The following is a 243,793-nucleotide window of genomic DNA, read 5'->3' as shown; positions in this document are numbered from 1 at the left end:
AAAAAGTCAGCTTAAGAAAGAAAAATATTGCTTATCTGGGTAGAAAGGTACAAAGAGAAATGGCCAGGCTGGGATTTATAGTGTTTTGGTGGTGCTTGATTTGGAGAACAAGTTGAGAAGGGTCAAATAAGGAACTTGATTATTTTTCTTCTAGTAGTGATACATCAGTCATGTAGACCACCTCTCTAAATTAGAACCATGTTATGGTTTAGAATCTGCAGGTAAAGAGAATAGATAGCTTCCCTTTTTCTTTAACAAGAACCAAGACAAGCAGCTTAAGGGAGAAATTAGTCTCTGGGAAACGTACTTAAGACTGTCCCTTTGGGTCACTACAAATAGACATCCATGCCCAGGATGTGCGTAGGAGCTTGGGGGAGTTGTGGACATTTAACTGAGAACTGCTGAGTGGAGAAGCCTTCAAAGGCAAGGGGCAATGAGAGAGCCAGAAGCCAATCAGAGTGAAGGGAGGGAGAGGGGCATATAAAGACTAGGGGTTTGGGGTCTCTGTCTTTCTCTCCACTGTCTCTGTTCAAGCGGACTTCTGCCTACTGGGCAGGTATTCACAACTCCAAGAGGACAAGAGGGGTCAGGTGAGTGGGGATCAACTAGATAGCGATTGTTTGCATACAGTTTGTCTCTTTGCAGCTGCTCTGTGAGACAAATTCTAATCACAAGGACTAGTGTTCCCAATGTATTCTAGTTGTTTATGCTGCACCTGCTTAAGGAGCCTGCCATTGACATGTGAGCTCACAAATGCACACTTAAGAAACGCTGGGAATGTGTGGCTGTCAATTCAGGTCCACTGCTGTCTTATTCTGTCTGCATAGGGAGAGGCTGGTACTCTCGGCAATTAAGCGTCCATTTGTAAAACAGGGCAGCACTCTACACAGCCTTTTGGGTGTAGACACTGTGATCCTACATGAGACACTGCTTTTGGAGGTTTATCTTAGAAGAAGGGTGCATTAAGGAAGCAAGCTTTAAATACATTCTCTTTGGAACTATTTTCTTATGAAGATCATAAAATAGAATATTAGTCTATGAATGAAGAAATTCCAACTTCTGAAATACCTTTGTCTCAATTGTGAGCATTTTCTAATGCCTGGAGATGCATTGTCTCCTGGAGTAGTGCTTTGTTGGAATGATGAGACCAAACACAGCATTAGTGCAATATTGGAAATGCTTTTTAATGATCTGCTCTTACTCTTGGTTTCTAAGCCATTTGTGCAGAGACTTATTTCACATTATCATTTTAAAGAGACATGGGATAGGAAGACAGACCTCTTAAATGCCATTCTTTGCTAGTCCAAATGTTTTTCTAGTGATTACTTTACAAATTATAGTTTAACTATATAATTAAACTATATAATGAGAAAGTAGATGGCTATCAATACTTTTGTCCAATAAAATATAATCTGATGTATTCAGTGTTTGAGTGGAGATTCTTACTTTTGGCTGTTTTGGAATAATGACCAAGGGAATTGATAGATGATTTCAAAATAGAATTGTGTTGTCTGAGCCAATTAATCAAAGGTATATGTATTACTCTCCACCACAATGAAATCGACTTCTAGTTATATGTATATAGAAAATAATTTAGCTCACTTTAGGTTGTTTGGAACCTTAAGGAGAGATAAACTGTTCTCCTGATTGTCATCTTGTTCCTTACTATACTGATTAATGATGACCACTGAGAAAAAAATTTCCTAAGAATGTTGCTTGGAAGCGTCCCATTGACTTTAGGGGGCAATCATAAGGGAACTTGTATTCCACTATGGGAACTTGATGCCTCCCAGATGTTTCCGAAGACTCTGATGGGGCTGGCCCATAAACTTTATCACCCAAGGAACAGGAGGCAGGGGGATGGGAAAACCAGGTGGATAAATGTAGGTCATTGTCAAGATTCTAGCTTTTATTTGGAAAAATAAAAGCTAGGGAGTTCACAGGTGGTCAATATACTATTAGTAACCTGTTTTTATATTACTATAAAAGTCTTATTTTCTGCTTTGCTTCCAGCTGTCAGTGATGAACAGAGGGCTTCACTAAAAAGCACTTCTTAAATGTCATCTGCTTAGACTCTTTTGTGTTAGAGCTTTTCATTGCACCTTTGTGTTGCATGCTAATCTATAACTGTTACCTCAAGTCATTGTAGAAGAAACTAGAGCATAAATCCTAAATATTGAAAGTTTTTTATTTAGGTAATGTTTTTCTGCACACACCCCCACACACATACACAAATCACAAATATGTATATACATAAGTGTGTTCATATATACATCTATATATGTGTGTGTATCATCATACATAGGTATACACATATATAGGTTGCTTTATAGTATTAACAATGTTAGCTTTTACATACACATATATGCATTATTGTATCTTTATATAAAGCCTTTTATTCCCCTCCCCCGCCCAATTCCCCTAGATTGTCTTTCTGAACTTCATAATCACTCTACACAAAGGTTATATGACCTATCCAAATTCACACATAGTCGGTAGCAAAGCCAGGACCAGTAATGAAGTTTCCTGATTCCTAGCCAAGAGTTCTTTCCACTACAACAGCTGTCAGTTGTTACTGGGAAGGCCAGGAGAAGAAACTGATTTGGCTTCTCTGAAGTTGAGAATGATAGAGAGCGACTGAAATATCATCAGTGCTGTTGTTTCCAGGTCAACTGATCCAGGGCACTCCTACCTGTGGCTGAAATAGGTTTTATAAGTGACCATTTATGATAACTTGACATGTATTGTCTTTATTATGCTATTTTGCAGTATCATCTGGTGCTCTAGTTCTTTTAAATCATTTTATTGACTATTTTCAACTTCTAAAGGGTCTCATAGCTACATTAGTGATAAAAGTTCTAATGCAATATACTTTATCACTGCAGATATTCAGAACTAGAATCTCGAATCATATTTTCCCCAATTGCTAAGAGTGGCAAAACAATATAATAAAATTCTATTTTCAATATTTCTCATTAGTAAAAAAAAAACCCTTTAGATGGAAATGAATGTAGTAACAAAATTGACATTATTTTAAAGTTAAAACTTGGAAAGCCATTTCTTTTTCTAGACATTCTCTTTTGAGACCTTCATTTCTTTATTAAATTCATGGTTCAATAACAGAGATAAGGCAATTTTAAAGGTCCTTAGATTATTCACCCACAATTCACTTGGAAAGTAGTATAAGAAGTGAAAAATTACTATTTCATTACAGTGACAATGTAAACATAATCAACCCAACTGAGTGGACAATTAAGAATTTTATCTACTTAAAAATCAAACTACCATTACCAAATAAGGAACAAAAGAAAGGCGCTTGATGATAACCTCAATATGATGAGTACCTGGTAAGTCCAGGCTGACACATCAGACTGTGTCATTTGAAAATGTTTGTCCTGTAGGTTCTGGAGACAAATTCAACAATTGAAAGTTTTCTTTTTTTTAATTGAAAAATAAGGCAAACCCCCTGCATTCTGTGGGATACAGGGTAGGAGGTTAGTAGAGAAGCCCCCAAACATGAACTGTCTTCTCACATACACAGAAGTGTATTTCTCTCTCACATTAGCCTGGCCGGTCCAGGTGTCAAGTGAATCTACTCCTCTAGGTCTTTGAAGGACACAGGTTGCATTCTTAACCACTGCTCTGGCATTCCCTGAATGTCACGCTCATCAGCATTGCTGAGGCCAGTTCTCACTGTGTCTGTCACAGCCCATGAAAAAGGAATAGAAGAAAGTACAAGGCAGGTGTCTTTATGGAGAGGACTCAGAAATGGCATATGTCAATTCCTCTTCTTTTCCACGGACAGGAACATTATCTTAGCAACATACTTAGCTTCAAGGAACCCTGGGGAACGTAGCCTTGCTGGGAGGCCAGGTTCCTAAAGATGGGATGGGGAGAATATTGGAAATATTGGAGAGTGAAACCAGGTGGGCTCAATTACTCACAGAAAGAGGAGACAGTGTTACGGTTTCACGTGCTGACCCCCAAAAGCTCACGTGGGAAACAGTGCAAGAAGGTTTGGAGGAGAAATGATTGGGTCCTAACCTTAACCTAATCAGTGAATTAATTCCTGATGGGATTGAGCGGTAATTGGAGGCAGGTGTGGTGTGGCTGGAGGAGGTGGGGCATTGAGGGCGTCGCTTTGGGTTATATATGTGTATTTGACAAGTGGAGTCTGTCTCTGCTTCCTAATCAAGTGATCTGCTTCCCTTCACCACACGATTCCACCATGATATCCTGCCTCACATTGACCCAGAGGAATGGAGCCTGTTGTCTATGGATTGAGACCTCTGAAACTGTGAGCCCTCAAATGAACTTTTCCTCTTCTATAGTTGTGCTGGTCGGGTCTTTTAGTGGCAGCAGTAAAAAAGCTGCCTAAAACAGAAGGGATACAGGATGCAGGAGCAACTAGCAGTATCTATGACAACAGTGAAATACAAAGTGAATTGCATTTATTTAATCAGGAATAGTATTTATAGAAAATCATTAAAGATAAACAATTAGACAAACAATAAATTAATGCTGGCAGAACTTGAGTTCTTTAAAAATTGTGGCTCTCAAGTTTTCTATGTACTGTTTTCAGGTGTCTCTTTGGGATAAAAGACACACAGGGCACCTACACAGCATGAAGATTTAGTTGTGTACTTGTTTTTTTTTAATTTTCTCATGAGAAGATTTGAAAATAGCATGTAGTTTTGTGCAATATAAATAAATTAAAGATGAATGTCATTTTTAACACTGAAAAATGAACTTTTCTAAGTTGACTTTCTAAAAATGCAAGCTTACCATTTGACATTTCAATTTAAAAGAGCTATACCATCATCTTGTGTGTGTGTGTGTATGTGTGTGTGTGTATGTGTGTGTAATATTTACTAAAGTGAGTTATATATTTTTCTACCTCATTAAACTGGATATACTGAGTTCAGTTGAATTGATTTATTTTTTTCATTCAATGAATGTTGATTTGGTGCCTACTGTTTGCCAGTGTGCATAAGACTTTGCCTATGGACTTCAGGTTTAATCATCTCAGCAACCCAATGAAGCAGGTCAAATTTTCCCTATTTAATGAAGAAACCAAGTGTCAAGGAGTTTAAGTGATAACGTCTTCAGGGTTATATAACCAACTCTAGATTTGAGCTCCAGTCTCTAGTATTCATTCTATTTTTCTGTTTGCTTCTTTCAACAAGTACTTATCAAGCAACTTTGTTAGGTCAGGCTGCAGCTACAAGACATATTACTGGGGCTGGGGATGTGGCTCAAGCGGTAGCGCGCTCGCCTGGCATGCGTGCGGCCCGGGTTCGATCCTCAGCACCACATACCAACAAAGATGTTGTGTCCGCCGAGAACTGAAAATAAATATTAAAAATTCTCTCTCTCTCTCTCTCTCTCTCTCCTCTCTCACTCTCTCTTAAAAAAAAAGACATATTACTGTATGTCTTACTCTTTTTTTTCTGATACCAGGGATTGAACTCAGGGGCATTTAACCACTATGTCACATCCCAGCCCTATTTTATATATTATTTAGAGACAGGGTTGGACTGAGTTGCTTAGGGCTTCGTTAAGTTGCTGAGGCTGGCTTTGAACTCACAATCCTTCTGCCTCAGTCTCCTGAGCCCCTGGGATTACAGGCGTGCACCACCGTACCTGGCTGTAAGTCTTACTCTTGTTTAACCTCAGAACAATTCCATAGAGTAGATATTATTTCTCCATTGTACAGCTGGTGCAAACTTCTGAAGGATTTACAGGATAATTGTGGGAAAATGGGTGAAACAGGACTAAAGTCCAGAGCAGAGCTCTTTCCCTTAGAAACCAGCCTTTCATCTCACTGCTCCCACCTTGAAACACTGTACACTTGCTTCCCCTCCCTTGCCTCTCTACATTTCCATCAGTTCTACCAGAGAAACACCTTCCCAATCCACTTTCCATCCAAGGTGAGCCTATATCATTTTGGATATTGGACCATTACAATGGTTTCCTACTGGGCTTTTTGTTAATTGAACTATCTTTCTTTATTCTAATATTTACACCATCAAGAGATGGTCACTGCCACTGTGTAAAACATCCTATTTCAATTTTTCCATGATGAAAACTTCCCATTTGTTTTCTGATCTCCATGGAATAATATCTCATTTCATTAGTTGGACATACAAGACTCTTCTCAATTCAGCTGCAGAATCATCTCTCCTCATATAACTCCCACCCAACCCAACCCACATTCTATCCATGCCCAAGGCTTTCCTAATCTCTAAACCCATCACCTTTTTTACACCTGTGTACTATTATACATGATATCTTTGTGCCTAAGGTAGCTGTTCCCATTTTTTTCTGCCTGGAAAATTTCTACATGTATTTAAAGTTTCAATTGTAATTACAAAATTATAAAGTGGCTTCCCCAAATGAAATTGGTCTCTCATATATCTTAGTCAAGTGCAGTAAATGCTAATATAGTTACATGATTCACTATGGTCCTTGACTACCACAACCATCTGGGCCTTGCACAATCAGCACATATCTCACAAAGATTTTATTGGAGACAATGGATCAAAGACTTAGTTGCTAGAGATAGTGCAAAAGCAGTTGTGTTTTAGTTGTTATTTAGCAACGAAAGAAATCACTGACTGAACACTCTTGACAAATCCCTACACTTGGTACTATATAGGGATCAAAAAAAAAGAACAAAATAAATCTTCCCCTTAACTTCTTACCTTAGCTTAAAATTTAATTAAGTAGACTACTTTGGAAATTTGACCAATCATGTCCCTTCTTAATTTTTTTTTTAGTTTGTCCTTATTAGAATTTAAACTCATTGGGAATGCATTTTTCATTGTTTCTTTCATTCTTATTACTTTTTTCTGGTACATCTTTTTTCAAAGAGAGAATAACATTTTTCAAAAACACATAGAGTAATATGTTTAAAGTAAAAAATGAGTGATATAGCCTCTGTAGATATTATTAGAGATGAGATGAAATGTACATTCACTGAAAGAGGATTTGAATCAACCTAAGCAACAGGAAAAATTTAAGGAAATTAAGAAATTGATAATCTTGTCAAGAATATAGAAAAAAAATGAAAAAAAATGTATCTTAGAAATTAGCTAAATGTAACATAAATGCTACATAATAAACCACCCCCAAACTCAGTTCTTAAAACAGCAAACAATCATTTTCATACTTGTAGATCTGTTGATTTAGATTGGCTTAATCATGTGTGTCTATTTCAGGTTGCAGGTCCCTGAGTTGAGGTTGGATTCAGGTCTTTTCTATATATCTCCATCTTGTGGTTGGTGTGTTGGGGAGGAGCTAAGTGTTGGCATGGGAGGAACATAAACAATTGTAACCAGGAGGACAGGTATGGCAAATTGGTTATTTATTGTTCACAATTATTCATTGCCTCCTTTTGTTAGAATTGTGTATTCAAACTCTTGGTCATATAATTTTGCAAAAAGTTTCCATTAGACTAAATTGACTATATTTCTTAGTCTCACTGATGTTGGGATTAGCTAGCTGGTTTGTTTGGATAGTGGGATGTTAGGCAGAATCACAGTGTGCAATTTTCAGGAAAAGATCCAAGAGGCAATGTATTTTGGCAACAAGAAGGCTCTCACCTGATGTAACTCCCTCAATCTTGAACACTCAAGCCTCCAGAATTGTACAAAAAATTTATTTTCTTTATAAATTACCCAGCCTGTGGCATTCTGTTATAGCAACATAAAAGAGACTAAGATAGCTACCTACGTTTTCAAATCCATAGTACACTTCTGGAAATTTACCCTCAGAAATTCACTATGGTCCTTGACTACCACAACCATCTGGGCCTTGTACAATCAGTGCATATCTCACAAAGATTTTATTGGAAACAATGGACCAAAGACTTAGTTGCTAGAGATAGTGCAAAAGCAGTTGTGTTTTAGTTGTTATTTAGCCATAAAAGATGTTACTTACAAAGTTATTATTTGAAGAGCAAAAGATTGAAAATAGCCTAAATGTCTATTGGTTGAGGATGGGTAAATAAACATGGCATATCCATAAAATAAAATAATATGTACATATGAATATCAAATAATCCTTTATATAATAGTGTAGAAAATGTTAAGAAAAAAGCAAGGTGCATAAAATATGTAGGGTATATTCTGTTTTGTGTAAGTAAGGAGGAAATGTTTGTATCTGCAGAATAAAATTCTGAAGGCACATATAAAAAATGAATAAATGTGGTTACCTGGGGATGGAGAGGAGTAAGACAGATGGGAAAAAATTTCCAATGCATATTATTTTAACATATATTCCAAACTGTGCGAATATATTAAAACATAAAAACAAAGTGATTACCATTAGGTATACATTTTATTTATTGTAAGACGTAGGGTCTATGTTTAATGTTAAGTATTTGCATTTGGTCCTCTGTATCCACAGGTTCTGTATCTGTAGATTCAACCAACCACAGATCATGTACTGTATAGTTAGGGCTGTGATGGTGGTATCTATACTGAACATACAGACTTAATATTTTCTTGTCACATTCCCTGAACAACATAGCACAGCAACTATTTACATAGCATTTACATTGTATCAGATATTATAAGTAATCTTGAGATGATTTAAAGTATACTGGAGTTTATAGCAGCTCAATTCATAATAGGTAAACCATGGAACCAACCTAGGTGTCCTTCAATAGATAATGGGTAAAGAAAATGTGTTATATATATTCAATGGAATATTACTCTGTTTTAATGAGATTATGGCATTTGCCAATAAATCAATGGAGTTGGAGAATATCATACTAAGTGGAATAAAACAATCCTGAAAAACCAAAGGCTAATTTTTTTTTAATATGCAGATGCTAATTCACAATAAGGTGGGGGGCACTAGAGAAGAATAGCATTACCTTAGATTAGGTAGAGGGAAGTGAAGGGACCAGAGGGGAGGGGATGTGGGGATAGGAAAGATAGTAGAATGAAACAGACTATGTTTCAGTGTGCTATAGGATGTGTATTGATAATTTGCAAATATTGCACCATATGATATAAAGGGACTTAAGCACCCACAGACTTTCATACTCTTGGGCATCTTGGAACCAATATCCTGCAGAGACTGAGGATCAATTAAGACTCATCTTTGAATGAGATGATACTTGGAAAAAGCACTAGACTTAAACATCAGGTGTTTGGAATCCATGTCCCATGATTATTCATTGGTTTGGTCTCAAATCAGTCTCTTCTCTCTGGAATTCAGTTTTCTCTTTAGTAAAACTGGCTGAGCTTGATGGTTTCTCTTCTGGTTCTGAGTCACTTTTCTCTCCTTTAGCATATGATTGGAGAGTACAACACAGTCTTCATATTGCCCTTCAAATAACCTCATTTGGAAGATTGTTTCTTTAGTTTTAAGGAAATGAATCTGATGCTATTCAGCATAGGCACAGACTGGTTCACCGAGACAAAGGAGAGCTGGAAAACCCAAGATGGAATTTTTATTTCCTTCAAGGGCACCTCTATTGGATAACCCCTCCAACTGCCTTTTGACTGTGTATTTCAGATCAAGATTCAAAATCTCAGGATGGAAAAATAAACCTATATGAAGCTAAAAGAGCAGGGTTTTTGTCACTATAGCTCCTCCAGGACCTCATGTCATGAACGATGAATTGCTGTCTGGTGAATGGATGCCGAGCAAACAAAACAAGGTCTGTCCAGGAGAGCATCCTTCTTAACAGTGCTGCCCTTCAGTCCTATAGCTGATTGGAGCACATGGGCCTCATCTCAGACCTACATGTACAATTCAAGGTCATAGTATATGTGAAAACAGTTAAAATTAGGATAGTTTGTGTTATTGCTATAAGAAGAAATGGTGCTTCAAGATACCATTTTTGTAACCTCATGTTGAAGGAAGATTATTTTAGGGATTAGGATATATCTAACTAAAACTAACCATAAAATTTAAAGGCACTCAAAATAATGACTATGATATTCATCATTTTATATGAATTTCAGTAATACGTTATTGAAATTCATCACGGGTCACTTTTGCAAAGGACTAACATGCAACACGGAAGTTTTTATCTTGAAGTTGTCCATTTTTACAGCAGGTGAGGTTTTTCACTGGAGCTTGCACTGTTTGCTTCTTTATGATGTTCTTCCTTGGAGTGGTTACTGTACTAATTCTTACTGGAGGACCCTGTAGAATGGTTTTCTAAATTGGAAGCAATCTTTTTGATCAATCTACATGATCAAGGTCCCTCTGAGAAGATGAGTTTGAACTGAGAATCGAATAAACTGAGAACAGGGAGAAGAGCTTTCCAGGCAGAGGGAACAAAAATAATGGAGGCGTTAAACTGAGAAATAGTTGTTTGAGGAACAGAGAGAGAGAAGGCCATTGTGGCAGTCACATAGCAAGAGAGGATAAGACTAGGAAGAGGTAATGCTGGAGTAGCAGGAAGGGGGCAGATCATACAGGACGCTGTAAGCTTTGGTAATGATTTCAGATTTTATTCTAAGGGTCATCAGAGGACCCAAAATGGTTTTTAGCCAAGAAACCAAAGGAATTGAAATATTCTTCTCATTTTTGTGTAAGACTACCAGGGCAAGAATGGAAGCAAGAGGATCTGTTGGAGGCTACTCCTTTTTACTGGAGGCCTCTGCAGACAAAATACAGTTCTTTTATTTTGGTTTGCTTCCTTGTTCTTATTAAATCCAATAACATAAAAAACAACCCAAACCAAATTTCATAAGGATATTTATTATTTCACACATCTGAAGTCCAGTAGTAGAATATAGTCCAGAATTTGTGTCTTCAGCAATTCAGTGATGTCACCAAGAAGTGCCTTCAGCCACCTGTTGGTTTTACTTCATCCTCATCCTGGTAGCAAGATGACTGTTGCAGCTGTAACATTTATGTCCTCTAAGGACCAGTGCAGAAGTAGGAGAGAAATCGTCCTGTTATATGGCAATTTTTAGCAAGCATACTATGATTTATGTTTGCCCTATCCTTTCTTTTTTTTTTTTTAAAGAGAGAGTGAGAGAGGAGAGAGAGGGGAGAGAGAGAGAATTTTTAATATTTATTTTTTAGTTCTCGACGGACACAACATCTTTGTTGGTATGTGGTATGTGGTGCTGAGGATCGAACCCGGGCTGCAGGCATGCCAGGCGAGCGCGCTACCGCTTGAGCCACATCCCCAGCCCCTGCCCTATCCTTTCTTAACCAGAATTAGTTACTTCTGAACCTGTCACTGACAGGTTATCTCATTATTTCCTTGAGATAATCCTTTGGAGATGGAATGAATAATGGAAATAATGGAGAGTGAGTCCCTGACTACTGGAATCCAGAGAGAAATAAATATCCAATGCTTCACCTAATGTGTGCTACACAGCAGGACCTCAAACCTAAACCCAAACCATCTGACTAAAACATTTTTGGGGGACAGTTCAGAAATAATTTTCTGTTTCCAAGTAGGGTCATCCTGCCCATAACATAAAATGGAGATATTCAGCTAATGTTTCAAGCTTGCTTTAAAGAGAGTGGATATTATATACAAGACTGTCTCTTCTATGAAAGGCAATATTCTGGGAAGTTTACGCATGAGTACTGTTTTATAGCTCACAATCATCCTACGAAGTAGGTTGCTTTTATAAATCCATTTTGCAGAACAAAAATGCAAGGCCTAATTGACTTGATGAAGACCACACGGCAATTTTTGGCATTCTCCAATGGCCATATACATTCTTCTACAATTTTAAGAAGAAAATAAAAATGTATTCATGGCCATAGTTGGATTGTATACCTGAGCCTTTTTAAAACATTCTAAATAAATAGCTTCTCTGGATCTTGATACCCAGATCTCATTTTTAGCTTCCAAGGGCTCACAGGCAATATGAAAAGCAATAATCTTCAAGTTGAACAAATAAAGATCCGAAGTGATAAATTACCTCGAAGCAGACTCCAGAGGCAGAACTCTTCTATTTGACAACTCACAGGCAATAAAGACAGTGCCTAATTATTTTAAAAATACTTTTGGTGGGAGGAGAGTGTTGTTTTGTGGATATTGAGGTATTCATGTTTTTTGAGAGGGGTATTATAAAAGACAAAATCAACAAAATCGTAGGCTCTTTCACTTTGAGGCAAGTTATTTATTCCATTCAGTGTGGAGTTTTGTCTTTGTGTTTTTAACCTCTGCCTCGGTGTGTACTCTGCACTGTTATTGACCAAGCCATAGCTGCTGAGATGTGAAATTAGGTGATTTAAAGATTCACTTCTGATTCCCAAGATATGCTTCAGGGCATCCTGTGGTGTGCTTTAGGGCATAAAATGACCTCAAGCTGGGGCTAAAGGGTAAAAAAAATCTCCACAGTAACAATAAATATTGCACAGTAGCTAGGTGGTCAGACAGCAATGTTCTCAAAAATTTTCAAACTATACTTTCCATAAAATCTAGTGATACAGCAGGAAACTTAACTATGTCAATTGTTGGCTTATTATACGATGGAAGCCAAGTTGTTCAACATGGTGTAGTTTAAAGATTAAATTCACTTTTTTTTTCCCTCCCTCAGCTAATGATCAATGTGTGGAGCTAAACATAAACATAAAATCTTTGGGAGAGTTTGATCACATCCGGATTTTAATTTGTCCATGGTAATGAGGGGAAAAGGAGATGGTTATCCCTTGATTTGTCCACTTTTAAAGAAAGGAGTATTGGTGTCGAACACAAGATAATCTCACCAGGGCTTTCACAGATCTGTAATTTGCATAATCAGGAGTGAGGGGGTAGTCTTAGAATATAGTCTTCCAAATAACTTTTATATGTGTTACCAGAAAACAACGGAACATTGACTCAACACTTCCTGAGTGCGTTCATTTCTGTCCTCTGGCAGAGCTGCTATAAGCAAAACAATCAGAAAGTAGCAGAGGAAAGTAGGCAGAAAGAGAAACAAGGAATCTGGGTTAATTTCCAAACTGAATAATCAGCTTCCTACTAAAAAAAGAGAATTGGCAAGGCTGTATGGAAGGTTCCATGATTCCTCCATTCTCATTGTGGCAGCGGTATGTAAGCTGGCCAGAGGGACCCGCCAATACTATGGATAAACATAATCATTTCTCAAAGGCTTCCATTTAACTCACTATAATTTAAGATTACACAGCCCTACTTGCCCTGCATACATCTTCTTCTGTGTTGAGTCTACAAGTTTGCTTGAGAACCTAACAATCCTTGCTCTGAATGGTTTGTCAGCATGGAACGTTTTTATAGTTGGTGACACACTTGGGAATTTGCAAACTTGGCCTGGGAAAAAAAATCTGTCTTCCCTCCTTTAACCTTGGAAAAACTTTGGCCTGAAGTCCAGTGGCCCATATTCCCTGATTCTTTGCTCTGCTTTCTTTTTATGATTTTTAAGAAAAGAAGATAAATCCTGCTCATTTGTGTTGCTCCAGGTTGATACCAAGCAAAGCTCTCTGCAGAGACATCATGGGTTTCTGTTCCAAAGTAATGAACAATTGGTCTGGATTTTTTTTTCCTCCTTTGTACTTTCCTGGTTAAAATTATATTAAATGACCATACATGACTTTTAAAATTAATAAAAAGGAACAAAGAAAGAAAAAAAATAAGTTGCACTTTTTCACAGATATAGAAAATTGTTCCAAGATGGGGTGGGGGAAGGCTGTTTTAGAAGCAAAATATTCTTCAGGGTTCAAGTCATCTTCGTTACCACTGGGTCAGTTATTGTTGGTTTAAAGGATTCTGTTATAGCATGGTCAGTGTCACACAGTGACATTGTGATTTTCTTCCTCCTTGGTCTCTCCATCTGGGAGTAGATGTAATCCCTGACACCCATCCAGGAGAATGAGATGTTCCAATGAATAAAGAGATGTAAAAGTACTCCTACAGCTTAGGATAAAAGGCCCTATGAGTAGAGAATAGTGTTATAATTTGCAAGTCAGTACATGTTCAATAATTATTTGATTTATAGCCCACTAAGTTTTAAAACATCAAAAAGAAAAAGAGAAGAAAAACAAATAATTGCAATGTGCATCCACAGACCTTGGTGTATCATAATCGCGTGGTAAGCCTTATAGTCTGAGAAAAACCAGCATTGGTCTTTCTAATATAGATATGGAGCCACTTCTGATGTTTAGATCTCAAACCTGGGGCAAGAGAGGTATATATAGGTTCTTGAAATATAGAAATCTAAATTTTATATAATATCTTCAAGTATTTTATGTATAATATCATGTATATTATTTATATAAAATTTTAATGCAATCTACAGGTCTAGGAATTATGATGTATTAACCTGTGCTAGTTGGTTCACAAATATAATTTACTCTTACTCTTCACAACCATTGGTGTTATTATCTCTTCTTTTTTACAAATAAAGAAATGGAAGCTGATGGAAGTTAAATAAATTATTAAGTTTATTATACTAGTCTGGAGTCAAATTTAAAGATGCATTCTACACTGCTTCTTTATATACTTATTTTTATTAGTTCTTTTTAGTTATACATGACAGTAGAATCCATTTTGATATAATTATACAAGCATGGAATTATCTCTTGTTCTAATTAGGACCCCATTTTTGTGGTTGTACACAATGGTGGGTTCACTGTGGTATTTACATATATATACATAGGAAAATTATGCCAGATTCATTCTATTGTCTTTTCCTATCCTTCCTCCCTCCCTTTCATTCCTCTTTTTCTAATCTGCTGAATTTCTATTCTTTGCCCCCAATACACACCTTTTGATGGATTATCTTTCATGTATCAGCAACAACATTTAAACTTTGGCTTTTGGTGACTGACTTATTTCATTTAGCCTGATAGTCTCTAGATACATCGATTTCCTGGCAAATGACATAAAGTCATTTTTCTTAATGGCTGAGTAATATTTCATTGTGTAACATTTCTAGCAATTAGAAAAATGCAAATTAAAAACTACACTGAGATTTCATCTCACTTTAGTCAGAAAGGTAATGATCAAGAATACAGGTAACAATAAATGTTGGCAAAATATTGAATGTGGGAAAAATGGTGTACCCATACATTGCTGGTGAGACTGCAAATTGGTGCAAACACTCTGGAAAGCAGTATGGAAATTTATTAAAAAACTAGGAATTGGAACACCATTTGACCTTTTGCTATCCCACTCCTCTGTATATATCAAAAGGATTTAAAATCAGCATACCACAGTGATGCCGCTACATTAATGTTTGTAGCAGCTCAATTCACAAGAGCTAAACTATAGAGCCAAACCAGGTGCCCTTTATATACTTTTATATAAATTACTTTTAAAAATCACTGATATTTTGAAGCCCCTTTCAACTCCATGATTCTAGTTTTTTTTTTAATGGATTGTTTCAAACTACACTAAGATTTTATCTCACACCAGTCAGAATGACAGTCATCATGAATGCAAACAACAATAAATGCTGGAGAGCATGTGGAGAAAAAAAGAACACTTTTATACTATTGGTGGGGTTGTAAACTAGTGCAAACTCATGGAAATCAGTATAGGGTTCCTCAGAAGACTAGGCATGGAACCACCATATGACCCAGCTAACAACTCCTTAGTATTTATCCTAAAAAATTGCAGTCAGCGTACTCTAACAATACATGCATACCCATGTTTGTACCAGCACAATTCACAATAGTCTTAAAAATAGCCTTTACAAACTATGGAACCAGCCTAGGTGTCCATCAAAAGATAAATGGATAAAGAAAATGTGATATACATATACAATTCAGTCATAAAGAAAAATAAAATCATGTCATTTGCAGGAAAATGGATGGAACTTGATACTATTTTGTTAAGCAAAATAAGCCAAATTCAGAAGGTTAAGGGTTGTATGTTTTCTGTCATATGGAGAAGCTAGAGAGGAAAAAGGAAAAGAAAGTTAGGGGATGATCATATGAAAAGTAAAGGGAGATCATAGAATAGAGGAAAGGAACCATCAAGTGGAAGGGAGGGAGAGGGGGGAGAGCTAAGAAATGATACTGACCAAATTATATTGTTATATTGTGTGCATGTACAAATACCTAACAACAAACCCCATTATGTATAGCTATAATGCACCAATAAAAATGTGGAAAAAATACAGACTGTTCATCATTATAACATAAGAATAGCAGGAGTAGCAAATATTGGCTTCTATGAAATGGCTATTTGTTTTTAAGAATTTAACCTTTATTTATTTGTTGTTGTTTATTTATATTTATGTAGTGCTGAGGATCGAACCCAGGGCCTCACCTGTCCTAGGCAAGCGCTCTACCCCTGAGCCACAACCCCAGCCCTATGAAAGGCTATTTTTAAGAGTTTATTTGTGTTCTCTTTTATGCACTTTTTCTACCACCATACAATTGATCCAAATTATGTTAGTGAATGCAGTCTTTTGGATGGTGTCATTTTTTCTCCAAGATGCATTTCTCTTTTTGTTACAACACAGTCATTGTGGTAGGAATGAGGTTGTTTGGGATGGTGGGAACCAGAGTAATTTTCTCACATGCAAAGGTAATAGTATGTTTATGCACCATTTGAGAAGTAATAAAATAGTAAGGATTATTATTAATACTAAATAAACCGTTAAAATGTCATGAAAGAAAAAGATGCTCAAGAAAACATGTGTGATTTTCAGTTTCTTATTTTGATTGGAGCCCTGAGAAGTGAAGTTGAATCTGAGATCTGTGGGTTATGATGGAATCATCCAGGCACAGATCGAGGAAGGGGACCACCTAGCACAGAAGCAAGACAACAAGGCTCTGGATGCAACAAACAAGAGGAAGAAGAATGGTTCAAGTGGAAATTGGTAATGTGGCATTCTGTGTCGGACACTGACACTTATGCTGAGTAATATAGGAAGGAGAGTAGAATGAAACAGACTATTAATACCTATGCACATATATGACTGCATGACCAATGTGGTTCTACAACACGTACAATCAGAAAATTGATAAATTATGCCCCATTTGTGTATGATATATCAAAGTGCATAAATGCATTCTATTGTCATGTATAACTAATTAAAACAAATTTAAAAATTATTTTAAAAAATTATGCTGATCATAATAGGAAGCATAGTGAAGGTTTAATTAGAGGAGTGACATGATATGACTTGTATCTTAATAAGGTCACTCTGGTTGCATCTAGAGGAATCGACTAGAGGAAAAGAAAAAAAATATGAAAGCATTCATCTGATCCCATTGAGTCCTGATGGAGGCTTATAAAATAATGACAGTAAAGATGGAGTAAAGTTGATGTTTATGAGAGGCATCTAGAAGACAGAAGCAGTGCTGTCAGTTTCTGGGGACAGTTTTTATCCTCCTCTTTCCCTGCCCTCTGAGTTTGGGATAAATTAAAGTATATCCACGAAAGATCTCATTATTTGAGGGAAAGTTAAATGTACACCACTTCTTTTCTGTTGCCTCTTTCCAAGTCTAGAATGTGAAAGGATATATCTATGCATCATGGAAAGAGACATGAACTTCGGGATTTTCTCTGGAAGGGAATTCTGGGCTCTAAACCACTTGTGCATCCCCCAAGAGGTGGAAAAGCAGAATGCATCCACTCTTTAAAAAATATATTTGATGACCTATAATTTATATATTCCAGTAGGCATAATGGACTCTCAAATCTCAAAGATATCCACAATATAACCCTGGCATCTGTGAATGTGCTATTTCATGCTAAAAGGAACTCTGCATATGGGATCAAGGTTATAAGTTTTGAAATGGAGATAGTATCTTGGATAACCCAGGTGTGCCCAGTCTCATCACATGAGTTCTTAAAAAAGAGGAAAACCTTCTTTGCTTGGGTTAAGAAAGAAATAGCACTGTGGATGAAAGGTCAGAGAGATATGTGGCTCTACTGGGTTTGAAGATGGATAACAATGTACCACACAATTCACCTGTTTAAAGTGAGAACTTCAGTGCTGTGAACTTATATGCTATGATTATGTTCCTATAGATTTACCTGTTCTGCCCATTTTATATAAATGGAGTCCTATAACGTGTGGTCTTTTGTAACTAACTTCTTTCATATAGCCTAATGCTTTTGTCAGTCATGTTGTACCATGTGTTAGTATTTCATGGCTTTATATTGATGAATAAAATTCCTTTGTATAGATGTACCACATTTTGCTTATTCACCCATCAGTTGAGTTGTTTCTACTTTTTGACTATTATGGATAATGTTGTTCTGAGCATTCATGCACAAGTTTTTGAGTGAACTAAGCTTTCATTTCTCTTGGACATGTACCTAGGGATGGTATTTCTGGATCATATTGGAATGCTATGTTTAACATTTTGAGGAGTTGCCAAATTGTTTTCCAAAGTGGGTATAATATTTTATAATTCCACCAGCAGTTATAAAGAGATCTAGTTTCTCTGTAACCGCAAGAACACTTTATTGCGCCTCTCTCTCTCTCTCTGTCCCTTGTGGTGGGTGTAAAGTGGTATCTCATTGTGATGTTGCCTCGAGTTTCCCTGATGCAAATATTAACCATGTGTTCATGCGCCTATGTTTTCATGTGCTTATTGGATTTTTGTGTACTTTATCTGTAGAACTATTCAGATCCTTAGCCCATTTGTAAATTGGGTTGTTTATTTATTTATTTTTTAAGTATTGAGTTGTAAGGGGACCTTTTTATATGTTCTAGATAAATGTTCTTTATCATGTATTTGATTTGCAAATATATGCTGCCATTCTGTGGGTTGTTGTTTCATTTTTTGATGGTCACCTTTTGAAGCACAAATGTTTTTAATTTTGATAAAGTCTAATTCATCAAAATTTTCTTTCATTCTTACATTTTGGGAGTAATAGTAAATTAGTGCCTAAACAAAAGTTACAGAAGTTTATTCCTATGACTTCTTTTTAGAGTGTTATATTTTTAAAAACCATATTTTAGGCTACATATTACATATTTGACACTTTTTACATTTAGGTCTCTGATACACTTTGAATTGTTTTTATGTGATGTGAGGTAGGGATTCAACCTTATTCTTTTTCATGAGTATATCTAGTTGTCCCAGAACTATTTGTCAGAAGAACTACTCTTTCCTCCCCAAATTGAATTGTCTTGGCACCTGTGTTGAAAATCAATTGACCATAAATATGAGAATTTCTTTCTGAATTCTTAGTTCTATTCAGTTTATCTATCCATCTCTCCTTGTGCCAGTACCACACTGTCTTGATTACTGTAGCTCTTTATTAAATTTTGAAATTAGGAAGAATGACTCTTCCAACTTTCAATTTAAAACTGTGAACGCTAGTTCCTCTTTCTCAAGATTATTACCTCACTTGCATTTCCGTATAAATTTTAGTGTCAGCTTGTCATTTTCTACAGAGGTGCCAGCTTGGATTTCACAGGGCGTGCCATGAATCTGGAGATTAATCTTAGTAATATTAAACCTTCTGATCTGTGAAAATGAGATATCTTTCTCTCTATTTAGATCTTTTTTAGATTTTCCTCAACAATGTTTTATAGTTGACAATATAAGAATTTTGTTCTTTTTTGGGGGGTTAAGGTCCTTTCTATATGTTTTGGAAGGCACTCATTGTTAGAGGATGACCAGCAAAAAGATGCAAAACAGAATGATCTGGCTCTTTCCAAACTCCCCATTAAGGTAATTCATTCTTTCTCCCCTGAGGAGAAAAAAGAGAAGGGTAAGGAGAGGAAGAATTCAATGAGACTGGAAGTGTTCTTCTTACATAATTCTCTCTGAGGAGCAGAAGTTCCTTTTACATAACATGACTAAAGGAAAATGCAGATTCTTTCTACTAGAAAGAATGTGGAAGTTGATTGGATACAGCAGTTAAAGGAGGAGGACTGTCAAGAATAGTTCTCTAGTTTTTTGTGTGAGCAACTGGATATGTAGTAGTGGTTTTTGATGGTATATATTTAGAAGATCCATTTTGGTGGTGTTATAGAATGAGATTGTTTGGATAAGTCAGATTTAAGGATCCTTTGAAAAATATGGGTCAAGGTGAATATATAGTTAAAGATATGTAGTTATGGATCTCAAAGAAGTCTAGCAGCAAAGTCAATTTGGATTGGTTGGAAGATTTCTAGTAAACAAAGTTGTGTAGAACAGTTGGGGTCATCTAGGAAGAGTTTATGATTTGACCAGAGAACAGAGCCCAGAGCTAAGTTATGCATAGAGCAGGATGAGTCAAGGAACTTGAGAAGAGGTGGACATGTCTGTGGTAGGAGAAAACCAGGAACCTAGCTTCCTGAAACCGAGAACAGAGAACATTTCAGATAGGAACAGTGTGTTAATACCACAGAGAAGACAGGTCAGCAGAGCAAAGCCAACTAAATGTGGAAACCTAGAAGTCATTGGTGACTTGGCAACAGTTGTTTCAGGGGGATTGTAATGGAGTGGAGACAACATTCTGAAGGACCAAGGAAGCAGAGCGAGAAGGAAAAACAGAAATAGTGATGGTGAATTTTAAAATGTTGAGAGGCAGCTGACTGAGGAAATAAAGAGTTGAAGAATGTTTTCAAAATATGGACTTACTTGAGAATGTTTAAATATGGATGGCAAGGAGACCACAGAGAGAACAAAGTTGAACAGGAAATCATGAGATGGGGCCATCCATTGGGTTAGGGTAGGAGGAACACATGACTACAACAGGGTCTACAGCAGAGATGAGGTGTGATCTTTTGGAAAGACCACCCAACCCTTGTTGAGGAAGGTTGTTGGGAGGGTATTATTAGAAAGGCTTGGTTTTCTCTGTGAAGTATAAGGTCAGTTCACTGACTGAAGAAGTAAGAGTTGGGAGGAGACTATAGACAGTGTTGAGATAGTCCTTATGATGAAATGAAACATGAGTAAACAAAACATACAACACAGTATTGATGGATGCTATGGCAGATCTGTGTTTATGTGCATCAGAGAGCTATTACTGAAGGAGGGACAGGCAAGTGATGTGATGAATCCTAAATGCAGATGACCAGGGCAATAATATAAAGAGATAGTGGGTCTAGACTAAGGTCCTTCCCAGCTCTTTCTTGTATCCAAGAGGAGGCTACAATCAATAAAACCATCTTCCATATAATAGGTATTTGAGAAGGACTCGATGGCTATGTATGAGTGCCAACAGCCAAACTCTTGTCTTTATTTTCCCACAGGGCTAGACAGTGTTTCCAGTTCTGTTCTGCTACCCAGAGCCAAGGATGACTTTATAGAACAAGTATTCCTACCTCGGTTTCCTCTCCCAGCTGCCGGGTGCTAACAGCTTGGAGTATTTTCTTACAGTCATATGATTGGTAGCAACAATTCAGAATAAGACTCCAGACAGTAATTTGTGCCATCAAATTAGAAAAGGTCATTGCACTAATCCTGAACTGGAATGGAAGTGGAGAGACAGATGCAACTGGCAAGGCTAATTTTGTCATGTGGCGTGCAAGTGCATGTGACAAGCTAGTGGTCCCAACCTTATCTGAGATAAGAGCCTATAACCTTTGGATAGGATCAGATGTTGAGGAGAGAAGCCCTGACACTGTGAATTACATGGGTTGCCTGTGTACTCAAGAGCAAGCTTTCGTGCTTTCCCTAGCCATAAAGAATTCCAGAATGCCATAGGCAGCCTTTCTCTGTTCTCTCCTTTTCATCTCTGCCCGGTGAGACTTTTTGTGTGTGTGCCTTGGCAAGCTCACAGCTATGCTGTGAAGCAGGTTGCAGCGGGAACATTTATCACTTATTATGTGCTGAGGAAAATAAAAGAAATAAGAGTTGAACAAACTAAGCAAAGTAAAGCAGGGATTGTTGATCAAGGAGATCAAGGAGTCAAGTTGCTAACTCTCAGATAATGCCCATATGGTAAGCACATTTGTTACTGGATTAAAATACTAGGTGTGTTTCTCTATGGATTTGTTGTAAAGAAAATGAGTGGTTATTTTAATATGTTGTCAGGAAATAAGCTTAGTAATAGAGCATAAATGAACACTTTGGGTGGAAAATCAGAATGCATTTCAGCATTAATCCCCCTTGCTTCCTAAATATTCAGTATTTAGAAATGATGCAGGCTTATCTTTGATTATTAGGTTTGGAAACATTTTACCTTTCAGTAATTGACTCAGAGTAAATGGTTGAAAGTATTGTTGCTTGGTCATGATGATGATGATAATAATAATTATTATTATAGCTACTATTTGTTTTTTACTCTGTGCCAGGCACTCTGCTAAGCCCCTTGCATGCATTGTATCATGTAAGCCACACAACAACCTTGTGAGCTGGTACCTTTGTTTTATTTTAGGGATATCTTTTTAATCAGCAAGGAAACCTGGCACTACAAAGCAGCAGGGTCAAAATTCACACCACAGTCTATTTGTCTCTAGAGTCAGTTTGTACCTAGGCTCTTTTCTGTTCTGCCATTTAAATAACTCTGATTTGACTGTTTCCAAGTATGTTTCCTCTGTATGAAATCAGAATAAATAAGAGCATCATTGTCATCGGGATTTAAGGATAAAATGAGAAATCACATATAAAAACTCTGATATTAATGTTAAGTACGTAGAAAAACACTCCAGTAAATTATTTGCTATCATTTTTACAACCCTGGAGTGAATTATATGTTTTACTTCTTGTGTCCTCTTTCCAGATCTTTGGTCAACTTGCCTTTGAACTGATTTTCTTACAGAAGCTTGAACAAGGGCTGACCTACCCATCAATTCTTAATTGTGATCAAAAGCTCATATCAGCTAACTGGTGCACAGGGGTATGGTTTATGTCAAGGGTATAAAGGAAAGCCCATGCAGCCTCTGGGAAACTATATTCAAAGCTTCAGTTTTGCAGTTATATTCTCTGTTTAGCTAAATAGTCTGCAAAAGGGAAAGAGTATGAAGCCGCAAGTTCTTCAAAAACAATTTGGTTCATTCAAACCCTGTCTTTCTAAGGAGGGACAGTAAAATCACGACCACCCTAAAAAAATGCATGAAGGTCTGTTGGTGTGTAGGTTTCCAGGTCATCTCCCTGGTCTTTGTTTTTCCTATTTTCACCAGGTTGCCATTTTAAACCTCACTTGGGATTACTACCAGCAACCAAAGGAAAGAACTAGAGATACCTGTGATGTGTATTGAGTTTTAAAATAATTATATGCACTAAAAGAAGCCAGACAAAAGAGGACATTCTGCATAATTGAATTTATATTAAATTCTAGAAATATAAAAATCAATGGAAGTTGACACAAAGTAGATTAATGGTTGCCTAGAAACAGGATGGGGGAAGCATTCCAAAGAAGCATAAGGGGCTTTTGGAAGGAAATGGTTCCACAAGTGGACATGTGTCAGACCTTAGCAAATTGTACACTTGAAATACATACAGCTATTGCACTTTATACTTTAATAAAGCTGTTTTTAAAAATCTCCAAGAGCACTTTAGAAGATTTTCTTGTATAATTATAACTCATCATTTTCCTTAATCTTTTATTATTTTTCTTTAGGAGTGTTTTGGTTATTGTAATCCCCTGTCCTGGGGAAATTTGGATAAATCATAAGCCAGCATGCAATTAACCCACTTCCCACTGATGATTGGTAGCTCAATATTCAGATGAGCCCAAGAAATGGGCAAATTAATCCTCAAAGACAGTTTGGTGGTCACCTGGCAAAAGTCTACTCCTAATATCACTGACCTTATCACGCAGGATCCACCCCAAACAATAATGATGAAGAAAATCATTTAACTTAGGAATTGTTAATAATATCTAAAGTTATTATTTATATAAAAAGCAAAAGCAAAAAAGAGGTATCTTGGAGGTAGCAATTGCAGGAAGCAGAGGCCGCTCTTAGGCTTGGGGGAAGAATTTAGGTATTTTAAAACCTGGAAGCTGGAAGGAGAGTTCTGTGGTACTGAAGCTCAGAACAACCTGCTGAGGTGCCTCTGTTTAACAGGTAGGTATGGGTGATAAGGTTGGTTCTGCCAGAATCAGAAAAACTAAAAAGGGATTCCATTTTTATTCTGGAAAGGAACTGCTGTTAAAAAATGAAAAAGACTTGCTAGGGGATGCTCACAGGAATAGCAATGGGTAGGAAGTGAATGATCTGCAGTACTCTGGGACTCAGGCTTGTGTCAAATAAATCAGTGAGAGGATGATGTCAAAAATAGCACTTTTATTGTATATTGGCACATGTGGGGGTATAAAAGATGTAATTTTTTAAAAAGAATCTTATAAAATATGGTATAGCTTTTCAAGAGCTGTAATGGTAAAGAGTTGTTAAATGAATAGCTGTTATAGGACGTAAGTGTGCACTAGGGCACTGGGGTGGCTCCTGGGAAAGGAGAGCATGAAGTTCTCCATACTTTCAGGCCACATTGTCATTTATGTAGAAATCTTAAGAATAATTCTAAAACATTGCTGACTGGTAAGAATGTATCAAAGTTGCAGGATATGGTCACAATACATAAATAAATTATGTTCTTTATGTGAGTGACAAGCAATTAGTAATTTAGATGTTAAAGGTGTGGTTTATAATAGCATAAAAACACAGTATGTAGGGATGAATTTATGATTTATGTGCGAGACCTATATACTCGAAACTGTTACACTCTAGGAAAAAGTACTGGAGAATATCTAAATGAAGGGAGATAACACTGCCTCATGAAGATTATCATCACCAGAGGAATGTCAAATTCAAATACAACCAGAAACTAGAAAGAGTATACCTGCTAAAATAGAAAATACTGACAATAATGATTGTTGGTGAAGGCGTGGAATTACCAATACTCATACACTGCCGGTGAGAATGCAAATGGGATGGTCCCTTTGGCAAACAGTTTGACTCTTTCTTATAAAGTTAAATATACCTTTACCATATGATCCAGCAATGCCACTCCTGTGTGTCCAAAGAAATGAAAAAAATATGTTCACACATCAGAGAGCATAAGAACATTCATAGAAACTTCATCCATCATAACCCCAAACTGAAAACAAACAAAATGTCCTCAAACCCATGACACTAAATAAAAGAAACCAAGAAGCAGAAGACTATCACTGATTCCACTTATGGGAACGTCTAGAAAAGGGAAACTGATAGTTGTAGAAAACAGATATAAGGTTTTAGGATCAGAAATTTGGAGGAATGGGTTAATTGCAAAGGAGAGATAAAACTTTTAGATATGGTAGAAATATTCTGTATCATGCATGTGTGTTATTTATATAACTGTGTACTTTTATCTAAACTTGTCAAATTTCTCGTCTAAAACCGAGCGTTATAGTATAAAAATTACATCTCAAAACGTTGATTTTTAAAAATTGTATTTAAAAACCCCCAAATTATCTTTCATAAAAGAGAGTAATTTATACTTACTTCCACTAAGCATGTAGCCTAATGCCTCTGGTCTCTTTTTGAGGAGGCAAAGTGAGAGGACAAAATGAAAGAGAATAAAACTCAAGATTTCCTTTAGCTCAAGGAAACAGAATCATAAGATGTAGTTTATTTCTTTTTTCTTTTCCTTTCTTTCTTTTTTTAAACTGAGGATTTAACCCAGGGGCAATTTGCTACTGAGCCACATCCCCAGCTTTTTTTTTTTTTTAATTTTTTGAGACATGGTCTCACTAAGTTACTTAGGATCTTGCAAAATTGTGGAAGCTGGCCTTGAACCTGCGATCCTCCTGTCTCGGCCTCCTGAGCTATTGGGATTCCAGTTGTCTGCCACTGCTCCTGGCAAGACGTAGTTTCTTGTGCTCATTCACTGAGGGAGCAAGATTATCTCACAGCATTGTGTTGTTGTTTTTTTTTCTAACATGTCTCAGATACTTTATTAAAACCCTTTATTAAAACTAATCATTTTAGGTCTTGTTTTCACTGATATTTTGTAACTGGGGCGTCTAGGTTAATAGCATATATTAGTGAATATTCTGTGTGTGTATCATTGAGGGAAGATTATTCTCTAAAAAAGAAAAAAAATGCTTTGCGTTCTATTGCTTTAATATGCACATGTCAGAAATGATAAACGTACACCTTGTTTTATTTTGTTATCATTATGAATTTCGGCGAAGGCTTTAAATTTAGAATATGATCTTTGAGAGGAATGCCTACTTATTATAAAAGATAACTGGCATGCACTTAACTCTATGTATTATGCTTGAATTTTAAATTTATCACCCTGATTGACTGGAATTGAATCCTAGTCTTATTATCTAGGGAATAGGTATTATTCACCCCCTCCACCCCACTCCTTTTTTTCTTTTGGATGAGAAAACGAGACTAAGAATATCAGTGTCTTGTTCAAACTCACTGGGATATGAACGAAATCTGTGTATCTGGCTCCTTTTTTACTTTAGCAACACTGTCTCCAAAGCTAAGGACAGATGGGGAGAACTGAGTAATGATGTACTGCTCCGAGGGACAGTAAAAAATCTGTGAACTTTGGAACACCAATCTGTTCCTCAGATTTAGAAAAGCTAGGATGTCTGAGACTTGACTTCAGGAGAGTTCCCTTGAGTTCAGGAGAAGCCAGTGTTCATGCAGTGCAAATAAATCCAGTTCTCTGAGGATAGGATTGATATGATATATACATGTTTGCACATGTGTGTGGGTATGTGTATGTATGTTCCCACAGACCATGTTAAACTCATCAGGCTCTATAACATGCTATAATTTGGGTGACTTAAAACAACATGGAGTTGCTTCTCGCAGTTATAGAGGTTGGTAAATACAAGATCAAGGTGCCAGCAGATTCTGTTCTTGATGATAGCTCCTTTTTCTGGCCCATAAACAGCTACTTTTCCTCTGAATTCTCAGAAAGGAGAAAGAGAGCTCTGTTTTCTCTCTATCCTCATACAAGGATACGAATTCCATCATGGGGTTTCATTCTCATGACCTCAACTAAACTTAAATAGGCTTCACTTGCAAATATCATCACATTGGAGGACAGAACTTCAACATAGTTTTTTAAGGCACCCATTCAGCCCATAACACACACTCACACACACATGCATGCACACAAAATGGACAGGTGAGTTTTGAAAACCACTGCATTAGAACATGTACTCTCCAGTTTTAGTGTATTTCAGAATCATCTGGAGAACTTTTTTTTTTCTTTTTTTTTTTCATCTGGAGAACTAAGGGTTTTTAATAAACAATTTCAGAATCTTGGGCTCCAGAATTTGAATTTCTAACAAGTCCCCAGGTGATGCTTATGCCGCTGGCTCAAAGACCTCACTTTGAGACCTACTGTTGACATCTGATGTATACATCCTAGGCAAGACTTCAGTATGTAGAAGGAGAGATTATATGGGTCTGGCTTCAAGGAGACAGACAGTCTTAACACAAAGACCTAAGAATCAAGAGAATATTTGTAGTTACTAGGCACTCAACATATTTCTAAATTAAAAATGAAGAAAGCAATTGGACAAATGAGAACAACAAATAGCTCAAAAATGTCATCAGTAGAAGAGGAGGATGGGAGTCTCAGGAGGACCCTATAAGAAGCAATAGAAAATGCAGCCTTAGGAAGAAGATGACATACAAGAAACCTTAGGTAGAACCAATAATGTCTACTATTTTTGTAAAACTATGAAAGTAGATCCATGCTGCCTGGGTGATGTCTGTATTTCCCAGACCACAGAGGCATTCAAGAGCATAAAAGGAGGAATTCTTATCATTAAAGTCACAGGTGACATTCCAGTGCAAGGTGAAGGAAACATCACACTTGAATCCCATGTTACCTTTGATAAATTTCCTTTGAAAACTGGGGCCCAGATTGAAGAAGTTCCAGTGTCAGTTGAAGCTGTCATGCCAGTTGTGTAAAAAGAAAAAAAAAAGCTGGCTAATTTTAGTTTTTTTTTTTAAAGCTATGCATTCAGTTATTATGGACAGCTACAGTGATCTGTGAATTAAATGAATAAGTTAGAATAAAGGAACAAGGAAAGAAGAAGTATAATCGTTTTGGGACCAAGAGTTCCTGTTCCCCTGCCAGATTAGATAAAATAAAAACAACAAACTATCATAAGGGGTTCATGATCTATTTTACAAATTAACGTACAAACGTAATATTGCTTCATTTCATTTATTATGTCAAATTAAATTTGAAGCCAACTTTTACCACCAAAAGTAGTGGTAGATTTCCTCTGCATTATTGTCGAGACTCCTCTATTTTAAGTATCATGTAAGGAAACTGCAGCTGAGTAGACTTTTCTGAGATGTGAGCATCATTTTGGTTACTGCAAAGAAGCCCATGATCCTTTAAAGTACAAAGGAACTGTTGCTTTTTCCCAGGGCTTAAGAATCTCAGCCAAAGATAGATCTAACATTTACTTCATTGAAGTCCTGGAAGGAGAGGAAAAAAAGTATATCTGAAAAAGTCCCCAGGAAATAAATGACCGAAAATTTCCCAATTTTGACAAGAGACATAAACTTACAGATTTAAGAATTTGGGAAAATCTCAAACAAGAAAAAAAAAAAAAACCCTAAAGAAATGCTTGTATTCCAAGGTACATCATTATTAAACTTCTGAAGACCAAAATGTAAAGAGCAAATGTTGAAAACAGTAGAAAAGCAATGACACCTTACCTATAGGGAAAATAATTTGAATGACAGTGAATTTCTCATTAGAAACCAGGAAGGGCAGAAGACAGTGGTATGATATTTTCCAAATGCTAAAGGAAAAGAACTGTCAACTCTAAATCATATATCCTGAGAAAACCGACTTCAAGATTGAAGGAAGAAATCAAGGACTTTTCAGATGAAGGAAAACTAAGAATTTGTTGCCTATTGAACTACCCTAAGGTAATGAATTTAAAGAATTCTTAAAACAGAAAGAAAATGACCGAAGAGTTTGGATCATTAGGAAGAAGAAAGAACATGGAAAGAAAATCTATAGATAAATAAGGTAGGCTTTTCTTTGTTTCTTAGAGTTTTAAAAATTATTTTTGATGGTTGAAACAAAAATCATAGTGATGCCTGGCATAACTCTAAGTATACATAGAGAAAATATTATGGCAATTATAAGCAGGGGAGGAAAAAAGAGATAATAAGCAAGGTCAGGTCTTTGAACTTCAGTTAAACTGATAAAATGACCACACCAAGCAGACTACTAAACACACACACACACACACACACACACACACACACACACACACACCACTAAGAAAGCTAAATGAGAAGGTAAGCTAGAAAAAAATGCTACAGATAAATTAAAATTGTTTTCTAAAAGCTGTTAAAAACAATGGAAGACAAGAAAAAGAAAACAAAGGAAAAACAGAAAACAAAAAATAGGATGATAGATATACAATTTATCTACTTTATGTTGCTGCTCTTTTGCTTCTAGTGACATAATTATTAAGTAATTGCCTAATCCAAGGTCATGAAGATTTATACCTGTGATTTTCTCTAAGAGTTTCATAGTTCAGGCTCTTAAATTCAGGTCTTTGTTTCATTCTTTTTGAATATTTTTTTAGTTGTATTTGGAAACTATACCCTTATTTTATTTATTTATTTTTATGTGGTGCTGAAGATAGAACCCAGAACCTTACACACACTAGGCAAGCACTCTACTGCTGAGCCACAACCCCAGCCCCAGGTCTTTGTTTCCTTTTAAGTTAATTTTTATATATGGTGTGAGGTAGGGGGTCTGACCCTTAGCACACATATATGAAATCGTTGCCACAAATATAAAGACTTATTTTAGGACTTTCAATTCTATTCCACCTGCTGATAGGATTATCCTAATCCAGTATTGCATTGAATTGATTACTGAAGCTTTGTAAATTTTTAAATTGGGGAATATAGAACCTTTAATTTTGTCTCTTTTTCATGAGTATTTCAGCTATTCTGCATTCTTTATCTTTCAATTTGAATTATAGGATTAATTTGTCCATTTCTACAAATAAATCAGCTATTATTTTGATAGGTATTGAATTAAATTTGTAGATCAATTTGGAGAATATTTTCATTGTAACAAAATTAAATATTCTCAGCCATAAATTTATTTTCTTTTAATGCTGATTAGTATTCCATTGTGTATATATACCACAGTCTTTATCCATTCATCCATTGAAGGGCATCTAAGTTGGGTCCACAGTTTATCTATTGGGAATTGAGCTGCTATAAACATTGATGGGACTGTGTCACTATAGTATGCTGATTTTAAGTCCTTTGGATATAGACCGAGGAATGGGATAGCTGGGTCAAATGGTGAGTCCATTCTAAATTTTCTAAGGAATCTCAATACTGCTCTCCAGAGTAACTGCACCAATTTGCTGTGCCACCAACAATGCATAAGTGTACATTTTCCTACACATCCTCACCAACATTTATTGTTGCTTATATTCTTGATAATTGCCATTCTGACTGGAGTGAGATGAAATCTTAGAGTTGTTTTGATTTGCATTGCTCTAATTGCTAGAGATGTTGAATGTTTTCTCATATATTTGTTGATCAATTGTATTTCTTCTTATGAGAAGTGTCTGTTCAATTCCTTAGTCCATTTATTAATTGGGTTATTTTTGGTGTTAAGTTTTTTGAGTTCTTTATATATCCTGGAAATTAGTGCTCTATCTGATGTGCGTATAGTAAAGATGTTCTCTCACTCTGTGGGATCATGTTATTGATCATTTCCTTTGCTGAGAAGAAACTTTTTAGTTTGAATCCATCCTATTTATTGATTTATGATTTTTATTTCTTGCACTTTAGGAGTCTGGTTAAGGAAGTCAGGACCTAATCTGAATGATGAAGATTTGGGCCTACTTTTTTTTCTATTAGGCATGGTGACTCTGGTCTAATTCCTAGGTCCTTGATCCACTTTGAATTGAGTTTTGTGCCTGGTGATTTAATTTCATTTTTCTGCATATGGAGTTCCAGTTTTCCCAGCACCATTTGTTGAATAGGCTAACTTTTCTCCAATGTAGGTTTTCAGATAAATGGGTGGAGTTGTAGAATATCATGCTAAGTGCAGTAATCCAATCTCCAAAAATCAAAGGCCGAATATTCTCTCTGTTAAGTGGATGCTGATCCATAATGGGGGGAGGGGGCATGGGAAGAATGGAGTAATTTTGTATTGGGCAAAGGGGTGAGGAGAGTGGAGGGGGCACGGGGATAAGTAAGATGGTGGAATAAAATGAACATCACTACCTAGGTACCCTGTATGGTGGCACAATTGGTGCAACTCTACATTGTGTACAACAAGAGAAATGAAAAATTGTGCTCCATTTTTGCAATGAAATGTAATGCATTCTGCTGTCATGTATAGCTAATTAGAAAAAAATTTAAAAATTAAAAAAATAAAACATTCTGAGCTATGAACATGAAAAGCTTTTCTAATGATTTAAAGTTTTTAATTTCAATAATGCTTTTTGGTTTTTAGAGTATAAGTTTTATATTTCCTTTTAAAAATTTATAAGTATATTATCTTTTTTGATGCTATTTTAAATGGAATTATTTTATTAAATTCATTTTTGATTTGTAACTTGCTATTGTATAGAAATAATATTAATATTTATATTTTGATGTTGTATCTTGTAACCTTGCTGAATTTGTTGTTAGTCCTAGTTGTTTCTTAGTGGATTCCTAGAGGAATTCTGTATGTGCATGAATATGTCATCTACAAATAGAGATACTTTAACATCTTCTTTTCCAATTTGGATGCCACTTATTTAATTTTCTTGCCCAAGTGCTCTGGCTAAGACTTACAATATTGAATAGAAGAGGCAAGAGCAGACATCCCTGTCATATTTCTAATATTCTCCATTAAATATGATGTTAATTATGGATTTTATGTAGGTGGCCTTTTGTATATATTTTTAATACCCAGGAGAATCATACTAATTTTACTAATTTTTGGACTAATTCCCTGCCCAGTAAACCACAAACACTTCTCCGTGATATTAAATAATATTTTACACATAACTGCATGCCATTCTATTACATCTTTTGAAATTCTTTTTTGTTAAGTTTAGTAATTTTAAAAATATTCTATAAATCCATGTAGTTATATACATGATCATATAGGTTGCTATCCTAAAAGTAGCTTATCTGGGTCAAAAACCTATCAGTATGATTTTTCTAATTTACTTTTTATTCTCTTTACTCTCCCTGTGGAATCATCAGCTTCTTGAGGGCAGAAGCTAATTTTTTTTTTGGGGGGGGCGCATCTTGCATAGGACCCAGCACAGCCCAATCCACCTGAAGATGCTTAGAGAAAATATCTAAATGATTATATATCTCTTTGCAACAAATTATTTATTCTTAAAATTCTCCATTGAATCAAGGATATTTCAATTGTGTTTTTAAATGTTTTTATGATATAAATAACTATATATACATAAGGATGCCATGTGATAAGATTATCTTTTTATGTTCTGTTTATTCAATTTTATTTTATACTCATTACTCCCATGGAGACTGATTGTCAAAGATATTCCTGTTTTTTTTTCCCTTTGTATCTGAGGAAGAGGAAGGAGTATGAGGAACTTTGGCCTTTGCAGATATTGTTTAAATATTTTAGGGTTTGGTGAATAAATATACTTAGTAAAACTTTTAGCTTCCTAGACTGAAGGAATACCTTCAGCTTGTCTGAACAATCATCACAGGCAGTGATAATAAAATTTTGCAACTAGATACTACAAAAAAGTTGAGAAGTTAGGTGTGTCTAGACACTTTGCAGAGGCAGGAGACATAAGGACAAGGACGAAGCTGGTTCCAGAAGGGTTAGGGAGGAGCATGCAAAATAATATGAAAGGGGCCAAAAGAAAATTCATAAAAATCTGTGTTGGATGAGACAGGAAAAGATAATGCTTGTTAACTGTAGATAGTCTAAGCTTTTGTGCTATTAGAGTTTACTATGAGATGAATTGCTATTTAAGGATCACTAAATAACAAATGACATTTTGTTAAAAAAAAAAAGCAATAGAGATAAATGGTCCTCACACTGTACTGTGGTAGATTTAAATATATATATATATATATATATATATATATATATATATATATATATTCTTAGTTGTAGATAGACATTATACCTTTATTTTATTTATTTTTTAATGTGGTGCTGAGGATCAAACCCAGTGCCATGTACATACTAGGCAAGCTCTCCACCACTGAGCCACAGCCCTAGCTCCTAGACTGTACTTGATTTTAGAATTACTTTCCAAGGAACTCTGTAAGAGCAGTTTCTAAATGTGACATTTCAAAGTCAGAGACTTCATGTGTATATATAATTTATCTCTTAGCATGTATTATAGGGATAATACCTTTAATGAAATTTCACTCACTTTTTAGCAAAATCTATGCCTTTTAAAAATTCCAGAGTTTCTTGTCAAGGCATCTACACTGGTACCCCAAGTTCCTTAATAAGGAATGGAAACATGTAAAAGATTAGCTCCTTTGCTAATATTTATTGAATTTCAAAATGTCAGTGCTGTGCTGGACTTGGGAAGTTCTTGGGCTTGAAAATATTAGATTCCAATTAGTGAGATAAAAATGTAATAAAGCAAATTTATAGAGATATAGTATAAATATCTACTGTGCAACCTTATATAGCCAAACTGCTTAAGAACAAGATCAAACACAAACAAGATCAAAAAATGAATACTGATGTAATATGTGGAGTTATTTTAAATGGGCAGTATCTAGAGAAGTCAGGTAAAGTAAGAATGTATTCTGTTGTGCAAAGAACCAAATGTTCTGGGTGAGATGGGACCTTAAGATGTGTACTCTCCATAGCCCAATTGTGCTAGGCCACAGGGATAGGTTCCTGAAGAATCAAAACAAAAAACAAAAACAAAACAAAAAAAAACCAAACACCCAGAGATGGTGTGAGATATAAGGTTTATTGAAAAATGCTTATGGGGAAGATCCAGTGGCAACGGGCTAGACAGGTGTTTCTCCAGAAAGTCCAGTGGTGACAGGCTGGACAGGTGCGCCTCTGTTTCACATGATTCCTCTCACCAGAAAATAGCCCCTTCATCCCTCTTGACATTTTGTCCAGTGGCAGCCAACTGGACAAGTACTTCCCTCCCTCCAGGGCTCTGTTCCACACCAGTCACCACATGGAGGAGAGTTTTATAGCTTTGGTTACTAAGTTACAGAGACAGTGATATCATTAGTTTAGCTTGCTTTGACACATTGTGTGACCAGCACCCCCAGGAACTTGGCAGCAAGCAAGAAAGCATCTTTCTACAGATAACATTAACTTTTCTTAAATACAAGAGAGAAATCCATTGTCCTCCAAGATAATACTTATCTGGACCTTCTGGCCCAGACTTGTTCTCCCTGTTCCCTTAACTTGGCTAAGTTCTTGGGAAAGTAGAAGGTTTTCTCAGAGATATGGTGTTTTACTGTCCTCCTTTTCTCCAGGCATGACATGAAGAGAAAGCGTGATGTCACATATGGTTTCAGATATCCCCTCTTTCTCCCATCAAATCCTAAAGTAGGAAGCACATTCGTTTACTTATTTTGGAGGAAAGAGAAGAAGATTTTAGAAGATGACAGGTCTGTACGTATACTATGTGGGCAAACTGTTTTGTTTTTTAATGATGTGATCAATCAGGTGCAGCTTCAAGAGGAGACAGGAGAGGCTTAGGGGAACAAATTTTATTATATTCATAGTCCTTAAGACAAGAAGTATGACATGCCATGGGGGACCATTTGGGGAAGATGCCAGAAGGCAGAGGCAGAATGCAGGAGCAAGTGGATCCCTTAGGCCATGGCCTTCACTGAGTTTTCCCAGGGAAAGACAAGGCAAGGCAGGGCAGATTGAACAGTTTGGGATTGGTAGGTTTTAATATTCAGGGGGCTCTAAACTATCAGGGTGATTCCTGGGATGATCAGGGTAGACAAATATTGCTTTCCAGGGGTGGATCCACTAAATATAGAAGATGTAGCTTTGGATGACCAGCAAAGACATGTTGCCAGCTGAGCCCTTTATTATCTCTAAGGATTGCCTAGGTCAGGGAGAAGCACTCTGTCCATAGTAGGAAAGTTTTTCTTTTATATATTTTTTTTTAATTTGAGGCATCAAACATTATGATGTATATAAAACTAAAAATATGTACAATATAGGAACACAGTGAAAAAAAACCCACAAAGGTCAGAGTGCTATAGATCTGCAGGAGCAATATGACACTCAATGGAATTCTCCTCCTCCAGGGGAAGGGTGCTGTCTTTGTTGGGACCTGGGCAGTTTGTACACAAGGCTGGGTAGGATTGATGGTCTAGAAAGGGATCTGGGATTCTAAAAAAGATGCTGTTCAAGTAAAATCAGCTACTGGTGTGTAGCTTTCACTGTCACCTCAATTCCAATGTTCTCTTTATTCTCATGGTCAGCATGTTATGGGGAGTTTTGTCCACCTGTGTCTGGGCCACTATACTAGAGTCCTGTGGGGCATCTCTTAGAAGGGCTGCACTCCTCTTGCCAAGCCATTCTTTCTAATAATGATCAGTCTTTCTAGAACCTCATTCTCAGCATGTCTGGCTCCATTTATCTCAAGTTCCTGCTTAAAGTTCACACATTACTAACAATCTTGAAAACTCTTTCATTAACGGCTATGAGCCTTTTTTTTTTTTTTTTTTTGCACAGTTCTTTTAGCACATTTTTTGGCCTTGGCCTAGGCTAAGTCCAAAAGTTTCTCTTTGCTGCTGTGCTATTGCTCAGCTGTATTTTTGGCCTTAACTTTTCTTGGTTTAGATTCTACTGATCCCTCAAGGTCCAGTTTAAACTCTATTTCTGGTTTTAAATCTTGGGCTTCTCAGTTCAGCTCATGAATGTTCCTTTGTTTTCTTTTCTCTTTGCCAGTGGAGAAGAGAAAAAAGTAATTTTCTCTCTAATTTTCTCAAGTCCTAGTTGGGATGGACCCTGAAACAAAAGATAAATTTAACAAGAGAAAAACAAACATAAGTTTATCAGTAATGTATATAGCTCATGGATACACCTGAGATACTTAGGGAAAATGAGTAAATATCAGTGAGGAGTTGGGATTTAAAGGCCAGTCATCTTTAAAGGAGATGAAGAAGGATCCTGGGGAGCTTGGAGTTGGGTGGTGAACTTAGGAAAAGTGAGGTAACCAGGATAAAATTTGTATGCAAACTTCAGCCTTCTCTGTTGATATGGACTTTTGGGGATTTAGAATCATCCTTCTCTTCCTGGTACAGAATGGGAATGGGGAACATCTTTACAAAAGGAGATTTCCTTTATAAATGTCAGTTTTCTTTAGAAAAAGGGTCCCTTCTGTTCTGTTGTGAGAGCTTCTCTAGTGTCTTCAATTTTTTCAAATAATCATCTTTAAATAACCCTATTCCAAAAAGGCACATTTGGAGTCATATATTCTGGTCGTCTGCAGTCATATTTTAGCATGGCATAATCTTGTCCCCTACACTAGGGTACTGAGAAATTAATTACCTTGTTTAATGTTCTTTTGGCTTCAATAGGTTCATGTTTTGATTTTGCTCTTCTAACCATATCATAAACATTTTGACCATGGAAGACATTTTGAGAATCCTACAGGGTCCCATGCAGTGCTGGACACTGAGCAGTTAACACACAGTACATTCTGGTTGGCTGAGGGAGCCATATTAAATAAGATAAAATGTCATAAGGAGGCAAAGTATAGGGAAATGATCAAGAGTAGGATGGATGGCGATATAATTTTGAAACTTTTTTTTTGTTTCATCTTTCTCCAAAGACTTTGAATGGTAGGGATGGGAAAGAAAGAATCCAAATATTATATGTCCACTGTGTTGTTTGGTGCAAACACCCTAGGGAAACTGGAACCTGGAATATTGGATGGACCCTCCAACTATGGCATGCTAACCTGGAGCATGCTGTATTTTCTTTTATTCCTCAGAATCCCTGTAATTATTAATAGTGGAGATGATCCAAGGGCAAAGAATGTGTGGTCCTTTTGACCAAGAACCAGGTTCCATAAATAAAAGAGCTTACTAATTATCATTTATTCCATCTCCAGTTAATTTCTGCCACCCACAGCAATGAAGTACCCCATTAAAAATGCATTGCCATTTTATTCAAAATGCTGAATGAATTTAGCATTCCTTTTAATTTCCCAGGAGATTTTGAAGAGATTATGGAACTATCTGGATATGCCCAGAAATAGTGCTAATAATACCAGGAGAAACTGTCTCAGTCTTGGTGGCCCTTTCTTTGTCAAAAGTGATCTGAATAAGTTCATTGCCCTTACTGATTAGTCATAGTTCTTTATCTTCTTTTTCATCTGGTAAGAAGGGAGACAATGTAGCAGTTCATTTTATCTGCAGGGAATGTATTCTAAAACCCCTAATGGATGCCTGAAATCTCAGCTAGTACTGTTTTTCCCTACATTGTTTGTGATAAAGTTTAATTTATAGATTAGGCACAATAAGAGACTAACAACAGTAAAAATAAAATAGGATGTCTATAATAATGCTCTGTAATAAATTTATGTGAATGTCGTCTCTCAACTGCCACAGGGTAGGTAGCATATACTATGTGGATATGCTGGATAAAAAAGTGATTCACATCCTGGGCCAGACAAAAGGGTAGCATAAGAGTTTGTCACGTAACTCAGAATGTCAATTGAAAACGGATGAATTGTTTATTTCTAGAGTTTTCCCTTAATATTTTTTTGGATCAGGGTTGAATCTAAGTAATTGAAACCATAGAAAGAAAAACTAATGATAGAAGACATTCCTATAATTTTTTTCAAGACCCTTTTAGGACATAAGCAAACAATAAACTGTACTGAAGTATACAGTTTCTGTAGATTACTTAGTGGGTTTATCACTAATCAGAGTACATGAAAAAGTGAAGCTGATTCATCCTTAACTTATTTATACTTGGTGAAGCTTACGAATCACTTGTGTGCCAGTTATAAAGCTACCTTTTCTCAGTTCCAAGTCCACTCTTCCCAGCTCCTCTTTGTGATGCTGGAGCTGTGACTTGGTCAACAGCTTTTCCTCATGGCCAGCTGGCTCCCTGGTAGCCTATGCCAATAGGGGGCGCTAGATGGAGGGAGCCATGTTGAAGAGGGAGAAGGGAACTTCTCCCTGTTTCCTGCTTGTTTTTATGTGCACCTTAGGAGCAGCACTACCATTTCATAACAACTACTGGATTCATCTTACAGTTTTCCACAATTTTCAAGAACTGAGTTATCACACTACCTTCGGAAGCATCAACACCAGCTGGCATCCCCTCCTAAGAAGTCTGTGGTTCAGCACCACAGGGTCTTTTCTCTAGATTTCTAGCTTTTAAAACAGTCCCACCTCCTCCCTGTGTTTTCCCAGGCCCAGAAGCAAGGCTATCTCCTGTAATTTTTCCCTCCCGATGCCTCGATGCCATGACAGGCAAACTCATGTCTGATATCTGTGGCTGCTTTTGTTCTAGAACCAAAGAGTTTGGTACTTGAGGTCATGTGATTGTAAAGCCAATGATGTTTACCATCAGTACCTTCACACAAAAGGGTTGACTCAAGACTGACTCAGTGTTCTATTCCTGACTTTTTAGGTAGAAAATTTATATTGAACTAATTTTTAAAAATATTAAATTCCTTGTGTTCAAAAAAGAAATGTGCTTTTTTTTTTTTTTTTGTCTTCTGCTTAGACACTGACTAATACAGAAATTGGTTCCACAAGTGGTCTCAGATAACAGACATTCCACAATAAGATTTGGGCATTGGTTTGTCATGTTCTTGGGTTTGAACACAGTGCCGCAATTTAATACTAGTATTTCATGGCATGCAGTAACATCTCCTTTAATCAAATTGCTAACTATGAGAGTGATGAAGTCTCTACTAAAGCAAGTACTTAAGAAACTGCTGACCTTGACGGTAATGGCAGTGAGGAGGAGGACTACAAGGAGTTGGGTGTGGGATGAATTTTCTGATTAAACTCCAGGTCTTTGGAAAGGACAAACTCTGAGACTCCGAGTTCCCATGGATGCCCTAAAAGAATATTTTAGTTTTTGTAGCTACAGGGCTACCATTGCTTAAAATCAAAAACTAAACTAAACTATGTTTAATTTTTAAATACACAGTTACAAAAAAAGCTGAACTCATACTTTTCCAAATCTCTCATGTGTAGGTACACCCCTATTAGTCTGGTGAGATTTATAAACCTCTTCTGTAACTATTGCTTTTAGATGCATAAAATATAGAGAAATAAAAAAAATAAAAAAAGAAACTATTTGTATTGAAATATAATAAAATGTTAAAAATGGACATGTTATTTAAATTAATGGCTACAGAACAAGATGTAAGAGTAGGTCTTATAAATGCCATAATGATGAACACTTTCTTGAGATGCTTACATCAACTGCAATTTAACAAGAAATAGCTACAATTTCTATTTGACAAAGTCATGAGAAATAGTGATATTACTATAATTTTGTTAATATTTTTTTTAGTTTGTTGGATCTTTATTTTATTTATTTATTTACCATGTGGTGCTGAGAATTGAACCCAGTGCCTCACATATGCTTGGCAAGCTCTCTACCAGTGAACCCCAGCCTTCCTGTAGTTTTTTTTAAACTATGCTTTTATTATTGAAGGGAATGTTAACTTTTATTTAGAGGTTAATAAAAGTAAAATGTAATTGTTTTTTATTCTTAGAGTATACTAATCTTCAGAATTACATCCATGTACCCCAACTGAAGAAGGCCTATTTTAGCAGTCTAAGTATCCTTGAGAAGTTAGCTGACTCAGTCAAAATTAGAGAAGAGCAAATGTTTTAGGTTCTCAGAGTTTAGTTTTCTTTTATTTATTTATTTTTCTTTTATGTTATTGTATTTTTAATGCCTTTATTTTATTTATTTATTTTTATGTGGTGCTGAGGATCGAACCCAGTGCCCCAAACATGCTAGGCAAGTGCTCTACCACTGAGCCACAACAGCCCCTTAGTTTTCTGTCAACTCTTTCTACTTACAACTTATCTTCATATGTTCTGCACTTCTCACAACAGGAATCTCTTCCTCTATGAGACTGGGTGAGGTATGTCATCTAGGTGCATCTATATAGTTCTCAGGACTTGCTATCAAAACATGTTACTATTCTGTTACTTTATAGTACTGTACTTTCCCTGTCCAAGCACTATAATACAGCTTATTTGCCTTAATGTGTTTCCCCGCTAGATTATAAACTCTCTGATCTTAGATACCATGACTTTCTTGTTCTTATTGCATCTCTAGCTCAGGGCCTGACACCTTCTAGAGGCTCAATCTATTTTTGTGAATTAACAAGTAAATGAATGGATGAATTCCAAGTTGGAAATTATTTTTTTCTCTTATTCATAGCCAAAGATCTTGGCTAAATATTTTACCAATATGTTGCCAGGAGTGGAGATAGAAGAGAGAATCTGAAAGCAATTCACATATACCATATTGATGATGGTACAGTTGACATTTCACCTGTTGGGTAGACACCTTTGGTTGCCTACCCAGGATTTCTTCCACTTCTTTCCTTGCAAATAATACTACTATTTGTTTAACAGTATCAGTATGACATGGATATATATCAAAGGAGATTGGGTTCCCTCTTAGCTGCAGCACTGGGGATGAGTCATGTGAAGCTAACCTAGTCATCACAGATGTTTTTGAGAGTTTAGTTCAGGCACAGGCATGGGATATAATTATGGACAATGCAATGTGACAGCGATTCAGCTGAGGGGCTTTCAGGAAAGGATAAAAAGATGTTCATGGGAGCAACATTCCTTGAGGAGGTGACACCGGAGCTGATGTAACCACAGTGTGATAATGAGGAGGACAACTGGCATGTTGAGGATGGTGGTGTGGAAAAATGGAAAGAAAGTGGGTCACTGTTGATGTTGTTGAGATGCCGCATTAATCAACTGCTGTACTTGTTATACAACAACAAATGTGTTTGTCGTTTAAGTCATTTTTTGGAGGGCTTTTTTTTTTGTTTTTTGCTGCTTGCATCCCAAAGTCATAATTGCCTTACTTTCCTAAGTGAAGGATGGCTTCACTAACTCCCCCACACAGATGTGACAGGGAATCCATACTCCACGATGCTGGGAGTTACAGAAGTCTGCCATAAGATGCAGGAATCCTCAAAAATTCTATCAGACAAATTTAGACAGTGGATAAAGTGCCAGCCATTTAGGAAACTCGTCAAATGAGCACACTGAGGTCTGTTGATAGCATCTCTAGGTGAACTTAACCCCAAACACCCTTTTCCACCCCAAGTATGCTACGGTGAGCCATTCTTCTGTGGTGTATTATGTGTTACCCATGTTATGAAACTGGCTTTGACATTTGGATGTCTACCACTTGGTGAGTGGTTAATTATAAAATGCTATTGGTTCAACAGATTATGCTGCTGGAATAAAGCCTGGACTTCTGGGATCTTTTTAGTGGCGGGTTTATTTGTATTTCCAAGGCCATTTTTCCAATAAGCCAACACAATCAAATTACATGAAGCTTTGAAGACATTCTACCTTACAGTTTGACATTTTAATTATGACTTTAAAGAGATAATAATCACTGCCCACAACTTCCCTAATGTTACCTAGAAATGGGCCAGTTAATTAGGATCCCAGAAAAACCACCCCATACATTTCTTTTTAATTGTTTTTCCAAACTTCCATCACCACGTCTCTTGGCTTCAACTCAGACCAAATCAAACAAACAGCAGGGAAGGGTTCAATCTCTCCGACCTTCAGAAAAATCTAAGCGTGCAAATAAGGAAGTCAATTTGTGTCTGTCATCTACATGTATGTTTCACCAGCATAAGACCTTTCTCTTTCATTTCAAGATTGTTTTTCCAAGGAAAGCCATGCCAGCTAATTTCATTAGATCATTCTTAATGAAAGCCACCAGGATGCTGCTCACCTGATCCCTTTGACTTTTGAATCTATGCTTCATTTTTTTTCTTCATCTCTTCTAGGGTAGTATCATTAATGGGTGGTCCCACTAAGGAATTTGTAAATGCTCTCTGACTGCATTAGACTCCTTCTAAGTGGATTTTTACAAGGTGGAAGGGAAAAAAATGGGTCTGTCTATTATTAAGAAACAAAAGGACTGAGGGTGTGATAACACAAATGAGCTCTGTACTTCTGGGAGGATTACGTGTAAGTGGACGCTCCCTGTCTCACCAACCCTCACCCCTCCCGATCCCTGGGGTCAATATACAAGAATGGAAATCTGGTAAATGTCTGAGTTGTTTGTCTATTGCTCTGATGTGTTTTGACACATTCAGGAGGGAGAAGTGGTTGCTGTTTCCCAGAGGGGTTTATAGAGTGTTACAATATGCCACTCAGTCTTGTTGCCAGGCAAGTACCTTTAGACTCACTTTTGAACCCAATGACATGTGCCTCCATCTCTAGTTGGATGATTAGTTGTGACATGTGTCTTAGTTGTTCCTGAGATGCAACAGTTATAAAGTCCCCTGAAATGAAATAGGCTGTTGGGGTTAATTTGAAAGATATTCTCCACTTGTACCTTTGATGGTGACGTCATTTCTGATACCCTGCTAAACGTATGCCCTTCACTCTTGCTCATTGTCAGAGGCAGGTAGACCACGAAGCCACTGGAAAGCTTTGAGACCCCTTGCTTGCTTAAACTCTTTCCAAGTCTGTGGGAAGAGCTCTTTCCATGCATCCTCAGGATTATATATATATGTCTTTGTAAAATTTGAAAACACAAGATAACCTAACAACATTCAGTTACCACTGTATGTTTTCCTAACCAATTTTGTAATCACGATTATGTATTCTTGCTTGTTTTTTAAAAAAATATTTTTAGTTGTAGATGGACACAATATCTTTGTTTATTTATTTATTTATATGTAGTTCTGAGGGTCAAACCCAGTGCCCCACACACATTAGGCAAGTGCTCTACCACTGAGCCACAACCCCAGCCCACAATTATGCGTTCTTTTTTTCAAAGAGGAACTCCCAAATTGTATAACCTTTAAGACTGACAATCTCAGATCTGTCTTCACTCCTTATGAAAGTACTATATTTATGGTTGTAACTTCTAGATTAGAAAAATGTGACATGTCCAGATAGTCACAAGGTAGCTTTTCAAGGTAGTTGTCAATGCAATGGAGAGTCCCTGAATTAGGCAAAGTTTGTTTGGTGTGCTCTTATTTTCCTGCATCTTTGTTTACCTGAGAATACATTTATCCATTCTTAAGAGTTTAAATGAGTTAAGATATGTGCAGCACTTATCACATGTACATAGTAAGTCCTCAATTAATGCTCTCTACGACTATTATTGTATTCATTTCCTTTAAATTTCGAATTCTTGTATATCACTATCAGTTCAATCATTATAACTCCTGAGAACTGCTCCATTCCTCAGATGTATCATTTGATATTTTTCTGCTATTGAAAATATTTCTCTCATAATTTTCAAATGTCTTGAAGAGTAACCTAATAAAAATTTTCACAATGGTTCACTGAAAGGTAATGATGGCTTCTAAGAGTGCCCCAAGGTAAGAAAGTAGAAGAGCCTTGGATCTAAATGCTGGCTCCACGGCTTACTAGCTGGGTGACAACTTTACCATTACTTTCTTTATCTGAGAAAAAAAGCAAAGAATATCTTCTTTACAGAGACACATTGAAGACTATGGAGGTCAAGAACTTATCACAGTATCTAGAAAAGACTAGACAGTGATTGGTCATGGTTATTGCAATCCGGCCACCATGAAGATGGAGTATATGCACTCAAAGAAGACATCTTTACTGAGGAGACTCAGGTGGTTTTCTGTTAGTTGGGTGGAGATTCAGGGATGGTGAGTTGTCTAATGATTCTTAAATATGGTATGGTTAGTATGTCTCCTAAGATGTCCGATGGAGAACAATGAAAAGATGAACCTGGCCTACTTAGAAATCCAGATCTATTAACTCATAGCCTCACTTTTTAAGATTTCATAGTGCTTGGGTTAAAGTTCATTCTGAATGTAGCCAATGACCTTTGAGGCCTACTAGAATTTAATAAGGATATTTTCATAAATAAAATCTGAGGGGCTGGGGTTATGGCTCAGCGGTAGCGCCTCACAGTGCAAGGCCCTGGGTTCCATCCTCAGCACCACATAAAAATAAATAAATAAATAAATAAATAAATAAATAAATAAATAAATAAAATTTATTGTGTACAACTACAAAAAAATAAATATTTTTTAAAAATCTGAATTTATTTGTTTAATCAATTCAACTTTGTACTGGATTTATGTACAAATTTCAATTATGAAAATGTTTAGTAATGGTTAAGGATTAGTAGCAGAGTACTCATAGGCAAATATGGTTAAGCATTAATGAGAAATATACTTTTTTATATATTTTTTTATTGGTTGTTCAAAACATTACAAAGCTCATGATCTATCATCTGAGAAAGATACTTATAGGTAAAATTTCATTTGAATTTCATTCCAATTGTGTTTATAATTAGGTACTTGGACTGTTGATTTCTACTTTACCCAGAAAATTTAAGAAAATTAGCTATAACATTCCCTTTATTTGATTGAATAAACTGTTATTATTGTTTAATTTTAGTTTAGTTTTTTACATAAAATAAGTTGTCTCCTGATTTCTTTGTTTGATGGGTCCCAAACTGATGAAGCATTTTTTTTTTAAATTGGAGAAATCTATAATTTCTAAAAGGGCATTGGACTAAGTTGGGCATGTCTACCCAGACACACAAATTGACAATTGACAAAGTGGATGACTTGTTACCTAAAAGTACAAGTAGCCCTTTTGAAAATCAATTTGTACCAGATATAGAATATGTAGAATTGTACACTGTGATCTTTTTCTTAAGGGCAGTGTCTGCAGATATTCAATATAAATTTGTGAAATGTCATTTACAGACTTAATGGTATGGAGGGGAAAATGAGGTTCCCATGAAAACATCCCTATATGTTCTACCTTCAGGTAAATCATAAGAACAATTTATGAGATAATATTGAGAAAAATGAGTGCTATGTCATCGACAAGACTTCCTTTCTTCTGAGATTATTTGTGTTCATTCATAGTTATCAATTTCCTTCAAACTAACTCCCAAGGGCTGTCCAGAAGATTTTTATCATAAAGGAGACCAACTATATTGTGTATTGCCTGAAAAAAAAAATGAAATCATTGTTGAGAGGTTTGGGAATGTCAGGGCTTTCGAAGGCTTCCATTGCAATGAGGGTTGACATATATCATCTATATGATGAAAATTTAGAAGAAGGCAAAGAATGGAAAGTTCTATACAATTGACAAAACCTGAACCCAGGTGGCTCTAATGCCTATCAACCTCCATTTAAATTGAAAGGGAAAGCAAGGGAGCAAGACAAAAGGGCACCAGGCCGCTGAGCTGGAGAAACACTCCTCTAGAAGTTGAGCTTGACAGTGAGTGTCTGTGTGTGGCATAGTCCTGGTTCACGGACACCTGAGTTTTCCTTTGTTCCAGATATTTGGCTGCCTTAACTGCATGCAGAGCTACTTGCGTGGATCCAGGTCTAGGAAGCAACAAACAAGAAGGCTGACTGTGTACCACGTCAAATAACTGGTTGGCTTTTTAAGTCCCTTAGTATTAGCCTAACTTTTGAATTTCTTCCAGCTGCCCTCTGGGCTGATGCTCCCTAGAAGGGTTCTTTAGTAACAGTTTTGAGATCTGGAACAGCCTAAACTGGTTCCCTTTGCTTTAACAAGGTTAAAGTTCCCTTAACTTTGAAGGACAGAGCAATGTTCAGCACCAAAGCTTGGATTGATGCTCTGTAGAAGTAGAATGGGATCCCAGATTCAACTGCATTTTCTTAAAAAAAAAAAAAAGAACAATTTAGTCTATAGTCTATTCTTGGTGGTAAGTGGAATATGGTAGGGAAAGTTAATTTTAGGTGTGTCAAAAGCATTATTCGTGTTTTGCCAGCATGAGACTAGTACTAAAGGAGAGCTATGGCTACAGGTGGAAAATATTAAATTACTATTTTTGTAGTTTTATTCCTGGTGCCTTCAAAAGTTTTGGCAGTGATATGACTATAGACTGCTGCCCTTGTTTTAAAGAAAGAAAGAAAGAAAGAAAGAAAAGGGTAGAAAAGAGAAAGAAAGAAAACGATAACAATGAATTCTCAGGAGAAAACTGAATTTGAATCTGAACTTGTAGAGTTGGGCTTGGCTGGATAAAATTTAATTTTTCAGTGACATAATTTTTATGAGCTGGAACTCAATTGTTTAATGGCTCTGAAACTAACACCTCCGGTTGTCCTTTTAAAGGATCTTTTGCAATCTCTATTTGTAGGAGTACGATGAGGTTCATAATGATATTTGCAAACAATTAGGCCTATCAAAAAGAGAAAATTTGTTAGGATATTTCCAGTCTTTTAAAAATTTAATCTGGTACCATCTCCCATTATAAGGAAACAGTGAATAAACAAAATGTTTCTCAAAATGGCTAGTGTAACAACTCGGAGAGTTAGGACTTTTTGCCAAAACATCCATTTACTTTCTTAGCTTGGGGAACTGAACTAGCAAATGGATGTCACTTTATAGGCACAGAGTGCCTTTTGGGTCTAAGCTAAATAAAAGAGTTTAAAACACAGATAAAAACCTTCCATTTGCTTCTTGTTAATATCCCAGAGTTAAGAGTTGCTTGCAACATTTCAGGAGGTGAGGAAGGTAGAAAAATTTTTCTGGCATTTCACTTTAGCTTGGAAAAACCACACTAATTTTATGATTTTATTATACTACATTTTTCCTTTCCTGAATTTTGAATTCCCAACATTCCCTTTGACCCCTGACCTCTCTTAGAAGTTTCCCTAGATTTATGCAATAATTAGGAAGACTACACCATCTTAAGTTATTGTGTATTTCTTATCTGTATTTCATTTGCTGGTACAGACTTAGCCAGTCTATGATCAGGGGAAGATTATATTTTTCCAACCTCAAAGAATGTGTTTTATTAATTTCTTTTCAAATTCTCTTTACTCAGTAAACTATTCAGAAGGAAAATGCTGAAGTTCAGGTGCAGAGAGTCATACCAAATACTTGCCAGACCACGAAAACTTCAGCTGCTGGGACTTAAGGCTGATTTCAGTCACTTAAGAATTTGGGGATGAAAACACCATTTGTAATGAACTTGTGGAAAATCTGCAATGTCACAGGGATAAGGATCATGTCCATCATCCCCTCAGTTGAAGAACCACTTAAGAGTCAGTCCATCTTAATGACATTTTTTTAATCTCTTTAACATTGTTGTTTGGACTATTTAAACTCTCTAATTATTTACAGACTTTAGGATCAGTCTGCAAATGTCCCCCAAGACACCAACATTCTCTTTTGATAATCCTGCACAGGAGTAGTTGGTTTGCTCTGTTTGCTTTTCTCTTCCGAATGCTTGAATTTTCATACCCTATCTCAGTTGTGCTTTTGAGACATGAATGTGCACCAGATTTCCTGAAAAGTTTGGTTAAATTATGGATTGCTAAATTCTCCCAATAGGATTTATGATTAGGTCTGAGGTGAAGTCTGAGAATCTGATTCTCAAACTAGTTCCCACCTATGATTGCTATGAATGGTTTTAAGACCACTGATCCCTATCCCAGAATATTCTACTTTTCTTTTATCCACAGATAATTCATTTCTGAAGTTCTATTTTTCCCCTTTTACAACCGTTTTTTTTTTCCAATTCACTCGGTCATTATAGTGGTGCATCTACTTACCTAAGTGTGGCGTGACATCTCTAACTATCATGACCAAATTTCGAATCATGCAAACTGAAACAGTAAAGGCCAAATCGATGATTGTCATCCACTATGGTACTGGAATGTAAGCTGATGGGTGTCCCTTGATAGAGATTTTCACCCTAACGATATCATTTGCTCATTAATCCAACCTCTAGCTATCAGTAAAGGTTTTTCCTAAGGACTTATTTCAGAAAACAGAAGTTTTTGGGTTTCTATGTAGTTCTGTATTTATTGCTTTCAAAGTATTATGGCTAGGTTGTATTTATGGCTAGATTGTTTAGGAAATCTCAAAGTACATCATCCAAGTTGGCCATCACCATGGACAAGAAGCATCAATAAACCCATGCTAAGTGTAAAAATAAATGCCCAAAAGCAGTTCATCTTTGTCGAATTTCACCTAAGGCAAGCGGCACATGAGCTACAGACCTGTTCATTGTGGCCTGGGGTCATACTGGTACTTTGAAAATCCTGGCCCTGTTCCCTCCTGTGGGATAAGCTTGTGTGTGATTAGACAATTATAATGTGACTTGACATCGTGACTGTGAGAGGCGGACTCTTCTGCCTGCTCAGGATTAATTCCATGTATTTTTCTTGCCCTCTTCCGCAGGATTCCTCAGCTCCTTTGGTGACCAGCTACGTCATTTGGCAGCAAGCTAAAGTGCTCACAATTGCATGGAGCAAAGAACATGCAAAACCATGACATTTCAGTGTAAGAGGGCAGAGCGGCAAACAAAGGTAGGCTTTTATTTGGAGCAAGATCCTTTTAATTGCACAAAATCTCATGCCTGACCACATACTATTCACCGTAACTATGTTCACCAAGGTCTTTGGTCATCATTCCCTTATTTTTGAATCCTGCATTGGAGAACTTTATGTCAACAGCTTCTTTTGAGTTTCCCATTTCTTTTAACTCTCTTCATGATCCATTTGCCTCTTTGCTTCTCTTTTTCCCCCCTTTCATTTCTAATGTTTTTTTCTAAGATGATTAGTTTTGGCAGGTGGTTTGAGTCCTTGAGTATAATATTCAGTGCTTTCTTTTGACAGGAGAAAAGTCATGGTAATGCACTTTTACCCATAGTCCCAGAGTAAGCCCAGCCCTGCCTGTCCACAGTTCTAAGGGGAAAATAGTTGCTTACAGAGTGCTGGGAAATTTCTCCATTGCACCTGTCATGGTTGATAGCTGCATGTGTTTCAGTGACTGTTTGAAAATCATTCTTCCTCACCAAACATAAGCCACTATGTAGCCAGTGGCTACTGTTTTTCCCACAATTGGATCCCTAGTGGCTATCAGAGTGCCAGGTGTACAGTATGTGAACAGTAATCCTTGCAGGGAAGGAAAGAATACACATTTTGAGAGTACCAGTGAAGTCATGAGAAATCCTGATCTGTTCGTAACTAAACCTTAGTGATGATATACTGCCTTAGAAAAGATTGGGCAGAAAACCCAGGTTTCATTATTGAGGGTTTTTTTTTTTTTTTTAGTTTGAGACATTCAGTTTGTGGTGTATGTTGGGTAGAGATAAACAATGTAACACCCAATAAGGAGAAAGATTAGCTATAATGAATCACACACACATTCTTCTATTCTAGTTACTGGCTACGGGAATATATAGATTTCTAGAACTTTCCATTGTTTCTCAAAACTTTAGAACTATGGCCTGTATTGATTCGCTAGGGCTTCTAAAACAAAATACCACAAACTGGGTCACTTAAATAGCACACATTTTTTTTTCTTGTCTCATTGTTCTAAAGGTCAGAAGCCCAAGATCAAGGTGTGAGCAGGGTTGGTTCCTTCAGAGGTCTGCCAGGGAGACTCTCTTCCATGCCTCTCTCCTGGTTTCTGATGGTTCCTCACAATCTCTGGCCTTCACTGGCTTGTGGAAGCATCACCCACATCTCAGTTTTCATGTTCACATGGTGTTTTTCCTGTGTGCCTGCAACTTCTCATAAGAACACTGGTCATGTTTGATGGGGATCCATTTATTCAGTATGACCTCATTTGAACTAATTATATCTGCCAATAACCCCGTCCAAGAAAGGCCACTTTCTTCGGCACTGGGGGGTGGCACTTCAACATGTGAATATTAGGCAGGCAGCATCGAATCGGTAACGTGGTCCAGTAATATATAGCCCTTGAACGACGATGTGTCTGCTCTGGCAAAATGTTTGCACCTCACTGTACTCTGCCACTTTCTTTTAGTGGCCAGCTTTCATCCTTTCTCTATTGGACACAGCAGGGTCAAGATAGTTTGGACTTGGCAATTAACTACGATTTCCCTAGTTGAACCTGTTTTAGAGAGTTGGCCAGCTGGTGTAGTGCCAGCTGGCGTCCCTTTCTGTGCCATCCCTGGTGGCAGGTAGAGGCATGATGTAGAGGGCACTGCCCAAGACAGTGTGAAAAGACTTCTGATGTCCACAGAAGGTACAAGAAGTACTCTTTTCTGCTGGCACCTGTGAAGAGGTCCCTCTTGTTGCTCCCGTCTGTGAAGAAGGCAAGAGAAGCTTGTAAGTAGTTTCTTGAACTCTGACATCAGTTGATGAACAACATCGATCTGTTCGAATGAAGAGCTCCTATGCAGAGGAAGAGCCGGGATGATGAAATATACTGGAACTTTGTGCCACAAATATTTTATTTCACCATAGTAAAGGAGGAAGGCAATGTTTAACTTCTGGCTAAATGTTTATGAGAAAGACCAATATTTAATCTTGTCTCTGGCTTGTTATCAAGAGAACATGTTACATCACTTGCTTGTGGCTTCCAGGTGCTTAAAAAAGTAACTGGCCGAGAGACAAGGTCTCCCGAATTGTAAAATTCAGAGCAAGTCAGCTGTCCCCGTGCATGTGGCCTCTGCTCTGGGTTCCCTCCATCCGCAGGAGGTCATGGTCCCTCTTAAGAGATCAATGAGAGGCAGTTGGGAGGGACAGTGTGGCAAGGTGGGGTGGGGACCAGTGCAAACATTTTGTTCCATGATGAGTTCATAGCAGAGAAGAAAATGAATGTGATCTTTTGTCACATGGCTCAGGGTACCAATTTTTCTTTTAATGAGAATTTTCTTTTGATAAAGGAAGTGTGGGAAAAGGGTCAGGGACAAAATGAAATAGGAAACAAAAAAATGCAAGTGGTGCAGATAAGTGACACACCTGAGAATGGCTGACAAAATGTGGTCCTATTTCTGGTTTTAATTACTTATGGGATCCCAAGCAAGTTCCTTCAATACCTCGAGCCTTATTTTTCTCTCAGGTGGAAATTAGGGAAATGGACAACTCGGTTCTAAAGGATTTTTGGGATAAGATTTCCACAATACGATTACTTCAAGCCAATGTAGAGTCTGGGTTATCTGCATATTTAGCTACAGCTACATAATCTTAATTTTTTCCTTATCAATTTCCATCTAATTGGTTCTTGACCTTTTGTATTTAATATTTCCAATTTTCCTTTACTTTCATGGTTTTAGAGTGAAATTGCCATAAGATATACATTAAGACTATTTGATGCAAAAATCAAATCATCGAAGTTTAAACAATGGTCTTGTCATGTTTCTGAAGCTAAATATCTCCAAAGATAAATCTCAATGTCATAAAAGAAAATTGAACATTTTCCCCCAAAATAATAATGGCAACAAAATCAGTATGTTTTCAAGTGTACTTTAAATTCTGCTTTCAGTTCTTTAGTCTATAATTTTGAAGATGATAAGAAATAAATAAACATACAAAGATAGAGAAGGTTCCCCAGAAGATGGCATCAAGCCATATACTATGGATTTAGACTCCTAGGGTCACATCTGGAGGTTGAAATAGACTGCACATGCATATGTTGAACTCCTAACCCAAACGGTCATGGTGCTGGGAAACTGGACCTTCAGGAGGTTATTAAAGTCTGAGGGCAGAGCCCTTATGAATGGTGTTAGTGCCAGTATAAGAAAGCCCCCAGGGACCTAGTTCATGCCTTGTACCATGTGAGTGCACAGCAAGAAGGCACCGTCTGTGAATCAGAACACAGACTCTTGATGGTCACTGAGTCTTGATCTTCAACTTCCCAGTCCCCAGATCTGTGAGAAATAAACTTATTGTTTGTAAACCTCTCAGTCTATGTCATTTTGTTATAGCAGCACAGGTAGACTAAGCCACAACTTTCTGCCATGCTGTAAATTGATTCTATTGAGATGGTGGGAGGCCATGTTGGATAGAAGACAGGTTTTATAAGCCAATTGTTGCTCTCAAATACTCATTCCATCACTCACGACTATGTGACTTAGACAAATTATTTAAATTCCCCAAGTTTCAGTTTCCTTACCTATAACCTGGTGGTGGGTCTTGGCATATATTTCAATTTTCTTCTGTGTGTGAGGATTAAACAAGATAATTCATATAAAATATGAGAGTGTCACATAGTAAATGCTCAATAAAAATTAGGTAATTATTATTGTTATGATGTCCTCCCTTTTGGAAAAACTGACTCCATTATGAAAATGGATTTAGAATCTAATGACCTTCCAGGGTTGTGTAGCACTTCTTAATCTGTGAGTGATCATGAAGTTCCAAATATGCCCGACACTCACATCACCCTACAGATTTAGATCTGAAGAGAAAGAAAACATTCCCGATGTGATGCATGGGTGTGGCGGTACTGCTGTCTTAGGAGCACCCAGTTCATTACAAGTCTGAACATGATTCCCGCTGCAGGCAGAAAACACTAAGCACGGAAGTGTCTGTTTTGTAAGAAGACAATTCAGACTTGTTTTTCAGGGCATCCCATAATCCCAAACACCTCAGCTGCAGCAGGGAGAATAGAATCATTGAACATGGCACCCAAATACTGTGAGAAAATAACATTGAAAAAGAAAAAGTGGCTTGCAACTACAGGGTGAGTAAATAGGAACCTCTTAGGAAACGGACCCAGGAGCCGTGTGAAAGCAAATGTAAGTGAATATAAGGACATGCCCCTAGTTCTATGGAAATAATAGAAGTGACTTCAGAAGTCTGTTGCACTTGAATAGATGTTTGGCCCTCCATGACACCTCCCGTGGCAAGACACTCCCTGTCTTAGGCTTCCCACCTACTCTCTCTAGGAATTAACTGGATATAGCTTTGCAGAGGCAATGGTGTAGAGAAAAATGAAGTCTTTCTTTATTCTTACCCTGGTTTGGATCCTGGCTTCCTTGTTTGACATTCCTGAACTTTGGTGGTAACTTCAGGACAATGGGTAATGAGACATCATGATAGTCCTGACTTCATAGGGTTGTTCTAGGAGTTAAATGAAGTAACATTTATAACTCCAAGCCTGGCTCAGAGCTAATGCTCATTGAACTAATTAAGTGTTTGACTGGGTTTACTCTGTTTATTGAGCAGGACTGCCTGTATGCTAATCCTGGCTCCAACATTCTAATCCTGAGCAATTGACTTTATTTCTTTACCCTTCTACCATCTACTTGGAAAAATGGGGCTGCTTGTAGTAGCTATCTCATGAAGTTGTTGAGAGAATTCGATGAGTCGATACAGGTAATGCTCAGAGTAGCTCCCAGCACATAAAAGAAGCCCATTCAGTGTTAGTCATTGTTGATGAAGGGGTTCTTTTGACCTGTCGCTACTTCTTTTCTCTTTCTTCTTGTTTAAAGAGCACTTCTCAAAAGCCGAGCTCCTGTGCCCTTCCTGGTTCTTTCTCTTTTCTCCAGAATCATCTTAGAAGAGGAATCTAACTGAAGCCAGGATAGTAGGCTTCATCTCCCAGGATCCACCTGGGCTCCCCTTGCACGTGTGCCTCCCAGGAGTAAAGAGGGGATGAGGTGAAATCCATTTCCAGAACCAGAGAAGCAAACCACAGAAGAGGCCCCAGGGAAAGGTAGGTCAGTGGTTTCAGTGGTGTGGAGAGAACACGAAGTACTCTGAGAACTGGCAGCTTGGGATGACGGAAGAGACAACGACGGTTGTTTGGAAGCCAGGCAAGGTGGCAGACAATGCGATTGGCTCTAATATGGAGAGGATGCTGGGCCAGGTGCTGCTCTTTTGTAAGCATGAAATCCACTTAGGTATTATCTGGTACATAACTTCTGAATCCACAGCTTGTACTTTGCAAATTTTTGGCAAAATTGGTGTTCACCATTCACACCCATCCTATTCCATATTTATTTTGAGTGCACAGGACTAATGAGATAATCATCCCCTAGGGCTTAACTGGTTGAAATCTGTAAATCTCCTAAAAGTGTAATTACCTATTCATAATCCTTCTTTCCAATATTGCGTAAATCTCATTAGTACATATTTTTATATTATTCATGTTATGGAAAATATTGCTTTTTTTGCCATTGAAAGAACAGTTGGCAGGGAGAGAACCAGGTGTTTTGTTTGAACTATTTGGTTTAATCTCTGGGATCAAATTAAGGAATCTACCCATGAGTGAGAGAGATTCCCTTCGCAGTGGGTTCTACTCAGTTGTCTTCTCGTACGGCAGGGGCCCTCTCCGAAGATCTGCCGCCACTGGTGTGAGTTTGGAACACTACAAAGTGAGACTTTTCCAGTCTTGACTCTTGTCTAGGAATGGTTCCTAGAAAGATATGGATGGAGGCACCATCGTAGGAAGGGGAAACCCACAGTGCAGAGTTCTGACACAGCTCTAGAGACAGCCTCTCACCAGCCCTGTGCCTCATGGAGCTGTTTGTAGGGTGCAAAAACCAGTTAAGATTTCTCTTTTGGGTGGGGGTGGTAACTGGGGTTTGAACTCAGGGGGACTCAACCACTGAGCCACATCTCCAGCCCTATTTTGTATTTTATTTAGAGACAGGGTCTCACTGAATTGCTTAGGGCCTTACTAAATTGCTGTGGCTGGTTTTGAACTCGCAATCCTCCTGCCTCAGCCTCCGGAGACACTGGGGTTACAAGTGTGCACCACTATGCCCAGCCTGGATAAGATTTCTATGTTTGAACAATGAGAGTTGCCAGTGAATGGAGATTGTAGAATATCTTTTTTAGATTTTACTTGATTGATGTGTGTGTGTGTGTGTGTGTGTGTGTGTGTGTATGTGACTGGAGAATCAATGGGACTTTCATGACATTCCCAATTTATTCATTCAGTTGTTTGATCTATGACATATGGTGCAACATGATGCTGTCATTTTCTTTGGAGTTTCCAAATTAATTCCTTTGTAGGGTATGATTTACTTCCAAGTAAAAGTGCCTGAAACAGTGGACTCTAGATACTACGCAACTTGGGGCAGGGTGAGGTTTACCTATTCTGTGTGTGTCGGGGAGCAATGTGTATGCATGCATGCATCTATATGGTACTCTATACTGTTTCCCACATCTCTTCAATTTCAGGTAGTGTAATCCTCAGAAGCAAAGATCAGGATTTTCCCTCTGTCACTACCACTGTCACCAGTGTGTTACCGTGAGTGGACCGTTTCTTTGGGTCTCAGAAAAGAAGGCTATAGACTATACATCCTCCGACTCACACCTTATCTAGCTGAGCCTTCCACAGACCATGACTTCAGATTCTCCAGGACTCCTGGGGCAATCGCCTGTTTGGCAAAACAGTCAAGAAGCGGAGAAACAAGGTGATGGAGAGGGGACCATTCTAATGGGGTAAAGAAGTCACGTGGGGTATGGAGGTAGGATCTGTCCTTTGCTGTCTAAGTGTCATCATCACCATCAAGAGAGAGGACAAAGACCAGAGAAACTGACTTGGTCTCTCTCCTCCCTCACTCATCTTAGTTCCTCCAGGAAAGAGGGCAAGAAATGTCTCTCATTCCCTGTGTAGTTCACCCTTAGAAGGCACCACACTAAGGATTGTTCATGTTGAAGAACGAAATACATTCCTACGTTTTTCATTCATTATATCTTCATATATTACATATGTAGATATAAATGAGTTCCCCAATCTTTAAAACTGTGTATGTTCCCCAAAACTTGGAATACTGAAAGGTACATAACTGGGTGATAACCTAACATTTCACTTTTATTTTGAACATCTAAGTTTATAGACATGACCTTTTTAGACCCTGCCTTTAATTAGTCACACATTGGTAGAACATAACAAATCTCAGATGACCTTAAAAAAATTTTTTTTTCCCCTCTAATGCTTTATCTTTCTGTGTCTAATTGAGATTTGGACTTTCTACCTTAATGTAGTGTAACTACTAGATGAAGTGTACTGCTCTTCCTAGGAAGTGGGCAGGCAGCTTCTTTATTTTCCGTTTCTCTAATCGTTCTCTATTCTTTTCTAACCCATTGTCTCCCCATGCAGTCCTCTAGGGTAAAGGACCTTTTCAAAAGCTGTAGGACGACTGTTTGTCTTAAGCATTGGACCAAATGTACTCAGAAAGATTTCTGTGACCTTGTCTCTCCGTCAGTAGAATCAGTTTCTCTCAATTCAGTCCTTTGATCAGATGCTGCAGGCACTTTCTGCTAGCTTCTTGCCTGGAGACTTTTTGAGTATGGCTCTCATCAGATCCTGTATCCTCCACCAACTCTAGAGGGATCCCAGCCAAACTCCTCAAATGGTTCTCTTGAAATGTCTTTCACTTGGCAGGAAGTAAAGGAGGGAGTAACCCCCAACTTCTCCATTAGTGAAGTAGGGAGAAGTGGAGAGGAGAATGCATAGAATTCGAACTTATCCCTCCAAAGAAGTTCTTCCTCTCCTTTCTTCTTGAACCTCAAGTCTTTTACCCTCTTGAAGAGGTTGTTGGGCTAAGATTGCAAAATCAGTTTCCGCCCTTCTCCTTTGTAAGTGCTGTACAGCAGGCCTGACACCTTGATAGAGACATGTACTTTATTATCTGCTCTGCACTTCTGCAATCTCCTTAAGGATGGAGCCTTTTGTTATGCATATTTTGCTCCTTTTAATTCCTAACACAATGCCTCATATAGTAGGTGCTCAATATAAGTGTGATAAATGAATAAGTGAACGAGGGTAAGCCTCCTCACCACCTGCCTGCCCACATGAAGGAGAATGGCTAGTTCCTATTAAACTGTGTGCACTTTCAAGTTACCCTCCTGCATTCTGCTTCTCATGTAAGTACTGTTATTAAACTTGTAAATACTTAACAGAAGGCTGTTTTTTTTGGCAGTGAAAGAACTCCTTTTGTCTTCTGTCCCGTGAATATCCTAACCACTTTGTCACTTTGATCTAGGGGGCATTTCATCCTCAGAAATGCAAAGGAGTTGGCCACAGCACAAAATGTGGTCTATTTCCTCTTGCCGTAAAAATCCATTGCTCTTGAGCCTTTGCCCGCCCCCTTTCATGGTAATGTGTAAGCCACTAAATTGCAGTTACTGGCTGTGGCCATGGCCATCAAAAAAAATCGTGAATGCCATGTAGATGGGAGGCTTGCTCCACTAAAAAAAGTCCACAATGGCTTTACTGTAACTGGGTTAACTAGAACTTGGCAAACAGCTAGCCAAGGAGGGCGATACCAAGTCCCCTCCCCCCTTCCAGGATGCTGGCCTGATCTTCTTGTATTTGTGCAACTGGCCCATCCAGAGACCCAGTAAAGCTGGGGAGGGCCCCGGTGAGGGCAGCTCTCTCTGGGTCAGGTTGTCCTGTTGCAGCTCCCTTTTTACACAACTTCTCTTCCTGCAGTGTGAAGTAGGTTAGAGGATAGCTTGTTTTCTTTTGCTATTTGAAATACAGCATTTGGGGTCATGCTCTGAATAATTTGTGCTTGTTAGAAATGACTGTCGTCCTCTTGAAGCAATAACAAAGAACTACATTTAAATTAAATTCAGCCAAGCAAGAGCCTCTCCGCAAAATCAATAGAGCCAGGCATTTTTTGAAAGAGAGATTTTGATTTAAAAAAAAAATCCGTAATACTTCAGGGTATAAATCAGCCAAGGTATATCTCAGAACGGAAAAGGAACTGAGCCATTCTTCATAATGCTTTGAAAAGTATTTGTTAATATTTGGGATGGGAGCAAAAAGATAAGATAAAATATTAGATGCAATCATCTTTAATATCCCTTGTTTTTAATATTTGGAAAGCTTTATTCTTCCTCAGTTTCCTAGTGTAAAATTCCAAGTATTGATGTTTTTGAAATATAACTTCGTTTATTTTTTAAATCTATATGTCCTCAAGAGAACAAAGCCATGTCAAACACAAGTTTTCAAAGTTAATTTGCACAAATGTACTTCCATGTACATGCACTATGGTCTTCTTATCCAATGCGGCATTTAACAGTTGCAACTGGTAATAAGGTGCTTCAAGTGCCAAGTAGAGCACTTAATTCAATAAAAAGTTATATATCTGCTTTAAAATATTTTTATAGTGAGAATTAAATCCAACACCAGTACTCAAAGATTCCAATCTTTAATGCATGAAAGGAGTCACACTTTCTAGTTCTTTTAGACCAAAACCCTCCATTCTTTTCCCATTCTAGATGTGTAAATAATCCTCAGCTGCTGAACTTTTGTCTTTTAAAGTCAAATAAGGAAAGTTTCATCAGTTTTTTAAATAATTTGCCTTGTGGTTGCTCTGCTTCAATTAAGGACTAATCCTATCTAATAAACCTAGTGAACAGATTAATTATTAATACACACTGAAAAATTAAACTCCTCATATTCATTTACCTTGTCTATACGATAGAAATTATCATCGTGGCAGATACATGTACTTCACTACAGTTTCTGTTTTCAAAACAGGTAGGAGGTTTGTAAGTTTAATTAGTTTGATTACAAAGTCTACCTGGTTTCACTTCACCTAGAGTGGGATGTTTCCTTTGTGCTCGCTATTCTTGCAGGATTCTTTTGGGGTTTCTTTATGAATGATTTTACAAAAGCCAATACACACCCCTTAACTATTCACTTTGTGATCATAAGGACCTGTGTCTTACTTCCTATCAGTATTTCCCTCTTTGCCCCTCGTGCTCTCCCTGAACCACACTTTTCCAGCTAGTTTGCCCTTGAGGATTGTTGCTGTAAGTCAAGGGCCTTTTTTCTAGTACCGTGTACATTACTTCTTCAGGCTCTGAAGCTTGACAGGATATGACACATGCTGTTAACTGTTTCATCTCAGCTCAAACATCAGATTGTTCCTGAACTATTTCTCTCGGCTAAGCCTAATCACTTTATAACTTCACCTCTGGGGCTCCCTTCTGACCTTATAAAGTGTCTATTTTGAATACTTTCCAAACCTTAGTATTGTTAGATTCGGCCAGCTTTAATTTCTGAACCATAGCTACCCAAAATAGAGCCTTTCTGAACCCATCCCCAGAAATTCTGATTGGCTCAGTCAGCACTTGGGAGCCACTTCACAAGTGGGGTTCTTAAGTGGTCACAATTTGATAAACTCTGGTTCAGGTTATGGACTCGTTTCTGTCTGCCTTTCTGTGGCAAGGCCACGTTTGTTCCCTCCGCCTGGGTCAAGGGACACTCATTGCTGCTTCAGCAAAACTATGAAAGAGCAGGGGAGAGTGGATATGGGAGAGGAATTGAAAGACAAATGCTTTTTTTTTCTGACAAACATTTGGATCTTGGAGAACTTTCCCATTGTACCATCTCTCAGAAGGCGACTAAGTCGTTCCTTTTTATTAAAACAACAATTAATGATGAAATAGGCTGATTAGCTCAATCTAGAGTCACAGTTAAACCAGTCCCATCCCCCATTCTTTTAATATTCTATCCAGAGTGACATTAGGATGATAAGAGAGGATGTGATCTATGGACCTGTGTGTGTGTGTGTGTGCCATTTGCTGCCAAAATACCTCAACCCTGACCTCAAAGAACCCATCTCTGGTTCATGAGGCCACTGCTCCTGAATTATTACTCTTATATTTGTTCTTAGGTTCCTAAACTTAGGAATCATTTCTCTTTTGAACAAAGTAAAATTTGTTGACTATACTACCATATTTTGCATGCTTTAATGTTTAAATTTAACCCAATGAAATGATTAAAATATAATCATTCCTCTTATGTCACAATAGTAGAATGTTCTAACAACCATTTGTGTATATAGTGCCAAATTTATAGGGCAGATTGTTAAGAACTTTAAAAAAGGCCAGTGAATCAGTGATGCCATGTCCTGGGGAATCTTGAATTTAAAATGGTGACCCCATCTGGGATTCTGTCTGTGCTTATAAGTATGGGCTGCCTTCAAGAGGGAAGTTATGAGCTCAGGAAATAATCTTACAATCATACTGGGAGGGCTAGGTAGCAGGAGAATGTACTTCATTCAAATGTCAAAAACCCTTGACTTTTCCATTTGGGTTGACAGATGGAAGGGGTTGAGGGGTGGTATTTTAAACTATTTAAACATATAGGAAAGATGTTCAGCCAAGCAGGGGAGCTTGGTATTTGTAGAACATGAAGGCAATTCAACTGCCAGTCACTGTCAAAATGGTCAGCAAGGCAGAATCTTGCCAATAGCAATGGGGAGCCAGTAGAATAATGGGGAGGTAGTTAGCATGACTCCAGCCCTTGGAAGGGTTAGAACAATGGGGAAAAAAAGGATCTCATATTTAAAACGTTGCCTGGAAGATATGAGAGTGTGATTGTATCACAAAAAGTCAAGCTAGTTATACGGGTACAAGATGTGAATTTGGTGAAAGAAAAGGTCATGGATAAAATATGGGATATAAGGTCACAGAAGGACTAACTGGAAGGCTAAATTAGTGTTGAGTTTATGAGCCACTGAAGTAAAATTCTTTATAGTCCCCTAAAGATAGATTAGTCCTCGTCTCTGGACTTAAAAATCTTCCATGACTTTCCATTGCAAACTCAGTAACATGGCGGCTAATGCCCTCTGTGATCTGGCCCTAACAGTTTGACCTCAGCCCATTTCTCTTTCATCAGCTACAATGATTTATTTTTACTTTTTTTCTCTTCCTTAAACATGCTGAGAGCACTTGAGAACCAAGCCCTTTGCATTTTCAAGTCCCTCTAACTTCCTCAGGTCTTTAATTGACTTTATCCTTCTTGACATTCAAATATTGGCTTAAATAACTTTGTCAAAGTGGGCTTTGGCCACCCATTCTAAAGATGTACTTCTTTCCCAGTTATTTTCCACCTTATCATCTTTATATTTCCCATGTAGCACATACACTTCTCACACATTTAATAGATGTTTACCTTTATCTTATTTGTTTATTGTCTATTTTGTTCTTTTGAACGTAAATTCCTTGAGTATAGGTGACGTTTTTTGTTGTTGTTGAATGCTATCTCCCTGTGGGACCAACAATGCATAGCACTTGGTAGGTATCCAATAAAATTTGTTGAGTGATTGACTGAAAGTCTTCCAAACTTTAGGTGAGAAGAACTAGCGAGAAGTTATGTGTGGGGTTAGAAAAAAGGAATAAGGTTGAAGAAATCAGCTTGTGTTAAGTTTTCATTGCTGCAACCAAAATTCTTGACAAGAACAACTTAAAGGAAGAATAGTTTTGGGAGTTCAGTCCATGGTCAGCCAACCTTGCTCTGGGTCCAACGTGAGGCAGAACATCGTGGCAGGAAGGTATGGAGTAACAGGGCTGCTCTGTTCATGGTATCCAGGAAGCAGAGACAAAGAGGGGAAGGGCCTTCAGGGACGATGACCCTTCCATGGCATAACCACAGTGACCCACTTCCTCCAGTTACAATTCCAACTTTCTAGTTGGTCCATTCAAAACTAGGATGAACTGATTAGATTATAGCTCTCATGATCCAATCATTTTATCTCATATCACTGCCACATTGTCTCCTGAGCTTTGCGGGGGGACACCTCATATTTAAGCCATAACATGGCTCATTTACATTTTTAGCAATTCAGAATTATTAGCTATAAAATACATGTGGTACTACTGATCAATTTTGCAGGATTACACAGCATAACCATTAATTTTAAAATAAGTCCTTTGTGCAGAGCGGGGTAGCACACACTTGAAATGTCAGCTACAAAGGAGGCTGAGATTAGAGTATTGCAAATTTGAGGCCAGCCTGGACAACTTAGCAAGACCCTTTCCCAAAATAATATTGAAAAAAATGCTGAAGTGTATGTATGGTGTGAGTGAGGTCCTAAGTTCCAAAAAAAATGTACTTCATAAATTAAAAATTCATTAGTTGAGATTTGATAGTCCAAAAAAGTGATATTGGAGGAGATGATATTAAAGTTCAAAGCATCACCCAGAAAATGTATAACTGATAATCAAAAAGAAATTTAGGATTAGTTCAAGGGTGTGCTGTGTTATGGTTTGGATCGGAAGCGTCTCCCATAGGCTTATGTGTTGAAGGCTTAGTCTCCAGTGCAGCAATATTCTAAGGTGGGGCTTTTGGGAAGTGATTGGATCATGATGGTTCTAACCTCATCATTAGATTAATCCACTGATTTACTTCTCGATGGTATTATTGGGAGACAGCAGAAACTGTAGGAGGTGAGGCCTCATTGGAGGAAGTGGGTATGCCCTGAAATAAATATATATATATAAAATATTTATAATTTATATTTTGTCCCTGCCTCCTTCCTTGTTTTATCTCTGCTTCCTGGCACCAAGAGGGCAGAAGCTCTGCTCCACCACACCCTTTTGGCCACTCACCACAGGCCCACAGCAATGGAGCCAGCCAACCACAAACTGAAACCCTGAAACCTATAAAACTGGTCCAAGAATAAATCTTTCTTCTTTAAGTTGATTTTCTCAGGTATTTCTTCACAGCAATGACAAGTTGACTAACATATGCTGGTTTAATGTTCATTTCACTCTTGAGCACAAAATGATACATAACAGAAAATATCCACCTACACTTTTGTAGAATTTATACATTACCCCTTTGGCTTTCTTGGAGGGAAAAAAGGGCCAAAATTTTTGATTCAGTGGAGACCAGTGTTGCTATTTGTCTAGGGATCATTAGAAGTTAAAAAGAAAAGAAGAAAAAAAAATCAAAATTTTAATATCCCTTAGTTTGGTGATTGTAATTTTGTTCCTCCCCCCAAAAGGTTTCTATAATCATCACTATAGAGGTTTTCAACACAGTCTAGGTACTTCGGATTTCATAAATGAAGGATTGCTATTGCCAGATTTTATCTTTTGTATATTACTAGAACTTTTAAAATTGATTTTTAATTAAATTAAAATGTGCTACAATGTTTCTGAGCTCTGGTATTATTTTGATTTAAAAAAAAAAAGCAAGAAAGGATATGACAGTTTCCCTTCTCTCTCTCCCCTCACAGTTATTTTGATTTCCTCTATAGTCATGAATGCTTCATGAAAATTTTACTATATTATGAACGCACCCAGAGTATTACATAAAGCCTTACAGCCAATGCTGGCTGGTTTGTTCAAAGAAAAGTTGGCATCAGCATGATTCCACCTGAGAACATCTAGTTCCTTTCATTCTTGCTGTTCTTTGTGCTTACCAAGGGTGATTCATACACCTAAGCCTATGTGGATTTAATTCCTCATAATCTGATAGATGCCTTCCCAAACATCAGGCTAGGGATCAGTGCTGATCCATTACCATGAGAAAAAGATATAAGGGCAAGGAAATGAATTTTGTCTGATGATAATTTTTCCCCCAAATTGAGAAATCTCCTTTACCAGAAGATGGCATGACTGCTATTATTTTATGCCAACCATCCTTTTTATTTCTGTTTCCACAATTTTTCATTGGTGCATTATACTCGCATATAATGATGGGATTTGTTTTTACATATTTGTACATGTAAACATAACTGGGCCAGTATCACTCTCCAACAGCACATCCCCCCTCCTTCTCCTTTTCCCACACTCTCGTCCCTTCTACTGATCTCCCTTGGATTTTCATGAGATCTCCCTTCCTGACCTTTCTTTTCCTTCCTAGCTTCCATATATGAGAGAAAACACACAACTCTTGACCTTCTGAATTTGTTTTATTTCACTTAACATAAAGATCTCTAGTTACATCCATTTTCCTGCAAATGACATGATTTCATTTTTCTTTATGGCTGAATAAAACTCCATTGTGTATGTATTGCACATTTTCTTTATCTATTCATCTGTTGATGGACATCTGGGCTGGTTTCACAGTTTGACTACTGTGAATTGTGCTGCTATAAACATGGGTATGTGGTGTATCACTATAATATGAGGACTTTAATTCTTTAGGATGAATGAGGAGTGGGATAGCTGGGTCATATGGTGATTCCATGCCTAGTCTTTTGAGGAAACTTCATACTCATTTCTACAGTAGTTATACTAATTTACAATCCCTCTAACAGGGTAAAAGTTTTCCTTTTCTCTACATCCTCTCCAGCATTTATTATTTGTATTTTTGATGACTACCATTCTAACTGGTGTGAGATAAAGTCTTAGTATAGTTTTGATTTGCATTTACTGAATTGCTAATGGTGGTGGTCATTTTTTATGTATTTGTTCACCATTTGCATTTCTTTTGAGAAGTATGTGTTTAATTGATTTTCTCATTTATTAACTGGGTTATTTGATTTTTTGGTGTTAAGTTTTTAAACTTATTTATGTATTCTAGATATTAATCTTTTGTCAGAGAGTAGCTAGCAAACATTTTCTCCCCTTCTGTAGATTCTCTTTCACATTCTTAATTGTTTCTTTTGCTGTGCAGAAGCTTTTAAATTTGAAGCCATTCCATTTATTAACTCTTGGCCTTATTTCCTAAGAGTCTTATTGAGAAATTTATTGCCTGTGCCTATATCTTGGAGTCTTGGCCATACATTTTCCTCTAGGAATTGCATAGTATCTGGTACTTCCAAGGTCTTTTGAGTTGATTTTTGTGAAGGACAAGAGATAAGGGTCTGGTTTTATTTTACATATGTATAAACTGTTGTCCCAGCACCATTTGTTAAAGAGTTGTCTTTTCTCCAATGGATGTTTTGGCACCTTTGTCAAGGATCAAATGACTCTATCTGTGTGGGTTTGTTGCTGGGTCTTCAATTCTGTACCTCTGGTCTACGTGTCTGCTTTTATGGCAGAACCATGCGGTTTTTGTTATTATAGCTCTTCAGTATAATTTGAAGTCAGGGGTTGTGGTGCCTCCAGGGTTGATGCAAACCATTCTTTTATGAAGTAATGACAATAGATGACTTTAAAAATATATTTTTATGTGGAAACCCAAGATATTGACAATCCTGGGCATCATATATTAAAATTGTTTAGAACAAATTAAAAACAGAGTATAATGAACCAATATGTACTATTGGACACTACGTCCAATCCTATTTTTTCTGACTATGTCACTACCCATCCTTCCTCACCTGAATCTTTTTCTTTTTAGCAATTAAATTTATCTTTTTATCCATAAATATCTTAGAATTTAACTCTAGAAAAAAAGACATTATTTTCCTTAAATTTATTTTGAAATTTTAGTGGTTGTAAAATCTCAAGTAGAATTGAAACAAACTCCTACATTACTGGGGAGAAAATGAAATTCAAGGACAATGAAACACTTTAACCTCTTGTAAATTTTTATTCTAAGTCCAATTTTAATTCTAAGTCCATTGATTATTTATGATATCACATAAAGATAAATAAAAATATGTTACAGTGGACCCCTCCCTCAGGGAATATACAAAAATTAACTCAAAATAGATCAAAGATTCAAATGTAAGAGCTACAACTAAAAAGCCTTAGGAAAAAACAGATTTAAACATTCACTATTTTACATTAGGCAGTAATTTCTTAGATAAGAGGCCAAAAGACCAAATAATCAAAGGAGAAATAGATAAAATTGGACTTTATCAAAATTAAAAGCATTTGTGCATCAAAGTATATGATCGAGAAAGTGAAAAGATAATCCCAGAATGAGAGTGAATATTTAAAAATCGCCATATCTGATAAAGGTCTTTTTCCAGAATATATAAAGAACTATCAAGATTCAATGATAAAAAGAAAACTCAGAACAGAGGGATCGTCATGGTAGAGTACAAGCTGTCTGCATGTTTCAGCTTCTCTGTAGTTTGCAATAAGAACACTGGAGAACAGCTATGCAAGAAGATGGATGACTGAGGGAATACATTGAAGTTCAATATTAGACTGACCAAGACTCAAGAGACTCTGAGATTTTGTTTACTGGATCAGATAGTGAGAAAGAATTCATCAGATCTAACATGCGTCTGTGCTGCCAAGTTAGGATGGGCAGGAGGGGAGACACAAAGGGAGAGAAAGAGAAACATGCTTGAAAAGATTGCTTTGAAAACAGTGGTAGAAGAGAAAGTCAGACAGAATTTAGCTGATTCAGAAGTTGCATAGCAGGCTGGTGTGTGAAATGTGCTCAACTTTTCTCAACCTGTGAGTGGCAGGAAGCCATATTGAGAAGGTCATGTCTCAACTTGCACTTAGAGAAAGATGAATTTCTACATCGTCATCTTCTCTGGAGATAGCAAATATTATAATGGGGAAATGTCTTTGAAGCAAGCCATCTAATAATATATACAGTAAGATCATTATAAGCCAAAGGCTGCAGTGATCTGCAGCTGACTGGCTACAGGAGGGAGTCAAGCAGGGATATGCTCCACTGTTTCCGTGCACAGTGCTTCTTCACTGGGAGGAATCTGACTGCCAGGGTAAGGACAGTCCATCATTGTATACTCTGCTCTAACTGGAAGCTCTCTGTTGCCTGGGCCTACTGTGGACCTTTCAGGGCCATCTAAGCCATATGAGAGAAGGATGGGGTGAAGACTGTGTTAATAGCCCCTGGCACAAGATGCTTCTCTCCTGAGAACACAAAACCATCTCCCACACCAGGGAGAGACCATGGAAATACCAGAGACATTTCCTCTGTGCCTCCAGAGAACATACTGGTGCCTTGGCCCCTCTGGAGCTACCAAAGCCACATTGGTGTGTACCAAACTGGGCAGGTGAGGAATGCATAGAAAGTCTCTTGAGCCTTGAATTCTATAATGTTTTAAAACAAGATGCTGATCTAGACATGGGAAAACAATAAATATACAGTACCCACTGCAAGGCAGAGCCAATTAATTTGATTGCCACCTCTATACCCAGAGACGTTCATAGGCCACCCAAGGCTTGACCATTTCCTACACTCTCACACCTGGTGGATTCTGAAGGTTACAGGAAGAAGTCTGTCTATCTTAAAAACCTCAACAAGGAATAATTTTTGATTTTTTAATGTGAGTTTTTAATTTCTCAGGCATTGTCTTGTGTTGTTTTGATTTCCTTCATTATTTGTTATTGAATACTTTTAAGATTTTTAATTCATTAATTGGATTTCTTCTTTCTCATTTTATACTTTCTATTTTGTTTTTTTAATCTTGTCATGTTTTCCTTTTTATCTCCCCTTTTCCTTTTTATTTTTATGTTCTATATAGTTTAATATTAATTTCACATGCTTTATTGCCTTTCAACCTGTTCTGCATTATTATTATTCTACTTTTTTTCTTATTGAAGTTGAGAAGAATTTTAATTAATATTTATTATATGTTGTTATATGGCTTGCTATCAAGCTCTACTCTCGAAGTGGTGCTGGGGATTTAACATATGACTTTGAACATGTTGAATGGGTACTATGATGATGCTGTGATATACTTGCAACCTAGTGCAGCACACTAAAAAATTCTCACTACAACAATGGAGGAGATATCCATCTCAAGAGGTGCACAAATTTTAATATAGAAGCACAGAAACATGAGGAATCAATGTAACAATCAGCTCCATACGTTCATTACGTCCCAGTAACGGAATCCATATATATCAAAGTGGAGGAAATGCCAGACATAGAATTCAAAAAAGTTGAATGTTCAAATGATCAATGAATCTAAAGGAGAACTAAGAACTGAACTGAGGAAGACAATAAGGATAATAAAGAGCATTTCAATAAAGAGATAGAGATTCTGACAAAGAGACAGAAATATTGGAAATGAAAATTCAGTAGCTCAAATGGAAAATTCAGTGGAATCTCATCAATAGACTAAATAAAGCAGAAGAAAGAATATCAAGGCTCATAGACAAGCTTGATGTACTAGAATATTCAGATAGTAATCAAAAAAATGAATAAGAAACTACAAATAATATACAAGAGCTCTGGAATTACATTAAAAGACCAAATTTAAGACTCATAGGTCTTGAGAAAGGTGTGGAGATAGAGACTAATGGAATAGAAAATTATTCAGTGAAATAATAGTAGAAAATGTCCTTAATCTTGAGAATGAGATGGATATGCAGGTCTTGCATTTAGAACTCCACATATGCAGGACCTTAACGTATACTTACATGCCAAATATTCAAAACAAGGAATTTAAAAAGCCATCAAAGAGAGGAAGAAAGTCACTCATAAAGGCAAACCCAACAGGAAAACAAAAAATTTCTCAGCAGAAACTCTAAAGGCCAGGAAGGCATGGAATGATATATTTCAACTCCTAAAAGAAAATCACTGTCAACCTAGATTACTATATCCAGCAAAGCTATCCTTAAGAATCTAAGATGATGTAAAAACCTTCCAAGGTAAATATAAACTAAAGGAATTCATGAACATAAAGTGAGCACTGCAGAAGATTCTTAACTGAATCCCATACACAGAAGGAGGAGCTAGAAATAATTAAGAGAACATGGGAAAGAACTCATTTGAAGAGTAGATAAGCAAATGAGAATTAGGAACAAATCAAACATTAAAACCTAATGACAAGAAGCAAAATATACCTTTTCATAGTAACATGGAAGGAAAATGGTCTTAATTCTCTAGTTAAAAGACATAGACTGACATATTGGATTAATAAACAAAGTTCAATTTAATGTTGTCTCTAAGAAATACATCTTATAGGCAAAGATATTCATACTGAATGAGAAAGGATGGAAAATTATTTTCCATGTAATTGGAACCTGAAAGCAAGCAGGAGTTGCCATTCTAATATCAGGAAAAGCAGATTTCAAGCCAAAATTACTCAAGAGACAAAGGTGGTTATTACATATTGGTCCACTTTTCTATATAATTAATAAGTACCAATTAAAATAAAAGACAATGCAATTAAAAAATGGAAAAATATTCAAATAGGCAACATTCTTAAGAATATGTAGAAATTGCCAAGAACACAATAGCCATTAGGAAAATTCAAATCGAAATGAGATAGTACTTTATATTCACTAAGATTGTTATAGTCTAGATAGATAATAAGTACTAGCAAGAATATGGAAAAAATGGAACTCAATATATTGCTGATTATAATGCCAATGGCACAACCACTTTAAAAAACAGTTTGTTGGGCTGGGGATGTGGCTCAAGCGGTAATGTGCTCGCCTGGCATACGCCAGGTGCTGGGTTCAATCCTCAGCACCACATAAAAATAAAATAAAGATGTTGTGTCCACTGAAAACTAAAAAAATAAATATTAAAAAACTCTCTCTCTCTCTCTCTCTCTCTTTGAAAAAAACAACCAGTTTGTTAATTTCTCAAGAGGTCAAATAGAATTACCATACATCACAGCAATTCTACTCATAGGAATATACCTATAGACACTTATATCCTTGAGAAAGGAAAACATATGTTCACACAAAACTTGTATAAGACTATTTATACTAGCAGCATTGTTTATCGTTGTTAAAGAGTGGAAATAGCTCAAATTGTGCAGCAACTGATGAGTGGATTATGCAGAATGTGTTATATCAATACAAGATTACTAAGCCATAAAAGGAATAAAGTACTGACTCATAGTACATCATGGAAGAATATTGAAAACATTTTGTTAAGTGAAATAGGTTGAACACAAAAGCCCCAAATTGTATATTATTATTTTTATGAAATGTCCAGGGCATGCAAATCCATAGATATAGCAAGTAGATTAGTAGTTGTGGAGGCTATGGGTTTAGGGGTTCTCTTTAGGGTGATAATGATGTGCTGGAATGCTGGAATCAGAGGATGGTAATGGTTGTACATCTTTGTGAATATACCCAAAACAACAAACCCCAAACTTTAAAATTCTATGGCCTATAAGTTATGTTTCAGTATAATATATATAAGTAAGCTCACTTTTTTCCTTAAAAGTTATCACTATCTTCATTTGAGTTATTATTTCCCCTTTGCTAGTTTTTACCACTTTTTTTAAACTTATTTTTATTTGTTTATTTTTATGTGGTGCTGAGGACAGAACCCAGGGCCTCATGTGTGTGAAGCAAGGGCTCTACCACTGAGCTACCACCCCAGCCCTTTACCACTCTTTTTTTAAGGGAGATTCTGTAGTGGTAAACTAAAAGTCTTAGGCACACAAAATATTAAAATCATGAATAATTTTTGCTTTTTAATCATCAAAAGTCATCCTTTTTTTTAGAATAATTTTAGACGTATAGAAAACTTACAAAAATAGTATAGAGAAATTCTCTATGCTCTTCACTCAATTTCCTATAACGTTGGCATCTCTCTTAACCCTGGGACTAGAACTAAGAAGTTAGCATTAGTATGTAGTTATTAGATAAACCCCAGACTTCATTCAGATTTTTACCAATTTGTCACTCATGACCTTTTTCTGTTTCAAGATCTAACCCAGAATCCACTTAACATTTAATTGGCACATCCCTTTAGTTTTCTCTGATCTGTGACAGTTTTCTTATTTTTTTTTTCATGATCCTGAGAATTTTCAAGAGAAGTGTGCAGAGATTTTAAAGAATGTACCTTGATTTTTTTTTTTTTTTGCATTTTCCTCATGCTTATGTTGGGATTATGAGTTTTGGGTGTGTATCACAAAGGTCCACTTCTTATCAGGCGGGTACAATAGGTATCAAGATGACTTATCAGTGGGTATGTTAACCTTGACCATTGCTTTACTCCACAGAGTTCACTGTTTATTTTCCTTCATATTCTATTCTGTGCAAGTGAGTCACTAAATCCACCTTGCATTCAAAGCCAGATGGGTGCAGATTAAGCTTTCCCTTCTGTAGACTGATTATCTGCAACATTATTTGGAGTGTTTTTTTCCTGCATAAAAGATTTGTCTCTTATGCTTTGTGTATTTACTCAACCTTTTATTTATTTCAGTATTTATTTTATACTTTGTGTTATAACCCAGCTCAGTATTATTTCATTGTTTTAGAATCGCCACAGCTTTGGCCATTGTAGCTTTTTCCCGTTGGCTCCTTTGTTAATTATTTTATGGGATCTACCTATCTATCTATGTATATATGCATGATGTATGTATCCATCATCTATGGTGTCTATTTTTTTAAATACTTTTATTTCACTTATTTATTTTTATGTGATGCTGAGGATCGAACCCAGGTCTCGCAAGTGCAAGGTGATCGCTCTACCACTGAGCCACAACCCCAGCCCTCTATTTTTTTTTTTGTTGTTATTTTAGAACTTCCTTGTTTCTGGCACTACATAATGCTCTAGGCTTTTCTTGAATATCTTCTATCCCATGTTAGAATCAGCCCCAGCTCCCTTTTTGGAAAATGGCATTAGAAACCAAGATCTGTGTGCTGAATGTAAAACCAGTTATGTTTGTACAATGTAAATATTTCGGGTTGAAGGAAAGGATGTGATCAGCTGCTAATGAAAGAAAAAGAGAGAAGAAAGAACTAAGGAGATTGGTTAAACTGTCACTCAGGATTGAATGTTGGAGCTGGAGGTAAATGTGGCTCCTGCGGGTTACCCATTAAAACGCTGTGCGTTGAGTGTGCACAGCAGCTCAACCCTGGCATTTTAAACCAATGAAGAGTCACTGAGGAAAATTTACACCAAACTGGCTTCAAAATTGAATCTGATGTGCAATTCAAGTAGAAAAATTCAAACCAGAGCCTCCTTCATTTGGATCCTCAAAACAAAGTCTGTTTGATATTGTTATCTTTGCGCTGGGTTTTTTCCCTTTTCATGAAGTAAACTCACATAGACACTTAAAATAAATGAAGGTAATATTGGTAACAATAAGTAGAGAGTGTTGTTGTTGGGGATTCTGAAGCTCCTGTGTATGTTTAATCATTATGACTTATTCTTTTATTTTGTCCCAGGCAGAGAAAGACTAGATACCAGGCACATGAATAGCCATGGTGGAGAGACTGGAAGGGAGAGTGTGGAATTCACGGTACAGCAGGCAGAAAAGTGCTGCAATTCCCTTCTCTCTAAACCTAACTGCAGAGGCTGCCTCTGAGGGAGATTGTAAAGGGAAATCTGTTTAATAGGAGAGCAATGAGGTGGACAATCTTGCTATACTTATATTAACATATGTGCACCTCACAAAATACATTTGGAAAATGCTGGCAGGCACTTTTTTTTTTTAATAAAAACTGGAGAGTACGGATTTTTTAGCAGCTGAAGATTTTGAATTGTACTATAGATTCGCTAGAAGTTACAAAAGCCCTTCCTGAGTCAGCTAAATAGTAAAATGAAGTTTCCCAAAGTTGCTCTAGCACTCTGGGTAGCATAATAACTTAAAAACTGTTGATTCAATCCGTTTAGAGGTTAGGACACATGTTTTGATTCTACCTTCTTATTTGCCCACGGTACCTGAGGGCTTGCTGTAATTAATAATACATTGTTGTACTTGTAGAATCCCTTTTATCTCAGAAACCTATGATCCTGGAGGGAAAAGATGACACAGTTTGCCCCAAACAAAAGTGAATGAGATCTTCCATTTGATCTATAAATCGTTATTTTTCGGCTTGCCTCTCTGAGGAGGCAGCCTGTCTATGTCACAGGAGGCTCCGGCTGGGCTTATCCCACCTCTGCTATTTACATGCTGCATGATTGTCCGTGTTATTATACTTGCTATGGGCTAAGTTGTATGTTTCTACCCCTCTCCCCAAAGAACTTCATATATTGAAGTCCTGAACCCCAGGACCTTGAATGTAACTGTACTTTGAGATTGGTCTCAAAAGAGGTAATTAAATTGAAAGGATGTCACTAGGGTAGGCCTTTATCCAATCTGACGGATGTCCTTCTAAGGAAAGGAAATGTGGACTCAGGCTCATACAGTGGGAAAACAGATGCAAGAGACACAGGCAGAACATGCCCATTACAAATAGATTCAACTCATCAGGAACAGAACTTTCCTTCACTGGGCTTTGAACGAACCAAGCCTGCTGCCACCCAGTCTGTTGTACTTTATGATGGCAGCCCTAGTGAACCAATAGAGTACTAAGTGGAAAAATCATGGGAATATTTTGAGAAAAAAAGAGAAAATTAATATTTTTTTGAGAGTCGCGGTATAAGGAAGTTTCTTCTATCTTCGTAATCATCACAACTACCCATGAGACGGGCATTAACCTCACTATATTGACGAAGAGACTTGGAGACATTGGGTAATTTGTGTCAAACCTAAGAGCTGGTAGTGGAATTGATTTAAATTTGTGACTCATCCCTTGCTAGTCTTTGTCCTTTTTATTTTGTATCACTGAAAAAAAGGACAACAGGTGACCCCAAGATCAACCTTGAAGTGCTTCTACAATGACTTGAATAAAGATATATTTGTGTGCTTAGGAGTAAACTTTAATCTGAAGATAGTTCAAACCTCTTGTCCAGGATGACAACTATTTTAATAATCCGTGAGTCACTCTGGTCTCTCACTAGATGGTGCTAGAGCCTGTTTTTGTCATGAGGCAGTATGGTACTAGCATTTCAACCCATTACTGCTTGGGGGTCTTTGGTTATAACCTATTCTGTTTTGAAATTTCTTTCCCATTGTTCATGTTTTACTACTTAGAGTTGAGAAGAGACTTATTAAAAGCACCAGCGTGAGGGAGTCATCTACCATGTTGATATTGCAGGAAATATGCATGATTATGGAGTAATACCTTATCCAAGTGAGCAGTTGGTCCATGCAGAGGTCTTCAACATACTGATTCATGACTGAATGAATAAAGAACAAAGGACTTCAAATTCTCCTACCTTTAGTTCTTCTAGTGATTGATTCACCCTGGGGAGAGGCAAGAGCTGCTCTCTGCCCTAGTTTTCCCATTTATAAACTAGAAATAAAATGTGGGACACTTTACTTCAAAAGGAACTCAGAAGATGAATGAGGTAGTGTCTCTTAAAATACTCTGTGGTTCTTGGAGAAATAGAGCTTTATCCTTTTTGTAAATAGCACAAGAGTGATGAGGTCCACAACTTGACTTTGACCCATTGATGCTTCCTTGAATCTTTTAACCCCATTTGGTCACAGATTGTCCTCAAGTACTTTTACTGCTGTTTTCCTTAGTAAGATAAAAGGGCATCCACATGATGGAAACTACCATTTGGGGGATGAATTAATGGGTGTGTTTCAGTTTTGCCATGGAGAAATTTGTCCTGCCCTCCAGAAGTCATTTCATCTTGATTTTTCTCCAGGCTCCAGTGCTTTGCCATGGGTAACATTTGTGGCAAGGTTTCTGGATAGCCTATTCATAGTCAACAAGGAAGTTTTCCACCGTACTTTGTTTTCAACCTATTTTCCAGATGTGTTTAGAAAGGCACATTGGGTGGTTCTTTGGCAATGAAACACCATGGATATTTCAGGCTAAATCAGAATTTGGAATTTTGAAATATTCTGTGGATTGAATTATGTCCTCCAAAATTATATTCTTCCAAATTCTTACGTTCCAATGTGTCTGTATTTAGAGACTGGGCCTACAAGGAGGTAATGAAGTTAAATGAGGTCATGAGGGTGAGGCCCTGATTTGACAGGATTAGTGTCCTTCTAAGAAGCATGCTTAAGCTTGAGTTCCTGTTCCTATTCTCTCTCTTCCCCTCTCCCTCTCTCCCACCATCCCCCTCTCTCCCACCCTCCCACTCCTACATTGTGAGTCCATGCCAAAGGTGACTCCTATCTATCAATTCAGGAAGAGAGGCCTCACCAGACATCAACCATTCTGGTACCCTGATCTAGGACTTCTGTCATCCAGAGAATATAAATGTTTGTTGTTTGAAATACCCAGTTCAAGGCATTTTATTATCACAACTGAGCAGACAAGTACAAAATACCTCATAGTGCAAAGAAAGGATTGATATGCTTTTGCTATAAAGGATCATATAATAAGTATGTTGAGATTCTTCAGACATAAAGTCTCTGTTGCAGCTATTCAACCTCTACCATTCTGGTATAAAAGTTGTTATGGACCATATATTAAAAAAATGATCTGGGTTCCAAATAAAACTTTCCTTATAAAAAAAATAGATAATGGGCCATATCTGGTCACAAGCTATAGTTTGCTGACTCTTGGTCTAAGAAAATATTTAAATGTTTTACTCAAAACCAGTTTCCATTCTTATTAAACAAACAAAAAATGACAATCAATTTTTTTTACAGTTTTCAAAGTTCCACTGTTTGATTCTTATTACCACATTATTCTCACTACTTTTAGTGAGCCACCAAATGTCTAATGTAGTGAATTTTAGGCCAAAGGCACATAGACTAATGCTTATTTTTAGGGCTAAACCACATAAATTCTGAATCGCTTAATTTTTAATCTCTCCTAATTGAAAGAAATAATCTCTTTGACGTTATATATATTTTTTTCTTGCTCATGACAATCAAACCGATCACATTAAAAAAAAATGTCAGTGTCCTGTCTTCATTGTGTATGGTAAGTTTGTCCCCTTCCTTTGTGTCTGTGTCTTTCTTTGTGCCAATTCTGACAGTCACCTTTCTTCCCCTTTCTTTCCAGTGTTGCCAAGCACTTAGCTAGGTCTCTCCTTTTCCTCTCATGGGGTATAATTATTTGAAAATGTCGCCTCCTTGGCCTCCATGACTCCACAAAGTTTGCCAAAGTTTGCTACTTGATCCTTTAGTCACAACCACAACCATCAGTTATAGGATGCTTATTATGTCCCAGGAACTAGGCCAACCGTTTCCAAATATAATCTCATTTAATTATTATAACATTCCTATCAGATAGGTATTATTATGTCCATTTTGTAGATGAGGACCCTGGAATACAGACCAGTTAAGGCAATGGACCATAATTGAATCATTGGCAAATAAATAGCAAAACATGGTTTGGAAATTGAGAGTCGGAATCCAGGACCTGTGTTTTTATTCATTTTCCCCTCTTGAATCTTTGGAATATGTATAATTTAAAAGTGTTCTTTTTCTTTTCGTAAGCCGTCATATTACAAAAAAAAAACATAAAATAGATAAAACTCTCATCCCCCCGACAAACAAACAAAAAAACTTGGGAGCACTGGAGATTGGATATATTATGTATCATCTTCATGAAGAAAATGTGGATATTTTTCTGATTAAGATAAATTAGATCCTCAGATTTTTATGTCTAAGAATTTAGCATCCTAATGTATTGTTCTCTTTTGAGTTAAAAATGGGTTTGCCAAATCCATGTCAGTATGTTTTTTTTTTTTTTCTGTATTTATCATAGACAAAATCTGTCAACTCCTAGAAAGTAGAGATGATTTAGCTTTCTCTTTAAGAGAGCTCACCACTGTTTGGGACAATGGTAAGACCCTGGACTTTTGTGTTAGGCAGAACTCATCTTTGCCTTTTAGGTGCTTCACCCTTGTGACTTTTAATGTCTTTACCTATTAAATAGGTTAATAATATATTCCTATCTGAGTTTAGAACTAATGTTTGTAAAGTACATAACCTGGGACTTTGTACATAATAGGTTCTAAATAAAAGTTACAGCTGCTGACAGCATTGATCAAATGAAAATTATCTTTAGAATGGGTATAAACCAATCAATTGAAAGTAGGTTATTATTGCATTTTTTGAGATCTGCCTTAGAGCCATATCTTTATATTTTTGAGAGTGCCTGTTCTTAGGTTTTTAGGAGAAATGTTGTATTCTCATTTAGTATAAAACATGACATTCTGGAAGTCCTTGATATAACAGTGAGCTCTTTAAAAGTTTGCTGTTAGAGAGAAGTAAGACACATGGCTTAGATTTGTCTCTGAAATACACAATTTAACTTTTAAATGAAGGGGGAAAATGCTTGGGGCGAAATGTGTTTTTTATATTTTTAAAGACTAAACACCATGTACTTCTCCCATTCTTTCCCATATGTGCTTGATATATACTTGGGTTTATAGATCAGGCCAGGATTGCATAAATTAACTGAGTCCTTATGTTATTGTATTTATTATAAACCATCATGTTGGGTCAGCAACTCTGAGTGCCAGAAATTGCTGACTTTAGGCCGTCCCCTGAGACAAGAGGAGGAAAATTCAAACCCAGATTTTCTAGCCTAATCTACCCACCCTTATGTATCAACCAACCCACAGGGATTAAATATGATCCTCTTTCTTACCTGCTTCCTGGATTATCTGTGGGAAAATAAAAATTGCAGTTGCCTATCTTCTTTCCCATTGCTATTTACCTACCAGAGAGTTTGCTCATGACAGAATGCTAGGAGATTTTGATACTTACTTGAATCACATGTGATTAAGAAAGCATGTCTTACAGAAAAAAAAAAGTCACCCTAGAACCCATTACCAAACACGTATATGTGATTCAGGGTTTATATTTGAGGACTACAATACTATCAGAGCATATGAACACTTCTTGATCGGAGCCTCAGATAGGAGTGACTGGGTAACAGGGTTCTGAGATAACCATAAAGAGTAGCGAAGAGCCGGGTGCAGTGGCACATGCCTGTAATCCCAGCGGCTCAGGAGGCTGAGGCCAGCCTTAGCAAAAGCGAGGTGCTAAGCAACTCAGTGAGACTCTATCTCTAAATAAAATATACAATAGGGCTGGTGAGGTGGGTCAGTGGTCAAGTGTCCCTGAGTTCAATCCCCAATACAAAAAAAAAAAAAAAAAAAGAGTAGCAATGAGTCAAAGGAGAAAGCCAACCAGCCCATCTGACCCTTGGGAAAGGGGTGTCAGATTTAGCAAATAAAAACACAGGATGCTCACTCAGTTCAATGCAAATATCAATTAAACACAAGTAACTCTTAAGCATAAGTATGCTCCAAGCATTGAACGGGACATATTTACACTACACAAAACTACTGTTTATTGGAAATTCATATTTAATTGGATAACCTACATTTTATTCACAACCCACCTTGGAGCATGGCACAGGCAGATATCAAGGCAGAGGCAGGGGTTGAAGGTAGACAAGCAGAAATGAACACAACGAACTGGGATTAGAGGGTTTTGGAAATTAAGAGAAAACTCTTTCAGTATAGGGAGGCTGTTAGAGAGCTTCTTGTGAGAAACCCTCCTGTCTAAAGTGGACAGAGGTTGGACTGCACCACTAGTTCTTAAACTTATTGGTCAAATATCTAACATTCATTGATAGACTTCCTTTCTTAACTGCATTTACCATCTTTCCTCCTTTACTTCTTTCTCATTGGTTCCCAAACTTCCTTTAGACTCTCGAGTTACCTAAATAACTACAGAGATGTCTTTAACTTCATATTCCTTCCCTGTTTTCTCCCACTGTTGATGTATCTCTTTCTCTTTCTCTCAGAGTCAAACATCTTGAAAGAATAGTTTTTACCTCTTTGTTCTCTCCCCTCTTCAGTTCACTGAGGTTTGGTTCAGATGACTAATAACCTCTTGACTACTTGACTACTAAATCAAATGGATGCTTTTCAGGATTTTCTGTTCATGACCTCTCTGGAGCACTTGGCAGGGCTGACATCCTTCCCCCATCTGGTCACTGTACACTCATTTCTTTTGACTCCTAAGATAGCCCACTGATCTTTGCAGACTCCTCTTTCTCTACATGTTCTTTATATGAACATTTAGGAGATTTTTCTCTACTTTTATTCTCAGTCTGAAAATTGTCCTTGTCGTGGTTTACATTGTCCTGGCTTCCAATGGCATCCCCAGTTAGATCTTTCTTCTGAACTCCAGGATACTTCCATAGATACCTGTGGCTACTGTCCCACAGCCACTGTGCATTCAATTTGGCCTACACACCATGGATCCTGTACCAGCAGGACCGGGAATGTCATTTATTTATACTGACAACCAAGAAGTTAATAAACAAGATTTATTAGTTGAACTGAGACTCCAGTATCTTTGCCCTTCTATTCCCTAGATAAATATTCTCTGAATGCAGAAAGACCTACTCTTATAATTGTAATGGTTTGGTTTTGAAGGGACTGTCCTATTACAGCTTAAAGTTATCTAGTAGCCTTTTTTCTGACCACATGACTTCACAAAAAGTATTTCCATTATTTGTCCCAGAGACATATCCCTATTGGTAATATTCTATATGCTTTTTTAAAAGTCATTACAAAAAATTGTAATATATTTCTCTATTTTGTCATATACGAAATGACTGTTGTAGTTATCGTGATATAAATGCTTAGCATGATAACAAAATAAGAAACATTTCTCGATGGAGGAAGATGGCGGCGAAGGGAGTGCATCACCCCCGTGTGCTGCGTCACTGTGCGGGAGAATGACGAGTTAAAACAGCTGAAGGCTGTCTTGTTGGGAATTTCCAGCGAAATTGAGGTGCTCCAGAATCTAGTGGAGGGATTTTCATCGCGCGAGGATCGGCTGCAGGGGCTCGGTCGCGGGCGATTTCTCCGCACGGAGGGTCGCACTGCTTGTTCGGCTGATCGCCCGGAGGCTGGAGTCTGCGGCGCGCGCTGGGAAGCAGCGAGGTGGTGGCGAGGAGGTGCAGTGCTGCGGATTCTGTGGGCTCCTGCCAGTGGTGCAATGGCTATACTCAGTGCTGAGTTCTGGGTTTGAGACGGAGGAGAGAAGCGGTCCAGTTCGGTTCTCCACACCGGTCGGACCACGGAGGAGGCCAGCGGCTGCCATCTTGGAGAGCTGACGTAATCATCCCTGTTTTCTACTGATCTCAGCTCATTCAGCTACGGAACAGGTGATTTCAGGCTGTTACTTGCCTGCATCTTGCAGACAGATTGCTCAGGCTCAGGGCTAGAGAACCCGCAGAGACTGCTTCTTGAAGCTTGCTCCTAGCGGACTGTGCACCGAGCTCTGAGCAGCCGGGTTCTGGCTCCCAGAGCTGCTTTCACCCAGGGCTGGGGAACCCGCGGAGACTGCTTCTTGGAGCCTGCTCCTAACAGAGAGTGCACCGAGCTGGGAGCGGCCGGGTTCAGGCTCCCGGAGCTGCTTTGGCCCAGGGCTGGGGAACCCGCGGAAACTGCTTCTCGGTCCGGGTCCTGCTGGGTACTGTGGGGGCCAGAGGGGCAGAGTGGAGCTGCCGCCTGTGCCCGGAACAGGCAAAGCGACCCGCCGGTGAGGTATCACGTCACCCCAACTGCAGCTGGGGCCGAAGAGAGCAGCCGCCCACGCCTGGAACAGGACCAGCGACCCGATGGCATGGTAATCAAGTCACCCCATTTGGAGTAGGGGCCGAGCAGAGCCACCGCCCGAGCCTGCAAGGTAGGCAGACCTGCGACCCACCGGCGGGATAGGCCCGGTGGCCTGCCAGTGTGGTGGACACGTCGCGCCAATTGGAGTGGGGGCTGAGCGGGGCCGTTGCCTGTGCCTGGAAAAGGTCCAGCGACCCACCGGCGTGGCAGTCAAGTCACCCCATTTGGAGTAGGGGCCGAGCAGAGCTGCCGCCCGAGCTCACAAGGTAGGCAGACCAGCGGCCCACTGGCGGAATGGGTTTAGAGGCCGGCCGGCGAGGCAGACACGTCACACTGGTTGGAGTGGGGGCGGAGCAGAGCCGCCGCCCGTGTCCGGAAAAGGCCCAGCGACCCGCTGGAGTGGCAGTCAGGTAACCCCATTTGGAGTGGGGGCCGAGCAGAGCTGCCGCCCGAGCCCGCAAGGTAGGCAGACCTGCGACCCACTGGCGGAATAGGCCCAGAGGCGTGCCAGCGTGGTAGACATGTCACACCAATTGGAGTAGGGGCCGAGCAGAGCCGCCGCCCGCATCCTGATCAGGCCCAACAACCCAAGGGCGTGGTAGTCACATCACCACAATTGGAGTGGGGGCAGAGCAGAGCCACCACCCACGCCTGCAGGGTGGGCAGACCTGCGACCGACCGGCAGAGCAGGCCTAGCGGCCCGCCAGCATAGTAGACAGATCACCCCAATTGGAGGAGGAGCACAGCCACTACCCGCCCTGCAAGGGAGATTTTTCAACTATACAAGAGCAATATAAATAAATACGGGGAAAATTTCAAAAACACAACAGTTTTACCAAGCAGAAAGAAATGCGAGCAGTATGAAACGACAAGGCAAGAAAGGATCACAAGCAATGCAGGTCAACTCAACTTTAGAAGAGGTAATAGCTTCAACAGATGGAATGTCAGATAAATAATTCAGGATATACATGCTTCAGATGATCTGGAGTCTCAAGGAAGATATGAGACAGCAAAATCAAACAATGAAAGATCACTTTGACAAGGAATTACATAAACAAATCCAAGAAGCAAAGGATCGATTATACAGGGAGATAGAGGTAAGAAAAAACAAACAAATAGAAATCCTAGAAATGCAGGAAGCAATAAACCAACTTAAAAACTCAATTGAGAATACTACCAGCAGAGTAGAACACTTAGAAGATAGAACATCAGACAATGAAGACAAAGTATTTCAACTTGAAAAGAACATAGACAGCTCAGCAAGACTGTTAAGAAACCATGAGCAGAACATCCAAGAGATATGGGATAACATAAAGAGACCAAACTTAAGAGTCATTGGGATACAGGAAGGCATAGAGGTCCAAACCAAAGGAATAAACAATCTATTCAATGAAATAATACGAGAAAACTTCCCAGACTTGAATAATGAGACAGAATCCCAAATCCTAGAAGCCTACAGGATGCTGAATGTGCAAAATCATAAGAGATCCACACCTAGACACATTATAATGAAGATGCCCAACATACAGAATAAGGAGAGAATTTTAAAAGCTACAAGAGAAAGGAAGCAGATTACATTTGGGGTAAACCAATCAGGATAACAGCTGATCTTTCAACACAGACTCTGAAAGCTAGAAGATCCTGGAATAACATATTTCAAACACTGAAAGAAAATGGGTTCCAACCAAGAATCGTGTATCCGGTGAAATTAAGCTTCAGGATGGAAGATGAAATTAAAACCTTCCACGATAAACAAAAGTTAAAAGAATTTGCAGCTAGAAAACCGTCTCTTCAAAAAATTCTTGGCAAAACATTACAGGAAGAGGAAATGGAAAATAACAATGAAAACCAACAGTGGGAGGTAGGACAGTAAAGGGGGGAAAATAATCAAAGAAGAAAACAAATCAGGTTTAGTAACATTAATAAACAAATATGGCTGGAAGAACAAACCATATCTCAATAATAACCCTAAATGTTAATGGCTTAAACTCACCAATTAAGAGACACAGGCTAGTTGAATGAATTACAAAACAAGACCCAACAATACGCTGCCTACAGGAGACGCATTTGATAGGAAAAGATATACATAGACTGAAGGTGAAAGGTTGGGAAAAATCATATCACTCATATGGACTGCAGAAACAAGCAGGAGTGTCCATACTCATATCAAATAAAATAGATTTCAAGCCAAAGTTAATCAAAAGGGATAAAGAGGGACACTACATACTGCTCAAGGGAACCATATACCAACAGGACATAACAATCATAAATATATATGCCCCAAACAATGGAGCAGCTATGTTCATCAAGCAAACTCTTCTCAAGTACAAGAGTCTAATAAACCACCATACAATAATCATGGGAGACATCAACAAACCTCTCTCACCACTGGACAGATCTTCCAAACAAAAGTTAAATAAGGAAACTATAGAACTCAATAACACAATTAACAACCTAGACTTAATTGACATATATAGAATATACCACCCAACATCAAGCAGTTACACTTTTTTCTCAGCAGCACATGGATCCTTCTCAAAAATAGATCATATATTATGTCACAGGGCAACTCTTAGACAATATAAAGGAGTAGAGATAATACCATGCATCTTATCTGATCATAATGGAATGAAACTGAAAATCAACGATATAAGAAGGAAGGAAAAATCATGCATCACTTGGAGAATGAACAATAGGTTACTGAATGATCAATGGGTTTTAGAAGACATCAAGGAGGAAACTAAAAAATTCTTAGAGTTAAATGAAAACACAGACACAACATATCGGAATCTATGGGACACATTGAAAGCAGTTCTAAGAGGAAAATTCATTGCTTGGAGTTCATTCCTTAAAAAAAGAAAAAAACCAACAAATAAATGATCTCATACTTCATCTCAAAATCCTAGAAAAAGAAGAGCAAAACAACAGCAAAAGAAGTAGAAGGCAAGAAATAATTAAAATCAGAGCTGAAATTAATGAAATCGAAACAAAAGAAACAATTGAAAAAATTGACAAAACTAAAAGTTGGTTCTTTGAAAAAATAAATAAAATCGACAGACCCTTAGCCATGCTAACGAAGAGAAGAAGAGAGAGAACTCAAATTACTAGCATATGGGATGAAAAAGGCAATATCACAACAGACACTTCAGAAATACAGAAGATAATCAGAAATTATTTTGAATCCTTATACTCCAATAAAATAGAAGATAGTGAAGGCATAGATAAATTTCTTAAGTCATATGATCTGCCCAGATTGAGTCAGGAGGATATAGACAACCTAAACAGACTAATAACAATTGAGAAAATAGAAGAAACCATCAAAAGACTACCAACTAAGAAAAGCCCAGGACCGGATGGGTATACAGCAGAGTTTTACAAAACCTTTAAAGAGGAACTAATACGAATACTTTTCAAGCTATTTCAGGAAATAGAAAAAGAGGGAGAACTTCCAAATTCATTCTATGAGGCCAACATCACCCTGATGCCTAAACCAGACAAAGACACTTCAAAGAAAGAAAACTACAGACCAATATCTCTAATGAACCTAGATGCAAAAATCCTCAATAAAATTCTGGCAAATCGGATTCAAAAACATATCAAAAAAATTGTACATCATGATCAAGTAGGATTCATCCCTGGGATGCAAGGCTGTTTCAATATACGGAAATCAATAAATGTTATTCACCACATCAATAGACTTAAAAATAAGAACCATATGATCATCTTGATAGATGCAGAAAAAGCATTCGACAAAGTACAGCATCCCTATATGTTCAAAACTCTAGAAAAATTAGGGATAACAGGATCATACCTCAACATTGTAAAAGCAATCTATGCTAAGCCACAGGCTAGCATCATTCTGAATGGAGAAAAATTGAAGGCATTCCCTCTAAAATCTGGAACAAGACAGGGATGCCCTCTCTCACCACTTCTGTTCAACATAGTCCTCGAAACACTGGCCAGAGCAATTAGACAGACGAAAGAAATTAAAGGCATAAAAATAGGAAAAGAAGAACTTAAATTATCACTATTTGCAGATGACATGATTCTATGCCTAGCAGACCCAAAAGGGTCTACAAAGAAACTATTAGAGCTAATAAATGAATTCAGCAAAGTGGCAGGTTATAAAATCAACACGCATAAATCAAAGGCATTCCTGTATATCAGCGACAAATCCTCTGAAATGGAAATGAGGACAACTACTCCATTCACAATATCCTCAAAAAAAAATAAAATACTTGGGAATCAACCTAACAAAAGAGGTGAAAGACTTATACAATGAAAACTACAGAACCCTAAAGAGAGATATAGAAGAAGATCTTAGAAGATGGAAAAATATACCCTGTTCATAGATAGGCAGAACTAACATCATCAAAATGGCGATATTACCAAAAGTTCTCTATAAGTTCAATGCAATGCCAATCAAAATCCCAACGGCATTTCTTGTAGAAATAGATAAAGCAATCATGAAATTCATATGGAAAAATAAAAGACCCAGAATAGCAAAAACAATGCTAAGCAGGAAGTGTGAATCAGGAGGTATAGTGATACCAGACTTCAAACTATACTACAGAGCAATAGTAATAAAAACAGCATGGAACTGGTACCAAAGCAGGCGGGTGGACCAATGGTACAGAATAGAGGACACAGAAACCAATCCACAAAACTACAACTATCTTATATTTGATAAAGGGGCTAAAAGCATGCAATGGAGGAAGGATAGCATCTTCAACAAATGGTGCTGGGAAAACTGGAAATCCATTTGCATCAAAATGAAACTGAATCCCTTTCTCTCGCCATGCACAAAAGTTAACTCAAAATGGATCAAGGAGCTTGATATCAAATCAGAGGCACGGCGTCTGATAGAAGAAAAAGTTGGCTATGATCTACATACTGTGGGGGTGGGCTCCAAATTCCTCAATAGGACACCCATAGCGCAAGAGTTAATAACTAGAATCAACAAATGGGACTTACTCAAACTAAAAAGTTTTTTCTCAGCAAAAGAAACAATAAGAGAGGTAAATAGGGAGCCTACATCCTGGGAACAAATCTTTACTCCTCACACTTCAGATAGAGCCCTAATATCTAGAATATACAAAGAACTCAAAAAATTAGATAATAAGATAACAAATAACCCAATCAACAAATGGGCCAAGGACCTGAACAGACACTTCTCAGAGGAGGACATACAGTCTATCAACAAGTACATGAAAAAATGCTCACCATCGCTAGCAGTCAGAGAAATGCAATCGAAACCACCCTAAGATACCTTCTCACTCCAGTAAGATTGGCAGCCATTACGAAGTCAAACAACAACAAGTGCTGGCGAGGATGTTGGGAAAAGGGTACACTTGTTCATTGTTGGTGGGACTGCAAATTGGTGCAGCCAATTTGGAAAGCAGTATGGAGATTTCTTGGAAAGCTGGGAATGGAACCACCATTTGACCCAGCTATTCCCCTTCTCGGTCTATTCCCTAAAGACCTAATAAGAGCATGCTACAGGGACACTGCTACATCGATGTTCATAGCAGCACAATTCAGGATAGCAAGATTGTGGAACCAACCTAGATGCCCTTCAATAGATGAATTGGTAAAAATGTGGCATTTATACACAATGGAGTATTACTCTGCATTAAAAAATGACAAAATCATAGAATTTGCAGGGAAATGGATGGCATTAGGCAGATTATGCTAAGTGAAGCTAGCCAATCCCTAAAAAACAAATGCCAAATGTCTTCTTTGATATAAGGAGAGTAACTAAGAACAGAGTAGGGATGAAGAGCATGAGAAGAAGATTAACATTAAACAGGGATGAGAGGTGGGAGGGAAAGGGAGAGAGAAGGGAAATTGCATGGAAATGGAAGGAGACCCTCAGGGTTATACAAAATTACATACAAGAGGAAGTGAGGGGAAAGGGAAAAAAAATACAAGGGGGAGAAATGAATTACAGTAGAGGGGGTAGAGAGAGAAGAGGGGAGGGGAGGGGAGGGGAGGGGAGGGGGTATAGTAGAGGATAGGAAAGGCAGCAGAATACAACAGACACTAGAATGGCAATGTGTAAATCAATGGAAGTGTAAATGATGTGATTCAGCAATCTGTATACGGGGTAAAAATGGGAGTTCATAACCCACTTGAATCAAACTGTGAAATATGATATATCAAGAACTATGTAATGTTTTGAATGACCAACAATAAAAAAAGAAAAAAAAGAAACATTTCTCAAAGGCCTCAATGAAGGGCTACACTGGTGTTCTTATACACATTGCCTGACCACCTCAGTTTACCAAGTGTTATGCCACTCACAGATCATTCTGAATACATTTTGTAAAAAACCCACATTTTCCCAATGATTTACATAGTAATTTCAGGGATATATGCCCTCATTAAAACTGTTGGCACTAAGGCAAATTAAAATCATTTTTTTAATGTGAAAAATTCTGCAAGGACATAATTATTACAAAAAAAATTGTCTACAAAGTATCAAACCTTGCTGAATCTTCTTTAATTTCATGAAGTTTCAAGATAATAATTTATACAATTAAAATACAACAAAATAATATCCATTTTCTTTTTTATAATTTTGTTGACCTTATTTTGAGAAAGAAAGTAGTTCTCTGAGTTGGGGTGAAGATGATTGAGAAGATTGTCTTAGTTTGGGCTGCTGTAAAAAAATTACCCACATATTTACGTAGTGATTTACGTAACAGAAGTTTATTACTTACAGTTCTGAGGCTGGGTGTCTGAGCTCAATGTGCCAGTGTTCTTAGGTGCCATCTGGGAAGGGATATTCTTCCTGGCTTGCAGGAGGATGCCATCTTGCTGTGTCTGCACCAGGTAGAAGACAGCAGTTGCTATTGCACTAACTACTTAGTGAGGAGTTATTCTCATGAACTCATCTAAACTTAATTATCCTCTAAAGACTCCACCTCCTACCACTATCACATTGTGGAATATGACTTCAGTCTATGAATTGTTGGGGGTCACAGCATTCAGTTCATAACAAATAGCCTACCTAACATAAAATTACTCCCATATCTATAAGTTGATAGCCAAAGTTTTCTGTTTTGGGATTAAAAAATAGAGAGCCAAGTACTTCTTAGGATAAATATTTTTAAAACTGAGACTCGAGTCTTAATAGGGGAGTTTTTGTTCTGTATGTCTCAAGAACTCTATGGCATCGAATAAGTCAATACCAGAGAAATTTTTATTGTGTTCTTTAAACTATTGTATACGGGAAGAAACAGTACCATGACCCTTGGTAAGGGCTACCTTTTCTAGCATTTTGATTTGACCTTGTGCCATTTCTTTATATACAAGTTCCTGGACCCAAAATAAAATTGAGGAAAAGTCAGGTAATGAATTAAGCACACTGAAATGAATAGGGTCAGGCTTTCCATTTTTTAAAAAAATCTGACTGGAGTTGCTCTTTTCTGTGTGTTTTTTTTTCCCCCTATGATTCCAGTAGAGTTTAGAATTGTGATACTTAAGAAAAGGAACTAATTTTTTTAGGTGGGGTGGGGAGAGAAGATTACTCTTTTTTTAACTTTTCTTTTTTTATTTGTTTAAATTAGTTACACATGACAGTACAATGATCTTCACATATCATACATTTGAATCAGATGGGATATAATTTCTCATTTTTCTGATGTACAGGTTGTAGAATCACATTGGTCATGCAGTCACATATATACCCACAGCAATAACAATGTCTATTTTATTATGCTGTCCTTCCATTCCCCCCTTACCCCTCTCCTCCCCTCCCATCACTTCTGGGAGAGAAGATTACTCATAACTTTTAGTAGAAAACATATATCCACACAAAGACAAGCCTTATGAAAGTTTATATCAACATTAATGTGATAGCCTAAAACTGGAAATAACCCAAATGATTGTAAACTGATGACTGGATAAATATATAATTGACTACTGTTCAGCAATTAAAAAAAAAAAAAGAAGTGAACCACTGATATATACTACAATGGAATTGAACCTCAAAGGCATTTTGCTTCATGAAACAACCCTAATGCATAATTGCATATCTCATATTTATATAAAACATCCAGAAAAGACAAATTCATGGAGACAGAAAGCAAATTAGTGGTTGCTGGAGGCCAGAGTAGGACTAAGTATTAATAGCAAACATGATTCACAAGAGGATTTTGGGGCACAATGGAAAGTCTTCAAACAGTATTGTGATAAGTACACAATTACATAGATATTCAGAAAATCATTGAATTGTACACTTGTAACGAATAAATTCATGTTATATAAATTATATCTTGGGCTGGGGATGTAGCTCAATGATAGAACACTTTACCTGGGTTCAGACCCCACGACCTCAAAAACAGACAAATAACTTCTCAACAAAACTGTTAAAAAGAGACCTTCTAATAATTTGTTCTTGTTTAATGAAAAGCTAATGAAAACCCATATCTGAAGGAATTATCTTTGTTCTGGCCCAGCCTAGGTTTCACTTTATTTAGATTATGCTAATCTCAACCGTATATTCCCACAAATCCTCAGGAGTCCATTCTAAAGCATCATTGATCAACTGGACACCTATTTTCCTTGGAAAATGAGGAGATGAGGCTACTCAGACCACAGAATTATCTGTGACTTGCAGACACAGACTGTTTACCAGAACAACAGGAACTATAAACACATTCATTGGGAGGCACTGGATGAGGATCTCTGTCTTTTCTGGCACTGCAATTAGTAAAAACTGAAGTGTGGCCTTGGCAAATCAGTATAATGGCTGCACTTCATCCAATTATGAGCCACAGGGGTACAGTTCCTGACATATCAAAATTCTTGAATAATATCCATCAGCACTTTGCTCTTGCTGTGCTGCAGATTGAGAATGGTCATGTCCGAGGAATACTCTGCTCAACCCTAAGTTAGACTCTTTGGAGAAAATGCAGAGCGAGTTGAAAAACAGAAAATAAACAGTAATGGAGCAAGAACAGCCTGTGTTAGTGTTGTTAGTCACAGTAAATGCATCTGATTTTTTCTCCTTAATCTATAATCCTTGCCATCATTCTTTTTTTGCAGATAGCAAATGGTGTTTATAAACTCATTTATCCAAGTGAGTTAATCTTTCACAAGACTTTCCATGTACTAATTCAGTTCACAGAATCAAATGCCCACATTTAGTTCACAAAAAGAACATAAAATCAAAATACTGTTCTTGTCATTTTACCTGTCACCTCAAATATGGGAAATAATGTCTAATTTTTACAACTGACATGAAAGCCATTCTGATTGGGTCATCATGAAGGGTTTCTTTGGAAGCACCGAGTTATTCCTTGATTTGAGATCTAACACAAATAGGAGTCCTGTCACAGAGGAAATCCCATTGAAATACTGCCTCAGGGGATACAAGTTCTCACTTTGTAAAAAGCTAGATCTCTTACACTGATGCTTCATTTGTGTACAGTTCTTCGGAGATGTGATCAGACTGGTACGTCTAAATCTGTAAAAGCCCAAGCCATTCTGTCACGTAAGCCTTTAGACAAACAGAATTACAGCACTAGGACCTATACAAGAATGTACGTGAAAAATGAAGATGCCAACTTTAAGGAAATTGAGTTGTTCTCTTTCTGCTAAGTCATGAGATAAGCTCATTTTTAAAGCTAAATCATTAAATATGGTGAGTCCTAAGATAAAATAGTCCACACTTTTTGGAGAGAGTTGAATGTTAGTTGGAAAAGTTAAGGGAGGAGGTAGAACCACAGGTATATTTTGAATCAGGTGAAATCTGAGCAGATAGAGAAGGTGGTAGGAGGCACCCCAGAAGGTGCTGAACAGAGAAGGGAAAATATTAAAGTGTGTTTTGAGAAACAGTGAAGTGAGTGGTCTGACTGTAGCAGAAAATATGTTTTGGAGAGCTGTTGCAGGAAGTTGGAAAGTACCTTACCCTTTGTGGATTGTTTTGAATGCTAGAATGACTGGTTTAGATTTTATTTCATAGTGATGAATAACTTGTTTTTGAAATGAGATGAGACATTATGTAGACAATATTCTAAAATTAACGTGCCGACTGTATGTGCAATGGATTGGAAGGGAAAGACCCTGAATGCTGGGAGAGTAGTTAGAAAAATAAAAGAAAAAAGACAAGACATGACATAGGTGTGGAGAAGATACTGAAAAGATACTCTCATCTCTTTCTATTATTCAAGTTAACTCCACGGTTTCATTATTGGAGAAATAGGAGAGTGATTGTAGTGTTGACAAAGATATTAATAAAGAGTGCTAGTGGAAATGAGAAATGATGAATCTTAAACAATGCATGTTGGATGCAATGTTTCAAGCAGATGTCTGTGTGGGACGTGTATATGTGCCCAGTATATATTAGGTGAATGGCTTCAAAGAAATATATAACAGAGACTTGGTTAAAGGTCAAGAACATATCTAGAAATCCTCTTTATAGAGATTACTGTTTAAATTATGAGAAATCATTAGTTTTCTGGGAGTGTCAAAAATAAAGCAGAAAATGACTAAAACTCCAGTTTTGGAAAGATCTTCAAATGAGGAAGTGTAACAAGACCAGAAACCCACAAAAGACATGGTATAGAACAGAAAGATAGTGGCAATGATGCTAAACTTTCTACAATTTTAAAGTGAAGGATAAAAACATCATTTCCAGTAGTATTTTTAAAAGGGAAAAGATTTCTTTAATCTTGTGGGTCATCATTTTTAGAAATTTGATTATGTGAGGATGGATTGTGTTTGGGTGCTATAGACTTTTTCTATGTTAGGTTATGTGAAAAACAAAGAACAAAGGAGTGTGTTTATTTAGAAATCTGTTATGCAGATGTTATTTTTGAAATTTTTTATTTCTTAGCACTGAGGATTGAATCCAGAACCATGTGCATGTTGAATAAGCACTCTGCCACTGAGATTTTTTTTTATTTTGAGACAAGGGGTCTCACTAAGTTGCTGAGGCTGGACTTGAACTTGTGATCTTCCTACCTAAGCCTTCCAAGTTGCAGGGATTACAGGCATGTACTACAGCACCCTGCTATACAGATATTCTTACTTGCTGAGAGTGAAGAAATTTGGGGTCATGTGTTTATGTTGATGAATGTTAAAAATGAGGAAAGTCTCCTTTTCTTTAAGGTGATATTTTCCTCTGCTATGAGTTTATAAAAATTAATTTTGGAAACTGAGTAAAATACATCTTAAAATGTATATTCAGAGCTAGTTGTGTAGTTGAGTGCTAGGAAATATTTCTTGTGAGTTTCCAAAAGGGATTTTTTTTTTGCCAGAGAATTAAGAACATACCATCCATATTTTCCTTACAGTAGGAATAGATGAGACTCTGTTATTTTCCTGTTTAAAATAATTTTCAAGACATTGTCCTTGAAATATTCACCAAGTTGAGACAATAATTAGAGTGTTTGGCATTAATATACTGTGGCCATATCTGAGTTTTGGCTATAAATACTTAAAAATCTATTATAATGAGAAATGAGGTTGGAAATTTTCTCTTGACATTTCAAATGCAGTATGCTCAATGCTTAAAGAATATCTGTCAAACAGCCAAGATCCACTGACAGTTATAATTTTTTCAAGTTTGACACAGTTAGTCTTTTCTCTGGTGTTCCAAATATAGGCCACTTGGTCCTTCAGCTCATAAACTTAGCCAAAGCACATTTCTTTCTGAGAATCAAAGCACCTTACCAGGGAGCTCAAACATTTCTTGATCCACATATGTATCTTCACAAACCAAAGAAACATACTGATGTTTCATTCACAGTTTTTCTCATAATTGACTCCCTGGGTAAAGATGCTGAGATCTGCTGTTAAAGGACTTGGCAGCATTTGGTGAATCATTGCTTGATGATAAATAACATAGGAACGTATTTTTGCCAGTAATCCAGATTCCCAACTCACTATTTCTAGGGTAGCAAAGCTATCTCCTATAGTACCCTTTCTCTCCATTCTGCTTCTTCATTTAGAATGAGTTGACAGAGCCACAAAGATATTTTACCTATGTAGTTGTCATCAAAGCTTGATAAAAGAACATTTTTTATTCCAGAGAATATTTAGCTAAATATTCAGCTGAAACTAATGGTTGAGTATACTCCCACTTGGAAAATCATCACAAGTCATATCAAGGAAAATAAACATGAATGATTGATCTTTTGCCAAACTTGAATATGGTCTCCTCTCCTGGGTTGTCTGAAGATTGACTACAGAAATTACTCAGACAAAAAAATGTCATAGTGCTTTTTTAACAAAAAGTGTGGAAACATTCAGAATGCAAGGTTTAGTGAGTGCCCTCACCTACCCTCAAAATCATGGGTTTTACTTTTTACAGTTAAAAGGGCTATTTCACATAAAATTATCATGACTCTTGAGGATTCTTAGTTATAGATTTTGGTGTAGGATGAGAATGGGATTTTTTAAAGGATTTAAAAATTTTAATATTTTTTTGTATTTTATTACTAAAGTGTGATTCAGAAGTTCATGTCATTACCAGTACTTTTAGACTTAGCCCACTGACCACCTTTTTAAGATGCCTGTGACCCTTCACTTTATTTCAGTTTTTTTCTCATTTTAGAGTTTTGTTTCTGCCATCAATGACAGCTACCCTGTTTTTTCCCCCCAAACAAAAACACTCTATTCTTCAGAAAACATAAAAGCAGGAGGTACTGATTAGAGCCTGGCATTACTTTCACAGAGCTTTCGATTCTAAGCTGTTTGAGGGAAGGGGTCTTCTTATTCATTGATCTAGCTCATGAGTCAAAAGAATCTTTGAGCCAAACACTCAGTAAATATCTATTGAATGAACTTGTTAAATAAAGATTTGCTTGATGTCATCAGTGACATCAGTGGTGGACAATGAGTGGTGGGGCTGGCTATTTCAGATTTCTATGCACTCCAGTAAGCAATTTTCAAGATAATTTTCCATCTACAACTACCCACTTAGACTCGGTTAAAGGTCCCTGGGACCAGATCCAAATTGCCTTACTTTGTAATTTGTGTTCTAGCTTGGTCGGCTTCCTTAGTCAGAATAAACTGTAGCTCATGGGAAAAGAAATGGAAGATGCGCCAGGAACAGTTTTCGTAAGAGCTACAGCCTCCTTTTTGATACAACAGTTTATTCAAATTTTGTTGATTTCTTTAAAGCATAAAATATATATTATGTTTTAAAAACCTATAAGTTTATCAATTGACATGCATTCTACGCACATTACATTGAACATAACTAAAATACAAATTGTTGTATATTGAGTTAAATGTAGTGCTTATTATGCATGTGCTTTCATGATTTTTTTTACATAACCCCACAACACATAACCTGGAAATATTTGTTTTGATATTATTATTATTATTATTATTATTAATCACACTGGGGATGGAACCAAGGGCCTCATACATATTAGGCAAACCATTCTATCATTGAGTCACATCCTGAGCCCCAGTTTTATATATTTAATCTTATGAATGCTACTTTTATTTTTTAACTTTCCAGGTTTGCAATTCTGTTATTGTTTCTTTGGAGAGTACATTTTTTGACTTATCTACCAAATTCAAATCTGAACACTTAAGGGGACATCTTGCCCCATGCCTGTCTGCCCTAGAATACTGTTGCGTGTTAGCAAAAGGAAAAGAGGCTCTGGACTTGTTGGTAACCAGCATGCCAAATGCAATTGAGGTCAAGCAAAATGACGGGTAAAGTGAAGTCTTTGTGATTTGGCAAGAAGGTGATTATGTGACGTCCACAAAAAGAACAGCTTTTAGAGCTAAATGAGGATGGAAACTAGCTTGGAAAGCAGTGATAAGATACATTTAAAAACCATCAGACAGTAAAACACACAGAGGTCCGACAACACCAATTGCTTCAGGGCTCCAGGGAAACCTCATCCTCTGATGGTGAGAGAACACATGAAACAACTACTTTGGAGGGACATTTGGGTCTCTCTACCATAACTAGTGAAATGGGCAAGCACATAGCCTAAGGTTCAGATATCCCATTTCTGGCTAAGTAACAAAGAAATCTTTACCTGTGCCCACAAAGAAACATGTACAAACAATACCCACTTAACATTATGTTTGTAATGAAAAATTAGTAGCAATGTGAATTTCCATTAATAAGGGAAAGAAAAATAATTTATGTTTTATTCATATGACTAATTGTGTTAGCAGTTAAAATGAGAGAATTGAAACTATATGCATCAGTATGGAGACATATAAACTTACATTTAAAGAGCATGTTTCAGAATGGATCATATAGTGGATCATATATTCTTCTAAAAACATGTACATCCTAAAAAACAAACATGCATTTGATAAAAGTGCAAGACCTACATTTCTGTAGTAAAAGTTTAAAAATATGGAATAGGAAGGTTTCAGAATAGTTGTTGATGGTGGGAAGGGTTGGTGGAGATTTTGGATAAGACCAAGGAGAGCTACAAAAATCCTTTTAACTACACTTGAAATGTTTTCTTACTTTTAAAAATCTGAATTGAGTAAGATAAGATAATAACATTTGTTCAATTAAATTATGAGTGGCTTTTTTAATTCTATTTTTTAATTTTAAAAAAATTTCCTTATTTTTTTATTTGTTATTTTTAGTTATACATGACAGTAGAATGTATCTTGAAATATTATATGATTCTATTTTTTTAATGTTTAAAATAGTTTACTAACACATAAAAATGAAAGTTCAGAATGCTGTAATTTGGGGAAATGTAACTGTATTTGCAGTTGAAGGTTGCTAAGGAATAGGCCCTTGAGGGATTGAAAATAAAGTATCACCTCTTGACATTGAGGCCTCAGGGGATCCCAGGCACAGTGAGGGTGCGACTCAGAGTTTGGTAGTGCCATGGTTTCTTATATCTTTGTGTATCTAATGTTACCATCTATCTCATACCCTTGTCATATTTGTTCTTATGTTTCCGGTGCTAAGCATAGGGCCTGGTAGCCAAGCTATTTTTGTAGGAAGGAAAGAAGGAACCAGGGGTTAGGGGTTGATAAAAGGAGGGATGGACACAAGGCTAGAGGAAGACAGTATATGATAGTAAAGATGAATTACAGGAGAGAATAAATAAGTCAGAGATAAAGAAAAAAGACAAGGTGAAGGTACTTGCTCTCTCTAGCTAAGAAGGCACATGTCACTGTGGAGAATGGAAGGACTTGGAGAATGGTTTGAAGCATTGAAATTATGTTCTCTTAGAACTGGAACCTAACCTAGATCCCTGAAGTGTAAATTCAATAATGTTGTAAGGGAAGAATGGCAATTTGGGAAAATTAATTGCTAAGCCCACTGAATCGTGAGAGATAACTTGGGAGTGGTATGTTAATGGAAAAGCAGACATAAAGAGAATTTTGTAAAGCTTTGGCAGATAAGTTCTAGAGTTGGCAAATTCTTGCTGATTAATTAGTTGATAAGATTGAACAGGGTTAGACAACTCTATAGTAATTGCCTTCTTTTGCAATAATATGAAGAATATGCCGCCATACGTATCGAATGACTTACACAAAGTGTCTGCTCCCACAGTAGTGAATACTGCCTTGAACGGATGTATCCCACTGTTTGGATAATAATAATAGCCATATTAACTCTCACCAGAGCCATTTCCAGGGCCTACAATTAGAGTCAACCTTAACTCAATTCTTTGGATTTATTCACTTAATATTATACCTGGTATTAGAGGACCAAGGGCAATGAAGGTGTTGACTATAGGTCATATGTAATTGTATTAAGGCCCATGACTGGATACTAAGTAATTATGAGGTAATTTCTCAGCCAAATAATAAACCCAAATAACCCTAAAATAATTTTTGTCTGATGGAGAACAAATCTTGGATTAATATGACAGTACATGATTTTTCAGTATATTGTAGCTGATGAGTAGTCAAATTTTGGGGAGCTTTCAGATGTTTTGCACTATATTTTTATCATGAATTGGAGGCTCTAAAAGCACTGAATAAATGAAATTACAATATACTGGAAAACGTAAACTTCAATTAATATTTGATGAAATTAAAAAATGTGGGTTACACCCATTGCATACAACTTTAGTCCACTTCATTATGCTTATCTCAGGTATTAGATATATTCAGGAAACATAATATAGTCAAATCATGGTGGGCATCCATGACTCTCTTGGTAATTCCAGCCTACTATCTGTTTTTATGTAGATGTGAAACATAAGGATGGTTTTTACATTTTTAAGTGGTTGAAAGAGATCTAAAAGAGAATATTTTATGGCACAATAAAATTATAAGAAATTCAAACTTTTGTTTATAAGAAAAGTTTCATTGTATCAGCCATGCTAGCTCATTTATATATTCTCCATGGCTGCTTTCACACTGTAGCCAGAGTTGAGCAGTAGTGACAAAGACCGGTGGCCCACAAAGCCTAAAATATTTACTCTGTGGCCCTTTTACAGAAAAAATTTTGCCGACCCCCAGTCTAAATGTGTTATTTTGTAATTATGTAGTACTTTTCCTCCTGGAGATTGGCATAAACAACCCTTTGGGCCACTTTATAATCTTGGGGTTTGGCCAGTCATCAACCATCACATTAATGGTCCTCCCCAAGGCCACAAAACAGAGAATAGACAATTATACAACAGTCATCTATGTAGGAAATAATGGCAATAATCGTGTCGAATTTCCTGAACACAGTAAGAGGAGCTACTAAAAGCACACTTTGATTAGAGGTCTTTGGTCTCTAGCTGAAGAACAGATTTTATTTAACCAATGTGTTGAGAATGCTTTACAAATAATATTGCTGGTCATAGAGAAAAAAACAGAGTTGGTATTTCTTTAGAACCCAGAACAGAAATTGCTAAATGAATATCTGCTTTCTTTTTTTATTATTTGGATGCTGGCTTGGATAGTTGAACTTAATACTGTGTATTCAATGTTTCTTAATGTTTAATACATCCATTTAAAAAAAGTTCTTCCATAAAACAAGCCATATAAATCTGTCCATAGGGTTTGTTCAGTTTTTCGTACTTGGTATTGAATTGCCAAGGCACTTTGGCTCTGTCATGATTGCTTTTTACTGTAAATTTGACACTGAGTTGGTCTGTGTGTTTTTGTTTCAATGTGTTTTGCTGTTGGTCTCTGTCACCAGGCATTGAACATGAGGTGAAATGTCCCCACATACCTTAAAATAGCCAGAGACCTACCAAGGACACAAGTGGGAAAGGTCTTCTTGGGATTTGACCATGTCAGCGTAATTTCTCTGCCTTGCTGAGGGAGAGTCCAGAAGTGATGTTTTCCTAATAAAACTTATTTTCAATTACTAAATTTTATTGGAAATGTCTAACATTGCTATTGGCTAACCTTTCTCTTTCAAACAAATGTGATTTTGTGTTTTCATAATTATTAGATTCAGAAATACCTACATGAGGTGAATACTTAAACAAAAAAGAATTTTTTTTAATGTCACGGCCATGGAGCTTTATGCTTTCTTTGATGGCATTAAAGGTTGTTTAGACAGCCAGTTAAACTCAGAAAAGCTGAAAAAAGTAGAATGCAAATAGCCATTTCTGTTTTGCTTCTGGAGAACTCCAGAAGTTTGATACTACTGTGCTTGTTTCTGACACCCAGCATAACATCAATCTTCAATACAGTCCTTTATATTCCTGTAAAAAGGGGTTTTCCCTTTGCAATTTCTTTCTTTTCTTCATTTCCTCTTTTGTCCTTCCTCCTCCTCCTCCTCCTTTTATCTTCTCTTTTTTTTTCTTTCCTTCTCCTCTTTCCCCTTTATCTTAATTTCTCTCCTATGTAAAAGGTGCATTCTGTTGATTAAATTGGGTCGTCTTTTCCTTGGTAATGGGGCTAGTGATATCTGCTTAGTTGTGCAAGGTGTTGTAGCATGATGCCCAAGTTCACTATCACTACTCTGTTCAAAGAGGGTCTCTCAAAGAAACAAACAGGCATTAGCTGGGGTCAAGTAGACCTATTTGAAGAAAACTTCACATCTCTTGTCTCATTCCAGTTTATCTTTCCTTCCCAGTTACCTTTAGTTTTTTCTCTGACCTGGTCTCTTTCTCCACTCCCTTCTCAGTTTCTTCCTACTTTCACGATTTCTTTCCTCGTCACAGGGTATTCGTTTTCTGGTGCTATGTAGAACGTTACCCCAAGTTCAGTGGCTTAAAGCACCTGTTGGTATCTCACGGTGCAGTAGTCAGAAGTTCGGGTGGCTTAGGTGCTCTGCTTAGAGTTTCAGAAGTCTGGGTGTTCAGCTGGAGGTCGACTTCCAAGCCCACTGAGGCTATTGGTAGAAGGTAGTTGCTGGCTGTTCTTAGGGACCAATCTCAGGTCCTTGCCTGCGTGGTCCCCCGAATTCTAGCACAGTCTTTGTTGTAAGACTCCCTCTTATACTTTGAATCTCTTTGATTTTTCTTTTCAGCTACCAGTTTGAAAGAGCTCTCAGCTTTGAGAGGGATCACATGGTTAGGTCAAGCCCACCAGCGGAATCTCCCTGTGATAAAGTCAGCTGATTGTAAACCTTAATCACATCTGCTAAGTGCCTTTGACCATGCAAAGTGACTCAATCAGAGGACTAACACCAGGAGGTGGAGGTCAGAGGAGTCATTTTAGAGTCCTGCCTAAATAGTAGTACATTTCCTTTCTTCTGGGACAGGTTAAGACCTTGGTGATGTTGAAAAGTGACCCTGTCTTTGATGTCAGAGGAATCTCACTGATATCCTCAGTAACAGCTGAATTAGACATTATCAGATTCAGAAGACTGGGACAAGGCTTTAGAACTCTTTATAAAGTGATTTCTTGGCTATACCATAGTACTTTTTAAAAGGAAAGTTGTAGAACTCAGAGCTTCACTTTTTTTTTTTTTCCAACGTTCAGTCTCAGTATTTGTAAAAGATGAGTAGTAATTAAGAACCGAAATCTGGAAAAGACATTTGAGAAGATCTTTTTATTTACTTATTAAGAATTGCTAGAAGTTGAATTGTGTCCCTCCTAATATTGGAGTCCTAAACCCTAGCACTTCATGATGTGACCTTCTTTAGGTATAGGTTGTAGATATAATTAGTTAAGAAGTTCTACTGGAAGAGGGTGGATTCCTGATCCAACAAAATTGGTGTCCTCAAAAAAAGGGGAAAACAGGGCATAGATAGATAGTCATAGGGTGACCCTGATTTTAAGATGAAGGCAGTAAGCCAAGGAAGGCCAAAGACTCTAAGTAAGCTGCCAGAAAGAAGTTAGAGGAGAGACATGGGACAGACACTTTCACATAGACCTCCTAGAAAAACCACCTGCTGACACGTTGGCCTTGGACTTCTAGCTTCAGAACTGTGAGATACTAAATTTCTATTGACAATGCCACCCGCCCGTCATGTGGTATTTTGTTATGGTAGCTCTAGGAAATTAATATAAGGGCATATCAAATCATTCCAAATTTTAAAGCTACAGCCTATCATATATAAAAGTTACATTTTAAAATATAGCTACACTCTTACTTCTAATAGATGATTGCTAAATAGTTCAGTTAAAATTTTTTAAAAAATTAAAGACATTTGGTTTTGGCGAAAATTCGATTTCTTTTTTTTTTTGCCTATTGTGCTATTTTTCCTTGATAAATGATATTAAACAATACAAACATAAGAGTCTGCTAATATCTTAAAGAAAGCAACTGGGATGGTTATGGAATGAAAGAATACAGAAGGGGAAAGTTGATTATATAAAGTATCACACAGTCAGTCCATAGAAGTCTCTTGGGAAACAAACAAATGAACCAATGAAACAAAAAACAAGATGTTATTTAAATTCAAAAGCAATTGTCTTAGGGAAACCCCCAAGTACATCCAAATTCATTTAGCAAATATCTATTATATGTCCATGACCTGCCAGGTGCAATATTAGACCTAGAGGTACAACACCAGATGAAAGATCCAGAGCCCATACTCTTGAGCTTACAGTTGAGTAGATAAGATTTTAAATGAATACACATTGGTAGATATTTATTTATTTATTGGTCCTGGGGATTGAACTCAGGGGCACTTTATTACTGAGTTATATCCCCAGTGCAGTCCACCCTGTTTAAGACAAGGGTCTCACTAAGTTGTTTAGGGCTTGCCAACTTGCAGAGGCTGGCCTTGAACTTGTGATCCTCCTACCTCAGCTTCCTGAGTTTCTAGGATTATAGGTGTGCACCACTGCTCATGGCCCCATTGGTGAATATTTTTAATTCCAAATCATCTTAAGTGCCATAAAAAATAAAGTTATTCTACTCTTATTCCTGTCTTAGTGTGTACTACCATTAACAAGACATCATGGATGGGGTGGCTTAAACAACAAAAGTTATTATTATTTTAGTTTTGTAGACTGAAAATCCCAGATCAAGGTGTTAGTAAGAGACATTCTGATGAGGGCTCTCTTCCTGGCTTGCAGAGGCCACCTTCTCTGTGTGTCTTCCTCACAGGCTTTTCCTCCATGCATGTGTTGAAATAGATACAAATACAGATAGAGATAGATAGAAAGCGCTCTTGTTTGATATCTCTTCCTCTTTTTATAAGGATATCCCCTGTAGGATCAGGACCTCACCCTTATAGCTTAATTTATCGGTTATCCCACCTCACAGGTTCTAGCTTCAAATATAGTCACATCATGGGTTTGGCTTCAGTATATAAATTCTGGGAACACAAATGTTTACTCCATAATCCATCCCTTCAAACTGTTGCATCAAGAAGCAACTGGGCTGATCCTTTTATAATGCAAAGCAGATCATTTCACCCTGCACACCAAAGCTTTCAAGAGCTTCCCAGTTCACTCAGGGTGAAGGCCCAAGGATCTACTAGGATGTCCAGAACTCCATTCTGTCTAACTCTATCCTTGTTCAGTTCCATCTCTGGCTTAATTTGTAAGATGCAAATTTGTCAGCTAATTCCTGTCAAGATCACCTAGCCATAAGAAGGGCAGCAGTCTAAAAATCTTCTTCTTGATCACCCATCCCTTATTGGGTACAACATGAGGATAGTTGAGGCTTAATCACAAATGAAGAGCTAAGTGATATTCATTTCACTAAAAGTTCTGTTCCGAGCATATTTGGTAAACTTATAGGATTCAATGGTGAGGGTTAGTTTTAAATTGGCAATCTCCCATCATAGATGTGTTCTATTTGTGCTGCATGACTATCTGGAATATGATTATCTGACTACATTTGTGGAAGCTAGAGGGGAAAATGAAAGGTCATCATGAATGTAGAAGAGAGACCATTAAGGCAGAGTAAGGGAATGGGGAGAGGTGAGGGCAAAGGTACATATTAGGAAGTGAACTCGATCAAATTATATTATATGCATGTCCAAATACGCCACAATGAAACCTGATATTCTGTATAATTAATATGCATTAATGAAAATTTAACTGATCAAATAACTTTTCTATCTGTAGCCAGGGATGCTCTCACTTTCAAGGGCCATAATTTCATCTGAATTAGGGATGGAAACAAAGATGAATGAGTTAGCAGAGACAAAGCTAGAGATGAAAGGTGGAATACAAAATAAAAATACTGTAAGGACCATGAAAGATCTTTTCAACCGTGAATCTCAAAAGCATTTACAACTTCTCTGTGACTGGTCACGCCTGTTCTAGCTAGGGAGAGAGGTGGTAAAGATTCTGGGTATAACAAAGTGGAGTTGTCCAAAGTCCTTGGCCTGTTTTCCAAATTTTAATAAATATGTAATCCAATCCACTTATTCTAGGACAGAACTAACATTTTATTTGGATGCAATACAGTGTACAATTGTAGCTGTTTTTATAATTTCAGCAAGACAGAAGTCATTCAATCTTGCCATTGCACGGGGTCAGAAAATGGATAAGAGATGATATTGCTGAATCTTAACATCTAGAAATAATCAATCCAAGGTCAACAAATCAAAGTTGGAAACAACATTAGCTAGGGAATGCACAGATATAGAAATGTGTATGATTAAAATTCCTGGAGGCTATAACTTGATGTGTGAAAGCATTGAACAGGTACACAGGTGCACAGGCCTGGGCCAAGAACAGAAACTGAAAGGAAGCTTCTCTATTCTCCATGTTGCTTACTGCCTTTGATAATTTCTGCCCTTCCTTTTGGTAACTGCTATGCTCAATTTAATTTTTAAAGGAGTCTGTCAGGAGAGAGGCTTTCTTTGCTCAAAGTTTGCAAGTTTATCTAGGAAACCTTAAGGAGTTCTGGCTATTCCCCTTGGTTGCCCAGTTGCTATCAGCAGGCCTGACCTACTGGCAGAAAATTTGGAAAATGGGTTGAAGAGGCCCTTAAAGGCATTCCATTAGAAATATGGATTGTGATTGAGACTTCATGACAGGCCACATTTCTTTTGGGGACAGCCTGCTTGAGAATGTGATCATTTTTTGCCTCACATCCTTGGTTTGGTATGTTCACCTTTGGCATATTTGTGAGTTAAGAAGAATTTGACTAAAGGACATGGAACTTCTGCCAGCATATCTCATACTGTGTAAATAGGTTTTCTCCACAAGTATAGCCAAATTTATATGAATGCATACAATATATTTATGTACAATGTAATACATAAACACTGTTATGATGATGCCTGTTAACAGGCAGGTGGAGTTGGTATGTCTGTGGGGCATATAGCATTGTGGTTAAGAACTCCAGAACCTATCTGTTCTGGATTCAAATGTCTGATTTAGCTCTTATTATCTCTGCAAACTTAGCTGAGTTTTTCACCTCCATGTGGTTCAGTTTCCTCATCTGTAAAATGATGGTGATAATGGTAATTTCCTCCTAGGAGGCACTTACGTCATGAAGTTAAAGATTTCATAAATTGATTCATGTAAAAGTGCTTAGAAATGAGCTGAGTATACAATAAGCTCTCAATAATGGTTAGCATTTATGATGTGGCACATATACCCTGATCATATAAGGTCAAAGGCTCCATGTAACATAATCCCAACATGATCGAAAAAGCACAGGTTTGCTAGAACACATGCTTACTTGGATCTGTTAAGAAAGTGCTTTCAGGGCTGGGGCTATGGCTCAGTAGCAGAATGCTTGCCTAGCATGTATGAGGCACTGGGTTCGATCCTTAGCACCACATAAAAATAAAAACAAATAAAGGCATTCTGTCTATCTACAACTACAAAAAAAAAGTGCATACATAGTTTTCCTTCAATAGTGACAGAGGCTAGAAGGTGACCAGTACATGATGTTGACATTGTGAAACCCTGTAATTCTATGGCAGTGATTTGCTTTCCAAAATTATTGCTACTTTAGTGCTGTTTTGAGGCTTCAGTTCTATTCAAGCATCCCACGGAATGTGGTAAGTTTTTGAAAATGTGGTGAGAACGTAGAAAGATTGAAGTTTTTTGCTTTGTGTCTACTTTAGACAGTACCCACCTCAACTCTTTAAAATATCCCCATATGATGAAATACCTATGCACTCTGCCTGCTCCTAATTTTTAATTAGTTGATCAAGCCATTTATTCAATTTTTTGAATGCTTGATAATAATAACAATAATGATGATAGTATTTAGTAAGTACCTACTCTCTTCCACTCACTGCAAAAAATACCTAAAAACATAACTCACTTGGCCCTCAGAATATTTGCAGGAAGGAACTTTGATGCCCATTTTAGGATTAAGCATCAGACGAGGTGCAATGTTGTTTTCAAAGTCACATAGTTTTTAAGTGGCAGAATTTGAGCTCAAGCCCAGGACTTAAACCATAGTCTTCCATGCTATCAGGCTCTGTACCAGGGGCTGGTAATACATAGATGAGACAAAGGCCCCAATTTAAAGGAGATCAGTTAAGGTCAGGGACTAGCTGTATCTACAAAGAAATGGCAGAACACTGGGGTAAGTGTGGGATAACCAATGTGTAGATTGGTAAGGACACTGCAAATATAGTGACTAATAACTCCGTCTATTTGTCTAGAGCCTTGAACTAAATCTTTCCTTCCTCTTTTTTCCTTTCTCCTATGAACATTTACCTGTTGCTGGGCATTGGTGGTGACACCCTGTAATCCCAGCAGCTTGGGAGGCTGAGGCAGGAGGATCACAAGTTCAAAGCCTCAGCAACTTAGTGAGGCATTAAGCAACTTAGACTCTGTATCAAACAAACAAACAAACAAATAAATAAAAGGCTGGGATGTGGCTTAGTGGTTAAGCATTTATGGATTCAAGTTCCAGTACCAAAAAAGAAAAAAAAAATCTGTTTTGGGTTCCATTTGGTTAAGGCTCTGATTTAAAGTACGGAGTTGATAAAGAATTGGGGGATAGCATTGCAGCTACTAAAGTCTCATATTCTAGATAATTCACAGAGTGCTTCTATAATTATTATTTTCATCTGAAAAGACTTGATTAAGTGGCCATCTCAGGCTATCAGAAGAGCTGTGAGGTGTATGGTGAGACAGTCTTGGAACACTTGTTTCATTAAGCCACATTGACTGTTCTGTGAAGCAACTGTCTGTAGAGCCCCTGTATTTGTGCAAAGGAAGAAATTTCCTCAACTCCATCTTTCAACCCTAGCAAAATCCCTTCCTCTTCACCACCAGAGTTCATCTTTGAAGGAAGAGAGGACAAAAAGCTTCAATATTTCATAACAGTGGTCCATTTGCTTTTGGAGTCACATGTGGCAATGTGACCAGGAAATTTTTTTAGAAAAAAAAAGTTCTTGGTATTTCTTTTTTCTTTGCAGATAAAATGAATTCAGAAAAGGATGACCTCCCCCCACTATTCTTAAAAAAAATGTTTACCTACCCTTCTGTTTTCCAATCCAAACTGGTATGATAACATTCAGGAGGTCAACATTTGAAAATGCTTTTTGAAAAAGAAAACCACCCACACTCAAAAAACTATTTTCCTTCCTAGTAAATGTAATTTTAAATTTCAAAGGCAGGATTTAGGTCAGTGGTTTGGGTCATTTTTTATTTTACCCAAACTGGGCCACCCTTCCTTTATTGTGCAATCCAGAGGAATCAGAAAGATGTCAGGTAATAAAAATCCAGCAAGGGAAAAAAAAAAAGAAAAAAGAAAAAGTTGGAACACACTCTGCCCAAAGTTGCATGCCCTTAAGTTCTGCTGACTTCAGCAGGATTCGTACATTAGGAACGAAGGGCAGAATCTGGTCCACTGATTTTATTATCATTGAAGAAGAGGAGATTTTTCTGACTGTAAAATGGAAAAATATAATTTATGATTCAGACCGAGGCTGACAGGCTGCACAGGAGATGGAAACTTCCTTGCTTGTGGCTTTAAATGCAATGATATGCAAGTGAGGGGGAGACCAGGAGCACCCACACATGACTGAGAGGCACTCAGGTCCCAAATGACCTTTCAGCTGCTGGAGCATCCAAGGTGTACAGATGTGTTCTCCGACAGCATCTGTAAGGGAAGCTTCTTATGTCATGGAAGCAAGATGAGGCATGGCAGGCCGACTGGACAAGTGACCTTTTCCATCTGTCAATCTCTGTGAGCTTCATAAATCATTTCAGTACAAGGCCAGAGCCAAGAAGACTACTTTTCACCTCATCCATTAAGCTCTAGCTTGTTGGTGCTGACACTTAACCTGGACTAATCACCTGTGACGGACAATGAAAATATGGAGGGGATGTCGAAATGATGTTCCTCAGAAAACCCTTTGCCATTCTCCTTCTTTATTAAGCCCAAACTGCTGCACACCTATTCAGATTTATACGCTTCTCGCTGCCTACATTTATTTGACATTTGGATTTCATATGAATATGCTGCTTTCCTGTACTAAATGCTCCAGGGCTGTGGTCTTTTGGCTGAAGGATGAGTATATCTCAGAAATGATTAAAGTAATCCCCAGCAACTGATATGTGTGTTTTCTGTGTATGTGATGCTATTAACATATAGACTCTCTAACAAGTTGTACTTTAATGAATATGTTACCCGTAATCATGCCAACTTTCTTTTGGGGAGCTCATATGTTTATTGGGCAAATATAACCAACCCAGTGTTTGGTACATAGTAGATGTTTAATTAGTGTTTGCTGAATAGATGAATGTATGCTCAACAAAGTATTTCCAAAGTTTTTTTTTTTTTTTCTCCTTGTTGGATTTTTTTACCTGACATCTTTCTGATTCTCCTGGATTGCACATAGAAGGCACCATATTTAAGCTGGATTTTGAAGGAATTAAAGGAACAGCTTAGTAGGAAAAGAACAAAGTAGGAAGGTACAGCTCCTATGCAGCATGAACCCAATGCCTGCCAGATATTAGGAAGGAAACTAACATATTCTGAATGAATCAATCAGTAGTAGTGTGAGGCACCGAAGAGACAAAAACGTGGACAAGCATAGACCCTGCTTGGAGCTTAAAATCTAACAAGGGAGTTATATTATAGAATATATAATAGCTGTATATAACTATTGATAAATTCATTCATTCACCAAGTATTTACTAAATACCTGTTATCTACTGTATGAGTCAGGGTTCTCCAGAGAAAGCAAATATTTCTCTCTCTTTCTCTCTCTACACACACACACACACACACACGCACATACACAGATATGTGTGTATATAAATATATACATGCATACATGTAAGCAAAAGTGTAACAGGTAAAATTTACTATTGGGTTACTGCAAACATATAAATTATTTTCAACTGGAAACTTCTTGGAATGAGCCTGAATTAAATTCAATTAAGTATCAGTAGATAGTTAATAAAAGTTTTCTGAGTAAGTGAATGGCGTCTCATCAGAGATGATGCTGCCTTGGGGCAGGATTTTGAAAGATCAGTGGAATTCAACAAATGACAATAGGGGAAAGAGGAAGAGGGAAACTACAAGGTATTTTTCTGTTGTGGACAATAGTTAAGAACGAGTGAGTCATGAAGGGTTTGGAGCCCTGGGGAGGAGCAGCGTAATGAAGACACCATTTGAAAGGAAGGTTGAAGCCAGACCATGAAAGCCTTTGCTTTTAGGCCACAGAGCTTGTGTGTCATTTCTTAGCCATTCTTAAACCATCAAATTTTTAAAGGAGGGAAAAGTGAAGTCATGTTAATGATTTAGGAAAGTATTCACCAAAGGGCATTCCATTCAACACTTATTCTTAGGCTATTGGTAGGTTTTAGGTGGAAAAGCCAACGTGAAGCTACATGAAGCAAAGTCAAACAAGTTTTTTTTTTTTTTTTAACTTCAGTAATATAAATAGCCTGTAATATGTCAATGTGCATTGTAAAGCTCAAAGAGATGAATATAATATGCTGTTTCCCAAATATTTTTGACCACAGAATTTTCTTGATTGTACATCTACGTGGACTATTGCACACAGCTCATTGGAAATCTTGTTTTAAGAAGATAATATTCGTTAAGAGAGGTGCATTGGACTGAAAAGTCATCAAAAGGAAGTACACTGGAAAGCTGATAGAATAGCACTGCAGGAGATCAGGGCCTTGACAGGGACTCTAGCAGAATTGGGAACAGAGACTTTTCAGACTTAGTGTCACATGGTTTGTCAATGGAATTGACAGAGTTTAGGGAGTAGGGTTAGGACATATGAAAAGAGTAGAAGAGCTGAATGCCTTGCAGAGCTGGAAGATAGGATGTCCTGTGGGACAGAAACCCAGGAATAGATTTAAGTTTAGGGAGGAAAAGGATGAATTTGAGACTCTTATGTTGTTTGATTTTTAACTAAGAATATTCTAGATTTTTCCATTACTGATGCAGTTCAATTTTATTATGGTCAGAAATAATATTTTGTATGATATTAATTCCTTTAAATTTATTAATATTTATTTTAAGGTCCAGAATATAGTTTATCATAATGATGGTTCCATGTGACTAGAAAATAATGTCGTCTATGGTTAAAAGGAAAATGACACAAATGTTGATTTGATCAGTTGATTGACAGTGTTTTCAGATCTTTGCTTTTCTTCCTACTTGTTCCATCAGTTATTTAGATGACAGCAGAAATACCGAATACAATTGTGTATTGACCTTTTTCTTGAAGTTTTTCAGTTATTTTTTATTTAAAACTCTACTGCTAAATGTAGTCCTATTTATCATTGTCAAGCACTATCAAATCTCTCTGCATATGCCTTGATCCTCCTTGTGTTGAAGTATATATTTTATGATGTTCTTATAGCTATTCCGACTCTTTTATTAGTATCTGCATATATATATATATATATATATATATATATATATATATATATATATATATTCCAAGCTTTTTATTATTTATTTTCTTGTATTTTTCTGGGCAAAGTAGACTCAGAACATAATTGGATCTTTCTTTTAAAAAATAGAATACAATGATCATTGCCTTTTAATTAGGGTATTTGTACCATTTTATTTAATGTAATTGTTGACATACTTGTATTTATATCTGCCATATTTCTAGCTATCTTCCATTTGTTCCACATATCTTTAGCTTTTTTTCTTCTTCTGCCTCATTTTGATTCAATTTTATCTCTACTATGAACTTATTAATTATATATCATTAGAATTTTTCTAAGTTTGCTCAACCATTCAAAATATAAACCATATAAATATAAACTTTACCTTATAACATTTACACTAAAATAATATTTTAGTATTTCATTTATAGTTTAAGAATCTTTCAATAACATACATTTATTTTTCTCTCCCATAATTTGTGACATTATTTTCATGTTTTATTTCTACATGTTTTAAATTCTGCAACATAATTTTTGCTTTAAATGGCTAATAATTTTTAAAGAAACTAAAAGTAAGAAAATGCATCTTTAATATGTAACACCTTTTAAAATAACCACATTTGTTGCTCTTATGTGTGTGTATAAATCTATATTTCCAATTGTATCATACTCCTTATGATGAAAATTTTTCCTCTAAAAATGAGTTGTGCTCATCTTCTGACAATTATTTCAGCTATTGTTTGCATTAAAAATACTTTATTTCCATTCATTATTGAAACGTAGCTTTTCTGAGAATAGAATTATGGGTTCACATTTTTTTAATGTACTTTAAAGGTGTAACTCTATGGCCATTGAGCTTGTATACTTTCTAACAAATGTCTATAGTAATTCTTTGTCCCTTTGTAGGTGCATTCCTTTGCTCTGTGGCTACCTGTAAGATTTTCTTTTCATTTAATATTTTCATTAGTTTGAGCATGATGTGCTTTGGTATGTCTTTTAATAATTGTTATCCCATGTGGAATTCTTTGAGCTTATTGTATCTGTTACTTTCTATCTATCATTACTTTTGGAAAATTGTTAGCCTCTTTAAAGAATTTTTTTTAAGGCTCTGTCTTCTCTCTCTCCTCCTGTTTTGACTTTAGTAATACTTGTCTTATACCTTTGCTATTGCTTACTAACTTTCAAGTGCTCTATTTTTATTCCCCCATTTTTTTTTGTCTATATGTTGTAGTTTTTGTGAAAACAATGTTTTTTTCTTTGTTTTATAAGGAGACATGGTCTGATTCTGATTGTTCCACTTATTCTAATTCTACATTACCACTTGACAAAAAGAAAATCCTTAGAAGAAGGGAAATTCCTTATTACAATTGAAAACTAGGGCTCATAAATCTCAATTTTATTTTATTTTATTTTTACAGAAGAGAGACTGATTAAGCTAGTAAGTATTAGGGAAATTCCTGAACAGAATTTTCCTTGCTTTTGGTGACTCACAGGATAGTTGGCCCTTCTATGAGAATGGCATGGCTTGGATTAGTTGAGCTATGGGATAATCAGGATGTACAGGGAGTGGAGCCTGAATCTCAGTGCCAGTGGAATCTCCGAGAAGCATCCCTTGAATTACTTCTATGATGCTCATAGCTGTACTTGATTTTAATAAGTTACTGAACGAAGCAGAGTGGGGGCATCTGAAGTCTGTGCCTTCCAGGGACAGTCACTTCAGTTGAAGAAGCAAGACCACATCCTTCTTTAACAGCCACCAATCATAGCAAACATGGAAAATAAATTTGAAAAATGTGGGCAAAATTCATTATTATGAATATTTTCAGCTGTATTTGAAAAATTTTCAAAAAAGCTATGGAAAAATTTAAATGATCATTTTAAGAGAAACTATAAGAAATACGAAAAAATAGTCCAAGGAAGTTCAATCTATGATATCACAAAAAAAAGAGTACACATACATAATAATAAAATATAAAGAGAAGAAAAAATTCCTCAGATAAACACTACTAGAGTCTTATAGCTTGCAAATACTTATCAAACCAAATCCAAACAAATATTTTAAAAAGATGCTGTACCTAGACTGAAGACATACTTTAATATTTAGGAAAAAGAAAAGTTCTTGTTAACAGAAGAAACAAGCTATGTATTGATTTTTTTTCTTTGACAATATTTTCATGTTCTTTAAATATGAACATGTAGGAAACTCACTAATTCGTGTATATTTACTTTCATAGGTGATCTTTTTTTTCTCTTGTTAGTTTAAATGGCTCTTACATTGATTCTCTTTAATTTTCTAGATAATTTCTAGATAATTTTCTAGATAATTCTCTTTAGTTTCCTAGATATATATTCTAATATTTACAACTCATTGAGATTTTTTAAATTATTTTTTCAAGGCTATTTAATAAAATATTTTTATTTTGAAGGATAAAACATGACTTAGGAACCTGCTACCCAGTCAACCTATTGTTTACAGGCATGGCAACAAAAAGAAATTTTTGAAAATGTCAGGCTTAAATTATAAAGACAAGTTATTTTTTTAAGTCTCCAAAGAAAAGATAAATCTATACTCTGGAGTAGAATTTAGGAATAATATAAATATCTTCCCAGTTTGCTTTATTAGTAAAATAACCTAATAAGAATACTTCCAAATATAGCAAGTGTTTATACATACACAGAAAAAACTGAGAATCCATCTCATTTTTAAGTATAAATGTGAAAATTCTAACTTTAAATTAGAATTAATTCACATTTTAAAATTAAATTTTAAATTATTAACTTGTAGTAATTGAAACTATATTAAAAGAATGAATCAATAAACAAATGCCTTTATATTAAAGCTACAAAAATAGTTTAACATTAAGAAATATGTTAATATTTAAATCCAAGAAGAAAAATATATTATTTTCACAGTAGAGATTAAAAAAAACTTAATAAGATGCAGTACTTCATCTTGACCTTAAAAATGAAAGTGTTAGTAATGCATGATAGGAAAAAATGTTCTTAACACATTAAAATTATCAGTCTGAAATCAATAGAAATAAATTCAATGGTGAAAGACTGGGATAATGTCATTTAAGTTTGGAATAAAGCAACACCATCAGTTATTACTAATTATTTAATATTGGCCTTAGTATTGTAACAGATGTAATAACATAAAAAATCTCAATGAGTTATAAATAATAGAATAAGTATATCTAGAAAACTAAAGAAAAATATCTAGAAAATTTTCTAGAAATTATCTAGAAAATTAAAAGAGAATCAATGTAAGAGCCATTTGAACTAACAAGAGAAAGAAAAAAGATCATCTGTGAAAACAAATATATACAAATTAGTGGGTTTCCTGCATATTCATATTTAAAGAACATGAAAAAATAATAGGAAACATTTTCTTTATTAATAATAATAAAATTTGAAAATATGTAGGCATCAGGTAACCAAAAAATGTAGTTATACAGAAAGTTGTTTGTCATATTTACTTGAAATGACCGATAGGACATTATGTAAAATTGTGGAAGTGTAACCGATGTAACTCTGCAATCTGCATTTGGGGTAAAATTGGGAGTTCATAACTCACTTCAGTCCAATGTATGAAGTATGTTATGTCAAGAGCTTTGTAATGTTGTGAACAACCAATAAAAAAAAAAAAGAAATTAGCAAAATGCAGACTTTTATATACAGTATGACTTCAAATATTAATTCATTTAGAAAAAAGAATGGAGAAAAATATTTGAAAACTAACAGTTGTTACCTTTGTATTAGAAACTGTGGAGTGATTCATTGTTTGCATGTTTTTTTTTTTAGCATGAGTAAGAATTTAAAAAATTTAGAATAAATTAAAAAGGACTTTTTAAAAAAGGGATAATATTCTTAGTTTTATTTATATGAAGACTTTGGCAGTTAAGTGAGTGTTGGCGAGATGTAATGTGCAGCCATTTCAGCAGATTTCATCTAGAGTATTTGTTTAAAATTCTGACTCCTAGATCTCATGACACACCCATGGAATTGAACTGTCTCAACAAAAGCCCAGGAACTTATATTTTAACCCAACATTTTAGATGATTCTAAATCATGCACTAACATTTGAGAACAAGTAGGTGAAAGGCCTTTCTCAGCTTGTATACAAAGAGAAAATGAAAAAGTCGTAGGATATCTGTGATTTTATTCTAGTTTGTCAGGAATGGCTTTAGCTGTAAAATTTTAAGTTGCCAGCAGGGCTGTCTTAGTCCATTTTCTGTTCCTGTAACAGAATACCTGAGTCTGAGTAATTTACAAATAAAAGAGGCTTATTTTGGCTCATGGTCCTGGAAGTCCAAGAACATGGTGCCAGCATCTTGCTGGCTTCTGGAGAGGGCTTCATGCTTCTTTAACTCATGGTGGAAAGCAGATGGGGAGCAGGGGAGTGTGGAAGAGAGGGAGGGACCAAGGTGGGTGGGATACTGTATAACAATTTGCTCTTAGAAGAACTAATCTATTCTCATGAGAACTAATCTGCTCTCATGAGAAAGAGGTGGGAGGATGGGAGCTCCCACCATGCTACACTGGCAACCAAACTTCAACATGAGTTTTGGCAGGAGCAATTCTATCCACACTCCAGTAAAGGTCAGGTCATTTTCAATAGTTGGTAAGTCACTTCCCATCAGGGGCTCATGGACTGGAGACAAGTTCTCATTGTTCTGTAAACTAGGAATTCTCTATTCTAAGTCCCTTCTCTGCAATGGTAGCACTGTTTGGGCTGTTCCCCACTGCATCTGCATGACCCAGCATGATGTCCAGAACATTATGCCTACACTGTCAATATTTATTTAAGGGAAGAATACCTGATATGGATCTTCCAGGTGTGTATGAATCCATATTGCTCTAAGGAAATCACCTGGGAGTCAGGCCCTGCCATTTATCTCTCCTGCCACACCATCCCTCCTTTTCCCCTTAACCTGTTGGTGAACCTAAGATTTCACAGGAATCAGAAGTTGCTACTTGTTAGGAAATTCTAGGGCCTTCTTATCTTAGAGGAATTGTTGAAGCTTGAAGCTTATACTTCAGTGGTTTTGGTTTCAGCACCTAAGAATACTCCTTGAACTTATTTCCTGTGCAAGAGAAGATGAATGATCTCCTCATGCCCCAAGAGTGTATATGGAGCTCTAAAACGAGAAGAAGGTACATTTTGTTGGTAGGAATAAATGCTAAAAATCTGCCTGTTGTAGAGGTGGAATGATATACCTTGTGAATTGAGTTGCCCATTAACTGGAAAATATCCTGCGTTCATTTCATGTTGATGGCTGTAAAAAATCACCACAAATTGAATGGTTTAATACAACACCAATTTATTATCTCATCTTTCTGCATCTGCATGGAGACCTTTAACACAAATGTTACTGTATTGGTATTAAGGTGTTGGCAGGGCTACATTCCTTTTTGAAGGCTCAAAGGGAAGAGTGTTTTCCTTTTTTAATAAAGAAAATTGGCTCATGTTAGTTTTACATCACTGATGACAGTAGAATTAATTTTGATATAATTATATAATCATGGAATATATCTTATTCTAATGAGACCCCATTATTGTGGATGTACATGATGGTGGGATTCACTATGCTGTATTCATATATGTACATAGGAAAATTATGTCAGATTCATTCTACTGTCTTCCTTTTTCTTATTCACCTTCCCTTTCCTTCATTCCCCTTTGTCTAATCTACTGAATTTCTATCCTCCCTCCTTTTACTGTGGGGTATCTTCCACATATCAGTGAAAATATCTGACCATTGGCTTTGGGGGACTGGCTTATTTCACTTAGCATGATAAGTCTCCAGATCCATCCAAATGACATAAAGTCATTCTTCTTTATGGCTGAGAAATACTCCACCATGTATATATACATTTTCTTTTTTTATTCTTTTAGTTATATATGACAGTAGAGTATATTTTGACATATTTGTACAAACATGAAGTTTGTCTTGTTCTAATTAGGATCCTAGTTTTGTAGATTCACCTGACATGGAGATTCACTATGGTATAGTCATCTGTATACATAGGGAAGTCATGTTAGATTCATTCCACTGTCTCTCCTACTCCTGTCCCTCCTCCCTTCTCTAAATTCCCCTTTGTCTAATCCACTGAAAATTCTGTTCCCCCACTGTTGGGTTAGCATCCACATAGCAGAGAGAACATTTAACCTTTATAACACATTTTCTTTATCATTTCATCTGTTGAAGGGTACCTTAGCTTTTTCCATTCCCAGGGAGCACCCCACATCCTTTAGCTCCTATTCCTTTCCTCAGTCTTTAAAGCCAACAATATTGCTCCTCTCAGACCTCTCTCCTGTGGCCAGATCTTCTTCTCCAAACTGCTCTCGGTTAGTAAAGTTTCTCCTATTTTAAATGCCAGGTGATTAGATTGGGCCTACCTGAATAATCCAGAATCCTCTTGCCACCTTAGTCACATATGCAAAGTCCCCTTTGCCTTATAAGGGAACATATTCACAGTTTTCAGGGATGCTGATGTGGAAATTTGGGGGCTGATGATTCCACCTACCATAGTCCCTGTAGGACACCTACCTTGTAGAAATATGTGGGGAATGTGGGTGAGTACAGAAATGCTGCTTCTTTTTCCATAACAGAGTTTCTTTGTCCTGCAACTAAATCAGACAAATGTTCATACTGCAAATGCCAGAGGTTACAAAGAATTTACTGCTCAGAGTGGAAAAGAACTGAAGGTTTTATTTATAAACATGATGCTTCGTTTGGCCTAAAAATGTTGAACGGAGATTCTGTTCTTCCCATGAGGATTTGACAGAGAAATAACTGTTTTAATGTAAACCAGTATGTTCCTTCCTTCAGTTACCAGATCTGCTACCTCATTCTCTAGTAGGATTATGGCGTTTTAGTTGATCTTATTTGGAGTTTATGGACATTTGGACAGTGGGGGATTTGGATCCTGAGATTTTGGAGTCAGACATTTTCTATAGTGGGAAATAAATCACATCTGACTGCAGTTGTCTGAAAAAAAAAGGCAAGAAAAGATCTCTGACTGCAATATTATTGATGTATATTAATGATGATCCTAAAACCAAATATATTGGATTGCTAGAATTTGGTTAAGACACAGGAAGGGGTTCAATTGGTATATTTACACACTCTGTATGTCAGTTATTTGCAGAGGAGCATTAATAATCTGAGAAGAGTATGACCTATATTTGTGTAAGTATGTAAATAATAAAGTCCTTTTGCCAGAAGTTAAAACTGTTTATAGCCTGTGGAGAATTTCATAGTAACTATTTTTATCTTGTCATTTCTCTGTATCTTATGTAAACATCACTTGAAGAGGATTATCTGCAAGCAGGAATTAGTTAACATTAAAAATAAGATGTACTCATTAAGCTTTCAACAGAGATAGAATTTTCCAAATTGACATATTGTCAGCGGCCTTCATGACCGCAAAGCTATCTTGGTATGGAAAGGGGACAAAACGCCTGAGTGGTCCAAGCATCTTTCCTTTCTATACAAATCTCTCTTGGTGAGTGGAATGAATTCCCTTGTGTACTACAAGGGCGTGTATGAGTGTGTTAGGTATCTGTCCATCTGCCAATGAGCAGCCAATTTTGCTATAAATCACTGAGAGCATTCCTTTATATTCCTGAATAGTTGAGCAGTGAAGGAAGGTGAGGATGTGCTTATTCACCTGTGATGCTCCTCAGAATAGAAGCAGCCTTGAACCTGCAGAATATACAAAACCAGGAATCCAAGGGTCTTTTGCTGCCCGCCGAAGTCCTGTGGTCCTGAGTCTGTGTTTCCTTAGTCTGGGGGGGTGCAAGGTCATGCAGTGTAGTCCTTGAATAAGGCCTCAGATCAAGGGGGCTCATTTCAAATCCTGGCACTGCCACTTTCCAGTTGTATGATTTGGGGAAAGTCACAGAATCTCTAAAGACCTCCAGTTCCTCCTCTACAAATTGGGGGTAAAGATAGTATTCATTTCATGGGACTGCTGAGGTAATTACATTATTTGACATATGTAGACTGCTTAAAACAATACCTGTCACATTAAGCACTACAGGGATTAGCATGTTACTAACCTTGTCGGAGGTCATTTTGCAAGTGTAATATTTTTATAGAGCTATGTAAATGATTCTTCAGTGAGCTGAATTCTCTCTAGAAATGCTTGAAGGAGAGCTAGGAACTTGAAAGCACGTATCAGAAATGACTTGAATAGTGAATAAGCAACTCACTCTCAGCACACTTGTATCTCCCCTTCTTTCAGAGGGATGGGTCTCACCTGCATTTCTTCAGTATTTGACCAGTGAACTATGTAACTATGAACTTAGGTGAATGCCCTTCCCCGCCCATTACACAGGGGAGATGCATGATGTACTAGATGCAAACAGCAGTAAAACTCAAAAGGAATATTTAAGGCATTGTTTTAAAAATCAAAACGAAAGCAAAAATCTATAACAAAAAATAACAACAAAACAAACAAGAAGATCAGCCTTAGTGATGTTTATCTTTGGTGTCAACCTCTAATATGTTGAATTACTATTCTGTGCATTTGCCCTTAGTAATTCATTAATACCACCTATATAAACATGCAAAGTATTTAGAAATATGTGGATAACATATTAATATGACTGTGCTTGGCACTATGATAAGTGCTTTAAATAAAGTTAACTCAAATAATACAAATACCACCATTTACTTACCATTAAGTTGATGTCAAATGGCTTATGACTAGTGATTGACATTCAGACCTAGATGGTCTGACTATGGACAAACCATTCTCTCAACTATTCCACCTAGGTCTTTCAGGTGGTTTGGGGATTACACAACCTAATACTCATGAGTACTTGCTGAAAATGCAGATTTCTAGGTATCTTCTAGATCCACTGAGCCAATCACTCATAGTGAGGCTTGGAAACCTGCTTTTAACTCATGCTTTCCATCACTGTATTCTCCTTCCCTCTCCACAGTTGCATCCTCCCTGAACTTCATACTGTTAAGACTTTGTTCCTCTCCTCAGTCTTTATGACTGCATGGGAAGGTTTCTACTTGTATGTCCTAACTTCTGGAGAGAATTTCTATTAATATAATGCCTCATGGTTATCTTTGCTCCAAAGGGAAATCAATGTGAACAGCACGCCTCAAGGTAATTTTATTTTATAATCATGTAATTCTTATATTATTTATTATGGAAGTGCTGATTTTGGGTTAATCAAATGTTTCTTTATTTCTCAAGGATAGTAGAATGGACATTTATAATTAATTTAATAAACAAAGCAAATAGATTTACATCTGTCATCTTTTGATTTGTTTTCTGCAGGAAACTGTAGAAAAGCTTATATCTTTTCTATTTTTATCTCTTTTCCTACTTTTATTATATTAAGTGTTTTATGATTGCATTAGAGCTCCATTCCTTATTTTAGATGTATTTTTTTAAAGTGACTGTTTCTATGGCTTCAATGTATATCTTCACCATAGTTTTCTTCAAATAATAGAATAGCACTACACCTATATTTAAGCACCTTAATATATTTCCATGAAATTGTCCTTCATGTTACTGCTATCATACATTTTATTTCTAAATAGGTTATGAAGCCCATATGACATTATTAGTTATTTTATTCTCAGTAGTTAATTATATTTCAAAGAGATTTTTAAAATGGAAAATAAGTTTTTTGATACTCCCTTATTTATAGTCTAGTGATCTTTATGTTTTTGTGTAGACTCAGATTTCCATATGACACATTTTCCTTCTGTTTGAAGAACTTCTGTTGATAAAATCTTTCAGCTCTTTTTTGTCTGGAAAAAGTCTAATTCATTTTCTTTTTTTCTTTTTTTTTTTTTTTGGTAAGGGATCGAAGGTTGAACTCAGAGGCACTCAAATACTGAGCCACATCCTCAGCCCTATTTTATACTTTATTTAGAGTCGGGGTTTCACTAAGATGCTTAGCACCTTGCTATTGCTGAGGCTGGCTTTGAACTCCAGTCCTCCTACCTCAGCCTCCCGAGCTGCTGGGATTATAGGCGTGTGCCACTGTGCCTGGCTCATTTTCATTTTTGATATATATTATTTTTCTGAACATAGAATTATTGGTTGACAGTGTTTTTATTTCAGTGAGTGTAAGATGTCATTTCATTGTCTCCTCATTGCATTGTTTGTCACAGAAAGTGCGCTGTCATTTCTATTGTTAGTTTTCTATACGTAATGTTTTTTATCACTAGATGTTTTTAAGATTTTCTATTTATTATTGATTTTCAGCAATTTGATTATAGTGTGACTTAGATTGATTTTCCTCATGTTTATTTTGTTTGGAATGTGTTGATATATAAACACACAATGTATTTAGAAATATGTGGATAACATCAAGGGTTTTTTTTGGCCAATACTTTATTCAAATATTTATTCTCTTCTTTCTAGTATGTTAGCTCAATATTTTTTTATATGTCACTTAAGCTTTATTCATATGTTACTTTTTCTTTTTCTCTTTTATTTAGGATATTTTCAATTCCTATGTCTTCAAATTCACTAATGTTTTCTTCTATAGTGTCTAATTAATTGTATCATCCAGTTCCTTTTCATGTCACATATTGTTTGATTGGAGTATGTCTAATTTTTTTAATATCCCATTTCTGTCTTTATCATCCTCATGGCTTTTTTCCCTGTCTTCCTGAACATGTCGAGCATATTTATTGTGACTGTTTCAATGTCCTTATTTACCACTTCTATTATTTTTTCATTTCTGGGTCTATTCTATTGCTTGATATTTCCCCCCTTAGTAATAGGTCATAGTTTCCTACTTCTTTGTTTTCCTACTAGTTTTTGATTGGATACCTACATTGTGAATTTTCTGTGCTTGAGCACTAAATTTTGTTTTATCCTTTAAATAGCATTTGGCTTTTTGTGATGGATTGCAGTTCAACTATTTGGAATCAGTCTGGTTCTTTGAGGGATGCTTTTTAAATCTTTGTAAGAGCAGATTCAAATGAAGACAGCCTTTAACCTAAGACCAACCCACTTCTAAGACAATAACATACTGAGGATTCAATCTAATTCTCCATGTCTTAGAATGTCTTTCCTCACTGTGTGTTTAGAATAAACTATCCTCAAGCCTCAAACTCAAGGACAACCGTCTTCAGATCTCTGGAGGTATTTTCCTACACAATTTCCTCTTCTTCTTTGTTCTGTCCCCACTAATTCTAGCTGCTTTAGCCTCATGAACCCCAAATTCTGTCTTCTCAATTTAGATAGACCTTTGGTTCCCTTTTATTTCATTGTGGCCTGGAAGCTCTCCAGACAGTAAGTCAGGCCATCACTAGATTCACTTTGTTTCACTTTTCTCCGGGATCACTTTGCCAATTATACCAATTGTTACATATTTGAATGCTATTGCTTGACAGATTTTAATTTTTTTTAGTTTTCTAGTTGTTTAAGGTAGAAAGATAAATCTGGTCTGAATTAAAAGTTCCCCTAAGAATAGTATTATTTAAACATTAAGGTCATTATATGTATTATTCAATCTTTACCACACTCTTTCTATTCTTACAAATTAGCAAAAGTGAAACTTGGCCACAGAAATGAAATAATGCTGAAGAATTGCCTGGCATACAAGTTAAGAGGATGTGGAGGGACCAGCATCCTCAGCACCCTGGATTCAGATATTGGCTTTTTCACTAACAGCTTTGAGACCTCTGGGTATTTTCGTTTCAACATCTAGAATAATATTATTATTTAATTTGTAGAGTTGTTACATAGACCACATGGTTTAATACTTCTCAGGTGCTCAGAATAATGTCCAGCAAGTAGCAAATTCTCAGTAAATGCCAGTACTATTATTTCCAGATTCATGCGCCTGTGGTGGAGCAGGGTCTAAAATGAGGTCTCTAGCTCTAAATTCATGTCCTTTCTGCTGTTTTATGCTGCTTCTGAAGAGCAAGGCTCATTGCATGGTGTTATGAAGACTTTGGTTTTCTAATCAGCATTGAATGCATTAAGTCAAAGTATTCAAATGATAGAAATATTTCTGATGTAAACTCACCCCTCCCCTCAATGATACTAGTAATGTAGGGGCAGTGACTTAGGTAGGAGGATATAAAAACCAATGTTGAAGGATCTCAGACATCTTTGCTGCCTCTGGGATGCCAATGCTTTGGTAACTCTGGCAAGCAAGTAAGTATAAATACCTTGGACATATTTTTTTTTCCTTTTGCCATTTGAAGGCATTCTTTTGCCTTATACCCACACTATTGTCCGGTTGAAGTCAAATTTAATTCACAGCCCATGTGAATGTTTTGGATGGCTTCCTTATCTGAATCATGATGTCCACAGGAGGCACACTGCTCCATGCAATTTCCTTTCACGTTCAGAAATCCATTGAGAACTATTTCAGTGAATGATTAATCTCTTTCAGGAGGTCATATTTCAATTTAGATGTCTTGAGAACATAGTGAAAAAGACATTGGCTCTTTTCTCTTTATGATAAAAAAAAGACAGGAAGAAAGGAGAAGAGACAGGACACTGCATCTTAAACTTGCTTGTTCAGAGGATCTGCTGAACCCAGTGTTGAAACACTATAAAAGCCTCCAGTATTAAAGAAGGTAGGCAATTAGAGAATTAGAGTTGCCCCTTCTTCGTAAGCCTGTCTATATGGCTAAGCTCTTAAAATGACTCTCTGTTGTTTTCTTACCAACATGACCTTCTTTTCTCATAATTGGAGTTGACGTGACTTTCCAATCAAAAGGAATCTTTTAAGGCCAATCTGTTTTTCTTATAATCAAAGGTCACTTCAGGCCTTTAAGGGTTTAGTGGGTTTAATTTTTTCTTTAATTTCTTCATTTCTTTTGTGTCTCTGTCATTTCCCTTTATGATTACATCGGAATGGAATTTCTTCACATTAATTATAAGTCACCAGTGTTCTTCACAACTTGCTCCCCTCGCGATGAGGAACAGCTGGTTCTTCCATGAGGTAGGGAGGCCCTGGGATGGCCATTCTCTCTTATGCCGAGAAGCCCTGTTAAGAATGTACCATGTTTAAATGTGAGTTCCTTTGTTTGTTTATCTACAATTGCATGCCTGACCTTAGCTAAGTGAAACCTGATGAAAGAGAACAAAACTCACATCACCATCCACTCCTTTTTGTTCTCTTGGCCCACTAAGTACATTTCCCCAAGTTTCTGGCATTTCACTTGAAAATTAATTTGGAGCAAGTTTTCTGTTGCATATCAAAAAACGAGTGCATCATAAGCTCTTTTGGGTTTTGCAAACACAGCTTTTCAAAAATGGTTAACATTGTGATATAAGAACAAAAATTGTGTGTTTTTGTTTTTATAACCATCTTCCTTCTGGAATGGTGAAAGTGGTTGGTATTTAAAGCAATTCTGCACGGAAAACGCATTCCAGAAGCTTTGGTAGACAATGAGGGTCTTCTGTTGGGATTTGGTACATTATTAACCACTTAGCCTGGATTCACTAAGAAAGCCTCATTGGATTGTTTTAATTCCCTGGTGACCAAACCCAAGTGAAGTAACTCTCCAGATACCAATCAATGCTTGTGCAGATGGAGGAAGCCAAGCAAATTGAAGCAAAATGTCAAATTACATAATGTTACACTCATCACTCCTGAGAATATCACATGTATCACTTGCTGTGGTCACCACCCCATTATCAGGGGTGGGCTGCTCCAAACATTGGCAGCAGGGTCATTAAATCATAAATATTATATAGACTCATGAAAGATTGGTTAAAATCTGGACCACATTCTAGAAAAAAAGAGTTTATCGTGTTTCCATGGCCCCTTATAGGGCACAATTTGGTTTTATCAATTAACTATATCCACAGAGGAAATTTGAATAAATAAATGCAGAAAGTGGAAGATCTTATAAATGAAGGTCTCAACCTGTTTTAGACAGTTGCTGTATTTGTCCAAATGGAGAATTGTGTGTGTGTTTCCTTAGTGATATTTTATGTCCAACTTTATGTAGTATCTAGCAGCAGTTGTCAACCTTGTTGGGAACATCAGAATAACCCATTAACTATTATAAAAATATAGGTATCTGAGCCCTACCCTAGGCCTACTGAAGATAAATTTGTGGAGACAAGGCTGGTGATTTAGCTTTTAAAAGACCCACAGTGATTCTGATAAAAATCTGGTAATGAGAATCAGGGCACTCCAGAAGAATCTCCTTTTTTAGTTTGGGCAGCTTCACCTTTCTGTTAATACCTTATATAATTACCAGGATACTTCAATTGATAGTCTAAATTTTAAAAATTCAGAAATATCCACTAAATTTTAAGGTAGAATTTAAATTTATGTCCATCTAACTTCAAAATTTTCTTGCTGTACCTTTCATCGTCTCTGTTCACTTCTTCTTACCCTTCCCACACTTTTCCATTCAGCTCAGTTCCCTATAATTTTTTCCTTGTTCTCTTTACCTTTCCATGTCGTCATATGTCTCCCTCTTTCTGGAAAATGAGAGAGAATGGTGCACATGTCTCACGAGAGTTCTTGGTAATGATGATTGCTCCAGTCTTCTTGTAAATATTTCCAGTTGGAGAAGTTCTCACAGTCTCTGAGTTGACAAATCTTGGTTTGGTATCCTTTGACTAATGGAAATATTTATATATTTTTTAAATGTTTCATTTTAAAGAATGTCCTGGGATCTGTTCAAGAGAATATAAAAACCTGCTGTCCCTGTTTCCATTTCCAGACCCAGAGATGACCTTGGTACATTGAAGCATCTGCTTTTAATTTTACATCTTTTCTATCTTAAAGGCCATCTTTCTGAACTAGGGTTTTAAAGTAGCTCAACAAACAGCAAATGTGAGATGAAGGTAATGAGGATGGTGGCTTGGGTTACAAAGTGGCAGAAATTACAGAACTATCTCCCTGGGATGTTGAGGATCTGCATAATCTGGGCTTTGTGGAGTTATCTGCATTTTAAGGCCTTCTACCCAGACTTGCTGTGGACTTCAGTGCAATTGGCTCATCCTTCTGTGTATCTCAAATACTGCCAAAGAAACATCCCTGTACTTTCTTCTCTGATTCACTTTTCTCTAGATGGGATATGGGAGAAAGGGGATATGGCTAAATAAAAGAATAATTTAAAAACTGATATGGTCTAGATAAAAGGTTTGACCCCTTCTGTGGAACTAAGGTGGGCATATACTTGGAAAGAGAGACCCAGCATAGTATTTTATAATATTTGGTGAGAAATTTTAGAGGGGGCTAGTTCTGGACCCAGAGATGACAGAGGTGACCAATTTCCCTTGATCAATGTGACAGCTTAAGATATTGACAAAGCTGGTAAGAATTAAATACTTCTGTGTAACAAAACATTTTGCACATAATTGATGCTCAACAAATATTTGCTAAGTGAGTAAGAGATGAAAGAAAGCAATAAAGAGATGCTAGAGTTGACAACTAGAAGTTCAGTGTACTGTGGTAGAGTCAGAAATGGCTGTTTCTCCCCTTAAGATCACATGTGATTCTAAGTAAGTGACATTCTAAGTAAGTAGCATCCCTGAGACTCTGTTGCTTCTTCTGTAAGGTTGAGATTTATAATATCTATCTCACAGGTGATCGTGAGGATTCATTGAAATGCTACATGTGAAAGTTCTTTGTAAATTGCAGATTGTAAATAAGCAGTCAAGGAAAGAGCAGAAACCCCTCATTGCAGATATGTGAATTATTGAAAGGTTTGGTATAGAGTCACCAAAGAGAAATTGATAAGGGTGAAATTCTGTGTACCGTATATTTTCGGAACTGTAAGCTATTGCTGTTGTTGAAGACCAAAACTCTGGCTTAAGATAAGATCATTATTTCAGGGCAAGGATCATGTGTAATCAATACTTGTATTTTCAGTTCTAGCAGGACCTGTCCTGGGAGTGGATGTTCAGTGCATGTTTGAGAGGACAGACGGGTGGTAGAAAGAGAAGTATTTGTGCTGAACAGCTCTAGAATCATTTATAGATCCAGAATTGGAAAGGCAGTTTTGATATTCTACTTAGCATTGTACAATACAGTTTTAAAAGAAAATAAAAATCACAACCTTTACTAAACATTTTGGTCCAGCATTTGATCTTATTTTCTAGAAAGACAGAGGATGGCATGCAATGTATCTGAGAGAATCAGGCTCATTCTGTGTGACCAGAAGCCACATTTGCTGAATTACTACTAGAGTCAGCCAATGAGACAGAGCCAACTGTTAAATGATTGTTGAATCAGAAAAGAGATATAAAGGCTGTGCCATCAGCCTGTGTTCTCATATGCTACAAAGTGGGCACTCTGATGCCTGCCGGCAGTGGGGACCCATATCTTATTAGGCATTGGCTTGGAGGGGGGAATTGATCTTTGTTGGAGTGGTACGACTAAGGGAAATTATGAATGAGACATTAAGTTCCAAGACTTACTTGAATCCATCAGAATTTCAAAATCACCAATTTGGCATATCTGATGATTTGTGTGTTCATTTTGGTAGGTTTTAATATGTGTGCCCTTGACATTTTGCCCATTAACATTAGTCACAGAGAATAATTGTGTGTGCTTGTAGATAGGCATAGAAACTATTGGTGATTTCAACCCAGGAGCTCTTTGGTTGCACAAACTTGTTTTGGTAGTTTGAACTCCCCACTAAGGAGTTTTGTGGCTTCATGTCTATCTGACAAGACAGACATGAAGCCACAAAAACATTCCTGCAGTTGTTTCCATGGGGAACCTTTCTTGCAATCTATGAATGCATCAAGTTTAAGTCTACTCGAGAAATAGAAGGAGCAGGTATTGAAGATGGTAAACACTAAGAGGATGCATTTTTCCCTGTTAAATCCAGACACATTGACGTGGAATATAAGTAATTCTGATGTGCCTGCAGTCATCCTCCACTGCCCATAAAGCCAGGCCTCTGTCTCCTTTACACATTAGGTGTTATAATGAAGATTTTATGATTGTTGACCGGCTGTTCAGTCACCAGGATGCGTCCCTCATATACATGGGGACATGTCATAGATTGGGGTGGCCATTTCAGAGTAAGTGCCATGGAACACATATCTGAGCAGGTGGCGGGGGAGGAGAGACCTGAATGCAATGAGGGAGTCAGTTATGTGATGTTATGGGAGGTGCCACAAGGAGCCATGGAGTAGTAGCTACAGAAATATGGGATCCAGCGTAGGGTCTCAGAGAAGCAGAAAGGAAGTCAAGTCAATGTGCTGTCAGCAGAAGGGAAGACAGATGAGACTGGAGAGGCAGGCAGCTGGAGAACCAGGGACCCCTGTGTGGATCATGGTTAGAACTTAGCCTTCTGAGTGTGCTTAGAAGCCTTCCATGAGTTTTAAACAGTAGAGGAATGTAATCTGATCTGTATTTTAAATTCATCCTTCTGCTTACACACAGAGACTAAAATTTTTGTTGGCAGTCACTATGTGAAAACAAGGAGACCAATTATCCCCTCTCATGAAGTGTATAGCTCACAGGGAACATGAGCCCCTCGAAGGTGGAGAATACATCTCTATATATTATTGTTCCCAATGATTTGCCTTTTCCTGGTACTTCATAGGTACCTGGTAGAGACTGAATGCAGTCTGAAAGGGTGGGTGAGGGAAATATCTACTGTAGGCTGGAGCAGAAGGACCTCAGCCTCTTGTGACTTAGGATGCTTCTCACAGATGAATCTGTCCCCATGAAGTGTGAATTGGGTTCTTTCTCTTTTCCAGAGTTCCCTAAATGATTCCTTGGAATCATGGGAAGATAATCATCCTGATGGCCCTGGAGCACTAGCTGGGCTATGTTGAAGGTGCTGTGCAGGTGTCAAATGAAGGGTGTGAGGAGATTAAGTCACATATAATTTGAGGATGGAGACCAAGACTAGAAGGGAGAGCTGGTCAATTTGTTGTCGCTTTACAGATTGGAACCATGAAGTATTAAAACTATTCCTCCTCACCAGTATAAGATGTATTTGACAAGGTCAGGGAGTGTTGGATAAGAAGCAGGTCTTTGCTCTTTAATGGCCCACCTCTAAACTTGTCGTGACCTGTGTCAATAGAATCACCTATTCCTACCTCAATAAAAGAAACAAATCTGTACAAGCCTTCTCATAATTTTGTTTTGTGGGTGTCAGGCGAGTCTATGAGCTCCTGCCCTTATTATAAACACCATCTCTAGAGGAGACGAACGTTCTTAACTTTTACAGTCAGGATGCAGTCATGCTTTGAGATCATCTGAGAAGTGCTGTAGAAGCACAAAGCATTATTACTATCATTATGGCAGTAATGACTATGATTATAGTGCAGTTGTGGGGGTGCTGAAGGGGAATGGCAGTTAAGGGCCAGGAATCTTTACCCCCATAATCTGAGTTAGCTTTGCAGTATCCAAAACTCGTGTGTGTGTGTGTGTGTGTGTGTGTGTGTGTGTGTGTGTGTGTGCATGCACATGAATGTGCAAGAGTGAGGCAGATGTGGGTGTTGAGATATCATTGTTGGAAGACAGGTACCTCAAATGCATTTTAGTGGAACTGTGTTCAGAAAACATCCCATTCCCTACTTAAAACCAAGAGCATAGCTTTGCTATGTTTCAGCAATACTATGTTGGCATGCAATATGATTTCCCTCATTATCACTTCAGATGTGAGGGTTATCTCAAAAGCTCTGGGTGCCGTAGGAGGTTGTGATATAAGCTGTCTTGGATAAGACTTCAACTGCTCTGGGTAACAAGAAGAGACTGTGACAGTTTAAAGTTAGGCACCTTTGCCATTTGCTCTGCTTTCTCTACTTCTTCTTTGTTCATCATTTTGGGGAATCTGTGATTCTGTAAATCCAATACTTAATCATTCAACAAGCATTTATATAGTATCTATTGAATGCCATGTCTGGGGTTAGATTGTAGGTAAATGGGATGAATGCGATTTGTTCTCTGCCTTCAAGGTTTTATAGGTTGGTGAGGAAGTTGGACAAAAACATCAGGGGATTTGAGGTGTTAATTGTTTTTTGTCCAAATTCCATAAACAAATTTGCACCTTGGAAGTTCTCTTTTGGAGTCAGTGTGTGGGGTAGATTTAAGTGGGTTGGAACTGGAAACATGGAGAACCTGAAGCTATTGCAGAAGTATGGGTGAGAGATAAGGGCTGTCAGGTCCCTTGAAAAAGCCCTCATCCATGAAACTCAAATACTTGGCATTATTTATCATGAGAAGAACAAGAGGGAAGAACTGTTTTCTAAGGTCTGGATAATTTGTATAGTATAATTTTCAATTCCTTGATGATGTGATCTGGCTCTGAGCAGAAGAGAACTGTGTTCGTTTGCATGGGTGGAAAATGCCAGCACATTTGCTCTGGTTTGAGGAAATCTATGAAGTTGAGGAATAAGCTTAGAAATATACGTAAAAGTTCTTCTAGGGGACTAGAGTTGCATGTAGAATCTTGGACGTGGTCATAAATGTTGCCTAAGAATGTGCACAATGACCAAAAGAGTGTGACAATGACCAAAATTATTACTTCTTTTTCTACTGGAGTGAATAACAAAGGGGAATTTTGGAGAACTTCTTTTGGGATTTGAGAAATATTCTAGCAGAGAGGAGAGAGAAGGAGGACTAGTGGAGCTGGGGACAGAGTTTAATCTGCCTTGACTGGGGTAGATGCATTTTGGGAGGAGATTCCTGGTGGATCATTTCAGGCATAGGGTTTCCAACAAGTAATTTGACTTATAGTGTTGTACAAGACGTACTCTGTAAATTCTTCCCTATCATGGACAATTGGTAAAGATGTTTAAGATTATACAGTAAAAACAAAAAGCTCATTTTTTTTGAATTTATCATTTCAAAAGGCCAACTTTTGCCTATGCATCACTGGGAAGACTACTGTTACCATGAATTAATGATGCTACTTTATAAGGGTCACATTTTTCCTGCTTGAAGATCCAACAGCTTTTGGGAACTTCTGGAACTTTGCTTGTATCCAAGTATTTGCTGTTAATTAAAACAGACACATAACTGAAGTGGGCCCCATTTCACACCAGACGTAGGTTATGGAGTCTGTGGACCAGCTGTTTTTCATTCCCTCTGCAAATGCAGAAAGGGGGAATGGCTTTAGATGGAACCAGAAAAGATGAAGCCAGTAAGCCTCTTTCTTAGTAGAAAGGAATATAACAAATAACAGAAAAGTAGTATTAAGGCATCAACAAAAAAATCTTGACAGTCATGGTGAAACCCTGAAGGAACCCACCTCAGTATCACCAAACTCTTCCCGAATTTCCATAACTTATGATTTCTGTTCCTTTTTGATATGGATAAGGGACTAGGTAAATTATTTAGGTCCTATATAAACCCATTTATACGTGCTATATTTAATTATAAATTATCTTAGTAGCATTTACAAAAGTATGGGTGTTGTGGATTTCAAAGATGTTTTTTTTTGATTGTCCCAATGTTCTCCAACTACCTTGTCAGAAAATGTCTTTTCCAGGTGAAGAAATAATGCATTACACACAGAGACACAGTCCAGAATGTAAAATCACACCCATCTAAATCTAACAGATGATTTAATTCTTTTGACATTGGAAGATGTAGAAAATGCCCCCCGTAAAGACAAATTAGTGTAACTTGATATTTATTTGTAACATTTTATGATAAACACCATGCTAAGTGTTCTCATATGCATGATCTCATTATATCACATTTTATTGAGTGAAGAAACAAGCATGTGAGATTAGTGATTTTATTTCTTTCAGAGACCCAACTAAAATGTGGCAGAACTAAGTTGGAAGCTTTGGACTCTGATGTTCAAGATCTCTACATATTTGCAGTTGGTCTTCTGATCTCACTGACAGGCTACTGGTAAGTCCCTGCTGTTAGACAAACAGACTGAATCCTGGGCAACATCTCTAGACAACATCCTGGGCAACATCCACCCACCAGGCACCTTGACCTGGTCCTCATTTTCCAACCTACCCATGAAAAGTTCCTGTCCTTACTTTTAATTCCTTAACTATTACCTGTGTCTGTAACAGTGTTGAGTCATGAACTTCCAAGATTCCCTTGAACTTTCAGAAATTTTGGTTTCATAGATCTTAATATATATATTGCTATACAGAATCTGTTAGGTCTAAATCTGAAATGTATCTCAATTCTGTCAAATTTCCTCCATTACCTCATTCTCCACAGTGGCCCAAGCAGTTACCTTTCAAGAATAAGAGTCAGGACTCTCATCCTGTTTTTGTTTGGAGTGTAGCTTGTGGACTAGTAGCATCTGTATCACCAAAGAACTTTTTAGACATGCAGAATCTTACTTTAAACCTAGAAAATCCTAATCTGCATTTTAGCAAAGTCACCAAGATGTCTCTGTGAAGTGTATGTTAGAGAATTGCTGTTTTAACAAACCAGCCTACCATGCTCTACCTTTTCCATTGTATTCTCTCCTTTGCATCCAGTGTGATTTTTTCCCCCCTTGTGCTTAGAATTGAACCCAGGACCTCAGATATGCTAGGGAAGTACTCTACCACTGAGCCATATCCTCAGCCCCAGAATGATGTTTTTAAAATGCTTATATAATTGTACCATCTCCACTTTAAACCCTTTCATGTCTTACCATCTCATTTAAATGAAAGCTCAAGCCACTGACTGGAAAAAGTCCTCCAAGATCTGATTCTTGCCCACTTCCAGCCTTACTGACTTTTCCTTCCGTTCCTAAAACATATCAAACTTGGTTCTACCTATAAGACATGTCCCCATTATTTCCCCTATCCAGAACACTCTTCTGTTCATGGCATGATCTTAGTTTTTTAATCCTTTAGTCTTAGTTTAAGTGTCACATACTGGTGAAAAATTGATCTGACCTCTCTACAGTAGATACCTCCTGTTTTTCTGGGTCACAGCCATGCTGCTTTCCTTCAGATATTTATCTCAGTTTGTCTATTTGTTTCTGTTCCAATTGTCCATCCCCCCTCCTGGATTCTGTAGACGTAAGTCCCATGGCTATTTCTACAGCATTTCACACCAATGAATGGATTAGAGAAGACAATCTATCAATACCTGTTGGACAAGTAGAGTAGGCATACTATAGTCATGGTTCCGAGTTTTCAACTTTTTTTCAGGACTATATAATTCAAGAGAAGTTGTTAGTGCTTATAATTCTTGCAGTTATTACTAGTTCTTGGTGGTTTTACCTAAAATATTTACAATTAGCTATCCAGATTTCAGAGGACTTTCTTATACCTGCTTTCAGCATCACCAGTAGAGTGAATTTTCATTCCCAAACTATTTGCAAGTGTGAGTTAGTTCTTATTTGCCTATCAACAAATTTGCAACCAACAAGTATTATCTTACAGCAAATGTCCAGTCATCTCCTTAATGGAAACCAGAAAAGCTTGTCTACAAGTATAATTGATTTGGTCCAGAGTTGATGAGGGAATATATTGGACAAATATTATTATTTTTTGTCTCTCTATGGATGAGTTTTCTGAGAGAGTGCAGGAAAGGATTCAGGGGTAATGAGTTCAAGGTCTGGTGTCTTGAAACATTAGGTTACAGCTAATGGCTAACCCAGGGTCAGATAAAGAGAACTCCCTTGTGATATCATTTCACAATTGCATAAAGCAGATGTGTAATAGAGGCTTGTATCTGTCCATGAAACATCTGGCATTACTCATGAGAAGCAGGTGCCTTAGTTGGATAAGCAGGCCACATAGCCATTCCAGGATGACACATTTCTGTTGTTTCTGGGTTGCAATTGAATTTTCTTTGGCTCCAGTCAACCCAAGCACGTTAATGATCTAGATGATAATGCAGAGGAAGATTGCCTAAGAAAGAAGATAAACATGTAGCCACATATTCTGGTATAATGAGGTTCTAGGTTTTGGAAAAATTAGTAAGCTACCCTGTAACTGACAGTCTGTAAGAGTCCAGATGTAATATGTATATATTTGTTGTGACAGGTTGAGTCACAATTGCCATGGATGAGATTTTCTTCAGAATTGGGTGTTTGCCTGCTAATCAGACAAAGCCTGTATTAGATCTTAGCCAACCATGGGTCAGGGTATCTTAACAGTTTACTAAATTGTACCCATCACATAAACCTTTGTGTTTCTAAAATAAAATTTGTGAAAGTACTGGAAGAAAGTTTACAAATGTATTAACCTTCAGCCAGGTTACAGCATGTTAAAGTCACCAAGAGAACATGGTGAACTCACCTGCCTTCCCCTTGCTTTACCGTATCCTGGCTTGAGTCATTGCTGTAGTTTCATGGTGAAAAGCATATGGTGGTTTGGGTCTGGGCACACTTGGATGGTGAACTCTTTGAGTCCCACACAGGACTTGCCTGGAACTTGTTAATTTCTCATGTTTTAATAAGGGCAGTGTTTCTCAAGTTGTGGTATGCTGACAATCTGCTTCAAGATGACCTGGTATGCTTGTGAAAAACATATTCTTGGAGGCTGTCCCTGCAAATCCACTGAATTAGGTTTCTGTGTAAAGCTTAAAAGTCTACATTTTCAACAAATATTCCAGATATGCTATGAATTTTAGTTTGAAAACTATCTAGGTTCTGTTGAAGTTAAGTGGGGTAATTTTTCATTATTTTCTAATAGGTTTTAAATAGAATTTGGGGTTAAAATGATCAACTTTAAAAATAATGACCTGGTCATGGTGGCATATACCTGTAATCCCAGAAACTTGGGAGGCGATGCAGAAGGATCTCAAGTTTGAGGCCAACCTCAGAGACTTAGTGAGAGCCTAAGCTCACTAGTGAGACCCTGTCTCAAAATTAAAAAAATAAAAATAAAAATTTAATAAATGTATATTAATAAAAACTTAATATTTTATCTGGGGATGTAACTCAGTATTAAAGTACTCTGGGTTCTATCCCCAATATCAAAACAAAAACAACAAAATACAAACAAAAAAATAATAATTTTAATCTTACAAACCATTTTTGGCTTATCAACAATGATATTAATGAGAATTGCCACACAGCTAACCTTTAGGAATGGCTTATCAACAATGATATTAATGAAAAATTGCTACACAACTAACCTTTAGGAATATCATTGCCTGAGCCCTACTCAAAAGTGACTCTATAGGACAAAGATTGATTTTCAGGCATGGGTCAGCTGGTGTGTGTGTGTCTGTATACCTGCATGTGCTTGTGTAGGAGAAAAGGTTGTTGATCAGGGGTCTGTTGGGTATGATCACTCCTTCTTATCCCACATCAAATGATTATGGGATGTTGGGGCTAAGAGGGACTTTTTTTTTTTTTTTTTACTTTGTTAAATGATTTTAAGAAACATTCTTAGTCCTTTCCGCTTTACCCAGGGAGGGGCCCATATGGTGTTGCTCTTAATTCCCCTCGTAACTTTAAAGGGAAATTGTCACAATGTCAAGAGCCCTTGATGTTCTGCAAATGAAGGAGGAGGATGTCCTCAAATTCCTTGCAGCAGGAACCCACTTAGGTGGCCCAACTCTTGATTTCCAGATGGAATAATATAGATATAAAAAGGAAAAGTGATGGCAGATCATAAATCTGAAGAGGACTTGGGAGAAGCTTCTGCGGTCAGCTTGTGCCATTGTTGCCGTTGAAAACCCTGCTGATGTCAGTGTCATATCCTCCAGGAATACTGGCCAGCGGGCTGTGCTGAAGTTCGTTGCTGCCATTGGAGCCACTCCTATTGCTGGCTGCTTCACTCCTGGAACCTTCACTAACCAGATCCAGGCAGCCTTCTGGGATCCACGCCTTCGGGTGGTTACTGATCCCAGGGCTGACCACCATCCTCTTACAGAAGCATTTTATGTCAACCTGCCTACCTTTGCTCTGTGTAACACAGACTCAGTCCTCTGAGCTATGTGGACACTGCCATTCTGTGCAACAACAAGGGAGCTCATTGTGTGGGTCTGATGTGGTGGATGCTGGCCCGAGAAGTACTGCGCATGCGTGGCACCATTTCCCATGAACACCCATGGGACGTCATGCCTGATCTGTGCTTCTACAGAGATCCTGAAGAGATTGAAAAAGAAGCACAGGCTGCTGCTGAAAAAGCTGTGACCAGGGACGAATTTCAGGGTGGATGGACTGTTCTTGCTCCTGAGTTCACTGCTACTCAACCTGAGGTTGCAGACTGACTATGGAATGCTGAGGCTAAGAGGGACTTGGTGTGCAGGTGTCCTCTGTGCCTACCCAGTGGTTCCCTACTAGAGTGCCTAGCCAGCCACTGAAGACTGGTCTGCAGCTCCCTCTGCTCAGGCCACTGAGTGGGTAGGAACAACTACCGAGTGGTCTTGAGCTGTTCTGCAGACACTTATTAATAATCAAAATGGAAATAAGGTTACAGAATATAAACACTAGTTTCTAAAAAAACAAAAGGAAATAGTCTTAGTATTTTTCTTTTACAAAAAATATGAGTACCAATTATACTAAGCTCTTCTCATGTCCTTCTCTCTCTCGATTTAATCTGTGGAACAAAGATATAAAACCTCCATTTAAAAAACATTCGTGGAGTCATGGTGTTATTTATGGTGTTCAGTCTTTATTGTTAGAAGTCATTGCTTAGAAACTGTGTTGAACTATAATATTCAAACTCAATGTCACCTGGTAACCAGTACTAAGATCAAGAAACAGCTCCTCATTGGTGGCCCAGATGTCCCTCTAATTCCAGTTACTAAATCTTTCCAAGAATAAAAATTTTCCTGATGGCTAGAAGTCATATCTATTTTTAATAAATATCACTTGAGCTATATTTCATGTAAATATAAGGGTTTTTTTGGCCGATATTGGAAACTTTAGAACCTTAAAGGTCTTCTTCATCACCAACATTCCTGACTAAAAGTTGGCTTTTTCAAAAAGTAAAACCGTTTCCTCTTCAATTTTTCTTTCACTGAGTGCAATCCTGTAGGTTCCACTTGATTTGTTTTCTTTCTAACCTGGAATGTGCAAACTAAAATTTTTGGGTATGATTAGGTATGTAGTCAATCTCAATTATGGAGCATAGGCAATTAAAACAAGTGTTTGAAATTTTTTTTTCTATTTTATCCAATGAGAAAAAAAAAGGAAAACCTTAGTCAACAAATATACTGATTGGATATGATGCAGTAGTTTACTGGTGCTAGAGATAATAGAATAGGAATTCATATTGCTATATTGGGGTTCACAAATAAAAGTAAATATGGGACTGTTAGGGACTTCACATACTTTCCATTTTAGTCAGACCTTTGACTGGCATCCTCAGCAAAGGGAAAGTCTATTATCTGCAGGATTAAAAAGAAAGTTATCATGGTAATGTGAACAGAATACCATAGGTGGGGTCTGCAACCCTGCTGCGTGACCAAAACCAATTTACATGACCTCACTAGGAGTTTGTTTCCAAATCAATAGAGTGAGAACAATAATATATTCTTTCCAGAGCTGTGGTGAGGAACGTTATGTTTCTTAGCATCTATGAAACTTCCTGGCACGTAGTACGTGTTCAGTCAATGCGGATTTTCCATGCAGAATCTCTTTCAGCATGGCAGGATTGCAATAAACACAGTAACCTATTCCAGTAAATAATAAGACAGCATTTACTATATCTATTTTCCATACATTTCATTTTTATGTATTCATTCCAAATGAGCAGATGCTAATTGCATAGAAATTTGGAAATAGAGATGCCAAAAGAATTCCCTGGTCTACACATCCTCAGAGAAACCCATGATGAATATTGGTTTTCATAGTCATCCAACTTACAGCCTATCTCTTTAGTACCCTTCAGAATGCCCTGCACATAGTATGCACTCAACACTTGTGGAAATTGACCTTTCTTCAAGAAGATATGAGAGTAGTGTTCATCCTTTATGAATTTTAGTTGTTGACTTAGAATGGAATTCAGAAGACTCTCCATCCTGTATAATTATAATTATTACATAATAATTCTTTGTTATTATTACTTATGATAATAATAACAATTATTATTAATTTTTAGGCTTCAAGGACAGATAATTTTCCTCTCAACTCTCAGCTCAAATATTTCTACAGCCAGGGATTACATTATTTCTTTTCATAACAGAGTAAATCTAAAATCAGATGCTAATGGACTAAATTGTTTTACAACTATTTTTATTAGACTTCCATTGCATTTTAAAATTGAAATTGGATTCTTCTTTTCTTTTCTCTTGTTTGGAAAGTGAATCAAGGATTGCAGAAGCTAGACTGTAGCTTCTGCTTATTTGCTTGCTCACTCATTTCCTCACTTATTGGGAAAAGGAGTATAACTTTATCATTCCTGTAAAATCAGGAGAAATAGTGTCTGCTCTGCTTTTCATTTACCTGGTGATTGCAAATATCAGCTAGGATTTATACAAAAAAAGTGGTCATGTTTTTTAAGCTCAAAAGTGCTTATAAGTTTTTTGTATTGATATGAGAGTAACAGAAAAATTCACATGCATAACATTAACATAAATATTTATGTTGGCCTATAATTGAAAGTAATGGACAGAATTGACTCTATGCTGGGTGCAAAGATTCACACCTGTAATCTCAGGGGCTTGGGAAACTTAGGCAGGAGGATCGCTAGTTCAAAGCCAGCCTCAGCAACTTTAGTGAGATCCTAAAGCAACTCAATGAAATCATGTCTCTAAACAAAATCTAAAAAAGGTCTGGGGATGTGGCTCACTGGTTACCACTGGATTCACTCCCTGGAACCAAAAACATAAACAAAAACAAAAACAAAAAATCCTGACTTTATTCTTTTTCTTTTTCTTTTCTTTTTTTCTTTCTTTCTTTTTTTTTTTTTTTTTTTGCTACAGGTACTTGACTCCTGAGCCATGTCCCCAGCCCTATTTTGTATTTTATTTAGAAACAGGGTCTCACTGAGTTGCTTAGCACTTTGCTTTTGCTGAGGCTAGCTTTAAAGTCGTGATCCTCCTGTCTCAGCCTCTGAGCTGCTGGGATTGCAGGTGTGTGCCATTGTGCCCGGCTCTGACTTTATTCTTTGATTATATTATTTCACAAAGCATTTTGTATTCTAATCCTTAATCATTCTGAATGAGTATATGAAGACTGGGAGGTACATGTAAAAGGACAAAATCCCCCTCTGTCTAGAAGTTTTGTGGACTTTCATGATCACTTCATTACTAAATTCCAGTCTAGAAATTCATAAAACTAGGGCAGAAAAAAACAGGATGATACATTTTCTAGACTTCAGGAATAGAGAGCCATTCGTATTACACTTTTGCCTAAGTTTCTGTACTGAAATACATGATAATAGTAACTGTTATCCAAGGCATTAAATGGACTACTTAGCATTTAGAAAAAATAGAATCATATATTCCTTAGACATATGGTTAGACTATCATGTCTCTGTGAAGAAAGAGCCTGTGTTTTGAAGTCACATGAACCTGGTTTTTAACTAGTTGCTCTACATTTTCATTCATGTGACTTTAGACATAAGTTATTATCTTCTCTGAAACTCAGCTTTGTGGAATGCCATATCTAGCGTCCTCGGACAGTGCTTGGTCCTTTGTAGGCATCTGTATTGTTTTTCCTTTAATTTCTCATCACAACATTGAATGTTTATTTATTTAAGTAGGTATGAATATTCAGGCATTTATCAGAGGATAAAAATTTTATCACATTTATTATACCAACAAATAGTGTGAAAAAAATCTGTGTCTTTATATACATGGATTGCAAGCTTAAGAATTTTATTTTCAAAAAGATGTTTTTTAGGGGGCTGGGGATATAGCTCAGTTGGTAGAGGGCTTGCCTTGCTGATGCACAAGGCCTTGGGTTCAATCCCAGCACTGCAAAAAAAAATATTAGAAATGTATTTACTTTGAATAATGCACAAACATATATTGCAATTGAATTAATGACTTGAACACCACTAAGTGTACAGAAGGATGATATTTTAATCATCTTGGATTAGAAACAAACTTTCTTCATATGACAGCAACCCAGAGATCATAGAAAGGTTTGTCACATTTCTCTATACCGAAATTTTAAGAACTGTATTTGATTAATAAAAATTAATAAAACCAAAGGTAAACTCTGTGAGTCTATTCATAATTCAGAAGTGAAGACACATATTCTTAATATGTAAGGAACACTTACAAATCAATAAGAAAAGATAAAACAACAGCAAACAAAGGTCCTGAAAAAGCCAGTGTTTAGGTAGCCCGCTCTTTTCACCTGAAAGATTTACTTTGGTTGTCTTGAGTCCAAGGCTTGAAGAAAGAATGTTAATCCTTTTTTTTTTTCAAATGGGAAGATAGTGGTCCTATCTTCTAATGTGGTCTTATTTTTCAGTGTGATCCAGGGATACTTAATTCTGAATGTATAATTGCATTATTTTTATTGTTCATGCTTATTTTTTAAAAAGAATTATTTAAAATTTTTTGGTCTTTATATTTCTAAACATTTGTGTTATTTTACCTCCTTCGTTGGTGCATTAGGTAACATGCACTTAAACCTTTCTTGATGACTCAATTTATCATTAAGAACTAATTATTGTGCTTTGTTATAACACAGTGCAATGAGATTAGAAAGTGCCATTTACCCTATGCTAGTTAGGTTCAGTTTGCTATGCATTTTGAATGTTTAGGGAGGCATTAATGCTAGCAATAAAAAACAACCATATAAATTGAAGTTACCCTTAAGAATCCCCTTGAAAGCCTCTGATGTGGAGACCAATGAACAATTTGTCAATCATTTCAGTTCAACCAGCTTGTCTTTAGCATTTAAAAGCATTGGTCTTCCTCAGATTGAGCCCCAGATAAAATAGTTGGCTAGAAATGTGGTTCTAAGAAAAGAATATGTGTTTAAACTTTAGCGTTCTTGCTTTGTGTTTATACTTTACATAGATGTGGTGATTGCATCCTTATATCTACCCTAAGTATGAAATCTAACTATTTTGTACCCATTTTACAGGTTAAAAAAAGAAGATTCAGAAAGATTAAATCCCTTGCCAACAAATATATGGGACTGCTTGTGGTTTTGATTTAGAGCAATCCTATGCTATACCAGTTGTTCTTAGAACTGTATGTAAAATGAGAGTAAAAAGATTCTAAGTGAGGGCCCAAAACAGTTTTCACAGAATTAGTCTGGGGAGGTAGCAGAGTAGTAGAGTACTTGCTTCGCATGTGCAACACTCTGGGTTCCATCCTTTGCAAATAAAACCAAACAAAACAAACTTTCACAGGATAAAAAGTAGACTTTTGGCTAACAGCTTTAGGGGTGATGTGTACTAGCTATTCAGGTGCTTGACTGTCTTCTGCCTCTCATTGGTGTCCTACCTGGGTGAGGTATTACTCTGCATATTTGTAAGTTAAGTCAAGTATGAGGTACCATGGTTCATAAAGATATGCTTTTGATCATGCATGAAGCTTACCTTGCTCTGCTATGTAGAACACACTGTGATTGAGCAAGGAATTAAAATAATCTCATCTTCTTCTAGATATTTCACAGTTCACACCTCTGTGTATGGTATCATCGTCTTCATGAATCTTTCATTGTGCCCTAGAGTTGGGTATATCAGGGATGGATGTTTTTGTGGGAGGATATCTATAATCAGCTGATGAACTGAACACAATTGTCTATGCATAACGTAACTCCCACCAGGTACACCCCACAGAGATCCCCATGTAAGGGAAAACAAACTCACTGCAGCATGTTTGCCATTTATTCATGAGTGCACATGAAAAGTGCTTGGCTTCGATACTCTGGAATCCAAAATGGTGATGTGAATAGCAAGCATTAAAGGTGAGACTTTGAGAAGCAGGGAACTTATATAAGCATCTCTTGTTAGTTTCTTGTAATGATTGTGATCAAATTGCTTCATGTTGCTCTGTTCTTTCAAAGAAGATATTAGCCAGAAAATTATTTTCTAAACCTCACCTCATGCAATTAATTCAAACACTTGCCTGAATGTTGAAGATTTCCAGATAGCTGAACTTTCCCTGCTCTCTTTCATTGCTCTCAGTGAGAAGTCCTTGAATTATCCTTAAGGTGAATCTCTTTGCCTATGACCCCAATACCCACCCACATACAAATCAAAATAAAGTAAAATTATATTTTTTAAAGTGACATGAAATCCCATAATAAATGTCCCTAGTTTAGAGATGAAAATTGTGAGTTTCAAATGATGAAATTAGATTCTTAATTTGCTGATTATGAATGTCTGAATCAATTCACTATACCTGAAATTTTTAAACATTATTTTGATGAACCAACTATTGTTCTTATGTTAGTTTCTGCATTGAATAATTCAGCCTTGTAAGCCAGTTACTTTCAATTCTTTGAGATGCACAGTCACATATACATATCCACATATGTAGCCATATGCATACGAGGGGTGTGTGTGTGTGTGTTTATAGTCCTGGTATTGTTCTGATTGCATAAAGTATGTTGAAGGGAGATGATAAATGCTTAGGTATGGCATCTACCATTGTCAGCAGACTTTGGGATAGGTTTCTCTATATCTATGAGTCTCCATTCCTCATAAACAGTATTTCCTTCTCAGGATTGCTATGAAGATGAGAGAATATTAGGCAGGTGGAGAAGTTACTGAGCACTGCATAAACTTCCATGGATTAAAGTTTGATATGGCATACTTTCTTTGTCACATTAAACCATTGAATTGTGAGATGAAGGTCAGTACTGAATAATGGCAGCTATCTGTCCTCAGTAGTTCAGCAGTATCATCCTGACTACTTTATGAGCACACTGTCTGTTTCCCACCAAGAGACACAATCACCTTGCCAAAAGTCCTGTTTTTACGACAAAGGAAAAGCCAAGAGGCAGTTGTGGAAGATAACATTCACTTCATAGACTTGAGAGGTTTGAATGTGATTAGTTGTAAAATACATTTCTTTGGAAGAAAAATCTATCCTGGATTTTAGTAAAATCAGACCTGAGGTTCAGGATTTGAAGTGAGGGTCAGAGTCAGACTGAGGTACAAGTAGCCAGTGTTACAGTGGAGAAAGTCATGGTATATATAGGGAGTGGTGCTGGTCCATACAATATTTATGAACAATGATTTTGGAGAGTCAAGCTTATTTTAGAAGTTCCATAATTTCTCAAGGCCTCCTAGTGCAGGTGGGTGATGTGAATTAGAAGACTTTTATTTATCTGAATCTGAGGAGGTTTGGGGTATAGTTTGGGGAGGTTCTACTGAAGATCTGAAATTTTCAGCAATCTAAAGAGAAGGAATATTTGAAGGTTCTAGGAAAGTTGAGGAGAGAAAAGAATCAGAAGGTTTGTCAGTAAGTGAAAATTAAAAAAACTGGTAATGATTTAGAAAAGGAAAGAAATATGTAATGGGAACCTTTAAAGTTTTTTTTTTTTTGGTGGGGTATGCAATTAAAATCTTTTCCTCCATCTTTTCTACAACATCTTCCGAAAAAATTGAACTTCTCATTTTAGATTTTTATATCCTTCCAAATTCATATGTTGAAACTTAACTCCAAATGTGATGGTAGCAAGAGTGGGTATTTGAGGAGGTGTTTAGTCATAAGGGAAGAACCTTCATGAATAGGATAAATGTCCTCATAAAAGACACCAAGAGAGCTCCCAGGCCCCTTCTGACACATGAGGACTCAGAAAGCAGAAAGTGGGCTTTTACCAGTGAATCTCTCAGTGCCTCTATCTAGAAAGAACCAGTCTCCAGAACTGTGAGAAATAAATTCTGGGTATCTAAGAGGCCAAGTCTACAGAGTTTTGTTATAGCAGCACAACCAAACTAAGACAGATAGATTCTTTGGAAGAACTATGGGACACAAAAGTACCTTTGTACAGAGGTGGCACAAAACCGGTACATTTGAGAATATCTAGGTTTTCCTCTACTTTTGCCTATCTCTAAAACTTTGACTTACCCATTGTTCTCAGAGGCCTCTATTACTTTTTTAATATATAGATCTGAAGGCACCTTCAAGTCAGGCTCTGATTCCCAATGGAACCTTAAATTGCCCTGGAACATGTATGCTACTTTGTAGTGAGGCTCAAGGGGTAAGGAGATTAGCCCAGTGAGATGATGGCAGTGAGAACAACTGTGATTGTTACGGCTACATAGAAAAAAAGTAGTAAAGAGAAAAGATTCTGGTGATTTTTAAGTTAGATCTACTAGAATAAAATATGTAATCTCATTCAACTTTCATGACTTTAAGGTGGGTGCATTCATCCATAAACCCATTGCTCATAGGACTATGAAAGAGGTCAGATGGCAACAGATTAAGATTACAGGAGAAATAATCACTGACTACTAAAGCTAAGGATCATATTTTCTTGATTTTAATGCAAAATATACTTCTTAGGTGGAATAATTAATTCTATAATATGCCAAAATAAAGCTGCACACTGATAAATGTTTATTCTCTTGCATAAGAAAGTAATTTGTAATAGTCAATAAAATTTTCAGGTGTTCTGTTTTTAAATGGTGAATAGTTTGAAAAGTTGTCATGATTTGGATATTCATAGTAGCAGTTATTATTGACTGCCTCATATATGAAATTTGATTTTGAAAAATCACCATTATTAGACTACTGAGAGGATAAAAATTTGTTAGTTTCTTTAGGCAAAACCTTTCACATAACTGTGAATCAAACATTTCCCAAACAAACTATATACATCACAAAAAAGCAGTAGGGATATGCTAGATTTACAAGTATATTTTTAGCTTGAATTTTCATTATTCAATTTGCACATCAACATTATAGTTCAAATATGAAGGTGTCAGAGAGCTCCTGCACAATTTATTGGACAAAGAGCATAAAATAATTTATTCTCACCAGTCAGTTTCAACTTTCCCGTATATCTGAAGCTAGGAAATACCAACCAATTTGAAAAGAAAATAGTCACAATCTCTTTGCCAGTATTTTCTGTCTTAGAACTAAGGACTACGGGTAACATTTTGCATTTGGCTGCTGCTAGGCAAAATTTTTAAAAATTACCTTCTATAAATCTTGCTTACACAACAAACATGGTATTGCCTGAAAAATATAATAAATAATAATTGCTGTTTTCATACAAATACCTTCACTGGAGAAAATGACCATTTTGCTATTTAAATATTTATAGAGTAACTAAGAGGGTTACAGGAAAGTTACTTTCAAGCTTCTCAATTCATGATACATGTTTTGCTGTGGGAATATCTTTAAAGTTACTGTTCATACCAACACGGATAATCAAAGGCTAAACATAACTACAGATCCCTTGAGCAACCAATACACAATCATTTAGTAAATAAAAGATAAATTAGAGGATTTACACCATAGAGAATTTCTTTCTAAATAGAATTTTAAAAATATTTTAATAGGCTCTAGATGATAATTAATAAAAACCCATTACTGAAAGTGGTTGGCCTGATCCAGTACTTTAATAAGTATATTTATTCATCTTCAAAGTCAAGGGAAAATGCTTTTGAAAGTAGGTTAAAGGGAGAAGTAGTATTTCTTAGATTATTGTATGATACTTTATTGTATGATTACATTACTTGATTTCCTTCTTGTAGAGCAAGACTACAACAAAGTTAGCTTGTGACTTGTTCACAGTTCAAAGGAACAGAAAAGACTATTTTATTCTACAGAGTTCAAATTTACCTGATTCCTTTACAGTTGCTTTCATCAATTTTTAACATATTAAAATCATTATAAATACTAAATAGGATCTTGCCATACATTTTAAAAATTAGTTTTGTAATTCTAGATGGTTATGAGTAAACTCTTGTAGTCATGTGGTTAACTTTACTATGTTAATATACAACTATTTCAAGAGTTGTTAATCTGTAATTAGTTGATATAAAATTATATTTTTGTAGATGTTAAATTGAATGTATGTGAATTTTAGTTTTACAGTTTCACATTTTGGAGCCAATATAATTTTTATATCTAATACTTTCGAAGGACATAGCTATCATGTCCACAGATAAAAACATTTCAAAAAATGTTTTTATTAATGCCTTGTAGTTGTCTATAATATGTATAAATTTTTAAGATCCTTGATTACTTCCTTTTATCCCTACTGTGTTTCACAATTAGTTGTTTTTAATCTATGTTACTGCTATCAACTAACTGCTTATAAAGTACAATAGTATCTTTAACTTTTCATCAAATTTGATATATAGCCATTTTGAATAATTAATCATAATCACTAACAATTTTGTTCAATTAATTTTTTGACAAACAGACCAAATTGATTCAATGGGGAAAAGAATAATCTTTTCAATAAATAGTTCTGGTACCATTAGATATCCATATGAAAAAAAAAATAGATTTGAACTCCTACCTAATTTGAACTCCTAATCCACTTTCATTTCATTTCAAAAATGAAATGAAAGTGGACTACAGATCTATATCTAAGATCTAAAACTAACATAGGAGTAAATCTGTGATCATGGGTTAGGCAGTGATTTATTAGGAATGACATTGATAGCATAGGAGATTGGCAAATGCAACTTCATCGTAATTAAAAAGCTTTATGCTTTACAGAACACCATGAAGAAAGTAGAATAGATAACCCACAGCCTGTAATCCTAACGATTTGGGATTCTGTTGAAGGAGGATCACAAGTTTAATACTAGCCTTAGCAATTTAGTGAGGACTTCTCTCTCTCAAAAAAAAATTAATAATAATCAATAAAATTATATAAAGGGCTGGGGAGATAGCTCAGTGGTAGAATACTCCTGGATTTAATCTTTAGTGCTGGAGGTGGGGGGAGATAACCCACAGAGTGGGAGAAAATATTTACTCATTATTTATCTGATAAGGAACTTGAATCTAGAACATATGAAGAACTCTTACAACTCAACAGTAAGACAAGATATCGAACTAAGAATTTGGCAAAAGATCCTAGTAGGCACTTCTTCAAAGAAATATAGAAATGGTGACTAAGCACAAGAAAAGCTGCTTATCATCATTAGTCATTAGGGAAATGCAAATCAAAACCATGGTTAAATAGCACTTCAGCCAAATGAATGGCTGTAATCAAAAAGACAGATACAATTTTTAGTGAAGATATGAGAAACTGAAAATCTTATATATTTCTCCTGGGATTATGAAAGTTGCAGCCATTTTACAGAACAGTTTAGTAGCTTCTCAATAGATTAAGTATAGAGTTATCATGTGATGCAAATACAAATCACATGATAACTACCCATGATATGTAAAAGCTTATGTTCACGTAAAAACTCATACACACATTTTTATAACAATATTATTTGTAATAGCCAAAAAGTGGAAACATCCCAAGTGCTTATCAACTGATGATGAAAAACAAAATGGGATGTAGCCACGTAGAGGAATATTATTCCACAATGAAAAAAAAAATGAAGTAATATTATATGCCACAACATAGATGACTGGATGCAGTGGCACATGCCTGTAATCCCAGCAGCTTGAGAAGCTGAGGCAGGAGGACCACAAGTTCAAAGCCAGCCTCAGCAAAAGTGAAGAGCTAAGCAACTTGGTGAGACCCTATCTCTAAGTAAAATACAAAATAGGGCCAGGGATGTGACTCAGTGGTCAAGAGCCCCTGAGTTCAATCCCTAAGCACTTAAAAAAAAATGAAAACTATAGGTGAACCTCATGATAAGGAAAAACCGGTCACAAAAGATGATATATATCACAATTCCATTTATATGAAATGTTCAGAATAAGATGATCTATAAAGATAGAAAGTAGGTTAGTGGTTGCCTAGAAATGGGAGGAGGTATAAATAAAGGGATAGGGAGCGACTGCTAAAGGATATGGTATTTCTTTACGGAGTGATGAAAATGTTTTAAAATTAGATAATGGTAATGATTTCACAATTGTGTAAATATATTAAAATACTAAAATCTATTCAATTCTGTCTTTAACAGGTGAGCTATATGCAATGTAAATCATGCATCAATAAAGCTGTTAAAATGAAGTTTCCTCTGAAATATAGTCAACTAAGTGGTATATGAATATTTCTCATGATAGTTATTGATAATGATTTTAAGCACCTGTGTTCCATATTTTCTCTAGAAATAGTTTAAATGTATCTAATTTCATGATTGTCGCATTTATATCTGTTTTCCTCTACTTTTTCCTATCTTTATTCTCTGTAAATATAAATCAGCATATACAATTAAAATTCTATGGTAGGTTATAATTTAAAAATGTAAGTAATATTGTTTAATATTTAAAAATCTAAGTAATATTGCTATGCCTTCCCATATTTTAATAATATAACAGTTTAGGTTATTTTAGTTCAATGTTCACCTAAGCCATTAAAACCACTTTCATCTTTATGCTGGTTATTGGCAGGTGTCCTTGAGAGTTATGTATCATAACTGATATTGAATACCTTCAGATGAATTGTCTCTTTCTAGGTCTTGATACTTCTTGCTAAATTCTAAGAAAATTCTAATTTTTTAAGGAGGTAGAATGAAGAACATTAGATTTATTTTACACTGGGAAAGAAAACTCAATGAGAATATTCTTGTTTTTGAAGGATAGCGGACAGTGAGTCTTCATCTACACGGAGAAATGTTCTTAATGACCAGTATGATGAGCTTTTTTAAATGACTAAGATAGTCCTAAAAACAATGCTTTCCAAGCTGAAATAGCTTGCCAAATGCCAGTATGGCATTCCCCTGACCTCTTGATCATAAGAAAGATGCCATACATTAGAATCACTGTGGAGATAATGGCTAGACACAGAGGGTTTTCCTTAATGAACTAATTAGGCAATTTTGTATCCACATATTAGTTTATTCTTTCCTAGTTACACAGGGATCAGTTGCTTCTTTTTTCCATAAATATCACCCCCCTCCATTTCTCCTTCTCTCCTCTCTCTCTCTCTCTCTCTCTCTCTCTCTCTCTCTCTCTCTAACTCTTTCTCATTGGGAAAATTCAGTATGGTCTAAATATTTAACTTTGTTTTGATGTGTTTCATATCAGTCATTTCATGACTGAGAACAACTTTCAGTGAAATAAATCAGTTGAATTGACAGCCTAGGCTAGCTTTGGACAAAATTAGAAGATGATAGAATTGTTCTTTATGATTCTCTTTTTTTTTTGTATTCAATTATAAATCCTAATCTCTTCCAATAGGAAGCATGATGAAATAGAAAAGCACTTTTTTTTTCTGAAGATGAACCCCAGTTCCTGACATGCAGGTTGCTCATCTGGTCCCTTTTACTGAACCTGCCTAGGATTCTGTTTCCTCTCAAGAGCAAGATTATCAGTCCTACTGATAAATCACACAATGGACTAGAATTAAAAGAATATTTCCTTTATTTTAAGGTCTACCCTATGAAGGAAAGCAGTAAATTTAAACCACCCTGAAATATTTGTGTTTTAATAATTTATTCTTTTTCAAAAATAATTTGGTTTAATAGAAGTTCATTGGATTAGACAAAGGGGAATGAAGGGAAGGGAGGGAGTATGGGAATAGAAAAGACAGTGGAATTGATCCAATATAACTTTCCTATAGTTCACAAATGAATATGCAAGCAGTATATCTTCACGTTATGTACAACCACAAGAATGGGAAGTTATTTTCCGTGTAGGTATAATATGTCAAAATACACCCTACTGACATGTATATCTAAAAATTTTTTTTTTGGTTTAAAATGATTCTGTGTAGCAGAATGTGGTGGCACATGCCTGTAATCCCAGGGACTTGAGAGGCTAAGGCAGGAAAATAGCAATTTCAAAGCCAGCCTTAGGTAGTCCCTAAGCAACCCAGTGAGACCCTGTCTCAAAATAAAAAATAAGAAGGGCTGATGATGTGGCTCAGTGGTTAAGTGCCTCTGAGTATTTAATCGCCCCTTCAAAAAATAGTCTGTGTAGAATTTTAAACATGTTAGAGGTGAGAAATGGAGATATTGAAGTGGAGTACAAGTAACATCCCAATTTTCTCTACACAGTTTTATGAAGGTGATCATGTATATCATTCACATGTGATTTTTGTCAGTTTGCTCATGGTATTACATAGTTTATTAGCTATTGCACCAATAATGTTTGACCTGTTGGCTTTGACATGGTGGCAATTTCCATGACATTTAAAGTAATGACATATAATGAAATATTATTCAATCTAAAAAGGATTAATGTTGTGGCATATATGTTATAACCTGAATAAACTTTGAAGTCATTCTCTTGAGAAAAGTCAGATACAAGACACAAATTGGCATGATTCTGCTTATATGAGGTAACTAGAGTAATTCAAATTAATAGAGTACAATGGTGGGTACAGGGGAGCTGGGGAAGAAGGATGGAAGGGGAGTTCTTGGTTAATGGGCATATAGTTTCATTTGTCAGGATGAAAAATTTATGGAGATAGGTCATGGTGGTGGTTGCATAATCTTGTGAAAATACTTAATGCCACAAAATTGTACATTAAAAATGGATAAAGTGGAAAATTTTATATTATATACAATTACCACAATAAAAGAAGCTGAGCAGTTAGAAGCAAAATACATATATAATGTAACAACTGAAAAGTACGGTGTTCAGGAGCATAATGAGAACAGATACAGATTGTCAGAGAATATTTGTAAAAAACATATTTGATAGAAGATTTTCATCCAAACTATAAAAAGAATTATTAAAATTCAACCATAAGAAAATGAACAATTCAATTTGAAAATGGGCTAAAGACATTTACAGATACCTTGTAATGGTTTACATGTGAGGTGTTCCCCAAAAGCTAACGTGTGAGACAGTGCAAGAAAGTTCAGAGGAGAAATGATTGGGTTGTAAGAGTCTTAACCCAATTAGTGATTTAATCCCGTGGTAGGGACTAACTGGTAACTGAGTGGTAGGGTGTGGCTGGAGTAGGTGGGAATTGAGGCGTGGCTTTGGGTATATATTTGTATTTGGGGAGTGGACTTTCTCTCTCTCTGCTTCCTGAACACCATGTAAGTCACTTCCCTCTGCACACTTTTCTGCTATGTTGTCCCGTCTCATTAGAGCCCTGAGGAATGGAGCCAGCTGTCTATGGATTGAGACATCTGAAACTGTGAGCTCTCAAACACTTCCTTTCTCTATAGTTATTCTGATAGGATCATTTAGTCACAGATGCAAAAATCTGACTAAAACACACCTCATCAAAGAAGATGTATAGATAGCAAGGAAGCCATCATATAATCATCATGGAAATGAAACTAAGTAATGAGCTATGACTACACACCTATTAGAGTGTCCAAAATCTAGAACCCAGACCAAACCAAATGGTGCTCAGGATTTGGAGCAACAGGAACTCTCATTCATTTCTGTTGGGAATGCAAAACCATTACAGCCACTTTGGAAAACAGTTTGGCAAATTCTTATAAAACTAAGCACACTCGTATCATATGATTCAGCAATCATGCTCTTAATATTTACCCCCCCCAGCCCAAAGCTGAAAATTTTATGCCAACACAAAAACCTACACATGAATGTTTGTAGTTTTTATTCACAACTGCCAAAACATAAAAGCAACCAAGATGCTCTTCAGTAGATAATTGGATAAACTGTATGAAGCAAAATGCAATATTATTCAATTGTTATTATTCATACCAAGCCATGAAAAGTCATGAAGGTAACTTCAATGTATATAACAAAGTGAAAGAAGACAATCTTAAAAAGTTACATTACTGTATAATTCCAACTATATGATGCTCTGGAAAAAGCCAGATTATTGAGACAGCAAGAGTTGCCAGCGGGCTGGGGATGTGGCTCAAGTGGTAGCGAGCTCGCCTCGCATGCGTGCGGCCCGGGTTCGATCCTCAGCACCACATACCAACAAAGATGTTGTGTCCGCCGAGAACTAAAAAAAAAAAAAATAAATATTAAAAAATTCTCTCTCTCTCTCTCACTCTCTCTTTAAAAAAAAAAAAAAGAGTTGCCAGCATTTTGGGGATGAAAGGGTGACTAAGCAGAGAACAGATTTCTAGGATAGTGGAATTGTTTTTTGTGCTGTTATAATGGTGAATACATGTCATTATACATGTTCAGATCCATAGAATATGCAAAATCAAGAGTGAGCCCTAACATAATGGACTTCATGTGACAATGATGTATTAATATATGTAACAAATGTGCTATTCTCGTGGGGGATGTCCATAATGCGGGAGGCTATTCACATGGGGAAATGTTTAGGGGGTATATGGGAGATTTCTCTTTCTGCCATTCAATTCTGTAAATCTAGAAGTACTCTAAAAATAAAGTCTATTAAGATGCACAGATCATAATAATAAGGATTGATTAATTTTCAAAAACTGAACTCACCTTTGTAATCAACATGTCAAGAAATAGAATATTACCTGTGTACCATAAATGGCCCCTGTTACTCTTTCTAAATATTGTCTGCTTTCCATGGGAATCACTATTCTGACTCCTAACATAGATTAGATCTCCTTGGTTTTAAAAATATTTTTATTGGCTATAGATATATTAATAGGGATGTACTCTTATATCTGACTTACCTCACTCCACCATTTTGTTTTAATAATCATCCATTTTGCTGCATGTTGCTATAGATTGTTCATTCTCATTGTTGTATAATGTTTCGTTGTGTGAATATTCTGCAATTTGTTTATCCACTTAACTATTAATGGGCATTTTGGGAATGTTCAGTTTGGGGTAATTGTGAAGTGTCCTTTTTAGTACATGATATTTTGGGTGAACATCTGGATGCATTTCTGTGGACTGTATACCTGGACATAGAATTGCCAAGCCATAGGGTTGTAAATAATCAGCTTTAGTCAAGCAGTTTCCAGAGTGGTTTTACCAGGTCACACACGACCAGCAGCACGTGTGAGTTTAGTCTGTTCCACATCCTCACTGGCCTCACCAATCTGTTATTGTTCTGTCTTTTCATTTTAGTCCTTCTTTAGGTGTGTAGCTGTCTAGTCCCTTCAGGATAGTATAACAAAGTACCTTAGGACTGGGTAATTTATAAACAACAGAATTTATTGCTCACAGTTCTGGAAGCTGGGTGTCTAAGACCGAGGTGCCAGCAGCTTCGGTGACTGGTGAGGGTCTGTTCCTCATGGATGGTGACTTCTTGCTGTGTTCTACTTGGCAGAATGGAAATGCAGCTCTCTGGGACTTCTTGTATGATTCATTAATCTCATTCATAAAATCCACCCTCATGACCTACTGACCTCCCAAAGGCCTCCCATTCCTAACGCAATCACTTTGGTGATTAGATTTCAATATATGAATTTGGGAAGGGGTATGTAGACCATAGCCTTAGCCATAACAATTCGTGCCATTTCTTAAATGACTTCTCAATTCTCTATCACAAATATTCACGAATATTCAGATATTCTTTTGGTTAGGTCAGTGTTCAAGTTTTTAAAAAATTCTCTTTATTTCTTTGCCTTACATTTAAATTCTTCTTTCCTATCATTTATTCAGAAGCAAAATAGTGGATTTCTGATCTTGGTTTGGTTTTTGTTTCACTGGCTAGTGGTAGCATCAAGATTTCAGTGTCTTGCTCTGAATAAATTAACAGTTGCCTCTGCAGAGTTAAAGATTTACCTTAATACTTTCAAAATATTTTGACAACCATTTTAGTAATGTAAGTAATTTGGATAGTCTGTTTTTTGTAGATGAAGAAACTCAGAATAGTTTGGAATCTCAAATGGGTGAAATTATTGATGAAGACTAGTAAACATTATTTATTTATCTAGTAATATCTAGTACATGTGGAATAATTGGGCCCTGCCAAATAGGAGCTAAATAGGAATGACACCAGATCTTACTAATTCATATTAAGAGGTAGAAATGTTTTAAATTTTAATTCTATAAAAAATTTAGTTTTATATCTTTCAAGTATATATTACATAATTTTTAGGTGAGGAGTTTGTTTTAGTCAGGTTTTGCATTGCTGCGGCCAAAAGACCTGCTGAGAACAATGTAGAGGAGGAAAAGTTTATTTTTGTCTCACAGTTTCAGAGGTTCAGTCTAGGATTGTCTAACTCCATAATTTTGGCAGAATATGATGGCAGAAGAGTGTGGCAGACAACGTGGCAGCCAGGAAGCAGAGAGAGGGCTCCAATCACCAGGGACAAAATATAAACCCCAAAGGCATGCACCACCCCCCAAGTGACCTGCTTCCTCCAGGCATACCCTACCTACCTACAGTTACCACCCAGTTAATCAATAACTGTGGATTAATCCACTGATTAGGTTACACCTCTCATAATCTTTTCATCTCTGAAAATTCTTGCAATGGGTCATGCAGGAGCTTTTGGGAATATCTTATATCTAAACCATATCAGTGTTTGTCAGGGAGCTTATAGGAGTTTGCTCCAGTAAATGGATAAGAATAATTCATAACACATTTAATTACTTGCAGATGGATAAAAATAAGGTGGTCAGAAAATCTAATTATTCTAGTCCGTTGAACATAAACTTTGCAGTACCACATAAATTAGCAATTTGCTTAATATGCCACTTTTCCTTTGCTTTCTCTGATCTATCACAAATTTGAAATGGACACATTATGAATTAACTAATAAAGTGTTTTTATAATACATTTATCTTCAAATATTCACAATATTAAAATTGAAAGTATCCAAATAATTATTTGCATATCAATTTCTTATATAGGCTGATAACATGTATATAAGTTATTACAAATCAGTTAACATCATTATGCATTGTAGTAACTGCCAAAGAGCACTATATTATTAAAAATGTATTTCTAGGTAATCAGCCAAATTACAAAATCCATTAACAGTTCTGTCAGTCTTGTATCTATTGTCAGCTGTCACTCAAAGGGCAAGCAGTTTAAATGTTGAAGATGCATTTTCATGTTCACACTGACATTCAACCCCAGGGCCATTCCACTCTAGGAAGGCTAAATCTCTGATTCTAAAATAAGAACCATCACGGGTCTTTCTAATAAGCTATTCTTGAGGGGTGTATAAGGATACCATTGAGAACTCCTTCATACAATTTCTCTTCCACTCATTTCCCATTACTCATTCGAAAATTCAGTTTGTAAGATACCTGCTAGCACCAAATTCTGCATCTGATCCTTGTTTGCCTAATGACAGATGTTTGTTAATTAGATGAATGAATAATCAATTGACCTGTGGTCAATTTATAAGACAGGCTTGTAATTAGTAATATATTTTTATAAATACCATAAAATGAGAGTCTAAAACCATGTACTAAAATTAAAGTATGTAAATTAAAGTATGTAAGCATTTTTCTGGCCTTAGTTCCTACTATGACTTCTCTTCATGATTGTCTCATATTTTCAGTGGAATAGAAACAAGATGATAACCATATTGAATTCACTCCGGTCTGCTACCACTTGTGTTCAGTAACTGTGGATCAATACCAATTTTTTTCCTTGGTTAGGATTGTTTAGGGAAACAATGAGAGAAGAAATGTGTTAAGATCCTGAAGAATACTGAGTTATGTACATTATTTTATATTTAGTTTCTCTAGGGAAAAATCATGAAGTAGAAAATGATAATATTGAGAACAACTCAGTCAAATTGTCTGTAAATGATAGTGTGAAAACTTGATTTTATTTATTTTTTTCTTGGTAAGTAATAATATTTGAAATCATGGATGTCTTTTGCTGTGATCCATCTTTGCATCCTACAAAGTCATTTATATGCTGATGAATTTAATACCTTTTGCCTTCATTTTTAGATCAACATCATTGGGTTACTTGGATGTTAGCAAGAAAAATTAAACTTCTGAAATGATTCATTCAGGAATAGAAATTGAGTATTTTATTACATTTCTCTCTAATGGATGAAAAACTAGAAAGGGTACATTTTTATCTATGAGAATCTTGCCTTTTATGTCTAAAATGTGTTTTACTATTGCTTGAAAGCTGTAATAAGCTATAATAAAGCTTTTTATCTCTCCCTGTGTTCATAAATGCTTGTGTGTATGTATCTGTAACAAGATAAACACCCACAAGGCTTGCATATGCATGTCTATTAATTTCTTTTTACTTCTGCGACTGGGATTTACAATCAAATACTTAAAGGAAGAACTGTGCAGTATAATGGAAAGATTATTTGTTCTTGACCTTGTCTCTAGCCTTATCTATACTTCTACTTTTACTAGTAAAATTGTATTGCTTGAAGGAAGTTGCCTGATGTCTCTGAACCTCATTTTTCTTATTTCTATCAATGATTTAGTTGGAATATAAAATCTCTAAGATTAAATTTAAAATTCTTTGATGAAAGATGCAAACTGACTTGCTATAGGGATGTTGCAAAGAAATATCTATTCCAGGCATAGGCTAGATGTTGAACACATTGAATGCACATTTGTTAAATGAAGTAATCCTAATCCTGTATGATGGCTAATTTTATGTGTCAACTTGACTGGGCTATGGTGTGCCCAGAAAATCATCAAACATTTTTTTTGGTTGTGTCTATGAGGCTATTTGTGAGTGAAATCAGAATTTCAATTGACATTGAATAGATATCAATTTTGTAATGTCAATTATCCAGTAAATTAAAAACTCATATGGAATAAAAAAGCTGAGTAAGAGGGAATGCCTCCTGACTGACTTCTTGAGCTAGAACATTGGTCTTTTTTAATCTTTGGACTTAAGCTGAAACATTAGCCCTTTTTGGACTGAAGCCTGCTAGCTTTTAGATACTTATATCCTTGGTTCTTCTAATTTTCAGGCCTTTTTATTTAGACTAGAACTGTGCATTGACTCTCCTGTGTCTCCACTTGCTAAATGTATATCTTGGGAGTTCTCAACCTTCATAATCTTTTGTGTATGTACCTTCCTCTATTTATCTTTTACTCTTCTGTTTCTTTGGCAAATGCTAATATAGCCTGTGTACCTCCAGAATTTCTTCTTCTCCATCTATATGCAATTAGTCATTAAGCTTTTTGAATTTAGCTACCAAAATATTTGTCCTCTTTTCAAACTGAATCTTACTGAATTAAAGCTTTTTTAAAAAAAATTTGTAAAACAGTACACAAAGTGTCTTGGGCCAAAATTTCTAAACTATATTTCATTATAAATAAGTAGCATTTTGTCCTAAGGAATTGTTTGTTTTGTGTTGGTTTGGTTTGGTTTTGGTCATGCAATAGAATCTAATGAAGTTAAGATATAAGATTATACCACAGGTTATTTAATTTCAGTATTCATCAGCTTTTAGTTGCCATGACTTAAATATCTGACAAGAACAACTTAGAGGAGAAAAAGTTTATTCTGAGTTTATTCTGGCTAATGACTTCAGAGTTCTCAGTCCATGGTTGGCTGAGTCCATTGATCTGGGCCCAAGTTGTACTAGTAATTCAGGAGAGAAAGAGAAGAAAGGCACTCCAGATGGAAAGAACATAATGAATATCATGGTGGCATAGAAAGGGATCAAGTTAGAGTCTAAATATGGGTAATGTCTCTCTTTTTCCTGGAAATGAGTCTGATGTCCAGCCATTTATATTTATGATGACTTTGGTTGCAAGTAACAAAACATTTAATTAAAAGTAACTTAAACAGAAAATGTTGTATGACCAAATGAGAAGTCTGAAGATGGGGAATTTCCAGATTCATTAACTATTTTGAGGATGTATTCATCAACTTGGGGCTTGCCCTTTCCATCCTTCCTCCCTTAGCTTGGTGACTTCTCAGATCTCTTCTCTTTGTTTTCACGGACGGGCTTGGACAGATCCAGTATCTGGTACTCAACAGAAGCCAAGTGAGGATGGGAGTTTGCTCTTTTGCATTTCTTTTTGTAAAGCCAGGAAATATTTTTCAGAAACCACCTTTCAAATCTTACTTGTTATATGTCTCAACCGTTGCAACTATTCAGTGGTTCATTCCTGAATTATCTGTGAAAAACAGATATAAAATTACCATGATTAATTTAGAACAACAGTCAGTCTAAAGGAATTTTTCACCTTAAAAAAACATTTCGTTTTTTAGAAAAGAATTAAAAAAGGATTATTTCAACAAAAAACAATATTAAAACCAAGTCACTGATAGTGTCTGTCATTCGAAGATGCAAGATTTGTGTTTTGCACTCAAGATTAAATGTTTGGGGTAAGCAAACATCCTAATGAATATTATCTTGACTTAAATTTTTATCTTCGAATAACTTCTGGTACTAAAGTCTGGTTGATAACTAAATCCAACAACAAAATAGCCAGCCATTCATGTATGGATCCTGTGAATTTTAATGTGGACTATCTGTATGTCTTGATAACATAGAACCACAATATTGAGTTCAGCGATATAGTGTGGCCTCCACCCTCACCTTCAGACTCCTTGGTGGTCTGGCTAGTGTATGATGGTATGATCTGGTTTGTATTACAATCTGAAAATGGAATTGATTGAGAAAATAATGTTATCTGCTGCTATTTTTCAACAATGGCACAGAATAAATCTCTTCTTTTAAAAATTGATTTACTGTGGCAAACTTCATAAATATTAGCAACTTATTAATTTCCTTTAAAAAAAACTTCTTCATTTTATATAAACCTAAAGGACAAAGAACTCAGTATCCTCCCTTGAAATACACTCCTGTTTGTGGTGTTACAAAGGTCAATTTTAACATTTGGTAGCTTTCCTGAATGGGATGCTCATTTCCAAGGGTAACTTTGTAATGAATATTAACATCTACACATATTCTCACACCCTTAGGATTTAAAAAAAAATGTTGAAGGCTAATTTATCCACAGTGAGGGAAAAACGAAGTTTCTGGGAGCAGGGGGTAGAAATCCAGCTATTTTCTTCTCTCCGTTATGTTCTGATATTCACATAGTATGGTGTTTTGACTTGTTAGGTTAATCCCTTCTGTTTATGACATTATTTCAGTACCCACACATTTCTAGTTCTCAAGACTTTTGTTCAGATGTTTGAGTCAATTATTGTAGCAATTCATCTGTGTATCAGGAAAAACTCTACCCCTTTTTCCTTTGGTGTCTCTCATTATAAGCACCCCCAACCCCCAACCCCATAACTGCCTGATAGAATTTAAATCACAAAATGGAGCATAAAGGGAGAGATCAGGATGTATGGACTTTGTGGGAGAAGACATATCATCGGAGAAGATCTGAAAAAGATATGAAAACAATAAGGACAAGAGACTTAAAACGACTGTTTTAGTGGGTGGATCCTTTGACTGGAAGACCTTGGTAACCATGGAGATACCTGGAGAAAGAGGACAAGGTTTTAGTCAACACAGGTGGTATTTGCTGGGAGAGCCTCCGTTCCCCAGTTTGAATTCATAATTTTTATTTTGAAAACTCAGGACAAAATTTTTTTTTCTCTTACATATTTACATCAGGATCTGTGGTCCCTCTCAACATTTCCTGCTAAAAGAAAACATGCAAAAAAGAGTGGGCACCAATAGTTTTTGAATTCTTTTCAACACTTTACCAGCATTTTCCTGTTATATTTTTAAAAATACTATGGATGGATGATTCTCTTGGAGTGAAAACCTACCAAGAATGAAGCAATGCACTGTGCAGGTTTTAGTTATCGTCTCATGTGGTCTTCCCCGAAATTCTGAAAATGTATGAGCCTAAATAAAAATGAAGGGACTTAACCTTACAGAGTTTGAGGAATTCAATCACAGTTTTCAAATGGTGGGACTAGGACTTGACCCCACATCTCTCACACTCCACAGCTTATCCTGGTTATTCTTTACCATCTTTTTTTCAAGGGCTAGATGAAGTTTAGAAAAATAAAGAAGGTTCAGAGAGCGTTAGAATGAATGTATTAAACCTGTGCATAAATACATCAGTTGAAAATACTAATAAGAAGAGCTATGCTTCCTTCTTTTAAGTAGTATGACTTTATTGTTCTTGCTCTCTTCTTGTTGGTTCTAGCCTGAAGTAGAAATTATTATATAACTTTAGCTTAAATATTTACATTTTGTTTTTAATCACTGTGGGCTTATTATACTCTGTTAGTGTAGGGTAAATTAATACCATTTTTTTTCTTTTTTTCTTCTTTGGGTCCCAGAGATTGTACTTAGGGCACTTGACCACTGAGACACATCCCCAGCCCTATTCTGTATTTTATTTAGAGACAGGATCTCACTGAGTTGCTTAGTGACTTGCTGTTGCTAAAGCTGGTTTTGAACTCACAATTCTTCTGTCTCAGCTTCCTAAGCACTTGAATTACAGGTGTGTGCCACTGCACTTGGCTGGTACAAACTTAAGGAGCACATATTAACACTATGTTTTACCTGTCTTCAAATGTTTAAATTCTCTCTTATTCTTTCCAGTAATGGGATTGAACTGAGGGGTACTTACCACTAAGCCACATTCCTACCCCTTTTTATTATATTTTGTTTAGAGATAAGGCCTCACTGAGTTGCTTAGGGCCTTGCATAATTGCTGAGGTTGGCTTTGAACTTGTGATCCTTCTATCTCAGCCTCCCAAGCCACTGGTGGAGTGAGTGCCATTGTGCCTGGCAAAATGTTTATATTCTTTAGCCTAATAATTCATCTTCTATATGTTTAGTCTAAAGAAACAATCATGTATTTCTCAAATTGTGTCAAAGATGTTTATTACATCATTATTTGCATCATTATTATAACTGCAAACATTTTAAATGGCCAATGAGAAGTTATGGATTGAATAATCTATAGTATGGTGAGATTTTGTGTGGCTATAACAGATCATATTTTAGAAGAAAAATCATTTGCACAAATGTTTAAAGCTATTCAGTAAAAATTTAGTTTACATAACAGCATTCACAGTATAATTCTGATTTTATTTAGGCTCATACAAATATATTTGTGAAAAATACAATGTGACTACATGTTAACTATAATTATGTGGATAGAAATATAATGGGAGATTTTAATTTCTTCTTGATTTTTTTTTCCAGAATTTACACAATAAACACATGCTGCTTTGTGGTCTAAATGAGTAATAAAAATTAAGATTTCGATTGACGAATTAAAAAATGCTTTCCAACTTAAAGTCAACAAATGAATCACACAAAGAATTGAATCCTTGAGCAGTTTTCGGCTCATCTTTTCCATCCTATTTTTAGTTTGGCCTAGACATTGCAAAATGCATGTCCTTGTGATTTTTAGCTCAATGCTTTTGTCCACAACTTGTATCAGATTTCTAAATAAACCACTTAAGAAAACACATCCATCCCTTAAAAATGTTTGAAGGAAGCTGCCTTGCATAAGGACAACAGAGGGTATTAGCCAAGCATATGAATCTCTAAGAAAACCTAAATTTTAATTGAAAAAAATTATGAATCCCAAGAAAGCTGCAACTCTGTCTTCCATGTCCACAATCAAAAAGGGAAATTGAAGTTGGGAAGTTGAAGGTGGGATTTCCACAGTGTTCATCAGAGTGTCATTCCTTGGCTTCATGCCACTTAGCCTGTCATTTCTCTTTGCCTCAACTCACTGAGAAATGAAGGGAAGGAAGGGGGATTTCCTCTCCCTTTTTCCTCAGCACCTTTCCCTCCCAATTGTTCTTTTAATCCATTTTTAACGGTAATATATGATCGCTGTGTGTTTATGTTTAGCTCCTCAATATGCTTTGTCCAATAAATAGTCCTATCGAGATGCAAGGTGGCTCTCATATCCAGCCACTGCTGTATTATTAGAATTGATATCTTGGGCTTATGTCTTACATCTAACTACCAGATTATGGATGGAAACAGAGCCTGCTTGCCTGGGCTTTCCAACCTTTTACATTAGGACAGAAACATAAAAGTGGTCATAAAGCCTTTGGCATACACGGCATTACATATTTCAGTAGGGATGTGAAAGAACATGTCTCTTTGGTTTGTTTTCATCACCTAACAAGACCAGTCTATTTATAAACAATGGTAGCAGATGCATTTTCCCCTAAGGAATATACCAAATTATAAATGCATTTAGACTGTTAATAATACCAGAAATTCCTTATGCAATGTGTAGTCTGTACTAACTACTGTGTCAAGTGCTTCATGTATGTTACCTCATTCAACCCTTACACAATCCTGTAAGCTGAAAACTATGATTATCACCATCCTCACTTTACAGATGAAAAGATAGACTTAGAGTGCTCAGCCCAGAGTTATACAGCTAGCAAGGGTATAGCCAGATTTGGAATATAGACATTCAGGCTCCACCGGCTTGTGACTGCTTTGGGGTAGCTAGTAAACTACACAATTGAGAAAACTGACTTCAATAGTAGCACCATCCCAAACATTAATGGAGGATGATGGAAAATGGAAGGCAGACAAGTTTAATGTCACTACAGGCTGATGTAAAAGGCCTGCAACACTTGAAAGATAGCACACTCTTCCCAGGGTTCCATATGACAAAATAGTTTACGTCCTTTAGGAAATGGTCAGCCAAGTCTTTGTGAGCAGAGAACCTTAGAAACTGGTCACCCAACCAAATGAGGACTGGCCATGTATTTTAGATTACGCCAACAGGTCTGGATCCAGACTACAATATTTTTGCAAGTGTTAAGCATCAGACTTGGGGTTTAATCTTTTGTTCTACTATTTATGAAGTGTATGACTTTATTTATTTGGCTTTTCGAATTTGTTTTTAGAGTTAATCTTGTGGAACTGTGCTGCTTAAACTCCTTCCATCTCTTCTGTTTGGTGAGTCAAATCAAAGCTCTTGAACACGGCTTATAAACACATGGAAAATCTTGTTCCTGCCTCCTTTTCCAGCTGCTCACAGCCCCTTTTCCTGTTTGCTTGGTCCTCTTTGCCCACATTGGCTTTTCACAAGTTCCTTATGCTTCACACAGTTTCTCTGTGCCTTTCACATTTGTTTCTTCTCTCTTCATCCTTGAGGTCTCAGTGTAAGTGCCTCTATCTGACGAAAGGTCTCCAACCCTGAATTAGTTTCCCATGCTTCTGAATCACCACCCTTATTTAAACTCACCATTATAGATTTAGACATATTATATTTTTAGTATTTATCTCTCCTATTATTGTGAGCTTTCTGTAAGTGCAAACTCCGGGCTCTGTTTGGTTCACCATTGTTTAGCACCTAGCATAGTGGCTCTCAGATAATATGCATTTGATAAATATTATTAAGTAAATGAATGAGCTTCATTATTGTCGTCTCTAAAAGGGACTCTCTAAGATTGCTATGAGATTTAATTTGATTTATTCACAGAAATTCACATATACACTGCCTATCCTCGTTCTAGTACATGAGTAGACCCTGAATGAATAGTAGTATTCTCCCCTTTTAACTTTGATGTTAGTGATGCCAGTTTGGGTTGATTTTAGTTTCTCAAACATCATGAGTAATGATGATAAACGATGGCTGGCAAAGATGCTTGTGTAGGGAAGTGGGAATTCAGGGAAGAATGGATAGACAACATGGATATAGGCAGAAAGGCACAAAAGTGAATGTAAAATTGAAGGAAAGGGGTTATTTTGATGGCTAAAACTAGGGAGCTATATAGTAGAGTTATATATAAAAGTCTGGAGAAAACACATTTGAATCAGACTTTTGGGGGTCTTGTTAAGGATTTCAGAAGAATCCGATTCAGTGGCAGATTTTGGAGTCATTTCCAAATTTGCTTGAGAGGGTATAGAAGTTTAGTGGGACACTTTTACTGTAGCAAGAAGGAAAAGAGGGAATATGACTTCCATTATCAGTAGGTTTATATAATTGGCCGTCATGATTTTTCCTTTGTTGATTTTTTCCCCCTCAGCACTTAAGTGCTGATAGTTTCCAGACTCTGGCTTAGTGTTATCTTCCCTTATTCTATTCATTCTCCCTAAGTGTCCTGTTTTCCTAATATAATCACATGATTAAACTAAACTCTTTTACACTTGTATCAATTTGCCTTCCATTTAGAGCATCAGCTTCAGGTCAACCTAGCCAGCACTTGTTAAAATTCCCTGAGTTATCTCAACCTTAATGTGTCTAAAATTGAACCCACTGTGTCCCAAACCAATGTATGCCTCATATCTGTACGACTTGGCACCAGCATCATCTGTTGAGAAACTCAAGTCAGAATCCTGGGAGTCATATTGAGGGCTGTTCCTGGGCTCCCAGTCCCTGTCCTATGGAATCAGCACAACATTCTACAGGTTTTTTTTCTTTAATCCCCACTCTTCTCCCTCCTCTTTCCCATCCTCATTAATGGCGCATCATTTTAAGACCACATTCCCACGTAGCCACGTTCCAACAAGTCTCATCTTTGGTTGATATTCTTTTCTTCCATTTTTTTTTCTGCTTTCAATAATTGCTTCCCAAAATGCAAATGTGTTTTATCTCTTTGCTAAAATTTCAGCTTCCGCTTTTCCCTGAAATGAATTCTAAAAAGCTTACACTCTTTATTGCAATCTCCAAGATGGATCTCTTCCCAGGAGAGGTTATTTCAGACCTCTCTTCTAGTGTCACTTTCCCCTTGGCACATGCCTCTGTTCTCAGCCCATACTTTTGTCCACATCTATAACTCTTTTAGACCCCATTTAAAATTTCCTTTCACACTTCAACCACGTAGTCATCTTTGTATACCTAGTGCCCAGGACAGTGCCAAATATGGAGCAGGCTCTTAATTAGTGTTTGTTGGAATAAATGAAATGAAAATTGAAAAGCAGAGTTGAAAATGGTTTTTACATGGGGAGTGAGTGGAAAAACTGAGCCAGTAAAAAGGTGTAAGAATAGTGATCAAAAACAAACAAAGAACAAAATAAGAAACAGTAGGCATTGAAATTAGAGAAAACAAGAATATCCATTGACAGTAAACAAGAAGGACAAGAGTGCAGAGCTTTTGTGTTTACCTAAATGGTTTCTAGAGAAGGAAGAAATCGTATGTGTCCAATATTGAAGAAGGCTCAAAAAAGGAGGGGTGAGAAAATATATTTTAATTGGATAATTAAAAAGTCATGGGTGGCTTTTGGGGGAAGAGTTTTCAAAATTAGTGGGTGGGAGATAGAAGCCATATGATCAAGATTGAGAAATGTGTGGTGAAGAGGTTGAGGCAAGAGGAACCCCAGAGAGGAGAGCAAAAGGATGCAGTTCACTTGGGAAGGTAGGAAGAGAGAAATAGTATTCTCTTTCCCTTCTATTTTTTTTTAAATTGTTCTAATTAGTTTTACATGACAGTAGAATGCATTTTGACATATTGTACACAAATGGAGCACAACTTCTCATTCCTCTGGCTGTGCGTGGTGCAGAGTCACACTAGTAGTGTAATCACACATGTATATAGGCTAATAAAGTCTATTGGTGTCCTCTTTTCTTCCCAAACGATGCATATATGAAAATTACTTCCTCTGCTTAATTGGGTAAAGTTAAAGAATGTGATGTAGTTACATCTTATACATTCCACTTTATACCAAGTACTTCTGACTCTTAGGGAAATATTAGGGTAACTGTAGTATGGTGGAAACTGGGTTTGGTCTGGGAAAAGTGATATACATACACACCCACCTCAGAGAGAAAGAGAGAGAAAAAAGAAAAGAGACACCTTTGTTTGTAAGTCATTTACAATTTTTGTAAAATTTTCAATTTTTCAAGGCATTTTGCAGATTGCAAAAGTCATATATATAGATGATAATTATCATAGTCATTTGAGAAAGAAAATAAAATCATGTGTAATTCCTCCATTCATCAATAACTGTTAGCCATATCTAAATATACTTATTGCACAAATTAATTTTGATCAGCATAACTCAGTCTTAAGATTGGATGGAAATATAATGGGTTCATTTATGGCAGAGGTAAGCTGTGTGGAACTTTTGGTAACTTTTTTTTTTCTGGATGGAAGCCCCCCGCCCCACACACTGTATTTTTCCTCTTGATGATTATACTGCTCGAATACAGTCTAACAACTCTGAAGAATTTATGACAAAGTTTTGTGACTAGTAAACTAAGAGTAGAGTTTCTGAGTTTAGTGGCAGAGAGAGAGAGAGAGAGAGAGAGAGAGAGATGATTGACCAATATGATTTGTTTGGTAGCAATTGTACAGAATGAGTAAAATTTTGGGTTTTCTCTTCCACTGAAATAAATCTAACATCCCAATGACATTTTTGTTGCAGTTTTCATTGCTAGCTACCTTCCATGAGGCCATAGCTCCTTTGGACTGGGTAATGACTTTTAAAGCCCGGTAGTTGGCCAGGGATTTTAACTAGGAACTCCCTAAAGACCCAAGGACAACCTGTTCTTAGGGTATTCTCAGCTGGCACAGGAAGCGAAGCCTCTACAACAAAAGCTCTTGCCATTTCTTGCCATATTTCTAGTTCAATTTTAGGGGGGCTCAGGATTTGGTCCTTTATTTAGACATCTGGAGAAATTTTAATCTGACCCTAGAGAATTTCACCAGGTTAGTAGAAGATAGAAAGCAGCCATATTGCACTGTACCTTATGGAGACTGTAACTTCAAAGCACCACTTTTTAGTGCTGGTTTGAAACCTGCCATGTCACCCACAAGGGGGAAAAAACTAGTGTGACTTCTAACACCCGCTGCACTGTGATATGGCTCTCTTTTTGTCTTTACAACATTCTCTACATGTCATGCCAGAAAAATAATAATTCTGTGAACCTTTTTACCCCCGATAAATGCTCACACAATGAATTTAATTAAAATCCCCTTTATCTATTATGTTGAAAACAAGGAATTAACAATATCCATTAAAATGACTATTACATTCACATCAAATGGATTTTTACACCTGACTGAAATGATAGGAAGGAAGCCATAATCATGTGCAGCCCAATATGGTATATGAATTTTAAACCTTGAGAAACCCTAAATTATTTTAATCTCCAAAGGTAATTATCATAAATGTCAGTCAAAACTTCTCAAGGCCTATTTTTGTTGAACAGAAAGAAACAAAGGAGACTGTGAAAGCTTGCTTTAAGTTTTACAAACTCTACATTAACTCCTCCATTACTGGTGGGCTGTCAACTTCATTTTTAAGTACGTCTTAGGGCCTGAAAGATAGTTTTAAGAAAAGATAACCAGGAAAGCCTGGTGAGTGGATTGCATCTTCTCTTAAATTTGAATTGCTTGGCTGATAATGCCAATAATTTTTTAGTTATAGCTTTAGAGTGTACTTTTTGATACAGCTTTATAAATAACTATAGAAAATCACTGTATGCTAATATTCAGTTTTCTATAATGAGTCAAGTTGTTCCTCCTCTGGGCACCTTCAACAGGTAGCATTCCAAAGCCACATTTCAGGTTGAGATAAGAAGTAAACAAAGGTTGTGATCTCACTTATGAAATCAAAGAGTGTATTTATCAAAACCAAACGCTATTGCACAGGTAAAATTTGTCTGAGAAAAGCGGGGAAAAAAATCTATTACTTCTTGAGAAGAGACCACCAAGTTTTGATTGAGGCACTATATTCAAAGATGATGTCAATAAGAGAGACACAATTTATTTTGGTTCTTCTTCAACAATATATTTACCCCCAAATTATGCATTCTAAAGCTCTTTTGGGGCTGATGCATTATCTAGGATTGGGGTGCGTTCACATCTTCTAGAGGAGAAGTTTTCGCACATTCCCCATCCCTTGTGACACCAATCATCACACAGCTCAAATTCCAAATTTCCATTAGAAACAAAGCAAGTCATTTAGAAACATCAGCCCAACTTTGCATAGCCTGTAAAGTTGTCTGAAAATTGTGTGTTAACCTGTTAGAAGTCTAGAATTGACCTTACACACCAGACAAGCAGCCTTGTTAAAATCCTTCTCACATCACAGCAACCCAGGGCTCAATCTTTATTCTTCTCTTGCTATTTTATTGCCTTATCTACTACTTGTCCCTTCTCTATTGTTGGAGAGGTCTGAAAGCCTGTCTCATCAAACCTGCTGCTACTCCATTATGTTTTTGAACAAATGCTATTATGTTGTCCTAATAACCACAGCTGTGTAAGCATCTATCAGTCTCTTTTATTGTGGTATAATTTCTATATATGAAAGTAATTTTCCCTCAGTGTCTGCTGATGATTCCCATTATTTGTACTGAAACATTGCTCAAATCTTAACCCTTTGGCTCTCATTTGCCCTCTCTTTCCCTCCTTTTCTCCCACTGGAGCAATTTTAGCCTTTATTCTGAAATACTATTTAAAATGAATGACATTCAAGCAGACTTAGCCCTTCAGTGACCAGAAAGGCAGTGTAAAGAGGACTGACTTACCAATCTTGAAAAAAAGTCTCATTTGATGCCTCCTGAGATATCGCTATCATCTAAATGTGGTGGTTGCCGTGCTGATGATACCATTGCCCTAAAGAGTGTCAAGGTGTTGACTGGAATCACAAGACTGGAAGCTGTCTTTGGACTGTGTTGCAGACATTGGTGTTTCCAGTGATGCTACTCAGATGGAAATTTATCCACACCAATGGTGTTTGGAGCAGAGGCTCATTCTGACCCTAGACATGGCTGTGAATAATGAGTGCCATTGTCATCCCAGTTGGTGATCTTACCAGTATTTCCTTGATGCCATACATTCCTGGAGAAGATTCTGGGTGAGACTCAGAAGCACAAGAGGCAGAATGGGGATGAATATCTGTTCTATTTCTTCTAGTTGGTAAAATTTCTGTATTCATAAATGAGGAAACTGAGGTTCGAAGAGGTTAAGAGGTATTACTCAGAAGAGACAGAGTCAAAATTTAAACTCTAAACCTCTTTTCATTGCATCTCTGGAGTCCAGCTTGGGGCAGCCCAACCTCTCTGAGTGGACACCCAGTCAGTTTTTGTGATGGCAGAAGTGTTGGAGTAATCCCTCTCAGGCACTCCACATTCAGACTCAGATAGGGTCATGCATTTGTGAAATGAATGCTGATAAGCTGTAGTTGTACACCAGTGAGCTGGAAGAGGTGTCCAGAGGTGACTCATTTGGAGCAATTGAGTGCCATAGCATCTGCAAATAGTGCTTACAGCCCCAGATTAAACCAAGGGCTTCGTGCCTGTTGTGTCATTAGCGATATCTGTTTGTGATGTGTGTGTTCATGCCTCTGTGTGTGTGTATGTATGTGTGTGATTAATGTTGTGGTTAGTCATGGGTTTAGCCTGATCCTAATTTTGTAATAAACTTAAAACATCATCAGAGTAAATGCCAAATTATGTTGGCTCTGTCTTCAAAGTTCTGAAATCTGACTACTTCTCACCACCTGTACTGTTACCATTTAAAGCTACCACCATCTCTTGCTGAGATCACTGTGAAAACCCCTGAATGATTTTCCACATACCCCTACTTTCTGTTAATTCCTAGGCAGCCAGAGTGCTCCATCTAGATCACAAATTAGATCATATTGTGTTCCCCATCAAAGCTCTCAACTGGACCCCACTCTTGCATTATTCATTCCACACATTATCCCTAAGAGCCTGCAAGCGTCTGCGTGGTCAGAACTCTGCCTACCTTCAGATCCATCCCATATCTCTCTGCCCTGGCTCTGCTCTCATCTCACAGGCTCCTTGATGTTCTCCACACACAGGAAATGTGCTCCCATGTCAAAATCTTTGCCCTTGCTCTTCCCCTGCCTGACAGCTCTTCCTTCCCTGGCTAGCCCTCTCATGTCTTTCAGATCAGAAAGGTTTTTCCTATTCCCCATCCCAAACAACCCCACTCCACACATTTTCCTTTTATCTCTGACTCTGATTTATGTTTCTTCATTGAACTTAATACTATTTGACACCATATTATAGAATTAATGTTTATTTGTTTCTTTTTGTTTACACTATTAGATGTCTTGCCTTGTATCAGATAAACTCTTCACTCTGAGTATATCTTTTGAATTTTTTTTTAAATAGCTATCTTGCCTTCTGGGTCTAAAGTACCAGATACATAGTAGGTTCTCAATAAATATCTTAACGGGGTAATGAATTAATGCAATTTATTAAAAACTTTAAGTGAATGCTTCTCATGAATGAGTTAGAAAGCATGTTGTTGTCAGAGCTCCATTATGCACTAACCAAATATTTAAAAAGTTAATAAGATGCAAATAAGGTAGTCTGTATTTGAGGAGCTCTTGCCAGAGGGGAAGAAATAGAGGTAAGCATGATGACAGAAAGAGGTAAAAGTGATGGGAAAAGTGAGAAATTGCCTGATCTGGTCAAAGGAGAGGAAATTAAAGTGGGAGAAAGACACTTAAGCTTTCTAGAACTTTCTAGAAGTAACAGTTTAGCTGAGTGCTAGACTTACCTAAAAAAAAGAGCATAGGTCAGGACAAAGAAAGTAAGGGGAGCTACACATGAAAATGCCCAGAGAGAAAAAGAGATGAGAAAATTACACTTGGCCCCATTTGTGCCCTACTGTTCTTAAATGAAGAAAGGTGATATTTTCAATGAACACATACAGGTGGCAGGTTTCTTAGAGAAACAAAATATTTTCCCCCTGAAATCTTTTAAGAATTTAATATTTACTAAAATATTAGGAAATGCTTTGTGATACTTTATGAAGTTTAGAGGGAAAAAAAAAGCCAGTTTAGGCTTTTCTCATTTTATTATTGGGAGATAGCTTGAGTTACTTTCTTTACTCTGGATGTACCATGCATGTGGAGATATTAAATAAAGAAAAATGTCAGAGGCAAGGTGGTTCTGATTTCAGATCTGAGAACAGGAGCAAGCATCTGCTCATACCAAAGTTGACATGGGACCTTCCTTCAAAATGGAAGTTCTGTACTAATATGAGAGTCTCCGCTCCAGAGCCTTCCATGTATCCCATGAAGATTCCTTGAAGCAAGGACTGAGTCGCCCTTCTGGGGATTTGAACTAGTGATTTTAGAATACCTATGAGCATCATTTACAGGTGATTTTTCTGTACTACCAGTGAAAGGCAAAGGGCTCAACAAATAAATCAATAATTCAATAATCTATAGACCAATATTGGCTCATGGGGGCAGGTTTTTAGAATTACAATTACATATTTTCAGAGTTGAAGTGCTGTACAGGCCTAAAACATCAGTATTGACCCTTCCAAGAAGATCACATTACGTAGCACAATCTCAGACATTTTTATTATATCCAGTTGGAAAAACAAAACAAAACAAAAACACAATGAGACTCACTTAAAACAAAAATTCACTGGATGAGCACAGTTTTTTTTTTTTTTTTCAACTGCTGGAGAGAAATTTCTTAGAGCCTCCCCAGCTGCTTATTCCCTCAGAGTTCATCATGACCAAATTCACAGAACTGTTTTCTGACATTACTGATAATTAATTGCACAAGCAGATTATCTTGCAATGCTTTGATCTTAATGACTGTGAATTAAATAGAGTTGAGCCTTGTCAATACTTAAAATGGAGGTCTACAAGGAATTTTAAAAGTCTATAGCAATAAATTTGATTAATTTAATACAAGGGTGCTCAAGAAAAACCTTGAGTGCAGAGGTTGTCTGGGAGAGATCTCATGGTTGACCGGTAGATGACTTACACAACCATTATCCCTGATATCAATTTTTAAACTGTGACAGTAATGAATTATGGTAATTTTTAATTTCAAAGCTTCATAAAAAGGATACTTAGTGTTTAAGAAACACAGAACACAAAAAAGTTCAATAATCATTTCAGTGTGAGTGGTTCTTTTCTTTATAAATTGAAACAATAACAACCGGCCAACAAACAAAACAGCCCATACATCTGAATCTGTTCTTAGTTCTGTATTTGCATCTGCCTACTAGAAATACCAAATACCATCTGCTTGGGGTGAACACTCATTATTTTCTGTCTTTCTCTATGCCACCTATTGTTTCTTTTTCTTTTTTTAATTAACTAATTAATTAATTAATTCTAATTATGTATATATGAATGACAGCAGAATGCATTTTGATTCATTGTACACAACTGAGGCCAACTTTTCATTTCTCTGGTTGTACATGATGTAGTGTTGCACTATATGTGCAGTCATACATGTACCTACAGTAATGATGTCCATCTCATTCCACCATCTTTCCTACCCCCATGCCGTCCCCCAACCCCGCCCTCCCTACCCTTTGCCCAATCCTCCATCTTTCCCATGCCTGCCCCCATCCAACTCCTGTTTCTTAACTCTGGTTTTTACCCTAAAAATAATGAAGCTGTCAGAGTGCTACATACAGGACCAAAGTAGTGTCTTTAATGCCACCATTTCTTTCTTTGCCAAAATTCACCTATTTTTTTTTAATCCATTGTTTCCACATCTTTTAATCTTCCTTTTCCTTTATATTCCCAGGGCTTTGATTCAGACTCTTATTATATTATAGCAAATATGGAGGTCAAGAACCTTCCTAAGGAGTCTCACATCATCCTTTTTCCAGAATATTGCTGAAATTATAAGTTTCCTAAAATCCTATTTTGCCATGACACTCTTGTCATGAAATTCAAACTCTGTTCCTGGATTTATTGCCTGTATTATTCCCCCATGACTCTCCCTGCTGCTCCGGTTGTTTCTTCACACATATAATCCTGGTTCTCTTCTGTACAACATCATACTCATTCTATTAGAATACTTATCATCAACAATAAACTGGAATTCAGGAAATCTGGGTCTAGGTTTATAAATTATCTACCTGAACTTTGGCCTCTTATTCAATTTCCCAGGGCTGAAGTCAAGTCAAATACTAACCAAAAGAAACCTGCTTATAGCAATATCACACAGAGTAAATTTGAAGGCAAAAAAAAAAATGAATTACTTATAATGTTGAGAATCACTTGAAATAATGAAAGACTCAGAATCAAGATGGCAGAATATAGGTAGGTTACAGATCTCAGCCCTTCTATAGTCTGGAACCATCATTAGACTATCAGCGACTTGGAAAGACTCAGAAGTTCTGGTTATAAAAAACAGTAAATAATTTGTTATCCCAGAACCTATACCTGCAGCATGAGGGCAGGTATGGGGTAAGGGGTAACAAAGGGATAATAAAAAAGAGAGAGAGGTAAAGCTGACAAGCTTACTTTAGAAACCACAGCAGAAGAGAAAGTCAAACTGAGATACACTCAGGCAGGAACTTCAAAGCCACATGGTCTATGAGAAGTGGTTTGCTTTTTTCAATTTGTTGTTGGAGAAGTGTGGCAGGAAACTATTTTGTTAAGACCATGCCTAAAGTTGCAGCTCTGGGAAGGATTAAATGCCTATGGCTTCATTTCACATAGAGATACCAACATATATTATAGGGAATGACTTTGAACTGAGCCATTGAGTAACTTGTGTAGTGAGGTCACTGCAAGCCTGAAGCTACCAAGCTCCCTCACTTCACTGGTGTCAATGGGAACAGAGCAGAGCCCAGGACACTGTTGGGGTGTGGCACCTAGGGAGTGTTACATCTCTCACCAGCTGTGCCTCTGTAGTGCATCAAAAACTACATGGGTGAAGCACACCGTCACCACAACCTGACACAGTTTAATATCCCCAGGCAGGGGTCTATCAGACACTTGGATTCATCATGGAACATTCAGGTCATCTCAGCCTCACCAAAGCAGGGCAAGGCAGGGCAGGGCAGGATCTGTTTCGACAGCTCCAGGTTTGGGTGGTGTTTCTATAGCTCGGCACACAAGTCAGTAGTCCTAGCCAGAGAGAGAACTGGCTGCTGAGCCACAGACAATCAGGGGTCATTTCCTATGACCCTCCAGAGAGTTATTGGTTCCCAGACATACCAAGGAATTGTGGGATTACACAGAGATGGGTGGGATGAGGTCTGTGTGAATGGGTGCCAGGGCCCAAGTTCTGCAGTTTTTAAAGCAGAAAAACTGAGTTACATGAGGAAAAGAACTAAATATACAGCTCCCACTCTCAGTGTGGAGATGACTGGAGGAGTCACTATTTCATGCCCAGAAAAACTTAGAGAACAAGCTGAGGAGGTACCAGCATCAACACATCTTCTAAAACCTGATGGCAACCCAAATCTGGGAGGCCCATTAAGAAATCTCTCCATCTCCAACACCTCAGCAAGGAATGATTTTAGACTCTTTAATGTTATTTTTTTTATTTCTCTGGCATTATCTTGTGTGTTGATTTGATGAATTTCCCCCATTATTTGATATTGTGTAATTTCATCCAATATTATATATTTTACAAAATATTTTAGTGTGTTTCTGTATTTCTATTATTCTTCTTTCTCAACTTTATACTCTGTTTGCTTTCTTCCTCGGCTTCTATCTCTCCTATCAATTTTTTTTTTTTGCTTTTATTCCTTTTATTTGCATGTCCTATGTAGTTTGATAGTAATTTTGCATTTTTTAGTACCTAATATTTCAACCTATTTTAGAGTTTTACTCCCTCCCCCCCCCTTTGGACTAGTGGCATTTTAGAGAACATTTTCAATAAGTTTTTATAGTTTACTAGTGTATAGATTGCTCTCAAGTGGTCACGGTTGCCAGTGATTAAAATTGCCTCTCCAAACAGTGGAAGGGATTAATCATAGCATATGATCACATTGAGTGGATGCTTTGACACTGAAGTATAACCCCAGCCTGAAGGACATGTAGAGAGAAAGCAGCTCTCTAAAAAATCCTTACATAACCGTGGAAGAGATGTCCATTCTAGAAGATGTGCAAATCTCAACACAGAAATACAGAAAACGTACAGAGAAAATGTATAAAATGCTTCCAAATGTTCGTATCATAACACTCCAATAACAGCCCATAGGCATCAAAGGCAGGAAATGCCAGACAAAGAAATTAAAAAGGTGACTGTTCCAATGATCAACGAATTAAGAGAGGATCTAAGGAATGAACCAAGGGACATAATAAAGGATATGAAAGAGTATTTTAATAAAGAGAGAGATTCTGAAAAAGAACCAAACCCAGTCTTAGAAACAGAAAACTCAATTAAATAAAAAACTCAGAGGAACGTCTCAGCAGACTAGATCCAACAGAAGGAAGACTATCAGCGCTTGAAGACAAGGTGGAAGAATTAGAATACTCAGGTAGTAATAAAGAAAACAGAAAGACTATCAACAGAACATCCAAAAACTCTCATATAAAAACTAAAAGGCCGAATTTGGAGGGAAATGGATGGCATTAGAGCAGATTATGCTAAGCGAAGCTAGCCAATCCTTAAAAAACAAATGCCAAATGACTTCTTTGATATAAGGGGAGTAACCAAGGACAGGGTAGGGACGAAGAGCTTGAGAAGAAGATTAACATTAAACAGGGATGAGAGGTGGGAGGGAAAGGGAGAGAGAAGGGAAATCGCATGGAATTGGAAGGTGAGCCTCAGGGTCATACACAATTACATATAAGAGGAAAGGAGGGATAAGAGAAAAATAATACAAGTGAAGAAATGATTTACAGTAGAGGGGGTAGAGAGAGAAAAGGGGAGGGGAGGGGAGGGAAGGGGAGGGGAGGGGAAGGGGGATAGTAGAGAATAGGATAAACAGCAGAATACATCAGTCACTAGAATGGCAATATGTAAATCAATGGAAGTGTAACTGATGTGATACAGCAATTGGTATACGGGGTAAAAATGGGAGTTCATAACCCACTTGAATCAAATTGTGAAATATGATATATTAAGAACTTTGTAATGTTTTGAATGACCAACAATAAATTAAAAAAAAAAACATTTGAAATCAAAGTGAACACTGATACAGCTTTTATTTTGGAACACTTGTTTTAAAATATGATGCTGGGAAAACTGGTTATAAAGACAGGATATAAAGGATATAAAGACAGGATATGAAGACATCAATCAAAAATAAATCTGCATAATTTCACAAAATGAAAATGGCCTATTGTGATGTCATCATTAAAAGTTATTTATTTATTTATAAAAAAAAGATGATTTAGAACTTAAATGGTATATAAATTCAAATAATTATTTATACTTTTTCTTCACTTTTAAAATATCTTGCTATATGTCCCTTGGGGTTGCTGATGTTTCAAGGATATTTTCTACTTATTAATTTTAAAAAATGACAAGTATTCATTTCTCAACACTCCACATCAAGAGATATATGGGCTGGGGTTGTGGCTCAGTGGTAGAGTGCTCGTCTAGCATGCATGAGGCACTGAGTCTGATCCTCAGCACCACATAACAAAAAATAAAATAAAGATAGTGTGTTCACCTAAAACTAAACAATAAATATTTTTTAAAAAAGAGAGTTTATATGTAAAATAGATCACTAGTTCTAAAAAGTGCTTTTTGTTGTTTATATATAATATATATATATATATATATATATATACACACATATATAAGTGTATATATAGATATATATTATATATATATATATATATATATATAATTGTGCAGTCTTTAGTGTTTTCTATACACAATAAGACCATATATCTGCAAACACTGACAATTTTAGTTCCTATTTTCCAAGTTAGATACAAATTTCTTTCTCTGGTTTGATTGCTCTATCTAGGACTATGTTGAATAGAAGTAATAAAACAGGCATCCTTGTTGTGTTCTAAATCTTAAAGACAAATATTTCCTCATTCAGTATGGGGTTAACTCTTTCCTAACATGCATGGCCTTTATCATATTAGGATATATTCCTTGTATACCTAATTGGCTCAGTTTTTATTTTTATCATGATGCAATGTTGAATTTTACCAAGTACTTTTCTGCTTCCCTTGAAATGAGTATATGGTTTTGTTGTTCATTCTGTTGATGTGCTGTATCATATTTATTGATACACATATATTGAACAATCTGTGAATCCTGGGGATGAATCTCCTTGACCATGGTGAATAATCATTATAATGCTCTGTTGGATTTGGTTTGGTAGAATTTCGTTAAGGATTTTTACAAGTATGTTCATCAAATACATTGACCTGTAGATTTTGTTGTTGTTGTGTCAATGTCTTTTTTTTGGTATCGGGAAAATGCTGACCTTGTAGAATGACTTAGGAAGAATTCTCTCCTTTTTGATTTTTTTGGAGTAATTTAAGAATTGTATTGGGATTAATTCATCTTTAAAAAAATGAATGTTACAACTCAGCAATGAAGCGGCCTGGTATTGAGATTTTCTTTGAAGGAAGGCTTTTTGTTATTGACTCAATCTCATTACTTGTTTATGTCTTTATAAATTTATTTTTTAAATGGACATATAAATTATACCATTTTTTTCTGTACAATGTGATGTTTTGAAGTATATATTCATTGTGGAATGACAACATCTAGATAATTAATATATGCATTACTTTACAATTAAAAAAAAATAAAAAAAATAATTAAAAAAAAACAAACTAAAAGGCCAAACTTAGGACACATAGGTCTTGCAGGAAAGGAGATACAGACTAATGGCACAGAAAATGGATCCAGTGAAACAGCAGCAGAAAATATCCCTAGAATTGGTAATTATATGAATATGGAAGTATGGTAAGCATTTAAGACTCCTAATAGACAGGATCAGAAAAGAAACTCTCTGACCCATTATAGTTAATATTGCAAAAAACTTTAGAACAAAGAATTTTTAAAGCTGCAAGAGAGGAATGCCAAGCCACTTGTAAAGGCAAAACCATCCCAATAATAGCAGATTTCTTAGGTAAAACTCTAAAAGCTAGGAGGGCATGGGATAATTTATTTCAAGTTCTGAAAGAAAATAATTGTAAACCTACATTATTATAGCAAAACTATCCTTCAGAATCTAAGTAGAATATAAAAAAACATTTAAGATAAGTATAAATTAAAGAAATTCATGACTAATTAGCCAGCATTGTGGAAGACAAAGGAATCCTATTCATATTCTTTTATATCCTCTATTATGTCCCATAGTTCATCCCATTGTGGAAGACAGAAGAACAAGATAAAAAAAAATCCAAGAGTGCATGGAAAAGAATAAATCATAGGAGAAAAAAAAATGGACAAATGAGAATTAGGAACAGTTCAAATATTGTAAATACATCAAATGACAGGAAGTAATGCATACCTCACTCTAGTAACATGGAAAATAAATGGTCTTAATTCTCCAGTTAAAAGACATAGGCTGGATGATTGGATTAAAATGGAACTCAACTTTATGTTGTCTCTAAGAAATGCATCTCAAGGAAAAGACATTCACAGACTGAAAGTGAAAGGAGGGAAAGTGATATTCCATTCAAATGGAATTCAAAAGTAAGCTGGAATAGCTAATCTCCTATCTGACAGAGCAACCTTCAAGTCAAAATTAGAAGACATAAAGAAATAATTACATATTGTTAGAGAGAAGAGTCCAATAAGAAGATGATTACAAATGTACTCTGAAAGTCATTGCACACCATTTCATTAAAAAAAACCCCACTACTCAACACAAAGACACTGATAGGCCATAATTCAATAATATTTCAGGATTTCAATACACCACTCTTGCTGATAGGTCACCAAACAATCAACGAAGACCCATCAGATTTAAATTATACTATTGATAAAATGAACTTAACAGACATCTACAGAGTATTTCATTCAATACTCAATTGAATTCAATTGAATACCATCGACTGCTCATGAACCTTCTCAAAAATTGATCATATATTATTGCCATAAGACAAGTCTCAGCAAATAAAAAAATATCAAAATAATCCTTTTCAATTTTTCAGATCACAATGGAATGAAATTAGAAATTAGGAACAAGAAAAACTACAGAAACTATGTAAATACTTAAAGATTGAAAGATACATTTTTGGCTGATGACTAGGTCATTGAAAAATTCAGGGAGGGTATTTAAAAATTCTTAAAATTAAACAAAAATAGTAAAACAACCTGCCAGAATCCACAGGAAATAAAAAGGCTTTTCTAAGAGGGAAGTTTTTAGGTATAAGTTTTAAAAAAACAGAGTGATCTCGAATAAGCAACCTAATGATAACATCTCAGAGTATTAGAGACACAAAAACAAATCAATTCTAAAAGTGGTAGAAGGAAAGAAATCATAAAGGACAGAGCTAAAATTAATGATATAGAAACTAAAAGTTCAAAACAAAGATTAATGAAACACAGTCAGTTCTTCAAAAAGATAAACAAGATTGATAAGCACTTCACAAAACTGACCAAAGAAGGAAAGAGAGAACTCAAATTAATAAATGTGGAGATGAAAGTGAAAATATCATAATGGACACAAGTGAAATCCAGAAGATCATTTGGACTATTTTGAAAACTTCTATTCCAATAAATTGGAAAATCTTGAAGAATTGGATGAATTTGTAGTCACACATGATCTACCACAATTGAACCATGAGAATATAGGAAACCTTTACAGACTGATAGCAAACAATGAGATTGAAACAGCAATCAAAAGCCTTCCAACAAAGAAAAGCTCAGGAGCAGATAGATTCACAGTTGAATTCTACCATTTGCTTTTCAAATTGTTCCATTAAATCAAAAGGAACACTTCCATATCTATTCTACAAAAGCAGTATCACCCTGATATCAAAACCAGATAAGGACATTTCAAGGAAAGAAAACCAGTTTACTTTTCTTTTATTTTTTAAATTGTTCTAATTAGTTATACATGACAGTAGAATGCATTTTGACACATTGTACACAAATGGAGCACAACTTCTGCTTCTTCTGGCTGAACATGGTGCAGAGTCACACAAGTAGTGTAATCATATGTGTATTATAGGGTAATAATGTCCATCTCATTCTACTGTCCTTACCATCCCCACACCCTGCCCCACTCCCTTCTGAACAATCCAAAGTTCTTTTACCTCCCCCCACCCCATTATGGATTAGTATCTCTTATCAGAGAAAAATTTGGCCTTTGTTTTTTTTGGGGGGGGTTGGCTTATTTCACTTAGCATGATATTCTCCAGCTCCATCCATGTACCTGCAAATGCCATAATTTCATTCTTCTTTAGGGCTGAGTAATATTCTTGTATATGTACCACATTTTCTTTATCCATTCATCTGTTGATGGGTATCTAGGTTGTTTCCATTGTTTAGGTATTATGAATTGAGCTTATATAAACATTGATGTGGCTGCATCACTCTAGTATGCTGATTTTAAGTCCTTAGGGTATAAACCGAGGAGTGGGATAGTGGAGTCAAATGGTGGTTCCATTCTGAGTTTTCTGAGGAATCTCCATACTGCTTTCCATAGTAAAACCAATATTCTTGGTGAACAAAGATGCAAAAATCCTTAATGAAACATTAGCAAATCAAATTCAACAATTTATTAAGAAGATCATACACCATGATCAAGGTGATTTCATTCCAGGGATGCAAGGATGGTTTGATATAGAAAGATCATCTAACATAATGCATATACCACATAAAGAGGACCAACAATCACATGATCATCTCCATGGACAAAGAAAAAGTCTTTGAAGAATTGTCATAATTTTATGAAAAAAAAAAAACTCTGAAAACTAGGGATAGGAGTACTTACTTCAACATGATAAAGGCTATAATGACATATTGAAACTTAACATCATACCGAATGGGGGAAAACTGAAAAAATAATAATGAGACAAGTATCATAGCATTCAATGTGAAAACCTAAAACAGTAAAATAATCTTTAAAAAGTGGAAAGAACAAAATAAGAACAGAAATGAATAGCATAAAAATGAGGAGCAATAGCAAAAATCAATAAAACCAGAGGTTGTTTCTTTGAAAATGTTAATAAGTTAGACATCTGACAAGACTGATTAAAAAAATGAAAGAATAATGATGGAAATTAGAAACAAGCTTTAGAAATAAAAAGGGTGACAGGAGATATGCAAATAAGAAGGCATTTAAAACACCAAAATGTTTTAAAACCTGGGTGGACTAAATAACATTAGAAAAATACAACTTCTGAAACCAACTTAAGAACCAACGCTGTGTTTGACTATGTAGTCATTGAAAAGTTTGAATTAGAGTTCCAAAATCCTTCCATGAAAATGCAATGAACTCAAATGGATTTTATGAGCAATTCTATTACATTTTCAAGAAAAAGATAATTCTTAACTTATACATGCTCTTCAAGAGAACAAAAAGATCACTCTACAGCTTATCTAATGAGACTATTTCCATGATACTGAGTACCAGACAAGACTATAAAAATTACTAGGCAAAAAAAGGTAAGCAATTCCACTATTAAATATGGATACAAATTATTAGCAAATGAAATCAAGTGGTATATGAAAATGGTAATCATGAGCAAGATGAGTTTATTTCAGTGATAGTCTAATACTGATTAAATAAATTATTGCATTAACAGATTAAAGAAGACATGTCAAATTAATAAGTAAGTAATCAAATGTCAAAAAGAATTTGATGGCAAAGAATATCCATTTAAAATTAAAATCTCTAACAAATGGGAATAAAAGAAACTTTCCTTTATTAAATGTAGGATCCATAAAAATCCTATTGAAAGAATCCTATTTAAATGAGAAATGTTGAAAGTAATTCCTATTATATCAGGATAAAGTCAAGGATTATCTACATAGAAAATTCTAAAGATTTTGTATAATTTTTTTTCACAATTAATATGAATTTATCAGCACTTCCAAATAAAAAGTGAGTATACTACACTTTATTATCCATATAATAACATAATGATATATTAAGGTCTGTGAGAATTATAATTGATAGTATATATAAAACACTTATCACATGGCACTCAAATAGAATTGATGTTGATATTGCAAATATCAATTGCATCTTTGTACATCAATCAGAAGAAGAAAATGTAATTAGAAAATATAGTCTTAGCTTGAGTTCTATCAGAAGCAGAGGCTCAAAGGAGGGCTGTTGTGCAGTTAGACAATTTGAGGATGTGATCTTAAGTAGCAGTTGTGAGGGGTGAAGAAATAAGTAGGAAAGAAAAGAAAACCAAGAGAAGTCTGTGTTATTAATCTGGCCAGAAGACCTCCTAAGGGTCTTAGCATTTATCCATATGCTCCTTCCCTCAGAGCACCAAGATGGGCCTGTAAGAGCTAACTCCCTTGCACCTCTAGGCTGCACACAGAAGCAGATGAGTTTCCATAGTGTTGCCTACTGTTGTGTTGGAGAGGCTCAGGGGCAGGTGCTGGCCGATAGGACACATGAACAAAGGCACCATGCTGTAAATTGCATGTAACGATGTTGGACACATTTGTTCAGGAAAGATCACAGCAGCAGAGGCTATGAAAGGATGCACAAGAGGAATTCGATATAAGTGCCTCCTTAAAAACAACAAAAACAAAAGATATGAAAGCGAATAAATCTAACAAAGGGTATTTAACATTTCTGTAATTAAAAAAATAAATGAAGGCTATTGTAAAACAGTAAAAGCGACCAAACAAAAACACATAAACAATGTTTTTGGATGGGAAGACTCAGTGGTATAAAGTTGTCAGTTTTCCCCTAAGTCAATAGGTTGTAAAGAATCCTCTACAAAATCCCTATAAAATATTTCTTGTATTGCCTGGTTTTGTTTTTATGGAACTTGGTAAGCTGGTTGTAAAATGGATATAGCTACTGCAAATATCCAAGAAACTACAATCGATCCCACTCTCCTAGAGGGAAAAATGTGTGTGCGTACATCTTGCTCAGCCACATGTCCAATTAAAAATTCTGAAACAAATAAAATACGACGTATATACCCTGATAGATTGACTGGCAGAACAGAAAGGACACATAAACTCATGCACATATGAAAAAAAATTATTCAATGTGCTCCTTTATGTCAGTGATTATTGTTTGAAAAAGATAAAATGAAATGAATTTACCTTACATCATAAAAAACCATCATGTTGAGGTCGAATAAAGAAAATATCGAAGCTAAAACTAGAGAAAACTTTAGGAGATCATTAAACAATAACATTATTAAGAAAAGGAATTCATGGGGCTGAGGTTGGGGCTCAGTGGTAGATGTTCTTACCTGGCACATGTGAGGCACTGGGTTTGATCCTTGGCACCACATAAAGATAAAATAAAGGTATTGTGTCCACCTAAAACTAAAAAGTACATATTTAAAAAAAGAAAAGGAATTCTCTAAATGGTTATATCGAGGTAAACCATAAAGGAAAAGAGTGATCCATGCTACTAAATTAACATTGAAAGATGTTAATTTAACATTAAAGCTTCCATAAAAAGAACGCAAAAAAATCCAGAGGAAGATCATTATAAAACACAACCTCAAAACAACTAGTATCTGGATACCAATATGAAAAAGTAGATAAATGGGAAAATAAGGTCTTTCAAAGAAATGAAGCATTAACAGTTAAAGAAACATATGAAATCCACTCAACTATGTATGTAATTTATAGTCAGAGAATAACAGGTTAAATTCACAATAGTTACATTTCACAATACCATGCAGGAAGCCTCAAAAGTCTGAAAATATTGGTGAAGGACAATAATGGGAAGCAATGGAAACTCTCATCCAAAGCTGATGGGGAGGTAAATTGACAGAGACATTTTAGAACTGTTTGATGTTTCCTAGTGAAATTGAACTTGTTTTATAACACCAGGTAACTCTTTTTCTGTGCATCAGGAAACATATCCAAGTACTTTATGTGACTGGAAATATAATTCAATGTGCATCATTGAATTGATACATTGTGATATATCTGTAGAAATAGAATATTATACAGTAGTAAAAATAAATGAGGGCTGGGGGCTTGCCTTGCATGCACAAGGCCCTGGGTTCGATCCCCAGCACTACACACACACACACACACACACACACACACACACACACAAATAATAATAAATGAACAATCTCCCATGTGTCAGGTCAGCATGGATGAATCATGAAACTTCATGTTTTGAGGGAAAAAGAAATCATGAAACAATACTATATGTGGCATGAATAACTCATATAAAGTGTAATATCATACAAAATGTTATTTAGGAAAATGTACATGGGCATAAAAGTATAGGAATTCATGCTATTCTTATCTTAAAGGAACATCTAAAATCCCATTTTATTTCTTAACTTTGGTGGTTATTAATATTGTTTAAATGGTTGAAACACATTTAAAGTATCACCTTCATAAATTTTAACTTAGCAGTAAACAAGTATCAGTGACGGGTAGTTCCCACATTATAAACCTTTCTAACTTTGCACAGGTCTACCTTATTTCTTTACAGTAAGTATTCAGCACTTATTCTTTATTTGGACTATAAAGTTTCATAGTCCAAATAAAGAATAAGTGCTGAATCCCTTTTGCACATGATGACCTTTTCAGTACTCAAAGATAGTTGACTGGTCTCCCTTTAGATTTTGTTTTTCCCCTAACAATCAACTATCCTTAAATCATGATTTCTAGACACCTTACCATTCTGACTGCCTTTTCCTGTACATGAAGCCAGAAGTGAGCATAATATTCCACTTTGTTCTGGCCAGTGAAATGTCTGATAGGACTATTAAGTTGCTTGTTTAGAACACTGAATTTATTGATAGAGCCTAAAATTACCTGTTTTTGTTGCCTTGTACACCACATTAATTTGTGTTGGGCTTCATATCACTTCTAACCTTTAAGTCTTCTTGTGTGTGTGTGTGGTTGTGTTAGGGGTTGAACCTAGGTCCTTGTGCATGCAAGGCAAGCACTCTACCAACTGAGCTATATTCCCAGCCCCAAACCTTTAAGTCTTATTCACATACAGGTCTATTTAATAATTATTTTCTCATCCTATCCTGTGTTTTTCTGAACTATATTTGAGACTTTATTCATAATGTTGTATCTTGGGAGTCTGTTACACTGTTGAGATTTTTGGGGGCCCTGATTTTGATGATTGGTATATTAACTTTTCTTCTTAGATCTGTATCTTCAGTAAGTTGGCACTTATTTGATTAATCAAACATTTATTTCAAAATCATGCATAAGATTAATGTGTATTTGTTTCAATAGTTAATACAAAATTTTGAAAGGGGAGGTTCAACAAGGAAGACTTCTCTCCAATCTACTCAGAATGAAAGAATTTCATTTTCATTTTGTCTACTGGCATTTGAAGTTGGTCACTGTTCTGAGCATTGCAGAAAGAAACACAATCACTACCCACTTATCTGCACAAACCAAAGTTTTAACATAATGTGAATATGTATAGTTAAAAGAATTACCACAAAAATAAGCATCAATGTATCTGTCACCCATGTTGAAAGATAGGTTGCTGTAAACACTCAGATGATCCTCCCTGCCCTCTCCACTGAAAGACCCTCAAATCCCCCGTCCAAAAGAGAACTACGCGTCACACTGGCTGCAAAAACAAGAGGCAAATTTATTAATACACAGGTGCCTGCGGGTGCACAGCAAAACCTCAGCCGAAGCTTTGGTGAACTGGCACACCGGGCTTTGGGGTACAGTTCTTTTATAGGGAGAGGGGAGCTGTTTCCCGCCTAGCACACTAACAGGTATCTCATTGGCTCTTTTGAATCCAGCATTAGGGTAAACTTGCTTTTCACTATACGTTCTCGGAAAACCTACAGGGTTACATTCCATTCTTTCTGTTCCTGCTTATTTGTTCCTGTTAGCTCATGTATGTCCTGAGATATGGGTGCAGTGCTCTTTCTCAACCGGTTATAGGATAAGCTCATCCGGTACTTGTGCCTGTTTATTGCATACTTTTACTTTCGCAACAAGGCCTCAGGTTATGGGGCTGGAGTCTTTCACCACGACCACCTTTTCTTCCATCTCTCTCTATCCTGACTTAGGAGATTCTGGTTTTATTTTGCTTGCTTCTAAAAAATGTATGTAAGTGAAACAATATAATATGTGTCCTTTTGTATCTAGCAAATTCTACATTATGTTTGTGAGATGTGTCTACATTATATTGACAGTAGCTTATTATATAGGAAAGTAGTTTGTTTATTTCTATTAATGATAAGATTATATTGAGTGAATATCCTGAAATTCATTTACCTATTCTAATACTGATTAGCATTGGATTTTTCCCCCATGTTGGGGCTAATATGAATAGCACTGTTCTGAACATTATTTTGTATGTGTGTTTTCACTTTAGCATGTACTATAATGTCTGACCAACATTGGGTGCTAACAGTCTTTTTATTCTAGCCAATTCTGGTATTGATATCTTTCGGTACTTTTAATTTAAATTATCCTGATATGTCACAATGCTAAGCATTGTTTCACCTGGAGCTCTTCTTTGATGTAGTGTCTAAATCTTTGCAAATATCTTCACACTCAAAATATCTTTAATAATTAAAAATTTTAAATCACAGTGTCTGTCCCCCTCAGTGTTAGTGCTCAATGTATCCTGGTTAAGAATTTTTGCCTAACTCAAAGTATTAAAGATATTCTTCTATCATTTCTTATGGGAACTTCATTATTTTGTCTTCCATGTTTAGATTTACAGTATACATATAATTGATTTTTGTGTACATCAGGAATGTTTTCTTTTACAAAATATCTAGATTACAGTTCCACCTTTGCCATGAATCATATATGCACACATGCACACACATACACACACACCATCTTTTATGTTCTGTTTGTCTAGGTATCTATTCTGTTGACAAGACCATGTCCTCCTAATTACTGGAGTTTTAAAATAACTCTTGATATAGGTTAGGCCTTTAAATTTTTTTTTGTTGTTTTTCAAGATTGTCTTGGAAAATTTCTGCCCTTTGAATTTTTATTGCATGTTAGAATTAACTTGTTTGTGTCAACAAAAATAAAAACAAAACACAAATCACAAACACCTCCTGAATTTTAATTTTGAAGGCTTTGAATGAAAGGATCCATTTAAGAAGAATTTATATCTCAATTATTTTTTATTATGTAACTAATACATTATATTGCTCTGATTATTTAGCTCAGGGGTCATCAAACTATAGCCCCTGGGCTGAATACAATCCTCTGCCTGTTTTTGAAAACAAAGTTTTACTGAAAGACAGTCAAATCTATTTGTTTACATATTGCCTATTTCTGTGTGGGCATTATAATGCAGAGTTGGGTAGCTGTGATGGAGACCAACCATCCTGCCAAGGCTAAAATATTTATTATCTGATACTTACAGAAAAACTTAGCCAGTCTATGGCTTGGATACTCCTTATTTCTTTCTATAATGTTTTATATTCTGTTCAGAGATGCTTTACATATTTTTTAGTCTGATTCTTAGAAATATGGTGTGTTATTGCAGATATCACTTAGAGTTTTATTTTTAATTTCTTGATGTTTAAAAAATACTATTGATTTTTGCATATTGATCTTATTCCTAATCTGAAGGTTCTTTTTTATTTTCTGGGTACAAAATCATATCAATTTTTTTTGGTGTGTGTGGTGCTGGGTATTGAACCCAGGGACTTGTGCATGCAAGACAAGCACTCTACCAAATGAGCTATATCTCCAGCCCAATAGTATCAATTTTTATTTCTTCCTATTACTTCTTATACATTTGTATTAAATTAATAGTAATGGGAATCCATTTTTGTTACTGATAGCAGAGATTGAAATTTAAACATGTCATTATTATATAGTGTAGTTTTGGATAACTTTTATCAGATTAGTCTGCAATGAGCTTTGATTTAGATTTTGAATTTTATAAAATGTTATCACTGAATATATTGAGAAACATAATTTTGCTTCTTTATTTAAATAATGTGGGATGTTAAGTTTTCAAATGTTAGACCCCACCTTACTGAAATAAGCCCAATTGATTTTGATGCATTATTATTTGATGTATTATGATGTATTATTATTTAATACATCAAAATCAATATTAATATTCTTTAACACATTGCTGGTATTTATTTCAAAATAATTAGATTTTGTTACCATTTATAATCAAGAGACAAAATGTACTAGAATTTGTTATCTCATAAAGTTAGTTATCAAAGTGATGAGACTCCAAAATAAGTGAGTTGGAAATCTGGAAAAGTTTGTATAAGTTGAAGTTACTGCTACCTCAGGTATGTGCTGTAATTTATGGTTTTTCATGTTTTTTACTGATGCATTAAAGTTGTACATAATGGTGGGATTTGTTGTTACATAGTTGGTTGTACAGGAATACAATATAACAATATAATTTGGTCAATATCATTCCCCAGTATTTCTCCTTTCTCTCTCCTCCTCCCTCCCCCTGGTCCCTTTGATTTTCATGAGATCCCTGAAAGGAAAATTTTTAATAGAAAATTCAATTTAGTTTATAGTTACAGAAGCTTTTATTTTCCTAAACAATATACAAAGTAGTGGCAGAACATTGCTTCTTCTATAACAACTAAAAATCTGGAATGAAAAATTTATATAAATATGTATATTTATATATTATACATAATACTTACGAACAAACATATATAAAATATATATTTATGAATAAAATATAAATATATATAATTCATACACACACATCCGTGCACTCCTTAGATACACACACACACACAAGAAATTTATGAATTTGCAAAGGTCTAGAGCAGTTAATTTCTAGAGACTGAAGAGATGAGCAGAGACTGGTTGCCATAGTCCTCTTTGAGAGCTAACTATCTGATGAATTTTGATCTTCTTAAAGACACGAAGACACACATGCTTAAGGAAAGAGAAATCAAAATAGCTTTTAGCAGAGATAGCATAACCACTTGGAATCTATACAACCAAACCTACAGCTAGCAGAAGAATGTGTCAGAGGGAATCAGCTCACATGATGACCAGTAAAGACTCTCATAACCCAGTCATTTCTCCTCAGAACCTTCCTGCATTGTCTCACACATGAGCTTTTGGGGGGCACCTCACATCCAAACCATAACATCAAACATAAAGAGAAAAAAATGAATGAGTAAAAAAAGTTTGACAATTAAAAGACACTTATTATCTATCATCATCTCTCTAGAGAGGCTCACAGAAAGAAAGGAGAAAGAGACTTAAACAATTATTGTTAGTCTATAAAGATCTATAAAGATCCCAAGCACCTCATGTCTAAACTATAACATAATGCACTAATAAATCTGGTTTTGAGGCCTGGCCCAGATCCACCCACATTGACTTTCACGGGACCCAGGCCCACAGTAGGCCCGGGTCCATCCCGTCACTGGCAGACACCCCCTGGAGCTCAGGCTCCAGCACAGGATCACCTCTTCCAACCAGCAGACTACTGGGGGAGCTCAGGTCTGGCCCAGATCTGTCCACACAGACCTGCTCAGGGACCCAGAATTTTCAACCAGCAGAATTTTCAACCCAAACCCTCAAAGCCAGGAGATTATGAAACAACAAATACCAACCTCTGAACAACATATACCAAGAATCTTATATCCAGAAAAATTAAGCTTTAGATTTTATGATGAAATAAAAACCTTCTGTGATAAAAAAAAAAGTTAAAAAGAATTTACATCTAGAAAGCCTGCACTACAGAACATTCTCACCAAAATATTCCACGAAGAGGAAATAAAAAACAATGATGAAAATCAGCAGAGGGAGGTATTACACTAAGGGAAAATCTAATCAGAAGAGAAACCAAGTAAAGTTAAATACCAAAAATAAACAAAAGTGGCTGGGAATACAAATCATGTCTCTATAATAACCCTGAATGTTAATGGCCTAACCTCACCAATCAAAAGACCTAGACTAGCAGGTTGGATCAAAGTTTTAAAAAGACCCAACAATATGCTGCTTCCAAGATACTCATCTCATAGGAAAAGATATCCACAGACTGAACGTGAAAGTTGGGAAAAATCATACCACTCACCTGGACTGTGGAAGCAAGCAAGGGTTTCCATCCTCATATCAAAAAAGTAGACTTCAAGCTAAACTCAATCAAAAGGGATAAAAAAGGACACTACATACAGTTCAAAGGAACCATACACCAACAAGACTTAACAATTATAAATATATATGCCCCAAACAATGGAGCATCTACGTTCATCAAACAAACTCTTCTCTAGTTCAAGAGTCAAATAGACCACAACACAATAATTTGGGGGTGACTTTAACACACCTCTTTCATCACTGGATAAATCTCCAAACAAAAAGTGAACATAGAAATTATAGAACTAAATAATACAATCAATAACTTAGACTTAGCTGACATACATACAATATTTCATCCTTCAACAAGTGAATACACTTTCTTCTCAGCAGCACATGAATCCTTCTCTAAAATAGACCATATATTATGCCACAAAACAACTCTTAGCAAATATAAAAAAGTAGAGATACTACCCTGCATTCTTTCAGATCATAATGGAATGAAATTAGAAATCAATGATAAAATTAGAAATAAAAGCTACACCAACACCTGGAGACTAAGTAATATGCGACTGAACGAAAAATGGGTTGCAGAAGACATCAAGGAGGAGATTAAAAAATTTTTTAGATGTGAATGAGGACACAGATACAACATATTAAAATCTCTGGGACACTATAAAGGTAGTTCTAATAGGAAAGTTCATTGCATGGAGTTCATTCCTTCAAAGAAGAAAAAGTCAACAAATAAATGACCTAACACTACATCTCAAAGACCTAGATAAATAAGAATAAATCAACACCAAAAGTAGTAGAAGACAGGAAATAATTAAAATCAGAGGTGAAATAATTGAAAAAATTGACACAACAGAAAGTTGGTTCTTCGAAAAAATAAATAAAATTGACAGACCCTTAGCCATGCTAACAAAGAGAAGGAGAGAGAAAACTCAAAATGAAAAAGGAAATATCACAACAAACAATACAGAAATACAGAAGGTAATTAGAAATTACTTTGAAAACTTGTACTCCAATAAAATAGAAAATACCAAAGGCATTGACAAATTTCTAGAGTCATATGATTTGCCCAATTTGAATCAGGATGATATACACAATTTAAACAGATCAATTTCAAGTGATGAAATAAAAGATGCCATCAGAAGCCTACCAACCAAGAAAAGCCTAAGACTAGATGGATACACAGCTGAGTTCTACAAGACCTTTAAAGAAGAACTAGTACCAATCCTCTTCAATTTATTTCAGGATATAGAAAAAGATGGAGCACTTTAAAACTCATTCTATGAGGCCAATATCACCCTGAAATAAAAACTAGGCAAAGACACATCAAAAAAAAGAAAACTTCAGACCAATATCTCTACTGAACATAGATGCAAAAATTCTCAATAAAATTCAGGCAAATCGAATACAAAAATCATATCAAAAAGATAGTACACCACAATCAAGTGTGGTTCATTCCAGGGATTCAAGTTGGTTCAATGTATGGAAATCAATAAATGTAATTCATCACATCAATAGACTTAAAGGTAAGAACCATATGATCATCACAATATATGCAGAAAAAGCATTTGACAAAATACAGCACCCTTCATGTTCAAAATACTAGAAAAACTCGAGATAACATGAACATCTCTCAACATCATAAAAAGTATCTTTGCTAAGCCCCAGGCCAACATCATTCTAAGTGGAGAAAAATTGAAGGCATTCCCTCCAAAAACTGGAACAAGACAGGGATGCCTTCTTTCACCACTTCTATTTAACAGTTTTTGAAACACTGGCCAGAGCAGTTAGACAGATGAAAGAAATTAAAGGGATATGGATAGGAAAAGAAGTACTCAAATTAGCACTATTTGCTGACAATATGGATCTATACCTAGAAAACCCAAAAAATCCTACCAGAAAACTTCTAGAACTTGTAATTGAATTCAGAAAAGTATCAGGATACAAAATCAACACCAATGAATCAAAGGCATTTCTGTATATCAGTGACAAATCCTCTGAAAGGGAAACGAGGAAAACTACCCCATCTACAGTAGCATCAAAATAAATAAATAAATAAAATACTTGAGAATCAACTTAATGAAAGAGGCAAAAGACCTTTACAATGGAAACTACAGAAAACTAAAGAAAGAATTAAAGAAGACCTTAGAAGATGGAAATACCTACTTTTCTTTTGGATAGGCAGACTTAATATTGTCAAAATGATCATACTACCAAAATCACTATGCAGATTTAATGCAATTCCAATCAAAATCCCAATGACATTCCTCATAGAAATAGAAAAAGCAATCATGAAATTCATCTGTAAAAATAATAAGAGACCCAGAATAGCTAAAGCAATCCTTAGCAAGAAGAGTGAAGCAGGTGGCATCACTATACCAGACCTTAAACTATACTACAGAGCAATAGTAACAAAAACAGCATGATATTGGCACCAAAACAGACTTGTAGACCAATGGTACATAATAGAGAACACAGAAACTAACCCACATAATTACAGTTATCTTATATTTGACAAAGGCACCAAAAATGTACATTGGAGAAAAGATAGCCTCTTCAACAAATGGTGCTGGGAAAATTGGAAATCCATATGCAACAAAATAAAATTAAACCCCTATCTCTCAACTCTCAAAACTCAACTCAGAGTGGATCATTGACCTAAGGAATTAAACCAAAGACACTGCATCTATTAGAAGAAAAAGTAGGTCCAAATCTTCATCATGTCAGATTAGGTCCCAACTTCTTTAATAAGATTCCCATAGCGTAAGAATTAATATCAAGAATCAATAAATGAGATCCAAACTATAAAGCTTCTTATCAGCAAAAGAAACAATCAGTGAGGTGAATAGAGAGCCTACTAATTTAGAAAAAATTCTTACCACATGCACATCAGATAGAGCACTAATCTCTTGAATATATAAAGAACTCAAAAATCTTAACACCAAAAAAACCCAAATAACCCAGTCAATAAATGGGCCAAATGACTGAACAGACACTTCTCAGAAGATATACAATCAATCAACAAGTATTTGAAAGAATGTTCAACATCTCTAGCAATTACAGAAAGGCAAATCAAAACTACTGGAAGATTTCATCTCACTCCTGTCAGAATGGCAGGTATCAAGAATACAAACAACAATAAATGTTGGCGAGAATGTTGGGGAAAAGGCACACTCATACATTGTGGTGGGACTGCAAATTGGTGCAGGCAATATGGAAAGCAGTATGTAGAATCCTTGGAAAACTGAGAATGGAACCACCATTTGACCCAGCTATCCTACTCCTCAGTCTATACCCAAAGGACTTACAACAGTATACTACAGAGACACAGCCACATCAATATTTATAGCAGCACAATTCACAATAGCTAAACTGTGGAACCAACCTAGATGCCCTTCAGTAGGTGAATGGATAAAGAAAATGTGGTTTATATTCACAATGGAATATTATTCAGCATTAAAAGAGAATAAAATGGCATTTGCAGGTAAATGGTTGGAGCTGGAGAATATAATGTTAAGTGAAATTAGCCAATCCCCAAAACCCAAATTCCAAAAGATTTCTCTGATTTAAGGATGATGATTCGTAATATGCTGCAGCTGGGTGGAGGATGGGGGGTGGGGTGGAGGGGTGGGGGAATGGGAGGATTAAATGAACTCAAGATAGGGCAAAAGGAAAAGGGGAAATGGAAGGAGACCCTTAGGGTTATACAAAATTACATACAAGAGGAAGTGAGGGGAAAGGGAAAAATAATACAAGGGGGAGATATGAATTACAGTAGAGGGGGTATATCAGAGAAGAGGGGAGGGGAGGGGAGGGGAGGGGGGATAGTAGAGGATAGGAAAGGCAGCTGAATACAACAGACATGAGTATGTCAATATGTAAATCAATGTAAGTGTAACTGATGTGACTCTGCAATCTGTATACGGGGTAAAAATGGGAGTTCATAACCCACTTGAATCAAAGTGTGAAATATGATATATCAAGAACTATGTAATGTTTTGAACAACCAATTAAAAAAAAAGGAAAAGGGGAGGGAGGGAGGGGAAGGAAGGAGGTATAGGGATAGGAAAGGTGGTGGAATGCAGTGGTCATCATTACCCTAAGTACATGTATAAAGACACAAAGGATGTATCTCTATTTTGTGTACAACCAGAGATATGAAAAATTGTGCATGTAATATAAATTGTAATGCATTCTGTTGTCATATATAACAAATTAAAATTTTTAAAAAATCTGTTTTCTATTACTCTGTCTTAAACAGAGTCAAAAGTTATTTTTTTCTTTTGAAATATGCTGCTGGAGTTTATAAATTATGATATTTTCATGAGCTTTGGAATATTCCTTTTTTTAGAGAGAGAGAGAGAGAGAGAGAGAGAGAGAATTTTTAATATTTATTTTTTAGTTCTCCGCGGACACAACATCTTTGTTGGTATGTGGTGCTGAGGACCGAACCCGGGCTGCACGCACGCCAGGCGAGCGCGCTACCGCTTGAGCCACATCCCCAGCCCCTGGAATATTCTTATATCTTTATTTCTATTTCTCTTCTGATTCTAAAGTCCACAAGATATGTTAGGCTTTTTTCATGTATCACCTAATTCTCTCTCTCTCTCTCTTTTCTTTTTTGCTTGTCTATTTTTAATGCTTTTGAAAATGTGTGCTTTATTCTGAACATTATCCTTCAGCCCATTTGCCTTCCACTTCATGAATTATCTCTGACTGCTCTGGAATATTTAAAACAAAAACTAAACTGAAACAAAACAAACCAAAAAGCAAAAACAAAACAAAAATACACATGACAAAATAATCCACAAAGAATTTTTGAGATTTGTTCTACTTAGTTATACATGACAGCAGAATGCATTTCAATTCATTGTACACAAATACAGCACAACATTTCAATTCTCTGGTAATACACTAGGTAAAGTTGTACCATTTGTGCAAACATGTATGTAGCTATGGTAATGATGTCCATCTCATTCCACCATTTTTCCTGCCCCATGCTGGCTTTCCTCCCCGACTTCCCTTGTGGACAATCCAAAGTTCCTCTCCCCCGCCCCCCACCATTATGGATCAGCTTCCACTAATTAATCAGAGAAAACATTTGGCCTTTGGTTTTTTGGGACTGGCTTACTTCACTTAGCATGACATTCTCTAACTTTATCCATTTACCTGCAAATGCCATAATTTTGTTCTCTTTTAATGTGTTATGTCACAGGTTCTTTATCCATTTATCTATCCATGGGCATCTAGGTTGTTCCACAGTTGAGATATTGTGAATTGAGCTTCTGTAAACATTGATGTGACTATGTTACTGTAGTGTGCTAATCTTTAGTCCTTTGGGTATAAACTGAGGAGTGGGATAGCTGAGTCAAATGGTGCACAAAGGATTTTTTTAACCTATTCTTATGTACTACTACTCAGTACAGAATAATTCTCCAACCTCTGATCAACAAAATGTGTAAGAATTTCTCTCCACTAGCAACCAATTCATCAATTATACCAGATTGTCCAGAAGACACTAGTTGAGTGTCTTCTAGTTTAATTCAATTCTGACACTGTCCTATATCCCATGGGTTGAATGCCCCGCTGCAGGAGACCTTCCCTACTTTTTGTTGTGAAAAATGGTAGACAGTGACCTGCAACCTCTGAGTCATCTCAGTAGGACAACACTTGCTCTTATCACCCAGGAAATTCCAAGGTATTTAAGAGTTTTGTGTCAGGAACTGGGGTCAAAGGTTAAATGTCAGAAGAAAAGGTTGTCCTACCACCCTTGACTACAGGCATTAGGAATACTCTCAGGAACTGGGGCAGAAATTAACACAAGAGCAAAAGATTCTACTACAACTCTATAACAGGAAATTCTAAGGATTTGAGGTGTTTTAAGGGTTTTAGTGCTAGAGTCTAGGGGAAGAGACCAATGTGTTTATTTCTGTAAAATAATATTTTACAGTTTTAACTTATTCTTAATTTTATCCATTGAATTCTTAACTTCATCATTGTATTCTTGCTTTGTGGAATTTGGGTTTGATTCACTTCTTTTACAATTTCTAGAAGGCTTTTGGGGAAGGCAACTATTTCAAATCTTTAAGTTTATTTTCTTGTATATATTCAGCTTAGCTTTTAATAAATTCATTTTCTAGTTACTTGAGTCAATATTTATTTTTGATAATTCCATTTTCTGGATATCTGATTGTTCTGTTTATATTGACTTCTCTCCCTCTCCCCCCCCCCCTTCTCTCTCCATTCCTCTTCCTCTCCATCTCCCTCCCTCTGTTTCATCAGAATTTTTTATTTCTTTTTTGTTCAACTTTTGATTGAATATGAGTCACAGTGTATAAGCAATAACTATGGAAATAATTTGTCAACTAAGATAATGCTATTTTTCTTCAGCAAAGCTTTACATTTGCTTCTGGAAAGTGGCTAGGGACATAAACTATATAGGCTAACCTTAATCTAATTTCAGGATTTGAAATTGTTGGAATTTTATGTTCATTTCCTTTGAGGGTTGGTATATTTCTGACTTTTTTCTTGCTTCTACAGTTTAGCTTTTTCTGATCCCCATATAAAGCACTGGGGTCTTAGATTTCAAATTTTTATCCCTTTATCCTCAAAGTTTTTTAAAAGCTCTACTTAGGCTTTTAGCCTTTCAGCTGCCCTTCTAGAATCTATCAACAATCTTATAATCAAAGTGGCCCCGGATCTGTCTCTCTGGGTCCTTTTGTCCTAAATCTTTACCCTGTGATTTCTTGCTGCCTTCTTATTGCTCATAGCTTCAAGTAATCTTTTAAAAATTAATGTCTAACTTTTCTACTTGTTTTCAAGAGGAGTATTTGTCTTAATTACTTATTTTTCACCAATATTCACTGAACATAATTTGTAAATAATTGCTGTTTAAGTAAGTTTAAGTTTGCATATAAGAGAGAACTCAAATTAGTGACTTAAAAAAGAGAGGTTTACATTTCTTTCATATTAAAGAAATCCAGAAAGAAATCATTCTGTGCATGTTTGGTATAAATCTGTCCATTAAAGACCCAAGGTGTTTTCATAAGGTGTCTATCTTCAGGAGTGTCACAGGGACTGTGACAACTAATAGAAGCATAAATGGAAGATTGAAAAAATGAAAACCTACCAGTTTTCTGTTCTTTAAATATTCTCAGAAGTTCTACTCAAAAGAATTTTACTTTTATCTCCTTGACAATATAGTCTCATGATCACCTACCTATAAGGGAGTTTGGGAAACATAGTATTTTACATGGGAAGTACCTGCAAGTAGAATTTGGGTTATGTTGTTAAGAAAGAGGGGGAGGGTAGAATGAATGTTGGGTAAGTATCTTGTAATCTTTGATATAACTTTACAATATCCCTCTGTATGAGAGAATATAATTTATGAATTATTAAAATTTGTGTATTTTCCCACCTTTATCATAATTATAAAGCATAGATGATTAACTTGATTATATAAGATTTTGTATACATACATATTGTTATGTTCTACTTAAAATATCTTTATATTTTAAACATAGTTTTAGGACATTGAGTATCCTTCAAAAAATCTGAGTGTAAAATATTTCTTTATATATAAACTATAATTTACCTAATTATATTCTTCATGGTTCAACATGTAGTTTGCTCTACTACTTTGCCATTAGAAATATGTTACCATAAACAGCATTTCCTCTTTAAATTTTTTTTTTTTTTTAGTATCTTCTGGTAGAGTTTTTGAATCTTTAAATATAGAAGCATGTCATCAACAACAGAGATAATTTGACTTCTTTTCTTATTTGTATAATTTTAATATTTTCTCTTGCCTGATTGTTCTGTCTAGAGTTTCAAAAACTATATTGAATAGAAATGGTAAGTGTGCACATCCTTGTCTTGTGCCTGATTTTAAAAGAAATATTTTTAATGTTTTTTTCCCATTCACTAAGATGTTATACATGATGGCAGAATGCAATTCATTTCATATGACACACATGGCTTTGGGTTTGTCATGCATATGTAGCCTTTATAATGTTGAAGTAAGTTTCTTCTATCCCTAGTTTTTCCAGTGCTTTTAACATAAATGGGTGTTGAATTTTGTCAAATTCTTCTAGAGCTGATGATAAATTCAGCAAAGTGACAGGATACAAAATTAACATACATAAATCAATCACTTTTCTATACTCTAATAATGAATGTTTTGAGAAAGAAATCAGGAAAACTATTCCATTTATAATGATATCTCCCACAAGAAAAAAAAAATAAAACCTTGAAAATAAAACTAGCCAAGGAGGTGAAAGATCCCTACAATGAAAATTATGGAAGACTGAAGAAAAAATTTTAAAAAGACCTTAGAAGATAGGGAGACCTACCATGTTCTTGAATAGGCAGAATTAGTATTGTCAAAATGCCATACTACCAAAAGTGTTACACAGATTTAATATAATCCCCATCAAAATACCAATGACATCCTTCATAGAACTAGAAAAACAGTCCTAAACTTCATTTGGAAGAATAAGAGGTCCAGAACAACCAAAGCATTCTGATCAAGAAGAATGAGGCAGGAGGCATCTCCATACCTGATCTCAAATTATACTACAGAGCTGTAACACCAAAACAACATGGTGTTGACTCCAAAACAGATGTGAAGACAAACGGAATAGAAGACACAGAGAGAAATCCACATAAATATACTTGACAAAGATGCCAAAAACACATAGGAGAAAAGATAGCCTTTTAACAAATGGTGTTGGAAAAATGGGATATCCATATGAAGAAGAGTGAGACTAGATCCCCATCTTTCACCTTGCAAAAAAGTTAACTTAAAATGGACAAAGACCTAGGAATTAGAACAGAAATTTTGCAACTTCTAGAAGAAAACAGGCTCATCGGTCCAACACATTGGCTCAGGCACTGACTTTCTTTTCCTTCTTTTTAAAATAATTTATTTATTCTAGTTTGTTATACATGATGGCAGAATGCAATTCATTTCACATGACACATATAGAGCACAATTTTTCAAGTCACTGATTGTACACAAAGTATGTTTAACTCATTCCACCATCATTCCTATCCCCTTTCCCCCTCCCTTTCCCTCCCTCTCCTTTTCCCTATCTAAAGATCCTCCATTCCTCCCATGCTCCCCTCCGTCACCATTATGAATCAACATCCTCATATCAAAGAAAACATTCAGCCTTTGGTTTTTTGGAATTGGCTTGCTTCACTTAGCATTATATTCTCCAACTCTGTCTATTTACCTGCAAATGCCATGATTTTATTCTCTTTTAATGCTGAGTAATGTTCCATTGTGTACCAAAGTTGCCCTATTCATTCATCTACTAAAGGGCATCTGGGTTAGTTCCGCAGTTTAGCTATTGTGAATTGTGCTGCTATAAACATTGATGTGGCTGTGTCCCTATAGTATACTGTTTTTAAGTCCTTTGGGTATAGACCAAGGAGAGGGATAGCTGGGTCAAATGGTGGTTTTCATTCCATGTTTTCCAAGGAATCTCCAAAGTGCTTTCCATATTGCCTGCACCAATTTGCAGTCCCACCAGCAATATATGAGTGTGCCTTTTTCCCCACATCCTCACCAACACTTATTGTTGTTTGTGTTCTTGATAGCTGCCATTCTGACTGGTGTGAGATAAAATCTTAGAGTAGTTTTGATTTGCATTTCTCTAATTGCTAGAGATGTTGAACATTTTTTCATATATTTGTTGATTGATTGTATATCTTCTTCTGAGAAGTGTCTGTTCAGTTCCTTGGCCCATTTATTGATTGGGTACAAAAACCAAAAAAAACCAAATAGTTTCTCCTAAATTTTTTTTTGTGCTGACTTTCTTAACAACTTTCCTAAAGCATTAGAGACAAAACCAAGAATCATTAGTGGGACAGCATCTGATTTTAAAACTCTTGCATAGCAAAGGAAACAACACTGTGAGGAGAGAGCCTACAGAATGGGAGATCTTTGCCAGTTGCTCCTATGACAAAGGATCAATATCCAGAATATAGAAATAACTCAAAAAATTAATATATATATATATATATATATATATATATATATATATATATATCTCAGTCAATGAATGGGCAAAACTAAACATACATTTCTCAAAAGAAGAAATACAAATGGCTAACAAATGTATGAAAAAAATTTCAACATCCCTAGCAATTAGTTAAATGCAAATAAAAACTACAGTAAGATTTTATGTCAGTCCAGTCAAAATGTCAATTATTAGGAATACAAATAATAATAAATACTGGAGAGGATATGGGGAAAAGGTACATTCATATATTGTTGGTGGGACTGCAAATTAGCATAACCACTTTGGAAAGCACTATGGCAATTCCTCAAAAAACTAGGAATGGAACAACCATCTGACCCAGATATCCCACTCCTTGGTACTTATTCAAAAGAACTAAATCAGCATACTGTAAGGATACTGCCACGTCAATAATCACAGCAGCACAATTCACAATAGCCACATTATGGAACCTACCCAGGTGGCTGTCAAAAGATGAATAGATAAATAAAATATATCATATATATATATATATATATATATATATATATATCATATGTATGTGTATACATAAACACACACACACATACATATTACACACACAATGGAGTTTTATTCAACCTTAAAAAAGAATAAAATTATGGTATTTGCTAGTAAATGGATGGAACTGAAGAACATCACACTAAGTGAAATAAGCCAGACCCAGAAAATCAATTGTTGAATATTTTCTCTCAAATGCAGAAGCTGGAGCAAAATGAGGGGGGGAAAAAGAAAGAGAGTGGGATTCCTTGAAAATAGAAGAGAGATCAGTGGAGCAGAGGAAGAGGATTGAGGGGAGAAAGGAAGGCCAGGACAAGAGAGGAATGGTGGGATGGATATGATTGAACTATGCTGTGCAGATATGTGAATATACCACAGTGAATTTCACCTTTATGTATAATGCACTAATTTAAAAACCTATAAATAAATATAAAGAAGATCAGTGAAGTAAAAGAAGGGGAAAGGGGGAAGGGAGAAGGGAAGGAGAGGGGACTGAAGTGGAGTAAATTCTATTCCATACTTGTATGATTATGTCACAATATACACCAATATTATGTATAACTAATTGAAAAACTATCTCTTAGGGTAGTTTTGAAAGTAGAAGTATTTGTTCATGTATATTAACATTTTCAGTTGGGGTTGTAGCTCAGTGGTAGAGTGCTTGCTAAATAAGTAGAGTAAAGGTCCATTGACAACTGAAAAAAATAAACCCTTAAACTATTTAGACCTGGATATATTTGGGGTCCATTATTAAACCACCACAATATTTTTACCTATTGAAAATCTCATTAACAATGAGGAACTCTCATAACTTATCACCAATACTAATTTTTGTTTTTAAAACAAAAAATTGTTATAGTTTTAAAATAAAAAGTAATGTATCTTAAATTTACACTCATTTGATTTCTAAATATATGTTCCTATACTCATTTTGGTTATATTTTTCTTTGATGAACAATCTATTTATGTCACGTGTCTGTTTTTCTACAGGTTAGGTAGATTTTTTTTCTCTATTTAAATAAAAACTCTGGTCTAGCACAGTAGCAGTAATCCCAGTAACTCAGGATGCTGAGGCAGAAGGATCACAAGTCGAAAGCCAGCATCAGCAACTCAGTGAGATTCTAAGCAACTCATCAAGACTCTGTCTCTAAATAAAATAATAATAATAAAGAGCTGAGAATGTGACTCCGTGGTTAAGCATCCCTAGGTTCAATCCCCAGTTCCAAAATAATAATAATAATAATAGTAACAGATAAGTATATACTTTGGATATATAAGTTATACTTACCCTTAATTTGCAGTAAATATCGTTGGACATTTTCCCCAGTTTGCTTTTTGCCTTTTGATTTGATTGATAACAGTATGTACAATTGTGCTTAATTATAATTCATTTAAATCTGTACATTGTCCTTTGTGGTTTCTTTTATCATATCCTGTATTTTTTTCTTCTTCCCAAAGAGATCACTTCAGTATTCACCCATTTATTCTTGTAGCTTTTTTCTACTTTTAAAGTAGGAACCCAATTTCTTTTTTTTCCACATTAATTTGAGTTCACACATAACCTCGAGATGAGGACCCCTCAAAGGCAAAAGTCCAGGTTATTTATCATCTCTATCACTGAGTATAGTGTTTGGGTCAACAGGCATGTAACTCCTGCATTTAAATGAATGTATATAGAATTAAGTTTTCTTTGTGTAGCTATTTTTCCAGTGACTCTGCATCCTTTGTGTTATGGTTTGGATATGAGGTACCCTCCAAATCTCCTGTTAATGTAGGAATATTCAGAGGCAAAATGATTATATTATGGGAGCTGTAACTGAATCAGTGGTATCTGTGGGCCATATGGCAAGGGTAGAGGAGGTGAGTAACTAGTAGCATGCATCTTCCTTTGGGTGCATCTTTCCGGTAGCCCCTTTCCCCTGTCTGTCTCTCTGCTTCCTGACCCAGCCATGAGTTAAGCAGCCTTCCTCCACTGGGCCCTTCCCTTGTGATGCACTGCCTCACCTGGAGCGCAGAGCAATGGAGTCGACCATGTATGGATTGAGACCTCTGAAATCATAAGCCCCAGATAAACTTTTCCTCCTCTAAGTTGTCCTTGTTAGGTATTTCAGCAACATGAAATTGTCTAAAACACTATGTTATTGCCCTTTCCTATTCCTAAGATCCTGTGTTGATTGTGTGCTTAAATCTTCATGGTTTCTTCCTTTTATAATTAATGTAGTCATTCTGTTGTTAATTTTTTTCTTGGTAAAAGCTGCATGAATAATTTTCTTGCCAGGCACTTAGTGGTACAAGGAGTTGTGAGATATGTTGGGACCAATAAGTGCAGGATGAGAGGTGTTGGACAGGGATGTAGCCTTTACTGGTCTTCACATGGAAGATTCACAGTGATGCTTAATGAAACAAAGTTTCAGGCCCTTCTCTTGCAATATGCCCATATAGTCATGTTTTTGCAATTTATAAAAGGAAGTTATCTTAACCACAGTCAACTAAAAAAAAAAAACTGTTTCTTTATATCTTGACCTTTGATCATTCATACTTTTGTGTATTTGAGAGCTGCAGATATTTTGATAGAAATACTTTTAGTTTGGGTTTTAAGATTAAATTTATATCTTGTAGTCACTGTGTGTAGTTAACTTATTGTTAACTGTCCTGAAATGGGGAAACTTCTTGGAATACTATCTTCTGTGACAAATCACCTGGTATTGTGACAGCAATGTATAGGACCAGAAGACTAAGAGATGTACTTGTGGAGGAAAAATAATGTTGGAAATGTTTAAAGTCAGACACTCATCACTGGAACCTCTAGACTTACAGCTCTTATACGAAAGAAAATTTGACATCCACACTAAAATTGTACCTTGCCTTTAATGTCTTATAATGCTGAAAGAAAATTTTTTAAACAATAATAAGAAGAACTAACTTTATTCCTATTTTCAGATTTGCACAAAATATTATCATCTTTTGTTCTCTTTTGTAGAAAATTATTTGGTAATATTATTGTATTATGAAGAAGCAAACAAAGAATATTCAGCCACAAAATGTAAAAATACAGCAGGTAATTAGCTAAAACATGTTATACTATTCTTCTGGATTTTGTGGTTGGTATCCTTTGGCATTTTAAAATTTACAATTTGTCATGATTTCTTCTCCAGTTCTGAACAACTACATGCTTCTGTACTTAAATTTTGTACTTATAACTATGTATCTTTTTAGAATTTTTTTTTTTTTAGCTGTTGACAGACCTTTATATGCGGTGCTGAGAATTGAACCCAGTGCCTCACACATGCCAGGCATGTGTGCTACTGCTGAGCCACAGCTTCAGCCCTACTATGTATCTTTTTTAAGAAGATCTCCCAAATTATAGACACTTCAGGTCTCAAAAAACCGAGACTTGCCCTTGTGTTCTCCAGTATTCCACTTTCTTTTCTTTTTCTTTTTTTTTTCTTTTTTTTTTATTGGTTGTTCACAACATTACAAAGCTCTTGACATATCATATTTCATACATTAGATTGAAGTGGGTTATGAACCCCCAATTTTACCCCAAATGCAGATTGCAGAATCACGTCGGTTACACATCCACAATTTTACATAATGCCATATTAGTAATTGTTGTATTCTGCTACCTTTCCTATCCCCTACTATCCCCCCACTTTCTTCACAAAGAAGAACTGGTGGCCAATCTTCCCATTTGCAAATCAAAAGTCTTTGAATCTGCAGAGTCAACAAAACTCAAATGACCTGAGCCTTCTATTTTCCATAGAGCTCTCCTCCCTCACTTTTTGGGTGGGGTGGAAGGAGGAGGGGGGGATACCAGCCTTTTAGCTGCTGAAGCTGCTTGCTTGATCCTTGCAATGACAAAAGATTTCCAACCTCTCAGGCTGGGACAGTCTCATCCATCAAACTGTGCTTGAACTGTTAGCACTGTCAGCTCCCTCTTTACAAATGACAATTCAAGGGTAGCTTCCCTTGCTCACTGAAAATCCCCCAGTCAAAAGAGCAAAACACTTAATCAGAAGGAGGGGCAGGAAGGCATATCTCTAGCAGCAAGAATTGGCCTCATCTACTTTCAGCCTTTTGAATTTATTTTTGCAAGATTGTGACAAAGGTCCTATACAGAAGCTGTAGACTTGCTGGTACAGGAATTGGGGTGGAACTTGTGTCATTGGCCTTGGAAGGGAGTAGTTGCCATGCCAGGAATGGGAAGGTTACAACTTTGCCTGTAAGATGATGTCTGATAATAAATAATAACAATAAACACATGCCCATATTTGTTCGTACATGTGTTATCTTTGCAAGATGGGTAGAAATGAACTGCTGGCTGGACGTCTCAGAAATAAAAGCTAGCCATTAAGCTTTGTCCACACTTGGTAACAAGGGAAATAAGCTATCTTTGGGGTTCATAAGGACTATTTAGATCAGAAAACAGTTCCATAATTTTTCGACCCTAAATATATGTGATGGACATTTAGTGAGCATCATGTAACCCCTGGTATGATTTAAATTTTTCAAATATCTATATGATTTGAAAAGAAATTGCAATGTACTTAGAAACTTGGGATTCCAGCCACTCAGAGGGTATCATTTTTATGAACATTCACAAAAATTTATCGTACTGACTGATTTATTTTTAATTGTGCACTTGTGCTTTCGCTACTATTTTGAAAACAAAGGTTTGCAAATCTGCTTCCCAAGTCTGTTTCTCATAAAGTTGATGCTATCTTATGGCAGTTGAGAGCCCCATGACAATATCCCTTAGCTTTATCTGTTGTGAAAAGAAAGAATCCTTTTGGATATGAACATGGGGAAAGTGTCCCAGTTGACCTTTTTTTAAGTCCTTTTTGCCTCACTTTCACTCTTAAATTATACAGGAAATTAAAAATGTACCTGTTGGCCACTTAAATTAATGAAAGTGCTTGTGTCTAATCCAGGAGCATAGCCTCTGTGTGCTCCAGATACATATATGAATGGGATTCTGGGGATACACACCTGCCCTGTGTATCAGCATAAGCTGTGTAAATCAAGGATTGCTTTAAAATCCTCATGCCCAAAGGTGACACTGTTGATGAAATGTGGAACATGGACAAGCTGTCCTTTGGCCTAGACATCAGCTACAAAATTGGCGGATTAAAAATAAACTCTCAATTCCTCTTTTTAAAGAAATCTACCAGTATTGAAGGGGGTCTCCTTGTCAGCTTGTCTTATGAATTTATTGTTTTCTTCAAAGCAATACCATTGTATAGGAGACCTTTGTTCCATGGTTTTCAAAAATAATCTTACCTTACAACAGCCAGTTAATCGTACTAATTAACATCAATATTTCTTCTAAAGCAGCGTTTTCAGCTCTAGGTAATTTTATGCTCCCAGGAATATTTGACAATATTGGAGATTATTTTTGATTGTGATATCCTGGTGTGGGGTGGGGTGGTACTACTGACATCTAGTGAACAGGACCAGGGATATTGCTAGACATTTTACATTGTATAGGACAGCCTCCCACAACAAAGAATTACCCAACCCAAAGTGTCAGTAGTGCTTAGTTGGGAGAAACCCCTGCCTAAATGCTGCACACAAAGTAGAAAGGGTGAAGTCTTTTTGATTGTGACGTGTTGAGAAGTTTTACTGGCAACTGCAAATGCAGCCTTTGGCCATGAGTTCCCAGGTCTCTTGTGTCATTGTTAATCATGTCTACATCAGCTGGCTTCAGTAAAACAGCTTCTCATTGCTGAACCCTATTTTTATTTTGGTAGAGAGAGCAATGGGGTGGGTGGATAGCCTTAGTGCTGTTGGCTATCCTATCATGGGGTAATGTAGTTGTTATTTCATAAGAATTTGTCAGAAAAATCTAACAGAGCTTCAGGCAAAAAAAATATGTGTATAATAATATATATTATATATAATGATGTATGTTATATATATATAATATATTATTTATATTATGATTGTAGCTATGTCTAATTGTGCAGTTCATTTTAACATATTTGTAAATTCACATGACATAGCTTCTTCATTTCAATATCTAACACTATCTCCTTCTCTCTCTCCCTTCTCTGATCCCTTTCCCCTACTCTACTGGTCTTCCTTCTATTTATTTAATTATTAATTGGTACATTACCATTATGTATAAAAGTGGAATGCATTGTGATATATCCACACATGCACATGGTGAAATTTGGTCTACTTTATTCTCCAGTTCTCCCCCTTTGTCTCCTTTTCTCCCCAATATTGGACTCCCGCTTCTACTCGAGTGTTCTCTCTTCCATTTTCACAAGATCCCATTTGTATTATCCTTTTGTTCTCCATCTTCCACATATCACTCTTATTCTCTGTGCCTGCATCTTCATATTGTACCCTGCTCCATCTGCCCATGTGGAATTTCCCTCCTGCCTCTATTTTATAATGGACTCGTGGGATGGCATTTAGGGCCCTCCTGGATCATGCAGGATGATTTTCCCATGTCAAGATCCTTAATGTAATCACATTTGCAACACTCCCCCCCCCCCCCCCGCCAAATAAGAGAACATTTACAGGTTCTGGAATTAGGAGCTACTATATTTTATGGGGAGAGGTTGGAAATTTTTGCCCTATCACACACATGGAGAGATAAACTACTTGATTGCTTCATGGGCAATCCAGAATTAGGATTCTGTGACTTTTGAAAATTTGCTTCATCTTACCCTGAATCTTAGTTTTCTCATTTTCAAAATGAGCCTAATAATATTGTTTAGGCCATCAGATTATTAAGAACACTAAATGACTTAATATTATTAAAATATTTTAAATGAGTGCATGATCTATGATAAGAGTACTATGATAAGTGTCAGCAATTATTATATATTTATGCTATCCATGTTGTATTATCTTTGTTACAAAAAAAGGGAATTATGTGAGAAGATAATTAGATACTTGCATGGTGGCCCACAATATAATCTTTACTTATTTACTGTTACTTTATTGTGTTTTGACAAACTTAACTAAGGTATGACACAGAAGTGAAGTGGTGACTTTGTGTCTTAAGAATGCATTTAATCTGTTTTGTGGAGTTTATTTAGCTGATCCCTGAATTGAGTAGGCAAACTCAGAAACAAAGTTACAAAAGATCCTGTTAAGAATAATGGCTTTAGGGATAGCAGAGAAGAAATTGTACTATACTATAAAAACATTTGATTTACCTTTTTAATTTCTTATGGATGTAAGTAAAATCTCATTTTTTAAAAATTGTAACAGCGGTCCTTTTCTATTGAATTGAGTGCCCTACCTAATATAACTGCAGTTGAATCAGTCTCCCATTCTGGTCTCCTTTTTACCTCAAAAATGTTAAATTAACCTTTTCTCCTCATCATTAAAGTACATAAGCATATTAACATAGTATAAACACATTGGTGAGCACAATGTAGCATAAGCATAATCAATTGTTCTGTCAATAACAGAACAACACATTGCCTAGGAAACCTTCTCAAGTTCAGGGTTTTACTAGGTGGTATGGGTATTAACCTTCTATAGGTTAACATACAGGTTATGCTATGGAAATTTTGAAGAAGGTAGGATGGTGCCTCTTGTACACAGTGATTGGCAGGGTATGTATTTAATTTCTTCCAGGGGCCACATTAGTCCAATGACACCCTCATTGACAGGCCAGATTAAAAATAATATTCATTCATTTTTCATTATTAATATGATACAATTTAATAAAATAAAATTTCAAATAGGAATACCAATGGAAACAATAATGCCATTTTTTCTCTATGCATTTCGTGAAGAAATGATTATACACAGCTCCAGTGCTATGGAAACCTGCAGACCTTTTGCTATATGAAAGAGTATTAGGTTAAACCATAAGAAATTGCCATTTTTGTATGTAAATAAAAAGTTGAATACAGAGGCTTCCTGTGGTAAGAGGTAAATAGTACCCTTGTGAAAAAGGAGCTCAATTTTCCAAAGCTATTAAAGGAAAGTAGCTAGGTGAAACATTCCAGAATGTAAGATTTTTGCATTTTCCAGTTTCTTTTATTTCTTCAATAAATACCGAATGAGTCTTGGTTCACATTCTTTACTTTAATGTCAATGATTATGGGAACACACATTATTAAAAGAAAGGAAATGAACAGAAAGAAATTCACAGTGGTGAAAGTCAGGTAAACAGAAAACAATAAAAAATGCAGATTGTTACAAACTTTGTAATCATTTCTGTTTGACAGTGTTTATCTCTTTAAGTGTTTATCTTCTTACCCATTTTTATTTCATTTTTATGTGTCTCATAAAGCTGGATATCACTCAATGTTTAGCTGTTTGGTGTCTGATCATAGAAAGCAGATTGCCCTGGCATTTTTATATACTGTTGGAAAAGAAAGTAATTTTCATCTATTGAGATTTATTATTTGAATATGTTTTTCAATATAGCAAAGCACACCTACAAAATTTAATGTACATGCATATTGCAAGTACACTATAGAAGTATAACATCAGGTAGAATTTTCTATCTTCTGTTGAAGAGATTGCAGAGAAGCAAGTAGATACACACACTTCTCCCCCCACCTCCACCTCTCCCTTATTGATCAGTGATACAGAGAAAGAATATTACATTTCCCATAAACCCTCCAAAACGTCCATTCATCACTTGTTGGGCTGGGGGTTGTTCAGGAATGGTAAGTAGTTGAGAAGATGCTGGATCTCTAATAGAAGAGATTATATTACATGTGGGGAAAGTTTGATGATTCAAGGAGGGGGAGAATGAATGACTTCAGAGAATAAGGCACACTACAGACCTATTGTTATGGATTTCATTGCGAAGTTAAGTTTTATATTCATGAGATATTTGATTTTATAGTCAATTCTATGATTTTCTTCTATCAATGAAGTTTCCCTATGAGAAATTTGACATTGAGAAACACATTAGCTTGGTATTGATAACTTACCCGAAAATTCTTATCATTTGCTTCTCTCTGAAGGGTCCTATGACCTAGTTGGTGATTCACATCATACCTTGTGGTACATGCCTGTTGGGGAGGATGCAAATGAGTAAACTGAGACCGTGTCATAATTTAAAAAGCAATCTCATTCTGAGTCAGCATGTGTACTGCATATCATTAAAATGAGTAGGAAAAAGGAAATGACTGTTGTTCAATCATTGATGAAAAATTGCAGCTTTATTATCTATGCATGTTTTAATATCACCTATTGCTGTAACATAAAGGTACTCAAACAAAAGATTGTTTACTAACTCAGAAGTGGTAAAGAGAAATTTCTACTTTTTAAATTTATTTCTTAGCAGCTTGACAGCAGATTGTCAAAGAGAGATAAAGGATTTATATAAGAAAATCAATCAATTAGCAAGATAATTTATATGGTGCTTTCTGGTTAAAAATTATGCATCTTTTTGGAATATTAAAAGCTTTATTGGAACCTCTTTTAAAATTATACAGGAAGTAGGAGGTGGTTAGGGGTAGTAGAGATGAGACTGATCGTGACTTTACATTTGTTGAAGCTAAGCGACTCCTTCATCCTTCTTTCTACTTTTACATATGTTAGAATTTTTCCATAATTAAATTTTTTAATCCCAGTATTTAATGATTTCCCAATAGAAATCTATACCCTATATATGGAAAAAAGAATGTTCATTATGCAAACATATCATAGGCTCTTTATTCCTTAAGTCTTTTTTTTTTTTTTTTGTATCAGGGATGGAACTCAGGGGCACTCCACCACTGAGCTACATCCCCAGCCCTATTTTGTATTTCATTTAGAGGCAGGGTCTCACTGAGTTGCTTAGTGCCTCACTGTTGCTGAGGTTGGCTTCGAACTCGTGATCCTCCAGTCTCAGTCTCCCAAGCAGCTGGGATTACAGGCGTGCACCACCATGCCTGGCCCACATAAAATCTTAATTTCTACATTTTTTTTTAAAGATGGCCTCTTGCAATTTTCCAAGAGTGAACATCCTCAATGTCTCTAATCCTATTTCCCACACACCTAAGAGTGATTTGTTATAAGGGGACAAAGGTAATAACCATTTCACTTAATGAAACAAGAGAGGTGCCCTGAGCTGTACAATGAGCTGAACTGGAAGATGGGAATTTGGATTAAAGTCATTCTGAGTTAGCAGGTGCATTCTCTTCCACCCCACAGAAGCATAAAGGTTTCAAAGGCTATACTGATATCTAGTTGTTAATTTGGAATCTCAGAGTGTTTTATGAGCATGCCTTGGTACCTGGCCAACTACAAAATGAAAAGAGCTGCTCAACATTGCATTGTGAAGAACTAGAACTTGATCCAGTCACTGCTGTTGTTCCTACCAGTCATTAAAGTGCTCTTTAACTAGAAGTCGGCAGCATTGCAAAGAACTGTATCCTGGTTTTCATGGCATATCCATAATGTGTAGGTCCTAAAAGTGACTAAACTTACATCTTCTAATTGTCCATCAATTGGAAAGTAAAGAATGAATATCCCCAGGTCTCTATTCCTTGCTATTACTGATAGGATCTGTGAAAACAAAGTATTAAACAAACTTCTTTCATTTTGTCTGTAAAATTTATGTTTTTCACTGAAGGTTATCCATTCCTAAATAACTTATATTCTAAGGTCAAAAAATACCATATAAGTTCTAACAGAGATTTATGATAAAATGTTACAAACATAGATGTATTAAGAAACCATTGTTTAAAGCTTTTGGTAGTATGGCCATCCTGACAATATTAATTCTGCCTATCCAGGAGCATGGGAGATATTTCGATTGTCTGAGGTCTTCTTCAATTTCTTTCTTTAGTGTTCTGTAGTTTTCATTGTAGAGGTCTTTTACCTCTTTTGTTAGATTGATTCCCAAGGGTTTTTTTTTTTTTTTGAGGCTATTGTGAATGGAGTGGTTTTCCTAATTTCTCTTTTAGTGGATCCATCACTGATGTATAGGAATGCATTTGATTTATAGGTGTTGATTTTATATCCTGCTACTTGGCTGACTTCATTTACTAGTTCTAGAAGTTTTCTGGTGGAATTTTTTTGGATCTTCTAGGTATAGGATCATGTCATCAACAAATAGTGATAGTTTGAATTCTTCTTTACCTATTTGTATCACTTTAATTTCTTTCTTTTGTCTAATTACTCTGGCTAGAGTTTCAAGGATGATGTTGAATAGAAGTGGTGAAAGAGGATAGCCTTGTATTGTTCCAGGTTTTAGTGGGAATGCTTTCAATTTTTCTCCATATAGAATGATGCTGCCCTTGGGTTTAGCATATATAGCTTTTACAATGTTGAGATATGTTCCTACTACCCTTAGTTTTTCTAGTGTTTTGAACATGAAGGTATGCTGTTATTTTGTCAAATGCTTTTTCTGAATCTATTAAGATGATCATATGATTCTTGTTTTTAAGTCTATTAATATGATGAATTATGTTTATTGATTTCCATATGTTAAATCAACCCTGTATCCCTGGGATAAGTCCCACTTGATCATGGTGCACTATCTTTTTAATATGTTTTTGTATGCGATTTTCCAGAATTTTATTGAAAAATTTTGCATCTATGTTCATTAGAGATATTGGTCTGAAGTTTTCTTTCCTTGATGTGTCTTTGTCTGGTTTTGGTATCAGGGTGATATTAGCTCCATAGAATGAGTTTGGAAGGGTTCCCTCCTTTTCTATTTCATGGAATACTTTGAGGAGTATTTCTATTTCATGGAATACTTTGAGGAGTATTGGTGTTAATTCTTCTTTAAAAGTCTTGTAGAACTTGGCTGAGAATCCATCTGATCCTGGACTTTTCTTGGTTGGTAGGCTTTTGATGGAGTTTTCTATTTCATTACTTGAAATTGATCTGTTTAAATCCTGTATGACCTCATTCAGTTTGGGTAGGTTATGTTTCTAGAAATTTGTTGATGTCTTTGATACTTTCTATTTTATTAGAGTTTCTAATTATCTTCTGTATTTCAGATGTGTCCATTGTGATATTTCCTTCTTCATCTTGTATTTTAGTAATTTGAGTTTTCTCTCTTTTTCTGTCTGTTAGCATGACCAGGAGTTTATCTATTTTTTTTATTTTTTCAAAGAGTCAACTTTTTGATTTGTCAATTTTTTCAATTGTTTCTTTTGTTTCGGTTTCATTGATTTCAGCTCTGATTTTAAATATTTCCTGTCTTCTACTGCTTTGGGTGTTGATTTCTTCTTCTTTTTTTTAAGGTTTTTGAGATGTAGTGTTAGGATATTTATTTGTTGACCTTTTCTTTTTTGAAGAAATGAACTCCATGCAATAAACTTTCCTCTTAGTATTGCCTTCATAGTGTCCCAGAGATTTTTGATATATTGTATCAGTGTTCTCATTTACCTCAAAGAATTTAGTTCATCTTGATTTATTCTACTATCCATTTATCATTCAACTGTGTATTATTTAGTATCCATTTGTTACGGTATCTTCTATTTTTTATTTTATCGCTGATTTCTAATTCATTCCATTTTGGTCTGATAGAATGCAGGGTATTATTTCTGGTTTTTGTATTTACTAAAAGTTGCTTTGTGGCATAAGATATGGTCTATTTTAGAGAAGGAGCCATGTTCTGATGAGAAGAAGGTATATTTGCTCATTGATGGATGAAATATTCTATATTTGTCTGTTAAGTCTAAATTATTGATTATACTTTTTAATTCTATAGTTTTTTTATTTAGTTTTTGTTTGCAATATCTATCCAGTAGTAAGAGATGTGTGTTAAAGTCACCCAGTATTATTGTATTGTGGTCTATTTGACTCTTGAAATTGAAAAGGGTTTGTTTGATGTACATAGATGCTTAATTATTATGTCCTGCTTATATATACTTCCCTTGAGAAGTATGAAATGTCCTTCTTTGTCTCTTCTGATCAATTTTTGTTTGAAGTCTACTTTATCTGAAATGAGAATGGAAACCCCTGCTTGTCTATACAATCCATATGAGTGATAAGTTTTTTCCCATTCTTTCACCTTTAGCCTGTGGATGTCTTTGCCTATGAGGTGAGTCTCTTGAAGACAGCATATTATTGGGTCTTACTTTTTAATCCAATCTGCTAGTCTATGTCTTTTGATTGATGAATTTAGGCCAAAATGGCCATACTACCAAAAGCAATATACAGATTTAATTTAATGCAATTCCTATTAAAAATCCCAATGACATTTTTCATAAAAATAGAAAAAGCAATCATGAAATTTATTTTAAAAAATTAGAGACCCAGAATAGCCAAAGCAATCCTTAGCAAGAAAAGTGAAGAAGGAGGCATCACAATAGCAGACTTTAAACTATATTACAGAGCAATAGTAACAAAAAACAGCATGGTATTGGCACCAAAATAGACTTGTAGACCAATGGTGCAGAATAGTGGACACAGAGACAAACCCACATAAATACAGTTATCTCATACTAGATGAGGGTGCCAAAAACATTCACTGGAGAAAAGATAGCCTCTTCAACAAATTGTGCTGGCAAAACTGGAAATCCATATGTAGCAAAATGAAATTAAACCTCTATCTCTCACCCTGTACAAAAATCAACTCAAAGTGGATCAAAGACTTAGGCACTAGAACAGAGATCCTACAGCTAAGAGAAGAAAAAATGGCCCAAATCTTCAGCACGTCAGCCTAGGATCTGACTCCCTTAACAAGACTCCTAAAGCACAAGAAGTAAAATCAAGAATCAATAAACGGGATGGATTCAAATTAAAACACTTCTCCTCAGCAAAGGAAACAATTAATGAATGTGAGGAGAGAACCTACAGATTGGGAAAAAATCTTTACCACATGCATCTCCAGTAAAGCATTAATCTCTAGGATAGATAAAGAACTTAAAAAACTTAACACCGAAAAAAAAAAAGCCCAACAATAAATAACCCAATCAATAAATGGGCTAAGGAACTGAACAGACACTTTATAGAGGAAGAAATACAATTGATCAACAAATATATGAAAAAGTTTTCAACATCTCTAGCAATTAGAGAAATGCAAATCAAAACTACTCTGAAGATTTCATCTCACTCCAGTCAGAATGGCAATCATTAAGAATACAGGCAACAATAAATGTTAGCAAGGATGTGGTGAAAAAGATATACACTGCTGGTGGGACTGCAAATTGGTGAAACCACTATGGAAAGCAGTATGGAGATTCCTCAGAAAACTGAGAATGGAACCACCATTTGACCCCGTTATTCCACTCCTTGGTTTATACCCAAATCACTTAAAATCAGCATACTATAGTGATGCAGCCACATCAATATTTATAGAAGCTCAATTCACAATAGCTAGACTATGGAACCAACCTAAGTGTCCCTCAATAGATGAAGGAATAAAGAAAATTTTGTAGATATACTCAATGGAATATTACTCAGCTTTAAAGAAGAGTAAAATTATGGCATTTGCCAGTAAATGGTTAACTTGGAGAACATCATGCTAAGTGAAATAAGCCAATCCTACAAAACCAAAGGTTGAATGTTTTATCTTATATATTTTCTCTAATTCACAATAAGGCAGGGGCACTAGGAAAGAATAGTATTACTTTAGATTAGATTGAGGGAAGTGATGGGAGGATAGGGGAGGGGATGTGGGGATAGAAAAGATAGTAGAATGAAACAGACATCATTATTGTATGTATATATGTGACTACATGACCAATGTGATGCTGCAACATGTACACTCAGAAAAATGAGAAATTACATCCCATCTATGTATGATATATCAAAGTGCATAAATATATTCTACTGTCATGTATAACTAATTAAAACAAATTAAAATATTAAAAATACATAAAGTAAAAAAAGAAATGAATAACTAAACAAGTAAAATATGTACCTAGATCAAATTCTTTTCTTTCTACTTTTTTATTTTTGTCTCCTTGAATAGCAGAATGTTTATTATAGTTTGGAATGATTAACCAATATGTCTTTATATTTAAACCAGAAAAAAAATTAACTCAATAAATGTTATTTGTTTAAAAAAAAAAGAAACCATTGTTTAAAATACCACATGAATGAATTTGATTCTGTATTTATTTGCGTGTATAATCTTCATTAACCCCTTCTTTACTCTTGCCTCACATAGTATTGGTTAGTTCTTTCCTTTTGCCTAACTGTATCTTGTTATCCAATTATACCACATTTAACACTGTGTTACCTTCTTGAGTTCACATACCTGTCTCCCTCTACTGGACTCTGAAGAATTTTTTTGAGGTCAGGGATCAAGAGCTAGCATCATGATTAACTCTTTTAGGTTTCAACAAAGTTTTGTCGTTAAGTGGATGGTTTAACAAGTGTCATTTAGTGGCTAATTCATTGGGTGATTTTGAGCTGATTTTATAACATAAACAGATATGTTAACTTTTTTTCTGATCCTGTTTTTCACATATCCCAACTTCTTACATTAGGGCTACATTTAAAAAGGGAAAATATTTGGCATACTGACTTCTAACTTCATGTCCTTTTATTGGACTAACCTTGACATTCTTTATATTTACTTAGCACCTGTTGTGCCTAAGGCAATCAAATGCTATTTATGATTGCCCTTGGCCCTCTATTCTTATTCTATCTCCCTCTATTCTTATTATGTCTATGTCCAGTCCCACCTTCCATCTTTCTCCCTTGCCTCTCCCTCCCCACACTTCCTACTAATTCCTCCTAGAAGAATCATTCTCTCATGCATGAATATAGTCTTTAGAGCTCTTTTGAGTTCTATAGTTATTTGGGGGCAGGTGTTGGGGGATGAACCCAAGGCCCCGAGCTTGCTCAGCTTGCACTTTCCCACTGAGCTACATGGGGGCCCTGAGATCCATAGTTCTAAGGTTCCATTTCTGTGTGGGAGGAATAAAAGAATCTCATTAAGAGGATGAAAGCAGTACCAAAAACATTGACAGGCATTAAATTTTGTTTATACTTCAGTTTGACAAGTGCATTGTTTGTTAAAATGTCAGTGGTTTTCCTCCTTTATTTTTGAAACTTTTTTCTATTCCTTTCTGGTCCAGGAAATTTAGAAGAACAATCATTTTCTCGTCAGGGCTATGTGGGCAGCTTTTATTTCTTTTCTCCCTAGAATAGTGGAAGACAGAGGGAATGTTACATGGTAGATAATTTAGAGTCAAGGAACCTGCCTATCAGGTTCTTCCAATCAGCTGCAGTTCTGAGTTGGGTTAGGCAAAGATTCAGGCTGACTATTGTTCTTTGGGTATAGTACCAATTCCTAATATTTATTTCCAATTACAGGCAATCCTTCCTGTTTTATACGATGTCCAAAATTTTTATCAGGTTATGAAAAGCAGGTTGATAATTCATACTAGAATCTTACCTGGCTTGTAGAAACTAGGTTTTGTTTTTTATTTTTTTACAATTTTTTAAATTTCTTTTTCCTGAAGCAATTTATTGACTATGATAAGTCTGAATAAACTTATCACTCAAGATGGATTTTTATTTTGGTACTTTCCAAACAAAGCTCAGTTTTGTATAAATCTGACTATATTACCCATCAATGTGGAATAAACATGAGAAAACATTTTAGATCCATTTTACAGGCACTAAAATAAAACTAGAAGTTTGTTTCTGGTCATCTGGGCATGTCTGACCTCAGAAGTTGATTGTGTCCTATGATTGAAGTCCATCAGAACATGACATTTCTTGATAAGAAGTGAATGCCAAATTGCTGAGTGAGCTATTATTATTTACCATTTTCCAGGAAGCAACACAAATATTTACTCTGAGCTGTTTGAGGTCTTAGATTTGTGTATCTTTTAGTCCATTACTGATATGAAAATCATAAATTGTATTGGTTTTATTTTGGGAAGGCAGATTTAGAATCTTTAAAACATGACAGAAAATTCCTCTGAGAAATCAAACTGTGACTATTCAGGAATTTGTTTATACATCTATTTTGAAAATAATCATTTAGCTAAGTGGTTATATCTTGATCAAAGACTCCTCGTGTCCATCTAATAAATGAGACCAGCTTTAAAATTACATTTGAATTTCATGCATTATATTTTTTCTTTGGAAGTCACACTAATTCTTTTCTGCCATGCCTTAGAAAAGCACGATGCACTTAATCTGATAAAAAAAATTAGTCTTTAAAATTGAAATGGCAAGAGAACTATCATTTGTGCATGTGGTATTCTGTCATTAGCCCAGTGCATGGTTTTATAAATGTGTTATATAGCAACCTATTCTAAACCATTATCTTAATGGCACCATACACTGAGAGGGGTTCGGAGAGATTATCTTATTAGCCCTCCTCTCTACCTTGAGATACCTTGATAACATTTTCATAACCTCCCTTTGTAACAGACCACATTGCACAATCATCCTCATTGCAGGTGTTTTACCAAACATGAAGTTTCCATGCTACAGTTAATTCTATTAGCTTCGCCATCTCCACTGAAGTTGGAAGAGAACATCTAGTTTATTTCCTCTGTACATTAGTTTCTACAGATTCTTAAGAGAGGAGGTGTGGCATCCTTTGCTTTTATTAAGAATAACCTACGCCATTACCTCTGGAATGGCATGAGCCAGCATGTATCTTAATATATTTTGTCATGCTCTGTGTTCGTAGACTCAGCATCTAAGTTAAGTCATGCATAAGTGATTTTTTAAGGGCGGCTGTAAAGCCATTTATAAAGAATGACCTACTTTATTTTAAAACTGAACATCATCTGGTGGTTTCCTATGAGCTATGGAATGAAATAAGGTAAGGGAAAAGTTGTTCCAAAATTGATAACCATTTTTGACCAGTTTCCTTTGGTTTACTGTATTGGGTCAAAGATGTAGGGAGAAGGAAGAGATTGAGTCATATCTTCAGAAAAAAAAAAATGTGTTCAGTTGTCATTCTGAGGTTTCTTTGTCTGGAAAGAAAGTACCAGGTAGAACATTACGGAATCCTCTTCTGCTCCATTTTCCAGCAACCTCCTTGTCCCCATGCATTCCAACTCTGGTGTCTCTAGAGGTTAATAAATTATTTTCAAACTAACACTCGAGAGAGCCTGATGGCACCTGGACAGGTGTGGGGAGCTAGGGGGTGAGGAGTGGCCATCAATTTTGATCCAAACCAGGTCAATGGCAGATGAAAGCTCTTGTCTGTTCAGTGGACTTTGTGAAATGAAGTGGTGCCCGCCATCCAGGTTCTGGACAGTTCTCTTCCTCACAGAAAGGCTCACCACAACTGGCACCAATGGGCTCTCTTGCAGGCCGCCTCCACCAGCAATTGGTTGCATCTTTCCTCTTTCTTCTTCCTTTCCATCTTTATTTCCCCTTCTCTCTTCATCGGCCCCCACCACCCTCTTTTTTTTTTTTTCCCCTTCCTCTGCTTACCAGTAGGTGGCCTGGAAAAAGAGCAGCCACAGTTCCTGAGGGAAGAATGCAATAATACTGGGATTGTGCCCTCTGCCAGCGCCTGCCTGCCAGGAGCTCGAGAAGTGCTGTGGGGAGAGAGCTCCTGCCTCCCACAGCGCCCGCCTTCTCTGCCTCAGCCCCAAGTTGCTTTGCTCAAGGTGTGTCAGCGTTTACTCTGGGATTGTGTGTTTTATCCATTGAGCTTCTCCTTTCACCACAAGGCAGGGAACACGGCTGTGTTTGCAGAATGGATGGGCCCACGGGGAATTTGGAGTGATTCAGTAGTTGTGGTATAAACCTTTCATCACAACTCCCTCTCGGGCACAATCAGGCAGAAGGTTGTACAGTTTGTGATTCTTTTCTCTGATAAGAGCTGCACTAGCTTGCAGGGTATGTCCAGTAACCACGCCTGTCTTTTCCAGACATTTTAGGAGTTAAAATTATTGTATTTATTCTACAAAGTTTTTTATAAAGTAAAAATGAAACACCAATTTTTTTTCCTTATGTATTGGAGAATCATTTGAGTGAGAAGGAATAAAATTATATGGAACTAAGACTGTTTGAAAAAGCACAGAATGAACAGAATTCTTTGGCTGCTCTTTTACATATAAAGGTGGGAGCTGACTCCCTTGTAGCTAATGCATGAAATATGTGTCAAGAGCTTTGTAAGGTTTTGAACAACCAATAAATAAATAAATAAATAAATAAATAAATAAATAAATAAAAGGTGGGAGCTGCCATGTTGGAAACTTTCAAGTCCGCTATGAGCTCACTGCATTTCCTCAGTCTTACTTTAAGACTCAGGAAGTAAGTAGACTAGAGAAAAACTCACCATTTATTACTTTTGCCCCTGAAGGAGGCAATGGTAGAATATGATATTTTCTTATTAAGAGGAAAAAAAAATGATTCTACAAATCTAAAGCATTTTGCCCTGGGCTGTCTCTTTTAGGCATTTCAAACCGGTATACATCATTATAGGGGAAAATACAACCAGCATGCCACATGTTGGCTTGTGTTTAGGTCATTACAATGTAGATGACTGAGGACACTCACATGATCAAGAAGATATCCGAACCTGTTAAATGGTCATATGAAATGTAAACAAGGAATTTGGGTTGGGGCAATGTTGAACAGGTGTTTAATAAAACAGGTGTCAAATCCTTTGCATTTTAGAACATAAGATTACCAATGGACTCCTTTTGGTAAGAGTTGTGATTCTCAGAGCAAGGACAAGGACCCATAAGACAGTTAAAAGAGAAAAATTTGGTGTAGAATTTGGGAAAATATCCCATACCCAGTTGATTCTCCAACCATGCTCAGCCACTTTGTTACCTTATGATTATTTTGTTATTGAGTATAAAATTACTTGAAGATCAAAGTGCTAAATAATATTAATAATTATGACAAGCAACTGTGAACCACATATAAAATGAGAATTAACTTTGCAGAACTATAATTTCCAAGGTTGGACAGACAGATTGTTTGGTAGAAGAGTGACTTCCAATTTTGTGATTCAGTTATTAATTCGTTCAGAAAAAAAAATGATAGAAGAAATCTGAGAAATGACATGACCTGGTTGGCCATGTGCCTATTTGCTCTCACATTTTTTACAGCTGCCTTTCAACACTTCTGGGGAAAAAGGAAAAAAAAAAAAAGAAAAAAAGAAAAACAGGAAAGGAAAAAACATCATCCATCAGCATCATAATTCTGACTTACAACCATTTATAGTTTGGATGTGCTTGGAACTTTGCATTTAAAAAAGAAAGCCTTTTCTGATTTCCCCACTAATTCTTCTTAGTTTGCCACTTCCAAACATATCTCAGTCCTCGAGAACAAATGACAAGGGAGGCGGAATTTGGTTTACAACGGATGAAGTTTCTACCTCAGAGGAGCATTGGCTGAATTCAAACAAAGTGGAATGACTGAGAGGGGTGAGATTCTCAGGCTTGGGCACTGAGAGGAAGCCTCATTTCCTGAGCCCACACCTCCTTCTGTCATTGTTGGCTGAGACTTGGTCTGGCACCCACATGTAGCTTTCCCATCTATAGTACTTCAAATACCATGTTGTCACCTCCTCCTCTTTGTCCTTTCTTTTCTTCCATAAAGACATTGAGAAGTTTAAGAATAAATATATGTTATATACGTAATATTATTTGTTAATAATGTATGCAGATCCTAGGACAAAATTTTCTCTGTGGTTTCTAACTTTTTTCTAACCTCTGAAGTCTTTTCTATAAACTTAGTTCCTGGGATGGAGATCCAAAATACATAGTGGGCCAAACAGGACAGAAACGAAGGAGTCAGGCTGTAGGGAGTGGTGAGGGTTGTGTCACTGGGAAAGGCCACGCACAATTCCAGGACACCCCGCTTCTTTTCATATTGTATGTGAATGGCGCCCCCTAGTGTGAAGCAAAGCAGAGGCCCTCCACATGCATGATGTATTCATTCATTTACAACATCCTCATTGAACATTGTTCTAAGTGCTGAAGAGGTAACAAAGAACAAAGCAGACAAGAATCCCTGGTCTCAGACTACCTAAAGGCATCTTCTTTGATTATTTTTTTAAAAAGGAAAAAAGCACCCTGCCAACCAAACAAAATGCTTCTGGATGCAGACTTTTGCCCCTGGGCCCACCTATTGATGACCTCTGCTCTAGGCTTTTACATTATTCCTGTGATCTTGCAGGTTTTAGCCACAGGGACAAAATACAGCAATGCATTGACCACAGGTTTGCCTCCAGTGCTTAGCTCATGCTTACTAAGAGCTCTATGCAGTAGAAAACTCAGATAATTTTCAATTAAAGTTTCATATTCCATCCGAGTGTCTGAATTGCCACTCCTTCTTCCAAGGAAACATTTCTTAGGTAAGAGGGGAAGAAAAACTAAATAGGGTGGGAATGATGGCATGGTGCTAAAGCATTAGCTGTTCAAATAACTGTCCTAGAGACCAGTGGAGAGGCAAGTCATTGACGTCAATGTGGCGCCTTGCACCAATCCAGAGTTTCTCTAAACATCTATACATTTTAATTTTTTTCAAGCCCAAAGGAAGGTTTCCTAAAGCTTCAGGTCTCTTAGGGGTTATACTAACAGAAGCAGGAAAGTACTGAATTGAAAAGAGCTTTCTTACCAATCATTCATTTCTCAGCCTTATGGCATCTGAGTGCCATCCAATGGAAAGTTTTAATTTCATCTTCATGGAAGCAAAATAAAGCTCAGAGAAGGTCGGGTCACCTAGCTCTTTCTGTGTCTAAAAGATTGTGTGTGTGTGTGTGTGTGTGTGTGTGTGTGTGTGTGTGTGTGTCATTGGAAGCTTCAGTAAAACTAAAAAGAAAACTTGTATTAAGTTTCCTCAAGAAGCTTTAGAGAAATGCTGTGATGGTACTCAAATAGTATAAAAGTCTTCTCACAACCCACTTTGCATTTTCTTAAATAAGATCATGACTCAAAAATATTTAAAGGACCTAGGTCACACATATAATGAAGAACAGAGTGATGGTATAAAGGTGTAAAGAGCATATACCATTTCTCTAAAGAAATGGAGGAAAAAGCATCTGGACTTAGTCTTTCTCTTTTCTACCTGCCTGCCAGGATCCTTTCTTTCCAAAACCCCTAATCAATTAATAATGATAATCATAGGAGAGATTGTTACCACTTTAATTTACACATTATATTAAATGACTCTGCCCTGAGTATGAAAGCATTCTTGAAAGCTGTCAAAGGTATAATTTTTTCTCTCTCTCTTTAAATCACAAAGCAAAATTCCAGTGTCTCTCCCCAACCCCTTCTTAAAAAAAAAAAAAAAAAAAAAAAAAAAAAAAAAAGTTGTCGAGTTTTGCTTTTCTATTCACTGCAGTCTGGCCAAAGTAAAGCCCTCTTTCTCAATGACGTCAAGATCTTTAGCAAGATTAGGCTTTCATTTCTCTATTGCAGCAATTAGCCAGGGAATGTATAAAAGGCTTCAGGGAGCCTCGCTGGGCGCAGAGAGGCGTTTTGCACCACATACAGATAGCAGGAAGGAAAAGCCAGAGGAGTGAGGAAAAGAAGAGCCAGGTCTTCTCGCTCCTGGGGAAGGGAGAGAGTGAGACAGGCTGGGAAAAGCAGAAGAACAGAAAGTTGTGTGTAAAACGGAGTAAAGAAAGAAAAAGAAACCACCCTTAAAGCACATTTTTTAAAAAACTCTGGCAATTCAAGAAAGAAACAGGCTACGTTTAAAGAACATAGAGACAATGAAAAGCTAAAGAAAAATTTTGCAGTCTCTGCCACAGTCTCATAGGTACTTGGAAATGAAAGTAGAGCTGCCTGTCTTTAACGGACTCTGACAGGGGTAACTGGATTAGGGACGGGTATGCCAGTTTCTTTTTTTTTTAAACATCTTAAATCCTGAAAAAAAAAAAAAAAAAAAAGGCAGCAGCTCCGAATTGAATGAATTGATGGGCACACTCCAACTGCTGGGCTGGAGAGACTGAACTTGGTCTTGCCATTTCTGCTTCTTTGAAAGAGGAGACAACTTGGGCTTCTTTTTAATTTAGTTTTTCTCCTTCTCCCCCCACCCCCCACCTTCCCCTTACCTCCCCCACCCCCCCATCACCACCCCCCTTTTAAATAAGAGGGTGAAGGGGAACCAGAGCGCACAAGGGGACTGACTCAGGAGGCAGAGAAGATGGGTATCCTCAGCGTAGACTTGCTGATCACACTGCAAATTCTGCCAGTTTTTTTCTCCAACTGCCTCTTCCTGGCGCTCTATGACTCGGTCATTCTGCTCAAGCACGTGGTGTTGCTGTTGAGCCGCTCCAAGTCCACTCGCGGAGAGTGGCGGCGCATGCTGACCTCAGAGGGACTGCGCTGCGTCTGGAAGAGCTTCCTCCTGGATGCCTACAAACAGGTGAGCTGACCCCAGAGGGCTCCTCTTTAGGTCAACTAGGCAGGGGGGGCTAGAATGTTGGGGGCTGGAGGCCAAGGGGGCATTGGGGTGAGAGCTGTGAACTTGTATCTGGGGACCTGCCTGGTGGTTCTGTGAGGGGTGCTGCGAGGTTGAGTGAGCCTCTACCTTTACTTTCTACACCTGTTGCACAGGTTTAATTTGGGAGTGACAGATATTAAGCCCTCAGGACTCTGTATGACCTAATAACGAGTCTTTTAAATAAAGGTTCTTATTATCTTGCTGTGATTCTGGAATAGAGGATTTTGAGCCCCTAGAATAACTTCAGGTAAAGTCAGAAAATGTTGGGGGAGGGGAGATGCTGCGTTTGTTAGGCTCTTATAAAAGCAGGAATTTTGATGCTTTGCTTGATAGGAGGTGCACTTAGGAAAGACAGTTCAAAACTGTCAGAGAATTGACATCAAAATATTCCTGGTAAGTGAGACTGAGCATCACAGCAGCTTTGTTTCTGGTAGGGGTGAGAGTTAATAAGAGCAAGCCTGGGATTTCTGAGTCCTTAGTTACTGGCTATCAGTTTGTAAAAGAGAGATCTGCAAAGTGCCTGTCAGGAATTCAGACTTTGTAAGGGAAACCAAATTTACTTTGTTTCTCCAAGTAAAAACATAGTGTTGTCAGAGCTGATGGATCTGCTTGAGTATACCTTCTTCTGCCTTGAGCTTTAGAGCTTTAGTGGCCTGCCTTATCTCTGAGAGTGTTGTCTCCAGCTACTTTTGAAAAACCAGAGCTGAATTCTGGTGTGCGTGACTGCTTGGAGATATTGGTGGAACATTTTCAACTGAGATCTTAAGGGGCAAAGCGGAATGCTTGGTCACCTGGCCTTTGTCAGTTTGCTTCCATCCCCTACTTACACTCAGCAAGGATGGCTCCTGAAGACCCTCTGGGTTTAGGAAGAGATAATTCATTTGGCAAAACATTGTTACCAGAGGAGACTCTCCTGGTTTTCCCCAACAGTATTGGGGGATGTTGTAGAAGACATCAGGATCAGGAGTCTGCGAGGAATATTGAAGCCAGGTGTTCAATGCAGTGGCACATGTAAAGCAGACAGAACCTCAGAAACAGAGACAGCAATAATAGAGGGGAAAGGGAATGAGTCCTCTGTAAATAAACACTAAAAAAATAAAGCTCTGCACCAGGAAAATAGAAGAAGCAAAGAAGTCAGGGCAGGGTTGTTCCACTGAAAACTCAAATGTACAAGAGAAGAATATCTGTTGTGAATTAGGGAATTTTCACTGTAACACATGTCTTTTGTTATTGAGGTCACCTGCAGAGGGTTTGCATTTATTGCCCTAAAGACAGGTGAATAGTAAGAACTCTTATTAGTAAATGTCAATTCCTTGATGCAAATAGGAATGGATGCTCAGAGTCCTAATAGTAAAATCTCATTTATATCATGTATGTGGAGGCAGATGAAAAATGTGGGCAAGTAGGTGCTGAAATGATCAGATACAAATGGACATATCGAATGTGAAACTTTTATCTTCTGCTCTTAATAAAGGCAGGGAATTTGGAGGAGGATGAGTACACAGGCATATGAAATATTATTAATTAGGAAGTTCCCTCATCTGCCTCTGTATTTTGCATGTCTTAGCTGATAACATGGAAATGTCAGAGTCTTGATCTCCTTATATTAAAGTCTTGCTTTTTGGAAATACAATCAACTTTTGCTTATAAAAGAAAAAAAAAAAACTTCTTGGGAGAATTTCACTTATGTGCATATATGTCTAATATAAATGTCATCTCTTCATTATATCAACTCTAGGAGCTATAATGTTAATCACACTTACCAAGTTTTCCCCCTACTAAGCAGCTTAGTGAGATAGAAATGGGAAAGTAAACAAATGCTTCCATAATAAATTTGATTATTTATATTTTAACTAATGTACAGTGTTCTGTTGTGTTGTAATATGTCATTATCCATGTTCTAGGAAATTGGAAAGGCTGAATGATTTGCTTATTCTTTTGGCATGTGGTTGGCATCTTCCTCTTCTGTCATTCTTTGTCTCTACCTACTGATTTATTACTGGCCAAGTTCATGACTGAAGTTATTAGGCTTTTAATGATTTATGTCATCGTTACCATGTACAGAAGCAACCCCAGGAACCAACTATCCAGAGATAAGACTGGACTGGGTGTGTAATGAATGGAAACACTGAGACACAGCTTGAACTTAATTTTAGTATTTTTCTGGCTTCAAGTATGACTGGGGTAGTGGTTGATGCATTGGCTTTTGAGGGTCACTCAGAACCTCTCAAACAGGTTGAGTTACTTCACGGAATGCTGTTGCCATCTGTGCTACTGTCTTTGGGCGTGGCTGTTTCTAGAGGCCCTGGAGGAGGCTCTGCCTGAGATGGCATCACAGTATTTCCCAACTTTGACTTGCATTATTGTGAGGCTACCACCCCAGAAGCAGAGATTTCTAGAATGAGGGGCGTGTCCATGTGGGATACAATTAGACATATCCTTTTCTAGCTTTCATTCTCCCGAGTGGGGGAATGCCAGATACGTAGGAAGATATTTAAAGAAATTATATGAAAAGTATGATCCTGTGTTTTACCCACACCAGAGGCAGCACGGATATAATTAAAAAAAAAGGGGGGGGGAACAAAATTAAATTTAGTAGAACACTTGTTTATTAAAATACTGCAAGATTTAAAGTTAAATTGGATTGGTAAGAGGGGATTCTGTACAAAAGTTTGATTGAAAAGTCAGTCTATAGAAACTCATGAGAGACTCTGAAGTCAGTAAGAGATGTTTGTTATTTAAGTTTCTTCAGTCGGTGTCATTGCATCTGAACACTGGATCCTTGTGTTGGTGTGCAAAGACTCAGAAAACACAACCAATAAGCAAACTTTCCTGTCTGGGAGTCCGGCTCTTGCCTAAATGAAGTGTAAAAGTCAATACACAGTATGGATGCTGACAAGCAGTTCAGTTTCTGCACGGTTAATATTGCAGCGATACAGAAAACATATTCATTTGAACCTGTAATTTGGGTTCTGAAAGGGTCTCTTTAACATTCTCCTCCTCCTCTTCATTCACCTCCAGCCTTTTGACACAAGTTCCTACAATGGAAAATGGCTCCTTTAAGAGAGAGACTGTCCCCCAAATATCACAAGGAAGGCCACAGCCAGGGCTTGTCCATCACTTGGCTAACTCACTGGGACATGACAGGGCTCACAGCTGCTTTTTCTAGGTACAAATGAAAGAATTGGCGAAGACGGGCACTGAGGTTAGAAAGAGTAGGTAGTTTGTTCTTCAGCCTGACTTATCTGGCCAATCTGAAGGCAAGTGGTTAAATCTCTGCTTGATGGTTGCTTGATCATGTTTCCAAGGCTGTTGATGTAGCCTGATGATTATATCAAAGATTTTGAGAACTTCCTGGTGTTAATAAAGCCAGTTCCAGGACTTTGGATAGCAAGGAGTATGTGTAAATATTCTGCCACGCACCCATCCCCCATTTGTAAGATTCACTTTTCTTTTTGTCATGAGACTATGTGGATAGTTTATGCAAAATCCTTTCTCTGGAAAGCAAAGCAAAGTAAAACAAAGAAACAAGAAGAAGAAGAAGAAAAAAACACCAAGGTTAGTGGTATATGCTCTGTTTCTGCTCTCACTGGATGAATGGTTCTTTCTTCCCCTTGCCCTGCATTTCACAGTCCAGAAGCAGCATCCTCTTCCCTTATGCCCTGAATGGTGTCAGTAAAAGGAATCCCAACATCAAGGGAATCATATGTTTATACTTGCTATGTATTTATGCTCATGTTCACACTCACAAACATGTCCCTTGCAGCCCCTGAACTTGGGCCAGAGATCCCTCTGTTGTAAACATGCAGATTCTTTATTTGCTGCCTTTGTTGGTGTTGTTCATGTTGCTTGCAAAAGCATAAGAAAGGACAACTGTACTAGGTGCAGATGAGAGAGATAAAAGTCAGTGATGACGATATCACATTTTACGTATGTCCTTTCTGATCCTTGTGAAATAAAGGGACCCTTTGGGAACATCGGAACTTCAAGACCAATTAGTGGAAATGATGCTTCTTGTGTTTGGGCATTAAATACTGGGCAGGGTTCTCTTTAGAGTGGCTAATGCTGGCAGGGAAAGAGGTACCGACCTAATTACTCTTCCGCAAGAGTAAAAAATGCCTTTTGAATGCCTCTTTGGCAAATATGTCTCATTAAGGACAAAAACCAAACACAAACCCTCTAAGAAGGAGAAATTAAGATGATAGGTAACTTGTGGCCAGGAGACTTTCTGTGCCACTGTGGGAAATTAAAACAAAGTTTGGGAGTACCAGGGGATAACTTGTTTTTGTTGAGCTTCTTTCCTGCAGCCTTAATGTTATTATGGGACCAACTTTATTTTCTTCATCATCTTGGCTCCGTGTCAAGGAATGCTTTCCTCCTGGGGAGAGCAAAGAATTCTCCACCGTGGAAGACGATGGTGATTCTCCAATTCCATCTCAGCAGGGTTGTTAACCAAGAAATTCTGCATTGGAAACTTTGGTCTAATAGGAATTTAATTTTCATGGCAATCAAACCCAGAGATGAGAATGAACAGTAATGTCCTTTGAAAAGGTTTTTGTTTTGTTTAGAGCAAACTGAAATCTCTTCTTGTTTATTTTAGCTAAGTTGTCCTCTATCAGGTTTTAGCAAAGATGGACAGTTTATGATTAGTTATATGATGCTTGCAAAAGCAGACCATGGGTCAATTAATATTTGGACTTATGGATCACAGGTGTCTGTTTTTCCTTCTTAGCATTATTAATAGCATTAATCATACCTATGCATAATCTCTTACCTGGTCACCTTCATGAATGAGAATATCTGTGCATTTATGACATTCTAGCCTATAGTTGAATCCTGTGGCGGCTCAACACAATAAAGAAGATTAGCCACATTTGTTTTCTTCACTAACCAGCTGAGATAATCAAGAGCAAATCAACAACATCAGGTGTTGATTGTGGCAGTAATCTACAGGAGGTCTCTGGGATTCATATTTCTCAATTTATCTGCCTCAGTGAGTTTATCCATCACCCAAATGTGATTATTTCACTGTGGGTCAAGTTTATTATTAAGTGTAAAATTCCTCACTGATCCAGGATTTGATAATCCATTCAACAAAAATTTTAAAACGTGTGCATCCTAGCCTAACAAAATGCTAACTTCCCCTCCTCAAAGAGCATCATGTGTTTGGTAACTTTCCTAATTTTTAACTTTAGAGTGACAGTGTTGTACTTGTCCTAGATTTTCTAAGGCATACTAGTCAAATTTGGAAAGACTTCTTTGGATGAATTGTCCGTTCCAAGAAGAGAAGTGTGCATTAACTTTCTAAGAAAATTAACTGCAGGTAACAAGAGATCACCTGTGACCAAAGCATCAAATTAGATTATTCAGTTGAATGGTCAGGAATAACACAAGGATCAACAGGTCTGCTTAGGTGAGAGTTAGGGGGTCAGAGGCCCTTTTATCAAGACCACACAATTGTTTGTAGGTCTCACCAGTGACTCAAAAATGCAGGAGGATGTTTTCACTCTCCCCCAAACCTAATAGTCAATAGTGCAGAGATTATTTTTCTCCTGTGTGAAGGTTGCTTACTTAATCAGACATCTCTATAGTGATATGAATGCATTTAGGTTGTCTTATCACAGTATGTTGAGGAGCACAGCACATACCGTTCTGTTGAAAGCAACCCTTCTAGTGTCTTAGTAGAAAAGATCTAATGAGAAGGTGTTGGGGATGCCGGTCACCACCTGCATCTACAAAAAAATAACCCATAGAACCCATAGATTAAAAAGGGTTTAAAATCTTTAAAATATGTATCTTTAAGTGTGAAGTATATTTTAGTACATCAAAGACTAGCATAGTTCACCTGAAATAATCCAGTTAAAGGTGGCTTCTCAGATTCCCCCATCTAGAGTCATTTGCGGATTAGCCAAGAAAATTAATATAATAATTTCCCACGGGTAGTGACTGAACCCAGATGTGTTTGTTTAAATCACACCAACAGCTTTCTTGTCTGAGGAGAAAGATGATTATTTTAATAATTCTTTTAGGAAACAAATAGTACCTGTTTCAAACCTGCCCTGCTAGGATTTTTGAGAAGGGAGAGAAAGAACTTCTTTTCTTTCTCTAGTGTTAAAATGAGTTATGCATTAACATTGGATAGAAGCCGCTGAATAAAAGCCTGGGTGTTTTTTAATCAGTTTGGATTGTTACATCTTAAACAATTCACTTCTAAGTGACTTCAGTCAGCAGCAGCGTTATGTGTGGCTGTATTTATATGAGGGGAAATAAGTCGATCCAGTTGGAAGTGTTTTGTAATATTAAAGATAGTGTGTAAGAATCAATTTTACTGCCATAAGCTCTCCCTAATGTTATTGGCTTTGATTAAACCATTCTAGGGAAAGATCCAATTGTGTTAATTCAAACTGAAGTAATTGGCTCTTTTATGTTGCCTGCTTTTTATTATCAATTTACAGATCTAAAGGCCACAAACTTTCTTTTATTATTCAGTGTTCAACTATTTTAACCACATGCAACTGTTTTAACATGGCACGATATCTGACTATACTTCTTTCACCTGGAAATTCTATCATTCAGAGGAGCTTGTTGATAAATTATATTATAGAAAAATGTATGGTTTGTGACTTCCTAGGTAAAGTGGGGGGAAACAAATAAATAAACAAAAACACATGTAAAATGAGAAATTAACCAACAGTAGGATTATGTTTTTGTTTTTAGTGAAAATTATAAGGTTCTAGTCATAAGAACCATACCGAAGCAGTAACAGTGAAAAATTCTAGGGAGGCATCATGCTGGGGAGGAGCCCCAATCTCTTCTCAGGATTATTTATTTATTTATTTTAAACACAAGACTTCCCAAGAAAAGAGTTATTCTCTTTCAGAGGGTACACTGATAATGCAGTAGGGTAGCTGATAATGCAATATACACTCATGCAGAGCTTTCAAGTGCTCTTTTCCTTATATTATCCTCTAATAACTGTATGAGGAAGACAGGTGTTATTATCTCAGTTCTATAGATGGGAAATTGCTGCAGACTTTGGGTCAGTAGTCCTTGTTGTCAGTGATGGGTTCCAAACTTTCTGGCTCTGGCCAGGATTGGAGCCCATTTGTGTTATCGTACATTGGTTGAGATTAAAAAGCTTAGTACCATAGGAGAAAACTTAGGTGATGCTTGAGTATTTTATAATTCAAAAAGAGGCAGTATATCCCAAGACCCTGATAATGTGTCTTGAAGGAGACCATTTGCTTCTAACTTTGAAAATGAAGTCAATTAATCACTTGTTTGCTAAGTATTGACAGCAAAGTAAGGCTAGTAAAGAATACCAACCTCAACTTAATTATGAAAAGAGGTAACTGCAGTGTCTTCCAAGATGAAAAGAATTACTATACAGATGAGAAAGATCCGTATTCTCTTGGCCATCCTTTATGTCACCTGTCATGCCTCCTTTTTCCTCAAATCAATATACGTTTGCCCACAGCCTCTGAAGGAAATTCCACTTTTTATTAGGGTCAATTGTATCAGTCAGTTTTATTAGAGTGAATTGAAGCAGCAATGTGTTTAATATGGAATTCTTTCTTTCTCTTATGCCTTCACCACTAGGTGAAGTTGGGTGAAGACGCCCCCAATTCCAGTGTGGTGCATGTGTCCAGTCCTGAAGGCGGTAACCATGGTGGAAGTGGCGCCCAGGAGAAGACCTCGGATGGAGCAGAATGCCACCTTCTTGACTTTGCCAGTCCTGAGCGCCCACTGGTGGTCAACTTTGGCTCAGCCACTTGACCTCCTTTTACTAGCCAGCTACCTGCCTTCAGCAAACTGGTGGAAGAGTTTTCATCAGTGGCGGACTTCCTGTTGGTCTACATTGATGAGGCTCATCCTTCAGATGGTTGGGCAGTGCCTGGGGACTCCTCTTTGTCTTTTGAGGTGAAGAAGCACCGGAATCAGGAAGAGCGATGTGCAGCGGCCCAGCAGCTTCTGGAGCGTTTCTCCTTGCCGCCCCAGTGCCGGGTTGTGGCTGACCGCATGGACAACAATGCCAATGTAGCTTACGGGGTAGCCTTTGAACGTGTGTGCATTGTGCAGAGACAGAAGATTGCTTATCTAGGAGGAAAGGGCCCCTTCTGCTACAACCTTCAAGAAGTCCGGCATTGGCTGGAGAAGAATTTCAGCAAGAGATGAATTCTAGATTAGCTGGTTAAAGGTATGATTGTAATGGAGCTTATTATTTTTTAAAAAGATATTATATAAAGGAGAGGAAACCAAGAACTGAATCCACTATTTCAACTGAGGCACATTGCCTCACCGAAAGGCAGGACAGGCGTTTACCTGTCAGAAGAACATAAATCTCTAACATCCCAGTACTTCTTTAACTACTCAAATGTCATTGGGCTAAATAGTAGCCCTGTTACCTCTCTTCTTGGGGAGAACCCCTGAGTGAAAAGATCCAAGTTGGGAAGGAAGAAATTCTGATTTCAGTGGGTGTTCATTCTTCCTTGAGAAAGAAGTGGTATTGCTGATGCAAGTAGAACCCAAGGGTTACCTGAATAATTACTGTGTTAGGGAAGCTATTATCCATGTAAAGGTAAAGTCTGTCACCTAGGCTTTAGATAGCATGGGTAGAGCTCAACTGGAAAGTTCCCAAATACTGACTTATAATGCATCCTTGAACTCGGGCCACGTGGTCAAGGCCTTGGTGTTTCATGTGTTAGAGTAGGTGCTAGCCAAAGCGTTTCCTGCCAGGTATATTTGTAGATACCGGGGGTGATTCCTCAATCTGCACATTTAGAATGACCATCTGAAAATTGAGGGTTACTTTCTAGGCAGATGGAGACAACTGGAAGAAAATCAAAGTACCAGCTAGGAAAGAGAGGAGGCAGAAAGATTAGAAGACTTCACAGAGTTTCACCTTGAAACTTACAAAGGGAGACTAATTTGTTAATTTGTTAGCCCCCGAAACATAGAAACTTTATAAAGACAGAAAAGGAAAAAATTTATCTAAAAATAGCATAGAGAAAACATGTGAAAACAAGATATTTATCATATATTTCTATGTTGAGGGTGAAAAGGGGATTGAAAGGAAAAAAAAAACCCACATGCTTAAATAAGTGTGCTATTGAGGACTTTTTTTGTATAATAATTACTTTATGAAACATGCATATGGTGTATATGTTTCAGTGGGTGAATTATACTTCATGATACCTGTCCAGGGAAACCCCAGTGGGTCTGATGGTGCTGGGCTGTTATTCCCAGTTCCTGCACTTATAACGTGGCTCTACTCATTCCTAGTCTCAGTCTACAGAGGATGGCCGAGCTGAAGGCATTGGGGGCAGTACCCTGGCCATTCAGCTACAGCCGTGTTTTCCTCCCAAAGTAGGTGAACTACAGTGAATTAAAGGTGCAAACGATCATTCTTTCTTCAGTTGCAAAATTAGAGAAAGTTTAATTCCTGTCAATAATTTTGGAATCACTCATACAAGGCTACCCTTAGTATCAGGCAATTGGATAAAATGGGTTTTCTATTGACATTTGAATTTCAGTTTGTTCTTTAGTCCCCATAGCTGAGGTTCAGTAATCTAAGTTCCCAAGAGCACATACTTGTAATTCTATGTATCTTGTTTCCCTTTAAGATTAAAAACAGTATAGTTTTATACTTAAGTAATAGCTGAAGATTGTAACCCCCCCAAAAAATAGACAACAATTTTGTACCATTTTTTTATTTTAAAAAATTTGAGTATATTATCAAACCACAGTATATAGTTTAAAGGCACTAACGTTCTTATGTCCATTTCTTTAATAGCTGTATCATAAAATAAAGCTAATAGGAAAAGATAATCAAAACTTGAACGTATCTTCTTAAACTAGTTGCCTGAAATGAGAAAAAAGTGGGAAACTGGGTGTGTAGGAACCTAAAGTATTTAAAGAAAAACTGGAGCAAGAAATCAGTCCTATCACAAGCTGGTATATTGTTTAGATATTAAAGCTCCATTGTGACACAATGATTTTTTTACAACGTCTAAACTTTCCAATGTTTTAAGTTCTACCAATGAAGACCCACAAGCAAACAAAGCAAAATTTGAAAATGTGATATTATCTCATGAATTGCTGTAAAATCATACTGAGGCTAGATGGTTTCAGATTCCGCCATTGTTAAATTCTATAGTCAACCTTATCGGTAGCCCCCATTGATTTTTGTCTTCAAAATGGTGTTGAGATTTATGTGGTGCCCAGCAAAGTAAAATGACAAATTGGTAGCAGCACACCCACATCGCTGTCCTTAAACTTCCCCTTTGTTCTAAGTGTTCGGATAATGGAACAGGATGTCAGAGAAGCTGGTGGGGGGATGAGATTTGGCTAACACAGTGCTAGTCATCTGGGGAAAAGGATGTTGGAAAAATCACCCATTTGTGCTCTATTTATAAAGAAAGAGGGTTTTGTGTGTGTGTGTATGTGGGCATGCAGACAATTCTTCTCCCAGAGGGAACTCTGAAGGAGAAATGAAGCAGAGGAAGTAAACATACAAAGGTATAAGCTGATTGTTAGGGAGACAGACATGTTCAGTAGAACATGGAAGAGGTACCGGAAGAAAGGCAGTTGAAGGGCCAATGGAGAAAGTGGATTGACAAAGCTCAGGAATCCTACACTATGTAGATGGCTTGGTCTTATCAGTGTTTTGATAAGCCTGTAATTATGTAATCTATTTATTTCAACATAAACTTTTATGATATCCTATGATGTATCTTTTGTAAAATTAAGAAGAACTCATTCTTGGAGATTGAGGAAAACCAGTGCTTAGCTGATATGCTCAAAGAAATGATTGTTGATATCCACCATGACGTGTTTTATAATGTATGCTCCTTTTTTGAAAATTGATAGTTGTAATTCTCACAAGGAAAAAAAATATATATATATAGAACTCTGAGTTCTTTCTCTTAGCACCTAACCTCCACCCAACCCCCACTCATAGACTGTGTTTACATGGAACTATCACTTCAGCCTCTTAAGCTGAGTGAGCTTGTCTAGTATTGAAATAGTTCCCAAGAAATTTTAGATATTATCATAACATCTGGATTTACTCAAACATTTACTGTTTGGACTATCCAAAACTGACTTTGTTGCTTAGAGAAAATATTAGTGGCATTTACAATGACTTTCTTGAATGGGCATGAATGAAATGCCTGCACAATAATCTAAAAGTATTTTCTACAGCTATGAAAGTGTGACTGACCTTCTTAGAGGCAAACTAGTCACATTCTTGCTTTGTGTAGCTAAAGTGGCAGCCATTTAACCTAAGTGACTTCTGTCTTCACATTTTGGATCTTTAATCCCGTGTCTTTAATCCTATGTCTCATTCATAGAATGTGTCCCTGATTTTTGAAATATCAACTCCAAATTTAGTTAAATTCTTACCCCATTAACCAAGAGATGTTTATTCTCTGATCAGGGAGGGAAGAAAAACCTATTGTCTCTCATTTTGACTGAGTATATTTCACTGCTAGGGCTTTTGAATAACAACTATGAAACATAGCGAGGTTATGTGTAGGGGCTGCCTTGCTGCCTAAAATACCAGAATGGCAGGTTAAAGACAACATTAATGGCTTTGGGAAAATTCTCAGGTGGATACAAGGTGCCCTTGGCATGCCCTAAAGCCTATTCCCACAGCAAGAGGAATTTGCTGATTTTTAGGACTTCCAATTCTGAATATCATAAGAGAATGAACCTGGACATTTGTTCCATCTGACTTCTGACTGAAGGTTTGGAAAATACGTTTAATTAGAATACCCTGGCTATTGCAAAGAGGAACATGTAGACACTATGTCTGCTCCATCTGAGGATTAATGGAAATCTAACATTCAGAGGTTTTCACAACATGTGCAATGTCATGTCTCTGAGAAGTGGAGATCAAACAATAAGTCTTTTAATTCTAGGAGCTTTTCAAGAAATGATGCTGTCAAAAATCAGAACTTACAAGTATATTTAATTATATCCCAACTTCCTCCTTTGCCTTCAACCTAGGAGCCAAACCCAGTGTTCATGTGAACTTGCAAAACATCAACTGCTGTTTGCTAATGGTGCTATCTTAGTCCTGTCCTGAAGCCCTCCTTGAAAGGAAGGAACTGAGCTGGGTAAGGGAGGAAAGTTGTGCACTGGATAAGAACCAGCCTCTGAGGGTTTGGTCTGCTGAGGAGGAAAGATTTGAAAAGAAAGTTCTTAGGGTTGGAGGAAGGCTGCTGAGTGCCCCTGAGTGACTAGGATGAGCAAAGCACTGGGCTACTTCCTAAAGCCCTGTGTTCCAGATTGCACCAGAAACAAGGTCTCAGGCTGGACAGACCCAGCTCTGTTCCAAGCGGAGTCTGAACCGCAGAGAGCGAGCGCACAGGTATCCAAACAAGACTTCTCATGCCAGTCAGGGCCGCCTGCCCGTCTTGGGCAGCAGCACCAGAGCTCCAGGGAGTTTATTTAATATTTACTGGAGACTTCGGAGACCCAGCAGATGTTTAATGAAGTCACTATTTTGGCTCGAACTGCCCTCCCCCCTCCACCTCAGGGGGGGGGGAAGCAAACAGGTAAACATATAAATGAAAGAAGCCCACAGACAGGGATGGGAAATAAATAAAATTCTCTCAAGACTTGTCCAGCCCATGTTGCTGGTCAGTGTGGTTTTTATGTGTTAGGATTGGGGGATGTGGAGACATGAGTATCCAGTACTTTATAACCAAAGCAATTACAAGATATTGGGTAGGGAATGTTGGCCAGTTCTGTTTAGTTTTGCATCACATTATCACTGGACTCCCTAGCCCAAGCGATCGGGCACCCGAAGAGGGAGACAGAGATGTGCAGAGTTGACCAGTGTGCGAATGATAACTACTGATGAAAGAGTCCTTGACTCAGTTAGTGGTTGGATGTGGTCACATTAGTTTGCCTCTCCCCATCTCTGTCTCCCCAGCAAGGAGAATACTCGGGACACGATGCTGAGAGTCCTGGGTAACTGTGGTGAGAATGTATGTGTGTATATCTCTGCTGCTCTGTTGCAGAAAAGGAAGTGCTTTGGACACTATCAGTAGAAAGAGTGTTGTTATATTGGTGCCGAGTGGTATGTGTGCTTTTACAATTTGTTCTTGTATTTTAATAAACTTTGAATAAAACAATAGAGTTACTCTTTGGTTCTATTTATTTTTAAATTACTTTCTAGACCTTGCCTCAGGCTGGAACACATTCACGGTTGACAAGGAAAAGAGAATCCATCACTCCAATATTTATTCCTTGGTATTCGTGGGCAAAGGAGCCAGCGATGCCAGATTATTTTAATCTCATGCTGTGTGCCAGAGTCTTCAAGGAAATCAAGACAAGTTAAAAGAAAACCTTCAGTTACTTTCCATATTTATGAAGAAGACACACACAGGATTCATGGAAAGGGGCCCGTTTAAGAAACTGGAACAAACTTTGTTAAACTCACATCACAGGTTTTCTAAGTGTGATAAATGAACTTCCCAGAAAGCCGGTTGAAGCAACACAGACAAACACACACACACACACACACACACACACACACAAACACGTCATGTATACACAGATATTATTTTTTATGTGGTTGGCAGTGTAGTGATGTATAATAAAAACATTTAAACATATTTATAGTAAGCATTTTCCACTATGAGAAGGTGTAATGACATGAATGACAAATGGAGGCAGTGGCTTGTTAATAACAAGGGATATGTTTGTAACATGGTTAAATATGGGATTTTTGTACCTTAAAATGGTTGACTTCGCTAAAGTCTTAGTATCTCCCAAGACTCTGAGCTTGCACATGACTTTTTACACAAAAATTTCATGAACATCTGAAGCATCTTACAAAATATTCTAGAATTTTAATACAATATCAAAATACCATTACTTTGACAATTGTTTGTTGAATTTCCATTTTTTGATGGGCCCTGTACTAGGCCCAATATCATGTGCAAAAGCAGTATAGCTAAACTCTTACAGACACAATTCCCTAAAGAATTTATGAACAAGATTAGGTAGAGGGGAGATTGTCAGATTAGGTAGAGGGGAATAAAGGGAGGGGAGGGGCTATGGAGGTAGAATAGTAGAATGAATCAGGCACTATTCCCTATGTACATATCTAACTATACAATTGGTGGGATTCTACATCATGGACAACCAGAAGAATGAGAAATTATACTCCATATGTATATGATGTATCAAAGTGCATTCTACTGTCACATATAATTAATGAGAACAACAGCAACAACAAAAACTCTAGAACTCAATCCTAAAAAATGTAGAATTTATTGGATGATAGAACCAAGCCCTGCAAATGATTGGGATGAATCTTTCCCCAGGAACAGCTGGGTCCAGGTCTTTGAGCCATTCAGTGGTAGATCTTTTGTCTCTGCTATTTACTTACTCTCTGATTTTTCTCTCAGACCAGTTTCTCCTTACGTTGGGTGGCCTGGCTCAGGGTAAGCTGCTCATTTCTGTGCGAGCTATAATATGGTTCAGATGGAGTTTGACCCTTTTCCCAGGAAAGCACTTGAACTGGACCAACTGATATAATCTCCCCACTCTGTTGTCATGCATACAGGTAGGGTTTGTTATCAAGGCAACAAGGGCTGGTAACATTCAAAGGTATCAGACATTAACTTAGTGATTTTTGTGTGTGTATTTAAAGAAATAGACTATTATTTTACAGTAGCGATGTTGAAAGGAAGGTACAATATAGAACATCCCATATATCTCCTGCCCTACACATGTATAATCTCCCTTATGATCAATATCCCTTGTCACAGTGGTAAATTTGTTATAATCAATGAACCTACTTCGACACATATCACTCAAAGTCTGTAATTAATGTTAGAGTTCACTCTTGGTTTTGTGCATTCTATGTGTTTTGACAAATGTATAATGACAAATGTATAATGATACGTTATTTTAACACCACAAGCACAACATTTTCATTGCCCTTAAAACGCTGTGTTCTACCTATTCATTCCTCTCCACCCTCACCCCTGGCAACACTGACTTTTTAAAAATTGCTTCATAGTCTGACCTTTTCCCAAATGTCATATATTTGGAATTATCCAGCACCTACCCCGTTCAGATTGACTTCTTTTACATAAAAGTAGGCATTTAAAGGTCCCCCATGTCTTTTCATGGTTTGATAGCTTTTCTTTCCATGATGAATACTATCCTATTTTCTGAATGTATCACAGTTTATTTATCCATTCACCTACTGAAGAACATCTTGGTTGCTTCCCAGTTTTGGTAATAAGGAAGAAAACTGCTATAAACACCCATGTGCCAGTCGTGATGTAGATGTAAACTTTTTGACTTTAGGTACATACCAAGGAGTGCAATTGCTGGATTGTACGGTAAGAGTCATGTTAGTTGTGTAAGATGTGGGAAAACTATCTTCCAGATGCTGTCCATCCTCATCAGCATTGGTGTTGTCTGTGTCTTTTTGCTTATTTTACCTCCTGTACCATTTTGCATTCCCAAATGAGCGTTCCTGATGCTCCGTGTTCTTGTCAGCATTTGGTGGTGTCAGTTTGTCTATTTATTATGTCTAAGTGTTATTTTTATACTTTGGAAGACAATTCTTTATCAGGTATTTCTCTTGCAAATATTTTCTCCCAGTCCTTGTATTTTCTTCTCACTCTTTTGACATTGTCTTTTACACAGAAGAAAATTTTAATTTTAGTGTTCAGTTTATCAATCATTTCTTTCCTGGGTCATGCCTTCAATGTTGGAACTAAAATGTTATTACTACATGTAAGATCATGTAATTTTTTCTCCTATGTTATTTTCTATGAGTTTTATGTTTTGTATTTTATATTTAGGTCTATGATCTAACTTGAGTTTACTATAGTGAAGGGTGTAAGGTTTGTAATTCTTTTTCTTTTCTCTCTCTCTCTCTCTCTGTCTCTCTCTCTCTTTCGCAAATGGTTATCAGTTGTTCCAGCATAATTTGAAAAGACGATCTTTGTTTCATGGTTTTTCTTTTTCTCCTTGGTCAAAAAGACTAATATACTTGGGCTGGGTTGTAGCTCAGTAGTAGAGCACTTGCCTCACATGCATGAGGCCCTGGGTTCAATCTTCAGCACCACATTAAAAAAAATAAACAAATAAAGATATTTTTTTTTAAAAAAAGACTGATATACTATATTTCTCTGGGTCTATTTCTAGGCCTTCTATTTACCTGCTTCTCACAATAATTGTTTTGTGTACTGTAGCTTCCCACTAAGACTTGAGAACATGTAAGGTAAGTCTTTTGACTCCATACATCTATTTCAGTGTTGTATTGGCTTTTGTGGGTATTTTGCCTCCTCATATAAATTTCAGAATTAGTTTGGTGATACACACAAAATAACTTGCTGGGATTTTGATTAGGATTGTAACAACTCTGTAAAACATTGGGAAAAAATGGACATCTTGATAATACTGGGTCTTTCTTTTCAGATTCATGAAATCTCTCTTTTAATTGAGTTCTTTGATATATTTTATCGGAGTTTTGTAGCTTTCCTCATATGGAACTTATTTTACTGTAGTTGCATCTATATTTAATTTGGGGGGCCTGCTGATGTAATGATATTGTATTGACAAAGAGTGGCAAGGTGGGACATTCTTGCCTTGTTCCTGTTCCTAGGGGAAAAGCTCTAAGTTTCCCAACATTAAGTTCAATGTTGGCTGCAGGATTTTTGTAATTTTCCTTAACAAGTTGAGGAAGTAACAATTCATTCCTAGTTTACTGTTTTTTTCTAAAATAATTTTTATCATGAATGGGGGTTGGATTTTGTCAAATGCCTTTTCTGCTTCTGAAAAAAATAAAAATGTGATTTTTTTAGCCTGTTAATGTGATGGATTATATTACTATTTTTTGAATATTGAACCAGACTTCAGCCTTTCATAACTGGGATAAACCACATTTGGGATGCTGTTAAATTTTTCTTATAGGCTGGTGAATTTTTTTAAATACCTTTTTTTAAAAAAAAAATTAGGTGTAGATAGACACAACACAATACCTTTATTTTTATGTGGTGCTGAGGATTGAACCTGGGCCCCACCCATATTAGGCGAGCACTCTACCGCTGAGCCACAATCCTAGCCCCTAGGCTGGTGAATTTAATTGGGTAAAGTCTTGTTGAGGATTTTTTTTTTACTTATATTCAAAGAGATATTGGTTTAAGGTTCTCTTCCAATGTCTTTGGTCATATAATTAATTAGGAGGTTTCTCTCCCCTTTTATCCATTGAAAACAATTTTAGCAAATTGGTAAAATTTCTTCCTTAAATATTTGGTAGAATTCACCGGTAAATCCATCTGAATCTGTTGTTTTCTGCTTTAGAAGGTTATTAATTACTGATTAATTATTTAATAAATATAGACTATTCAAATTCTTTATTTTTCTTCTATGATTTTTTGCATATTTCATATTCTGAGGAATTGGTCTATTTCATATAGGTTATCAAATTTGTGAGCATAGAGTTGTTCACAACATTCCTTTATCATACCTTTAAGGTCCCTTCTTTCATTTCTGATAGTTATTATTTTGTATTCTTTCTCTTCTCTTGGTCAGTCTGGCTAGAGGTTCATCTATTTTATTGATCTTTTCAAGGAACAGCTTTTCATTTCTTTGATTCTCTTTTGTTTTTCTGTTTTTAGTTTCATTGATTTCTTATTGTTTCTTCTATGTACTCTGGATTTGCTTTGGTCTTCTTTTCTAGTTTCTCAGGGTGGGAATTTTGATTACTGAGTTAAGATCCTTGTTCTTTTCTAGTGTATGCATTTAATGTCATAAATATCCCTCTTAAACACCACTCTCATGGCACCCTCAAAATTTCATTTTCGTTTAGTTCCAAATATGTTTTGATTTCTTGTGAGATTTCTTCTTTGACTGGTGTATTGTTCAGAGTTAGATGGTTTAATCTTCATGCCTTTTGGAATTTTCCAGTTATCTTTCTGTTATTTCTGACTAGTTTAATTACACTGTGATCTGAGAGTGGACATTGTATGATTTTTAGACTTTTATATTCTTAAAGGTATATTTTATGGCCCAGAATGTGGCTTATTTGGTAAGAAGTCCAAGGTGGTGAGCTTGAGGAAAATGTGGTATTCTGCTGTTATTATGAAGTAATCTATGGATATAAGTTATCCAATTGATTGATGATGGTGTTGGATTTACTTATGCCATCCTGATATTCCACCTGGCTGAATCTGTCCATTTTCCATGAAGGGATGCTAAAGTATTCAGCTATGATAGTGGATTCATCTATTTCTCCTTGTAGTTTTCTGAGTTTTGGGCTAATGTATTTTGACATTCTGCTGTTGGGTACATGCATCTTAAAATTTATTTTGTTTTCTTGGAGAACTGACCCTTTTATTATTATGTAGTACTCTTTGTCTCTGAAAATTTTCTTGCTTGCAACTCTGCCCTGCCTGAAATTAACTTGCCCCACTCCTATTTTCTTCTGCTTAGTAATATCATGGTATATTTTTTCCCCATATATGTTCTTTAACCTAAATGTGTCTTAATATTTAAAGTGAGTTAGTTTCTTGTGTTTTTTTCCATTCACTCTGACAATCTCTGTCTTTTAATTAATATATTTGGATCATTTTGGTGTTCAAAGTAATTATTGATATGGTTGGATTATTAACTACTGTATTTATTATTGTTACATATTTGTTGTCCTTGGTCTTTGTCTCTATTTTTATCTTGTTCTCTAACTCTGCAGTTAATTGAACATTTTATACTATTCCATTTTCTCTCTATTTTAGCCTATCAGTTATATTTCTGCCTTTACTTTTTTTAGGTGGTTCTCTAAAGAACTGCTTTCCCTAAAATTTTGCAATATACAATAACAATTAAGCCAAGTCAACTGTCAAATAACCCCAAATTGTTTCATAGAAAGTATGAATTCCTATAACAAAATAATCCCAACTTCTCCTTTCTCTCCCTTGTAATATTGTTACCATTCATTTCACTTAAATGTAAGATACATAAGTATATACACATATACAAGACACATATGTCAGCATACATAATTAAATTCATTGTTATAATTTTGGGTAAACTTTTATCTGGTCAAAGAGTAAATAATAAGAAATATGAGCCAGGCATAGTGGCCCACACCTGTAATACCAGCAGCTCAAGAGGCTAAGGCAAGATTGCAAGTTCAAAGCCAGCCTCAGTAGTGAGACCCTGTCATAAAATAAATAAATAACACACACACACACACACACACACACACACACACACACATATATATATATATATATATATATATATATATATATGATAAATGGCTGGAGATGTGGCTTAGTGGTTTTTAAGCACCCCTGGGATCCATCTTTTTGGTACAAAAAAAATTTATTTTACCTTCATTTTCTTACTTTCTGTCTGTAGATCTGAGTTCTAACCTATATTATTTTCCTTCTCTAAAGAACAAGGCTGGTTTTACTGGTAAAACATTTTCTAAAGTTTTGTTTGCCCAAGAAAGTATTTCTTTTACGTTTTTGAAGGATGAATTTGCAGTCTATAGATTTCTAGATTAGAGATTTTTTTGCTTTGTTTCTCTCAACACTTTTTTTTGAGAGAGAGAGAGAGAGAGAGAATTTTTTAATATTTACTTTTTAGTTTTCGGTGGACACAACATCTTTGTTTGTATGTGGTGCTGAGGATGCAACCCGGCCACACGCATGCCAGGCGAGTGCGCTACTGCTTGAGCCACATCCCTAGGCCGCAATACTTTGAAAACGTCACTCCAATTTCTCCTGACTTGCATGGTTTTGGAGAAGAACACAGTGATCATTTTTATCTTTGTTTTTTACTGTAGGTTAGGGGTGTTTTCGCTCTCTGGCTTCTTTCAGTATTTGTCCTTTATCTTTTATATAATCTTCGATCACCTGACTGGTGATCTCTGAGCTTCCTATTTCTGTTTTGGTGTCTGACATTACTTGAGGGAAATTCTCAATCATTGTACCAAATATTTCTTCTTATTTTTTCTTTCTTTGTTCTCCTTTAATATTCCCATGATGCAAATTGTACACATTTAGTAGTTGTCACCAGCATTTGGGTATTCCTTTCTTTATTTTTTAAGTCTTTATTCTCTTTGTTTTTCGGTTTGGGGGTTTCTTTGATATGTGCTCAAGCTCAGAGATTCATTTCTCTGCTGTGTTAATTCTACTAATAGGACCATCAAAGGTATTCTTTTTAAAAAAATTATCTTATTGTTTTTTCTTAGTTATACATAACAGTAGAATACACTTTGATAAAATTATACAAGCATCGGATATATCTTACTCTAATTAGGACACCATTCTTGCAGGTGGGCAGATGGTGGTATTCACTTAGATATTTTCATATGTGTACATAGTTAAATTATGTTGGATTTATTCTATTTCTTTCCTATTTCTATCACCCTTCCATTCCTTTTATTCTACTTTATCTAGTCTACTGAACTTCTCTTCTTACCCTCCCCATCCTTTCATTGTGGTTTAACTTCCACATATCAGCAAACACATTTGACCTTTGTTTTTTGGGGGGAGGGATTGGCTTATTTTACTTAGTATGTTATTCTCTAGATCCATCCACTTACTGGCAAATGTTATAAAGTAGTTCTTCTTTATGGATGTGTAATATTTCATTGTGTATATATACCACAATTTCTTTATCTGTTCATCTGTTGATAGGCATCTAGGTTGATTCCATAGCTTAGCTATTGTTAATTGAAATGCTATAAACATTGATGTGGTTGTCTAACTGAAGTATGCTGATTTTAAATCCTTTGGATATATCCTAAGGAGTGGGATAACAAGGTCAAATGGTGGTCCATTCCTAGTTTGTTGAGGATTCTTTATTATGCTTTCAGGATTGCACCAATTTGCAGTTCCACCAGCTATGTATGAACATTCCCTTTTCCCCACATCCTCACCAATATTTATTGTTACTTATGTTCTTAATAATTTCCATTTAGACTGGAGTGAGATGGAATCTCAGTGTAGTTTTAATTCACATTTCTCTAATTGCTATAAATGTAAAACATTTTTTCATATATTTGTTGATCATTTGTATTTCTTCTTCTGAGAAGGGTCTCTTCAGTTCCTTTGCCCATTTATTGGTTGGAGTATTTGGGACTTTTTTTTTTGGTGTTAAAATTTTTGAGTTCTTTGTATATCCTGGAAATTAACATCCTACCTGAGATACAGGTGGCAAATATTTTCTCGAATTTTGTATGTGCTTTCTTCAAACTCTTGATTGTTTCTTTTGCTGTGAAGAAGATTTTTAGTTTGATGTCATCTCATTTATTGATTTTTTAAATTTTATTTCTTGTGCTTTAGGAATCTTGCTCAGGAAGTCAAGTGGGTTTCATCCCAGGGATGCAAGGTTGGCTCAGCATCCCAAAATTAATAAATGTAATATATCACATAAATAGACTTAAAGACAAGAGCCACATGATCATCTCAGTCGATGCAGAAAAAGCATCTGACAAAGTACAGCATCCATTCATGTTTAGAAGACTGGGAAGGCTTTCTCTGTTTCAGTGTTTTTGACCCTAGCATTTATTTTTGGTCCTTTCTTGAATATCTCTCTTATTATATTGCCTATCTGTTGCTGTGTGCTAGTTACTTTGTCCATTCAAGCTCTCAGCAAATTAATTGTAGTTGTTCTAAAATCCTAGTCTGATAATTCCAACAACTCCTTTATGTTTGGTTCTGATGCTTGCTCTGTTTTTTCAATTTTTTTGTTTTTTTTTTCTTAGTATGCTTTGTAATTTTTCTCGATAGGTAGACATAAGAAATAGGCCTTTAGTGAAGCAGAGAAGGAGAAGTGTTCTATAGTCTGTTTTGGGGCCTCTTTTAGTCAGCTTATCCTTGAACTGTGAACTTCAAAGTGTTTCTCAATCTTTCCCCCTTACTGTAGGTAAAACAGATGACTAGAATTGCCTCAAATTGGGTATTTTCCTTTGCTGAGATCTTTTAGCCCTGATAATACCCTGCAGGTTAGGTTCTGGTAAACTCACTTCTCCTGAGGCTGCGCCTTGTTAAAAGAACAGAGAACTCTGGTGCGTTTCAAAATGGTTCTTTTCACACTCCTCCTGCCGGATGTCAGAGAGGATTTTTCTCCAGTATTTACTGAGCACCTGGCCATATCTCTGTGGGTGAAACTCACAAGGATGTGGGGACATCCCATGGCTTGGACCTCCTGGAATTTTTAACTCTTGGATTTGCTCATGCAGCCTCCAACAAATTGTCAATTACAGGTCAGGTTTTCCTACTGCAGCAAAGGTTCCTGCAGTGCTTTCCACTTGTGAATCTCTTTTCTGGTAAGTTATGGTTGCTGCATTTGCCTGTCTCTCCAGTCCTGGGAACAGTGTATCATACTGTGTTCGTACCTCACTTATGGACCTTAAAAGAAGCGCTGGTGTTGGTTTGTTCAGCTTTGCAGTTGTTTTTAGGATGAAGTGTTGACTTGCAAGTTCCTTACAGGTGGCTTTGGAAATCAGAAGTATTAGTGATCATTTTTAACTTCCCCAATAATAAATATGAAATAGGCTACCTTCCTTAGTTATTAAATATTATAGAATCAATGAAAATCACTTTAAAGGAAGGATATACCCCATGAATAGAGCTCTAAAAGGTGACTGGAGCTAGGAGGATGGGCAAGATTTAGAGGGAAAAGATGAGCTATCAATATATATTTACTAAGTGATCTTTGTGACGAAAGAGACAAAATTAGTGGGGAAAAAAAGGAAAAAAAAAGCAAAGACACTAAATATGTCAAGCATACTTAGAAGGGAGAATTCAACTCAATTCAGTAAAAGTAAAATGAACTGAAGATATGAATTACATTGTTACATTTCTTTGTATTCCTCCCTCTCTTGGGTGAGCAGATGTTTAAATAATTAAAATATAATCAACAATGAATGTTTTGAGTACCTATTAACTCATAAATAAACCACTAGTCATTATAAAGTACTGCATTCAGTAGGTGGTATACAAATTGTATATAATATGTTTTCCCACAATATTACAGTTCACAGTATAATTGGTAAATGAAAAATGTAAACACTAAGATATCTAATATCCTAGACATAAGTTCCAAGTACACTGAGCCTTGAAACCTTGAAGCTTTTGCATGTAACTCCATCTAAGTGACCTTTAAAAGAAATGGAGAATAAATATATAGAAAAGAACATTTTGAAAGTCTTCTGGCTATCATTGAGTCCTTCAGATATTCCAGGAAATTATGTAAAAACAAAATTTCTTAGCATAATGCATTGTATTTGGGTACTCACAATCTCTCCACTTTCACATGGGTGAGGATTCTCTGTAGCTTAGACAATTTGGTCAACCACTGTAGCTTAAATCTGTTCAGTAGCCAAAAGGAAAATAAGCTAGTGTAAGAAGTGTAGAATTAAATCCTTACCATAGACTAGTGCAAAAAGTTGCAAACTTTGAATCAGGACAATGCATAGCCTGTTATTGTGAGTTTAATGAGAGGTCCTGGGTGTGCCTATATTTCTAGTATAAGAGGTCTGTTTGCAGGAACCACGGCTGGCCAGAGCTGAACAACTGCTTCTGGCTCCCTGTGGAGTCCATGTGGGCATTTGTACCTTGTAGCTGACATAGGAGAAATAATGCCTTGGTCTTCCAGGATAGTGGCAGCGATTCCAGAAATATTTTGATAAATTGTGGTTATTGTAACTGATCAAAACCAGAGAGATTTGGCTGAGAGAATTTCAGAATTTCACCATGAACCCACCACCTCTATTCTTGCTTCAGGAAAAGAGAGGTTGAGTTGTGTTTCCTCTCCTGGCTTTTGCCTCCCGTAGGTATTTCCTCAGTCCTTCTAGAAAAGGATAATTTCAGCATTTGAGTAACATAGATGTGGGATGGCATGGCATGGACTTAATCTAGGTAATACAGTGTATGTGACTCAGGGAGAAAAATCTTGATTACTAG

At 36.5% G+C, this 243,793-nt stretch overlaps 1 protein-coding gene and 1 pseudogene across 11 annotated transcripts; both read left to right on the top strand.

The window, feature by feature from the left end:
- Window positions 1–493: 493 nt before the first annotated feature.
- On the top strand, window positions 494–232,450 carry DIO2 (iodothyronine deiodinase 2). 10 transcript variants are annotated; one of them, XM_081290481.1, is made up of 7 exons: window positions 21,453–21,593; window positions 48,183–48,310; window positions 53,248–53,418; window positions 128,438–128,541; window positions 159,140–159,191; window positions 219,642–219,758; window positions 227,436–232,450. In XM_081290481.1, exons 6-7 carry the CDS (start codon window positions 219,696–219,698, stop codon window positions 228,009–228,011), a joined length of 639 nt encoding a protein of 212 aa, XP_081146607.1. In that variant the 5' UTR covers window positions 21,453–21,593; window positions 48,183–48,310; window positions 53,248–53,418; window positions 128,438–128,541; window positions 159,140–159,191; window positions 219,642–219,695; the 3' UTR covers window positions 228,012–232,450. The 10 variants fall into 10 exon arrangements, with proteins under 10 accessions (XP_081146605.1, XP_081146602.1, XP_081146607.1 ...); XM_081290474.1 differs by having other exon boundaries at window positions 219,484–219,758; XM_081290477.1 differs by lacking the exon at window positions 159,140–159,191 and adding an exon at window positions 34,266–34,400 and having other exon boundaries at window positions 21,453–21,792; window positions 219,484–219,758.
- LOC308646912 (small ribosomal subunit protein uS2-like) lies at window positions 132,041–133,094 on the top strand (annotated as a pseudogene). The gene has a single exon. The product of its transcript is annotated as a small ribosomal subunit protein uS2-like (transcript).
- Window positions 232,451–243,793: the final 11,343 nt, after the last annotated feature.

This window comes from Spermophilus citellus (genome assembly GCF_964194105.1).
Source record: "Spermophilus citellus genome assembly, chromosome: 4".
NCBI lineage: Eukaryota > Metazoa > Chordata > Mammalia > Rodentia > Sciuridae > Spermophilus > Spermophilus citellus.
Note: the sequence above shows the minus strand (reverse complement) of the source record. Positions and strands in the feature narration are given on the sequence as shown.